We start from the raw sequence: 240,476 nt of genomic DNA, 5'->3' as shown, positions 1-240,476 counted from the left end.
TGTGTGTCTTTGGTCGCTGTTGGAGGGCAGAAGTTGTGAAGCTGGTCTTTACGTGTTGAATAAGAGACATTTGCTGAATTAAAATGTAATTCACATTTCTGTTTGTGGTCCATTACTGATCCTGAGTGGTCAGTTGTATTTCCCAGACACATACACACTTGAAGCACATGCTTTCCTTTACATTTTTTATGACATAAGAGAAAACCAACAGACCTTTAACTCATTGGTTGTAGCCAAGTTCTCATTCCACACTTTGAGATAAAACAAGCAAATTTTCCTCCATAACTGCCATCTTTCATTTTTGCACAAGAACAGTTTGCAACCTTTGGTTGCAGAATGGACCTGATATTGATGGCAAATCTACTGTTATGCACGGATCTGATGGGGTGCAACTTTGGCTCAATGGAGTCTGTGTTTTAACTATTTTGAATTGAAAAATCAAATTACTAAAGCAGTTTTGAAAGTGGCAGATATTTTGCCAGTCATACAGCTGGTTTATTCATAGTTTAGCTTGATAAACTTGCCACAACTTTAGATATAGGTATTAGGTTAAATCTGGTATTCTTGGTCCTTAATTTATGCTTTTTTCAGCTTGTTCATATTTTCATAATTTTCACATTCAGTTTGCTCCGATTTAGTCATATCCATTTTAAAATAGGAATGAATTTGTAGCCATCAGTAATTATTTCAGTATTTACTGACTTTTCAATGGCTGCCTCTTAATTGTGTGATTTGGTCATTGTGTTTAAAAAAATGCACTGCTGTGAGCAGACAGTGTGATTAGGTTATTTGGTTATATATGGTTGTATGGTATATGTGGTTGAAAATATGAAGCAACAAATTTAATTTACCTCTACCAGTTATTTTTTTAAAGCTGACCTCAAATTCCATTTATTGCTTTTTGAGATTGGAACAATGCTAATTTATTCTTATTCTCGTCTGATCTGAGATTGCCAGTTCTAATGTATGTAGACGATGGAGAAGCCAACTTGAGATTTAGAAAATGGACAAATTAGAGTCATAAATAACTTTCTGGGATTCTAGGATTCCAATACTTTGTTTCATGCTTACGCACAGGAGACAGTATCATGTTTGAGCTGATGTTTTTGTTGGAGCAGAGAGATGGCTTCGTGGTGAACTGTCAGCTGTGGCCAACAATCCTGAGGCCTCCTCAGTGAGCCTGACCAACCACATATTGTTCCCAGTGAGAGGATTCTACTACCACTACTGCAGTGAACCCTCGACCACAACCTTGCTGTCAACTCTTATAATCATATGTACATACATACACGCATGCATGCACAAACACACACACACACAGGCACACTTATTACTTATTGTCATGTCGTGTTTTCCTCAGAGGCAACAATGAGCACATCATCTGTTGAGCAACTCTATTTGAGAATGAAATCTAAACTGACTTTTTTTTCTTTTTTTTTTTTTACACTAAAAATCTTTTAGGAAGGAAGTTGGCTTCAGAGCCTTTTGCTGTTATAGTTAAAATGCATTCCAGTTTCTCTAATAATAGCAAGAAGTTAAGAGAAAAAGCTCGAGAAAAGTAAAACAAATATTTGATTTCTAATTGTACTTTTCTTATTGTGTGAGTTACATAATTTTGTTATAAACTCAGGGTTCTGAAAACCTGCTCAGAACAACTATGGTATATTCTTCAGCACCTTTTTTTGCACCAGCCTGAGTCAGAAAGACTCCCTGTGCTGTGGACAACTTCCTGCCTTGTTCCGGAGTCTTAAAAAACCCCAACTATGCGGACAAAATGACAACAGACCAGTTGCCCTAAAATCTAACATCAAAAAGGTCTTTTAGAAAATGTTACTGACTTGCCCCAATGAGCAAATGCAAACCTTTTAGAACCATTACAGGTTGAATATCATAATGAGTTCGGGTTGAAGCCCATCTTCTACCTGCTTCAGAGAACCCACTCTAATCTGGACAAGTCGGGCAGCACTTTGATACGCATGTTCTTTGATTTCTCAAAATCTTTAATACAACTCAGCTGCTCTGTTATGCGAGAAGCTTTATAAATTCCAGGTAGAAACCGCTACAATCACCCAGATTTATGACTACCGAACAAGCAAAACACATTTTCTGAGACTGAAAAGTTGTGTGTTTCTCTTCATACGGTGCACCAGTCACCAGAACTCTGAGTCCTGTCAATTGTAGGGTGTATTAGTGATGGATGACAAGCTGATTACAAAGAACTGGTCAGTCACACTGTGAGATGGTGCAGTAACAACCCCTTCATCTTAAACATTATCCAGCACAATAGATTGTTGTTGACTTCAAGAGGAACAAGAACAAGCAAAATGCTGTTTATATTCCAGGAGAAGAGGTGGTGGAAGAAAACAAGTACCGTGAGAGATCAGCTATCAGACTGAACTGGAGATTCAACAAGGCACCATCTACAAGAAGAGACAGAGCAAAATTGACTTCTAAAGGAAGTTAAAACCATCCAGTGTCTTCACCAAGATGTTGCGAAATGTGCAATCAACTTTGCAGCCTTCTGTTGGGACAGCGGAACCAGAAGCTAAAAGAGACGGAACAAACAAGAAAGCTGCTTCCATGCTGGGATTAACTGGAGTTGCTGGAGCTGATTGTCTAGGACGTTATGCTGCACAAGCTGCTGAAAATAGTGACAGATTCTTCATATCTTCTATACCAAACAGTGAAGAAACAACTGTGTGATCATTCCTCCCAACAGCCATCACCCTCCAAAAAAAGATAGTTGCTTTTTTTGATTTAGTTATTGTTTGTTTTTGGTTTTTTAATTAAAATAAACAGACAAACAAACAGTCAAACAAGCAAAAAACATTACAACAAGGCAATTTTACCTCTGGGATTAACAATGTATCTGTATTTTTCCTTTCTTTCCCTTTCCTTTCCTTTCCTTTCCTTTCCTTTCCTTTCCTTTCATTTCCTTTCCTTTCCTTTCCTTTCCTTTCCTTTCCTTTCCCTAAACTTCCTTCCATTTCCTTTTACTCCATTTCATAGACTTACCAGCCACTTTATTAGGTGCTAGTACCAATTTGGATCCTTTCGGCCTTTAGGACTGCCTTGACTCTTCACATATTCAACGAGGTGTCGGATCATTCCACAGAGATTTTACTTCATATTAACATGATAGCATCACACTATTACTGTGGATATGTTGGCTGTACATGATGATGAAGGTTTCCTGTTGTATTACATTCCAGAGGTGTATTGGATTGAGACCTGGTGATTTTGGAAGCCATTTGAACATAGTGAAGTCATTGTCATGTTCAAGAAGCCAGTTTGAGATGATTTAAGCTTTATGACATGGTGTATTTTCCTGCTGGAAATAGGCATCACAAGATGTGTACACTGTGGTTATAAAGGTGTATGTAGACATGGTCCAGCCTAAACCAGCCTAAAACATTGATACAAGGCAGAATGACTCCATGTTTTTATTTTGTCTGTGACATGTTCTGACCCTGTTATCTGAATGTTGCGGGTAAAATCAAGTGTCATCAAACCATGCAACTTTTTTAATCCTCCATAGTCCAATTTTGGTGAGCCTGTGTAAATTATAGCCTCAGGTTTCTGAACTTAACTGACAGGAGTGGCACCGGTGTGGTTTTTTTTACTGTTTTAGTCCATCTGCTTCCTGATTCAACAGGTTGTGCATTCAGACATGGTATTCCACATGGTTGTAATCAGTGCATGTTTGAGTTACTGTTGCCTTTCTGTCATCTCAACTCAATTTGCTCCTTCGCCTCTAACCTCTGACATAAAAAGAAACATTTTCGTACAGACACTGGATATTTTTTCTTTTTCTGACCATTTTCTTTAAACCCAAGAGGTCGTTGTGCGTGAAAATCCCAGCAGATGCGCAATTTCTGGAATACTCTCCAGCCTGTCTGGAACCAGCGATCATGCTATGTTCAGTGCCACTTATATAAATATCTTCCCCATTCTAATGCTTGGTTTGAACTTCGACAAGTCGTCTTCACCGAGTTTACATTCCTAATTGCACCAATTTGCAGCCATGTGTTTTATTGATTTGCAATTAAACAGGTTGACCTGCAGCAAGTGCAGGAAGCACCCTGCACCATTTATTTAAATATAGAGTAAATATTGTGGAATTCTTCATCCTGTGGTTTACATCAGCTTTACTAGACTATGTCTGAATTGAATTCTTTAAAATGTGCTGAAAGTAATTTTTAAGTAAAAATTCTGTGGATAATGTGCAAACTCCACAGTTTTATTTAGTATATTAATATATATGGGCATAGATTTGGTTATTCAGCGATAATGTAATGGTTAGAGTGTGCAGAGACCCACATAGGACCTTCTGTCTGGCCATAAATCCCCAGAAGTTGCAACCCATGTGGAGCCATGTGGAATGCATCCCATGGGTCTGCCTGTTCCTGTCCCCCGTTAGACTCATCAGCTTCATCAGGTCACACTTTGTGTTCAGCGAAAAGCAATTCATGGCTATCTATCCTCATGTTGTTGTTTCTTAAATATTACCAACACCTCTTCTCATTATGGTCTTAACATGCATGTTTTTGTGTTCGAGACAAAAGAAGATTAAACTTCAGGGAAAAATATTACATTTAATAGAACCAAATCTATTGATTTGGGTAATCAGTCTTCACTTGTTCATGACTCTTCTTGTTTTGCTTATTGATCATCTACCCATGTTCACGCCATGCACATAAGCCCCATTTTCCTGCTCTAACTTCTCTCATTGATGGTCTCACAGAAGATTTCCTAAGGCAGCATCAGGTGATTGCTTTCAACATGAAGTCAAAGCAGGGTGTGTGTTGTAAAATACTTTTTAATTAGTATCTCTCCATGTCTGTTATTTCACTCAAAAGTCCCAAAAAGAAAAACATGAGTAAAGCATGTCTAAATTTTGCCATTACATCGTGATAAAATTCCCTGCATCTTTCTATGAAGACTTGCAATAGAAAATATTTCTGATTGCTTTAAAAACTGGGTACTACTTTCTGTTCTCTCGCTGCCTATTTGTTTTTGAGTTTGTCAATAAATGACAACCATAAAATCAGCTGCAAAGGGATTTAAGGAACAATTTTCCAACTAGTATGTATTGAAAGAAAAAACTAGTGTAATTACAACCAATGTGTCTGCAGCTGATATATGCAGGCTCTTTGAACAGCTTTGTATATTTATTTATTTATTTACTCTTCAGGGAGAATTTGCTGTGGTAAAAGTCAGTTTTTCCTCTTTGACTGTCAGTGTTCATTTGGTGAAAGTGATCTACGTAAATATGAAGGCCTCCAAGGGGAAGTACATTGATTTACAGCACTACTATTAACTAATATATACAGAGTCTTCTGTAAAAACATCACAAAAGGTGATATATCTAAAGGAGAACCGCTGAGGAGCTTGTGCATCATTATGTTGCCTCATCTAAAGAAAATAAAATTGATTTTGGATTTTACTCGTGTGCAGACACTGTTGAACATTAGTTTTACTTTTTTATCCATAACATTTTTCCTCAAATCCGAACATTTTTATTCTTATTAATAATAATGATCCTGACATAAATATATCCTAGTTTTTAAAACAGAACTTTCCTTAATTACTAAGATCCATCCTAATTTTATGGTGTGTGTTTGTTTAAAGTGTAAAAGAGGACATGACCCATGTACATCTCTCACACTGGACAAGTATAAAAAAAAATGCAAAAGAGCACAACTTTTCTTTTGAATAATTGCAGTTTTATGGGAATTTGGACCCTATTTAATCCTGCCATCTGGAGCCCTGCAGCACCCTGAGAGAGAGGCTGTCCTACAGCTACTGTACAGCTGTAAAGAGCATGTGTGTACTGTGCATGTCTCTGTTTATAAGTGATGGAGTAGCTCTGAGAGAAAAGAAGGGAATCTGAGTAGGACAGTTTGCTTTCTGTTGGAGAATTGGCCAGAATGCCAAAAAGTGGGTTTAAAAAAGGATTAGAGAACTGTGGCAATGTTAGAAATGCGTCCACAACAAAGCCTGCTCCTTGAAATTGCTTTCTGATCACTGAATTGAGAAGTTCTGCTTTTTCTCAAGTGAAAATACGTCCACGTTTCTGGGTTGCCTCTGCATTGTGAAATCTTTTGAAATGAAATTAGCATTTTACCCAGACCCAACCAGTTTAATGCAATGAAGTAATACCCTTTCCAATTTGTCCCTTTGGTCTGTGGGGCTATGGAGAGCACAGCCTTGTTTAATCCCCTGAGAGTGCTTCTCTGTTTGCTTCCATCACTGTGTCATACAGGCTAATCAGTCAGCCAGTGCTCAAACTGGAAAACATGCACTGGTTCCTACTCAATTGGAACCACTTTCCTTTCTCTTAATCCCTTCCTTTCCACTGTTTCATAAGAAGAAAAAGAAGAAGAAAAAGTCTTGTTTTTAGTTGGAGATGCAAGATGCCATTGGCTCCACTTAAGAGCAGCCAACCACAGCCATGTCGACAATACCTCAGGAAAACTCTCCCTCTCTCTGTGTCTTTTTTTCCCAGTGAAATGCACACTTGATTGGCAGTCTTGCCCCTGAAGGAGAAATGCCTGGTTTGAAAAGTATCATCTGACAATAGCCAGAGGGCTGACCTCATCCATTTTTGTTCTTTAGAGGCGTATTCATTCCTGTTTTCTGGGTCCCTTTATGTTGGACAGCATAATTTGGTTGAAAATCAGGACCCCATCATTATTTAAAAATCTTTTCCCATTTGCTTGTGACAAATGCCAACCATTCTGTTTTCCTTTAAAAAAAAAAAAAAAAAAAAAAGCCCAATGAGTAATGAGTTTTTGTCAGATTTAATTATGTATGCTTTTGCTCTTCTTGCTCATTAAGTTTCTTAATTTCTTCTCCCCAAATTATTCTGTATGGTGAGAACATTCACTGATCTAAAAATACCTGAGGCAGAACTACATGTGAAGTGCAATTATGGGCTTGTGAGTTGAGCGGGAATGGCTGCCGCGGCATGCCGGGCTGAGAACGGACGGTGGGTGGTTTCTGAGGTAAGACATGACACACATTGGACTGGTGGCATCACTTAGCATGGTAAAAATCTTAAACAGAAACCAGTGCCAACAAACAGAGCAGAGGAGGCTCCACAGTTTGAGGCCAAACACAGCGCAAGACATACAAGCTTAGCTATTACAGCAGCCTTTTGTTTTCTCCTCACAGGCATTAGACACCATAGTATTTATTTAGTCATTATCAGACTTCATTTAGTTTATCAGGCTGCAATATGAACATGTTTCATGCAACTTTTCTGCAACTATTTTGACTGAACTGTCTCTGAAAGCTCAAATTGAGCTTTTTATTTTATTGTTCTCAGCTTGACCTCCAAATAGAAATTGGGCATCCAACCACAGGGCACTTTTATTTTCCAATAATTTTTAGACTGTGAAGGATCAACCTCCCACTCATCCCCACAATGACACTATTTGTAAACACTGAGGTCCTCTTACTGTATCATGTCTTTCTTTACACCTGCCGACTAAGACTTCCTGTAAGTAAGTGCCACTGTTTTATTTTTCTCTGTAAGTATCAGCTATTCTATTTTTGTGATTGTTTTTATTTTGTGTGTGTGAATTTGTGCCAAGGAGACACAGTGTTCAAGAAGAACTGTTATACTATTTGGTTTTAATGACAGAGTCATTTCTTTTTGTGGCCAGACTGACTCCACATCACCAAACAGAGTTGTAAGATTGATGAATGAGATCTCACTGTGGGCCTCCCAGAGTCAGACAACTTGGAGATCAGTGTGTGTGTGTGTGTGTGTGTGTGTGTGTGTGTGTGTGTGTGTAAACGTGTGTGTATTTGAGTAACTGCCAGCCATAACCACATACTCTGCACCATGAGCGTCTCAGGACCAGGGAAGCCTCATGCCAGGGATGCCGCATGGGAAAGCCCTTGATTAAAACCCTGCAGACTGTTAACCCACACACCCTCAACCAAAAAGGAAGTCAAAGTATTACTTTCCACTTTTAAAGCTTGCTTTGCTGACTATTCTCAGTAAAATAACAAGGAAAAGCTAATCCTTGATTATGGTCAGAGCGGATGGTATTTTGCCTCAAAAAGCTCTCAGTGGCAAATGGGCATGGTAGTTGCTGTTTTCAAGAAGTCATGGATTCTAGTCGTCTTTCTTGGTTAAAAGAGACCGTTTTATATCACCCATTGCCAAACACTCAGCCAGTAAAAGCATATTTGTGATATTGTTTACTCATCATGTCAGAGATCCAGCTGCCGTACTGACTGCTGTAAGCACATGGCGCATCACTATGAATGTTGCAGTGTCACGATTACAACCTTCCCCTGACTGTGAAGTCCGAGGTCTACTGTGAATTATTGATGTAAAAGATTACGACACGGAGGCCACTGTCAGGAGAAACCCTAGAGGTATCAACGGCAAGCACTGACCCCGAGAGCAGCCTTGCAACCAGACACCTCATCAGCACCTCTGATAGGGATACCCAGTAGATCAGAGTCTCAGCGTGTTGTGTATGTGCTGCGTCTGCTGTAAAGTTTTTTGTAAACCAGCCTCCTAACACCAACATGTGACTTTAAAAACGGCTGACAGGGGACAAGGTCAAACTGCCTCAGACTTCTCATGGTGTTTTTCATGATTGAGTTTGCCTGGGAAGATGTGAAGCAGTACATCACAGAAATCCTATTTAAGATGTTTATCTACAATAAGAGGGAAATGAGAGGATAAAACAGGGAGAAAAGTCAGTGGTTGAAAAGAGATGCTGGGAAAACACGTTACCTTTAGTAGAATATTCTCTGAACTGATACAAAATGTGTGCAAGTTGATGTTTTCTGTACATTGGATTTGAACAAATGTTCATTGAGGTAATAATCTGATGGAAAGGACCTGGTTTAAATAATGTAAAGAAATTGTATGTGAACAGTGATATTTTATTGCTGTTTTCATTTGTGTTTGCTGATCTGTTAAAATCGCATTTAGCAGTGCATCATTGGTCTTTTGTTGATGAACACAAAGATCTGCTTTTAATTTTTGGCTAATTTGTGTTCCAGGAAGTAAAGCAATGCTGTTTTGATTTAGGAAATAAAGCTTTTTTTGTGGTAATTGAAATGTTGCTTTTATCCCATTCTCTGTAAAGTCACCTCTTGCATGAGATTATTATCATTTAGTCTTTTTCTTTATTTGTGTTTTATTGTTTTATTGTGAAGGATTTTTATCTGATTAAGGTAGTTTAAATAACTGATAAGGTAGGAAAGTGTTATAAAAAAGCAACCCATCTATATTTAGAATGGAAAGGTTTAATTACTGAAGCTAGAATAAAAAAAACACAAACATTCAAAACAACAAGCTAGTTAATTTGAAAAATATTTTACCCAAGCTGTGATAAGTCCCAATCATTATAGAAAATGGATGCATTGATGAATGAAAATCTGCAGAACAGCAATGTTTCAGAGGCTTATTATCATGCCAGGTCCCAGAGTCCTGAGCTCAGCCATCATTCTTTGGCCTCTTGGCCCAGGAGATGTGTGATGGACAGTGTTTTCTCGCCAGTGTCCTGGACCGTCACCCTGCTGTCTGTCTCAGCTTTGAGAGTGTGCATTTTGGATGCTTATGCTGACTGTTGGTAGCTCTGGAAAATCTACCCATGTATGCAATCGCTTATGTGTGCATTTGTGCACCTCTCTACATGAGCTCAGAATGTCAGAGGTCTGCGCCAGGCACTGCTTGCTGCCTTTAGCTGTGACAGACAGGTCCTTCGGGCCCTTGTAGCCCCTGTGGTCAGGGTTGGCAAAACACATGATGTCCTCACAAAAACTGCCCCTCCACTTCTAAAACAGACCTGTGCCATCCACACAGCATCTCTTTTATACAAAGCACTTTGAGGGGAGTTCAGCATCTAGGTCACAGGATGCAAGACGCTCCTTGCTGTTTTGGCGTTGTGTTCTTTGAGGTTAGATTTGTTGGATGCTCGCTCCAATCTATCAGGAAGATGGTATAAATAAGGGTGGGCAGTTATTTGGATGGCTGAATTGAGGGTTTGTGGTGCAAAGAGAATTGCCGGCAAGAATCAACGGGAAACCAGTTTTTTGTTTCAAATGCTGAAAAGGTTAGATTAAATGTAGTGTTTCTTTTTTTGCTTCTTTCTTTCTTTCTCTCTAATTTTACTTTCTATAATGAAATTCTGATGATACGTTTCTTTTACAACCTGTGACCACTTCGGTGCAACCCAAATAGACATCAGATAATCTAACCTCCCAGCATAACTCATCTGGGCCAGCAACTCTAACAGGCGTAAACACACTTTGAAGTAGCTAATCAGTTTAAGGGAGATGCAGCAAGACAGTATTTGTGGCATCTCACTCAAGCTTTCAGTGTATGTTTAAGTAAGTTCCAAACTCAAGCAGAGAAAGCAAAGCAAATAACAGGATTTATTCAAACCCTGGCTTCTCTTAGTCCAGCCGCAAACTCACCTCTGTTCCCCACTGTCCAGCTCTGCTACCAGCTGTAAATCCTTTTTTGATGGATTTTCCAGCAATCCAATCTCTCCACTGTTGGAACTGGCATGTGTGTGACACATGAATGCTCACACACACCCTTGACATCAGCCCTATACCATGAAATAACACATATGTTGTATGTTCTCTTCCTGCTTCTGTTTTTTTTTTTCCAACCAACAACTTGTAATCCGTATGTGTTGCAGTGCTGACAGACTGATTGATGTATGGCTGCTATTTAAACATCCACTTCTGAGAATTAGTCACACTGATATAACAGTAATGGAACATTTGAAAAATGGGATATTTTCAATATCCAACTTTCCAAAAGTATTCCTGTGTATGAAAAAACCTCAGCATGACTTCATTCGTTGTAGCTGCTGATGTTCATTTTCAACCTTATAATTAAGAACAAATATTACATAGATGCTCTTACTGTTTGCAAGGCAATGTGGTGTAGATTATGAATGGGATGGGTAAAAAAAATCAGCAGGGAGGGGAAAGACAGGACAGAGTAGCTCCAATTTAGCTTTAATCTGGCTCCACCCCGGTTCTCACGCTGTGTTGTTTTGTTGTGTTAACCATGACAACTGTCTCAGTGGCTCCATCCAGCTTCAGGATTATTCTGGGTGAGAGAGCTAAGCAGGAGATGATAGGGGAGAGATGAGAGAACCAGCATTAGAGAGACTAGGAAACATGACAAGAAAGATGTGAAAGGCAGAGAGATGAAGCAGCTAGACAGGAAGGGCTCATTATGAGAGGGACGAAAGTTTTTGCTGCACTTCAATTACCTGTTTCAACTGTAAAAAGAAATCTGTAGATCATTTCATTTACTTTCTTTTTGCATTTTACCATTGGTATATCACTGTAAATATTCACTACAGATAAACTTTTTTTTTTATAGTGTTTCATTCACATCGCAATTAAAAGTTAGTAGTATTTAAATTGGTTTTTCACCTTTGTTCATGTGTGTCCCATTGCTATTCTTGTTTTAAAAAAATATTAAAGCAATATTATCCATGATAGCCTCTTCTTTCTTTCGGTATATTCATTATATCTATTGTTCATACATTGGAATATTTCCTCCATATGCTTCTTGTTTTTGTAGGAATGCTCCCTGTCTTCCTGTTAGCTGGGTTGATTCTGGCTCTGTCCATCCCTGGCACTACTTCTGAGTCAGCCACGCTGCGGTTCCTGGGACAGACTGACTTTGTTGTTAATGAGAGCAGCACAGCTGTGGTCCGACTGGTCGTAGAGAGAGTGGGAGACCCAGTCAATGTGACTGCCTTGGTGCTGGTATGTTCAACTTATCACTTATTGATGACTCTATCTGAGTCCAAACTCATGTAATTAAAGGGTTTCTATTAATAAAGGCATTTGTCTTATTGAGGAGTGTTGTATATATATAAAAAAATTGAGGATTCTTGATGTACGTATTGAATTGTAGTCAACAACTTGACATAAGTGACCCCTCAGCCTGTCATAATTACATTTTTTCTGTCCGTACATAGAAGAAATGAGTCAAGATCATTTTAATTTCTCTGAACAGAATGTACAACAGAGTGTGAACAGAGTGTATCGAATGTCTGTCAGCCTATCGTCAGTACAAACCTGCAAAATTGCCATGGTGAAGAATGGATTTTGGCTTGATGCCCTCCTTGTTGGGGGCAGCTTCAGCTGCTCTCAGTTGGTGTCTGGAAAACTGAAATGGCTATGATTGGTTAAGAAGTTTCCTGTTTTTCTTCACAACTTTGTCTTATTATTTGTACCATGTCCTATTAGATCTGTGCACCTGCAATCAATAATCACATTTTTGCCATATTCTACTGTAATGATTTTAAACATAAGCATACTGAAAGCCAAGATTAAGCAGGCACAAGTAGAAAAGATATACGGCTTACAGACTAAGACATCTAAAACAAAAAAGACTTGAAACCTGCCAGAACACCAGCCCTGTTGACACAGCTGTTCAACCAAATCCTTCATTGTGGATTCAAACCTGTGGTTAATTTACTGTTTTATGTCAGATTCAACTTTCATGTACTTCTTCTGCTTCCCATTATTTCAAACTTGCACAAAATGTAAATGTGGGAATTATTTAAACATGTTAAATTGTGTTGTTTGTTTGGTGCAGCTGCAGGGAGTCGACACAGGAGACTTCGAAGCCGTAAATGCTGCAGTCTTTCTGCTGTCCACTGAGTCCAGTAAAACTATCTTCATTGCTGTGAAAGATGATGAATTGCCTGAAGCAGATGAAACATTTACCTTCGACCTTAAACTACAGGTAACTCCTTCTTGTTTGTTTGCAAGTATAGGGTGTGTGTCTGTGTGTGATTTTAGTCATTTCATTCTTCCTATGCATTAAATGCCAAATGACTTCCATAGTTTGAATAATTTGCTTTCCTTTGTGAGGAGCACCAAGTTTCTTCCACAAAACTTTTAAGATAACCCCGACTAATAAGTAGTGTGGACAGGAGGCGTCTCACAGTAAACCCTGGGTGGCTCTGAGCTGCAATGTCTTTGATGTGTGTGATCTGCAGGGCTGCATAGGGCTGACTTGGGTGGAGCGAGGCATTGTGAGCATCTCTGACGTCCCTCATTAAAGAACACATTTGTGAAAAGAAACAACCTTTACAGCCAGAGCTTCACCATGCATGAGTGTAAAGCGATTATCTCTGTTAGTGTTGCTACTGCCTTAACGGAGCATGTCCTGTCCATTAGTTTGAGTTCTTTATTTTTTCACTTTACTAACGTAACTGATTTACTTTTGCAAATGAAAGCCGAGTTTATTACAATGAATGTGAGGATTTATATCAAGTTCATTCAAATCTTTCCAAGCCCTTTAAGACTTTGCCACCACCACCAGCTTTGTCATAAGGCACAATGTAATACTTCATTATTATTGATATTTATTACTATCCTAATATTAACAAATGTTGGACAGATGGCTTGTAAGTGTTTTAGTTTGTTTCTGTGCTTTTCCCCCTTGAATATAGTATTTAGTACAAAAACTACACATCTTTTAGAGTTTAAAAATGGTTTTCAGTTCTCTTGTCAAAGAAATTTCCACCACAGCACTGGATGCCTGACACCAAGAGACAATCTCCATGGTTTCATCCCGCCTTTAGCTGTCAGGTTTGATTGATGAGCTGGGGTGTGTTTGTCTTGTCAGCCCATCTCACAACTTACTAAGAGATCCCAAGATGTAGGTAAATGTGAATCTCTGGTTGTAAGATTTATGTACTTAGAACAGCAACTCTGAACAGGTTATAGCAAGAGGGAACTTTCTCACATTGTTTTTGATTTGACGGTTAAATTAACATCTGGTTAAATTCCAGTAGCACAAGCCCGTATTTAGTCGGCTACCAGAGTGAAAGACCAGATGAGGCCCAGTCCGCCACTCTGTTTACACTACAGCAGAGACAAAGCTCACACCAAATGCTAGCCTATCAGCTTACTGGAGGACTGTCTGGAGGATAAATGAACGCTGCAAGGGGTGGCATAGATCAAGAACAAGTGCAAAATACATGACCTATTTGTGAAAACTTTACATTCCAGGCAGATAAATCTGAATAACAGATTGAATGACAAATTGTTCTGGCTTCATTAGAAGTTTAGTGAGACAGAAAAAGACGAAAAAAAAGACTAATTTGTTGAAGTTTACACTTCACACACTGTAGTTTGAAGCACATTTAACAAGTATGACTTTCAGGTTGTTTTCAAGTTGTATCTTTGTGTCACTCTGTTGTTGTATTTAGCTGGATTCAGTTGGGCACAGTAGTTTGCATTTGTAGCAATGTGTGTGTGTGTGTGTGTGTGTGTGTGTGTGTGTGTGTGTGTGTGTGTGTGTGTGTGTGTGTGTGTGTGTGTGTGTGTGGGCAGCTCTGGTTCGCTGAGTAGCTTGACTTTGTGAAAGCGTGTATATTCTTTGTCTGTGAGCTGACCTGTTACAAGGGCTAAGCATTTAGACAGAAAGCTCTGCTGCAGCTTATAAAAGCCCTGTTTGAGGAGAGCGATGAATGAGAAGCCCAAATACCTACTTTTTCTTTTTGTTGTTGTTTCTTCTGCATCCCTTTAATGTTCACAGATACACAAATATGATGGCTTTGCTAAAGATTGTGCTAGATCAAGATAGATGTTTGATCAAAAAGTGCTATGTTTTTACTTTATCTAACAGACTTTCATATTTAACTGCTTTCTGCATCATTACTGGCTAATATGTTTATATGTTAAAAAGATATTAAACATTTGTAAGTCTCTTACATCAACAAAGCATCTGTGTTTTTCTCTTAAATACAGAAAAACTTAAGTTTGCATTTTTATGCTCCGGTTAAGTTTTGTGAAATCGCTGTGTGATTTTAGCATGCTGAGACTTTAAGTTTTGTCAGGTTTTAGTGCCGAATGATAAAGCAAAGGACACATCTTGGGCTGTGTATCCTGCAGAGAGATAACCTGACAAATCAACCAGACTGAGACCAGTGCTTCCTGCCTTTGTGCCGTCTCACCAGGGCTGCTCAGTGGGAGCACAGGAATGAAGTGAAAACAGCAGATAAGACTGACCCTCTGGCCTTTCACACGAGCATGAGTGTCAGGATTACCTGTTGGGATTGGGCTGAGGAGCATGAACATAAATAATGCATATTTAGATGGGTGTTATTGTCCGATATCACTTCTCTCTTTCCAGAGTTCCTCAAACGGTGTGACACTGGGGACACCAAACAAGGCAACAATCACCATCCTGTCCAATGACAATGCCTTTGGAATAATTGCCTTCAATTCAGTAAGAAACCAATCATCTGCAAATCCTATTTACTTATTGAATATATTTAGTTGAAAATATTATGCAGTTTTGGTTTGTTATTGTGTTCTTTCAGAAAGTTTTGTAACTTGGTTGATTAGCATTCACAATGAGAATGTGCTGAAATGTTAAACGTGAACTAATTGTTGATGTGTTTGTCTTCCTCCCAGACTGAAGAGATTGTTATTAATGAACCCAGAGGAAGAAACCAATATGTGCCTTTCACCATAATTAGAGAAAAGGGAACATATGGGACAGTGACTGTCAACTTTGAGGTGCGATGATGATCTTAATTAAATTACAAGATCAAGAACTCACAGCATTACAGATATGTCTCTGGCAAATCGTTGTTAAGACTGGATAAAAGTCCAGATATGGTATATTAGAATGGTGAAACATAGTACTGTAGTTTTTCTTCTTTCTGCCGTGCTACTGTAGATCTCTGATGGTCCCAACCCTGCTATTGAGGATCTCAGCCCAGATAGAGGGAACATCACCATCCCTGTAGGACAGTCTGTAGTGCACTTCAGCATCCTCATTCGGGATGATCAGGTATGAAATTGCACTTTTCAGATCACCTTGGTTTGATTCTGTTTGCATCTTTTTAACTTTAAAATGAGTAAGCTGTTCCTCATTTCTTCTTCTTCTTTCGTGTTGCATAATAAATTTCTTTTTAAAAATGACGTAATAATCATTTAATGCATCTCTCTTTCTCTCTGGACAAGATTCCAGAGGATGATGAAGTGTTTTCGGTAAGATTAACGGGTGTGGCAGGTGGAGCCCTTCTTAGACCCAATGCCACCAGTGTCCAGCTGAGAGTCCGGCAAAATGACAGCCCTCTGCGGTTCTCCCACTCTATCATGGCCGTGCCAGAGTCCGCTGCAGTCATTGCCCTAAATGTGACTCGTGGTCGGCTGACTGAGGATGGGCCACTCATCGGCTCTGTTGACACTGAGGTTATTCATTTCAGTTCATTCACATTTTAAACCAAATTTTTGGCCATTAAAACCCCCAAACAATAAGCATAAGTTAAATTGATATAAACCATGTGGACTACACTCTTTTTAGGTCTCTGTAGATTACATGGTGGTGACGGGTGATGGACTTGGTAGCGCCACTCCAGCTGTGGATTTCATCGACCTGCAGCCAGTCCGAACCATTACATTCCCTGCGTTTGTCTACAAAACCAGCCTTCTGTTCAACATCACTGATGACGATGTGCCAGAAATTGCAGAATCCTTCCATCTGGTCCTGCTGGAAAATACTATCAGAGGAGACGCTGTGCTTGTACCACCCAACTCTGTGCTTGTTACTATTGAGCCCAATGATAAGCCTTATGGGGTCTTATCCATTAGCAGCAGCGTTCTCATACAGCCAATCATCATCAATGAAGATCTGATGCAGAGGTGGACAACTTATACTTCTTTTTCTAAAACGTCTTTGATGTTTTGAATCATGTCAACAAGCATATAAGATAATGTGTCGGAATAAAAAACAAAGAATTTACTTGGACACTGATTTCCCCCCTAGATTTGACGGCATCATCATTGTAAGAAATGGAGGAAGTTATGGAGCTGTGTCTGCCAACTGGTCCATCAGCAGAAACAACAGTGATCGCTCGCCAGTGTCAAATGACCTGAGGCCTGAGCAGGGTACAGTGAGATTTGCTGCTGGTCAGGTGACTGCTGTGATTCCACTCAACATTGTGGCAGATGATCAACAAGAAGAAGCAGAAGCTTTTGTGCTCAAACTGCTGCCTAGCACTGTAACTGGAAACGCAGAGGTTGACGAACCCATGGAAGTAAGTTTGGAAGTTATCTTTTCATGTTCAGGGTTTTTGTGGGAGATTTAAAAAAAAAAATTGCACTTGTTAAGGAACGCATCTTGCTGATTTTGCTGCATGTGTTATGCATGTGTGTGTGTTAGTGTGTTGCCTACTGTAAGCCACAGTTGTGAGCTTGGTACAGTTTTCAAAAGTCGATCCATGGTGCGTAACTTTACTCTGTGGGTGTTCCCTTAATGTGGTTCAATCAAAAACAAAGCGGAAACAGCAGGCACGTTCTGTGTGTGTGACTCAGTGATTTCTTTTTTTAGCGTGGGCGAAGTGGTGACAGGTTTTTATTGCTTCCATCTTTGTCATAGCCTCTTGGCCATGTGTGAAGCTGATCCGAGATCCGAGTCTCATTTGTTCTCACGGCGAAAGATGTCACAAACAAACGTACACTAAAGCACTACTTCAAGTTGTGAGAGGATAGGATCTGCCTGCTTTATCTGCAAAGCAACACTAACTTCAGCAACAGCTCTCATTAAAATTGGAGATGATGTACAACACACACACACACACACACACACACACACACACACACACACACACACTCACATAGAAAAGACATTTCATTGACCCGTTGAGAAGTTTTCAGACAGGAACCAAAGTAATGCACCAGGGCCGTGAATGAGTCACAGTTTAACGCTCATGGAAACTACTTTAACAGACTAAGCAGAGTTAATTAAAGAGGATGCCTTTCTAAAGTTAGCTCACAGTTCTGGTTTACTGCTTTCAGACTTATGTCTTTTACTTTTTGTTTTTTTTCCCTCTCAGTCCCTCACCTCTCCATGTTTTTTTTTTCTTATGACACAACAACATTTTGTTGTGTTTTTATGATGTTCTGCGGTTCCATTGTTTTTAAAAAGACAAATTTTAAGGGAATTAAAAACAGAACTCCCAATAAAGTATTTATCCTTTTTTTTCTCTTTTTTTCTGATGACTTTTTTAGATTTCTTACAAGAAAAAGATTATGATTGAAATGGAGTCCATGTGTGTGTGTGTGTGTGTGTGTGTGTGTGTGTGTGTGTGTGTGTGTGTGTGTGTATATATATATATATATATATATATATATATATATATATATATATATATATATACACACATATATATATATATATATATATATATATATATATATATGTATATATATACACACATATAAGATATATAGGTGTCTACATGATGGTTTGGCTTTTGAGAATTTATTTATTTACTTGTCGAAATGTAGCTGAAATAGTGTATTACTATACTAATTTTTATTCCTCTGTTTTTATTCCTTTTTTGCCCAATCTTTCCCAAGATGGTGTTCTACATCCAGGACAGCGATGATGTTTACGGGCTTTTCCGGTTTGATCCAGGCAAAAATCAGAGCATCCAGAGTCAACCTGAAGGCCGATTCCTGTCTCTAAATTTTGTGAGAGATGGTGGTACACTGGGTGATGTGTCCATGACCCTTACCGCTCTCTACATTCCTGCAGGCCCTATAGACCCTGCCTTGGCCCGGGAGCAGGTTCTGAATGTTAGCAGGACTATTAATGTGGTGTTTTCCCGTCAGCGGCTGGTCCATCTAATTTTGCCCATCAGGAATGATGCTTTTCTGCAGAATGGAGCTCACTTCTTAGTACAGGTGAAAAATAAACCTTTTTTCATTATATGATTACTGAACATCTATTATAGAAACATTTTTTGTTTTCACATCTAAAAACTGCATTCCTTTTGTTTGAGTTTGCATTTCTGGTTAAATTAGTGCCATCCAAATTTTAAGTGTCTCATTTGCATGTGTGAATAGTTTGACATTGGCACTCAGGTCTGGCATAGTTCTATGGGATTTTGCACTGTCCAAACAAACGTCATCTTGCACTTAGAGTAAGGAGAAACTAGTACAAAAAGCCCTCTTTAAAATCTACTGAACTACATTTACATCACACACGTTCAGTCTCAATACTCAACACATGCGTACACACGTATGTGCAGAGAGCAGTCATAAAACATGGCATAAAAGAAACATACAAGCATGTGTCTGCTTATTAGCCTGCTCAAGCCTTTTGTAAACTGAGTTGTCACCTTTATTTTTTCTAGCTGAATTCTCTGGAGCTGGTGGATATCAGTCCAATAATTCCATCAAACAGCCCAAGGTTTGGGGGACCGCTAAACTTGACTCTGACTGTCACTCCTGACATTGCAAATGGAGAAATTGGGTTTACAAGTAACACCACAGTGGTTCTTTATGAACCAGAGGACAGTAATACCAGCATGGTAAGAAATTATTTTGCTTTAAGGAGCACATGTATTACAAACTTTTGTAGTTCTCTCATGTTTGTCTCAAAATCATCGTTGAAACCTCCAGCTCTAACATACCTTCAGAAATTGAGTAGTGTTTGTGGTGATGTTTGGTGCAGGTGAGTCTTCCCCTGCGGCGTGATGGGACAGACGGTCAGGCTGTCGTTTTCTGGAGCCTTCAGCCAACTGGAGCCAATCGTAAAGATGTAACTGCTGACGACCTGAGGCCATTTAATGGCTCCATTATTTTTCATTCAGGGCAGAGTGATGCCTTCATCAATCTCACCGTCATGGCTGACAATATCCCCGAAGTCAACGAGACCTTACTGCTGACTCTAGACAGGTGGGGACGAGTTACATTTGCTTAGCTTTATCAGTGTAAATTCATTATAGTTATATGTCAGGGCGTATCTGACAGATGCCCTCTATGGAATTTTTTTGGGGTTGAATGTATTTGAGCCAAGTAACAACAGATGGTATTGACAGCATTGGATAGATGCACCTCTTTTATTGTACCGTACATGTGAAACGTGTAGATGTTAGTGTAGAGAATTGGTGCATCTATTTGTCTGTATTTTGATGAGAACGGCGGCTTTCTCTCCCCCACTCCTCCCTTGCAGGGTGGAGACTGCACGCTTTATAGTGTACTTTGGGTAAGTGGAGAGTGAAGTGAACCTGGGCCTTTTGTGTGACTTGAATCGGGTCTTTGTTTTTCAGAGAAAGACCTACTTCAGATTTTCTGGGGTCTTTGGTCAACGTGGGGATGAGGGGGACAGGGATTGGGTGGGGATTCTGCAGTGGTGTGAAAAAAAACTGGATCAAAAAGAGTGTTTTTTGGGGGTCTAAATAGAGAATCTTCTGTATGTGTTTTTGCCCTAAATTAAGCAGCCTTGATTATGTAGCCTTTTGAAGATGTTGGTGTTTGTATGCATGCAGCGCCTTGGCTGCGACTGTTTGGAGTGCTCCAGCCTTCTTTGTATGTCATGTCTTTGTAATGCCCATTATAATATGCTTGCTTGGCTCCAATTTTCTCAGCATACACACATATACACACCCCTGTGGAGTTGTAAAGATCCAGACACGCAGTTGATTGACATTGTTATTAAAAGTAGTTTAAACAGCAGGAGTTCAGCATATGGAGTTAATAATGAATGAGTGTTGGACAATGCAAGGAATGCATTGAGAAGTTAAAGTTTAAGTTGAGCTCTTTATCATTGGTTATTACTATTTCTTAATGTTGCAGGTTTTAACAACCTATAACTAAAGCAAAAGGTTGTGAAACATCCATATCAGAACCATCATCAGCTGCACCATGAAGCTGACATGAATGTCTTCCATTCTCTCATAAAAAGCAACACTGTATAGGATTACCAAATATTTTACTATTGCAGGTTGTTTTCACCACATCTTATGCTACAATTTAGTCATAGTAACAGGCTTTAATGACTTAACACTAAAATTTCTCATGTCTGCATTTCTGTGTGTGAATTTGGGTCCCAGGAGTAATGTTGAGAATCAGATCCTGAAAGCTGGCTTCACCAGCAGAGAGATTATCATCATGGAGAACGACGACCCTGGAGGGGTGTTTGAGTTCTCCCAGGTCTCCAGACGTCCATGGTTTGTCAATGTAAGTTGAAGCTCAATGCTACAGCCAAAAAAAGCTATATACAGCTTAAATTTTAATTAGTTTTGGTGGTGTTTAGCCCACCCTTGAGGTCTGAGTATGAGGGTGATACATTAACTTTTTCAGACAGCTTCAGTATCAGTGTTCACGGTTTTTAATATTATCTCCAAATGTCACCAAAATGTTCAATCAAGTTTTTTTTTTCTTCAAAGGTTGAAATTATTATGAGACAAAATGACTGCTGTTTTCTTACTTTTCCTCTGATCCTGTTGAAATCTTCATTTTAAACAGGAGGGTGAGGCTGTAGAACTGCACGTGGTCAGAGCTCAGGGACAGCTTCTGAAACAGCTGGTACGATATTCAGTGGTGCCATCTGGCAACACTGAATTTTATGGCTCTACTGGTATTCTGGAGTTCAAACCTGGAGAGAGTGAGGTAGTGGTGGCACTGGTGGCAAGGCCTGATGGGATTCCTGAGGTAAGAACATGGTTTTTCTCTCATCTTATTTCCATTTATTCTCATAGACATTTTGTGGCAATCCAGCATGTTTCACCTCAGAATTCCACCTGTTTTCTAGTATTAAAATGTTCTTTAAATGGTAGTTAATGATCGAGGTTACCTCTTATGTGACGGAATTTTGTGACTGAATTTGTTTTTGTGTGTGTTCATTTTTGCATACAGCTGGACGAGACATTCTCTGTGATACTTAGTAGCCACAGCACTCCACCCAGTCGTCTAGGCAACCACAAGGAGGTCAACATCACCATTCGGCAGAATGACGACCCTTTTGGCGTTATTGAATTCATCCAATCGGGACTGAGTGTGAACATCAATGAGAGCCAAGGGGACACGGTGCATCAGGGTACTTTAGATAAAAGTGATACTTTCTCATGTCGAGTGCAATAACTTTGAACAAGATGACTCTCATGTGCATGTCAGTAAAAGTACAAAAAGTGCTGATGTACAAGTAGTTATGCACTTGTTAATAAGTGCTTTGATCAGCCTGTAGAGCATCATGTACTCTATAGTCTACTCTAGTGAACACATCATGTCTTTAACTTACCAAAAAAAAGGTCCATCAATACACAAATAATGTTTCTCTGGATCAAGATTGTAGTCCCACCATCACAAAATATTATCAGACAAGAACATTTACTAAACAAGCTTCAAACTAAGCCATCATTATCCAAATAAATCAATAGTGTGTTTTACTTCTCCTTCAGCTGTGTACCCTGTTGTAAGGAACCGGGGACACTTTAAAGAAGTGTCAGTTTTGTGGATTTTGGAGCCCACTCTGTCTGGAGACGTCAGCCCACTCCAGGGAAACATCACCTTCAAAGAAGGCGAATACTTGAAAAACCTGACCGTCTTTTCTGTACCTGATGAGGTAAAATGTTCCCCAAAACTTGCAAATTCATGCAGTCAGAAGCTGAGTTACATTTTTCTGTTTGAGTTTCAAAGTTTCATATCTTCATTTTTGCTTTGTATATATCTATATGTCAGCTTCCCGTGACCCTTCATTGGATTAAGCGGTTAGTGTAATGGATGAATGAATAAATGAATGAATGAATATATGTGTATGTCATTTTAGATCCCAGAAGATACAGAGAATTTCACCATCACTCTGTTAAATGCTACTGGTGGAGCAAGACTGGGACACATCCTCAGTGCCGGCTTATGGATTAATAAGAATGACGACCCCATTTATTTTTCTGGTAAAGACCTTGATGTGTGTGAAGGCTTGTCTGAGCTTTTATAAATGATTTCTATACAATGGCATAAATGTTTAATTTTTTTTCCTGTCTGTCATTCCTTCTGCACCTTACTTTTAACCTCAGAGCCCACTTTTGTGCGCGTTCATGAAGGGGGGGTTGCCAACTTCACTGTGTTGCGGGCAGGACAAGCTGACTTTGTGGCAACAGTGATGTATCGTGTAGAGTATGGAGATGCATCACCAGATGACCTCACTGTACTGACCAATCACACACTGTTGGTGTACGGCATTGGTGAATGGATGAAGAACATCTCCGTGGCTGTTGAAGACGATGATGTACCGGAGACCGATGAACCTTTTTATATTGTTTTGTTCAACGCCACAGGTAAGCTTCTGTTTCAACAAGTCACAGAGAACAACAAAAAGTCTTGATTTTTTTTATGGATAAGACTAACCGAATAAGGTAGTACATTTTTCAAACAAAAATCCAGCAGTTCAAAGACACAAAAAAAGAAAGACCAGGGTTACAAAGAAATGGACAAAAGCTGCTTAGGTTTTTTTTTTTTTTTTTTTTTTTACAACCATCAACTTTTGTGTGATGTTTTGTGTCCAGCAGGCATCAACTGGATGCTTTAATTCCAGACATTCAAATACACAAAGACTGACCACTCAGTTGACCCCACATGTTTACTAAATGATCTGGAATGCACTAGATTACACATCTGGTTTATAGTAGTAAACTATTCTGGCAGCCATTCTGTTAAAAACCAGTAACACAGTTGCCTCTAGTAAACCAGTCATTTTAAGGCTTGGGGCTTTTTAGGGCTTTACAGTGACTACCGAATTATGGGCATGGCTAATTCTATGTACTTGTTGTCTGTACTTTGTTGTGATGCAAAGTAATTACAAAAGTAAAATGTTGTTTGTTCTGTTTTTAGAAAATTGTAGCATCATTTCTAATTCTTAAAGATTTTCAAGCTTTTTCGGGAAAAAAAAAAAAAAAAGCTTTACATTTGGACTTTGGTTATTCAGAAGGAAGATGTCTTGTTGGGCTTTGTTGCAGTAGTTATTGCATCCAATGTTGAAAATACAACCTGTTTCTAGTGCCTGCAATTATGCATGATGATAACAATACAGTCCATGCAGTTTATGTTAGGCTCATGGTATGTCTGTTGGATTCTCAGGATCTGATCTAATCTGACATTATATTTGTGAACACAGGTGATGCTGTTGTGTATGGAGCCAGCACTGCTACCGTGGTGATTGAAGCCAATGATGACGCCAATGGCATTTTCTCTTTGGAGTCTATTGAAAAACCTGTTGAGGAGGGCAAGACCAACAGCTTTTAGTAAGAAATAGGTCCTCGGCTCATGTTTCTTTATGAAAAACTTGTTTTAAAACTTATAAATCTAGTTTTATGTACATACCTTCTTATCTGTGCTTTCTATACGTTGTTATGAAAAATTGTAACTTGAAGTCGATACTTTTACTTGTTTGTATGCTTTTGTGAAAATGGTCACATTTTCTTCTTTTATTGTAGCGTACTTCGAGCAAAGGGTCATTTTGGGAATGTAACAGTCTTCTGGCAGCTGTTTGCAAATGATTCAGTAACTCCTCTTGAAGAGAACAAGGAGTTTACAAACACATCTGGGTCCATCACCTTCACTACAGGAGAAAAGACCAAACCGATTGTCCTAGAGGCCATTTCAGATAAACTCCCAGAGTTCAATGAGTTCTTTGTCCTAGGGCTGGTAAATATCTCAGGTAAGTACAAGAATGAAATAGTTAGATTTGACATATTTGAGACATAATGTTTAAATAAAAACAATATGTAAAAACTGATATGAGTTTTTAACTATTTAACAAATGTAAACATTTACTGAAAAACAAACCCTATGTCGGTATTTTCTTTAAGGGGGTTACCCAGGGGAGGGTGGACGGCTGGCCGAGACTTCTCTGAACACCTCAGTTCTCATCCCTTTCAACGATGACCCATTTGGTGTCTTTGCCATCGCTGACATCAACCTGGACCAAGAAGTTGCTGAAGATGTGCTTTCGGATGAGGACATGTCCGACGTCACCTCCTTCACCATTCTCCGGCAGCAGGGCACTTTTGGTGACGTGCGGGTTTCCTGGGAAATTGTGTCTGGACACTTCCCACAGGGTCTTCCCCTTATGGATGACCTGCTGCTTCTAGCCTCTTTCCCAGATCAGGTTGAGCTCAGGCCTCATGCCAGGAGACACCACTCAGCCACAGACACTTGGTTTTTTTCTGGGTTTCCTGGGTCTTATGGAACAATCACCTCTGAAGATGCACCTGCTGCTGTTGCCAACTTCACCTTTTCTGCTTGGCTGATGCCCAGACCAAACACCAATGGCTTCATAGTATCCAAAGGAAACCAAAATGAGAGCTTGTATTATGGAGTGAAGGTCCACACCAATGAGTCACATGTAACAGTGATGCTGTACTATACTGTCACAGGTTCTAATAATACCCAAGTGGCACGGGCCACAGCTGAGAAGTTTGTGGAGGAAAATATGTGGCTGCATGTCATCATTACAGTTGATGATGGGATTATTGAGTTCTTCTTGGATGGGATCTCTATACCTGGGGGCCTGAGGAGCATCAAAGGAGAAGGCATTAATGATGGTAAGTTGCATTACAGAACACTGACAAGTTTTGCTTCTCTATACAGGCCAGGCTATAGATCATATAGTGTTAGACAAACTCATGTTACTGAATTTAATTCAATTAAATGATGCTTTCTTAATCCTCAACAAAGAAATTTTGTTGTTTCAGGATAAATCATTTTGGGAATAAATAAATTTAAATGCAATAAATGAATACATAAAATAAATAAAGAAGGAAAATAAATTCAATTTCAGTATCTATACTTTTGGATAAGTGGGAGAATAACAGAAAAAGGCTGAAATTTCTGGGGGGGTCAGGAATAGGAGGTTGGGGGTCTTCATAGGCTGTGAGCGTCTGTGACTGTACCTTGGCTAATAGTTATAATATGAAATTTTAAGATGTATGTCTAACATTCTCTTTTATACATTATCTCTTCAATATCATATTTTCCAGTGACCAAAACTGTAAAGGTGTCTCATAAGTTTGTTTGTTTTGTTTTTGTTCTTCACTGTTCATCCAATTATAGACGTCTGACGCTCATGCGAATGCATGTGGACCTTTATGAACACCCACCTCTCAGTTGTTACCTCTTTGTTCTGCACTACTGGAACTCTGCGATGCTTGAGTGGCTGCGCAGCCTGAGGACATTGTTACTGCTGAAGGGGTTCAGTCGGCATCTTTTTTCCTTCATGTTTGCAGTAATTAATGCAGACAGTAGCTTGTATTTGATCAAAAGCTTCCTAATTCCAGTCACAGTGGATTTATGCATCATAATCACGCATGTTGTGTTAATGTCTTCTACTGGAAGCTCCACTCACAGATGGACGGCTTTGTGTCCGGGCTTTGTGCTTGCTCACTGTGGCAGATTTCCTGCATTTGTCACTTTTTGTACAAGTACAGAAAGTGATAGGCGTGAGAGGTGTAAGTGTATAAATGAGTAATGAGAAAGAGCTGGACCTACGCATCTGGTGGCTTTAATCAAGATTCTGTTTGTGTTTCCAATACTTTTAAAACAAAGCATCCAAATTAGCTCCACCATTAACGAAAATGGACTCATACGACCCCTGAAATGTTACTTGAACATCAACACAAAAGTCTTAAAACTGAAATTTCTACAATTGACACTCTTGCGATTATTTCAATTTATTTAAGCAGAGATAGGATTAACACCTTTCATTTATTTAAATAGTCTATGTAATGTCATTGGTTAGTTAAATCAAATAAATGTGTGGTAATATTATTTTATAGAATTTATTTGCCAATATGTTACTTTTAAAGCATGAAACAGTCAGACAATAATATCCAACAGGACAGAAATGTTTTATCGTGAGAGTTTAAACTGTAATTTAGCTTTAAAAGTTCCATTTAAAATTTGCTTAAAGTACTGATCAATGCTAATGGCAAATTGTCTGATCATTGATCCATTGGTTGTTTTCCTTCTTCATTTAAAACTTTTTTTATTCTACAGCTTGCAAGTGGCATAATATTTTGTATATCTGTAGTCAAAATGATGAAAATGATTTTTATAAAACAATGTGCAATTATTCCAATTATTAATATTTCTCCTTCAGGACCTGCTTCATTGTTTATTGGGTCAGATCTTCACGGTGAACAGCGCTACACTGGTCTCCTCCAGGATGTTCGATTGTATCACACTAAGCTGAACCGTAACCATATCCATGAGCTCCATGCACAGCCAGCAAAAACTGACTTGCGGAACATCTCAGGATACCTGCGGTACCAGCAGGATGAGAGGAGGAAGTCATTCGTCGTGGAGGTCAGGGATGATGATGAGGAAGAGGGAGAGGAGGTGTTCTTTCTGCAGTTGGTGGCAGTGCGTGGTGGCGCGCGTCTTCCCTTTCCCAGGCCCACGGCTATTTTGCGAGTCATGAAGAGTGACAATGCCAATGGGCTTTTTGGATTCACTGGTTCCTGCATACCTGATGTAAGTGCAAGAGTATTTAAAATGCTGACAGTCACTTTTCAGACCCTTTCAAGTTTTTCAAACTTTGTTTTATTTCAAACTTAATTTTTAATTTCTGTTAAAAATCAAGCAATACACCAAAAAATTATTGGGATTATAAAATTTAAAACCACTTACATAAAATGTCCATTTTAAAGTTTCTTTAATGTGGCACATTAATGCAAATCTATTTTTAGGTTTCTCCTACGTAGATCCTCTTTAGGTTCCAGTCCAGACTCTGACGGGATTTCTTTTGAACTATAAGTTTTACCAAAGCCACCCCCTGCAGATTTTAGACTATATTCTTTTTTTCTGTTGCTTCCTTAAAAGAGATAAACATTCTTGTCATCTATAACGTCATCATTCAGGATTGGAACAAATTCTTTCTGGGTCTGTGTTCTCATCTAGCCTGTGTATGTTTCTAGTCGCTGCAGCGGCAAAATAACCCAAAAGCATAGCGATGCCATTATCATGATGGATGCTAAGGAAGATAACAAAGATGCAATGCTTTGTTAGCCAGTTTCCTCAGACAGGACCTCTGTCTAATCACTCTACATCAGAAACCAGTTTGGAGAAGTACTGAACATATGTTTTCTCTTTTCTTAAGGTTTTTCAGTTTCCACAAAAAATCTTTGATTTCTCATTGTGAACATTAAGGTATTGGTGTCTTGTCTAACCAACATATCTCCTTATAAATCCTTTCAGCTCAGCTTTGTTTAGCTCTTAACATACACAGATAGCAGGAGCTTATACATACAGGGGTATGCCTTTCTTACTGTGTACAATAATTTCAGTCATATAAACGTGGAATCCATCAGACTAGCAGACTTAGATTAAAGATCTCTGAAAAAAGTAGGATGTGCCAGAGTATGGTTTTCTGTGGGAAATAGGAGATCCTATTTATGTCTGTTAGATAGACCAAACATTTAATGAATAAATAAAGCCATTGCTTTGTCAGCAAGTGAAGAAATGTGTTTAAACTGATGAGAAGCAGTGGCAACTAAATTGCTATTAAATTGACTCTAAAAACAAAAATGTGAAATACTTAGAGGTAGTAATTGCACTTTCAGTATGTTGAGTAAGTAAACTTTAACTGTCTTTAAATAAGCGCTCATCCGTTATGATCATGAGAATATAGTATTGTAATTTGTGTCATCGCTTCCTGTGTGACCAGTGAAGAAACGCATAGAAACACTTGTAATGCAAACCCACTGGTTTATCAGTCCCTGTCCTGCTGCATATTTTATCACTCTTCGTGCTTGGCTGCAGGGAAGCGTGCTCTCACTTCTTAGTTAGATTGAATAATGGGTAGGGTCTCATACCGGGGCGTCTCAGGTGGAGTGACAGCTGGTCGGGCAGCAGTGGCGCTGTCTGTGGGGGCATTCCTATGGAAGTAGATCTGGATTTCCTTCACTGGAAATAAGAGACCCTACTTGTTTCCATCAACACAGCAGATGGCAGAGCTGTGGATGGCATTCCTTCAGAACCAGAGGATCTCCTTTATATTAGATCACCTGGGGATAAAGCCATAAAGGCATGTGGGCTGTCGAGCACTCTGTCCTTAAATCACATTATTAATGCACAGTGATAGGATTGAGTTAACTTAGCTCAGTTAATTCTAACAAGCAACAGTAAGTAACTGTGTTTAGATCTATTTTGTATTGATCATATCCTCCATTGTCTCTGCATCAATTCATGTTTTTATTCATCTGTATGTCTCAATAGACCACTGAGGAGGGATCCACCATCTCATGTGTGATTGAGCGTACGCGAGGATCCATGGATCATGTCTATGTAAACTACACAGTTACCCAACTGGACAGTGAAATTCCAGCTCATGAAGATTTTGTTAATGCAACTGGAGCGGTGCTTTTCATGCCCGGACAGCGCTCTGAGGTGTGTGAAAGTATTATGAAATGGAGCCCCTCTGATTAGAGTTTGTCTAGGTCGAGGGAATAAAAGCATGTTAGATTTCACAGAGAAAGTAGTGCGCTCTGTTTTCACATTTTTTAAAATTTTAAATGCATTCCTGAAGTTCACTTTAACATTAGTTTCTTATTCATTCAGTTGTAATATTTCCTGATAGACAGCTCCTCCTAGTGGTTGGTTGAATGCAAGTTTTAGGATGTTGTAACAAGCGTTAGTAAGATCCTACCGCCTTCAGCAGTCAGCATTTACACGCATGTGTCATTTTTCAAAAAAACAAACAAACTGTGAAACTGTTAGTTACTTTAGTTAGCCTCAGATAGCAGCTGCACGATTTCCTAAGACCATGACATGATAAAGAATCTGATGCTGGGCAATCTTTTCCTTAGGTCCTGAACCTGCTGGTGTTTGATGATAATCTCCCAGAGCTTGCAGAGTCCTTTCAGGTTGCACTGGTGTCAGCAGAGTCTGGCGATGGGAAGCCAGGCTCCACCCCCACCAGCGGAGCAAGCATTTACCTCAATAACTCTGTTACGACAGTGACTGTAACAGCTAGTGACCATCCATATGGTATTCACTCCCAAAAACAGAAATACACTTGATGATACAAGCCATGTCATATGAATTTATAGGATTATTTTCTAAGAATGTATGTAAAATGTTTCTTTTTATGTTTATTGTTCCCGCTCCCTGCCTTCCTTCTTTCATCAAACCACCCCTTCCTTCTCATTACATCCTTCATTATTACGACCCCCAAACTCACACACACACCCTTTCTTGGAATAGGCCTGCTGCAGTTTCAGCCCAGCCCTCCAAAGGAGGGTTTGATCCTTCCAGCTTTAGAACCTGCAAGCATCACTGTAAACGAAGAAGATGGACAGATCCGTCTGCTTGTGGCAAGGGCCCAGGGCCTTTTGGGGAGGATCATGGTCGGATACAGGACCACTCCCTTTACAGCGTCCAGCCCTGAAGACTACGAAGTTAGTTTACACTCCTGCATATGTTGCAAGCATGATAAACAAGCCAGTCATGAAAAATGTGTTGTGTTCGCTTCCGTTTGTTTGCGTATCCTGCTTTCAGGACTCAGAGGGAATATTGGACTTTCTTCCAGGAGAGCGACTGAAGTTCATTAATGTGACCATTGTAGATAATCCTGTCCCTGAGCTGGAAAAGATTTTTAGAGTGGAGCTATACAGTGCTGATGGTGGAGGTGAGACATCTAAGTATAAATTTTTTATTGACATATTGAGACTTACAATAAGTGTTCCAAAAATTGATGTGTGTTTTCCAATAGATCCTACTGTAAAAAAGATAACTGACCATGTGCTCTGCACCACTGCTTTTGTGTGTTTTGTGTGTCGTGCCTGTGTGTTTCCCCTGCGCCTACATGTGTGACTACCTACCAACATTCCTTCCCATTTGCCTTTTGACCTGTACTCTGGTGTGATTTTAACCTGGTGTGACACCCCTGTGATCCCCATGTGTGATCCATCAGTGGATCATTTTCTGCATAGTGAAGGAAGTGGTAGTGGAGAGAGTGACTATGATTTCCTCCCTCCGTCCTATCTCCACCATGGTAAGCATGCCCCTCCTTTATTCCCCGAGCTGTGGCTTTTCTCCATTCCTTCATTTCCACACTGGCTGTTTGATGCTATATACACCCACTCATCTTTGGTAGCCTGTGTGTGTGTGTGTGCATCCACATGTGCATTTGTGTGTGGTATTTACACTAAGCTGTGAACCCAGTGAGAGGGATTCAAGGGACTGACATGGGAAAAGCAAATAGCCTTTCACAAGTCTGAATAGGGGAAGCACATGACATAAAATGTCAGATACCCTAGTATTATACTGAGTTTGGCTTGCGCCTACTTACACGCCACATGATGCTGCCATGTCAGTAACTAGATCATTACTCCATTTTCAGTAACTGTTAGGATTTGTGTTCCTTTATAAACTACTTCTGTCAGATTCACAGTAATAATAAGATCATACATTTACTTCCTTTTTTCTAACCAATGGAGCGTTTTTATTCTCATAAACTCACCTGTATGCAGCAAAAGAGTAACACACATTTTGATGTTTCTGTGCAGCCAGCTTAGGAGTTGCATCTCGCATCACAGTCATCATCGCCGCATCTGACAATGCCCATGGAGTGTTTCAGTTCAGCCCTCAGGCTCTGTCTGTTAATGGGACAGAACCTGAGGATGGACATGAAGTTGTGATTTTGCAGGTCAGTGAAGTTAACAGTTTGAAAATGAAGAAATATCAGTTGATTGTTGACTATCGTGCTACGTTTTCTTTGGTTCTACCACAGGTGGAGCGTTCTTTTGGGGACCTCTCCAACGTAACAGTTTACTGGGAGGCTGATCCCAGCTCTGAGGGAGAGCTCCTCAGCAGGTTTGGGAATATCACCTTCGGTGTAGGACAGAGGTCTGAGGACATCATTATCAATGTGGCCCAAGATGGCATCCCTGAGTTGGACAAGAGTTTCACAGTGTCCCTGGTTACCGTTTCACATGGTCGTCTGGGAAACAGGACAACTGCTTCTCTGACTGTGCTTGCCAGTGACGATCCTTACGGTGTTTTTGTATTCGCCAATGCAACAAGGTCTGTCCGACTTGCTGAAGCTGATGCAACTGTGTCCCTTACCATTGAGCGACAGAAAGGCCTAATGGGTCAGGTGTGTCCGACTGCAGAAGATTTAGACTTTTTTTTTTTGCCTTTTTATTTAATGAAACAGTTTGAATGAAAAAAGCCCATATTTGGTGAATGTGTAATATTTTCTAATTTCACCTCACATAGGTCCAAGTTGTGTATGGGACACTGAATGAGGCTGATCCAGAGCCTTACAGGACCCCTGGAGTTGGAAGAGCCACTGAAGGGCGGGACTTTGTTTCCCTCCTCAACTCAGTTGTGTTTTTGGCCAATCAAAGTAAAGCGAATATTACCCTCAGAGTGTTAGACGATGAGGACCCAGAAAGAGACGAGTCGGTGTTTGTGACGTTAATCAGTGTTCAACTCATCCAAGGAGAGCAAAAGCGGCTCCGTAAGTTACTAACACTCACCAAGTTGAAGACTTTAGTTGACAAAACAAATAAAATCATATATAACTTCACTTTACCAACTTGAACTCATAAAATATTCCCTTTATTTTCTTTTCAGTCTCAAATTCCCCCTCTCTGGGGCCCAGGATGGACACGGTAGCCCAGGTGATAGTGGAAGCCAGCGATGATGCTTTTGGTGTCCTTCAGCTGTCGGCCTCTGCTGTCAGTGTAGCAGAACACTACGTTGGGCCGATAATAAACGTCACGCGTACTGGGGGAATTTTTGCTGATGTGTCTGTCAAGTTCAGAGCTATCCCTCTGACTGCCAGAGTTAGTAAGTTCTGAAGACACAGGGCATGAAAATTGCAATCTGAATATATCTCTTTGCTTAGTGTGTGCAAGGCTGCCACGATCCAACGTGTTTCTGACATCTTATAGGTGAAGATTACAGTGTAGCTTCGACTGACGTGGTTCTCTTAGAGGGGGAGTCCAGTAAGTCTGTACCCATCTATGTCATCAACGATTTGGTCCCTGAGCTGGAAGAGACCTTTCTGATCGAGTTAATTAACCAAACAACCGGAGGAGCCCTCCTGGGAGACCTTACGCGTGCCATCATAACCATACTGCCTTCTGATGACCCTTTTGGTGCCTTTGGTTAGTAAGCATTATCAGGATCTTGTTTAAGTTTTCTATAGTCATTTTGACTTTGCTTATTGTTTATTGAATTCTTTTCATCTTTATATGTCTACACAGTCTTTCAGGCTCTTCCAGTTACAGTAGAGGAGCCTGAATCCAACTCTGTTGAGGTCACATTGCCAATTGTGCGTAATGCTGGTACAATTGGCACAGTGGCAGTCCAATGGCAGGCTACTGTTAATGGCAAACTTGCCGAGGGAGATATAAGACCCACATCAGGAGAGGTCAGATTTGCTCCTGGAGAGACCATGAAGACACTCAGACTGGAGATTTTAGCTGACGATGTGCCTGAAATCACCGAGGTGAGAAGACATGATGAAAATGTGAATTATGGATAATTACATGTCCTTTTATATAAATGTATTAGAATAGAATAGAATAGAATAGAACAGAATAGAATAACCTTTGATTGTTTTTCATTGCAATACATGTTAAACTCATACCTTGTTTTCTAGATTATTAAAGTGGAACTAACTGGTGCCAGTAATGGAGGAAACTTGGGAGCCGATAAGTCTGTTGACATAGTAGTGCCTGCCAATGACAACCCGTATGGAACAGTTTACTTTGAACAATCTGTTTATCGTGTTCAGGAGCCGCTGGATGGAGTTTATAGAGCTAATATCAGTGTGCGCCGGAGGTACTTTTGATTATTTTTTAAAAAATGATTCTTAATATATCTTTGCACAACTACTTCCATTAAACCCGCTTACCTGCTTTCTTTCTTCCATTATACCCATTGTCTTTATTCTAGAGGAGGCCACTTTGGCCGAGTGGAGATCACATACAGCACATCTGACATTGACATTGTTGGCTTGGCGCTTACCGATACGCAAAACCTATTGATGTACTATAACCCTCCAAAGCCAGGAACACCAGAAACTGCCCCCATTTTCACAGTTAACATCACCGGTCAAGGAGACCCTTTGACTGCATGTGCTGCAGCTTGTCTGAGGGAACGTGCTTGCCAGGCCTTCTCTCTGTCATCAGGCATGACTCCACCATCCTGTACATGGGTGACGTCAGGGGCTGACCAACTGACCTCCAAATCTCAGGTTTTGACTTATGTAAAAAACATCACTGCAGCAGATGTCCTGTTCAGTGCCCAGGCTGTGGCAGGAAGTGATTACACCCCTGTGACTGCTCAAAGTGCCTTCATGGATGATGGAGCAGGGGCAGCTAACCTCACAGTCCTAATTTTAACTGATAAATTCCCTGAAATGGACGAGAGCTTCTCCATACAGATATTAAAGGTAGACTCAGTAATATATACTCTCTTACTTTGTGGTATTTATGGCTTCATTTTACATTCAAACTTAGATTTACAGAAAACTGGAAGAAATAAATGTTCCCCTTTCTTTTTCCAAGGTAGTGCTAGTAAATATGACTGTGCCACAGAAGAACCTGCCTTCAATCGGTCAGCCGGACAAAGCTACAGTCACCATTGGAGTGAATGGAGATGCTTTTGGCGTATTTTTGATCTACAGCCTCAGTCCCAACACCACCAATGAGGGCCTTTATCTTGAGGTCCGAGAGGAGCCTGCAGTTGTAGTGCCCCTGGTCATAGAGAGGAGAGGAGGGAATCTAGGCACTGTCACTGTGGAGTGGAGATTTGTTGGAGGAAATGCCACACCAGATGCTGACTTCACTGGGACTGGAGGAATTCTGATCTTTGATGGTATATGTTACTTTTGATTATGTGTTATAACTTCACTGTTAAATGAGTTTTTTATTGATCCAGTACAGCTTGTGCATCTAACCAGTGTATTTTATTTTTTCTGTTATCAGGTGATCTTAAGAAGACAATAACAATAGTAATCAGAGATGATTTTCAACCAGAGGACAATGAAAGCCTCAGGATTGGTCTTGTCAACACAGCAGGAGGAAGTCGAATTCTACCCAGTTCGGACACTGTAACCATAGTGATACTAGCTAATGATAACGTTGCAGGAATAGTGGGATTCGATTCAGCCTCACGATCAGTCATTGCCAGGGAAGGTTGGTAGTCCCTCTGCATGTGATGCTTTTGTGCGAATCCATGTTTATTCACTTTGTCATTCCCACATAATGATTTTCAAGTGTCACATAAACGTGCTATGAAAGCTTGACAGTTATGTTTTGCCAGACTGACAATGTAATAAATTTACTCTGTATGTTGAGAGTAAAATTGCCTGTATGTCCATTTGCTGAAATGACATCAATTTTTATGAATATTGCATAAATTATTGATTAGATTCATCAAGTCGATAATTCTTCAGCTACATTTCAGCTCTTAAACAAAAGAAACTGTCTGTAACACAACCCTCTCCTCACCTAAGGTCGAAATGACATATGGATGTGATAGTAAGAATAAGCACTCATAGTAAGAGCAGGGTGCAGCGACAGGTGGTCCCCGAGGTTGCAGTTATCATAAAATTATTTATCCATGAGCTGCTGAGGTCTCCATGCAATCAGAGATATTGAAGATCCTCTGAAGGTATTTACAGCAAGAAAACAATATGAGAAAGTGATCTAAAAATTGCTAGCCATGATTAAAAAAGAAACTAATTTACTCATAATAGTGGCAGTTATCATGTTATGAAATAATCAGCAATCCTTCAGATAGATTTTTACTTTTTAGATGTTTTGGCTAAATTGGTTCCATTTCATATTACAGGCGAAAGACTTCCTTTGTTGGTGTTGAGAACAGCTCCAGGTCTGGGTAATGTCACTGTGGACTGGACTGTACAAGGACCCCTTGCCCAGCGAACGTTCACTCAAACTTCAGGGACACTCTTCTTCACTGAGGTAGATAATAAACTGTTTATAGTTTATTGTAGGTTAATTAGACAGTATGGAGATAAATATTTAGCAATAAATAATTTTCTTTTGCTCTTTTTCTTGCATCTCCAGCTGAAATTATTTATTTGTGCCATTTCTTACAGGGAGAACTCAATGACACCATAGTCCTGCGGCTTCTTGACGACGCCACACCAGAGGACAAAGATGTATACAGAGTTTCACTGTTCAACATACAAACTTTTGGTAATTTCTTTTGAGTAAAAAACTTTACATCAGATACTTGTGAAAAAACTTGAACTACATTAAAATGACAATAACTACAAGCAGTAATTATTCCTCCAACTTCTACACAGGTGTTGTGGCGACAGGCCATGCTGCACTGGATGTTCAAGGCAGTGAGGCAGTGCTTACTGTGGACACCAGCGATCAGCCCTTTGGGCTGCTGACTATTGCCCCGTCATCCCTTCGGGTGACCACAGAGGAACGAGACCAAATTGTCAACATCTACATCAACAGAGAGTTTGGAGCCTCAGGTCTGTGGGATCATTTTGCTGGAATTAAAATCTTTTTTACTTAATGTATTTTATTTAATTTATGAGGTTTTATTTTTAATCTTATGACTTGTAAATAATTGTTTGCATGCAGGGGCAGTAAATATATCATATGAGGTTATAAGAGGTTCCTTACAAAACCTGTCTGAGGTGGAAGGTGCTCTTGCTGACCCTGGACTAGACTTCATCTCTGGCACTGGTTCAGTCATCCTTCAGGATGGGCAAACTTCAGTTGGCATCCCAGTCACCATACTGGAGGTAAAGACTGGATGTCTTCTTTACTCTTTTCTTTCTTTACATTAATCAGAACATGAAACTAGAGTGTTTAACAAACTACTGACACTTCTTTTTTGCAGTCTTCTGATTGCCATTGGAGCTTTTGAGTTTCTGTAATGTGAACTGATGAATATAGACCAGCTGTTAGTAGAAGTTTCACAGCTAAACCTACTTCTTGCAGATTTGTCTGACTGTGTTATGTAAAGCTTTTAATTTTTTTCAGGATGACACACCAGAGTTGCAGGAGTTCTTCTTGGTCAACATAACATCAGCTGTCCTCATCACAACCCTCGCTACTGTTCCCCAGCTAGGTATGGGTCATTTTAGCCTGTAATCCTTGCTGAGTTTATTTCTAATAACCAGCATAGACAGTATAGATCAATGACATCCAACAAATGTGGCGTCTTTTATGTATTTGATCTGTTTTTTCTGAGGTATTGTATAATGTCATAAAATTTATTTCCCTTTTCTCTTTTTGAAATCTTTCATCATTTGCTATTTTCGATGAGCAGAGGTTGTGTATTGCACTTTACCAGGTAAAAATATGTATATTCTAATGTGCACAAGCTTTGTCTAAATGCTCCATGAGCTTGTAGCTGCAGTCCTGCTTCTTATTCTGTAGAATCCAAACCGCAGTCCGATTTATGAATGAGTAACTATAGAAAGTGATGAGTTGACAGAATACTACAGTCAGAGCGGCACTTGGAGGTTCCCAGAATACTATCAGCCCACTGCCTGGAGACACACGGGAAACACACAGCCACTCTTTTGGCAGCAATTATTATGTGGCTTGGACAGTGAGATTGATGCCTTCTATGATTGAGGAAGCGTGGGGATTTGGTGGCAGTGAGTAGCCCTGTGTGGTGAGGGCGAGAGAAAGCCAAACTAAACCCACTGCTGGCCTCCTAGTGTCTTAGCCAGAGAGTCAATAGGAGAAGACTATTCAGGGGGTCATAAATCAGTCCACCTAAAAGACTTGGCTGCTCAGCTTTCCAGGGCTCTTACAGGAGACGCCTCCTAGTTGTAATCCATTGCTCAAATGTACCATGACGAAAGATAGATCTTCTACAGTGTCCCCTTGCAGACACGACTCTTACTGCTTGCTTTCTTAGTTACAGCCTGAAGCTGTATACTGCGGACCTGTTGATAATCTGTAGTATGCAGATTATAAACAGCTGTTAACTGCTTTTAGTTAATTTTCACTCTGCATGTGATTCCTTTTACTAGACACCCAGGGTTTGGTTGCAGAGATCACCATTGGGGCTAATGATGGAATTAGAGGAATCATTGAATGGACAAACACCATGTAAGAGCAACGTCCATTCATATGTTTAATATGATGCTAATCTGCACATCTCTGTTAAAAGCATCTTTCCACATGTGCTCTGGTTTCCAGGTTTGAAGTGAATGAAACGATAGGATTGTTGACTCTTGTGGCCTACAGGAACAAGGGAACATATGGAAATGTCTCTCTTTTCTTTTTTGCTCAAAACTTGGAAGCTCAGCAGGGACTGGATTACAATACCAGTCAAACGGTTGGTCATGCCCAGTAGTTAAAGATTGTAAACCTAATTTTGTATTTGGAATAGCATAAACATTTAGTATGCTCTCATCCAAAGCTACTCTGGGAGTTTGCACAAACATAAAGGAGAGTGAATGTTTGAATTGAAAAGCCTTCTGTCCACCCAGATGCTCCATTTTGTTGATGGTGAAAGGCACAAGTTTGTGGAAGTGGAGATAATCAATGACGCCATCCCAGAAGGGCCTGAGAGATTCCAGCTCATCCTGTCTGATCCGTCTCCTGGGCTGGAGCTGGGCAGCAACACTACAGGTAGATAAAAAAAAAAAAAAAATTAAACAAAATAAAAACAACAACAAAAAAAGGTTAAGAAAAATTGTCGAGACACTTAAGATCTTTAAAATCATTGTAATAAAATAATGAAGTACAGTTGTAGAGACCAAAACAATGTCACTAAGTTCTGCACACTTATATTTACCCTACTGTTACATTAATCATACTTGGTTGGTGGTTGCTTTCTTACCTTAATAAACTAAATTCAATAATGAATATCAAGAACATTATATTTTCTCACTCTCATAGCTACTGTGACTATCCGGGCCAGTGATGATGGCCACGGTGTAATTTCCTTTAACACCAGCGACCATCTCCTGTTGAGCGAGCCCACCTCTGTGTCAGAGTTGCGCGTCAGTGTTGCAAATCTCTACGTGGTTCGAAACCCTGTGGAGGGCACGTTTGGCACCGTGTCAGTTCAGTTTACCATCACTGATGCTAATGGCAGCCTTGCAGAGGGTGATCTGATGCCTACACAAGGGTTTGTGGTGCTGGAGGATGGGGTCAGATTTAAGGTAGGTGGGAGTAGATTTTCCTGTAGTAGCATATCAAATAAATGCTTCAAAAGAAGAAGATATATTTAAGACTATTTTTTTTTTTAGCAGAAACGTAATAAGTGTCACTGATCCGTAAAATGGCAAATAACCTTTTCTGATCATCTGTGCTGTTTCAGATGCTTGAAATACGGGCGGTGCTCGATGCTGAGCCTGAAGGGAATGAAACTTTCACAGTGGCCCTGTCCAACCCAACAGGAGGTGCGAGGCTTGGTGACCAACTCCAGACTTTCATTACCGTTCTGGAGAATTTGGCCCCGTCTGGCTTGTTTCGAATCGGGCCAACTCTGAACAGGTCTCAATACAATCACATCAAAAGTTATGAAACTCTGAATGTCATTATTACGTGCAGAATATTTGCACAGACTTCTGTGAAAACATGTTTGTGCTTTTTGTTTTGTGCAGAACCAGCACAGTGGTGGTTGCTGATGAAGGTAGCAGTGCAGTCTTCCTCACCGTATCTCGCAGTAACGGTCTGGAGTCAGCTGTCAGTGTGGAGTGGGAGATGCGGCCTGACACAGCTACTGCATCTGGTGAGACTAGTAAATATCTTCAGTTACCTTCATCTCCTGAAATCTTTTAATCAGTTGTTTTTCATTGTCAATGTATTTTCTAGTGGGTCCGCTCCCAGTCATGGGTGTGTACCAGAGCTTGGTGGACAAACCTACATCTGCTTGGTGCTCCCTTCCTGAAGAACCTTCATTTATGGCTGTAAGGCTGGATAGGAGGCCTGTAGCTGGATCCTCCCAGACCTTAGCCACCTTGTATCGATGGCAAGGTGTCTTTGTGGCAGTAGAGGTAACGCGTTGTTCCTGTCGTAGGACATGTCTATTTATGTAAAAAAAAAAAAAATCCACTAGAAACTGGAATGTGAGCATTATGATCTCTGTATTTTTGGTTGTTGCAGTCTGTTGGGATCCAGGACCCGGCCTCATGTGTTGGCTTTGCAGTGAACGGTTCTACCTATATAGGCATTACACATGGTGGTGCTCCCTTTTTCCCTGCTGCCAATCTTAGCATTTTCAAATTGCAGCAGGACCTCAATATCACATTGGCAAGTGTTAACCCAGACATAATGTATTTTGCATATTTCTGTGGGATTCATTTATATAGTCATTATATTTTAAAACCTAATTTCTACAGGAACAAGTCTTAGGCGTTGAAGCTCTGGATGTGAAACATTTCTCCACTGAAGGCAGAGATTATCTGATAGCAACAAGCCAGGTGAGACTGACTGTTTTACATTTTAGACAAGTCTGTCTGAACTCTTTTTGATCATATCAAAATAATGAAATACTCCTCATTAGGGTTATGAATGAACTAAATTTTTATTTCATTGACTCTTCAGATTTTTGTTTGGACGGCGGGTTCATTCACACTCCATCAGACTCTGGACTTTGAGAAAGACATCTTGAGCATAACTCCATTTACTCATGCAGATATGCACTACCTGCTGGTGTGCATTAACAGTCAGAGTGCCAGCTGCCAAACGCTTCAGTGGACTGGTGGAAGATTTCAAAACCCTCAGCCTCTCCCAGTTACTGGCAGAGCCAGACAGGTGGAAGCCATCAACACGGGAGCAGAAGACACTCTCCTGTTAATTGCTACTGAAGGTGATCTAACTTGCTCAGATGTCATACATCATTTATGAACATTGTTAAATCTGTTTTAAAATTGCAACTACTGCCAGTCCCTGTACATGTTAGCTGATGTGTTAAGCAAAATTAATATATATTTAGAAATTAAAAAGCATGCTGCAACTTAGAACCTCCCTTAAATCAGTATGTTGAAGAATATTGTATGAACCGATTTTGAGGGAAAACACACTTACAAATGCGCTATTTGGGCTTTTGGAGTAGTTTCTGTTAGAATTTTACTTCTGCATCTAAAACCGTAAGACAGGAAGTGACTTAGGAAAGAAGAGCTGGTGTTATGCTGTGACTGTGCTTCTTACTGTTTTCATGGCAGGGGGGCTTTTTTTTGGCACACCGGCTCCCCTTTCCTACGCCACTTCCTGTCTTACAGTTTTAGATGCAGTAGTAAGATTCTAACAGAAACTACTCTAAAAGGCCAAATAGTGTATTTATAGATCTGTTTTTATTCCAACAAAATTTTAATACTGATTTAAGGAGGTTCTAACCTGCAACCTGCTCTTTAAGACTGACCATTTTCATTTTGTGAAAAGATTGTATATTTATGCATGGCCTGGAATGGTTGTTAAGTGCATTTAGTCTGCAGTACTCAAACGATGGTTGTGTTTTTGCAATAATTAGATGTCTTTTTTTTTCTATGTAGCCATGTTTTCAGCGTTCTTTTTAGTAGATTATGTGGTGGTTACATGCTGGTTGGGATAGTACAAACAAAACAGATGATAGTTTAGAACACAAACAGAAACTATTTGTTGCACAAGAAAACTTGCAGTGCAAAAAAAATTCACATCATAGATCAGCTCACATTTATGCGCTTTGTATATTTGTGAAGAGATATAATCCTTTTCTGTCTGCACCAGTGGTGAGTTTTCAGTTCAAACTTGTTGTGGGTTTATGGGAAAGGCCTCAGTGTGGGGCAAAGCACAGCCACAAAAAAACACAGAGGTTGTAATTTGTCACTCTTGGGTGTGTCGGACAAGTGGTTGCATAAACATGCTATTTGTAGCGTGAAGAAACTTAAATCTGTAAGTTTTTGTTTTTTTGTTTTTTTTAAAATATGTGACCGCCTTTTTCTCCAGGTCTTTCTCCATCTTGTGAGGTGTTTCTATGGGGTTTAGGAGGAGCTTCACCACAACTTTCCCAGTCTATTCCTCACCCTGACCTCACCTCCATTCACTCCTTCACTGCTCCGTCTGCAATCAGTAAGCATAAATTTCATTTGAATAAAAGGAGAAGTCAAGCGCCAAGTAAGATAATTTCTTCTAAGGTTGAAATTAGTATATGAAAAACTGTGAAATATTGCAATCCTGGATATAGGCATCATGTATCTTTATGCCTTTCAAAATAATGTCCAGATTTTTACCTCACAGGTTTCACTTCTTGATTCATAAAATATAAAGAACCCCCCCCCCCCAACAAAACAATGTTAACAATACATAAACACAGTATATTTATAAAAAAAAAAACAAAAAAAACATGCATTCATGAAAAATAATCAGTCTTTATCAAGTTAATTGAGCAATAGAGTACAGAATTATTTTATTTACTTATATTCAGCCACATGTACCGAAACTGAATGAATGGCTTTTAATTTCTGAACAGGACAGCAGTCATAAACATACAACCAAAGCAACCAAAGAATTTCTCTTCAGGCAGATGATTAAACTCAAGAATTGAGTTTAATCATCTGATTTCAAATTTTATAAAAGAGAAAAATGAGAAAAGACTGCAGGAAGTGAAGACCTGATAGACTTTTACATGAAATATCTGTTATTTATACTGAATTAACTCAGGCACAGAGTAGAACTCTTGACCATAAGCTCAAGTGTCAAAACTGTTTCTTTTGACATTTTATGTGGTTGTGTTTGTCATTTGTACTATTTTAAAAAAATCAGTTTTCCAAAAACCCTAATGTCATTGGGTTTTTTTTTTATTCTCGTAGCTTATGTGCTATTAGCTGGAAGAAATGGTTCATCGCTCTACTCCTGGAGGTCTGATGTCAACCTGTTCACCATGATCCTGAGAGCTCCTCAAGCCACTAGCTTTCTCTCTTTCATGGTTCCATCCCTCAACACCACAAAGATCCTCTTGGCTTCTTCTGAGGAGAATAGCTCCACTGTTTATGAGTTCACATCTGTCTCCAATCAGTCAGATTTCATACCCAGGTAGGTGACTTCTAATATTAGGGATAAACCGACTCATAAAAGAAAATCATTTTAATGAGCCCGTTGTGCTTCCTTTACTTTCTCACATTCAGTTTTGGGGAGTTGAACTTTGCTCCAGGTGACAGTGAGCTGGAGATAGCAGTGAACATCATAGATGATGACATCCCTGAGGTGGAGGAGTTATTCCAGGTGAAGCTGAAGAATCCAAAAGGTGGTGCTGAGATCGGATTTGGTGGTCAAGTGACAGTTATCATCTCAACCAACGATGATGCTTATGGAGTCATTGGATTTGCTCTGGTGAGCAGACAAATCTTGTGTGAAATAGTCATTATGTTAGTCATTGGGACTTACCACATGTTGTTCATTTAAAGGTATTGCTAAGCACTGGGCTAAGATGTAGTAATCTGATTATGTTCATAGAATTCCCTAAATATGGAGGTTGAGGAGTTGGAACAAAACAATCAGATTTCTTTCACTTTGGAGAGGAAAAGAGGGAGCTTCGGTAGACTGACTGTTCACTGGGCTGCTAATGGTAGTTTGGCTGACATTTACCCCACATCAGGAGTGGTAAGTAGCCGCTAAGACACATCGCAATATGCTTTGACAACATCTCACCAGTGGTGGAAATGAATTATAACATAACAAATATGAGAACCAGTTTAAAAGAATCATTTTCATCACAGGTAACATTCTCTACGGGTCAAACGTTAGCCGTCATCTCAATGGCGGTGATAGCCGATGGTTTCCCAGAGCTACGTGAGAGTGTCACAATTAGCATCCTGGATGTTACTACTGTGGGCCTTCAAGACCTGAGACATGCTGCTATCATTGACAAGCAGCGATCTCAAGCTCTCCTCACCATCTTGCCAAATGGCTCTCCATATGGTGTGATTGGATGGCATCTGGACTCCCAGTTTACTTTAACAGATGAACCACCAAGTAAGAATCTTAATCAGAAAAATGAATGAATGGCAGATGCTGGTCAGTAAATGTGGATTGTTGCCACATTTCATTTCAGTAATTGCCGCTGTGGGTTCAGCTTAAGTTGTAGGTTGTTACTAAGGTTGTTAGTGCAGTTGCTAAGACCCATTTACAGTAATTAAACCTGGAGATTTCCTGTAGATGACTTCTTCAGATTTCCAGTAGGTGAAGCAATAAAGGATTTGTTTAAATCTCTTTATCAGTCTACCCAGGCGATAAAAGCTTAGATAGAGCTATGTATTCAGTTTCTTACATATTTTTACAAATGTACATACATTGAATTTGATCTTTTTGTTAACTATTGCACATTATTTCCCCTCGGGGATGAATAAAGTATCTTTGATTATTGTGGTTAGGGTTTTTTTAAAATGTTTTCATCATTGTATCCAGTTACCCCAATCCGGTTTTTCTTACCCTGCAGGGACTCCAGTCAATGTGACTCTTTCTGTTGTAAGGGAGCAGGGCTCCTCAGGTGAGGTGGCAATCCATTTCCAGACCAAGCAAGCCTTATACCAGCCACCACCCAATCAGGCCACAGCAGGAGAGGACTACTTAACCAGAGATGACACCATTATCATGATCAACGGTGCTACTGTTGCACTTGTCACAGTCACAATCTTACCGGTAAGAATGCGATTCTATTTAACTTAATTCATTTTACAGTCGTTTTAACTTCCCTCCACTGTACATGTGTGTGTGTGTGTGTTTTTTTAAAGGATGATATTCCAGAGCTAGCAGAGAGTTTCCTTGTAAATATCACTGGAGTAGAGCTAATCAGCGGGTCAGCTGGAGTTGGGCAGCCCAGTCTGAAGAGGCCCAGTATGGAAGTGGCAGAAATCACCATCAGAGAGAACGATGATCCCCGAGGCATTCTGCAGTTCAATGTTTCCGAAGTGAGCACAGTACATGCAGAAACGTCTTTAATGCTAATAATTGAAGCATAATTAATAAACTACTTTAGAAACCTGTTTGGTTTGAGAAAAGTCTTGAAAGCAATTAATAAATGATGAAGATATAATTATACTTTATGTCTTAAATCGCTTAAAATATATCGTATGACGGTAAGACTTTACTGAACACCCTGTCTAGGATATCCCTGGAAGTGTTTTGGCTTTTGAGCTATCACCACCAGACAACATCTTCTATCTGTCAGTGGTGCGACATGCCGGTACAACTGGAAGACTGGTTGTGTACTGGGACGCTGAGCCAATCACTGCTGATCTTAATGACTTCAGCCCCACATCAGGAAACCTCACTTTTCAAGATGGGCAGGTAAAGCATGGCTTATTGTTCTCAGCTAAAATGAAGCTGACTTAAATATATGGGACCATGCGATGAGGCTTCTCCACAAAGTGTGCATGAGTTAGTTTATGTTATTGCTCATCTTTTAGAGGGAAGCCAGAATTGCCATTGCCATTTTGGATGATGAACAAGTAGAGACTTTAGAGACCTTCAGAGTGAATTTGCTGCGTGTGATCGGTGGTGCTCGTCTTGGACAAGTGACCTCTGTAACTGTCAGTATTCCAGCCAACGATTCACCTCTTGGACGATTTGGTTTCAAGGAACTACAGGTCATTAAACAACCTAAAATAAAAACTCCAACATATACTGGAAGTGTTCACGTCACATGTCTCCATTGTCAAAAATTCTCATATTTTGTTTTCTCCTCCAAGATAACGATCAGTGAACCTGAGTTTGTGGATGATCCAGCTGCCGTGGCAACACTAACAGTGCTGCGTAGTGCAGGGGGGGAGGGCGCAGTGACACTTTCATGGCAACTGCAAGCCCAGGCTGCGAATGACCTTGCACCTGTCAACGGGACTCTTGTTTTCACGGAGGTACAGTAGCAAAGTCTGCCATTGTTATCCCAGCTGATGTGTTTTTTTTTTGTTTAGTCAGTTTAATGGCTGATCTGGAATGTCATAGTAATGGTTTTTTTTTTCTTATTGAGGGCTACATTTCTTTTTACATTTTACAGACTGAGTCGGTTAAGTCATTTGTGATTAAAGCCCTCTCTGACAATGTACTGGAAGGAGATGAGCATTTCACCGTTCAGCTGTTTCCTGCTGACAGCGGTGCTGTTATCGACCCTTTAAATGGTTTGTAGTCATTAAATGACAGTGCTTCAAATGACTGAGAAAAGGTGAAGTACTTTCAGGATACAATAATCCTCCTTCTTTGTCACTTTTCCCCTAAACTATCATGTGCAGGTGTGGTCACCATAACAATCAGGGCAGACAAGGCTGCCTTAGGAATTATTGGAATAGCACAGTCATCTAGGAATATCCTCATTGGAGAACCTCAGGGAGATTATAACGGAAGCGCTGTGGTCAGGTAACATATGCATCATGAACAATTAGGACAATATACCAGATTCAAATGTTAGGAATTCAGTTTATTATTGACATACACAAAACTAAAAATTGTTTGCATTTCTGTGGTTCTCCTCAGCCTTGTACGAGGGCCAGGTGTGTTTGGAGAGGTGCAGGTTTACTGGAATATCACTCCAGCTGTGGCATCTGAGTTTGAACAAATCTCCGGGACCGTAACCATGAAAGATGGACAGTCTTTTGCCTCCATTACTCTGAAGGTACTGAAATGTTATGAAAATGAATTGAAAAATTGAGGTTTAATCTGCATAGCAGAGACAAACAGAACTGTCTCCGTCATGATGTATGATGTTAGGTCCTGGATGATGAAATCCCTGAAGAGCGCAGTGAGTACCAGCTTACTCTGACGTCTGCAACAACAGGACTGGAAATAAGTCCCATAGCTGGGCACGCAAGGATTTCCATGGCCGCTAGCGACAACCCTTTTGGGCTTTTCTCTTTCACCCATCTCGAAATTAGAACAACGGAGGAGGAGGGAATGGTGAGCTCATGAAAATGGCACAAATATTTACTTCCTTAAGCAAGAGGGAAATGATGAAATGAGGCATATACATGCAGTTGCCTACCCCACAGATGTGTCCTGTCCTTTCTTTTCCTCAGGTGAACGTGACAGTGAATCGCTCTTTTGGCAGTTTTGGCAGTGTGTGGGTGACCTATGAGACCTCAGAAAGCTCTGCAGTCAGTGGGATAGACTTTGTTCCAGCTTCCGGACGACTACTTTTCATTCAAGAGGAAACCTCAAAACAAATCACATTGTATATTCAGGATGACAACCTTCCAGAGGGGCCTGAAATGTTTTTCCTCAACATCACTAACGTAGAGCCAGTCAATCTGAGGTAAGGAAAAGATTCTGATGTGCAGTAGATAGTACGAGGCATTTTGGCAAAGATATTTGTGATAGCATCATCAGAAGGGATGTTGTATATTTCCAGCTAGATTGCAGGCTTCACAGGAGGATGAAAGGTTGTAGTCATCCACTATATAAACACTGCAGAAAACCACTGTATTGAGCTGAGTTGCTATCGGGTATTCTTTATCCTGTATCTCCCTCTTGTGTTTAGTGCTGTGGACTACACAGTGAGAGAGTCTGGGCTACAAATGGACCAGCCTCCAGTTGTAGGCAACATCTCTTCTGTTGTTGTGGTAATCCAACAGAATGACAATGCTGAAGGTATCCTGGAGTTTAGGCAGGACTATCTTAACTTTACAGGTAAGGATCTAAACAAAAGCAGTTTGTTTTTATCTTATGAAATGCTGAAATGAGTAAAAACACAGTTTTTTATACATTTTTTCATTACACTAATTGATACAAATGAAACATTCACTGTATGCACACCTTTTTTCTCTGTTTTTTCCTTCTTTGTCTTTTTAAGTTGAAGAGGACGTGGGTACTGTATTCATCCCAGTGGTGAGGAGGGTGGGCACTTATGGAATGGTCTCCTCCCAGTATTTTTCAAGAGGCTTGAGTGCAATCCCTGATGTTGACTACATCCTGCATAATGGCTCCGTGACGTTTGTCCACGGCCAGAATATCAGCTACATAAATGTCACGATTATCGATGACCTGGACAGGTTGGAGGCAGATTTGCATTGGTTACTATTGAAATATATTATTTTATTCTAGTTTTTAAAAAAAACAACTAAAACTCTGATCCCCAGTGAACATGCAGAGATGTTTGAGATCTTGCTGGTTGGAGGAGCAGTTGTGGGTCCGCAGCATGTTGCGAGGATAACCATTGGGAAGAGTGATTCTCCAAGTGGGGTGGTCCGTTTTGTGAATGAAAGTCTAATCACGGTGGCAAACCCCAACTCCTCACTTCTACTCAGCCTCGTTCTGGAGAGAGCAGGAGGCCTGCTGGGCAATGCAACGGTATGAAGAATCATCAGCAAAAGAAAGTCCCGTGATGCCATTCTGTGTCCGATCTTAGTGTGTCTTGATGACTTTTCTTTCCTTCTTATAGGTTGCTTGGGTCATTCTTGGTCCTAACACCAGAGAACTTCTTTCATCAATCAATACTGACATCAGAGGGCCTGTAAATGGATCCTTCTTCTTTAGGGATGGAGAGCAAAGCACAGGCACCATAGAGCTGCAGATTTTCCCCCATGGGGAAGTGGAGGTGGAGGAGACATTCATAATAGAGCTCAGCATTCTTTCTGGAGAAATGTATGTCGATCCTCTGGCTGGTTCCATAACACTGAAGGTACTTCCTTGTTTTATGACCCAGTTAGGACCTGTGGACTAAGACAATTACGATGTCAAACCACTTTTGCTGAAGGAAATGAGCTATTGCCAATTGTGCTTTTGTCTCTCAGATAGAGAAGTTTGGTGACCCAAATGGTATAGTCCAGTTCACTGATGATGCTCGTAGGGAACGTGTCCTCAATGAGTCCTCAGAAGCAGAGGGTCCACGCAATATCTCTCTGTCGATTACACGGCGAGAGGGTACCGTGGGCAACATCACGGTAAGATTATTTATTAAACGTATGTTATGTTTTTGTTGTTCCTGCTATGTGTTGCAGATGTGGAAGTGAATTATTTTTGGTTCTGGTTGAAATTGTAAAAACAACCAAACTTTCGCTGCAGGTCCACTGGCAGATACAAAGTGAGTCTGATATGATGGGCGACTTCCACACCTTAACTGGCTCAGTGATGATCCTGGAGGGTCAAAGGGAAGCAGAGATTGTTCTTAGCCTGATGCCTGACACAGTGCCAGAGCTGGAAGAGCTTTACATCGTTCAGCTAACAGCTGTGGAGGGCGGTGGCACGCTCAATGCGAGCCCAAATCTGATCAGAACCCACATCAGGTTTGTTATTTTAATTCTACACTGCAAAAATTGAAATCTAAGTAAGTTTAAAAATCTTAACTTGAGTATACATGTGCTTGTTTTTTTTAAAGGTAAGATAATTCTTAGTTTTTATGCCAGAGAATTCCTCTTGTTTTAAGAGTATTTTTACTTGTTTTGGGAAGTCTTGACAAGCCAATTTTTCTTGTTCTGTTGGCAGATAATTTGTCTTATTTTAAGCAACATTTACCTAATTTTTGTATATTTTTTCTTGTTTTTTAAGGCTGAGTTTTTGCAGTGTATATAAAAAAGTAGTCTGACAAGTTAAAAAAAAACAAACTAAAAATTCTGAAGTTAATTTTCCTCTTCTTACACTAGGGTGCCTGCTAATGATGAGCCCCATGGTGTGTTTACCCTGAACCCAGTGCAACAGTCTATAGTGGTCGTGGGCTCAGGCTCTGACGTCTCGAGAGTTCTGGTGGTGAATGTGACTCGACTTGCTGGGCTGTATGGGAACGCCAGTGTGGGCTACAGGATCAGTGGAATGGCAGATGAGGAGATGGACATGAATGAAATGCTGGGAGGAAGAGCTGAAGGACGGCTGTTTATGAGAGAGGGTGAATCCTTTGGGACAATCACCATACCCATCAGCAGCCAGGTAAGAGAAGATGCTTCCTGATCCATATCTCATATTGTTTTGAAGCATTCGTGTGTGTGTTCGTGTCCTTCCCAACACTTTCCTTCTTGTAGGTGTTTTTGTCAGTTGGTGCAAGTTTCACAGCAGAGCTCACAGATGTCGGACTAGTCAGCGCTATCCAAGGCACTGAGCCTCGCCTTCTTCATGAGGCCAGTGTCGCTATGGTAGCAGTACCCGAGGAAGCTGCCAGCTCAGAGGTGAGATTTTTTTTTACTATTAACATTTTATCTAGATGTTTTTATAAAGGGCAAATTGTTCTTAGTAGATTGTCCCAGCTAAAGAATGCCAACTCATTATTGCAGATAATAAAGTCATAAAGCAGCTTTTCAGCTTTTCTCTATGTCTGCACCGACACACCTGACTCAAATAATGAGTCATTGTGCAGAACTCCATAGGATGTTGGATCCATTTAATTAGGGTCGGGTGTGTTGAAGCAAGGATATACTGAAAACCTGCAGGGCTGCATCCCTCATGGGACTGAGTTGAATAGCTCTGTCACAGAGCATGACGCTGCTGGTGATGCAATCACCTTGTCCCTTCCCAAGAATTTCTCTGAATCAAAAAGTTGTTAACATCAAAAGTTAAACACTTTTAAAAACTAGTTAAATTGGATGGATGTACATTCTTCATTATACGGTTCACAAACTTACGGGTAGTCAGAAAAAAATAAACCTCTAAAACTGAGATATTGCTGCATAATCAACCCCTCTCTTAACATTCATACCTACATTTCCTGTCACATTTCCATTTACATGTCAGATTCTATGTAACCACCATAAATAGACACACGCTCTCCTCAGCTAGTTACAAAATTCTCTGATGTGCACTATATGTGAGCAAACAATGCTAATCCATTATTAACTGACTTGTTTCATTTGTGTTGTGCAGGTTGGCTTCGCCTCACTGGCTCTGCAGGTTTCGAGTATAGAAAAGGGGACATGTGAGGCGAAGGTGATACGAACAGGGCTGTTTGGGGACATTAAGGTTCAGTGGAAAGCTGGATATCCTTCAGGACAGATTCCATCTGGCTTTCAAGCAGGGGCTATCATGCCCAATTCAGGTAAGACAGCCAGAGGTATTGAGATTTAAATAACAGAATAAGACACACCAGTCTAAGCATTTATCTTTCATCACATAGTATAAAAAGATTATTTTGTGTTTTTTTTTATTACACTTCCAATCTGGCTACTATGCTAAACACATTCAGGGAATATTTTCATTTAGTTGTGCTCTTTCTCTATACATAGGGTCACTGATCCTGGCCCATGGAGAGAAGACCAAAGTTATATCATTTACAGCTGTTGCTGATGCATTAGAGGTGGCGTCTTATGCGATCCACATCACAGCTGCCACTGCTAATACGGCTGCAAGGGGAGCCGTCAGGCTAAGGTAGTTTTTCAGCAGTAGTTACAGGTTGTGCTTTAGCAAGTAGCTTTAAATGTGACTGTACTTATATTAGCCTCTCGTTTATGTCCTGTCCTTCACAGGCCAGGTTTTACCGTTGCAGAAGTGGAGCCACTGGGGATCTACCAGTTTGCTCCTGATTCCCGCCAGCTCGTTATCGCGGAAGACATCCAAACCATCACACTTTATGTTCAGAGACTTTATGGTTCTCGTAGCAACACCACTCATCTTTCCTATACAACATTAGCTGGCACTGCATCAGCAGGGGAAGATTTTCTTTCTGTGTCAGACGGCCGTTTGATCTTTGACTCCCCTCACCAAAGCAACGCTTCTTTCCGTCTTTCAGTTCTTGACGACTCCCTTACAGAACCCGACGAGTTCTTTCAAGTCAACTTAACAAAAGTTCAGGTGCTTACTCCAGACTTATCCTGGGCACACACCTCTCCCCGCCTCAACCATCAGTACAGTGTGGCTACTGTCACCATCCTGGCAAACGATGCCACTGGTGGAATTCTGAGTATCGGACCCTCTCTTATCCAAGTACCAGAGGACCGAGATGAGGCAACGCAGCAGGACAGGAGGGTTGTTCTAAGGGTGCGCAGGTCTGACAGTGTTGCAGGGCTTGTAAGGGTTCGGGTCCAGGTGTATGCAGGTGTGTTCCTTTGTTTTGTGTTGTTTTCTTTTTGTTTGTTTTTTAACTGTACAAAATGATGTGCTGTTTAACTCAAGCTTGTATTATTTGTTGTTTAACTTAGATGGAAGCACAACATCTCCTCCATTCGCTCTGGAACCTGACAGGACTCTCGCCACAGAAGAGCAAGACTTCCACTTGCAGTCCACCGTAGTGTCTTTGCAGGCTGGTGAGGACGAGTCAGAAGTTATCCTCATTATCCTGGATGACTCGGAGCCAGAAGGACAGGAAGTATTCTTTGTTTACCTCAGTGATCCAGAAGGTGGAGCTCAGATCACAGACAGTCCATACCAGGGCTTTGGAGCTTTTGTCAGGATCACTATTCTTGGTAAGAAGATTGAAAACAAATATTCCATTCATATTGGATGATGAAGTCAAATCAAATAAAATGTGATGCATATGTGATCTGCCATCAAATGACATTTGAATCCAGGCCTAAGCTTTCATTGATAATTGGGGTTATAGAGATATCACCTTTGTCTTGGCTGTAAGTACACTATACGGGTTACAGTTACTTATACCTCGCCTGAACTTTTAAACAGTTTTTCTCTTTAAGTGTTTCTGACTCAGCTTTAATTAGATGTTTAGTTACTGATGCTGCATTTAGGCCATGACCACATGAAGACAAGTTTAATTGTATCCACTCAAGATTTTTATTCTTTGGATGCTTTGTTTACATGGGAACAGTACTTTGGGAGCCTGAAAATGCTCATTTTTGAAACCCAAAGTAAATAAATGAGGATAATGAAAATAAAAATTACAATGAAACAATATTTAAAAATGTGTATTCTTGGTCAAAAATATAAAAAAAGCTACTCAGTAGGCCACACCTTGTGCATCCAAACAATTTTTGGCCATGTATTTGTGGATTAGTGGGATTAGTAAACCACTGCAGGCTTTACGCCTATAGTTACCTTAACTTCAGTTTGATCTGCTTCTTGGTCTTCAAGACAGTTATTTGGGAACCACTGGTCTTTGCTACATGATCGGTAGTGATGAATAACGAAAGACTAGAAAAAACAATTTTAGTTTAGTTTAATCAGTTTAATGTAATCGGACCAGAGAACCTTTTAAATCCTGTAAAACCTGGGGCCGTTTTGTGCATTTTGTTTTGTTTGATTCCCAGGTTAGCAGTTAATCCAGTAGGTTTTCTTACCCTGCAGTGCTACTTTGATGGTCTGATAGTAGTAGTTGGGTTTTCAACTACCTCCTGTGTCTATTGAATCCCAGTTTTTGTCCACTCAGTTTACAGTCTTCCCCACCTTTAAGACCCGAATCTAAAACACCCAGGTCAGTGGTTCTCAAAGTTTTTGAGCCACAAACGCCAAGATAATATGCATTCATGTCTGCAACCCCCACCCCATGCGACAACTTTCCATGTCTGGTTTCACTAATTCCACTGATTTGCACAACTACCATACTGGTTTCCAGCTTCCTTCTGGTGTAAGATGGTGCCTGTGTAGAAATCATTGCAATAGACTGAGCCTTTGACGACGCTTTTTGCCAATCAAGCTGCAATTAACACCAAAAATAACTTAAATAATTAATTTGTCATTTCTGTTTTAAACCAGTTTTTGTTTTGTTTTGTTTTTTTTCTTTGTACTTGATTCTTCTTCAGGGAGTGACATGCATAACGGCATTGTTGGGTTTAGTCTTAGTTCTCTGATGGGCCAAGTTCTGGATGAGGATTCAGACAACAGAACAGCTCTGCTGTACCTGCAGAGACAGGAAAACAGGTAAGTAAAGCATGCAGATTTTTTTTTTACACTTTGTCAACAATTAAGGTTATTACAAGACTGTCATAAAAAATGGTTACATTGCCACTTTCCACCATCATTCATGTTTACTGTTAGAATTTCCTTTTTTCTCTTGTCTCAGAGCCTTCGAGGATGTGCAGGTCTTCTGGAGAGCTACTTTTAGCAAAGAATCTCCAAGTCTTGTTAGTAACGGAGTCGACCTGAGCACACAGCTTGTGCAGACCTCAGGTACAGCAACCTGTAGGAGAGGAGAGATCATCTGTGCTCTCACTCTGGAGGTCTTGGATGATGAGGTAAGAAAGTGAAGAAGAGGCCTAGAACAAATACAGCTACGAATTTATTTAGTCTTTCTGACATTAAAATGTGTTCAACTAAATCATCAAAGGGAAATTTACAAAACTGAACAAATATGACAATTCTCTGTGCTTATTGCTTGTCTGGATTTTTTTTAGGAGCCGGAATATCAGACATGGTTCTTGGTGGAGATTTATCAAGTGGGTGCAGGAGCTGCCATTAATGACACCGCTCGTTTTGCCAACATCACCTTAGCAGAGAGCGACAGCCCACAAGGTGTTGTGTACTTCACTGTGGGCCATAGACTGCCCATCGCCACCCTGCTGACCACAAAGCTCAGTCTGCAGGTCCACAGACGTGCAAGCACAGCTTCAACCATGGCTCTACAGTTTCGCACAGTGGTAAGTGAGCCCAGTGAGAATTAAGTCATTCACTGCAACCATGCAACACAGGTGGCCCACACAAAGACACAAACTGAATTAGGGACAAATATGGTGAAAAATGTAGTGGACTTCTTGAAAGTTGTAGAAAAAATCATACAAGGGGACCAGTTTTTGTTTATTCACATTTGCCTTAGAGTTGTCACTTAGTTATTCCTCTAAATAGGAGGAATTATCATTTGCAGACATGTAATAAATCATAAAGATTTTATATTTGCTTCCTTTTTAATAATTTAAATCAAAATGTCCAAATAAGTTTTGCAAGGTTGGACCTCGCTGAACATATTTATGTCATGGCTTTTAATAAATCTCTCTTTTAAATATCTGATGTAAACAGACACTGTGAAAATATTGATGTTGCACCCAAACAGGACTACAACTTTGTGTCTGCAACGTAATTCTCCCAGTCTAGCCAGTATCATTTTAATTTTAGTGTTCAGAAGACAGTAAGACCCAAAAGCAACACACATACTCAGACACACACCATCTCACTGTGCAGGGAGGTGACGAAACGTGTTGCTCATAACTGTCCCACATTCCTGTGTGTGCAACAATAAATCATAGCAGAACAATTAATCGCTGACAAAAAGAACTAAAATGTTTCTGCTGGACAAGAATATGTTTCCTAAAATGTATTTCTCTCCAGTGTGTTTAGGTCGCAATAAAACCTGCATACAGTAGGATGCTTTCTTACAATAAAATTGATCACGTTTGACATTATTACAAAAAAATATACAATTTTTTTAACATGACACGATCCCAATTTTTTTATCTGGGTGACAGCTCTACACGTCCATACTTTGCCTTGTTCCATTTCTTTGAGAGAAAATAACTTTTTATGTTAACACTCAGATGATGAAGACATTGCCTCTCTTTTTGATTCTGGAGATGAAAGTAAGAAAGATTTCAGCTAAAATCAGAAACCTCACACAGACGCGTGGTTGGGTCATTTGCTTTCATCTCTGCCAGACAATAGGCTTTCTGTATTATGAAAGCATCGTCCTCATGTGGTTATGCTTTTACAACAAATATTACATAACAGTCAGCTTCACTCAGCCACTTGTGCTACCAGTAGAAAATGGACTGTGGAAGCAACTTTACAGTAAAAACACACCTTTGGGAAGTTTGATGTATAATTACTTAGTTTATTGTCATCCTATAAAATGTGAAACAATCATGACACTGCTTCTTTATCCTATTGCAACTTAGATCAGAATTTACCTCAAAATATTTCAATTTCTTTTTAGGAGCTTCCGAGGGAGGAGATGGTGGGTCCCTATGTGATCTGGCCTGCTAAGGAAGGAATGGACTTCCCTATACAGGAGGGCCAAGTAACCTTTGATGTTGGGCATCACACCACATCAATAGACATTTACCTGACACCCGACCTTGCCTCATCCTCACCTACACCGAAACGCTTCCAAGTTGAGCTCTACAATCCCACAGAAGGAGCCACTGTTCACGCTCAGTTCGGGCTAGCGAATGTAACTGTGGTGTCAAATGCAGCAAGTGAAGCTGTGTGGGTCCTACTGGACCAGCTGCATCAGCCCCTTGACCCCACCATATTGAATAAGGTGCTGCAAAGCCTTAAGAATAAGGTTGTTTCATCTCTTACTCGAGAGCAAATGACTGCTGTGCTTGAAGTTCTGGAAAAGGTAAGGGGGTTAAAGTTAAGACTTCATAATGTATCGGACTAAAATGCCCTAAAATGCCCTAAAATAACTTATCAAAGTCTACAAAAATGTTTTTGTAGACTTTGTAGCTTTATTTATTAGATGTACAATGGAGACTATGCTATGTTGTTTCTGAGTCTTTTCAACTTTTTCTTTCTCCTGATCAAGGTGCTTATAGAAGCAGACCGGACTCCCTTACAGGAGAGCAGTCGGAATTTGACCTATGACCTGTTATGTGCCTTGGCCAACCCAACCAGAGTTGACACTCGAGGCCTTAGCCACCTTGCTGGGGTGGCAGAGAGATTTGCTTTTTCCCTCCTTACACACAACCAGTGTGAGATGTAAGTACTGGTGTTAAAGATGAGTAAAACAAAATTCTGTGTGTGTTGCTGTATTCCATATATAAACACTACTCCGCAGTGTGTGTCACATGACTACATTTCATGTTTTTGTTGTTTGTTCTTTGTTTAATTTCTCCAGTATGGGTACTGCCCTGGAAACATGCCCTTATATGACCATCTCTGCCTTCCAATGGTATCCCACACAAATTAATGGACACAGATTCAGAGGTCGTAATACAGACTTCTTCCAGCTTCCTGATACATTGCTGCCAGTGCCAGCAGTCTCCACGACAGACTGTGGCAACCTAAGCAGGATTCAGCTGACTGAGTTCAGAACTGAGCACTGGTTTCTCATCAATGATACATTCACAGCTGTCAGTGGAAAGGTAGGGGCTGCTGTCATCATTTGATCACATTTGAACAGCATCTGTAGTTTCACAGTTATGAAGAAATGTTTTTGTTGAATCAGCAGGTGGCAGTATTGTCCTGACATAGACCAGTCATTCATTTTGATGGTACACAACTGAGCTCCCCTCTGCTGTTGCCTCTGTTCGTAGGTATTCTCAGCCAGCCTCCAGGGCAGGGGGTCGCGACCCCTAGAAGATGGCAATGAGGTGGTGTATCGTATCCACTCTCCTGGCCAGCAAGTTAAACCAGGAGAGTCTGTGTGCCTTCTGTGGAACCAGACCACTGCAAGGTAATGCTGCTAAGACACATTAAATAAGATGCATCTTAAAAAAAAAAAAACGACAGTGTTTCCTAAATATACCACTGGTTAGTTTTATTTAATTAGTATCTGAGTATATGCCCTATGAGTGTTTTGTTTACCCTTTATTACCTCCAAATATTCATCACTTATAGCTGTAGACTATTTCAAACTCATTTGTTATTCCCACATTTAACTGGAGGAATAGAAACAAATAGTTAGCTGAAGAGAAGTCAAGGTTTGGTCACTCTAAGACTGCTTTACCGAGAATTGAGATTTCTTTTACTCTTCTTTTTATATCTGCATATTTAGTCTCCTACAATCTGCATCCACACCCCAGGAATGTCCCCAGTGTTTTGTTGAGGACATTCCTGGGGTGTGGAGTGGGATTTGGCAGGAACACGCTGTTACAAGTTAGGAGTAGGCAGGTTTGGTTTGGCCAGAACAGCTACCTGAATGATGAATCCCAGAAAGAGATGAAAGGGGTGATACTGTTAGCCAAAAGAGGGAAGACTGTTGAAGCTTGTTAGTTAAACCAATGCAAATTAATAAAAAGGAAAACAAAAACAGGTTTTGTAAAAAAAACAAAAAAAAAAAACAAATGTGAAAACAAAAGTGTTTAAACATCAAATATGTTCTCAGATTTTCATCATAGCAGAGGACTGTGTTTTGATTTTATGCTGTGGGTTCACTTTGTCATTTGACTTCACTAGTTACTTTATATTGTACTCTGTTCCAGTGTCCTATTTTCTAATCTAATGCAGCCTTATTTCCTCTCCATTAGCTGGTCACCAGATGGTCAGTACTGCAGGGTTGTGAAAGAAAGTGGGAATTATGTGGAGTGTGCATGCTCCCACTTGTCTATTTACGCAGCTCACGCTGAGTTTGCCATGCTAGCATCTTACAACGAGGCCTTCTATGCTTCAGGATTTATCTGCATCTCAGGTACAAACAAACACCACATCTGCAGTGTTACTGATCTGCATCCATGTGCTGTTCTGTGTTGTAAAATCATATGTCTGACTGTTCTACCTGGTACATATGAGTTTAATTTTCTGTACTACTATATTGATTTTTAACATTCATTCTGTACTCTCCATTTGTGCTTCCTCAGGGTTTGCGTTGGCCATCATATCACATGTGCTCTGCTCCCGTTTCCCCATGTTTGCTGCCAAACTGCTCACCCACATGATGGTGGGGTGCCTTGGAACTCAGGTAATTCAGCTAGTTTGCAATAGGTTGTTTTGGTGAACATAGACATTTTCACCTCTTTGAATCTACCTACGTTCTCTCAGCAGCCTTTTATTTCTGTGCTCAGGGATACAGAAAATCCAGTCATCTAGATGTGTGTATGTGTATTACATTAAGATAGCTGTAATGTATAAATGTAAACCTTTACATTCAAATTCCAGTTAAAGGTAAAATAACAGACACTCAAACATGCATACCATTTAAACATGCACTCAGATTGCAAACACACACATGCTGCTAACTCTGACCACACGATATTTCACAGCTATCTTCTTGGAAATGTGCATGGATGTGAACACAGATAATCAGATGTCATTTGTTGCGTAGTTTGCGGGCCACTGCGTCCTGACAACACAACCATGCCCACCCGCATCCATGCCCATTAAAAACGCAAGCTGTCACATAACCATTGAGTGAGATAGATATGTAGCTACAGGTTATTCTCTCTGCTGGTTCCGATCATGTGTGTGTGTGTGCATGTGCGTGAGTGGATGGGGGACTGGTAATTTTCCACTGGTCCACCCTCTCTTTGGCTGACAAACACAAGCACTTTCTAAAGCAGACCTTGGGGGCTAGCTACCTCAGACTTGACCTGTTTATGGCCCAGGCAGAGCCCCTGAACCTGAAGAGGTTTTGGATGGAAAATTCCATCCTGTTCTCTTCCTAAGACCTTCTTCCTCGAGTGTGTATGTGTCTTAGATAGTGTATAGCTTCAGCATAGTCTGTGTGATTCTGTGGCCTTCTAATCAAGGTTTGTTGATGAAAACTTGCAGTTGAAACTTTAACTGAATGTACACTTTCGTATTAAGATATATTCTCCAGTTGGTCAGCTTGTGACCCAAATCTTCTGGATGAAGTTGTGGTCTCAGGATGCAGAATGCACTGAATAAAAAATGATCAACTGACATTGCCTTTATTGAACTATCCCTTTTTATCTAAAAAACTGATATGACTGAAAAATCTCTGGGAGAGGTGAGCAGATTTGTTTCTAACATCTTTGTGTCCAGCACCTCTACAAGGTGATTACTTTTCAGAATCATTGTGGACTAGATTATTACTTGACATTGCTGAGGTTTTATTTCCAAATCAGAAAAATCTAATTTTACCTCTTTGGCTTACTAACTTTTCATTTAAATTAAATCAAATCAAATCTGTTGATAGAGAACTTTTTGTATAAAAAGCAACACAAACCCAAGTATATAGCAGAAAATTAAATACACACCTCATTGTTGTCATTATTATTTGCACACAATCACATGTGCACTCATACACACAATGTCCATGTACACTCCTCCTACCCCTACCTCATTTGACATGAACATGAACATGAACTCCCATCTCTTTTTACTGTCTCTTAACTGAATGTTTGTATAAAAATGTAAACCGACATAAAAATCTGATTTGACACTGGTGAGGAAATTATATCTGAGGCATCCATTTACAGTGGAAGCCAGTCCACTCATGAACACAAAGGGTGCCACCACAAGAACCATCCAGATCATGGGAGGCAGGAGTCCACACCGCAGATAGGGTTGCTGTGCAGGACCCTGCAGTATCCCAAACAAGACCAATCACTGCAACAACCCTGTAAAATAAGCAGGCAAAGCTCCCAATGTGGAGCATCTCTGAAGGAAAACAGATAAGAGACAAGAACAGATAAAAGAAACACGAATAAAACTACAGGTAAGGAAATTAAATTAAATTAAAATGAAAGCCAATAGGCTGACAAATAGGTAATATATACATAAAAATAAAATATTGACTGTCTCTGCAGCCCTGAGATTCCCTGGCAGGCTTTTCCACAGTAAGGACTAACCAGAGGTTTTAGTTCTGACTTTTGAAACAGTTATAAGGTCTTTAGGATCTCATGGTTTCTGAGGGCTCATCATTTAAAAGGAGGTTATATAAATGAGAAGACTGAAGACCATTAAGATGTTTATAAACTACTTAAAGAACCTTGCAGTCAAGCCTGAGATGTACTGGGAGCCAGTGATTTTGTAACGCGTGTAATTTGTTCCTGCCCTCTGGTCCACAGAACATATGCTGCTGACTTCTGGAGTAATTGGAGGTTAGAAATACCCTTTTTAATGTAATTTACTAGAAATGAAAGCGATGCAGCAGCAAGAGTTTGGAATAGGGGGAACTCTGGTATTGTTGGGTTTGTTTTGTTTTTTTTGTTTGTTTTTTTGTTTTTTTACTCCAATCCTGTTTTTAAGACATTTTAAATGTGTGGAATAAAAACCCAACTCAAAAATTCTAAGTTTTAGATAAATACTTTCTCTGGTCTTCAGGACCAATAATTAAAACCTCTGATTTGTGCTGATTAAGCCTTAGAAAGCTCTGCCATCCACGACTTTATATCTAAAATACAGTTTGAAAGGATGCTAATTGTTTGTAGGTTATCAGGAGACATGCTGGTGATTGATCCCATTCCTCCTGATAACATCTCCAAGTAGCAACAGAGTCGAACTGAACCTTGATTTTATGGATTCTAAAGGAGCATGTATCTACCCCTTCAAAATGTCGTCTATCTGTGAGACAGGTGTAAAGCTATTAAAGAACAGTACCTGAGAGGCCCACCAGACTTCTTGATCTGTTTAATCAAATTAGGCATGAAATGCAGCACAAAGATCCAGCAACAGCAGGACAGATATTTCAGAGGCTCCATGCTAAGCCTTTTGTCATTACTGATCTTAAGAAGGGCCGTATCAATACTGTGGTTTGTCCTAAAACTAGACTGATATTTTTCAAAAATCTTTTGTTTATTATAAACTCTTGAAATTGGATAAAAACTTTTTTTTTTTCAATCATCTTACTTAAGATGGTAAGTTGGATGCAGGTCAGTAACTATTAAAAATAGTTGGGTCAAAGTTGCTCTTCTTCAGATGGCCCCTCTCCTCTGCCATTTTACAGGCACATGTGAAGACACCTTTCTCAAGACAGTAATTTACTATGTTTAAAAGCTCACACTCAAAGAAATGTTATTAAAACTGTGTGAGAATTGGGTCTAACAGGCAGGTTGTTGGCTTCACTTAGAAAAAAAAAACACAACCAAGCATCTTTGCATTACCCTGGGAAAAAAAAAACTACCCAATACTTCTTCCGGTTAAAGCAATGCATCAACTTCTGAAGGGGCCTGTGAAGTCCTCACATGTAGTGTCTGCTGCAGGCATGGAGGACTTATTCATATCTGTGTTTATTAAAATATCTATTGTTTTAAAAATGAATTTGGGATTATCTTTGTTGTCTTCAGTACCACTGGAAAATTGAAGCGCATCTACAATTAGCATCCTGGACATCTCCTTTGCCAGAAACTTCCAGACGCATTCTTACCTCATAAGATTATTTTGTTTCCCCACAGACCCAAAACAGCAATGTTTCGAAGGACATCCAAAGTCTGTGTTTGAAAGGATTTGTCTGCATCCACACCTTGCTAAACTATTAGGCTTCCATGTCACCTCTCCGCCAGTCAAAATAACCTGTCTTTGGTAGATAATAGTTAATGTATGTTGTTAAGACATTTTCCCCAGTTTTGCCTCTTTAAATACAAAGAAGACACTGAATCATGAGTTTTTAATTGCAGGTAAAGTAATTAGTGACAGTACCGTCTCCCATACTGGTGGGTCTAAGCCTTGCTCATGCTTCGCCTCTGGTTTGAACGGTCCGATTTTGCTCCAACCCCATGACAGAGAAAGCTTTCTTACGTGAGGTGGCTGCTATTAGTCACTGACTCTGCCCTGTGTGTAGAGAAAATTGAAGCTGCCAGGGTGATTAATTTCACAGTGCAACAGCTAGAGAGAACAAGAATAACATCCTGGCTTTCCATAGAAGGGTAAGATTGGGTGGGAACCATTGAGAAGGTCTCTGGTTCAGTTTGGCTTGGTTTTCATCTCTTTAATGTGTGACCAGAGATTGTCACACATTACAGAAGATGAAGAAGATGAGCAAACTTATTGCATAAAAATAGAAAAATGCATAAACCTGTTTTATATGTCCACATCAGTAAGCACAGATGTCAGGGAACATGCAAAAGGTCAAAACTCAAGGAAATAAATGACTGTCAATGTTCACAGGAATGTAAAGGGGAAGCATAACAAACAAGTTAGTTAAACATGTTGGAAGTGATGTTTAAAGAAACCTACTAATAACACGGAGCTCCCGCTACAAGGATACAGACGCCAGACCTCCTGCTGAGGGGATATTAATGATTTTTCCTATCCACCACCTTTCGGGAGATTGGTTTCACTCTGATTTTGGCTGTGTGAGAGTTTGTCCCATCGGAGGTTATACAGTAACAGCTTTTGGCAGTCATTTTGCCTTTCCCTCAGCAAAGAGCTGGTATTTGTCTCAGTGGAAAGTTACCCATGTACTCAGTATTAGTCATAGTTTTATTTAATTCTATGCTAGAAAGGCCTTAGAAAAGTACTTTATTTATTTTTGGTGGGCAGGTTGTTGCAGTCATTTGTTTTCTTTGGAGAAATCTTTGGATGACAGTAATAGAGAAAAGGAAGATTTGTTATAATTTCCAATCTGATACCAAATTGAGTAAATAATTCCCTGTCTTTAAATGTGCAGATGTGCATGCGCATTTTGCTATCTTATCCAAAAAAATTCCATATTACGGTGCTTAATGGTTTTACTTTGGAAGACTGTTTAATCAGAATAGGATGTTGGACCTAATTTTATCTTTTTTATTTATTTGCTATAATGGAGTTTCCTGTTTCTTCCCTTTCTGTCTGCAGCTATTTCCTAAGCATTAAATGTGCATGTTTACATGCATGCATGTGTACACCCAGGTGCTTATGTGGGAAAAGACACATATTCCCATCTCTGCTGCAAACAAAACAATTTAAATTGTCATCCATTGTGGTTAAATGACCCATCGCGTCATACAGGCCCCCCAGCTCATGAATGTTTACTCTATTGGTATTGCTGCTTTATTCCAGTATCTGGGAGGTGTTTAGGTGACTCTTAGTTCTGGCAATAAAGGATTTCCTGTTAGTTCTGGGACTAAATCCAGCATTCAGAAGTCTGCTCTTTTGTCTGCCAACATACATAAACATTTCACTATCTTCTTTCCTTTTTATGCAACACCCTCTGCCGTCACTTCCCATTTCTGACCAGAATACAGAGGCGTTGTGATTGCTTTTGGGGTTTTAAAAAGTTCCTTTTGGCCACCTGTGGGTTACGTAGGAGGTTTAGGTTTTACATATGAGAATTTCTCAGCTCTCAAACAAATGCTGAATTGCACAATCCGTGAACTTAATATTCTTGTGTAGAGCGTAAATCAGTAAACACAGAGTTTGCGTGTGTCTTAGTGTATGTGCACTTCTCTTCCTGACGTCAGAGAACATGCTTATCTTATTTTAGCCTGGGCTTTTTTTGTCTGAAAGATTTTTAAAACAAAATGGAAAGCCCTAAGAAAGGAAGGGGTGAGAAATTAAATAATGTTTCCTTCTCTTGCTCTCTGTGCTGCTTCAGATAGAAATTTTGTCGGAATTTTGCTTTGTTTTGTTTTTTCAACATTTCAACAGAAGTGAGCATCCTTACAAAGAAAGAAAATAACAGAATGTCCTTGATAAGAATTTAATGTCAAATCAAACCTGTTTACTGTCAGCCTATCACTATTGACAGAATGGTGATGAACGGGTATAAAATATCAGCAGTCCAGGCTTGTGTTATTGCGTGTTTGTGCAGACAACACAGTGGAAAGGTGAAGACAGCCGCTGGGGGGACTCAAATTACGTTCTGCTGGCTAATCCCACGACTCCTGCTTTGTATCGCCCTGACTCCTGTCCTCATAGTCTGATCCACTGCTGATCAAGTCAGAAGCATCTCATTTCTCTGACCTTTTTCTCTCATAACTGCTGTTTAAAACAAAAAAAACTTTGGCATTTGTAGCTTTTTCATGTCGGAAGTTGGCCCATTTTTTTTTCTTCTGTTTTTTTAAAGCTCACTTACATTTTATATAAATATATATATGTATATATATATATATATATATATATATATATATATATATATATATATATATATATATATATATATATATATATACATATATATATATATATATATATATATACATATATATCAAATAATTATGAGTAATGTCCCAATTTATTATCTGTCTCAGACTGCTGCTAGCCTGAGCAGACAGCAGCAAAAGATTATTTCACTCACCCCCCCCCCCCCCCCCCCCACCTACCACCACTGAGATCACTGGGAACATCCTGTGTGACTCATCAGGTTGACCATGAAGCCTTTCCATAAACTGATTACAGACACTCAAGATCATCAGTAGTGGAATAAAAATTAATGTAAGCAGGTAACCAGTTGGGCTTTCTGTCAAATAGCTTCAGATCTAAAATTACTTCCCTTTTTCTTGTTTTTTTTTTTTCATTCATTTTAAACTAAACAATGACTCAGCATATGCATATGCATTGCATTGCTTCGGTTGTCCCGCATCTGATGTTACATGGAGCTGTGACTTTAGTGGTAAAGGTTCATTTTCTATATCGCTTAGTCAAAATCAGGGTCATGAGGAAGCTGGAGCTGTCCCAGCAATAAGCAGGCATTCAGACATCTCAGACATTGAGACCTTCAGTTGGTTTAAATGATGTACTAATCTAAAGAGATTTTATGCAACAGGTAGTCAGATTATTTTAATTGTTGATGGCTTATTTTTGTATGCTTTATTAAAAAAGAAAAAAAAGGCAATGCAGAGGCTTTAAAGAGGAACATACTTGGTGTACAAGTCATTTCTGCTCAATCATGATTCATTATGTTGTTGTTGTTCAAACAGTTATGTTTATGTGTCTGTTGTCACCTCTTTGTTCTCTAGAGAGCTAATCTGTTAATATCCAACAGTACAGGAGCTTAATTAATGTTATTGGTCATCAAACCATCTGCTGTGCTTTAGCAGACTCTGACCTTTCTGGACTCTGGAAGTTACACATTCATCTTTTCCAAATCTGTGCTGTCGTGACAGCTGGTGAACCTTGAATTGCATGAACTTTCCTCTATTTCCTGAAAAAGCATGAGGACACAACACTCATTTAACAGTTGATGGAAAATTAGAAAGAAAAAAATATTTACAAGTTATGGCCAATATCTTACTATTAATGCTTTTATTTTCCTTTTTACTTATTTTCTTTTCTGACAGCTGTTATTTATAATTGTATTGTATATTTAAATCATAATACAGTTTAATATCAATATGGATGCTCAACAAAATAAATTAATTTATAGATAACATATTTCAAATCAATGTTTCAAAGACTCACAAACCTTGGCACTAACTAACTAAACGATTGTCTGTTAACAAAAACGTTGTATTTATTGCCTGTTTAATCAGATAAAATGATTCAACTAGCAGATGCTTGTTCTGAAATGTGTCTAAAGTGTAATAAGAAGCAATGCTGGTTTCCCTGCTCCAAGAAAACCTTTCACCTGATTGCGTGGTGTCACTAAGTTGCACTTATTCAACCAGGACACGCTGAGAATGAATGATAGAGCCTCTCCAAATTCTTAGTACCCTGCTCTATTTTTGTAGTTTCAATGTTTATCCTGGCAACATTTGATGTGTAGAGTTGACTGAACTTTGGAGGTTTGGGATGCATTTACCCTGAAACTATTAAGGTCAGTGATGTTGCTATTATCGCTGGATGTTTCCTGTGGTTTTTCTAGGTTAGGTCAAACAGGAGATTTCCCAGTTTTTGAGTCATGTGAGGCAGAATTTATATTTTTTTCACTTAGTTTCAGTGTTAGGATGGCAGTATGTTAACCTGACTTGATCAAGACCTTACTGACAGCTATCTGCCAAGTTACAATGTCACAGAGAAAGGTACTGTGTGTGTGTGCGCGCGTGTGTGGCTTTGGGTTTTGTGTGCATGTGTGATACAGGCTTAACATCCTGAAATAGATATTTAGAGCCGCCTGACTTCCTGAGGGCATCAGGAAGTGTTGAACAGAGGAAGGGAAAGGCGTGCAGTGAAATCTAAGTGAGATGTATTTATGATACTTCTTTTGTTTAGAATTCCTTCTCAGTTCATTTTTGGCTCATCTTGAAGCACAATAGTTCCAGAGTTTGATTAGATAACTGAGTTCAATATGATGACTCTGTTCTGTGTTACTTTGATTGTAAGTGCTGGAGGAACATTTACAGTAGGCAACAAAAAATGGAATGAAAAAGTAAAATGAAAAATGCACACGTCTTGCAATCCTTTGCCTCTAGGGGTCACTGTAGCTCCATGGCCAGAGTCAAGTTCAACAGTAGCAGGGATGAAGTTCCTGATCGATGGATCCTCTGGGAGCTGCTTCTTTTTATGACCTAACCCTTTCTGGAGCTCACTAAGAAAATTGCTGCACAAAAGGAAATTGTCTGATTCAAATCATCCAACTATTAATTATTTATATGAATCCACCTGTAAAGATGAAACCTGCATGACTTATCTCATTGCAACACAGTTCTAGATGACCCATCAGAATAATATATAACAGATCAATTTTCACAGCTCAATGCAGAAAGTCCATAAACAGTTCAAAGTTTAATTAAAATGGGATTTGAGCTAAAGTCTTACATTAATCTTATTTAATTTAAAATGAGGTCTACCAAAAGTAAATAAAGAGGACTAGCTGAGACATGAAGAGGTACATTACATTTCAGCTCTGATTCTAATGAAGCCTAAATCTTACAGTGTGACATCATCGCACAGTGCACAAATTGATTCGCTTCGTAAGCCGTCATTGATAGACACAGGATCTCTCTTGCATCGACAACCTGTTGTGAATAAAGCTACTTTAGTAATTAAGTCTCGGTATCTGTTCTTTGTGGCAGTAACCCCCTGATACACACATGATAACGGAAGCATTAAAATAATTCTGGCATGGAAGTGGTGCAATAGCTCACAATAGAAAAAAACTGCATAGTTCTTCATCGTCATGTCTGTTATGTAACTTACACGGCACTATCTTTATCATGTCAGTGTACTTATGGGTATGTTATAAAATATGTGAACCACTGTGGTCACTCTTTTCTGCCTGACTGTTGACACGGTGCACATCATCGTGCAGATGCATTTCAACGAGACTAAGACAAATGTTCTGGTTTCCGCGTTCTGCATTGCAAAATGTAATCTCCTTTCCCAGAATAGAAAACAAAAAAGCCCGACTGTGCTTAGCAATCAAAACTTAGCAGAGGGACACAGAGAGGCTTGTGGCACAGCAAAACAGACCCATTGAGTGTGTGTATTCAGGAAGCTGACCTTGAACAGCTGGTTATTGTGTTTTTATAGCTTTGCAGATGCACATAATTCTGTGTGGGAGAGAGTGTGTGTGTGTGTGTTGTGGCTTGCAATAAGATCTCTGTTTGCTTTCTGTGACTGCTTTGCTCCACATGTTGAGGAAGGAAGGAGTCATCTTGAAAACAGCACTGATGCTCCTCTACAGTCTGACTGAGAGAAAATAGAGGCCTGTTGGAATGCAGCTAAATGTGCATCACGTGGGTGGTACTGCTTAGTTTGTCTGTATGGAGGAGTTTGCAGTTACTGCTAGTGTCTTTGTGAGCAGTGAAAGGGGTATGCTGCAACAGCAAAAAAAAAAAAAAAAAAAGCATTGTGGATAATGTCTGTGTATGTGTTCTCAGAAATACTCATTCTCTAAAACAAAACTTGCACCAGCATCAAAACAAACCTGGGTTGTCCTTTATTTAGATATTGTCTTGGGTTGAAATAACGACACTAATGACACTGTAAAGTTGTTGACACTCTTAGTTGGGCTGTCACATATTGTACTGACACTTCTTTGGCCAAGATTGTGATGAAACATGTCGGTTCGCAACCGACGCCCATTTATTCTGTCAATATATCAGTTGTTCCCAGAATAGAGAAAAAAGCTTTTGATAAAGTCATGCAATGCTATATGCAAGAACATAGACAAGCTATTGGAATGTAGCTGTGTGTATTCACGTAAGCAGGTGCAGATGCAGTGTTGTGGTTGTTTATACGTGAAACACACCAGAGGGGGTGGGTGTTTATTTGCCAACAGCTTGCTCAGCAAGCTTGCTTCAATCCAAGAGTCAACCCAAAACACCAGTGAACTTTATGTCTTCAGCTTGACCTTATGTAATTCAACTACAGCTGGAAAACAAATCTAGATAACACTTAAGATGCTTACAGTGAGCTGGTGGAGGCTCAAATGATAGAAAATATTATTATCGTGCTGATTGGAGACTTGTGTAAAGTAAGACTGAACCAGTTTCTCTCTGTCATCCCTTGACTTTTTGTTCTTTAAATTAATCTTACGCAATCGTTCTCTATGTCTGGTCAGCAGCTGTGAAGTCAGATCAGTTTTGTCTCCTCTTTGTCCACAAAAACTGTCCCACTAACCCAGCTATCAGCCATCTCCTTATGACCTTCGTCTTGGAACTGGCAACCCCCTGTGTTTCACATGCAGGAACTGTGAAACTGAAGGCACGTGAGGAGACTGATGATGCTCGGACGTACTGAGTTTAGTAATGAGAAAAGTAAAATGGTGTTGCCAGTCACATTCCAGCTTAAAGGGATCTGAAGTGGCCTTTTGTGTACAGTTTCTGGACGTTTTAGCCAGCTTTGCTCATGTTTCTTTTTCTGAATTTCTCAGCTATGGATGAAGAAAGACAATCCATTAGTGACATGGGAACCTAAATCTTTGTTGTTGTTGTTGGTCTTGTTGTGAGGCATGGTGTGGGAGAGCAGTGGTGAAAGAAGGGAAAGGTGAAAGATAACCTCATTCATATTTCTCTCTTTCTTCTCTTTATCTCCCTGAACAAAGGCAGAAGCGGAAACACCCAGGATGCAGGCTGATGCTGGAGCCAGCTAGATCAGACCGGTAGCTGTTAGAGAGAAGGGGGAGGTGAAGCAAAAAGGAAGGAGTAAGAGGAGGAGGGGGGAGATGAAATGAAGGGTGGAGCAAAGGATTGAGTTAGGGATAAAATACCAAATAGAGAGGCAGAAAGAGAGAGGATGTGGCATGTAAGTGTTTTGGTCAAGTTTAGATGGACAGTCTGTCAGGCAGACAGCTGAGACCCCACTCCCTTTGTGATGTAATGCATCAGCCACATGCTATTTTTAGCCACATTTGTACTCGTAGCATCAGCACACAGGCCTATTGATCAGCTGCACAGCTCCATGGGAGGATGAGCTGCAACCAGCAACAGCTTGAAGCAGCTCCATCAAGTTTGGATATTTTCTCTGTAAGGGCTTGATGTCATAGTATTTATTAGATTTCTTTCAAATTTAAATTTTCTTTGCTTCTACATTTTTAAATTATTTTAATTTTTTCTTCAATTGACTTCACTGAGATTGTCTACTGCCAGCTTATATGCTTCACCGACACTGAATAAAGTTAACAAATAAATATTTAGATTCTTTCACTGGATTGTCAAATCAAGTGAAATAAAATAATGTTGACAGAGTTGCAATAATCCACAACTCAGCAATATATCTGAGGAAAAAATAACCAACACAATTGACCACATTCTGCTATGGTTTCTGGGTTACAGAACAGGTTTTCTGACTGGACATCCAGTTGAGCGGGTACATGAGTCGTTCACTTCTATTCCATTTTCATCCCTTTTCATATTTCTTACTGTCTTTTGCTCATTGGCAGCATTTTTTTTTAACACTGAGCTGATAACTTATATTTTCGTATGATACAATAATTTATTAGCAAGCATTAGGGTTGATGAGCTTTGGTGTTTCCTGTTTTACCTGGGAGAGAACAAGCACACGCAACTCATGATTCGGTAACTTATATTTAGTTCCTGCACCACTTTCCAGTCTGTAGCCTGAAGGTCCAAACCTGTTGAGTCCTGATTTCTTACACAATAGAAACGTACAGCAAAGGACACTGGCAAACACGTTTGTTAGGAAAGAGCGAAAAACTTTCAATCCTGTTACATCTCAACCCAGCTTACACGTTCATGCAGCCGGTCACATTGTAATATTGACACATACTGTATCTGTTTATTTTCACAATGGACTCAACAGAAACCATCATATCCTAATACCTACTTAGAAACGTCTTTTAAAGGCCACATCCATGTCTGTTCCAGTCCTGAAGCCCAGAAGAACTGAGTCTAAAAGGTTTCAATACCTGTAATCTTTTCTTTCCGTGAAGTTATCTTCGTAAGCAATAGGTGCCATAGCTACACCACTGATGACCGGTGATATGTTTTTCTTTGTTAAAGCATGTGAGCTAATCCTTACAACTTCTTATTTTGTTACCAATACTCATTTGTAGGATTAGTCTCTTGCCTCACTCTTAAGTTAAATGCTTATTGTTTGTGGCGTCATTTCAGTTTGGTAGTCCTGCATGCAATTATCATGAAAGTTGGCTCAAAAGAGGCAATCACTGCAAGCCTGTCTTTTTTTTTTTATTATTAGTTATTAGTTATTTTATTATTATATCTGCTAAACAACTATTCTAAAACAATGTCTGATTTTCGTGGGTTTATTTATAGTACATCTCTATTATTAATTCAGTCAGTTTCAAGGTATTTCAGTGGTTATTGTGTGGTACCAACAACTGTGCAGTAGCCAGACGAGCTATGACAAGAGAGCATTATGTAATGAGTACAAAAATGATTGTCAGATCAAGTTTCCTTTAGCGTTCACATGTCTGTTAATCTGATGGCAATAAGATAAGGAGTAAAGCAGTGGGGCGGCTGTAGCTCAGGAGGAAGAGCAGTTGTCCTTCAACTGGTAAGTTGGGGGATCGATTCCAGGCTTCCCCTGAAAAGCCAAAGTGTCCTAGGGCAAGACACTGAACCCCAAACTGCCCCCCGATGTGCCTATCGGGGTATGAGTGTGTTGAGTGAGTGTGTGTGCGAATGGGTGAATGTGACAAGTAGTGTAAAGTGCTTTGAGTGGTCTGTATGACTAGAAAAGCACTATAGAAGTACAAGTCCATTTACCATTTAGCAGACATAAAATATTATCTATCATGTCACATGTTGACAAAGCTAACACTAAATTCCTCCGGCAATGCATACTTCTTTATCTAGTGTTTGATGCTGACCTGAGCCACATAGTTACTTGCTCAGGACACAACGCACCCAGGAGTCAAACATCAAGGCTCCTGCACATCTGGAGAACAGCCACGTCTCTAAACAGTCTATAACACATACTTTTTTCAGCCCTTTGCCATGTTTTTTTTTGGTTTGTTTTGGATTTTTCTTTTCATTTAAATCATGGCAAAAAGTTTAATCTTGATGTTCTGTCACAAGAAGACTAAATTTAAGTGAGCGCATTTCTCAAAACAACCTCAAATCTAGATGTGTTGTAGACAACAGAATCCTATTGAATCACCACATTTAATGATTTAAAGGAGTGTAGTGAGCTGATGTGAGTGAAGACACGACCTGTGCACATTTACATGTTCTGCATGCTTTGCTATGACTGAGTCTTTTGCAGTTTATCTTTTCATTTCTCACTTAGAAATGTCTGCTTTCAAAGCTCTTCCAACAATAGATGTGTGTCATACTGTACCCTCTGCCAAATTAGCTAACTCTGCCAAAAAAAAAAAAAGAAAAAAGCTACATTGCATAATCTTTGTTCCCATAGGCTACCTGAACAGCCTCTCAGTTCAGACAGGATTCCAGGTAGTCTGTGCACAAGTTCCCCTCCCTTCCTGTGCTCTTCCTCCCACCCACATCCTTCAGGCAAGGCTTAGGGTGTGTATGGTAAAGTGACTCATGATTATTAATTTGTCTTTTTTCAAAGATGCAAAGAAAGTCCCTGTGTTAGTAAAACCAGGAAAACCCAGGATTGGAAATTTTGTGTTTTTTCTCAGTTATTTAAAAGAGAAACAATTTAGGAAAGAGCAGTAGAAAGAAATAAAGCCCGAGAACACACTGAAGAGAAGGACAGTCGTGGTGGGACTATTTTTTACATATACCTGCACAAACAGGTGGTTTAAACAATGGGGGTACCTTTCAAAGGGCTCTCTAGTTAAACTTAATGCCATCTTCCTTTAATGAGGTTAAGATGCTGCTTAAGGGCAAAACATTTTCAGTCAAGACCTTTCTTTGTATGTATGCAAACATATAAGTACCAGAGTGCACAGAGTACAATGTAACGCGCATTTGACTCCAAGTTATCAGTGTGTCAGCACCTCCTTTCTCCTGCTTGCTTATATTCACCTCCTTTTTTGCTCCACGCTGCTGGAAGCTAGCCAACAGGCTGCAGGTTGCATATCAACTGCTTGGCTGCAGTAGCACCAAAGGTGAATGAAACTCTCTGATGGACAGCACAGATGCAGCATTTTATGCCACTCTCATGGGTTTTCTACACTACTGCTTCCTATCTCACAAACCGGTTTAGACCGGTGTGTTTCCATCTCAAAATGCTCTCGCTCTCGATGTCTCTCTTTCTCTCGCTGTCGCTCTCCCAGCTTCTCTTACTTTTACATACACATTTTCAATAAGCTTGTTTTATTAAGCCAGGATTGTGCGATCCCACTTCCTTACATTTATGTGGAAAAATTCTGCACCACCTACACATGTGTGCCAAATGTGTGTGTCTATGAGCTAACATGAAGGTATTTTTAAATTGTTGCTGTTTTCATTTTTGCCTCCACAAACTCTTACTGCATGGTGATGTAACAGGTCTGCAGAAAAAGATGTTTATTCTGCAGAGGAGGCGGGGGGGGGGGGGGGGGGGGGGGTTGATTCTGATATCTCCTTTAAAATGGTATCAACCATAAAACTAATAAAAATGATGCCACGTGCTAAACAATTCGCTGACACACCAAGAAGTGCCTCACCTGTATGCAGTGGTTATGCTAAATGCCAGTGGTGTATGAAAAGAGAAAAATTGTGAGCATGAATTAAAACAAAAAAGTCCCTGTGTCTTTTATTTGTCAGAAGGAGAAAGGGTTCACTAATGTGTATTTTCTCTGTTTACTCCACAGATTTGTTTCCTGGTGTCAGCTTTTCGGGGCAGAATATTCTCAGAGGACAGCTGTGCTACTCTGGCGCTCTTCTCTCACTATTTCCATCTCAGTCAGTTCTTTTGGATGCTCATACAGGTAACATCAGAATAACAAGAAATGCACAATACATTTCAGCTACTTGAGCTTGATGTACGACCTGTCCAGGCCCAGCGATTGCAGGGATAGGCTCCGGCTTCCCCGCAATCTTTAAAAGCAGTTAAGAAAATGGGTGGATGGATGGCGCTTGATGCAGCATTATTCCTACATAGCATGTAGAAATTGTAGAAATATTATTTTGTGAACTGTTTGCCATTGTGTGGGAGTCTGGGTTAGATTATTACCCTGTTTTATTTTTTTCATTTCTGCTTCTGAAAAAAACACATGAGATGATGATTGTTTATCTGCTTCTTTGATGTCAAAGTATGTAGCTGTGTCTGTTCAGTTTTTTTTTTTGTTTTGGTTTTTTTTTGCTCATCATTTTGTTTCTGTGGTTATTTATTTGTTAGGGTTCTTTTTTCTGCAATCAGCAACAGGTGTGTTTATTACCTGAAGAAATGGGAATTCTAACAAGTATTTTTCCTTTTGCTAAACGTTAAAGCTAAATGTCCCTCCCTCTTTCTAATTTTCTCCTAATGTGGCACAGAGAATGTTCCTATTCTTAGATTTTATTCCTTTAAAAAAAGAGTGTGTGAGCATTTAAACTCCATTCCTACAGCACAAGACAAGGCTGTAAGATTAACATACCAGATTACTGCATAATATGACCTCTGAAGTCAAGCTGGTGCCACTTAGTAGCACCTCAACCCTTCTCTTAACCATGTGACCCACATTTTGTTTTGCTCTAACAGAAAGGCAAATTAGGTCATGATATAGAAAAAATATTTTCATCATACACATTGAAGAATATTGGAGCATTGAAAATCTTTCCTACGGCTGTTTTGTTCCTTCAGAGCAACTAAAGAGGACTTGTGAGCACAGGAATGTTGTGAACATTAGCTAGATTCTTCAGTAGCCCGCCGAGTGCTTCATTATTGACCCAGTCTATAAACTATTTATTCCTGATCTTCACTCTCCATATCTGCAAGGAAACAGAAGATTTTCATTGTTCATGAAAATTTGATCAATATTAAAAAAGAAAAACAAACAGAAAAAAAACATTAATTTATTCATTTTTTATACCGCTCAGTCAAATTCTGGGTTGTGGAGAAGCAGGAGCCTGTCCTAGCATTCATGGGGCGAGAGGCAGATACAGCCTGGACAAGCTGCCAGTCCATCACAGAGCCATTACAAAATCATTGAAATTTTCTATTAATTTAAAAAATATTTATCTTATCTTTTTTATTTATATTCATTGTTTGTGGCATTCATATTCTTTTCAGAAATGGTTTAAAATAATTTTGTGTGCACTTGTAGAACGGCTGATTACATACGTCGGACTTCAGTAAAAACTTAGACCAAATATTCTAAATTTGTTTTTGTTTTTTTATGTACATTATTTCCATGAATAATATCTTCATGTAATCATTTTGTACACGTTATGTTTGTAGCAAACATAATCAGAGTTTATTAAGTAAACACAATCTTGTCTCGTATATATTATATTATTGGTGAAGTTTTGTAAGATTAGCTTCTGGATAAGCTGATGGGGACCGAACACAACAGGGTTATACTGGATCAAGGCTGTGCAGAACAAGCTGAATGTATTCTGTGTTTTTTATGTCAGGTTAGTTACTGACTGATTTCCGTGACATCTTAAGATTTAAAAGCTCAGGCAAAGGCTTTCATGTGGCTTAAGAAGTGTTTGAATCTGGATGAAATGAGTTATGACGCACAAACTTTTTTTAGATACACACACATGGATTTAGTTAGGATGATAGCAGAGCTGATTGCATCTGGTAGAAGGAAAATAAACAATGATTTAATCCAGACAGAGTTCAAATAGCAGGTGGAGAAAACGGTCACTTTTAATGTGAGGTTTTATTCCTGGACACTCTATGTAGCTCGCTGAAATTGTTGGGTTTTTTTTTTCGTTTTGTTTTTTTTTTTTTATAAATTGTCCTTGTTCTTCCATCCAGGCCTAAAAGCCTTTCTGGTCATGTCTTGACTGTCAGCAGTTATACAAGCTGACCAGGAAAATTTTCCTGCCACTCGATCTTTCATTAAAATATGGCAGGGAAAGCATCCAGCCGTCACTAGAGTCTCTTTATCGACCCCCCTCAAAGTCTCCCCTCCTACTTTTCCCTCCTATCAGTTTGCTACTTGCAGATAAGTGGCTGAAATAAGCAGGTGCCAGCAGCCCATCTCAGACCAAGAGGAAGACTCAAATCAATAACATCAGCATGTGTATATGAAGATGTGGATCTGAAGTAAATGCTCAGGGGAATATGCAAGGGATTAATGCCAATCATTTAATCTCTATCCAGGACAGCCACTTCTTGACTGCAGAGGCTCCAAGAGTCAATAACAGCGTACTTTAAATGTGTGTAGTGTTACATCAGGCACTTTAGCTGCCAGGAGTGGTGTTAATGTTGGCCTTTAGTATGTGCCTAATATTATTACTGCAAGTTAAAAAAAAAAAAAAAATTGGCTCAAGTATCAGTTTTACAACCTTGTAATTAGACAACATGCTGTTATAGTAGCAGATCATTGTACTGAACCGTACGAGTAACAGAATAAGAATGACTACAGGGCTGTTCAGACGAATTTAAAGAAATTTAATTTATTCATTCATTCATTAGCCTAACTGCTTTGTCCGATTAAGGGTCACGGGGAAGCTGGAGCCTTTCCCAGAAAGTCTTTGGGCGAAAGGCAGGGTACACCCTGGACAGCTCGCCAGTCCATCGCAGGGCCACACAACCTCTCACGCTTATACTCACACCTACGGGCAATTTAGAGTAACCAATCAGCCTAACCAGCATGTCTTTGGACGGTGTGAGGAAGCCATGCATACACGGGGAGAGTATGCAAACTCCAATGGCCACTGTCCAAACCTCACCCCAGCTGAGGATCGAACCAGCAACCTTCTTGCTGTGAGGCCACAGTGCTAACAACTATGCCACCGTGCAACCCAGCAGGATTTAATTTACCTGAATTTACTTTTTTTATTTATTTTCCTGAAACACACTTGAAACTCCATCATGAAGGGAATGTTTATAAGCTAATGATATATAGAAGCTCATTTCAGACATGAGGAGGACAGATGAAGAAATAATTTAGCCTAAATTAGTTCTGATTTCAACTTGGAAACATGAAAAGTAATTTAGTTGCAGAAGTAGTATCATTTTGGCTGTTATGACATAGCAGAAGGCTAAAAATGTAAGCAGACCTAAACATAGAAAACCCTTTAGTAAGGCACTAATACCAAGCTACAGCCAAACATCGAGTCATCTTAGTCAGCAGAACACCTGCTAATGTGGGTGCCAGCTCTTTGGCCTGGGATCACAATGTTTTTTTTATCAACAATAAAATGTGGATGGAAACAGTTTAGCACAAAGTTATCTGTTATCCGTTTACCGTGTCTCATAGCCAGGAAAGAGCAGCTCTTATATTCACTCTCTGGCCCCAGGTCAGTGCAGTCAACAACTACAACCAGTTTTGTACTGCATATAATGCATCTGTTTGTGTTTGACTGAGTTCATTTTTGGATGTTTGTGTAGCAACATCTGTTAGGCCATTAGTTCTACTATATGATTATGGTGACAGCTGAGACGGTTATTTTAAGGAAGAGGTCAGCATCTACTAACCTGTTGCATCACAATGCCCTCTGTGCGAATGTCCTGCTAGAATGTATATAGATAAATGCAAACGTCATCAGCTGGTAATTAATGTACTGTATCTGTTGAATTAGCTTTGAGGGATGATACCAAAGTTTGTTTTTCATGTGAAAGTCACTAGTTTGGTTTGGAAATATAACCCATTTGTCATAGGATCAAGGTAATTAGTATTTAACACCCACCAACAAGGACTAAAGACACCCAATTTAGTTTTGCCATTTGTTTTAAAAAGTAAAGAAACCCTCTGTCTTTTCTCTCCGAAGCATTAGTTGTTGAAGTCTTGACAGAGAAGAAGACATTGTGTTTGTATTGCAATCAACAGGTGTTGAACAGCTGCTTATGTAACAATGCACAACTTATTGTATCAGATGGATGAGACGATTAAGCCTGCTAGATTACGAAGCAAAGATTGCTATTTTGGAAATGATGTGACGGCGTTGCATGTCCTCACAAGCCGAGAAAGATTCGTTTTCCAAAGTCCCTTCTGTTTTGAAGGGGAATCATTTTAGTGCATGACAAGTAACTGTACTGGCGCTTTAGCTTTCTTTTTCTGTTTCCCTTCCAGTAATTCAGCTGTTTTCTGGAACTGTTTCCACAGGCCGTAAACTTCTGGCAAGTTCTGGTGATGAATGACGAACACACAGAGCGACGGTATTTGCTCTACTTTCTGTTGGGCTGGGGCCTTCCTGTGCTGGTCATCATCGTCCTGGTCATTGTTTTGCTCGGCGGCTTTGGATGGACCATACACGCTGTGTACGGACTCGTGCAAGGAGACGTGTAAGTTGACAATGCACATATATAGAAATATAAATTGACTTAATTAACCTGAGGAAAGGGAAAGGAATGTGGAATCAAAACACTAAATAAGGAGCCTTTTAAAAGAGTCTGAGTCCCTCTTAGTGACAGCAGTTTCCTTTTTGAGCTTAGGGAAACTCCAGTCCACATGAGAGAAAAAAGAAAACACCTGAGTCAGTGACGTCATATGAGGAGGTAGCTTGCCCAATCAGCTGAACGAATAACTGAAGGAGTTTCAGTGTTTACATCCGTGGCCTCACAGAAACTTGAGTCTTCACCTCGGAGGTGGAGTCTCTTAGAAACCATTTACCATACTGTAAACCTAAAACTGAAGCTGATGAGATCATTTAGTAAAAATCTGCACAGTGCTCCTCATTTAGGTGGGTCCACTGAGGTGTACTTCCAGTATATGTTTGTGCCAATTTTCATGCATGCTAGGTGGGAATGGTGAGTGTTTGTCGTACAAAGTTAAACACAGATGAAGTTTGAACCCTTAAATCACACCTTAAATTAGCCAGTGGTCTTAGGTGTGGCTGTTATCCTTGGGATCAAGTGAGTATATGTGTTTCCTGTGGAAGGGTGGGCGGGTGTGAGACAGTGAGTATACACACGAGAGAGTTCAGGACACAGAGGAGTATTCAGTTTCCCGGAGAGCTTACCCTCCTCTATGAGGGAGTGAGGCAGCCTTTGAATTAATTTATTTCCTCTCTGTTGCTCTTCATCAGAGTAAACAGATTACCTCTTGTTTTCTCACCGCTCCAGCTGTCTCAGTTTCACCCTTCATGCGTAACAAACAAGTGTCAAGCTCAGACTTTAATGTCCGAAAGTATTTTTGTTGTAACTGTAACTGTACATTGTCACTTAAAACACTCTTTTTGGTTGTTGTAGCAACTGTTGCGAGACCCCATTTTAAAGTAAATAACAATGAAAAGTAAACAACTCAGAGCCGAACTGTTGGCTTGACTTGATTTGATATTTTTAACATCGTCTATTATGACTGTGGTCCTTTTCATGCCTGACTGCGTTGAAGATGTTAGAATTTTACTAATTCAGCGAGGGTTTCATATTCTGTGGTCTGAAGCTCACATTACTGGCCTGTGTGGTGGGACCTCATTTAATGTTTACCAGTGCACATGCTGGTGATTGAATGTTTTAACTTTAACAGACCTTTGCTTGAGTTTAAGTGTGAGTTAACCTGAAACTGAGAAATCGGAGACAGTTTAATTCAGAGACAAAAGTCAAAAAGATGGTTGAGTGTTGGGAAAATAAGAGAAAAACTATGTTAAATTATTCAGGTTGCACACTTACAGGAAGCATTGGATTTACAACAAAGAAGAATCTAGCCCTTACCAGTTTTATAGTCTTAAATGTGCAAGAAATTTGCAGCTGGATAGTCCTGTGATCAGATCATCCCAACATGAACTGACCACTAATTCTGATTCCTTTAAACTCTTTTGATTTGTTTCATTAACTCTGAATTTGGTCTTCTGTAGAGCACATGTGCTTATTGACCTGTGACCTCATGCTGCCAAATATGAAAAAGTAAAATCCCAGCAGCATTTCTTTAAAAACCCACCATAAAAGGTACTGCTCACTTTGTTTTGTCTCGTTATCTCTACCCTTTACTTCTCTCTCCAACGACAAAGTCAGTGAAGTAGGCCCGTGGGTAATTTTCCTCATCCTCCACAGGAATCCCTGGGATTTCTCTTCCATGTGAGACTTTCAGTACAGTAGGCCCTCCTTCCATCACAAGGTCACAGCAGGACAAATCTCCATTTTCCTGCACATTCTAAGCCATCATTTCACCATCTTGGTGGGAAAAAAGACGATGCCAGGATTTTATTTGGCATACTTCTTCATGTTTTGGCTAGCATAGATCCAATTATTTTACAGCGGCTGCTGAAATCCTGCGGAGGTCCTATCTGTACGGGATGCTCCCACCTAAGCGGGGACAGAGCTTGTTTTGTGAAAAAGACACAGTCGCTTGACTGTTTTCGCTACTTGTTTGCCAGCTCCTGGCAAATAAATAGCAGTTTATACAGGCTTGTTGAATTTCTAGAGGAAACTGTTTCCCTCGGTTTTCTTTAATAAACGCTCCTGGTCGATGGAAGCTGGGAAAGAATTCATGAGGAAAAATAACAGAAATAAAAAGTAGATTATTAACACAATCCAAATGAAAAAAAAACAGATATGAGGAGAAACTTAACTGTAATAAATGATTATGTGGATATCTGTGTAACCACTCCACATTTATCCCCTTGAAAAGCAGGCAATGACTGTGTAGTTATTTGTCCTTTAGTGTAGCTTTGTGCTTTAAATGGGAAACACATGTATGCAGCTCAGGTCTAAGATATTATCTTGCTGTAGCAGCAGACTGACCTGGTTGTTCAGAAGAGTATGGAATATACGTGTTTTGCAGTTTCTGTTGAGCAAGAATCTTGTGAGACTTAGATCGCCTTAGAGGTCCCAACCAACAGATCCGGTTTGTGAAACCTGCAGAAACAACGTCTTAGGGGTAAATATAGAGCAATGAGCGCATTTAATACGTTTTTGTTTTCCCGGAGCTTACGTGTGACCTGACCACATGCCGTACTTAATTCATCCTAGCATGATTTTCTTATCTTACTTCCTTGTCTCTTCTTATATTTTGCCTTTGGTGTTTAAAAAAACATCATGATGATACTAACAGTAAAACCAAATCAATGGCATTTCTATGCTTTTTCTTTCCTCTAGGTGTTTTATCCCAAACATCTATGCAGCTCTGTGCACGGCGGTGCTCGTGCCTCTCATATGTCTAGTTGCAGTGCTGGTTGTCTTCATCCATGCATACCTGGTTACAGATCAGTGGCGTGCCTATGACGACATTTACCGCGGACGGACCAACAGCACAGGTAATAAACCACATTAATGTATGCATCAGTCCAGATTTGAGAAAGATTGTAAAATATATGAGGTAAATATATTAGATTTGACCTTTTTTATCTTGCATAGAACCACAGGACTAAAATGCCTGCACCAATATCTGTTTTTTTCTTTTTAGATAATGTTCAACCCATATTTCACTTATTCCGTCTGTGCTGCGGGTCAGACAGAAACATGACCGCAACTTAACATTCTCGACACCTTGCTGTTTTGAGTAAAATACTGCTGACATTCTCACTTTAATTTAACCACGCCATTTTCTTTGACTGAGGATAACATCCCCAAAACCTTTCAACTAAAACACTGAATACACACAGTGCAGTGATGTTCTAAGATGAATGCAAACAATCTCAAACTTGCACATTATGCAGCTGAAGTGCCTGTGCAGAAATAGCCATCCTGGATTGTGATGGATGTGATTTAGTGCTATTTATTCAGTGCAGTCAGTCACTTAGCCCACACATAAAGATTCAAGCCAAACCCTTGAGCCCCTCATCATCGTGGTTGTAAGCAGTGGCCATCAGTAGGAATAAGCAGGCTTTAGTTTGCCTTGCTCAGTCAACGCCCTCCGATGACAGAGCAAAGCCTGAATTAGTGCCAGTCCCTTGGCAAGCGTGCACTTCGCCCTTTACACTGTGTGTGGCCTCTGAACAGCGAAGAAAATAAAAAACAGTGCTTTGCTAAACCTAAAGTAGTTGCGCATTCTCAGCAAGAAAAGTGTTGAAATGAGTTCTAAGTCCAGATGTTTGCAGAAATATTTACACTAAACCTATTGTGTTCAAGTTCAACTGACTATACTGTAGCTGCGAGAATTAATCAGCATCAGCTCTGATCGGCATTGATGGTAACATACCAGGGTGTAAAAGCTCATTTTTAATGAGGGTTTTGCTCTTAGGCCTGCAAAAGTCTTAAAACTCTCACACTGAGGCTCTGAAACTGATACTATCTACTCACAGACTTTTGCTTAACACTGATTTTACCATTGTGAAAGACAGCTGGTAACTGACCTCCTGTGCAGGGTCGACATATGCACTGCAGTTTAAAACAATAAATTAGCCTGTCTCAACATTGTGGTCATTGCAAATTATAGTCCAACACAGAGTGCAAGAAACGGCATAATGCAATACCTTCATATTGATGGAACGGTTTGGTCTTGTCCTTGTGGACATAGCAGTAGTTACTGGCCTTAATTCCAGTTATGTGAGAATATTACATACCTCAGTACACTGAAGCTAAACCCAACTGGTTGGGACAAGATTTTATCAGACTATTTTAGCAAGTCAGTTCACTTTTGTTTAAAAAAAAAAAAAAAGAAGAAAGAAAGAAAGTCTGTTCATTTTTTCCAAATTGTTGTCTGAAGTTCAGCTTCAGTTTGCTTTTAATGATGGTCACACATATAAGCTTCCACTTTCTGATTAACTTTAACACACACATCGACAACTGTTCATGTAAAATTTGAATTCAGTCTCGACTTTCCAAACCAGTTGATATATGTCCAGAACCTGTTAAACAGCAGATACCATTTGGACAGTAAGTGGTAAGGTTGCATTTTCAAATTCCTCTCTTCAGCAAACAAGATGAGATAAGCCGTGGGCTAATCTGTGCATGTGTGAGGGTGAGAAGCCCACATGTAAAACTCACAGGACTGTGTGAAATATGGCAGGACCTCTGACGTCAGTGAAATCACTCTGGTGTGCCAGTGTCCTGTTTGAGCACGTTCTTGAGCCCATTTGCAGGCATAAACTTGTGTTTCTGCCTCTTTGTCCAATTCAAAGCTTACCAGCAAAACTCACCAAATGGTATATCAAAAGACCATCTGTAAACCCTTATGACATCAAGTGAGTCCACAATACACCTTGTTCTTTTGAGACAGATATTTTTATGGTGCCAAATGTTCACTCATCCCACTGAGGAAATTTGGGGGGAAAAAAAAGAGGAAATATATGTAGTGAAAAGGTTTTATTGTTATGTGTTGTTGGGCTTACATTGTGTTTGAGTTTGTGAATTAGCTATTTGTGCATGAAGACACGTTTTCACATTTACACACTAATGGTATTGTTCAATAATGTTGAAATGAAAACTGTTGTGTAAATGCTTTTTTACTTTGGATAAAAACTGATTTCATAATCTGATGCCTGGCACGGATCCAGTGAACAAATCCTCAATGAGAAAATTTAATAATTCAATATATTTGATTATTTTGCTGTGTTTGTCCCATTTGTTCATCATTTCTGGTTTTAATGCATCCCACTCAGCACACGCTTGTTATTACTGGTTTTTAATGCAACTGCTGACTTCTGTTCGACAGTAAAGTCAAGTCTCGCAGTGTCCCCTTCTAGTTTTGTCTTGTTACGCTATGAGTCTGTACTGATCAAAAATAAACATGAGTTTGTGGAGGAAAACAGCTTCCGCTTCGTTGTCTGGGTGGTATTGACATAAACATTGACATAAACAGTCAGTCAGTATTTTACAGACAGTCCTCATTTGGTTCTGGAAACCTGTTCTTGCTGTGGGAACTCTGCTCTGTCCACAGACTGGAATGTGCTTACATTGTTGGAAAAATCTAACCAGGGAGGGAGGGAGAAGGAGACATAAGTGCAAGATGAAAGGAAGATGGGGAAAGAAGTCTGGGCTTGTAGCTGAAAGTTGGAAAAGAAACAAAAAATGTTCTTAAGCTGCAGCACTTATTAAATTCATTTCTTAACTGTGAAAAAAACAAAACATAAAAAATAGGAAAAGTGTGTGGAGATTGGGTGCAAAGCTCACTGAGACTAAATGTGAAATAATAACAGCAATAGAAAACAATAACCAGTGTATCAGTAAAAAGTTCTTCTAAGAAGTCAGTCTCAGAGTCTCCCTTTACCTCTGACTACTCCACCCTCCGGAAGCCCACCAGAAGCTTCGACAAGGACGTTTAAGTGGACTGAAACAGAATAAATTTGCTGCTGGATAAGAAGCAGAACTTGGAGCATAGTATGAATGTGGTTATGGAAGTAACACCTAAGTGAGGGCTTTTTGTGTAAACTCGGGCCCCATGCCCTGTGTTTCCATCCTACTTGTGAAGTGAACTGTACACTGTGTCCTACATAACACATATAAGCAGAATCCAACCTGAGTGACTCAGCACTGGGATTTTAAAACTAAAATTTCCCTTAGGATTCAAAAGCCAATTTATAGCCGGTCTTTGTTTTTAATGTTTTTTTTTAACAATGTTTAAATTGATCACACTTTGCCATTTAATGTCATAAACTTTATTCCAAATGTTCATGTTGAAAAATGTGTAAATGTGGAGCATATATGACTACTGTGAATAGCACAGCAGGTTTTCAGTCACAGAATAATTACATAAAGTGCAGTGCAGCAACCTGTAGCCTCAACCTCAACCTTAAACCCTGATACATACACACATACACACACACATATATATATTTTTATATATATATATATATATATATATATATATATATATATATATATATATATATATATATATATATATATATATATATATATATATATATGTGTGTGTGTGTGTGTGTGTGTGTGTGTGTGTGTGTGTGTGTGTGCGTGTGTAAAAATATTGAGATTGCAGACATTCTGTGCCCAGCAGGGGTAGTTTATTCTGTTTGGGTGTGGATGTTATCACCTTTTATCTTTATCTTAGAAAATGAGACACAGTGTGGTGGCAGAGAGTGAAACAAACATGTTATCATCATCTTTGGTCCGAAGTCAAACTTACATCACTGTCACATTAAGTTTGATGCTTACAACGTGGGTGTGTTTTGAAGATTATGTTGTGATCCATAATAAAACTTGAGTAATGCATTACACCTGTTACCTGTAAACAAATATCCTTCCCAGTTTCTTTGGGTTTTTTTTTTAGAAATCAATGCTCATTTCATTCAAGGTTTTAAAAAGAAAAATTGTTAAATGGGTTTTATGCAATTATTCCTTTCAACAACTACTACCATCATGTCCTTTTTAATTCCTGTCAAACCGGATAGAAACGTTCTCCTTTGTTCTGTCTGTCATGGTAAAGTCAGTTAGTTAAGTCAAGCCAGTCTCTGCTTCAGTGTTGCTTTTCTCTTGAAATGTTTCATTTTAAAACCTGAGAAGTACAAGAGAAAAAATGCTAAATTCATAGTATCTTCCATTGAAAGGTCAAAGGTCAATCCCAAGCCATAGTTGTCATCTCTACTTGTTCGGGATGACAAGCTTTAAGTGGTCAAAACGTGACACCACTTGCTAAAGAAGAGCTCATGTTTGGTGCGCTAGCAAAAAAAAAAAAAAAAAAAAAAGATATTTGTCATAATCTTCTATGAAATAAACACTTTGCACAGTGCATAGACACTTCAGGTAATGCTGTGCATACTGTGGGGTGTGTTGCTTGCTTTTGTAGCAAGTGTTGGATTACATTTATGTTGGCGTGTGCGAGAGTTACATGTAGTGTTTGCAAACATGTCACACCTGTTACAGCTGTATGTTGCCTGTAATGAGTGTCCAAAGTGATCACTAGTTATTTCAGTCACAACTGCTAAGTCATGATCTTACATTCTTTTCTCTTACCATATGAACTATTCCATCTTTTAGAGTTTATTTCTCCATTTTCTTTTTAAAAAGCACCTCCATCTTGCTTTCTACCACTGCTGTTTGATTACACGAGGCTAAACATGCTTACACCTCAGTTGCTGCTACTATTTTAACAAGCAAAATGACTACATTCACTGTTTGCAAGATCAGTATCAGTACTTCTTATTCATTTCCCTGCATTAGTGTCACCATGACAGCTCAGCAGATGGAGTTCTGAGTGGACAGTCCAGCTCTTTAGAGTGCATGCTTTGTAGTGTCATACATAAGTATGTTTGTGCGGCTGAGGTTTGCTCATGTCTCCTCTCCAGCAGCTGTTGCTTTAATCTGGGTCCACATGAGCCCGCATTAATACCACATGGACTCAAAGGGCTATTGGAGCAGAAAAGTCGTACACCACTGTTGAATAAGGGCTGTAAGAGCCGGCTCATTAAACAGCTCTCAAGGCTTTCTAATCGCTCTAACATCCTCTCAGTTTCTCCTCACTGCCTTGCTTTTCAGTTTATCAGGCCTTTTAGGGTCTTTTTTTTTTTTTTTTTTAACAAGTCTGTTTTACACTGATAGAATCACATCAGACACAGTGTGTTTTGTTTTGTTTTTTTACTTATTCTTTATTTGGTACTGCTATTGTTTTTAAGTCTGATGTTTTTATTTGGTCTTCAGAGGTGCCGCTGGTCCTCTACCTGTTTCTGCTCATCTCACTGGTCTGGTTGTGGGCTGGACTCCACATGGGCTACAGGTACCTATGGATGCTCATCCTGTACGTCATCTTTAACTGCCTGCTGGTGAGAACATTTTGTTTATTGTTTGCATACTTGCTTTTTGTCTTTTCTCTTCAATAATATTAGCATTTTTTTAAAAAAAAAAAATACACCCATTGCTAAATTTTAATTGCAAAGATTTGTTGTATTAAAATTGTGCTTATGCAATGTATCAACAAGATTAAAGTACCTATTATTTAATTGTTTGAATGCAACATCAACCTGTCTTTGATTTCCAACTTTAACTCAGTGAAGCTTAGATGTCCTCAATTGTATGATATGTGGTCCCCATAGTCTGTTTGAAAGTTGGACTGCTTTTGTTGGGCAGAAATAGCGTGTATTTACAAATCAGAGTAAGGTGTGAAGTTAATGCATTGCTGGTACACCTTGGAGTCAGTATTGGAACTGGTTGTACTGCTGGGTTGGTACCTCTTTAGGTCAAGGTTAAGTCAGCTACACTTGACCTTGGCGCCTCTCCAACCAAGGTTGACAATATCATTCAGCTGATGTTGCAACACTACCTTCCTGTGTGTCAGCGAACATGGATGCAGCACTATTTGTTCAGCATGAATTTCCCAAAGGGAACAGCAGTGACATACAGCAAAAGTATCTTCTTAGTGGCAATAAGGTGCAATGACTATGTGGTAAGAGGTTTCGATCAAACTCTTTCTCAACTGGTTGCTCTTGCCTTTACTTTAACGTTGTGTTCTATAAAATCAACAAACAGAGAACCCATGTGTGCAATAGTTTCCTCCTACCCACAAGACGTGTGTTAGTTTAAGGTTAATAGATCACCTTTTACATGTAAGTCGCTTTGAATAAAAGCATCAGGCAAATGGCAATAGAAAAGAATACAATGGAATACTGTCACTTAATATCTCCCCACAGCTGGAAAACATCAGATTTCTTCAGTTTCACTATGTGACGACCATTACGCCAGTCACAAAATAAATAAACACAAAAACAAAACAGGACTAAAGTGTATATTTGTGCAGAACAGTTCAAAAACTGCACAAAATATAAACAACCAAACAATGAAAGTAGCTTAGTTGATGAGCACCGTTGATTAATAATAATGTGAGTATCCTTTTTTTTTTTTTTTTTAAATGAAAAATTAAGCTTAAAATGGAGCAGAATTTCAGCAGAATGTATGTAATAGGTGTCCATATCATTGAAATGTGATATGACCAAAAGGCGGTACTGGCTTTACATGGTCTCTGACTTTGACAGATTTTTTTTTCAAGGAGTGCACATTTACATAGTAACAGTCTCTTGTGATTTTTAATGTAAATGCAACCACTCTCACAATGTTGAGAAAGGGTTAAGGTAAGACAGAAAAGCTTAACCTCTTCACCACCTGCTGAATGCATGATCCTGTTTTAAGATTTTGCTCATATCTCCCACTAAGAATCAGGACCTGGGTAGCACAAACAACTTGTATGATCTTCCAAATGCACTTTAAGCCTATTAAGGAGTCCTGCAGTGAGTTTTAACTCTGTTTTTTGGCTTTTGTATGGCCTCAGGATGTTTTCTCAATTAAAATTATTGTTAAAAGGATCTAGTTTTGTAATGCCTTTTTTTAGAGGTGACTTGTAATGTCTTGCCTATGAAGATGTGCATGAACATCACCTGGCCTCTCTCACAATGCATTACTTTCTTTCTACTGTCAATGTGGTCTCTTCTGCCATCATCTCAGAGACACCATTTGTCTGTAAAGTGGAAGGTCTGTTGTAACCTGCGGTGATATGTGGCATCCACATGTCAAAGACAACAGTGCTGCACCAAAGTAAATTTCTCCCGCTGGTGCACTGACAAATTAAAAGAGGTGATGTCATCAGCAATGGTCGATGTCGCACTTAGCACTTGTTTGCCGACTCAAGTAAGGATTATCTCACTCTGTGACATGATGTGGTCAGTTTCCTCTGGTGATCACTAGGCTGAAGGTGCGCGTGGTCTTTTGTCATAAGACTGAAACTGTAAATTACACATTCATTTTTCAATCAAATTATTTTTATTTGTTTTACTGTGTTCAACTGACCTGTCCAAGCTCATGTATAATCCACCTTCAATTAGAAGCATCCATGCACTCACACACACACACACACTACAGCACATAATAGAGGTTTTATAAAACCGAAAGGGATCATGCTCACCTAAAAGATTTTCTCGATTTGCTTTCAGTTTGCCCATCCTCCTTTCACAAAGCACAACAACATGTGCTAATCAGGAAACTTCCCAAACTCTGGTAGACAGAAAAAAAAAACCTTGTTAGGACAGAACTATGGCCATTGATTTTCTGTCCAGGTGAGAACACTGCAACCTCAAAGCTCTGATTAAAGTGGGGGCCTCTGGGGTCTGCAGTAGGAATGGGGTTGATTCATCAGAGTGAAAACAGGAGCACTAAAGCTTAACCATGTGTGAGGACACTGATTAGCAGGAGCAAAACACTCATCCAACACAGTTTACACAAAGTATCACTGAAAAAAGCGACTGTGTGGAGATGGTATTGAACAAATCGGGGTTGTAATAATTAGATTTGTAATTTTTGTATGTATGTATGTTTTTTTATGAGCCAACCTTATTTTTGTCACATTAATGGAGAATTAAGGTGATTTTTTTTTTGTTGTTGTTTTTGGTTGGATGAAAGCTAACAAAAGCAAGTAAGATCCTGATAAACAAGACTGACAATGTGTTTTCTTACCACTCTGCACACACTTGGAAGTCATTTTATTAAGATGAATGACACAAAAAAGATTTTCATACTCATTTTGGTGCAACAGGAAGACCTTTCGACCATACGGCTAATTAGCTGTTTAAAGATTTAAATTACTACACAGTGAATGAAAAGGCTCATACTTATGCTACATGATCACCTTTTTATGTTTGCATATTTATTCTACTTGTTGCTGTGATTTTTTTTTGTTATTGAGTTTTATCACTTTGAGGCTGGAGGATTTTACAGTGCTGAAGTGGTTTTTGTTTCCTTCATGCAGTGAATTTTCCATTAGAAGATTTTTCCATTTCTACCTTGTTGTTGTTGTTGAGGTAGTTATGTGGCACACCACCCTGCTGCTAATTACTGGCCATTATTAAACCGCTGCAGATGTTACAGCTGTGCATGATTGTGTTTGTGTTGCAGAGTGTGCAAAACTCCTCATTCATTGAGCGTTGTGAAAACAACCTGCAGTTTCCAGCTTGATGTTCAAGAGAACCAAACTTAAAAGCAGTTCCTTTTGAGAAGAACTCATTTTCAATCCGCAGCTTATATCGTTTTTTTCATCCATCTTCACCAGCTCCATGCACTCCCTTTTCTGTTGTGCATCTGTGCCTCATCAAGCTGAATTAAAAAACCATAATTAAATCACCACAACACGACCCCTCGTTATCTCCTCCTGATGCCGATAAGCCTTACCTCATTATATTGGAAAAGTTAAAAATATCCACAGCTGTGAAACAGAACCATTCTTCATTGCAATTCAGTGCCACCCCCGACTTCCTTATTTGACCTTCTCTAAAAATAGAACACAGGATATGTGTGTGTTAATGTGGAAAAGAATATCCAGGACCCAAAGAGTGCTCGCACAAACATCAGCTGCGTGAAGCCTGGAAACACTAAAGACTGAAGAGAAATAGTCCCGTTTTGTAATCACAGATTTGCAAAGAACATAAATCTTTTTTTCCAATTCAAAGATTACAGCAGATCAAGTTCAGTCAAGAGCTGTTTTGCAGAACTTGAGGAAATTTTTTTCTTTAGGTATATATATATATATATATATATATATATTTTTTTTTTTTTTTTTTTTTAAGCAGATTTTTTCAGCATCTTCTCTAAATGCGTTTTTATTAATCCTTTAGACTTCATATGCTTCTTTCTATGGTGCGCCCATCTTCCTAAAGCATCTTCCCTTTCCTTTGCACTCTAGTCAGAGTTGTGCTGTCCTTTCTGACGATCGGGGACTATTGTAGTAAAGCCTGTCCCTCACGCTACACTATAAGATAACAATAGATAGATAATAATATTCACACCCAGAAATGAATACACACCTGGCTTCATTTGTTTGATGGGAGGTACCTGTCCTTCCCAGACTTATTAAACAGAAAAAAGCAAACAAAAAGTCATAGCCAGCACAGTCACTGTGCACAGCACTCCGCCCAGCTCCTCTTGCACCCACGGTGACTTAGCTCATCTCCTAGGGGACATGGCGTAAACTCCTCATTTTGCAGTTTCAGCTCGCCTACCTGTCCTCAGAGGCACACTCACACATTGCCATGCACAGACACAATGTGTTTATTCTTAATATCTTAGTGTGACAATTTCAGAAAATACTGGGCAGTAAAACACAACTAATGACCTGTAAGGTGTGTCATGTGTTTTTCATCTGTTTAAAGCGCTTTTTTCCTTCTCATTGTGCAGCTGCTGCAGCTTTACAGTGCACTCATAAACACAGTTTCCAGTTCGGATTCGTGCAACCATCCACCCTGTTTTTAGGATGCCACTCTGTGGAAGCAAGTTTTGGTTATATGGATAATGTTTATTTCTTTGTCTGGCAGATTTATTCTTTATTAGTGACGTGATCTATTGTTTCTGATGAAAGATGCAACTTCAAACTTAAAACCTTTAAGATTTGAGCTTTGGAGTTCTTTGTACCTTCAGTACCTTCTTTTAAAGACAATCATTGTGTCTTCTGAGGTTTATGGATAATTACTTTAGAGTTATATTTGGTTTTCTTATGGTTATAATAAAAGATTTATGTGATTGTTATCAACAATTAACTTCTTACCCATTTCTTGGCATTTTAAGTCAGTCCTTTTACACATGTATTTATATAGTAGGCAACATTGCCTACTGGATGATAGGAGTGCAGGGGCTCGGTGTGTGGAGAGAAATTCCCTTCAGGAACAATAAAGTCTAAGTCTAAATTAAAGATATTTTCAGTGGGTAAAAATGGACTCAGTCCTTTTGTGCACCTGTGTTCACACACACATTCACATGATTGTGCTTTGCTTTTTAGAGCATTCCAGCTCTGTCTGCAGCTGACGTCATCACCTGGTGATGACTGTTGTGAAATGCAGGATAGCTGTGTGGCATTTGGCATTCTGGTGTTTTTGGGTAGTTCACAGCCTGGTGCTGTTGACTGAGAAGATTTAGTAATGACAAAGACGTAGAAGAAACAGAAATGCCAATGATGTAATGGCCCAGCAATGAAGTAATTTTTTGGTAATGGTGCTAGAGCAGTGGTTCTCAAACTGGGGTCTGGGCCCAAGGTGGGGGTGGGGGGATTAGAGCAAGGCTGAAAAAAACCTAGGAGTTTTTAGCACTGGACCAATGGGAAATGGGGATGAATCAACAAGAGAGACTTTAAGTACAAAAAATAGAAGAAAATATATGGAGCATATCTGCCCCTGCTTGACCAGGTAATGGGCAATAGTAATAATCAATGGTGGGTAATGATGACTTTTTATCCTGAACACAAAGAAAAGCCTGTAGGTGACTTTTGAAATAAATAAACTTTCCAACTGTCATAACTAGCAGAGTATTTTTACTAAAGCAGCGTCCATCTCATTGAGTACTCAGCTCACCTGAAGTAGTTGGCAGAGATTCTAGGTTTAAAATATTTATAATATATCACACTAAAGCAGAAAATGGATAATAATACTGACACTGGCTAGGTTTTAACTATAGTCAACTAATAGTTACTAATGACGCATTTCTTAGTATGTTCTTTGATTCATGTGACTGGAGTGGGGGGGCTTGACATTATTGCTGTTGATGAAAACTGGGACCTGTAGAAAAAGTTAGGGTACCACTGTGCTAAAGGATGCTGTTGCTATTGACAATTATGTCAAATAAGCTTTATAGTCACAGAAAGTCCAAGTAGAAGACCAAGTAACATGATTCCATGTGCAACCAACAGGCAGAGTGATGGGCTACTTAATTCTTAATGCGTATGAATGCTTTCTCTACAGGGCTTGTATGTGTTTGCCGTCTACTTCATAATGCATAACCAGCTGTGTTGGCCAACTAAAGCCAGTTACACTGTGGAGATGAGTGGCCATGATGGTCCTGAAGCCACGTACCAGGGAGGGGGACCCACTACTGTAGGAGGCGACATCAGCAAATCAACTCAAAATCTCATCAGTGCCATGGAAGAGGTACACATGCATGCACACACGCATACACACACAGTGCTTGATGAGCCATCAAGTAGAAATTAAAGACATCTCTTTTTTTTTTTTTTATAGCTTACATCTAAGGATGTTCTGATTCCTAAAACTGTAGCTCATATTTTTCTGGCTGCATCCGAGTTTTCTCAACACTGATGAGGAGAAAAACATATTCTGCCCTCTCAATTGCAGCGTCATATATGGCACGTGGTTGAGAAAACACAGCCAAACTAGGAGTCAATTCATCTGAAACTAAAATGAAAGCACTAAGGTGACTTTCTACTCAAGTAAAATTAAACTCACATGTGTAGAAATCTTCTCATTTTGAAGCAAATAGTTACTTGTTTATATGTACCTTGAATTAGTTTTTTGCTGACTTTGTTAACATCTGACAGGGAATGAGACAGTGTCTGATATTTGTTTTTAGACAATTTTCACATGCTGCTATATATTTGATCAACAAAGCAGATAATGTCCAACAAAACTGTCCTTTTTCTTGTACTAAAGGCTGAATAAGCCTCTCCTAAGCTTCAAATAATTTCTGTATTCAGCCTCAGCAGAATGTTGCTCAGATTTACATGATTCATCTGTATCAGGTCCTGATTCATCTCCTTTGCCTGCTCATGGCGTTTGACGAAACGGCTGCCTAGCTGTCTTCGTAGGACGTAACATCTGTTCTTAGTGTTCTTGACTCATTTGCCTTCTTGCTTTTACTCTGTTGTGAAAGCCATTACAATTCTGGCAATGTAAAAATATATTAAAATAAACATTCAAAGTACAGACAGAAATGCTTTTTTTTCCATCCCTGCAACATGCTCGTGTTTTCAGAACTCTGTTTCTCACCCAGTTTGTTTTGGTGGACATGTAAACCAAAATAGCAAATGTAATATTGAGCTTGTAAAAACTCACATTTTTCTTTCACTCTTTTGATATTTCACTCTCTTGCTTTGCTTCACTTTCTCAGCGTCTCCCTTGGTCAGTTTTGATCTCCCTTGTCTTTTTCCCATGCCCTCATTCCCATGGCTCTGTTTGCCCATTCCTGGCCCTCCATCTTACATTTCTCACATCAGTTGAGCGTGATTCCACTAAGAACATTCATACTCGTTCACTCAGACTGCTTTCACACTGGATCGCCTTATGTAAAATGTAGTATGTGCAAATTCATGTGTGTGTGGCAGTTTTCATGACTCCCACCTCAGCTCCTCTTTTGACCTTTCTTTCAGACTGGCACATCGCATGTGAGCAAACACTGAAAGCACTATGTACTAACACATGCAGCACTTGTGTAAGAACTCCTCAGCAACTTTTTCCCTGGAGAATACCCTATAAGGAGAGATAACAGGAAGAAGACAGAGGCTGGTTTAATTTTGTTCCTCTTGGGAACTCACCCCTCTGTTTCTGTTTCTCGAGCTTACTTCCACATATTCCTCATAATCTTGTTTTATTCATGAAAGCACACTTCTGCCTTTTTTTAAGATTCAGCTGCAGTGTAGTCAGAAAAATGAGAGTCCAGACAGAGATACCTATGAAAGCCAGTGAGAGTGTGTGATGAGTAAGTATTTAAGGAAGGAATAAGATCCTGAAATTAGTGTAAGAACATATATGTTGGCCAACTCTTTGGCATCCATGTTTTGCTTTCTCTCAGAAATGATGTGACAGGTTTGAGGTGCTTAGTTCAGCACACTGGGACATGCTGTACCAGTCACTACCTGGCAAGGCTTGTACCCAGACGCTCACACATTTATATATGTACATGGGTAAATGAAGAATTCATAGTGAAGGAATAATTAAAGAGATTTGTCTGCAAAGATATAAACATAATATAATATTTTATCTCCACCATCTTTTCTTTATGGTTTTTATTTCCACTTTTATTTTGCTGAGTCATAAATAAACCCCATTAAAAAACACCAAATAAAATGCATCTTGTTGGCATTTTCCTTTTTTAAAATGTACTTATTTATAGGTTTTATACAGTGTTTAGCCTAACTCTGCAGGCAGCACAATTATATGACTTTTGGTTAGATTCAATATGAAACACTAAAGTCACTGACCTCCTTGTCACCCCGTGCACCCCCCACTATAACCCTGTGTAACCCTTAGAGCTGCTCGGATAGCCTGCCCTCTGCCTGACCTAACTCATGACAGTCATGATTACATGGCTGACAAATGCAGCTATTTTCTGAATCAAACAATTGTGGTTTATTGCTGTGTATGAGACCTTATTTTGCACTGCGTTCATCCTCAGGTTAACTTTTTACACACAATAAATAAACTTTATAGGTTCTATAAGGTACTTCAGATGTTTCCCATTGAATACATTTATTGTTGTATTCATGTTTAATACGTTCATGTTTAACTGCTGTGATGTATCAAAATGAAATTTTGCAAAACTTCAATTTGATATTTGATTTTTTGAATTAAATAACTGATTTTGTATTTATAAAATAAAAAAATGGGTTTTTTTTTAAGTCAAGCTTTGAGGCAGCAGTTGCAGGAAAACTTGTGTTGTTTACTGGTTGGATAATGATGTATGTCTGTGTGTGTGTCAGGTATCAGCAGACTGGGAGCGAGCTTCCTTGCGGCCCAGTATGCAGCCCAGCAGCGTGTTCAAACCCAGTCCTGTGATGGGGACGTACACTACAGAGGGTAGTTTTATCAACACCAACCTGGTCACCGCAGACGAGGAGTCGCAGGAGTTTGATGACCTCATATTTGCCTTAAAAACTGGTGAGAACGATCATTCAACCGTAGACAGGCTAAAGCCTGTAATGAAGTTACTTCATTTCCAAATTAATCCTAACACAAAAAAGTCATTTTATTTGTTGCATCTTGATTTTAGTTTAAACAGGAAGGTCCCGACAACTGCAACACAAATTCCACCATAACAAAAACAAATAGCAGGACAACAATCTAATGTTTATTTGGGTATGATTTCTGGAAAATAATTAATCAAAGACAAAAATGAAGTTAGAAAAACCAAAATACCCTGTGGCACTATTTATATTTGTTTATTCTAATGTTAAAACATTTAATTAAATCAATGTGTTACATTCTTGGTTAATCAGAAACCTGATCTGTTGCCATATTCAATATAAAACTGCCATTTAACACTTTGTGCAACGTATTCCCACAAGATATACAGAAGGAAAGATTGGAGCAAAAGGTCACAGTAATCCAGCCTCTTCTATTTCTCACAAGATCCTTTTAAAATAAAACCAGTTTATAAATAAAAGTTTAACCAGCTGGGGTTTAGTTAACAGATGGACTGGATGAAGTATGTGTGTGTGCGCCTGTGCATGTGTCTGATTATTTTATGTGTGCACACAGCAGTATCTGCTGCATTCATTAATTCACAGACACCATTTCTGCTTAGTCATGTCTCTGCTCATCTTAAATGTTTCTGCTGTTGTGTAAATTAGCCTTCTTGTGTTTCACTGCTCAATATGTTCACTGATATGTAACCACCATGAGTACATACACATGCATGCACACTTCCAATAAGTACGTTGCTATGAAGCGTCTGAATGAGTAAAGTCATTTTTACACATCTGAACATTTTCTAAAGAGAAGGTCTTTTGCTGCAGACATTTTGGCAGTTCTTACCAGTTCTTACTTCAGTTCTTACCTGAAATCTCAGCATAAATCACTATTGATCCACAGCTTCAAAAACAAGTATTAAATTCATTCTGAGACACTTAAATGTAATTTAGGCTTCTGCATGTCATTGTTTAGAAAACTAGATGCATATTTTCCTCACATTAATGGAAAAAGCAAATGTCTTTCTCTCCTGATGTTGGAGAAATAAGGGATATGTAAGTGGGAAAGACCAACCTGACGAGCCCCTGAAGTTAATACAGCTGTGGCAACTCAAGTTAAAGTTAATGTCTTATTGACTTCAGAGAAAAAATTAACTCTTAGGAAAAAAGAAATTATTGACAGCTATTGAGTAAACATTAAACAGTGCAGTCCAGGTCCTCCTGCTTCAGACACAGCACACACATAGTCTAAATTAGATTCCTTCATAGCAGGTGTGAGATTGAGAAACACAGGATTAGGCTGAGAAGGCAGTGTTACATCCAGTAACACATGTATGTGTGTGTCCTCTTATTAATTTTATGGTAAGAGGTAAGTTCAGAACAGGATGTGTGTATCCATGTTTCTCTTCATCACAAGTAATCTGAGAGGTGAGCTGGGATACTTGTCTCTGACCAACTCTTTTCTTGAGGCGTTCCTGCTGTCCTGAACAACTGTTGTGTTCAGCCTTTAGACACAGCTGTAATTTATCAGTGGCAAACTCAGCACTTTGTAGTTACCAATCATATCACTCGGAGGGACAAAAAGGCAAGTTTGCAAGATTTAATTTCATCAAAGCAGTCTGCTCTTCCCAGGTCTTTTGGCATGGACTCAAGAAATTAAACCCAGCCAGTACGTAGCCTTGGCCATGTGGAAAATAGAAAGCTAATTTAAAACTTCTTGAAATCTTCTGCAAAATTTCAGTTAATGATTGAATCACCTTGATGCTGCACATTCAAAAACATTTTCCCTTTACTCACTTTCCCTGGTGACCTCTGACCTTCTCTTCCTTCGAACGTGCCACCCTGAACGCATCGCCAGGTTTTAAGTCAATCTCTCAGTCAGCAGTAAAGATAATTTCCTCATCAGAATTACATAACGGGACACCACCTGACAAGGGTCAGTGAGCAGTGCTGTAATGAGGGTCTTCAAACACTTCATTTGGTAGTGAACCATTAAAACACAAACAGAAGCTCACGAATACTCCTAACACATGTCCTGTAGTACCACTGATAGCTGATCATTAACACACTCACAGAACAAGGCCACTTAACATCAGATTTTTGCTGGAACGGGACAAAAAACCTCTTGTTTGTATTTGTTCCATTGAAACATAATGAGCTATTTAAGTGTCCTGCTAAAAATAATTATAAGGATTTATATATAAATTTAAAAAAGAAAAGATTAAATGTAAAAACATACAGTATAACATTTTTTCTGTTGATTTTCATTGAATACTAGCAGTCGAGAGCATGCGAACTGCAATCAGCTCAATAGTAAATTTGTAGCAGAATTTCTTTCATAGTACTGTGCAGATCATTATGAGCTTAACTGCAAATAGACAAATATTTAAACTTCCCATTCAACTCTTATCCAGGTATCAGAATTAAAAACTTTAAGTAAATATGAGGATGGAGAAGATGGCATCATGATTTCATTTCAAGTATTAGTGAAAGTATTTGCATCGTTTCATGGAAATCCCTGGGCTGCAGGCAAATCCAGGGATTTTGTTTGATATACCAAAACCAAACGTGTTTATAGTTCACACAGTTAATGTTTTACCAACAGGTCTGCTTAACAACTTCTCCTTTGATACACAATGACTGATTTAGTTTCACTGTACATCAGTCTATCGGCTTGTTCCATTCACATCTCTTTACCATGACTGCTCTGATAAGGCAAGTTACAGTCTGCTGGATGATACAGGTTTGATTACATAATAGCACAATAGCACAAAAGGCACGTACTAAACTAATGAGGCTGTAAGTTCCGTTAACTTACTGATTTACTAAGCTTACTGAGAATAGATTATACCAAACGGTGTCAAAATGGCCATTTTGGAGACTTCCCCTTAACTGTCTGCACCAAGAGCTCTCTGATTTCTGTCCACTGCACTTTTTCAGAGTTGGCCTTTGCAGTAACACTTAAACTGATATTTACACAGCTTAACAAATCTCGCAAGTGTTCCCTTTGCTGTGACTCCTAAAGTATTTAACTATAATTTGTGGTTACAGAGACAAACTTATGTCATTATGGGTTTGAGCAGAGGCCTAAAAAACTGGCCTCATATGTGAAGAAAAAATAAATGAACAGAAATTCTTGCAGTTGCTGCTTTTAAACCTTATTGTGTTTAGATATGAGCGTAATGTAGATTATTTGAATGTTTTTCAGGAACCGGCCTTAATGTCAGCGATAATGAATCCATTCCTGGAAGCCACGATGGAGGGAGTGTAACCAACTCTCAGATAGTTGAGCTGAGACGAATCCCCATCGCTGACACACACCTTTAACCTTTCCAGCACACACAGATCCCATGTCCTGTGTTTTTCATTCCAGAAAGATAAATTACGAGACAGTATTTTTTTATTGGAAGATTCTTTGCACTAAAACAGTTTCTGTAATAGATCAATTTCATATAGATGTTTGATACTGTATATTATTTTTATCTGTTTAATTATATACAGAAATGTTTTACTAAATCTTTTTTTTCAATCCTTGATGGAGTTATTTTCTGAATGTATATTTTGTTCTTTTAGTTGTTGTTTTTTTTTTTTCTGTAGAGGCTTTCAGATCTGCTCCATAAGCACAACCTCTGCTGCTGAGGATGGAGATTGTGTAACATTGTTAATAAATAATATCCCACATATTTTACATAAGGATGTGCTGATTTCATTTTTACAGCTCATAATCTGTCACACAGACACATTTCTACCGAGGGAGGGGAGTTCTCTGAGGGTTATGTAAGTAGCTTTCTTAAGAGTTCAGAGGTCCCGCCCTCTTGACGGATGCTTTGTGAGGATGATCGGCACACTACAGGAATTTCACAAACCAGTTCCACACCGAGAGGACATCTGCAAGTATGTCTGAAAAACAAAATGTAGCCATTTTCAATGTTAAATTTGTTTTGAGTATTCGCTGCTCTTATCTGTTGTCTTTTAAACGATACATTAAAGCAAAGGCTCAAGTTTAACTTGTTCCATAAAAATCTAATAAACAGCAAAGAAATACAGAAAGCCACTGTAATAGCAGCTTATTTATCACAGCTACCCTCACAGGTGCATGGAGGAGAGTTGAGGTCATGATCCCAACCAATAATGCGAGCTGCAACCATGAGATGTGAGTGTACTGCTTTTGCAACTGAAGAACCAGCTAAATAAAGTTGTTTTGATGAGCTCCCTTCACACTGGCTGATAGATGAATTCTCTCCACTGCTGGCAAATGGTAATGATGCCGTGGAGGAATTTCCACTGATTGTGCATGACGCAGTTGCGTTTTATTGAGGATGTGAATCAGAGCCAGTGTTTCCATCCTTTGGGATCTATAAAACAAATTGATCCAGCTAACTAAAGTGGGGGATACGGCATGGCTGGAACTGCAAAAAAAATTTTTATTTTTTTTTCCACATTTTTATTTTTGTCTCTGGAGCAATATTCCAGGCTTTAGGTAGATTGCACAAGCAAACTTTGAGTCCAATGGAAGGGGGAGAAGTTATCCCAGACACCTATACATTTCTGACCTGAGGTACTGATTACGTCACTTTGAGGCTCACGCTTTGTTAGCACGGAAGTATTGTACTTCAACAGCAACAGCCTCTGGGTTTGATTTCTCCATCTGCATCTGAGCTTGTAAAAGTTTGGTGCTCTATTAATTGTCATGTAACCTTTCCAAGAGCCCTGTTTCACTAAGAAAGCCCATTAATAAGTGAGCAATTCATTTTAATGCTTCATGTTTGCAGCCTGTTGTCATTGTGCCGTTACATATTTTAATTGTGTCCTTTGGGGTAAATTGGTGATTGGAAACTGTGAAATGTCAATAATGTCATTAAGATATGATGCATGCAACATCACTAATTTTGCAAAGGAGAAGGAAGATGGAGCTGCAGCAAACACCTGAGCTTCAGTCAGACTTAATGATAGATTCCTGTATTAATGGCTGGATGAAAACTTCTGACTCCCTGTCCTCATGGCATATTCATAACATGTATTAGTTATGTAAGAAATCGCTGGTATGCAGCCCTACTCCAGTTTTAAGCTGAAGAGAGGTCAAGTGTTTGACTAAGAGTCATGCTTATCAGTGTAAGCATGTTGTAAAACATGGTAAAAGTACAGATTGGTCTTGTCTTCTCTTTTTACAAGTGGCATTGCAGATAAATTGACACGTTCTACACAGCTCCTGCACGCTCATCACAAGTACAGCATGGGGATGCCACTCAGAGTGGGTGTCAGCAATTAACCTCAACTCATGGATTTATCTGATCAAATATGTATTATGTTACACACTCAAAAATAGAGGTACCAGCTTGTACCTAAAAAGGTACAAATGCTTGTTGCTGGGGGTGTACTCTTTTGAGAGACATTTCTGTACCCTTCAGTTCTGGTCTATTTTTGTACCTTATCAAGTTCAACCTCACCTTTTCAAGTTATGTTTTTTATGTTTTCCACAGCATTAGGCCTGGTCCATTCCACCTAGCAATATTATCTTATCTTTAATCTAGAAATAATCTTCAAAAACTCAAAATACTGACCAGACATACACTTAGTTTGCAGCATCTGACCTTCATTGTCTGGTGCAGTAAATGACTGTTAAGTAGTACTACTGTCATCACTCAACTCTGCTCCAGTTTGTAACATTACAGCCATTAACATTACATTTTTTAATGCTGCAGGTACCCTTATGGTCGAAATGGTACAAAGTTGTACTTTATGTCACTTTGAACTCTTTTTCATACTCTGAAGGTGTGCTTCTGGTCTCTTAAAGACCAGTATTGTACTTTTGAGAGAACATTTCTTTAAAATGTACCTATAGGTACAGAAATGTCCTTATCTTGTACCTCTATTTTTGAGAGTATACCGAGGTGACAAGATGAGACATTTTGAAACTTTAATCAATGAATTTTGAGAAAGTACACTAATGAAACAGAACTTCAGTAAAAGTGTTGAAACTATCTAAAGAACTCATCGTAGCCATAGGGGTGGAAGAGCAATTAACCACATCCTCAGCTTAATGTTCCAACCAACCAGCCACAAACCCAGAGAAACCATACTGAGGCCCTCTCATCTGTGCCCGAGGGAAGTGACACAGATAGGATAACAGCAAACTAGGCAATAACAGACTCACAAATCTCGCACAATCTTTCTGTATGGATATAGTGAATATGATGCTGCACTTCTAAATAATTCTCAGCGATAGTTGTATCAAGATGGAGAGTATTTGTCTTTCACTGTATTCTACAACAAATAAGATGCACCTGGTAACTTTTCACCACAAAGCAATAACAATAACAGCTAGTTTAAATGACATCAGCAATCTCCATGGAATATATCCTTCTTTAAATTCAATGGAAAGGGTGTGAGCTTCTGCAACTTGATAATGTCACCTTTTAACTTCTCTTTTCTCTCAGTCTTTTCTCTGCAACATAATAAATGTAATAAATCCCATCATCAGAAAAGTGCAGGTAAGTTCAATACAAGTTAGTTGAACCTTTTACTGGAACATACTACAGCTCATCTGACATGTGCTCCAGCCAGAAAAGGGGTCATGGTCACCATTCTGCTGTTGGATGGTAAGAAAAAAACACAACAGAGAAATTACACACACTAAATACACATGTGCTTCCCATTGCCCTGGTTAACTGGCCCGCTTGACTGTTTCCACATCCCTAAATTGAGTTGTGCTGAACATAATTCAGCCTTCACGTAGAAGAGCAGTAACTTTCAGCAAGTTACTGCTGTGTCTGTACATCTTGTCCACAATATGTCTCAATCAAATTGTCTCATTAAAAATATCTTGGCAATATAGGCGAAATTAGATCAACCAATCAGCTTACTGTGACGTCTTGAATAATCCGTAAGTTGTTTGACGATTATTTGAAAGGTGTGGAACCTGATTATAAACATTTAACTCACCATGGAGGTTAATAAAAATAAAAAAAAAATAAAAAACAGCCATGACAAGATGAACTTGACAAATTGAATTGCTTCAGACAGAGACACACTGTTACTTTCAGTCCAGTTCTCACTAACCCCCAGAGCTCATGCTGAGCAAGCATTCACAACTGGAGAATCTAGTGGAGGTCAAAAACAGACGATTTGCGTCTCTAGCATGCGTTTGTGAATCTGTGTACGGTGCACATGACGCTTGTACTGCCGTCGCATTCCCCATGCTCGTGTCAGCCTTCCCCGAATTACACAGCGCAAAAACCAAGCAGGTTACACAGTCAGAAGAGGCTCCAGTCATGCACCAACACTTGAATAATGTGAGGACGGAGGGGCTCATAGAGGTTTGGCAATGAGCATACTTAAAATGAAGCAGCTGAAGACAGGGTGCTTTTGTACATGTGTTTGCATATGTTTAAGCAATCTACTCATCCCTCCTCACATGTCTATAACCAAAGACACACAATAAACTCAGTGAGGCAAAGATGCAAGTATATCAGTTTCCCAGCGTACATGTGTCTGTGCAAGCTCATGAGCATATTATATCATCCTTCATTAACATGGCAAATGATGACCTTTGCTATAACAAGATCAGAGAGTGCTTGTCTTTCTGCACATGCCAAAGAGACTTTAACCATCTGGTCAACTACCTCTCATTACATGGCTCTCACCGCCACACTGGTGCTCCTGACATCACCAACTACTCATGGAGGGTGTCTTGTTGCCTCGGCAATGCCAATAGAGTCACACTAGTTGAAAACTTTGTATGTAGTGTCACGACCGGCGCGGAAGGCCGTGACAACAATGAGGGAAGACCGTGCTGTAAATACACACAGATGTATTTATTTAAAGAAATAACTCAAAGTATATGAATGCAGCGTGTAAATGTGGAAATCAGTGGTGTAAAGTGGTTGCAAGTCAGTGTCTGAACAAACCAAGCTGTGGGCTGAGAGAGGGAGAGCAAAACAGCTCACAGCCTTATATAGGCAGGTGCGCTACAGCCAGATGCTCTGGTGACTGGAACCGCCCATAGCACACCTACCTACGAACAAAAGAAAAAAGGTCTGTACTTTTCTCCAAAATTGGAAAAATATGTACTGCATTTAACTAAGTCAGTTACCACAAGTATAGTACTTAGTTCAGTTTTGAGGTACTTTAATCCTACATTCATATGAAAAATAGAGGGAAACGTTGAATTTCATCTCCGTCCATCAATGGTTACCAGTACTGGCAAAAAGTGATTGTCCTTACAAACTCCTTGCATTGTGTCAGTCAATAAATGTTCAAATGAACCAGAAATAAAAGAAAACTGACCAGAAAAATGTCCTAAATATGCTTTGTTATCAGATTGTTCCTGTCCACTCTGTCTTCATTAATCATGTGAGCCTTCAAATTTATCTGCTGTCTCTGTATTTTAAGGATTGCTGAAGTTCTGATGGTTGAGTTGAAGTTCAGCCCTGATGTGACTGAGAAGCTCCCAGGAAATTCTGCTGCATTAAAGAAGCAATATAAACTATCAACCCGAACCACTGTTTGAATGTTAGCAACTTAATGCAAAAACTACAGGTTGGATCATTGTGATTTTTTTCTTTTTTCCTGAGGATAAATCTTTGTCTAACTTAGATTCCATTTAGTTTTGGGAGTGATCTGGCAGGAACTGTGGCCACAGAAAATTTTTTTAAGGGATTCTTCAACTGTGTTTTACAGTTGCTGCTGCCCATTGCAGCTATATGAGGTGTGATTCTGCAAAGATGAAAAGCAATACTCTTTGGGGTAGTAGCTATCTGGCTGACCGCAGGGTGCAATGCAGGACTATATTCAGCCAGCAAGAATGAACCGATAGTATTATGTCTGTAGATGACACTCTGTCTTGTTGTCACTATGCACCCTGATTGTCAAGAAAACAGTTTGCACATGATTATCAGCAAGCATGTTAACATACATGTATTTACTTGCTTGTATGTTTTTTGGTTTGTATGTGTGCGCCTACATGTTTGCATAACTTTAGAGCAAAAGTCATTTTATCTAAGAGTTTATGTAGTGCATATCCTTTGCTGTGTTTCTGGGTTACCCTGTTGCTATAAACAACTACCAGAATACGTTTAAAATAACCCAGCAGCCTTAAAGAACAATCAAGCTTGGGCAAATATTTAGTTATTTTAGAAGCATAAAGAGCAAAATAAGCATCTATAACCTTTTTTTCAAGCCTTTCTCTCTGATCATGAGTGACTGTTTATCACCCACAAATTGTTTTTGCTGTGACTGTGGGGCAGTGTTGTGCTAGTAAATGAAAAAAGTAACTTTTACCTTATTCAAGGAATTAGCTCAGTTACTGTTTGATTACTCACACCAAAAAATAACTGAATTAGTCTTACAGGAAACCTTTTAGTGACTTTTTTTTAAAAAGAACATTCTTAAAAGTTTTGCTATTAATATTCCTAGAGCTTAACTGGTGTTGTACAAACTGTAACACAAACACAAAATAATTTTTCAACATTCATTTGTTTCGGTCAAGCCTACAGATGAGGTGAATAAAACAATAAATAAATTTTAAAAAAGACATTAAAAATTAAACTCTCTTGAACTTATGACCACGACCATTGTGCATGACAGACTGTACACCTGAAACCAGAGATCTCTCATTTTAAATCCCTAATTTCATCTCTGCTCAAACTTGTTTGTAACACTTGCAAGTAAATCCTAATGAATTGCTTTGCCACCCAAATGAATAAATGTTGTCTGTCTGTAACAGAAGAACACTTTCTGACCTCTGCTGTGAGTGCACACTCCACAAATACCACAGTCTAAACACACTGCAGACATGTGGGTACTTAGGCAGGCAGATATTGTTGGCAGGAGTTATCATCTACAGGCACGCCTTACATTTACACGACTACTGGAAAAAGATATCAACAAAGCAAGAGAGAGGGAAAATATCAGGGATATGGTTGCTAAAGTCACACGATTCAGAGGGAGACCAGTGACCTCAGTGGAGAGACCTATGACCTTTCCAAACCACAGGAAGTGACACATCAGAGGGAGAAAGTCATCATGCCACGCTGGTTTCCCCGCATGCAATAAGCCAGACCCAGCTGGTTTGATCCAGCATTTCTAGCAGCAGCAGCAACAACATGTCATGCGGCTGAGTGACTGCCTCAGTTAGGCTCTGAACAATGTCAGTTATTGTTTGGCTTTTGCAATGAAATGTCAATTGCAAGACAGTCAGGGTGGGATGGAAGGGTTGACAGTGGGGTAGATGATGGACTGCATCAGACAACACAGTTACTGTTATGAGCAGGACAAGGCTGGTCAGGGCGGAAATTCAATTTAGATTTTCAATAAGTTCCATATCGTTAAATCTTCTGTCTTTCACAATTCACATGACTGTTACATGCTCATTTGCAGACTTTGTCCAAAAGTCTGATTCAAAAAGTGTAAAGAAAAAAAGTGGGGATGTATTACTTGTCCTTTAGCTAGTTACTTGGCTGTTCTCTCTTTAAAATAGGTTTCTCACTTCAACACATTCCAACTGATTAGTACCAAGAACATCTTTTCCAGGAAGCTTTTAGTCTGACTTAATGTGATCTTTTTATATGCAGCATGCTTCACAGGTCATGTTTGCAGCTGCCCACCTATGTTTTTCATACTTGCATGAGCAGAGAACAACGGAAACTTCCTACAAAGTATTATCAGTATTGCATCTAGCAGTGTAGGTGTATTTAAAATAATAGCGATGACAGCAACAAGTTTTTTTCCACACAAGTCCTTTATTGGAATCAGCAAGTGATTATACTTCATACTTTTTATTTTATTAACAATAAATTTAGGTTTTATAAGACTTTACTGCTTAGAATTATCAGATAATGTGTGGGTAAAAATGGCCATTGCAATATGTCTAGATCTAACTATGACTGTTGCTTAAATGAAGCTGGTTTTGCAAAGTACTCTAACATGAATTATCACTGCATGTTAATGACTGAAAATAGAAAATATAAGATAACAAGCACAGCCATGTTGCTTCAAAAGTTGCACAAAGTTTGCATCAGCTGTTTTTAATCAACAGATTTTGCTATGTTGTATTATTGCAATCTGCCTCTAGAATACTTCATGCAACCTCCTTTGAAATGGAAGACATTTATATAACTGTGCTTTTAAAATCTCATCTTAGGTTGTATTGACCCACTCAGTCGGACTTTAATCGAGCTAGTGGATTACATTTTGCATAGGGAGGAACTTTTAAGGCGTTAACAACAGTATTAAATTAAATGGATAATTGGCTTCATAGATGGTCCTTACCAAACATTCCCTTCATCCAGTCTGCTTTGAAAAGGAAAGGCTGAGCATACGGTGAGCAGAGAGTGAGCTGGTCAGAGGACGGTCATACTTATGTGCCACACATTCCTCTCTGTCTGCTCAGCACTTCCTGCAGCAGCTCTCCTCATTGGTAAGGAAAAGAGATGTGCTGCCAAAAACTGACTCAGATGAAATGAGAGAGACCTTTTAGTGTTTTCTTTTTTTCTTACAGTCGCTCTATGTGATTGAATGAGTCACAGAACTGGTGCAAACCAGTCGGCTGCCCTTGTCCTGAAGTGATTCTTGTGGCTGTATGTGTATGTGTCTTTGCTTGTAAATATAGAACAAATACTAGCATGTCCTTTTAGAAATGTAGGTTACAACTTTACATGTTAGAAACTATTAAGATCTGACAGAAAAAGGTGCAATACCCTGTTCAGTACAGCATTCTTTAAAGAAAAAAAAATCCCACTAAATGGTCAATAGTGCCATGTGTAATAGCTATATGCAATTAGACCATGAAGTGTAATATAGTGAAGATGTCATTTAGCCCCTTTTTCTTACTGGCTTATCTTTTTCAGCTGAAACAATGAGCTTCTCTTCAGGACATGCAGGATCCTCCCAACACAGCAGTGATTGGTGCAGAGGGTGCACCAAGATGCTGAGCAGTCAACAGTTTTCACAACTGAGAGATCAAGTGAAAATTAGAATAAAAAATAGGAAGATTTTTTTTTATATTGACTAACAGGAGGGGAGAAACTGAAATATCACCACATGCCAGGTTTAAAAGAAAAAAAGTGGTGTTTCGAGAGAAGGCTAAAACTTCTTTCTTTACTGCTCAAGAGAAGCCATTTAGCCTACCTCCATATAGTAGGATACAAGATTGATCAAATTCTAACATTCTACTTTTATGGAGAATACATTACAGGTCTAAAGAATAACAAGATGTTTTTGTGAAACAGTTTGTCACAGGTCATTTCCCTGTGGTGTAACTCTGATTGCTTCCCCTGTTGTCATAGAGCCAAGACTAATCCCATTAACATTTCAGCAACTCTCATTTTCTTACGATTATTATCTTTTGTGGCTTTCATCAAACTGTCATTTGGACACAATTTGGATTGTGCTCGCAGACTTGTGTAAATAGAGCAGACTATGTGTGCTTGCTCCATGTTTAGCTACCCGGTCATTCCAGACCATTCTTCTGGATTGTGCTTTACACACATGGTCTACAATGCCAGATAATGCAGTTTACATTTCAGTATTACCCAAGGAGCAAACCAAAGGGCTTGGGAGAAAATCCAGCCGTGTCCAGTAAGGCTCAGACCAGGCAGATGGAAACTTACGAAACATGAGCTGGAGTCCCAAGATATCTGTCAACAAATTCAAGGAGAAGAAATTCAAGTCTTATGTTTTTTATATTGTGCTCCAGTAATAGATGGAGAATTTAACAGTGTGACTAAGCAACACATATCATCATCAGAACATTATGATCCCAGCAAAAGATTTCCTCTTGAAGTTCATCGTTTGTTTTGATGAAGGCAGAACTTGTAAATAAGGTCATGCTGTTTCTCAGTTAATGAAGATACTCCTTTAATTCCCTAACTTCTATCTGAAAGTCTGGCTTTTGTCAGACTGCTGATCAAATCAAATCAAATCAAACTTTATTTCTTGAGCACTTTTCATGCCACGGGCAACACAAAGTGCTTTACAAGATAAAATCAAGTCATAAGGATTAAAACAAACAGTGGATAAAAAGGCATTTAAAAATAATAGACACAAGCTCTTTCCACACACTCACACACACACACACAAGGACATAGAGCAAAGAACCCCCCCCCCCACACCCACCCACATTCCCCGAAAAACCACCATTCCCTGAATACTGTCTCTTTAACTGAATGCTGGTTAATAAAACAACTAAAAACATTAATTAAGTGATAAAAATTCTGATGAGCAAGTGTGACCTTCCCTCAGTGCAGTATGAGTCATTAACACTATAAAGACTACATAGAGAATATAAACCTAAAGGAACAAGCCAAACATTTGCTTAAAGCCAATCAGTGCTCTTGGAAAAAGTTCCTGACAAACTTCAAAACTGTGACATGACCACAATGCTGTGTTTATTAGAAATTTATTTAAAATTTATTTTTAAAGAAAATGTTATTCTGCTTATTTATTTAACAACAGTTCCTCTGTTGATAGAATTGAAAATATTCTGCAAAATCCCTCCATTGACTCACTAAGAATCCCTTCTAGACTTATGCACATTGGTAGTGTTGCCCTCTGAAGCAATATTTTACAACTTACACCATTTTACTATGTGGACAAAGGCACTGGGCTATTTTGGAAGTCACTGGGTTAACACCTACAGGATATAAAGCAGAGGCATCTAGGTTAGAGAAGGCAGGCCACGTGATGTTTGGATCTAGTGTTAGCACAACATCAAAGATGCCCTAGAAACCATGCAAACTGAGTGAAAAGAGCAAATTTGTTGAGAAATACTAAATACTTTCATAAATCATGGACATTGTAAGAAATAGAAAATGTGTCATTGTAGACATAAGGGACTGATATGATACATGGAAAGTAAAGTAAAAATCCTCAATAAATAAAAAGGGAGGGTATTAGCAGAAATGCATGAAACATAAAAAATTTGTTTCAAAAACTGACATTACACAGGCTATTTTTAAGGAGAAGGTCATGGTTTATATTAAGCAGTGTTGTAGAGGACAAAGTATTATGTACCTGGAAAAAATGTGCAACCAGCAGGGAGAAGAGTGGCAGAAGATAAAAAAAATTTTGAGGACAGTCGAAGTGGCAGAGGTGGAAGAGGTGTAAGGACAGAGGTGAATGAATGGTCAGATTTGGGGTGAGAGAGTTTAGAGGGACTGGGTGAAGGATAGGGAGGAGGTGACAGATTGGAAGTTTGGAGGCTGAGGGGTAAAATAACAGTGAAAAGTGATGTGAAGGCCTGGACACAGACAGCAGACGGCCCACCCTCTGAAGGCCTCTGTTGCACCTGTTGTTTTTCAGGAGTGAGACAACCTCTGGGGGTGTGGTGGGGGGTGCCTTTGCTCTCTGTGACTCAGGAGAATCTGAGCAGTCACACAGAAGGAGGGTTAAAGCTGAGCAGGGACTTTACAAAAGAGCCGTGAGGGGGGATGGGAACTATGCTATGAGTCAGCCGTGGCTAAAAAAAGGAAGTGGAGCTACTTCCACTGGGGACCAGCAGGGTAAAATAAGACAAGTGGTGAAACAGCACTCCTCAGCCTGGCCTTGCATCTCCTTGAGACAGAACATGAGGTGACCAAGGACTTTAGGGAGGAAGTTGCTTTAAAAAATATGTCCCTTTCACCTTGCACATGATGCTTGTCTTGCAACAAGTGAAGTAAACAGGATTTAATATTAAACCTTAAAATGGGGGGTTAAAACGTTTAAATGAGATGTTGACATTAACCTGCTTATTTGCTGGCTTCTTTTCCTTTGTGACTGAATGCACTGATGAAGGAGGCTGCAGACACTATATAAAGCAGACACTGCATTAATTCAATCCTAAAGTTAGAAATTGCAAGATGTTTATGGTTTATGTAGCAGCATTTCAGTTTCCTTTTTAGGGCTACATAATATCCCCTTCTAAATGCTGGTGACATAACTGGAGAGGTAGGGTGTCGCAGTAAAGATATCTTCTTGTCCTCCTTCTGAGCTCTTAGAATAGAGCAAAGCACCAACGCTGCTTAACACAGTGAGAAAATCCAGTAACATAAAATCGAAGCATATGTTGTGTAGTGCACATTGAAATGTGTGATGATAATGTCAGGTTGACTTTGTTTCTCTCCTTGGGTTCATGTTTTGTTGCTGCATTTCCAGAACCATCAGGCTTTCTGACAGAACTCCCTGCCATCAGCCCTCTTGGTGTCTGCAAAGCTTTTCTAACATGAGACTTAAAACAGATTGTAAATGGATGATAGGAATGTGGATGTAGCTGCAACTGAAAAATGCTGCACAGAGAAAATAAGTGTCAAAAAGCAGTTTTTTAAAAAAATGAACTCTGGATGATTGTTACCTCTTGTGCTCTGGCTCTGATTGGGATTTCTAATATATGCAAAGCATTGTACTATTGGCTCGAATCATGTTTTATACTGATGAGCATCGCAGAAATTTGACCTATGTCACGGTATGGCTGTGGGTTTTTTAATCCCTCTGCAGCCTGGATAAAAAAAATCAACCTGGCATTCTACTTTATTTACAAAGCTTCTTGTTCTTACATGAGTTTTAAGCGCTGAATTTACAATGCATTCATGGATTGATATGACCCCATTTTGTTGCAATGCAATATTTCTCTTTGCACAGCTAATGGACGCCTAACATCAACCCCTTCATGTTGACCTTCTGGATATCAGCTTTTAACAATTTTTGTTTTAGCTATCACCACATCTCTGCTGGGAGGACAAGGAGTTGCAAACTTTGCAGGGTCTCTGCCAGCTGTAATCACTGCAAGGTCTCTTCTGCAAAGAGTTGCTTAGAGTCTGCTTAGTGTTGCAAACATAGTGGGATGTACTTGAATATAATGTGTGTTATGGTGCGTGTGAAGGATGGTGGGGGGTGGAATGCTCACCATGCTGAGATTGTGGTATGACAGGGATGGGAGTCTTGGCATGGGAACATAGCACACTATCACTCTTGCTATCATCTTTCCGTCTACACCAAACACGGAGAGTCCACAACAACCAAACAGCTCCACTGAGGACATCTATAAGGATTTTCAATTAGCACCATCATCATAAATTATACTTAGGGCTTGAATTAAGGCTCCTAGACTACAGGGGTGGCTATCACTTTCGTAAAACAGATTAGAACAAATTCCTTTTCCCTGCCCTTGCAGAAAACGTGACACTATCCGTGAGATGAGGTGAGACTCTGAGGACTTGTGGCTGCAATTAGAAGAGGAATCTGACATCTGTCTTTCATGTGGGGACAAACTTAGAGTCGAGCAGTCTAAAAACTGACAAGTGGCATATACTGTTCATGTGCAGCTGCTGTTTTTGACACACTGATGCGTGCACTCTCATTTATTCATTTTTTCACTGAGAACATGTGTGCACATGTTAATGACGATTGGATGCAGGGACAAATGATATCCAACCAATAGGTTATCTCTCTGCTGAAGCTATATCACAGGAAGGTAAACACACAGACAGAAGCAGGTGACAGCTTTGCGCTATGGTAAGTTATTCTCTTTCAGCTGTCCAGTGTGACACATTCAGTGCAGAGAAACAACTTGCTTCTGGCAAGGTTGAAAAACAGTCCATGTTTCAGTGATGGAAAAGAAGCAACCTGTTTTCTCTGCCTCCTCAGACACAAGAGCTTTAAACTGGTATCAACCAGCTGTCAAACCGGATCGTGAAAAATAATCCCTACCTCTAAAGAAAGCAGGAAAAGGTCATCACTTGTCTCTCTACCAGTCCATCAGTCTGTTTTCCTCTCTTTGTACTCTGCAACATAAGCAAAGTTGGGAGCTGGTTGAACACAGCACAAATGTTTGTTAGTGTACTTTCTCTAAATAAATGTAACTTACATACCACCACTCACAGGTCTTTTAAAGGTTTCCCTTCATCCTTCCTGATTTTGTAAAGTCAATACAGTATTTTTCTTTCTTATTTCACTAAGACAGATACTTGCAAAGTTTACAAAGTGAATTGCAAAGTTTGACACAAGAAAAATGTTTTTACATTTGTCTGATGAAAACTGATCAATGACAAGTATCGGTGTGAGACATCTAAACTATGTAGATTAGCAGGCTGCTTTTTGTGTATGTTGCATCAGCAATAAAGAGTTTGTTGTTATAACTACAATTTACCAGTATGGAGCACAAGACATGGTTGAAAACTGGCAATAAAACTTCTGAAATCACAAACACTTGTACACCTGTGTAAAATAATTTAAATTATTAAATATGAATGGAAATTGTGTTTACTGAATATATATACAGTAAGTGAGAGAACAGTTTACTAACAGTTTACTTAGGTTACTTTTTATTTATTTATTTATTTTAAACAGGTCTGAAAATGGAATATTATTGCTGTGCTGCCCACAAAAACATTAGAGCTACAGTTGCTGTTTGTGGCATTGGACCACTCTGAACAACTGGATTTGTCTTGACTGAGATACACGCGTGTGACTGATAGCTGAACAGGCGCTCACTGCCGTCTATCAGCTGCAGAAAAAAGTTAACTCTTGTTGATCTGTCAGGCAGTATAACTTACATACAGTATGACAGCAGATATATGTGATGTTTCTCATATGTACCTAAAGAATTATTTTCTAGAAATGATAGTTGATTCAGTAAGTTTTATGACTTTACAAGTGGGTATTTTCTTTTTTTTTTTTTTTTTTTTTAGATATTTAGCCACTTTCTATGGCAGCTACTACCTTTTCAGTCAAGCTACAACATCTGCAAACATGGGATCTTTGACATTTGAGATGTGTCTGATAACAAACAAAAATAAAATCGTAGTATTATCCTAGTGACCACATAATTATTGGTTTATCTTATATGGTTTAGATTTAAATCTTGCATTACATGTTTTATGCATATCTCCTATTATGCGTGCCATTTGTATACCACTACCTCCAACGCATTGATTTCTTCCATTCCAAATACTAAAATTGTGCCATAGTGAAGTGTTTATTTGTCCTAGTGTGATATACCAGCTATGACTTGCTCCATACCTCTAAGCATATAGAATTTGATATTTTTTGTTGTATCACTAAGACAGTACAATTTAACAGACATATTGCAACATAATCTAAGCATCTAAGAATTGTGGATTTCAGCAAATTTATCCACTCCTAGATAACACTTTCAGGCATGTTACAGTACTAATACACTCAGAACGTGAGTCACCGTCATTGTGGTGTGCTTTGTGCTTTAGTGTTTAGAGGTTTGTGTATTTTTTCTATTATGTCACAGTGATGATGTGGCACTGGCAAGCAGGAACTCGGGGGGTCATGTCCAAACTTCCACATCCCTACTGAATGTGCCTGGTCACCCAACGCTGCTGAAAACCTCTGGATCACTGGGGATTCTGGATAGCAGGATTAACTGGTGAGAGGAAACAGCTGAGGCCTGTGCAGTGTCAGCATTTGCAAATCAACACACTGTCCCCACACACATGTTGCCACAATGTATGCCCCCCACTCTGAATAATCCCCTCCCCCCCCCTTTTTTTTTCAATCTACATGGGTCAGACACCCATAAAGGGGCCAGGGGGATTGATGGTAGGAGTGGACAAAGGCAAACTGAAGAGCTTGGTCAAAGCTGACAGGGTTGCTGAGTCATCACTCAGGCTGTCTGTACATGATAACTGGCAATATATGTCTTGAAAGTTTATGAGCTGCCATTCTGAGTTTAACACCAACTTTGATGAGGGTTTAGAAGCAGGTTTAATCTTTTTAGAGTAAAATTCCAAAAGGTTCCCGTTCCATAGAGAAAACTGAGAAGCCAAAAAACTTCCCATTTTTATATAATTTTCATGATCTCCTGGAGAGAGAACAGTCATTCACATCCACTATGAGTGAATCTACTGAGCTCACTTACTCATACGTGTTTGTGGTTTCCAAAGAAGGAAAAAAAATCAATTAGTATAGAATATGCTTTACACAACGTCAGTTGATGAACTACAAGTGAAATTGATTGACTGCTCACAAAACCAACTATTGAACTTCATAATTCGGTCATGTGGCAACAGAGAGAAAGGATTGTTCGAAGTGAGAGCTGGAAGTTAAACATCTATAGTAGTCTGACACAATCAAAGATTTTCAAAGCCATTTAAGATTCAAAATCTATTCATAAGGTTAAGTGCGACTTACACAGTGACATAACATACATAACTTACAAATAGACCTTATCATTACAAAATAACCTGACAAAGACAGGATAAACAGTACATATTAGCCACATAGAGAAGATTAAATACAAAGTATTTCTTTGCAACTTGAATATTATGTGTTTACAAAACGTTAATAGAGACAGAAAAAAGGCCAGGGCATTTAAGTCTTATGTGATACCTCTGAAGCAGAACACGGTGTCCTTTCTTGACTATGCATCATTCAACAAAGGACAATTAATCAGGGGTTATATGATACATGGCTGCAGATCAGACAAAAAAACTAATTTCAGACTCAAATATGAAACGAGACGAGAAAAGTTTTGGGAGTTAATAGTCACTCTTATGAGAGTTTAGGGGCTTTTTCTGTCTCTCTCTTTTTTGTTATCCTAGATAATCAAATCCAGTTCAGTGCAAATGTTTAAGTAAAATTAAATTTCTAGATGTAGTCTTCCACTTAATAAGTAATTGGCATCTGAGGCAAAGAAAACACATTTAAAAACAAAATAAAAGAAGAATAGCAGAATAGTTTGCACTGTGAGAATAATCCGACGAAGCAATGTCAGAGTAAAACATTTATCTCTATGAATATTCAGACATAAAACTGTTGTTGTGCAGTAAATAAAGCTAACATTAAACTTCTCATTTCCATGATCTACTCTTGGAGAGTTTTGTCAGTGTGAAGTCTTGAAGTTTGATGGGTTACAGATCTCATCTGGAAATACACTGCACAGACTGTTTAAATGCTGCTTTAATACTTTGATATTATAACACTGGCAGAAAATATAAATAACATGTAATATCTGCAATCAATGTCTTTGGTTTTCTACAATCTACAGTACTTGGAGTCTTCCTTTCTTGCACCTGGCAACTGAGCCAGGTGCAGTTTTTTATACCACCTCTAGAGGCAGTGTTGCACAATTTTTCAGAAATATGTGTGCTGTGTCCTGCAGATAAGCAACCTGTGTACTTGTAAAACTAACAACCTACTTCAAATATTTTTATTATCCTGCAAGTGATGGATAATGAGTAATTATTACTGCTATTCAGTATTGTTTGCACTTGATTTTAAAATATGTCTCTTTGTTTAATTCTGTCATAGACTGACCAGCTGGCGTGGTAAAGCTATATTTCCACTCATTCCAATTCATTTTTCACACATGACAGCTTATGAAGAATGAGTGTTTATCAAAAGTATAAAAGACAAAAAAACATAGCAGCCCACTGTAAATTGGAACAGAATGTTTATTTAAATCAAAAGGAAGAACTACACAAAAGGTTAAGTCATTCAGAACATAGTATATTCGTAGAATATCTACACATCGTCATGATTAACAGACAAAACAAGATAAAAACATACAAATGGAGAATGAAGAAAATTCAGTGAGTAATATTGCACTTTGCTTCTAAAATGTTTCAGATCCCATCACCTAGGCTTTAAATCTCTGAACATTTCAGTTCCTGCCTTTATTATTAGGTCAGGAGTTTAGCTTAGTTTTGACACTGGACTACCGAGGCCCAAGCGAGTGGACTATGGAATTGACCAACCTGAAACAAATACGTAAGCTTATTCATCACCGCATAGCTTGATTCATTCCCTAAGATACAACCCAAAACAAATAGCTGCAAACAGCTATTACATTAGTTTACCACCGAGGAATTGTTTTATCTACTTCCCCATGTTACCTAAACATCTCAGGAGTTACGGGGTGGGTGTGCTGATCAACAGCTGTTATCCCCAGACCTGAGGGGTGTGTTTGTGTGTGTGTGTGTGGGGGGGGGGGAGGATAGGGTTAGTCAAGGAGACTAACTTGAAAGGTTGCTGGAGAACAACCTGCATGAATGCCCAAAACTAACAACGGAAAAAGATCAGTCGACCCTCATGGACTTCAGAAAACAACACAATCAAGAGGCCTGTTCAAGATGTCTGCTGAACAACACTTGCTTTAAAGGACTTTTTAATCTTCCCTTTTTGTCCTTTTTGAATAAACATGGAAATGTCAAAAACATACAAGTGTTGATGAATATAAACACCAACATAAGTTAGTACAGACACTGAAAAAGAAGTCATGATCAGGTCTTTTCTGTGTCAAGGCCACTAAGATAAGATCACTTCAATAATCTGCAGTTTGTTGATTACTGTCAGAAGCTGTTTATTTAGTTGCCAGCTGGATCTTGATAAGAGCGCGCGCACACACAAACTTGTGTAAGCTACGTTTCAAAATGTAAACTTGAAAACGGTACTAATATTAAAAAGACTGAATAATGCATTAACGTCCTACACAACACTGCTTTACCAAAAAACCATCTATTACATATAAGTACCTACTCATTTTTCCAGACCTTCACCAATGAATGCCATTTTTTAAACATTTTCTTAACAAAAAAGTGCTGCTTTGTGTTTTTTTCCTGACCACATAAAACCTCTGTTACAAGTGGTCTGTTGTACTGAATGAGTTAGAAAACCAATGTATTACTCATTTCAATCTACCACTACTTGTTCTGACCAGCCTGAACAGAGGTTTAACAACCTCCCCCAGCTTTTGTCTGTGCTGGGTTTGCTTCTCTAATGCAGAAGCCATTCCTCTTCATGTTTCATCTCTTTCCTGTTTTATTTATTTATTTATTTATTTTTTTTAAACTAGCATTCTGGTTTCACTGGTCTGGTAAAATCTGTCAGGTGGTTGGATGCAGTAGGCAAGTGCAGCAGGACAAAAAGGGAATGTGATTCATCTCAGAAAGCTGCCTTGCTTCTCTTTAGGTCTGTTGTCTCATTTTGGTAGTGAAAAAAAGAAAAATCATTATTTTGAAACAGTGCAACTTAAAAAAAAAAAATACAATAACAAAAAAAAAATCTCAACTTTTTTTTCTCCACTTTTTTCCCCCCAACCACTTGGCAAGTGAGAAAACCACCTGAGACAGCGCTTTTTGGGCAGTTACACTAGCCTGGCTTGCCCTGAGATAAGGAGCAGGTGGGCTGCAGGCAATTTAGGGTGACATCCCTCCACAATGTACCACACGGTATTGCATACCTCTCCTGTTAGCTACTATTTGAGTGGCAAATGCAGGACTGCAGCCCTCCTAGTCCAAATCCAGAGCAAAGTCAAGACCAAAAAAAAAAAAGAAAAGTCAAAAATTATTCTACATGTAGAGCTAAATACAAGAACTAAATAACAAATAACAAAGATACACTAAACGAGAGGAGGGAAGCCCCACTTAAATCCAAGCTTAGCCTTGACATGGAAATAGTGTGCTGCAGTTATAGCAAAACTCCAGACTAGTTAAGTCACTGCGCCATGAGAAAATGAAAAACTGTTAACATTTTAAACAAATTCAGTGCATTTTCTTACGCTTCAGTCATTTGTTTTTTGTTTTGTTTTTTTCTTTTTTAAAATCAAATTCTGTTCTCAGCATTGCTCAAAATTGTGCAGGTGATGGTCTCACAGGTTAAGCCTGCTATGTAAATTCTCAATCTGGTACTTTGCAAAGCTGAAACTAAACTATCAGTGATTTAAAGAAAAAAAATCATTAAACAGAGCCACACAACTCAAGTAAAGAATAAAATGTGCAAAACAAAATCCCAAATGAGGCAGAAGGACCTAGTCTTTGCTCTGCTGCTGACTGTTCCTGCTAAAAGCAGTCAGACAGACTGTGGTGGTTAGAAGGTAGTTACTTTTCGCTCTTCATCTCTTCATCCCGTTTTTAAGATTATTCTGGTGAAAGCTGGACATGTTTAGTCCCACCATTTGTATCAGGAGCCATGTCCTTATGTGCCACAAGTACAGAAGAATCAAGGGTGAAGAAGAGCTTGGCAAGCCTTGGGGGTTCTTCCTCGTCAAGACCCTCAGCAGGGCTTGTTACTAGTGGGGGCGAGTTTCCATACAGACTGAATCTGTTCATCTGCACACGTCCCATCCTCAGCACACTGACAAACGAAGGAAGTAGTACCCCAAACTTGAGATCCCTGTTTCTCTCATAGAGGGAAGGCAGGGACGTGTTTGTCCGATCCAACTCAGCTGTAAGCAAGTCTTTGTTGACTGGTTGGATGCTTTTCCTCTCGATAAACAGCACTGTTTGAATACTGTTTTCTGAGGAAAAAAAAAAAAAAAAAGATAAAGAGAAAAGGAAAAACAGTTCAAAGCTGAGCCTTGCGAGCAGGTTCCTTTTGACTCCCCAAATCAGTCAGGGGAACTTCAAAAGGTGCGGTCAGCGCGATGGACAGGCATCAAGCCTGCGCTCTTCTGTACGTCTGGCGTGATCTGGGTTAGGATCGATCTGAGATGTGGAAGAGGAAAGCAAAAGAATTGGGTTATTTATGATTTCTATACTAGGAGGCAAAAGAAATATCGGTTTTACTCTCTGTAAGTTGGGTCTTACCTCAGAGTACAGGGGAGGAGGTTGGAAACGGAACTCATGAATATAGGCAAAAAGAGGTCCGTCAAGCTCTCCCCGAGCTGCAGGGACATCCAGACAGCTCTGCCTCTGCTCTTCTGTCACGATTTCTGCATAGCTTGGAGGAGCTGCAAGTAAAGTACCAAAAAATTCAGCACTGCCAAAAATGAACCCTTCATTTAGTTAAAAAAAAAATTTACATTTCAATCATAAGAATAAGGTCCAACATACCTTCCGGCCTCTCTGGCAGACCCATGCCCAACCAGCTCATGCTGCACTGGCTGCTGACGCTGGACGTGCGGGATCCAAATGGGTGTAGGGGGATGGTTCCGATGACAAGGGGCAAGTTCAGGGACAGGTTTATTGCCCCGGGTATGTCCACATATACCTGAGTAACGACACAACACCAGATTAGGATTCGTGAAGAATTCAGAAATATAACCTAAACCAGTTATTATTCCATAAATGAGCTAATGAAAAGCTCAAGCTGGACATTCAGTGTAAAATATAACCTCCTGTCAAATAACTTACAGCAAATATACTCTATCCATAAGTCTATATGTAAGGCAATTGTATAAGAGCATATGGGTCAGTGTCTTGAGGTCAGTTGCTCAAACCAAGGTGGAGCAATTGCCTGGGTGTCTCTGTTCACGGGATAAAGAGGTTATTAGCACCCTCGGGGCAGGTGCTGCTACAGATATTCTGGGCTAATGCTCTTTGCAGCATTGTGGAGATAACACCTGGTGCAATCCTTGGACCAGATTTGGCAATGTGAGCTGAGTCAGCCAGACCCATTAAAATACAGATATTAGATTACTAATAAATTCTGTAAAGATGCCATGTTTGGAAAAACAATGGTGATAAACTACATGGGAAAGGGACTGCAGTGAAAAGCCAAAACTTTTGTGTTTCTGTGTCACTGATCTCTGGACAAATAAGACTTGGCAAACAAAAAAAAAAAAAGAGGATTTAGGTTAAACTTTCACAACCTGTGTGAGAGAATAGACTTACCATGAGAGAGTACTCCACTCTGATAATGCTGCAGTCCAAGATGGAGGGTGAGACTGGTGGGATCTTCAGCATTTTGCCACTCCAGGTTTCTGTTTTGCCTGAGGACAGAGACTCCCCACGCAGGTTGGCCACCAGCTGCTTGACCTCCTTCATCTTCCCCTTGGCATAGAATGTCTGAGTCTGGTAGATGGCTGCTTTTGGCACTACCATCCGGGATGAGCAGTTCTCAATCTCTGCAAAGATCTGGATTGACTCTCCTATAAAATGAAAAAGGACAACAGAGGAAGTTAACTGATATATTTTTTTCCAGTCACAATAGCATTGCTCACATTTGTAATGGGCATAAACACTAATAAATACTAATATAAAGGATGGTACTTCATCTGGCTAAAGGCTGACTATTAAGGTTATCATTCATATTCTCACCTGGGGTGTATCCCTTCCTCTCGATTTTGGCACTTAGGGAAATAGGACCTGAGGTGCAGAACCAACAGCAAAGCGTCTTGTCTTTAGTGCCGGCCTGCGGTGACTGAAGGAGAAGGGGGGGGGGGGGGGGGGGGTTGATATATAAACAATGTAACCAAAAGGCTGAGAAATATGCAAAGGCTACTCAAGAGTAAAATATCCTAATTGCATCCAGAATTGTCAGCTAAATTGGAAATTAGGTAATTTTGAACAGGTCTACAGTTTTCTTTGATTCATACATTGTTTATTCAAAACAAAAAGCAGCTTCTCAGTAGCTTACCAGCAATAAGGGAGTGTTGATGTCAATGTGCTCAAAGACTGTAAATTCCTTCTTGGTCTTCATGGGCAGGAGCCATGGCCTGTGGAGTTCTGCCTTTACCCAGTAACGCACGCTGCCATGCTTTCCTTCGAAAGAGGTAGCCAGAGGTCTGCAAGGAGAATGGGAAAGCGGATGGAGAAAAGAAAAAAGGTTGCGATAAATGCCCAATTCCAACAACATATGCTTTCCAGTTCAAGTCTAGTATTAACATACTTACGTCTGTGGAAGCTCAAGGCTGAATGCATACTCATGTCTTCCTGAATGGATAGTGGTGAGTCCTTCCTCAGAGTTGTCATCGTCTGAAAAACAAGGATAATATTCCAAACACATGTATACCATACCTGGACAAAATGCTCTACGAAGGCATCTGAAAGTCATACCAAAAAACACAGGGTGGGGGAGACAAAAAGAGAATAGGTGGATTTTACTATTAAAAATGTGTGCGATAAATGTATGTATTGAGAGACAAACAGCAGGGCAATATTTAAAGGACACTAAAGAAGATTGCTTGAGGTGCCAGAGACTAAGCCGAGAGGATTGTGCTTTTGCTCGAACGAAGATTCACATCAGCGATTTAAGGAAAAAAAGAAAGAAAAAAGATAAATAAAAGAAGAGCAATGATGTGATGGTGCATGGTAAGCGAAATGAAATTTCTACTTTGAAGAGATCTCGGTCTGTCCAGCAAGAAGCTTAAGTGTTTCTTATTGTACTCAAATGCATTAATGAAAAGAATGCTTCCCAAACAATTGCTCGTAAATGTGTATAAATATGTTATTTTAAACATAAAGTCTTTTTTTTCTATAAAACTGGGTGACAGAGCGGGTGTGTGCCAGCTCAGCACTCCCTCCCCCTAGCAGCAGTAGCAGCAGCCGTGTGGTAAACAAGTGCGGAGCTGTCAGTCAAGCTGCAGACTCCAGCAGGAGGAGACCGGCCCAAACCGGTGCAAGCAGCTTCCCACAGCCGTGCAGAGCTCATTACGCATTCACTGTGCGACGCCACAAATACTACTACAACACAAGGCTCTACAAAGAGAGCCTCGACCATGATCCAGCAATCAAGTATAAGCCTTTTCTATCGTTTTGTGTACTTAAATTAAGAAGTAAGCATAAACAGAAAGCGTTTAGCGACATTTAATTTGGAGTATGGCTTCCAAAAGTTGAGGTAATCAGCTCATATTTCCGTGCAAGTTTTCTTCAGCACAAAAAAAAAAAAAAGGGAAAAAAAAACAAACAACTTTCGACAATAAAATCGGCCCTAACCCACTCTGTCGTTGAAATATGTAACTGTGTGGGACAACTGCACCAGCTACCAGGATACTGACAATGGACTTAAATTTAATCATATTTCCAGAAAAGCAAATTACTAAAGCAAAATGTGTCAAAGAAGCACACAAAGTATCAGTACTGCATCGCTTTATTCGATCGTAATTACGGCGTAGATGCTCCCATCCCATTATCTCATATCCTGCAGGTGTTTTCGTAATTAAAAAGTTGCAGAATGTTCTGTCAGCCTGCAAGATAATGATGTCATTGGCCACACATGAGCACCTTAGCCAATCACACAACGCGCAGAGGACTAGCTGGGGCTAAACTCCGCCCCTTCCCGGTCCAGTTTTCTGAACAGGATTGAACCGCTTTTGAACAATAGGTGGAAACTTAAGAGAAGCCACAAAGAAGTACTGAAAAAGATGTCGTTATGCGACTAAATTTCCAAATACACTTGCACACACGTTATTAAAAGCATTAGCTTCATCCCACCCTGTCTAGAAAATGTTTAAATTCATTTTACTGTCGAATTACAATGAAAGATTCAGCAGCTGTCATCTATCCTGACACATTCAGCACAAACAACGATGGAGCTGTACTTTGACAATATCGCAGAATAAATACCAAAGCCTTACCTAAAGACAGGTAATGAAATGATAAGTTTACCATCTTTAAATTGGGTTATTATTCTGTTATCATCCCACACAACTGTATTTTTCAGTGAACATGAACACCAACCAGCGAGAAGACCATCCGTTTCTACCAAATTTAAACTGAAACTATTGAATCACATTGTCTTACCTCTCTCGTGTCCAATAAGAATATTTTTGTGATTTAGGTATTCCACTTCTTCTGTGTAGTTTTGTGTGTAGGCAGTGTTGGACCCAGCGTTTCTTGACTCAGTCCAACGAACTTTTGCAAATCCTTTTGCGTGGATTTTGAGAGATTTCACACGGATTTCTCCCGTGACTTCGATGGTCACCCTCCCTGAGACGCAGTCCCCGCTGGAGAAGACGGGAACATTGCTGTCATTGAGACAGTCGTAGCTTACTGTGAAGCTCTTTACCTTTCCTAGCACCATGGCGGAATGAGATAGGCTACAGAGACCTTGAAAACTAAAAAAGGGAGTCTATGAAAAAATAATTTCATAGGGGGGGAAAATGCAGTTTTTAGACACTGATCAGTATCTCTGCCCTGCAAAAAGCAGTAGAGGCACGATCAGTGGATTCTTTGCAAGCAGTTCATTGAGCTGTGTGAAGGCTGAGTAACAGCAAAAGATGCTGTTATCATCCGCCTCTTTGCTTGATGGTCTCCAGTCACAGACAAGGAAACCCTCGTAGCTCAGCTCACTTTAAGCGACAGCCTGAGTGAAAAACAACCTTCGGCGCATGCGCAGGGCTGCACTGCCCCCCTCTTCCGCCTTCTGGAAAAAGGCTGATTGAGGAGTGAGCACAGTCAGATTACTAGTATAGCCAAGCAGATGAAAGACTGTACAAAGAAATATTCACTGCGGTATATATATATTTTATAAGAGATCATTTATTTTCAATCAAGCAAATTAAATAAATGGAAAATTTGTGAATAAACAATATCCTACATGACTACTAAATTAGTGTATATTTTACAACTATGTTATAAACAAAGAAAACTCCATTCCTATCTATTATTTTGATGCATGAGTAACGACTCAGGCATCCTATATTGCCAAACATTGTCATCAGAGCCCTTTTTGTTTTACACGATGGGTTCACATAAAGAATCACTGCAATGTCTGTACAATGAAAACCAGGAGAGCTGCATTTTGCATGATGCCTGCATTACAGGACAACCATACATTTTATGTTGGATGTAATGTCTTGTTTAATGTGCAAAAATGTTAAAATACATTCAGATGGTACATATATTGTTTTTGCAATAACACAAGTATCGCAGATAGTAAGGATTTTGTTCTCATTGTGTTGAACTCCCAGTTTTCAGAAAAACAACTCTATGACTCAAAACGCCATCTTGTGGACGTCACTGTTTCCAACGTTTGCTGCAGTATCACCTGTTGAATGTCACAATAACATGACATTACTTTTAAGTAACATACATTTGATTATGCTAAATAGATATGTTTTCATTTTAAATAAGTGTTAAGGCATAATATTACTATGAAGCCAAGAGGGTACAGGAGGAATATGTATGGCAACAGGTCCATAGTTAGAAGATAATACGTAAGGATCAATAACACCATCTTATTAAGATGGGTGGTACTTAATGAAAACCTCTGGTTTAGAAAGACTTTACATTAAAATAGAACTGATAATATTTAATGTGATATTTTTGTATCATAACTAATCCTTTAATAATCGCCTTTCTCCAGATGCTGTGGCATACAAACAACGAGAAGCTATTTTACTATTTGTCGTCTTAATGAAATTTCTACCTTCTACCAAATATACAAATATGGAGACATGCACACTTGAGAAATTTTTACAGTAAGATATCAACAGTTGTGATCAATGTGGTGCTTACTCAGCTAAATAATATAGCTTCATGTTGTAAGATTCACGGATAAATGCTGCCCCCTTCAGTGTTAAAGTTGTCATTACATGTTAAAGTCTTATTCAAACTCCCTCTTATAAGACTTTTTTTTTGTAAAATGTCGCTAATAAAGCAAAACCTAAACATATTATTATTATTATTGTTGTTGTTGTTGTTGTTGTTGATTTGTTTTATTATCATTAGTTTCAGGAAAACAGTTTATTCAATACGTTTTCTTTAATTTAGATGAGGATATATTAAAAGTTTAATTTCTCCTGTAGTGTATCTGAGCGGTTTCATTTTGAGGTACTTTTAATTTGAAGGTTGAACCCGGATGTTGATTATCAGTGAGCTACTATTCAGTAACGAGCGTTTGTAGGTAGGTAAAGTTAGGAAAAACCAAGAGTAGAACGATTGCTTTGTTGCACTTCATGATTTATGAAGAGCATTTAGTCTTAAATGAGCAAATATATTGAAGTTCAGGGAGGGAATAGAAGTCATGAATACATTTTTGTGGACTTTGTTTTTTTTTCTCCAAAGTTATGCTCAAAGTGTTTGCCAAAATGTGACAAGACCCAACATTGTGATGGTGATGAGTGATGCGTTTGTAAGTATGAATTTACCTACAGCTTTGCGAGAACGTTAAAATTTGGCATCAATAGCTGCAACTTTTGTTTATAAAGTAAAGGCATAATGAATTGATGGACTTTGTCTGATTTCTTTGAGATTTTCTGTGTGTGTATATGTGACACTATCTAGGATGGACGACTGTCTTTTGATCCTGGCAGCAAAGTTGTACAACTGCCATATATAAACTACCTCAGGGAGCTTGGCTTAACCTTCATTAACGCTTACACCAACTCACCCATCTGCTGCCCTTCAAGAGCAGGTAAGTGAGCTTACCAGAAAATTACATGTTATACCTGTGTGACTGAAGATGTAACTGAGTGTAACCAGTCCCAGGGTTGGTCTTCACAAGTGAGACTTGCAGTGTTAGCTGATTGATGTGCTTTGTGGTGCCACGTTTGGTTTGTTCTTCAGGGTTCTGGATATGCTGGGGTTATTTGGAAGTGTATGACCAGTCGGGGTTAAATTGAAGTGGGATTTTTCTCTTAAGTCTCTGTTCATAAAATTGCTTGTTTGTTTAAATACTAAGTTCTATGTTTATTCTGAGTTATTCCTGCAACATGAGGACACAAAGTTTTTCTGTCAATCTTTGTTGACAGCAATGTGGAGCGGTCAGTTTGTCCACCTCACTCAGTCATGGAACAACTACAAGTGCTTAGATGCAAATGCAACCACATGGATGGATTTGCTAGAGAAGAATGGATATCACACGAAGATGCTGGGCAAGCTTGATTATACTTCAGGGAGTCACTCTGTCAGGTGGGAAGACAATGTCAGTCTTCTTATTAAAGAAAGCACCCCCACCCTTCATTAAAAAAAAAAAAAAAAACTTTTCTTTAATATGCTTCTGTTAACAAGGCTATGAGCAATACACATGTCACATGTCTAAAAAAAACTTTTTAAAGCATTAACAAGTGCTGTTTATGTCTGAAGGCTTTTTCCCAAACTGTGAATTATTGGCTTTTTGCTTTGTATGTTCCTTTCCACTTCCTCTTTTTGTGGGTATCTTACAGTAATCGTGTTGAGGCGTGGACACGAGATGTTCAGTTCCTCCTCCGCCAAGAGGGTCGGCCTGTCTCTCAACTTGTTGGCAACAAGTCAACTGTGAGGATCATGAAACAAGACTGGAAAAACACAGATGAAGCTGCGCAGTGGATCAATCAGACAGCAGCTCTCTCCCACCGGCCCTTTGCTCTGTATCTTGGCCTCAATTTACCTCATCCCTATAAAACTGAATCTCTGGGCCCCACTGCAGGTGGATCCACCTTCCGTACTTCTCCATACTGGCTCAAAAAGGCATGCTTCTTTTTTCTTTTGCGTGCTTTCTCTCTTGTTCCGGAATTTACATCTCTTGATGTAGACTGTGACAAAATTATACTTTCTTTTTTTTTTTTTTTTTACACACATTCAGGTATCATCTGATCTCATCTCTGTTCCCAAGTGGTTGCCTATGGATACCATGCATCCTGTTGACTACTACTCCACTTTCACGAAAAACTGCAGTGGTGATTTCACCGAGGAGGAAATTAAAAGCATCCGAGCCTTCTATTATGCCATGTGTGCTGAAGCGGATGCCATGCTGGGTTAGTTGACAGGAATATTATTTGCATGAGGCTTGTCTCCTTTGCAGGGATATGACTAAATAATTTAAAGATCAACCTTGCTATTTTTTCCTCCTAAAAATGAAGTTATCTTGGCAAGCTCTATCTAAAGAAGCAGAGCAAACAAGCAAGAAGTTGTTAATTAAGGTTCATGCATGCAAGCATGATATAGGCTTCAGTAATGGAGGTAAATACAAGAATTAATTGTGCCTCTTGCCGGCAGGAAAAGCTTTGTGTTTGCTGTTGATGTCAGTTATTGAGAGATTGATAATGTGCAATTACAGTCGTCCTCAAATTTATTCATAACCCCCTTTTAAAGATGGGAGAAAAGTTGTTACTGAAATAAGTAGTAATTGACAAAAAGAAATAATAAATAAAAATGAAAGTCATGACACTGCTTTTGAATTGCGGACAAATAGAAGTATAAAAAAACAAGCAAATAAACATGATAAACTGATATAGTTTACGTCACTCTTAAGACTAACATTTTGTTGAGCAATCCGTTAAGGCAATCGTTGCAATCAAGTTTTTTTTTCTGTAACCCTCAATTAGATTTCGGCACCTGTTGACAAGTATTTTGACCCACTTCTCATTGGAAAAGTGCTCTAATTTGTTTGAATATCTAAAAGAACTTTTTAAAGCATTAACAAGTTCTAATTTGTTTCAATTTCTCGTTTAGCTAAATTATAATTTATCCAATTTTTATTTATTATTACTTTTATGAGTATCCAGTTATTTGAGTGACTATTGTAAATTTTTCCTTTCTTTTAATGAAAGGGTATTAAATTAGAGGACAACTGAAGTGTTTTATAATAACAATGTACATGAAAAATGTCACTGGCTCATTATACTGCTAAATCGTTTTTAGAGCTAAATATGACACACCATTAGATAATGAAAAGTACATTTTGGATGAAAAAGTTTATGCTTTTTATTAGAAATATTGATATGAATATATGTGTTGTGCTAAGAGCTGCAAGATCCTGTTTAGGACTCTGCCTTCTGCCCTCTCTGTCTCACTAGGCCAGGTGATTTCTACGCTGAGAGAGACTAGCCTGTTAAACAACACAGTTGTGATCTTTACAGCTGACCACGGGGAATTAGCCATGGAGCACCGGCAATTCTATAAAATGTCAATGTTTGAAGGCAGTTCCCATGTTCCCCTGCTCATCATGGGGCCTGGGCTGATGTCTGGCCTGCAAGTCAACCAGCCTGTCTCTTTGGTTGATCTCTATCCAACCATCCTGGGTAAGGAGGTACACTGGGAAATCATTTAAAATTCTAAATTATCTGATAAAAGGTCAAATAATTGCAAAAGAGGATATTAGCATTAGTATTTAAATAATGCATGTGTCTGTTTTGCAGAAATTGCTGGTATTTCAGCTATAGGTAACCTAAGTGGTCACTCCCTTCTTCCTCTGCTGTCCAAATCTGTTCATTTGTCCAAGAAGCAACATCCAGACTGGGCACTGAGTGAATATCATGGTTGCAATGCTAATGCCTCTACATATATGCTTAGAAGTGGCAGGTGGAAATATATTGCCTATGCTGATGGTCTAAGTGTCCCCCCACAGCTTTTTGGTGAGTTTTAAGCTTAAACATATGACAATATGCTTATCAGTTGTACAGGAAGACACTGTGATGTGATTTTTATGCTTCATTTTTGCAGACCTAACACTGGATAAGGATGAACTTCACAATGTTGGGCTCAAATTCCCACGTGTGCAGGTCCATTTGGACAAGCTGTTACGGAGCATTGTCGACTATCCAAATGTCTCTGCAGCAGTTCATCGTTATACTAAAAAAGCTTTTGGTGAATGGCGCAGTAATTTGGGGAGAAACTACAGCCAAGCTATTGCTAATCTCAGGTGGCATGTGGATTGGCAAAAGGATGAGTTAAGCAATGAAAAAGCAGTTGATGAATGGCTGTATGGCTCTTAAGGACCGTTTCAGGACTATCATGATGGTTAACTTTAAGCCTTCTATTTGAATAAAATGTCATTTCATTATGATTAAAGTTTTACTCATACGCTTTTTAACATTTAAAGGGACATTGCAAAGTTTTATTGCCTGTATATTTTCTTCTTTGGGTGTGTAACAGTTTAAATAGTGAATTACCCCAGAGTACTTTTTTAAATAATGTGTTAAAGCTAAAGCATCCCTGGTCCAAACCTCAGCAGGAGAGGGGAGTTCAGACAGTGACCTTTCTGTGTGGAGTTTGAAAATTCTCTCTGTGTTTGCGTGGGGTCTATCAGATACTCCGGCTTCCTCGCCCCACCCAAAGACATGCATGATGGATTAAATGGTCTCTTTAAAGTCTCCTTATGAATGTGTGTGAGCATGAGTGCTTTTTCTCTGTGTATGGCCACCAGTCCAGTGTGTACCCTGCCTCCCTGCTGGGACAGGCCCCAGCTTCCCTGCGAGTCAGTGTGGTATAAAAAAATGAATGAATGAATCTTTGACCCTTGTCCTCCATATAAATTTTGAACAGTTTGAGGGTACTTTGATGCAAAGTTTGGGAAAACTCATTACCTTTTCTTTTTTTTTTGTTTTGTTTTGTTTTTGTTTATTAATCCGTATTCCTTGCATGACCTGTTGTGTTATTGTGTTATTTATTTGCACTTGAACAGTTTTATTCTGTTTTTATTTTGGCCAATTGTGTACAGCACTTTGTTTCGATTGGTTGTTTGAAAGGGCTTTATAAATAAAGTTGAGTTGAGTTGAAATTATTTTTATTTTTATTAAATAAATAGTTTTTCTAAAAAATATTTTGACAACTTTTTTATTATTGTTAGCTAGGTTGTGTTAGCATCGGTGAACTGAAAAGAAATTCACTTTCTTTTGAAAATATGAAGTTTCCTGCTTTTCACTTCCGGGTCATGTAAGAGACTGCAGCACAAGTAGTCAACAGTAAACAGTAGGTGGTCCCAATTTTATACTCATTCTTCACAACCCACAAGTGTAAAAGATGGATTGAGCTAGTTAATATAATATAAAGTTACGGCTAAACATTTATCCCTGTAAATAAATGAGTTTGGGATTGACAAGGTAACATTTGATGCTAAGTTATAGGAACGCTAGCAGAACTGCCACAAGCGAGCTAAAGTAACTGAAGTCGCCTGTGTTTTCTGAAGACCTAATAGTTCAGAAATTTTAGCATCTTGTACAAAACCAAAAAAAACAAAACGTTACGTTCAACGTAAGTGAGGTGACATTTTATACTTTATGGCATAATGTTGAAAATGTGTCTAGTCTTAGCCTGTGGCTAATGTGCATTATTTAGAGTTGCATTGTCACAATATTTTACATGAAATGTTATTTTCTGTTTCCAGAAAATGTCAAATAAAGAAGTGAAAGCTGCACTGAAAAGTGCCAGAGAGGCTATTAAAAACAAAGAATATAAAGAGGCTCTAAAGCACTGCAAGGTATAAAAGGAAAAAAAAAAAAAAAATCTATTTTCAGTAAGTGAGTTGATAGATATTCTATGGCCTTTACTCTATCCAAATTATTTTCAGACCGTTTTAAAGCTCGAGAAGAACAATTACAATGCATGGGTATTCATTGGTTTGGCAGCCAGTGAGCTGGAACAGCCAGACCAATCACAGACAGCCTATAAGAAAGCAGTGGAGTTGGATCCAGATCAGCTGCTGGCCTGGCAGGTAAGATGCTGGTCTCATGAAGTATTTCAGAAGTTACATGAATCCATATATAAAGTACAATTTAAGCAAGTAAATTGGTGATAATAGTAAGTTGGACAATATTTGGGAGAATCAGTGACTGCTTTCTTATGAAGGATGGGACAAGTCCTTAATTTGGGTTCATTCTTGAAGACTAAGTTTTGTGTTTTCTGCTTGGATCCCTAAGTGTAGAAATTAAACTCTGTGTCAGTAATGGATATGTTGTTGTAGGGCCTAGCAAATCTCTATGAAAAGACTGATCAGTGGGATTTCAAAGAGGAGCTGCCAAATGTTTACCAGAAGCTGGTGGACCTGTATGCAAGGTAATATAAACACTTTGATTAAAACTGATTCATTATTAATAGCATTTTGTTAATGGTAGTCACGCTTTTAATGCACATTTGTTGTTTTGGCTTTTTCGTCTAGTAAAATCTTCAATGCAGTTTTAGTTGTATTGATTTTCACTGTTATCCTTCCACAGTTCGGATAAAAACAAATGTTGTGAAGTGATTAAAAAGCTGTCTGACATTTATTGCTCTGACAAGGAATATGATAAGGTAGGTACATATAAAGAAAAGCATCTATAAATATTAAAAATGGACTTTTTCTGTGCTCTTTCACACAATGCTTTGATGTATATGTGTTTGCACACAGTTGGCAAAAGTTTGGATTCAGCTGGTTCAGCTGAAGGAGGAAGATGCAGTAGATAAGAAGGAACTGGTTCAGCTGCTGCAACAAATGATCCAGCTTTTATCAAACTGCATTAATGAGGAGGAGCAGGACTGTGAAGCTGAAAAACATGTAAGATTTTTTTCAAATGTGGGCTGAACATTGTAATTTTTCGATGTTTTGTCTTTATAATCACACACGATTTCACCGTACCTGATCTATTTTCTTACAACAGCAAAGTTTCTCCCATATACAACAAAAACAACATTAAAACACAATTGTTTTCATGTTGTTTTTGTTGTACTTGTCTCTATACCACATGTCTTTGTTTGTGATCACCAGTTGATATCAGCGTTTGAGAAGGCTATGGTTCTCATTGAACCTGTACCAGGAGAGGAACACAGAAAGGTCTCATCAGACTATATCAAATGTCTTTCTAAAGTAAGTGAAACATTAATCATAATCAGGATAATATAGTATATACCTTGTTTCATCTAAAGTATGTGTTTAAAATGTGTTATTGTCACCAAAATATGTTATGTCATCCCTTGCTCTGTTCATGTAAGGCATTTTTTTCCTAAAATGACTTTGTTTATTATGAGTCTGTTCTTATTGCAGCTGCCACATGAAGAAGCTAAAATGAAAGAGGCATGCCGGTCCATGCTGGCACTCTACCCCAGCCAAAGTTATCCTCTAGAGATCCTTTGTAGCCACTACCTCAATACAGGTGAGACATTGTGATATTGCTGCTTTCAGTGAAGTAACTAATTAACAACAATCCTTGCTGCACGTTGGCTGGAATGGTAATGTGTGGATCAGTCCAAGCCACTTTTACTTGGCATGACAACATATCTGTTGATGTTAATAAAAACACTAAATTATTCCTGACTTTTTTCTTTATTTTACTTTTGTAAAATTACTTTCCTCATAAATCAAAATGGAAAGCGATCCCAAATGTTTAACCAGTAGTGTATATATTATTAAATCACATGATGTAATATGACTTAGTGCTATGGTATTTTTCTTTTTGAAGGTAACATGGATGAGGATGCTGCTAGCGCTTTCACTCAGCTCCTGGATTTGGTCCCCAACAGTGGATTAGGTCGCTTGGGTTTGGGTACCATAGCATTGCAAGAAGGAAGATATACAGATGCCATTAAGGACCTGGCACAAGGTTAGTTTTAAAATGACTGAATAATTCAATCTTCCTTTTATGTTAAACATATTTCAATGCTGAGATATACACTCAATCTCCTGAATTTAGTGTGATAACTGTCCTTAACTTGTCTTTTCTGTTTTCATTAGGACTGAAGACAACTAGCTTAACAGCTGGATGGTTTACTCTGGCTGAGGCTCAGTTTAAAGTGCACAGATACTCTGATAGTGCTACATCATGCTCTCAAGGTGTGTTTAACCATATGTACAGCATATGTCTAGTAATGGATCCGTTTGCAAAGAGTATATCTGTTTAGACATTGTTAAGAGTGCGTAAAAAGCAACTTTGTTGTTTGAATCTACAATTTCCATTTCTGCCATTAAAGGAAAATTGTAATTTTAGTCCCTAGAATATTAACTTATCTTCGGTGTGTTTCATTTTTCTAGGTTTGAATGTATGTTCTTCTGAAGACAAGAAGCTGAGGGTCAAACTGCTTACACTGAAGTTCGAGGCCTTAGTGAGAAGTAAAGGAGAGAAGACTGCAGACGAGGCTTTTGAGACGTTTTCACAGGTAATAAAATGGTGTTTGCAATATATTGTTGGATTTTCTATTTAAATTTAAACATTAAACACACACATTTTTTTCTTTGTGCTTTAATCTTAATATTATGAAGTAAAAATTACTTTCTTGACACAAAATGCAGAACGATTGTATCTCCATCTGGACTAATAAATGTATTTCTGGTGTGTTATTTGCTGTACCGGCTCAATATGAACGTGTACAGATTTTTCAGCTGTAAATGAATGTTTGAAAAAAATAGAAGTTCTTTTGAAACATCCTGTCCAGAAATGCAAAACACAAAACTGCTTGCAACACGGAAGTTGTGGCTGCAGATTTTGTCCTCGTCTTTCTATCTCTATCTGATTAGATATTGACTGATCAAACTGTCCAATGAGAAAGCAGAATGCCCTCTGTTGTTATCCACCACTTTGGGCTCTTAAAGGGGAATGGACATGTTGAAAAGATTGGCGATCGTATAACCAGAATGGCTCAGTGGTTGAAAAACCTGATGAGCCAACGAGGTATAACTGGAAGGATGGTTATTCTGTGCAATGAACAGCACTGTCTGGAAGGCAAAGTTAATATGAACTTGGAGCATTCACTCTGGGATAGCCCAGAGGACTTGCTTCAATTAGGCTGGGATTTTCAAAAGTTTTAATTTCCTTACCTTCACACCTTTGGTTTGGTTTGTGTACAACTGTACTAAACTCAAGCGGACAAAACTACCTGGGCAACATCACATGGCCAAAACAACTGATCACCGGTGGGTGATACTCCCACAGAAATGCAGTTTATCAGGTAAAAACAACATAAATATAATGCTGGTGGATAATTATTATGATTTTTTTTAAACTGATCAGATGCCAAGATTACCTTTATTATGAAGCTCTGCTGGAGTATTTCCAAAGTTTCCACTTATTGCAATGGTGGTTGTTGTCACCCTGTGCAGTGAGATATTTTGCTGCTGCTGGTTCTGTGATTTAGGATTGGAGAACAAAGCTGAATCCAGAGATGGTGGTCAAGTGGTTCAGTATGATATTGTACAAAAAAAAAAATCTTAAGATCATGTTTTGCTTTTTTGTAAATGAAAATGACAAAACAACATTAATCACATTAGAAATAAGAAAACAGAAAAGTAATGAAAGTGGGACAGGCTTTATGTTTTTTACAATTACATATGTTAACAGGAAAGTTGGATCACAGATCATGCATAAATGGGTTCGTTCCAGATTTCAGTTAATGGATTGGGTTTAGTCGTCATCATGCATTTGGGCGGGTTGGGATCGGAAGAAAAGGACCCCTGCAGGACTCTGGTCTTTGGGTTCCTGTAGAACGTAGAACATACGTTTTCTGAACAAGTGTTGCTGGTTTTGCTTTTCTTCTTTTTCTTTTTGGTCACTGGATAGTCCGTTTTCAAGCGAACCAAGACCCCTGACTGTTAAGCAGACCACAGTTCATTTCTTTGGTGTGCATGAGAGTGTAATTGGTGTTCATACTGCGCCAAACAAATTGTACCATCCTGGAAGCGGACCACGAGCCACTCAAAGCAGACCAAACACCCGTCCTCCCAGCAGCACGTGCTTTGGACTCACACTCTGCAAACCACTACTTTCTCCTCCATCTGGTCGCTCTACGGTAGTTATCCAATGTTTAGATTCTGGAGTAACTGCTGCTGAATTATGAGGCTCAGCACAACTCTCCCCACCTCCTTGAAAAACAAGCACCGCTTGTAGGTGTTCGTTCTTTTTGACGTTATGATGAGCCCAGATTAGATGAGCTCTTGACTTTTCATGCTTGGATTATCTGTAATGGCCAACTCTTCTGAGAAGGGTCATCTTATGGTATTTTACTTAATAACAGTGAAATTATGAAAAAAAGGACTAAAAAGGACTCAACTCTTAAGTGATTATGTCTATATGCTGTTGAAAATTGCTGTGAGAAAAACTGTAAGCAGTCAGATTGTCAAGAGCAGCGCTAAAAGGAAATAGTTAAACTCTTGGAAACACAACTGGGAGTAGTAAATAGTAAATAATTCCTCTGTTTGATTCTAGTGTTGGTCCTAGATTTATTAAGCATTTTGATGATGTAAAATTAATATGTTGGGTTTTTTTTTTGTGTGTTTTGTTTTTAGATTCCAGAGGCGGACAAAGACCCGATGCTGTTAGCCTTAAAAGGCCGTGGGTACCTCAACAAAGGACAGATTGATCAAGCACATAAGGTTGAACATCTTTGCCCTCTTATATCTGTAAATAAATATGTTTTAGTTCAAGGTAAATGTTGAAAATGCAGTATTTTATCACATATAAATTTGAAAACCTACTAAGCTTGTGAATACAGTGAAAGTTGAGCATAAGTCTAGTATCTTAATGATGGAAGAGTGCAGATTAATTTATTGTATTTTTCATAGCTGTCTTCAGAGCTGGTGGCCTCCAACCCAAGCCTGGGCCAGGCATTGGCTCTGGAAGGACTGGTACATTTAGCTGAAGGCCAGCAGCAGCTGGCAGAGCAGAGGTAAAAAAAATATGGAAGTAGGTTGTGTTTTCACATCAATTAACTGCTTCATTTGTGTGGCACAGCATTGTTATTTTACTTTGTGTTTTCTTGTTCTTCTGCTACCAGCTTCCTAAAGGCTTCAAGCCAGAATCCAGACAGTGGAGAATATTTCTTTTTGCTTGGACAACTCTATTGGGACATGGGGGAAGAGACTCGTAAAGACCGGAGCAAAACCCATACACACTTGTTAAAGGTTATAATGATTTCCCCTTAAAATGTAGAAATGTCTTTTAGAGAATTTAATACTGTTTTGTTTTATATTAATTCTGATGTGCTAATTGTTGCTAGCATTAAAAAACTAGCATAAAATGACAAATCTAACATATAAAGAAATCCTACAATAACTTTGATCTCAAAGTTGAATCAGTTTGAGCTTTCTTTGTCCGTTTCAGGCTGCAAAGTTGGATCCACACCTTGGTTGTGCATTTCGCTATCTTGGGCATTATTATCGGGAGGTAGCACATGATAATGGCCGTGCACAAGGCTGCTATAAGAAGGCTTTTCAATTAAACAGTGATGATGCAGAGTCTGGAGCTGCATCAGTGGATCTCAGCATGGGGCAGGGGGATATGGTAAGTGGTCTCATGGGTAAAAGTGACAATTTTTGGAGTTTCTCTCATGCTGTCTTCTTACTTTACTTGTTTTCTTTTACCCAAAATGCCACAGGACACTGCCTTAACAATTCTTCAGTCAGTCATAGAGAAAGCCACTCCAGGTTCTGCAAAATGGGCCTGGATGAGACGAGGCCTATATTACCTGAAAATTGGAGAACATCAAAAGGCTATAGCTGAGTAAGAATTAAAAAAAAAAAACAAACAAAAAAAAAACTACAAGTACACTTATGACATATGTCCGGATATGTTTTTGCTACAGCATCAGCATTAATTGTCCTTCATGTGTATAGCTTGCAGGCATCTTTGAGAGCAGACCCTGACGACTGGGTGTGCTGGGAGTGTTTAGGTGAGGCTTATCTAAACCGGAGGAGCTTCACAGCAGCTCTGAAGGCCTTTGGCAAGGCCCATCAACTGCAGCCCAGCTCCATCTACAGTGTTTATCAAGCAGCTGCAATCAAACAGACGCTTGGTAAATACAAAGAGGCAGTTGCAGAGTACCTGCAAATCACAACACACCAGGACTACGTTCCTGCTCTCAAAGGTAAGCGTTGTTTCAGAGTGTTTTTAACATGCACAATTTGTCACGATTTACTACCTTTTGTCATGTATTTCAGGCAACATAACCTTCAAAAGCTGTAAATGTAGTTTTATTTGTATGATGTGTTGTGAAGGCCTTGGGGAGTGCCAGCTGTCTCTTGCCAAAAGCTTACTGGAGGACTGCAGAGATGGAGGAGCCATTGACCTCATTCAGCAAGCTATAGAGAACCTCTTCAGGCAGCTGCACATTTAGTTTACTGATGAACATTAATTACAAAAAGAAAACATTTTTCTGTTAGTGATTACTCTTCAATTCAATTCATTTCTGTGCTCCTCAGAGCTGTGCAGCTGCGACCGGACCTGTCGTGTCTGTGGAAGCTGCTGGGAGATGCTTGCACAGCAGTTAGCACTGTTTCACCAAAGAGAGCACAAGTTGTAGTGCCAACCTTACTGTCCGGTTTCGACTCCAGCATGCAAAGCCACATACTGAACCAGGCCCAGACGCTTAAAGTTGGTGAGAGGTATGACCAGCATTAGCATATATTATTGCTATGTTGTCAAATAACACATTCGTAAGGTTTGTGCACTATGACAAACTTGACATTGAATAACTGTGTATATACTGATATAATGGTTTCTCTGTGCTCCACGGAACCATATCCATAACCAAAATAGATAAACACTGAAGAGTTCGGGCATGTGTTTCTGTTTCAGGTGCTACGTTCACGCTTTAAAGCTGATGCCTGAGGTTCCCAGCCTTTGGTATGATCTTGGGCTCAATTATTACCACCAGGCTGCCTGCCTGCCTTCCATCACAGAGGGAGACGAGAACTCTGCATGTCAGGACCTGGAGAAAGCCCAGCAGGTTGGTCAGAAAATCGACATGACAGTTTTGCTTTGCTGCTTGTTCCCAGAAATAGTCTTAGTATGAGTTTCTTCTTGTTCTTCTTGTGCAGTGTCTCAAAAAGGCTACTATGATGGACAGTAGCAACCATACTTTCTGGAATGCCCTAGGAGTGATTTCTATGATCAAAGGTAACGATAATCATAGAAGAAAAATGTTGGTAATATGTTTAGACCAAAAGACCTCGAATTTGGAGGTCTTGCTCTTAAAGACCAACCACCTGTCATATTAAAAAAACTGAACTACAGTGTACAAGCCCGACACTTCCTCTGTAGCAATGACAAGAGTACAACAATATTGTCACTGTTAAATCATCTGGTATAATGCATAACTCAGCTATGTATGTAAATATAGCTCTAGCTGTTTAATTCAGATAGTAACAGATATCTTTGATTTAAATTTAGCAAGCGAAATGAACATTTTTATCTTGTTCCATCAGGTTTGGGAAACTATTCTCTGGCTCAGCATTGCTTCATCAAGTCCATACAAGTTGAGCCAAATGTATGTTGGTTACATTTGTATTAGTGGTTATATTATTCTTTACCTTTAATGTGACTTCAAGTTTTTAATTCAGAATGTTGTAGCTTGGACAAACCTTGGAGCTCTGTATTTAAAGAAGGACAATATAGAGGTATGTGATCATTTTCCTTACATACTATTTTTTGGGGGGTTTTTTTGTTTTTTTTCTACTATTATTTTATTGTTGCAAATTGTCACTATTGTGTAAAAAAAGTATATTTCTTGTCTTAGCTTGCACATGAGGCCTTTAAGATTGCTCAGTCTCTCGAACCTCTGTATGTCAACTGCTGGATTGGACAGGTATTCTTCCTCACTTAAAGTATTGTTACAGTCAATTTATACAGCACATTTTATATACAAGAGAAATCAAAGTCCTTAACATAAAACTTCAAATGGATTAGACTGGGGTTCAAAGGAAACATTAAAAAGTACATTAATAGCAATAAAAAATAATTCACATTTTTTCGGGCACTTTTCCATATCTAATGTCAACTCACAAAAAAGAAAAATATATTCAGTACTAAAATCCATAAATTCAGACAAATAGTATTTAACATTGAAAAAGTTTTAACAGGAAGCTTAATAATTATTTAATATTATAATATAACATGAGACATGGTCAGTTTACTGAAATGTGAAAGTTTTGTTTAGTGTTGGAGCTGGTAGTGTTCAGTTCAACTGATAGTACAGATAGTACTGGTGTATCTGTTAGACTCTTTGTCTTTATCTGCCTTAATTATAGTGCATTGCTTTTGTCATCCTCCAGGCTCTGATAGCAGAAAGCGTGGGAAGCTATGACACCATGGATCTTTTCAGGCACACCACTGAACTTAGCACACACGTATGTGACATATCAGAACTACTCCTATTGTAATAACCACTCATTATCTAAACAGCCTTTTGTTTCACTTTTCTCACTCCATCCTGTTTTTGGCTTTAAGCTTCCATACTGTTAAACATCGTGCTGCTTTTGCTTAGTTTTTTAAAGACTGTATTCACTTCTGAACTCTGTCATCACTAAAATATTTCTACAATTTCTTTGTCAGACGGAGGGAGTGAAAGGTTATGCCTACTGGGTTTGTTCCATCCTTCTAGATCAAAGCAATAGAGACACTGAGCTGTACTCCTACAACATTATTCAGATGAATGCCATTTCTGCTGCTCACGTTGCACTCAGCAAGTACACAGGTACAGCATATATTAGTGTGCTGATGTTCGCATAGGGCTACAGATGTGTTGGTTCTGAATTGGTTGTGTTGAGAGAGAAAGTGTGTCGTTTCGATCTCTTATGCATCTCTTTCAGAGAGAATTCAGTCAGACCCAGATGCCTTTATTATGCTGGGTTACCTTAATGAGCATCTGCAGCTGAAGAGACAGGCCTTACAGGCGTACCAAAGGTATGAAGCATACAGACTTTGTTTGCTTGATATAAGTCAGTACTTTAAGAAAAGAAAGTGATCTCTAGGATACTTGCTCATCTAAAAATAATGGAGTTTTAAATGTGTTGTTTTTACAATTAATCTTTCTTGATACAAATGCTCTCCTTAGGGCAGTTGAACTGCTTCAGTCTATGTCTTCTCCTGGAGAGCTGACATTTTCTCTTGGAAGTTATGGCCGTGCTTTGTGGTAACCTGCTGTCTCATTATGTTGAACTTTAACCATCTTTGAAAACACTCACCAGTTACCCAAAACTTCACTCCGTGTGTCTCACTGTGTTTTTTTGAAGTAACTCAGGCCAGTGGGAAGAAGCAGTGCATGCTTATAATTCCACTCTTCTGCAGGAGCTCAGTGACCTGGTTGGTCTGGCTCTGGCCTACTGCAGAGCTGGTCTCTTTTCAGAAAGCAGCAGTGGTAAGGAGTAGGATGCACATGGAACATAGAGATTGGATTTATGTTTTACCTTTTTAAAGATGGAGTAAATAAATGTTTTGTGTGTATGTTGAAGCATATGAGCGTGCCTTGGCTGTTGCTTCCACTGAGAAGGAGAAGGCTTACATATTGACTGCTCTGGCTATGCTGCAGCACCGGCAGGGTAACCTGGACTCAGCCAAAACTCTGCTTTTTAAATGGTGAGCTCACTGTGTTGTCTGGATTCATAAATGAAAAATGCCTTTCACAGATAAATAGATGTGTGTTATCTTCACCAATCTTCATTTCGCTTTACAGCTGGTAAAAATTGTGTAATGCCTTCATTAGGTCAGAAAAGCACTTCGGCTGTATTGGACATAGGGTAACAATGCTAAATATACTGTGTGCACATTAAGTAAGCAAATTACATTTAATATCATGATTGAATTTATTTTTGATACTGTAAAAATCAGTCAACCATAGTGTGTAGAGCCTTAAACGTTCATTGTTAAGCAAGGAGAACATTTACAAAAAGTGCAAACATTCTTATTCATTCCATCCATCTGTTTTATTTATGAAGCAAACTTTAAACACAAAGCCTCTCCAAAGTTCACATTAAAAAAATCATAAGTAAATAAAGTAATAAAGAAAAAAAACAACTAAGGTCAGCCTTTATCAAAATAAAAAAAACAAGTTAAAAGGTTTAACAAATGAAACAAATAAAATAAATAGACACATAACTCGCATGGTATTAAAAGCCAGAGAATAAAAGAGGACAAGATTAAAAGCATAAGATAAAAATTGCTGCTTGCTTGGGGTTTTTTTTTTTTTTTTTGGTCTGGACATTTTCAGAGGATTCATTTCACGAAATCACAATCAAACAACTTCTATTTACAAAAGTTTACAATCTGTAAACATTATAGACACCCAGAAACTATTTTCTTGAATGCTGATTTCTGCCAAGACCATAGCCTCAAAGAATCATTGCAAAATCTGCAGTGGGTTTGGAAATTGATTTTCAGCCTTCATTGACACTGAAATGGTGCACATAGCTGTGGATTAGGAGGTGCACAAACAAACCAGTCAGTACTCCTCCACCACCACCTTGCTGGCACTGAGTCAGAGTGGTGTAGTGTTAACCCTTAGTGGTCCAGCTCAGGTCCTTCCATCTACTGAATTAAATAAAAACTGTTAAAACTGCTAAGCCTCAGTTTATTGTTGTAAAAGCTTTTTAAAACTATTATTCTCATCAGGATTGTCATTTAATAGAAATAAAATTATATGCAATAAGACTTTTAAAAAATATATTTTCACATCACATATACCTGTCTGTTCTGTGTCTTTAGCTCAGCATTGAAGGAGCCAGTTCCAGAGTCTTTGCTTTGTTTATGTGCTCTTGGTTTGGTCCATGGTGATACGACACTTGCTGCTGCTGCCCTGACCGAGCTGCTAAAACAAGGATCAGCTTCAGGGACTGTTGTGGAGCAGCACTGTCTGCTCACCTGCACCTTGCTGGCTCTGCAGGGCAATTACAGTGCTGTACAAAGAGAGGCCTCCAGAGCTGTGCACAGGTGAACTACTTGTATAACTGGCACTTACTGATGTGCTGTATCCTACAATTATCTAGTTTCCTGTTTGTTTTTTTTGTTGTTCTTTTTAAAGTCAGGATTGACATGATAATACATGTTTTACACTGAAGAAAAACAACATTGGCACCTTTAAGTGTGGATTATTGTGCAAATTACTGGAGATGGTATGAAAATTTAAAGATGATTACATGTGTGAATCAATAATTATTCATGTGTTTGGTCTATTCAGCTGTTGCCTTTGCCAGTTGTGCAGGAACATCAAATGAATTTTGTGGCCTTATTATAAACTTGCCCACACATTATTCTATTAACATTTCATTGACTGCATGCAGCAACATGAGGCATGTGCCTTGGACTTTCTGCAATTTGACCAAAAATGAAAAAAACATCGTTATTCTGTTTTAAAATTCTGCACTGTGAGTTGGGTCCACAGTTCCTTCAACATGGTGCTGCATATGCAATAAATACAGTATATAAAATCTCCTCCTATCCTATTATTCTGTGCTATTTTACAGAAACCCTGGAAATCCGTCTCTCTGGGCTCTTCTGTCAAGAGTGGTACCACAGTACTATCCTAGAAAGGCAAATGTGAGTCTCTACTTACACAAATGGAAATTATTCACAAGCGTAAACCCAGAAATCGGATATATTTACACACATTTATCTGAGCTTTTCTGCAATATCTCTCAACAGTTGTAATTATTTGTTTTTTGGTTAAACAGGGTGGTGCAGTTGCTGGCCACATTGCTTGTCTTTCCAGTATGATGCAAGGAAAGGTAGAAGTTTCATCATTTGTCTCAATTTTTTCTATAGTTTTACATGAATGACTTATTGTTTTACTTATTAATGATCTAAAATGATGTAAAATGAAAATGTGTGTTGGACATATAAATTGCAGATATGTCCACAGCTAAAACAAAATATTTTTTTCATCTTGCATCTTTGACTTGGTATCTGCATACTTTGCTGAAATGACCTCATTGTGTGACTGCAGAGGGCATTGTTGTACAGTGGAGTGAACCAGCTGGCCTGTGGGAGACATTCTGGCGAGGACAGTCACAGGAATGCACTGAAGACTATGCAGAGAGCCACGCTGCTCTGTCCAGGTAAATAAACACACAAACTACTTTGTTTGTCAACATCCTCAGGCCAACTGCATCACTGCAGACACACAATACTTTCCATGCATAGGTGATTCCTTAGATGGCATTTGCATAGTCACAAATGTTTGGATTGCAATTGGTTGGCCACAGGATGATAAATTAGTTTCAGACACTCTTCGTAGTCGAATGGAGGCACAAAGCATGAATTCGATGTTGAACTATTTTACAAGATGTTATTCCATCATCCAAAAGTAAAGGCAGGTAAACATTCGTATCTGAAAGTTAAAATGTATAGATATTTTTTGGTTGTACAGTGCACATGTCAAGCATCATAAAACTTTGATGCCTTTAAGGAAACGCTTGCAAGCTTGTTCATTAAATTGTTTTTACCTGCAAATGGCTATGAGTCTCCATTCTTCTCCTTTCTTCAGATGATCCAGCAACATGGGCAGGTTTGATGGCTGCTTGTCACACTGAAAACACTGCCTGTTATCTCTCTGGTTCTGCTCCTCACAGACTGTCCCTACAGCAAATCCTCATGTCAGTGGTCTCTGAGAAAGGTGGGCTTCACTGGTGGGCTGTAGTTGTTTTTTTTTTCTTTTTCTATGTGTATTTGAGAGTAAAGCTGATCTATTTTGGGGTTGCAGTGCATAGTGTTGAGGAGATAGAACGGCCTCTAGCACAGTCTCTGGAAGGCTGGGTACTGCAACAGGCTGTTGCTGGTCTCATGATGGAGGGGCAGCTGGATAAGGCTGAAGCCCTCTGCACACAGGTAAAATATGAAAAGGCACATATTTTTGCATGCAATCTTATTTCACAGTAGAAAAGGAAGATGTAATGACATTTTGTTGTTCCTATGCCTTGTTTATTCCAGGTTCTGAATGTGTCCCCCGAACACCCTGCAGTGATGTTGTCACTAAGGCAGGTACAGTACCAGCGCCTTCTCATGGCTAATGAAGGTGCTATTCTGGTAGACCCTGTGTTGGAGCAGCTCAACAAAGCTGTGATGATGAATCCCACCAACCTTGGGGCATGGCATGTAAGACAAAACACGTGGATGCAACATTTTTTTTTCATAACAGTGCAGTCAGCATTTTATTTCAGCAGAAACCAGTGAATTACTGGATTTCAAGCTCACAAGTTTGTATACCTTTCCCTACCTTATTTTCAATGAATCTTTATTGTTGCAGAATCAGTTCTACAGCAGTGTATTAATACCAAAAATGAAAGTGTCTTTTCTTCTTGATGTTATCATAATGAAGCCAGTATCGTGTTGTCTTGTAAAAACAACCGCACCAGTATGTGGTCTTTCAATTTTACGAGCTGAAAATATCAACAGTTTGAAACGGTCACTTAGCAAAACCTTCATCCTTCTTTCTACTTAAAATAATCAGCTCTTGTTTTTATGGCTTTTTTTTTGCTTTCTTTCCCTCAGTGGCTGGCTGAAGTGTATCGTAGCCAGGGCTTGCTGGTGCAGGGAGTAATGGCTTACAGGCAGAGTCTGCAAATAGCCTTGCAGCTTGGCATGCACAGCTTCCAGGTAGCCAGTCTGCTTCGACTTGCTCTGCTAGCTCTAGGACCCTGTATGGTAAGTATCATTAAATGTATTTTCATCTTACCTCCTAAATATTTTTAATTTGGGGGGTCAGAAAGTAGAGCTATATAGAAGGGCAATGCAGCTAGTGTAACAAATAAAGAACATTTTAAAGTGTAAAGTTGTTTTTTGCTTTTTTTTTTACCTCCAAAAGTTATGCTGTAGTTATAAGAAATAGTGGTATTATTAAATGATGTCAGCGTTACCTAGTATTTCACACACACATATAAAGCTTGAGACAGTTCCTTTCTACGTCCCTGTCAAGTGGGCAGAAGCAAAGTAAAAAAGATTAAAGATGAGTGAAGGTCTATCTGTGAATCACATGTCAGCAAGCAAGGCCAAGGGAAAATTCAAACAAGACAAAAAGCTTTCTTTGTGATTTCACTTGCAGCATGTGGTTTTTAGCTCACTGCTCACAGGACAACAAATCATTTTACCTCTTGACTGGGAAATAGTTATTTTTTTCTTGTATTGTAAATGATAAATATCCTCTCCATATTACAGCCATTGATTTTCTAAAAGGTCTTATGCGCAGTTTAAAAAGCAATTAAGTTTAAAGAAATACATTTTAGTCAATGTACTGGTACTTGAAAGTTTTCTTAGTCAGTTTTATACTGAGTCCTGTGTGGTCTGACTCGTAAGGCTGGTGTCCCTGGAAATGACTGGAAGGAGCTGGTGATGGAAGCAACTACTGAGACTTTAAAGCTGGACGCTTCTCCTGTGGCCCTCCTGTTCCAGGCTCTACTCCATTATGTGACCAAGATGGCTGCTAGGTTAGTGCTGCTCACTGTGCTGTTCCCATTACACTGTCAATGGTACAGATCTAAGTGTGTCTAACATTAAATAAGGATGCTGTTCTAGTAACATGTCCTGTTGTTTGTTTTTGATACTATCATATTGTCATGTGTAATTATTCCTTTAAATGGTTAAATTAATCCTAACATAACAACTTGAAATTTATGTCTCCATTTATCTTTTCAAGATTATTCCTTTTAAACCTGCATAGAAAGTTGTTGTTTTTTTCCAACCACTTGTTTAAAAAATTTCTGTCACCTCCTTTGGTACTTGTCAGAGTATTTAGAGTGCATTGTAGGAGAGCCGAGGACTAATAGACCAATCACGGGGTATAGAACCTTTGCTGTATCAAGTATGTTGTTAAGACATCAGTTTTGGACACAGCCAGGGTATCAGACATTTAATGCAGATTGACAAAATAAATGAGAAAGCTTTACATTCTGAATTATTAGGGGAAATCAAACCAAATGTTGGTGTAATTATTTTCTGCTGCTGTTTGCATCATGTTTTCTGTAGGGAAACTAGGCGGTTGTTGGAGAGGCTGGTTTATGTTCCATCTCAAGACGTCCCCGTGACGGTGATGCAGGTAGCCAGGTGGTATCTCCTTAGACACCTGCATGCCAAGAATGATCAGGAACTTGTTGATGTGAGTGCCTTATTGCTGCCTAAAACCTACATTGTCACCGCAATGAAACTATGTCGTTGGGATATTTCCATATTAAGGGCCAATTTTCTATTATGACTTTAGGAAATGCCATTTATATTTCCTTGTTCAAACTAAAATTGGTTTCATTCATGGTTTTAATTTTTGTATTGGTCTCCCAGTGTTTGGTATTAAACATATGTTATCTCTATGCAGGTTCTTTTGCAAAATGCCAAAAAGAATGAAGATCAAAGACTGCTGGAATTTCATTCACTGCTTAATAACTCCTCAACTTGAATGTTGCTGCCACATCACTTTGCATTAGATGAACAAATTCGTCATGAAATTGGTGTGCAAATGCTACCTTTTTAGTTTTTATGCATGGTGTAGCCAAATCTGAAATATAATCAACCTGGACATTTTGAAGCGGGTATTGGAGAAAATCATTTTATTGTTTTGGGTTGTTTTTTTTTTTTGGGGGGGGGGGGGGGGGTTGTTATGTAAATATTCATTTTGTTCAAGAAATTAAATTGGTTTAAAAGAATGGAAGTATTACAAGTTTCAAAACTGAATGTAATCATATCCACATTCTGTCAGAAATAAAAACATTTTGCTATTAGTATACAGATTGTGTCATTTTGATTGAACATAACAGTACATGGTGATGAGGAAACATTACTCAAGAGAAAATTACATTTAATATAACTTCATTATTTTTAGCTCTTGAAAAAAGTTTACAGATATCGTTAAGACTGCAATTTTTTTCATCATGCTGCACAGATCAACTTTACCCTTGTTTCCAAAAATACCTTGCAATTTACTTTTCACACTGCCTAGTCATATAAAAGTGGATATTTCTCACAGTGGTATAGATTTTCAGACCTTTACATTTTCTCATACTTTAGCTGAACAGACATGCTTGGTCATGAGTGTGCAGATATTTTGCCCACATCCCCAACATGGCTGCAACATATGTGGAGAACTTATCTTCTTATTTCTGCTGCAGAGTGAACATACATCTGCAGCAACATCACTTGATGCTCCACCTGGATTTCTGAGACTGTTGGCTACAAGCTGTTTCAGCTCTTGGAGTACGTTGTCTGGAGCCTTTGAAATGCCCACAACCTTCACTCTATTTGGATCAAACACACAATCCTCTTCAAGGCCACTGGGCACAGATTTCATGCCACAATTTGGAGGCACCCAAGCAGTGTCGTAGCCCTGCGTGCTCCAGTTGTACTGCATTGGATGGTTATCCTTGTCAATGCGTTTGACACGACCAACACGGACATGAAGCTCTAGCACCACACGATCTGAAGAGTTGCTGCTCAGAGGATAACGTTCTGCCTTTTTCTTGTCCCGACTTACATACACACCCTTCCCTAGCATGCCACTTGATGACTGTTGAAAGCCATTGGCAATGATGTTGCGTGCGTTGGCAACACTCGTGCCATGGTACATTATGTAGACACCTCGATCTTTGGGCTCTTGTGAGGATTTCAGCTCCAGACGAGGAGAGTCATCGTCGTAGGTTACTTCCCAGCCACAGAACTGCAGCGACATCCTGCTTCAGTACCTAAAGGTGTTAAGGGCTGACCAGCTGCTCTGTCAGGAATAAAGGTAGACATGTTGTCATCCAAGGGTTCCTAGGTGTATCTTTATTGTAATCATTTAATGACTTTCACAGATAATTGTACCAGAAGCAATTGATGTGTATTAGATAAAGACCTTAAAATTCTGAATTTATAAAAACAAACAAAAAAAAAAAAAAAAACCATTGTAAATCAGTAGGCCATTACAAAAGGCATCTGGCTATGCTGAAGCTACGTGGTCTAAATTAAGCAATATACACTAAAACGATTAAAAGTTGCCATTGCCAGGTAAAAATAGAAAATCCCATAACTTTATAATAGTCTCCCATCCTATATTGACAAATGTTATTAGTTAAGAAAAGTGCTAATCATAAAACTGAAAGATTAACAAACTAAGAACCTTAGCTATGTCTTTGCTAGGTTTTCCTTCACGTATAACTATTTAGTAAACAGTGAAGCGAGGTTCACACTGTTGGCTCTTAACTCAATATATTCATTGCATAGCGATACATACATACCCTGTTCTTGTTTAGGGTGCGTTCGTCCACTTCACGTCTTCCTTTAACCTATTTTACTGAAATGGTTCGGGCGCTTCTCCCGAAGCATAACTTTCACTTTCTGTTAATGAAATAGTATATGAACCTCCCCCCCCCCCCCCCCCCCATATCCAGGTACAAAAGCAGATGTTTCCGCTGATTTCGCCCGTGGCCGGTTAGCTCAGTTGGTTAGAGCGTGGTGCTAATAACGCCAAGGTCGCGGGTTCGATCCCCGTACGGGCCAAAATGTTTTTCGAGATCAGGTTATTTGTAGGTTACTTTTGTTTCACTTTACTGACATAATTCTGCAACGCATTTAAATTATTAAAACACAGAGGTGTAGAAAATAGAAGTCCTGTCCGGCAGCTCCTTCCACCCAGTTATTAAACCAGGTGAATTTAATTAGCTCCCAGCTCCACTGTAGATAGATGAGCCTGTTCTTAAAACACCGGTTCTGAATGCATCGGTAGATCTAAAAACGTGGCAGGACTTCTTGTTTTTACTTCTACTTCTACTTTATTCACCTCTATTAAAACATAAGCTGAATTTATAACCAAGCAACACAGTATTGCTCTATAAAGCCATGTTAGTTATGAGGTTGATAATAAAGAACCTCACGTTGCCATTTTGTCTGTAGCCTACCTTATGAAAAAGCTTTACATAGATGACTGGAAATAACCAACATATTTTGTCTCACTATGAGATGACTTACCTCTTTGTTGAAGTTTTATAATATTTTCCATCATTTCCACATAAAAGTGCTTTATAAAACTTGCTTACCTTGTTCTTGGGAGGCCATGTTTCCTGCCAATGCAGCAGGTACAACAGGTGATTTGCTCTCCTTGTTAAAAGAGCAAGCTCTGCATGGTCTTTTAACTACAGGATTTACAGTATATATTTAACCTTGTGCGGGTTAGGAAGCTGGAGCCTATCCCAGCAGTCTTTGGGTGAAAGGCAGGGTACACCCTGGACAGCTCGCCAGTCCATCGCAGCATTGCAAACATATGGTCAGTATAGTATGGAAAAAGTATACCAGTACTTTATTAAACTATTAGACAGATTGGCTCAGTTTTATAAGTTTTAATTAATTTTGTGTCACAAATCTTTATTTATTTATTTTTTTTACATTAAATACATAAAATAATAGAAAATCTGAATTGGCATTCTAAAAGTGTGGTAAAGTCATCATTTCTGTCCAGAGATTCTAGTTCATTGTCATTGTTGTGTGCATCTTTGGGTCCCTTTTGAGTAAATTTTGGTCTCTTTGGTGTCATGTTTTTCAACCTTAAAGTTATCTTGCCCAGGTTAGCAAAATAGAATTGGATAGTGATCACAATGTAGAGCTTCAATTATGACATACACACTAATTTAGGCAACAATGATATACAACAGTGAGGTCAAACACTGGCAGAAACAATGTGCATGATCTTTTTTTTTCGTGGGGGGTTGATTTAAAAAAAACAAACAAAAAACATAAACAAAGAAACAAAAAACACATTAATATATTTTAAATGCTATCATCCAGCTTGATTTTTTAAAGCAATCTTCTTCTCTCATGATCTCAGGGTCTCTACGGACAGAAGTGCTTGGACATCAGTATACAGATGTTTTGCCCACATTTCCAGCACAGCTGCTTAGTGTGAGGAGATGCTGAGTTGCTCTCTTGCACAAGGAACACACATCTGCAGCCCTACCAGCTCCTCCTGTGGTTTTTTTGGCTTTTTCTAAAGCTGCTGCAGTTCCTTCTCTACTGTAGCACTGGGTGCTTTCGCAATGCCCACCACTGTCACTCTCTTGGGATCAAACACACAGTCTTCCTCAAGACCACTAGGCACAGATTTCATATTACAGTTGGGGGGCACCCAAGCAGTGTTGTAGCCCTGCGTGCTCCAGGTGAACTGAAGAGGATGGTTGTCCTTGTCAATGCGTTTGACACGACCAACACGGACACGCAGCTCAAGGATCACCCGGTCAGAGGGGTTACTTCTTAGAGGATAATTATTTGCCTTTTTCTTATCACGGCTAACATACACACCCTTTCCCAGCATGCCACTTGACGATTGTTTGAAACCACTAGCTATGATGAGTCGTGCGCTGGCAATGCTTGTCCCATGGAACATGGTGTAGACGCCTCGGTTTTGAGGTTTCTGCGATGGCCCGAGTAGCACACCAGGAAAAGAGGCTCCATCATCGACCACCTCCCATCCAGAGAATTTCACAGACATCTTGATCTAGGAATATTGCTGACACAGGATGTTCTTTAGGTCCAGCAAAATCTGTAGCTCTGTGAGAAATGTAAACAGCTACTATTATGAATTATTGCAAGCATTCGAGTTTTTACACATTCTAGTCACACTTTAATATAATAAATATATTTTTCTTTTTTTTTTTCTTTTTTTTTATTCCTAATTTAACAGAAGCTGAATTTGCATTGTTATTTACTTGGAGGTATGAGTTTGCCACACCCTATGTATTTGTTTCCTTATATCACTGTTTAGTTTAAACACCATGGTGTCTTTATTTCAAACAGTATGGTCAATTTTAATTTGCAAAACGTTTATTGAAAAGACAAAATTGTCAGCTTGTGAATGAGACAGTCTCAGCCTATCAGACGAACAAAATCTGGTAAGAAAATCGAAATTAAATGTCTTGTATGCCCGTCTAACGCATCAGATTTGACTTTGGGGGATTACTGTTGTTCTGGTTTCTCTCGTAACATCGATTAAAGCATAAAGCGTTAAATAGAAAATAAATAAACCTACCGTCTTTAATGAAGACCTGTTTGCCAGCTCACGAGTTTCTGTTCTGTTAGTTTCGCTTCCACAAGTCTTTACAGCACGCGGAACAACCTGCGTAATCGATTTAGGTGCTAACTATTCAAAGTCTTCTCGCGGGCACAACACAGCACGTTTCAGTATGAACTGCAGTCATTTTTCTAACGAGAGCAACAATTTGATTCTTTCTGAGAAAGCTCCCATGAATTTAATTGCTAGTTATGAAATTTATTTTAGACATACAAAAGTAGAAACATTTGACTGAAGTATCACACAGATGTCGGTGTCGTCATAGGATCCAAGGATGACTGCTTCCGCTGTACGGCTTTATCGCCGAAATAGCTCAGTTGGGAGAGCGTTAGACTGAAGATCTAAAGGTCCCTGGTTCGATCCCGGGTTTCGGCAGTGTGACAGGTTCCACTCTTTTTTCTGAAACGGGAACTAATTTCGCTTTGGTACCTAGAATTTCGCTCCCTCCTTCACACCAAGTGATGTAAATTATTTTCTTTATACTGATGATAATAACGTAGCTTATACAGTCGAGTCACTGCGTCCCACATTACAACCCAGCTGATGGATGGACATTTTATGGTCATTTATTGTCATTGTATGCATGGGTTCTTTCTTGCCGTCGTTCCACGGTCCAAAAATATGCAATGGTTGCTTTGAGTATAAAATCTCCTAATAACCATCTTTCTCTCGCCAATCAGATGAGCGGGTCTAACATTGAATAGCATATCAACTGGGCGCGGCAAAAATTTGATGCCCACCTGCGAGGAGAGTTCAATCATTCAGTCCAATCATCTGGATGCATCAATCTTTTGGTGGCCAAGGGCCGAACTGAATCTTGTCCCGCGTACGAACAGGCGGACACTCCAGGTGTTCATAGCATTAATAGTTATTCATGGTTTATTTTGAAGGATTTTGTAGGTATACGCTCAGGCGTACACTTTCGCGCTAAAATAGTCCGCCTTTTTAAGGTCTTCAGAGTTTGATATTAACTTTTTAAATCATACTGATAGTCGTGCATAAGTGGTATGAAAAATAAATGAATAATTGACTTGAACGGGCAGCTTGTGTTATTCAGTTTTATAAAGCCCATTGATTAAAATAGCAAATGTCTAATAAAAATGTATTAAATACACAAAAACATGGCATAATCAGGCCTATTATATTACATATATATATATATATATATATATATATATATATATATATATATATATATATATATATATATATATATATATATATAGTTGTGGTCTCCGAAGCATCCCTAGAACCAGGATCTGACTTGTGTCTAAATAGTTTCTGTCCTGTCCAACCCTCTGAATTAACTAAAATAGCTTAATCTAAACCATCCACCTTTATCTGAGACCCTCTCCCAACAGCCTCTTTAAGGACATTTTCCCTTTAATTGATACATCACGATTAAATCTTATCAATATGTCTTTAGTGACAGGATATGTACCACAATCATTTAAAACTGCTGTAATCAAAGCCTTTACTTAAAAAGCAATCTCTGGATCCAGAGGTGATAGCAAATTATAGACCTATATTTAATCTCCCGTTTATGGCCAAAATTCTGGAGAAAATAGTTTCAGCTCAGCCACATGCCCACCTAAGCAGAAATAATTTATTTGAAGAGTTTCAGTCAGGATTTAGAGCTCATCATAGCACTGAGATGGCATTGGTGAAATTTACCAATGACCATCTTCTGGCCTCAGACAAAAGACTTCTGTCTGTATTTATCTTGCTTGATCTTAGTGCTCGCATTTGATACAGTCGATCATAACATTCTGTTACAAAGACTAGAACAGGTGATTGGAATTACAGGTACAGCGTAAAGCTGGTTTAAATCATATTTATCTGATAGACTTCAGTTTGTTCATGTAAATGACAAGTCCTCCTTACAAACTACAGTAAGTCATGGAGTTCCTCAAGGTTCTGTACTTGGACCAATACTCTTTACGCTATACATGCTCCCTTTAGGCAAAATTATTAGACAACATGGAATAAACTTTAAATCATTGTTATGCAGATGATACTCAGATATACTGATCCTTTAAACCAGATGAAACAAATCAGCCCAATAGGCTACAAAATTGTCTCATAGACATAAAGACTTGGATGTCTAGAAATTTTCTCCTCTTAAACTCAGATAAGACTGAAGTAATTCTCTTTGGATCTGAAAAATTCAGAGCTAAATTTTCTAGTTTTGTAATGAACCTGGATGGCATTACTTTAGCTTCCAGTGCTACAGTGAGAAACCTTGGAGTAATATTTGACCCTGACCTGTCCTTTGGCCCACATATTAAGCAGGTTACTAAAACAGCCTTCTTTCATTTACGTAATATAGCCAAGGTTAGGTTTAGACTGCTGAGGGACATTTCCTGATACACTGAGCTTCTTTCACTTTATTTCTGTGTTTTATCCCCCCCAATAACAGTGTTGCATTATTAACATGTATGTCTCCTGTCTCAGCAGGTCTCCTTGGCGTAGCAGTTCCTGTTGTCTGTTGTCTGTCTGTCCTCCCCCCCCCCCCACAGCAGAGGCAGATGGCTGCCTGTCCTTGAGTCGGGTTCTGCCGGAGATTTCCTTCCTGTTAAAAGGGAGTGTTTTCCTTCCCACTGTTGCCAGTGTGCTTGCTCAGGATGGGAGATTGAGTTGGAGGTCCAACTCAATCTGTTGGTTTCCTTATATAGGCTATTATAATTTGGCTTTCATTATGTTTTCTTCTCTGTCTGTAAAGCATCTTGAGATGGCATTGCTGTGATTTGACGCTATATAAATAAAGTTGAATTGAATTGAATATATATAAAATATATATATATATATATATATATATATATATATATATATATATATATATATATATATATATATATATAATATATATATATATATATATATATATATATATATATATATATATATATATATATATATATATATAATATATATATATATATATGATAAAAGAAATTAATAATAAAAAAATAAATAATAATAATAAAGAAATGAAGGTTAATCAGAACATGTGCTGTATATAGTTCTGAGCTCTTTTTTCAAGTGATAACTTTACCTCTGTTAACTAACCCCAGGTCAGGTCCAGTAATCCAGTGGTCCATATTCTCTATGCCTCTGCCCAGGTCCACCACGCTGACACTGCACACACTGAGTTTTTCTCCAGTCCTTGTCTCTAAGGGGGTGCTGGAAAGGGATGCACCTTACCCAGCTTCCCTTCCCAAGTATTTTCTTACTCATCTCTCCCTTTTTACTCATAGTAAGAAGTTCGGAAGAACTCAGAAAAAAAAAGAAGAAGAATGAAACTCTTGTAAAATTCTTATACTTGAAGGTAAGATAGAGATCCTAGTTTCTGACTGTTCACCATATTTTGATGTTGTATGCTAGCTAATGTAGCTAGCTAAACAAGCTCTGGCTCTTGCTTTGTAGCCTTTACAAGTGTTCAATGCAGTTCGTGCATGAAGACTGGCACCGTAAAAGGGCTTGGAGGAGTGAAAGGGACAGATGGCAGCTGAGTTTGATAAACATCATCTTTCAGTTGTTTTGAACGGGTCAGTAAAAACAATTGGATGTTGTGTTTTTCAGTCCTGTCAGCTGACTTTTTTCTCTCTCTCTCTCTCTCTCTCTCTCTCTCTCTCTCTCTCTCTCTCTCTCTCTCTCTCTCTCTCTATATATATATATATATATATATATATATATATATATATATATTTATGTTTGCGCATTTAATTAATTTGCTGCATTCTGAGTATTATGGGGATTTTAAGCAATATAGTAAAAAGATAGTCCTGGAAAACATCTCCGACACTGACTTGAATGTTATTTAATCTGAGTTTAAAGTAGACCTTTTTAATTTATATTATTTGTCATTTATTAGTAAACATTATGACAGAATCAACAGTTTTACATCATGAAGAGTGAAGTATACAAAGACCTTGTATAACAAGTTGGTAAAAATGGAATTTATATTTCATATAGGAAAAAATGCTGCCAGCCACAGAGTTTTCATCTGATAAGGGTTTAAATTTGAGCCATGGTTTCAGGATGGGATGAGCTCTGTCACCTTGGTGCCGATGCACCTGACGTCCTTCTGAAGCACCTCATTATCTAGGCAGGATTTGATGTCACATATCTGCCTCAGACACTCGACTGCATCACATAGAGTCAGGAACACTGTCCAACAAAAATGTAGCATTTGGAAATTTAAACTTTTTACACATTCATTGTGATAATTATAAACATTGCTGGACGCTAAGTTGATATTTTGTAACTAACCCCCCCCTTCTTTTTTTTACAGCACAGTCACAGTATATTTATAATATATATATATGACAGCTGTGCTGGCTCCAGCTTTAATGAATGTGAATGGGCTTTATCTCTTCCCTGAGACAGTTCAATCAGCAGTACACTATATGTCATAGGTGGCTTTACTGATTCGTTGTCTCATATGTACTATGTATTTTATATATATATATATATATATATATATATATATATATATATATATATATATATATATATATATATATATATATATATATATATATATATGTACGTATGTATGTGTATATATATGTATATATATATATGTGTGTGTATATATTCATTTAATAGTTTATTCATTTGTTCCTTTGTTGTCAAAAATTTCTGGTATAAAGAAACCATTTGAATCTTTTTTTGTCAAATATAAATATTTCAAGCAATCCAGTTTGGAGTGTGGTGTGTTGGGAAAGGTAGGATTAAATTGAGTCGGGAATAGTTACTAAACTTAGAGCCTTGGAGGCTTCAAGCTGATCTACTAATGTTTGCCTGCACTTTGCTCTAGTTGCTGTTTAGTTTTTATCCTACTTGCATCTGCATTTGGACTTTTGTTGCAACTTATGAAAAATGAAGACGCAAACATAGAAAAAAGAGGATTTTGGAATTTAAATATCTTAAATATCTCATGCTTCCTATTTTTAAACCTGTGCTTGTCTTGCTCCGAATATTTACGACACTCATAAATTATGCATTGATTCCCTGTTCTCTCATACCATCTCATTCCATCTATTCATCCTGAACTTAAAATAGAGCAATGGATGAGTGGTCTTCTGCACAAAACCAGTAGCTGAGTGGTGATTCATACATCAGTTTACCTCTGGTCTTATTTACTGCATGAGGTTTCACCTCTTCTCTATGTGTCTACACTTTAATAGGAGCTGGAGGCTGAGAAACTGATAGAAGGAGAGGTGAGTGTGAGATCTAATGCCCAGGCTCCTGGGAAATAAGACATGGATGGATTCAACAGCAACATGAGGAGGAGGCGGTGAGCTGCTGTACATTAGTGTCTGTGTATTCTTGTGTATGGCTGATGTCATAACACCCGAGCTCGGCGACAGCCTCATGAAGCAGCTTTACCACAAGATAAGAGAAAGTCACAAATACACATCTTAAACTTTGTCAACATTTGTCTCTTAGGAAACTAAATTGTCCTATTGCACATATGATGTTTGTTTCTTTTTCCCCAACTGCATGATAAAGCACACTTCCCATGTTTAATTAAATGTCTTGTCACTAGTCACTGACCATCAGTCACTGAAATATTAAACATCTCATTTATTTAAAAAAAAGTACTGCATTGTGAGCATCACTCAGATTATATCAGTTAAAATGAATTGTGATCAGTTGCTCTTTCTTCCTGATATTTGGTTTCTGACACGTGAAGCTAATGCATGTGCAGTTTTTCCTCTACGTATATTGCAAAGAACATGTTGCATATTAATGTTTAGGCAGTGATGACAGCATGCTACCTACAGAGATTACCCACCTTTGTGGTAGTCCTGTTTGAGCAGCTGCAGCTCCTGATGAAAGCTTTTCTTGCAGCAGAGCTTAGCTTCAGAGTGTTTCAGCCAATCAGACTGGTCAGCTCCATTTCGTGTGTGTTCTGCACACTTAGACATATAAAAACCAAGGTCATAGAATATCTGAGATAAGTTTGTTCTTGTTATACGGTCTGACGTTAATGTGTTGCTTCCAACATAGAAAAAGATGTTAAAATGACCCCATTCAGACGTATATACTACATGTCACTTTAATCAAAATGGGGGGAAATAATAAGAATAAATTGTACTAAACTGAAGACCTGTCGTAAACAAAATTAGTGAAGCAACCAAGGATTACTGCTAAAACTGTGCACACTATGTCAGAATATAAATATATACTGAACAGAGCAGAACTATGTATTTATATCTTATATTAGTGAGCGTAACAGATGATTGTGATGTGCATGTGTCTGGATAGAGCTTTTGAGTTTTTGCTCTGTCCACTTCCTCAGCATATCTGTTTGGGCTTTGGCTTTCTCCTTGGTATCACTTTTAAAATAAAAATCAAAAGTTTGCGAAGCAAATCAAACTCTAATATAAATACTTTGAGAATGAATGCTTGTTTAATTCAACAGGGTCGCAGTAACTAAGGAGGTAGTAACTAATATCATGGTGTGGGAAAAGGGCCAAAATTAAGACTATTGCTGCCGCTGGCAGCTGCAATGTATCATTTTGTAACATTTGATTCTTTGCTCCAGTCCAAATACCTCTGATGTCTGTTAGATTGGAAACTTATGAAGGATTAAATGAATAAGTGTAAGAATCAGTCAAAAGGCAGTATAAGAGCAATCTATTTGCCAAAAATATTCCTTATATCTTTTGAAATCTAAAGATATGAATATTGTTGTTTCAGTAAATTTAGGTTTGCTGCTGTTCCTTGTTAGCTTTAAAAATATTTAGTGTATTTACATATTCATATATAAATTGACACTTCCTTGTCTAATAAAGAACACCGTGCAAACATGAGTGAATCAGCCATAAACTGAAAGTGTCAGCTATGAATCCATAATGTAGAATATCTGTTGTATTTTTCAAAAGATGGAGCTTTGTGTTGGGGTGCCTGATCCTGCCAAACATTCACGCACAGGATGCAATATTATTCAAACATCATGCAAAATATTACAGAAAGACATACATGGTACACCATTAACTTCTCTCTTCTCATTCAGTCAAATTCATCACCCGTGTGTCAGCTACAAATGCTACAGTACTGGGCCGCGACAAGAACATCAACTCATTCAGTTCATTGGTCTGGGTGGAAAATTGGGTCAGGGTTGACAGCTGTTATGCCAAATGTGCACCAGGTAAATTGAGTTTGTGACATGGATTTTCAGAATCTGCCATTTCTGCAGAGAGGGTCATTAATGCCATATTGTCAACATCACATAATAAAATGTCTCAATGTGCTGTGTGGTTGTTCAGGTTACATTCCTCATGAGCTCATCTGAATTTTAACAAACATGTTTCATTGTTTTGATCGACACTCTTAAGTTGTGTGTGTGTGTGTGTGTGTCTTTTTAAAGAAAGATAATATAGTTTTTGCAATATTTGTTTATTCATTTCTTTAATGGCAGATTGTCTGTGACCTGGTTCCGTTTACCACAGAGATGAAACAGTATGCAACTGGAGAAATATGCATAGAATCAGTGGACTTTTAGATTTCAGCAGGGAAGAGCATCTTTACCATTTGCCATCAATAGATAGAGTATAATGAAAAGAAAAAAAAGTCTCTGACTCTTGACTCAGTATGATCCAGTGATAGTAAAGAGGTAAAATCTCCAGAGGATCCTTTGTAGTTTAAGCATTTCTGAAATTACTGTGTGTGCTTACAGAGAAAAATTTGGCAACAACACAATCCAAATTTGACACGATCAAAAGATTGGACGTTAAAATGTAAGAAAGCAACATAACAGATGATGTTCACATTCATTCAATCATTCATTCATTCATTTGTTTGTTCAAAACCATTTAGTCCAATTCACGGTTGCAGGGAAGCTGGTACCTATCTCAGCAATTAGCATGTGAAAAACAGGATGCACTCTGGATATGTTGCCAGTAAATTGCAGGGCCAACACAGAAAGACAAACACCCACTCACACACACTCCTAGGAATAATTTAGAGCAAGCAGTTGACCAAAAATATACAGTTGCGCTCATATGTATTCATACCTTTTCATTAAAGGAAAGGCTGAATTTACAACAGTCACTTAAATAACTGGAGACTTAAAAAAGGAACAACTAAAAATGTGCAAAATATCATTTAGTAATATAAGACACTGTTTTTTCATTTAATTGAGTTGAAGAAAGACAAAAAAACAAAAAAAACAAAAACAAAACAAAACAAATTGGTCCTGGACAAATTAGAGCACCTTTCTGTTGAACAGTGGGACAAAATATCTGTCAACAGGTGCAGAAGTCTGACTGAGAGGAACAGAAAACACCTGACTGGAGCGGAAACATTAAAGGATTGTTCAACTAAATATTAGTTTTTGAGTGATGTAATATGTAATGAATTATCTTATTTGTTTGCTTTTTAAAAAAATATTTCTATTGAACCAGAATTTAAAAAAAAAAAAAAAAAAGTAGTGATTTTCATAACATTTTTATTTATTTTTACTTCAGTCAATTTCAGCTCTTTTTACTGGCAGCGGTTTTTTTTTTTGGTTTTTTTTCCTTCTTTAATGAAAGGATATGAATAAATATGAGCACAACTGTATGTCTTTGGACAGTGGGAGGAAGCCGGAATACCCAGAGAGAAACCATGCACACACAGGGAGAACATGAAAAACTCTGCACAGAAAAAACACTTTTTGAACCTCCCCGGACCAAGGCTCAAACCAGAGATTTGCTGTTTATGACTGAATGCTTAGATTTTTATCTGTATTGTATTAAGTTTATCCAGTACGAAATGTATGTGTTTTGTTGTTTTTGCCTTTATTCTGTATATTTATGAAACTCAGTAAAGGTTTCCATATTGTTTGTTTTGATATTGTTTCACATAAGACCAAGGACTTTATTTCCTCTACAGATCCACATCTTTAATATAGCATATTCATAATTTATTTCACCCCTTTTTTCTGGCACTGAAAGCTTAATAATTTTGTCAGCTGGATTTGTTAATCAGTAGCAGCTAGAAAAAGAACATTTTTGGACTTTCTACATTAATAAATGGAGATGCCATTGACTTGCACATGGAGAAACAGGACTGGGACAAAAAAGATAATATAAGAAAAGAAAACTCCTACCAATGGCGCACTCAGTTGACTGCTAAAAGAACCTTCAGGTAGTGTATGGACAGAAAAAAGTTGGAAGAAAATCTGGAGGTTATGAAAATAAAAACTAATGTTTAATTAAAAGTAGTATTAGTTTTTGACACATCATGAGAATCCATATATATATATTTGATTTTAAAAGCATGAAAAAATAATTTCAGTGTTTTTGTGTGTTTTTAACGTTTCATTAAAAACAGTTTTAATTATTTGTTGGATAAATAAGACGTTGCAGTGTGCATCTGCATCTTTAATTTACCATCATAAGACTAGTTACCCTATAACAAACTGTTCCACATCTCTCTTTGATGCGAAATATAAATTGTAAGCTATTTCTTGTCTTGACCCCTTTTTACTTCTACCCACTTCCATCATGCATGTTTTAGTAATAGCAGAGGGAGTCGTTTTGGAAATGTGCTTATTAATTACTAAGTTTGCTTTTCTTTTAGTAGGTTTCACTCATTTGTGCCTTTCAGGCTTGGAACTCTTTTATTCCACATTATCCTTTGGCGATGAGTCCTCCTGTCCCCCAAGTTCGTGGAAAACCATACGTTGAGGGAACACACAAATATATGCTGTTATGTAAATCTGGAGCATCTCGTGGCACCACCCTCATTGTGTGACCTTCACCCTTTTTGCAGCTTTCTGCTGAGTCAGGCTGAATGCACTAATGCAGAACTCCTCTGGTCAGTCAGGGCTAAGAATAATGGTAGTGACCCAGTTCCACTGAATTTCAATTATTTCTATGGCACATGCTTGACCAGTGGTCCACAGCTAATGTGCTTCCATCCTAGTGATTTACCACTTTGGGCAACTAACAGAAATGAGTGTTAGCTGAATTATTTTGAGTGTTTGGATGTGTGGAAGCCTGTAGATTTAGCGAAGTATACTGGTATAACGAATGACATGTCTTCCTTTACGGTTTCTGCATTTTCTCTGATATCAACACATGAAATATGGGCACGAAGAGTCACCAAAAATCTTTACGAGGACCTCGACAACCGTCCTGGAATTTATTGCATATTTAATTTCTTTCTAAATGACTGACATCTGAGCTCTCTTGATAAGGCCTGAATTAACCTCCTATTCACCTACCAATTGTTCAGTCATCCTCATTTGGATCAACTGTAAATAAAAGCACTTCAGTGAATGCAGTTATTAAGTTACATTTCATAAATTCATAAAACTGCATGTTCTTCTCTCATTAGAAACTCAAGTTATTTGAAAGACTCCCCTGCTCTATAAAACTGCCCGTATGGTCAGGTTGAAGAACAGTAAAAGACTTGGGTGCTACTGTGCTAATGGGCACCAAACTTTCAGGTGACAAAGTAGGCACAATGGAAATCTTACAATTATTTAGCTATTCCCAAACGGTGCTTTAAAATTTTACACTTCTTTTGGATGTGACAAAACCAATTATGTATTGTTCTCCAGGGCCACACTTCAGGAATGTTACCATGACCATAACTCAAGAATCCTCTATTGAGATTGAGATTGTTATTGCAGAGAATAAATATAATGGAATCTGGATTTTAAAAAAAAAAAAAAAAAAAAACCTCAAACAAATATCAGATACAAAATCTTTTACTTTTAATTGGGATGTGCTTCCTCATATTTCATCAGAAGAAAATTATTGGAGCTATTGTTCTAAGTTATTAAACCCCTCCCCACTGAGTAAACTCTTTCTCTCATTATATAGGGGGTAATGTCTCTTGTTTGTAATGTAGGCCTAATTTATTTTTCCTAAGAGATTCATAAATCGATCACGTACAAGCCAGCTGTCTAAAACACACCAGCTCTCAACTTGGATAACCGACAACTGTTTTTCAAGATAAAAAAAATTCATACATTGAGATGTTTTACCACAACATTGATTCTTCTGTTGGCATCACAAAAACATTGCACGCTTAGCGAATGCATGTGCTTGCAATTTCTGTAAGCATACTCAGTGTCTGTGGGGGCACAGACTGCACATGGGCACAATCATTTGCCCCGAATACTCTGGGAAATCCAGCTACTACTTGGTCTTGGTTAATGACAGTAGAGTGTGTGGAAACCTAACAACCATAACCGTGTGTTGACACATGACATTTAACACTTGGACAGCACATCTGAAAAATGGGACTGGCGTATCCCAGGTGTGGCATGCAATATCGGTCATTTGCAGGTATGTGGGCCTCCTCTTCAAATCCATTCTGAGTTCCTCTAACATCTTAAAAATGGCAATAATGGATAAGCAACATGTTTTTATGATTGTTTCCTCATTCTTCCCAAAAATATTCACACAAGGGTGAAAATGCTTTCTCTGTGTCTCCTTGTTTTGTTTCAATGGCTCCTTCTTGTGACAAAAATCGCAGCCACGTGTGCAATTATGGTCCCAGACAGTTTGGAATAGGTCAAAATTTGAATATACAGTTGTGCTCATATTTATTCATGCCCTTTCATTAAAGAAGGAAAAAAACAGCTGCCTGTAAAATAAGCTGAAATTGACTGAAGTAATAATGAATAAATAATTTTATGAAAATCATTACATTATTTTCTCATTCTGGTTCAATAGAAATATTTTTTTGAAGAGCATACAAATAAGACAATCTATTCCATATTACATACTCATAAACTAATATTTTGTTGAACAATCCTTTAATGTTTCTGCTCCAGTCAGGTGTTTTCTGTTCCTCTCAGTCAGACTTCTGCACCTGTTGACAGATATTTTGCCCCACTGTTCAACAGAAAAGTGCTCTAATTTGTCCAGGACCAATTTGTTTGTTTGTTTGTTTGTTTTTTTGTCTTTCTTCAACTCAATTAAATGAAAAAAACAGTGTCTTATATTACTAAATGATATTTTTGCAAATTTTTAGTTATTGTTCCTTTTTTAAGTCTCCATTATTTGAGAGACTGTTGTAAATTCAGCCTTTCCTTTAATGAAAGGGTATGAATACATATGAGCACAACTGTAGTTCAGATTTCTATGAGTAAAATTGCTCTCAGGTTTGGCAGATCACATTTTTGGGTTCTAAAATACTTTACATTTCTGGAGTGGCATGAATGTATTGCTATCATTTCTATTTTCATTTAGAATTTACTTTAAACTAAAATAGACTTTTAAAAAATACAAATATTGGTTATGACAAACAACAAACAAAACAAGCTTCTTAAGTTCAAAAAAGGCTTTTGGGAGAAGTTGAGCACTTATCTAGTCCAAAACCCCCTTAATAATGACACCGTAAAACTTTCACAGCATGAAAAATAGTAATACACATTAAATTCCATTACCATTAAACTTAAATAGTATACAGTCATCATACACACAATAAATCATAGAATTCAATATACATTGCTTTAAAAAAAAAAAACCCTATTTGTCTCATAACTTTTAATTAGATCATCTTTTATCATTTTGTTTATATTTTACTATGATTGACATGATTTTATTTTACTGCAGCTGTTCCAGACCTGAGCTCCTCTTGTAGAAACACAATGGAGCTTAAAATTTGCTCTCACAGCTGGTTTTTTGAAAATGGATGATCCTCTCTGGCCAAATATACTCTCTTTTAACTGGAAAAGCTTTTGGATGCTGCTAGGTAATTGATCATTTTGACTTTGTACATAATTTGAAGCATCTTAAATTTTTATAGGTCCTCAAATTTCAATACTTTCAATTTAATGAAAAGAGAATTTGTTGGTTCTGTGTAGATAGAATTTCTTATTATTCTTATGGTTTTCTTTAAGAAGAAAGACAGAATTTAATGTTGTCCTGTATATGTGTTACCCCAGACTTCAACACAATACGCCATGTGTGGTGGAATGAAGGAACAATACAAAACAATGATGACTGATTTAAAAATTAATATAACTTTATAAAGAACAGACATGATTTTAAATATTTTTGAATGAATATAGTTTATATGTTTTTTCCAACTTAGTCTTTCATCTATCATTACACCAAGGAATTTTAAGTCCTATATTCACTTTCAAGTTTTATTTCATCTATCACAAGTGTCTTATCTGAGTTGATTTGTCTATTCCCAAATATTATACATTTAGTTTTATATAAATTTACTGATGGTTTATTTACATTAAACCAACTCAATTTATTCCATTCATATTCAACAGTTTCTAAAAGCTCCTCCAAATTGTAACCACAACAAAAAAGATGATTTTATCATCTGCAAACAGAATAGTCTTCAACAAACTAAATACTTAACATACATTATTAATGAAAAAAATATAATGGGCCCAAAACTAAAACATATAGAAAACATATAGAACTCCAAAGTTTTTTTTTTCATTATTTTGATTGAAATTGGTTTATTTCAACATGTTGTTCTCTGACATTCAGATAACTAATAAGCCAGCTGAGGGCCACGCCTCTAACCCTATATATTTGAAGTTTCTTTATCAATAATTCATGATCTATTACTGAATCAAAAGCTTTTTTAAATCCAAAAAATGGCATGCAGTTTCTTTTCAATTGCAGCAGGTGGCTCTTTCACACTCTATGAGGGCTAATGAGGTGGTTTTGTTTTTCTTGAAGCCATATGATTGATCAAGTAAAATGTTGTGTTTAGTTATCAAATTGTCCAATCTAATATAAAAATTTTTTTCAAAAAGTTTAGAAAAAGTTTAGAAAAATGTTCATGTCATATTGCATTATTTACATTAACTGTACACAAGAGCAAAAGCAATAATATCCTTTAAAAGTGATGGTTTGTGTAAAAGAATGGCTTGAATGAAGGCTTAAATCCTGTTGGAACAAAGCAAACTTAGACCTCTCTCATGGTCTGAAGGATAAAAGTGCAAAAATTTCAAGTACTGATACAAAACCAACTGAAATGTGTCCCCTGATAATAATTGATTACAGATGCAGATTTTACTCCTAAATGTAATAAACTTTATTCAAGAAATATAACAACATTTCAAAGTATCCAGTAATGCTAATTGGTTTGTAAATAAGTACAAGAAATTTCTGCCCAATGTCAGACTAATAAATTTGTGTGCGTTGGGGGGGAAAGCGAGGGGGAGGGTTAGTTTGCTATGGCACATGCATGACTCACAGCAGCTCACAGGGTCTTGAACACTATACTTAGGCAAAGCCTTGCCTTGAGCTAAATGCTAATACCAGCATGCTAAAATGACCTCAGTGATAATCTGTTCAGTGAAAGTTGAGATATTTTTACATTTGGAAACTAATCTGTTGGTGATACAGGCTGAATCTATAAGCATTGTGTAACAGGTACATCATTTGCGTCAGATAACACAGATATTAGTGCAGAAAACATTATGTAATACTTATGGCAGTTTTGGAGGCATGTCATTATAAAATAGTTAAATTGCTAAAACTCCCATCCAAAGTCATGTTGCTCTTCAGTGTGGTGTTGTTGGGATATTTTAGTGTCATCACCGACTTACTTGCTTTTTCAAGGTACAAATCAGAGTTGCATTCGTTGATTTATTTTTGTGTCATGCTTCCTGTTTGTGCCAAGCCTGAGGTAATTATTCTGCAATCAGCCTTATTCAGCCCACCTGGGCTTTCTGGATTGTTCCCAGACTCACCTTTGCACAGCATTACTGAGGCCCTTTCCAGTATCTAGTTTTCTGGCAGATTATAGTCAGCCTTGTGCCAGTTGAGGTCCAGCAGGGGTTTTTTTGAGCTTCCATATTTCTGGTTGCTGGCCAAGTTACATCCTTAGAATACCCTCACCTTGCCTTGTCTTGCCCACAATAGACCTTCTCCACATTGTGATTATCTTTGCCATTGACCCCATTCTTGTCCATGACCATCAGCTCTCGCCTACCGTCTTGACTGAGTATTAGAATGTCAACCCTCCCATGTTTGACCATGGCCTGTTTTACAGACCACGCATGAATTTATGTCCTATTTTAGTTCCCAGATTAGACCTGTTCTAGAGTATGCCTCCTTCCCACATGATCAGACAACCTTCCCAGGTTCTTTTTGCCAAACACCCTGTGAGTAGCAGAATTTCTGGGTCCTTGCTGTTACTTGTTTGTTTTTTTCCACCTTGACTTCTAGATCGTTGAGCTGATCTGAGCTCTGCAACCTACCTCTGCAGTCTGATTATATGTTGCTTCCCTGAGCTCACTTCAGCACTCAGTTTGGTGATGTTGGCATCATACCTGAGCTAATAAGTGGATAAGCATAAAGGGCCAGTGAAGACCACTGACTGAGAATAAAATGACTGGAGAGAGTTGAGGACACTTACAAAGAGATGAGCAGAAAACATTTAACCTGTTTTAATATATTGTATCTATCACGTTTAAATCTTTCATTTGTAGTCAAAGAAGCAGTTTGTTGTAGACAGACGACTACTAGGGAGAGTTTAGTTTACTCTTTGAATACTGAACAAGCTTGTTTCAATGCATAAAGGTTGGCAAATTGCTACTAAATGTGCAGGACAAGTTCCATGAGAAAATCTCCCTCTGAAATCTTATTTCACCACTCATGCAAGCATGCAGGCGAATGTTTGCTCGTAACACATTTTTCATGTGAAAATTTTTTTGTGTGTGTGATAAGCCTGTTCTAACCCTTATCAGCAGTGCAGTAGGGCTCCCTTCCTTCTAGAATTTGGTTAAAGGTTTTATAATTATTCTTGCAAAGACTCACACTCATTTAGATTATCTGACCAATCTGTGTGTGTGTGTGTGTGTGTGTGTGTATCAATATTTTCTTTCAGATAAAGCATAATCTAGCAGCTAATTACGAAGATGCCTGTGGTAAATTTGGGTTATTTCCGTTCAGACCACAATGCTTTCACCAATGTGCTGACCAACACAGTTTATCAAGAACCACTTGCCATTAGTGATTTTTTATGACTATCATGCAAAAGGAGATTAAATAGAGTTGCCAAGTTCCCTCTGCAGCCTTCATTGGACTATAAATTAGCCATTTGCTGAGTAATAGGCAATTTCGTCTCTTACCTCTGACCTCTGAAAGAGAAGAGAGCAGAGTAACAAAATGTCCACAACATAATGGCAGCACATTTGATATGTCTTCTCTCAAATTACACTTGTGAGATTCACTGGTCAACAGAAGCTAGCAATGATCAAAATAGCTAGGCCATGGTACCAAACCGGATTGACACCTTTTTAGGAATTCAGTCTAAGAGGAGTAATCTTCACAGACATATGAGCAAATTCCAATATAACTTTTAAAAAAGCATGGTTGTCTCAGTGTTACTAACTGACAGGAAGTTGTGAGACTGAACAGGGACCAGACAGGATGCAGGTTTCACTTCATTAGACTGAGAGGAAAAAGAAGTTACGGATCAACAGAGTAAGTCAACTTTAATTTATCTAGATAATTTTGTAGTTTTTTAAAAACATTTTCACTTATGTCTGAATTTGAATACAGTGTTCGACCTGCTGCGAATACCTGGCTATTCTTCCTGTCAGGTCTGTGTTTCTATTCATGTTTTTATGATCCAGGTTTTGGTCAATTACTGCAGTTTCAGAGTTTACACACTCTCGTTGAATAATCTATTTTGACAAAGGATGTTTAGACAAAAGACAACAAAGCTGATATTTAATGACTATTTTATTCTAAAGAAAGAATTGACTAACTTCATGAAGTAAAAACAATTTGATGAATGGAGGTATTTAAAAAACTTTGGTTACTTACTTAATTTTCTTTGTTTTCCCTATTTCATCAAAATCAAAATACATTTCAAATTCCTTGTCTTTTGCTGAGAGAGAGTGTTAATTGACAAACAGGGCTTAAATAAATCAGTGAATTAGCCTGAGTGATTACTCTTTAGAGTAGGATTTTCACATGATGTGCAAAATCCAAACATTAAAGAAACTGCCCTCTGGCTTATCATGACAGCAAACAGTGACTGTGTGAGCCCTTCATTTTATTAAGCAGAGAATTCCCCTCACAACTTGGCTTTTACTTCACCATGCAGAATTAATCAGCTTGTAGGTTTTCATGTAATATTTCACATAATGATATCTTCTAATCATGTTAATGATCTATTTGCGAAGCAATAACAAAGCTGGGTATTTGATTTTAGTGCTCTGCTTCAATAGGACACTTATCATAGCTCTTCTCTCTCAGAGATGACTCCACTAGAGGAGTTGAATTTCCCTGCGCTTTGAACTGATGCTTCTGACAGCTATTAAAACCTCTGCTCTTCTATGCGTAAGTTGACCGTATTTATTTAACCATACACTACATTTCATTAGTTTCTTGCTTACACAGACAGAATGTGCACGAGTTGCTGCTGCTGAGAAGTCAGACATGCTTTGTTCAGACACTGCACCATTCTATCAGGTGTAATCAAATCAACTGGGAGTTTGTGGGCATGAGCCTGTGCCGGTGTGCTGCACATCAAACATAATGAGGAGAACAGATGAGCGCATATAAAGTATGCACAAAAAGAGACACCCCCACATCATGAAAGGCACAACATTCAGCACAAAGCAGCTACAGCTGAAGTCTCTGCCGTTTTTAAACGCTTGTGCATATAGCACTATCAACCTACTCGTGCCTGAAAATCCAGGCAAAATTGTTTTAATATTTCTGTGAGTGAGAATGTGATTCTCCATGAGCTTGCAGGAAAGTGTCTTAACTTTGATGGAGCTATGCTTGGAGGGTAGACCTGCAGCCGTGTCCTCTGATCCTGAAGGCTTGCTATAGCCACACAGCCATTGTCCAATCCTGACTGTTCAAATTATCCTCCAAGACAACAGAAATCCTCAGTCTGTAAGGAAACAAGAAATAAAGCGTTCATTTGTGTATTTTTTCTTCTGGTAATTAATTGAAATTGGTTTTCATGCTCTGAGGTCATGTCTTGGTGTGTGTTGTGCTATCCTGCCTGCAGCTACAGTGGTTTAAGCTTTAATTTGATCAATGTGATTCACAGCGGTGCTCTAAATGTTCTCAACCTTGTTTTCATCCCATCAACCAAGGGAGAGGAAGAACTACCAAATAAGAAGAAGAGCTTATCTCCTCTCAAGCACAGATTGACAGATTGATTTTGCAGCTGCATGAGTGGCCCACATTAACTAAGACGTGTGTAAGTTAGCAACTGTAATATACGATGGAAAAGTTCTGATGGTTGCACTGAATAGGAATATTAGAAACTGAATTGGTCAAAAAAGTTATCTATGACTTTGAGAGGGCTTTGGGTTTTAATATTACACCCTTGTCTGCAAAGAAACATAATGCATTGTGCGTAATGCATGCATTGTGATCATTTTCAATCAAATGTGTACTCTTTACTGTTGTGTTCATGAGCAAGGACCATGTCACAACATGTCAGGTTAAAGTGATTTAAGAGAAAAGAGACAAGGGAGAGAAAGGAAAAACAAAATGGGAAAAAAGGTATGACTGGGCAATGGGAAAGGTACAGATGCAGCAGAGGAAAGGAAGAAAAAGAAGAATAGAAAAGAAAGGACAAAGGTAGATGGAGAGGAAGAAGAAAAGAAAAGTTGGGAGTGAGGGATCGGGAGAAGGGATGGACAGCTAAGGAGAGAGGCTGGTGGGGAAAAAGGAAGGCTGGACAAAAAGACATCAAATTGGAGTTATGGAAAGACAGAATGGAAGATGTGAAGACGGAGGATGGGAAAGGGTGGGGTTGAGAGAAAGACACAGAGTTCAGAGGAAGTAAATCGAGTATAAGGAGGCTCGCCAGGTGATTGGAGGTGTGGTCGAGGCGTGGCCCCACTCCTGAATCTAAGTTAATACGTCATCATCATTTAAATGATTTACCTTTTCATGATTAAAATAAATTGAATAAGCAATACCATCCCTAGATGATATAAAGGGAGAGATTCATTTTTCCCATTTCAACATTGTCAGCTCTGTGCTGTTCTTCAGCTGGCGTCTGAGTTCATGTGTTTGTGTAACTGCTTTCATTCAATGGGGTGTGCCTACTTGCTGGGAAGAAAAGTAACCATGCATTGTCTTTGTGGTGTGCAGCTTAACTGGAACAAACTATGACATTTGCTAACGTGTGAATACTGGTGTAACTGATTACCACAGCTCAGAAGCATTTCTCAGAAGTATCTTCTTTATGATGGTATATAATACAGATGGTCATTTATTCTCACCTAATCTATTGCAGTTGTCAAATAGTTGATTCTCTCTGTACTGGTCTTAAATGTCAGAAAATATTTGCTCTGGAAATATTTATTTCAATACCTTCAAATCGAAAAAAGCTCACCACAGGTTATGAGAGAGTGGATATTTGTGTACATTTATAAAATGAATAAAATTTGCACATAGAATCAATAATTGTCCTCTTTTGTGCAACACAAGGATGAAAGAAAAGGTCATACTTTCCCAGTAAATACCACCCATTTAAGCCCTACTGGAAACAGTTTGATGTAGAAATGTAATAAAATGAAAACATTTATGTAAATAATTTGTGATTACCTGAAACAGGCACAGAAGATTAATGAATATGGTTCTAATTACTAATATTATCAGCAAAATATAGTATTTTTTTGCATGGGTTTATAGCTACTGGCTGAACAGTCAGCATACCCAGTGTGATAATGGATAAATCATGCTTCATTTAACCAGTATCAGCATGACATTATCAACTAGTTTGAGTCAAGTGTGGTAGCATTGAAATACATACAACTGAATTCATCAGGGAGGAGGACAAAAAAAGCCATTTTGAGGTTTTGAAGTATCTTTGTATCTTTGTGTCACTGGTATAAGCTGCTGTAGATAAGCAAGAGTGGGATCATTATAAAGAAAGACCTTCTCAGTGCAGATTCATCAGTTTTCCACACTGGCCCAGTAGAAAAGCTTATGGCAGCTGACAGGACTTGCTTGGCTTGCGTGCTTCCAGTTCCATTCACTTAACTAAAAGAGGGTTCTAGAGCAGCGGACTGTAATAAAAAAATATTTCATTTTATAGGATGGGATAAGCCATCAAGTAAAAACTTCCAGATCTCCACGGAAACTTGTTACTGGCTTCCCATCTGGTCCTTGACAGACATACAGTTATCATAGATTTCTGGAGGGAAAAAGAAAAAAGGTTGGCTGTAGACATCAGTGCTGCTATAAATCATCACACAGAGTTGAAAGCCACTTGTAATCTTCACATTAGGGTCAAGGCAAAGGTCCCATAACACATGGTGTCATCAGCATTACTAATACATCCATCATCACTCCCACAGGTGACTCCAAGGTTGTATCAGATGAATAAATCTCCATCCAAACAACATGCAAGACCTCATTAACTTTTACTATTAACATATTTTAAATTTAAGATGAGTGACTATTCGGTGACCTCTTCTGTATCATGTATCTGTGTGAAAGAGTTACACATTTGTACTGTTTTTGTTTTTGTGACAGCAGGCACAGTTTTAACTGAGGGGGGAGAACAGGCCAGCACTGAAACAAAGGGCAGAGGGCCAGATGTAATGACTTATTATACACATCTCAACAGCAGCAACTAAACGAGGCTGGGTGCTCTGTGCTGCTCTGCTTGCTGCTGCACGTGGGTGATAACATTCACTGAGGTCTGACCTATTTGGTGGGGGAGAAAAAAATATCCAGACATAATGCAGAAGATGCACACAAACCCAAAAAGAGAGCAAGCCCTTTGAACAGAGGTGTTTTGGGAGTGAATGAATGCATCAGCGTGTGAATACCCCAGACACATCAAGTATCAAAGTACAAAGATGTAAATTCAGATGAAGTAACAAGGGATCTACAACTGAATCATTAACATCTCCACAAGGCAATTGAGGGTTATGTTACGCAATCACAAGCACACAGATTATCCAGTCAAGTGGCATGGTTGGCCAGAGGGAGGCGCGATGCACTCTTCGTCCTTCATTTGAATATTACAATTATTAGGCAAGTTTGTCTCACCCCTGGTTAAACACTGCCGACAGTGCAGGGACTTTGAGACAACTAAGCGCATCATTCAGCTGTCTTTTTTTTAAAAGGGAATTTTGACGCAATCTCAGTAAATGCTCAAACTTTGGAGTTGAGGTGAGCTAAAACTTCTGAGGAAATTTCTTACTGTCTGAGTGGTGTATTATACGGTGTGACATAATAACTTATAGCGCCTGCAAAGGCATTCTGCAAGGTTTGATGCAAGATTGACACCTCTTTCCTCAACGCCGTGCGTCTCCTTGTTGGCGCTCTAAACTGATCATCAGTGGAAGTGCAGTCAAGCTGCAGCAGCCCAACTGTGACATCCGTTCACAACACAGAGTGTGCTCAGGCTGGCTGGCTGCTGCACAGGCACCATGGAGCAAAAATCACCAAAAGCTGAACGCACTGCTAAGGGACAGGAGTCCATGTCCTACCAGCGGAGGATGTGGAAGAATTTCCAGGAGAAAACCAAGCCATGGCTTAGTCCTAAACTGGGATCTGAGCGTCGCGGTGCCGGGGGCGCGGAGGGCAGCAAAAAGGAGTCTGGCTTGTGGATGTTTAAGAGGAAAAAGAAACAGTTAGACCGTGTGTTTTCATCATCACAGCCTAACCTATGCTGCTCCACGCCGGCTCCTTTTGAAGGAGATAAGTCTGTTGGAGGAGACGTGGCCCCATGCACGAGCTCGGACGGGCAGTCGCTGCTGCACCCCCTTGGCGCGGCTTCTGGAGTCACAGGGAGCAAACCAGAGCTAACGGCCCATGGAAGCCCCAAACTCCCCGTGTCCCAGCTGATGATGTACCAGCAGAAGAGCTCCTCTCTCGGCTCGGCGTGCTTCGAGACGCTGGTGGTTGACCGCACCGCGGTGATGGAAGAGGAGGAGCTGCTGCGTAAAAACGCAAGCGATTCCGTGAGTAGTCATGCAGAACGGCACGCATCCGACAACATAAACATTACTACCATCTAAGGTTACTGTGAAAATGAAAACCCCAAAAGATGTGGGCTGGACTGCATTGGTCTGGAAATGAAGTCAAAGAGACAAGTTTCATGATGTGTCGCTGCGGCGTCCTCGCTGCTCCAATCATGTGATGCAGTCATCGATTTTCCAGGCGGCTGATTTCTTTACTCCATCCTGTAGCTTGTAGTAGTGTGTTGCTGGGATGAGTGCAATCAGTGCTAACGCAGATCTATATGTAGGCCTAACAATCAAGACAAAACGACAGATTTACACATTAATATCACAGCCACTATTCTTTATAATGATCTCATTTCGCTTAAAGCTGGTTATCTCCTTTCATTTCTAACTAAACTATCCCTTTGCCTGCTGCTTTCCTTTGCTCCAGTACCACATTGGATGTTTCTAGCCTCCTAGTCTATCACTGTGTCCTTGCCTGAAGACAGAAGCTGAATACACGCTGAAGGCTTCATCATCCTGTTTTTGTTTTCTATCATGAAATTTGGCCAGTTTCCAGATCACACAAGTGAGTACCACAAGGCAGCGCTTCATGGCAGGAATAATCCCATTCCATACTAAGTTGAAGTGTCCTAAGAGTACTAGTATGAAATAGATGGTATTCTTAAAAATGACACAGAGACTAAAACATCTGGGATGCAGCATAACATGCAACGTCTGGAGGAACGTGTGCCAGCTTGTGATCCAGTTCACTCTCTACAAATAGTCGTCTCATTTCAGAGAGGATGATTTAATATCATGGGAATAATACTGGAGAGAAAGCATGTGTGAAAGCAAAGATGTACTTTTTGTTTAAGTGGCAGCAGTTATTGCAAAGCTTTTCATCTCACCACTTAGTGAGAGCTTCAGATCGGACTGGCAACCAGACTGCTGTCTAAAAGTGATTTAGCCTATAAGCACACTGAAGCTGGCAAAAGATCTTTCCCATAAATCTAAAAAAAAAGATCACCATGCCCATTTGAAGAGCTATAAGAAAGCAAGTATTATTGCCTTCATTTGCATCACTTTACAGTTACACACATCACCCTTTGTGAAATAACATTTTAGCAGTCAGCTAGCACATGTTTATTCAAGCTTTTGTTGGTCATTTGTTTGACTTTCCACCTGCCTGGAAAGAAGAGAGCACTACTAAAGCAGTCGTACACACAACAATGTTGTTTCATCTTGTGGGGTTACAGTACAGTGATCCTGTCAGTTGTTTCAGTCTGACTGCATACATATAAAAGAAATAAAGGCAATAAATATGAATCAGAGACTCACAGGTAATGACAAGTGGATGATAAGAAGGATTAAAGTAAAGGGATGAGCACAGATTAAAATAGACATGTTTTTTCAGTACCTTAGAGTTATGATAAAAAAAGAAGTAAACACACCAGTACACAGATAATTTTGATAAACAATCTAGTAAATGCACATTATTTTCACAAACATTTCTGTTCTCGGTTGCTGCATTTATGTCTAGCTCTGGAGGTAATTCCATTTTTTGATCAATACAGGAAAAAGAAGTAAGCATGTTTTACTTTTCAATACAAAATAGATTTTATTTTTCGATTTTAATATGCGTATGGAAGCTTTAGTAAAACATATCAGGGAACAGTGCCATACTGGAATCAGAATGACTTTTATGAGATTTATTATGGGGCTGCTTTGCACCAACCCCATTTCATTTGTCACAATGAATTTAAAGACACGATTAAAGAGAGTTCTGCAAGCCTCTGCACCCCGGTCTCACCTGATGCATTTATCTGCTTGTCAAATATGTAGTTATAGCACATGGCTTTATCATCTCTGGATTTCAAGGGCCACCGTCCTGCTGGGTGTTTCAGTGCAGCAACACACCTGATTCAAATATGTTGGTCATTGACAGACTTGTGCAGAACTCGACAACAAGCTGTTGGAGAGCCATTTGATTTGAATCTGAAGCCCTCATGGTCCAAAGTTTGTGATCCTTGTTGCAGAATCTATTGCTCTAAACAGTAAGAGGTGGTAACAGATGCCTCAGCTGTGGTTTTCTGTCAAACAAGTCTATTTTAGCAGCTGTCAAACAATGCAATTTGTATTAGGTAAAATTGATTCAAGTTCATTTTAAAAGTAACCATTTAATTATGCGATGTCACTCTCAGCATTTATTTGTGAAAGCGCAGTTGAAGAATAAAGAATTGTGAATGGAAAAGTAAGAAAGTAAAAAACAAAAAATGGTTTCATATGACTGTTGATCATCATCCAGCAGTCACTGAGACAAACCATTCCTTTAATGTAGGCTTAGTTGAATAAATATTTGAGTTGTGTATTGTTGCTCATCAGAGCTTGTGCTCAGCATACCTAACTCAAAAAGTCCAGGAATTAAATTGAAAACACTTTAAATCCTGAAATACATACTTATTATGATGAATATGTACCTGCTTTCTTTTTGAAGTCATGAATATTTTACAGATTATCAATTCAATACATTTTAACTGTGCTTTTCTTCATATTTTCAATTAGCCTTTATTTATGCACATTGTCTCATTGAGACACAAGGCTTCATTTTCAAAATAGACCCATGTGGAAAATCACTGATTGTTAAATTTGATTTTAATTGTAGTTCTTTCGAATCCTGTGATTTTTATACAATATGTTTTTTGTTTTGCTCAAAAAACTCTTGAAGATGAAAATGTTATTTAGATAAGTAATGTTTGCTACAAAAGCATTATTTTGGAAATTCTGAGTATGTGGAGTAAAGATAGGCAGAAGATCTTCATTTTCTCAACAAAAGTGTGAGAAAGTCATGGAATTATTTGAAAACAAGTTTCTCACAGAAATATGAGATTCACACATATTCCCATATACAGTTCCTGTCATTAAACATTTGAAGAAATCAGGAGGAATTTCAGTACAAAGGACAAGGTCAAACATCAGTGATCTTCAGTCCCACAGACAGCCCAGCATTAAGAACTGTCATTCAGCTCTAGCTGGTATAATTTTATGAGGAAGCGATTACTTTCAAACTGTCAAATCTGTCAAATTACATCTGTTCATCTGTTAGGTTACATTCAAAAATGGGATATGAAACTTTATTGGGCAGAAAAGAAAAAATAAGTTAGCAGTAGTCAGAGGTGGCGTTGACATCTTTTCTAGGGACATTTATACAGTTTTCAGACAAACAATGCAAAAATGATCTGCAGAATTACAAAGGCAAGGTTGAAGAGGATGATTTTATAGTTTCTAAGTTGCCTGCCTGTAGTCCTGATCTGGCCTCAGTAGAGAGGTTTGAAGAATTCTGAAGCAAAAAATGTACCATATGTACTTGTGGCTCACTTTAAGATAAGAAGAGCTGGAAGGCTTCATAACTTGATCTCCTCAGAACTAAAATACATTTTTTGTATTGTATTGTAAGTATTGTAGACTAAAATGCAAAAGTGCTTTTTTTTTTTTTTTTTTTTTTTAACAAATTAGATAAAGTTGACAAGACAAATCATAAAATGTTTTTGAGCTTGAAATGAAATGAAACCCAAAATAAGAACAAGAATCACATTTTTTCCCCCTTTGTTTGCATCCTACTCTACTGTCACAGCTTTTTCTAATTTGGGGTTGTATTCCAGACTCCAATGATGCATGGGATAAAAAGACTTTATTTTCATTGGTATTGGTTACATTGATAGTCCTGTGGGCATCTGCTTCAGCCTCCTGTCCTCATAATGGACATTTTTTTGAAGTGTAGTCTAGTTATACTCCTAATAGGCTCCATTAATCCAGGTTCTCATCATATTGGAACGTCTGCTTACACAATAACTTGAACGCCACACATAACTTTAACTTACTGTGACTTTATGTTGCTCTGATACAACCGGCATTACAGGATAGTCAAATCAAAGAGGAATAAAACTGCTCTTGCCATTTCCTCTTGCCAGCCTATTGATAACTTATCATAAAGATGCACAATATACAAAGTCTGTTACATTTGGATATTTCTGTGACTGAAATCCATACTTCTCTATCTACTTTTCTGACATGCTGCTCATCTCCCCCACTTACTCAGGTCATGTGGACCACTTTGAAATATTTATCAAAGACAAACCAGAGAAGTAGGTTTCTGTGTCAGAGAAACTATATGGCTCAGTACAAAATATATTTAAAGTAGAACGTGTGAGTATTTCTATACACGTAATCTCAATGCTTAAGTTAACAATGTGTTGCAGGAAAGTCCTCTGTTTTTGACAGTATTGAACAAGGGAGTTATCCTTTTAATCCCTGAGTGAGCTCAGGCCTTTTAAAATTGTGTCACAAAAAATGCCATATATGTCTCTCTTAAAGGGGTGCTATTATGGTATTTGGAGTTTTCTGAGCTTTCTACAGTGTTACAGTGTTGACATGTGAACGGCACTGTTTTTTATCAACTCAACGCATGTTTGAGTTTGAGTTTGAGTTCCAGCACTCTCTCAGTTCGGTTTCCATGGCGACGAAAAACGCATCGTTTTAGAGAGCTTTTTTCTACTTGGAAATCCTTGTGACGTCCCGGGGATAAGGTTCGGTGATTGGTGAGAGACATCCTGCTGCATTCGTTGCTGTGGGTTGCTGTTTTCCACTCGTTTTCAGGGTCTGATTCAGGATCGAACATGTAGGGCTGTATGCTATGTGTTGACATTGTATTTTGTATTTTTTATTGAGTTCATATTAGCCTAATCCTTCTGTTTATGAGATGTTACAATGACGGTGAAAGCAGTTGCGGTGCGTTCTCCCGATGTAGTGCAGTGGCGGGAGGCGGGGCTTAATGCAGAAGAGTCGCAATCCACTCGTTTTGCCCACAGGCTGATCTGACAGCCTACGGAGAGGGTCGGTCTGAAGTAAATAAAGCAATTTGTGACAATAACTCGATCAATCCCAGCCCTTCTGGTCTCAGAAATAAAAATAAATTAGCCTGAAATACACATAATAGTTCCGCTTTAAACAAAAATGCATGTCTCAAAGGGACTATTTGCATGAATAAAGGTTGAATAAAATAAAAGTGTAATCCTTATAAATAGGGCTGCAAAATGTTTCATTGTCATACTCTCAACATTAACAATATAAAAACTGCAAATACATTTTGACTTGAAATGCGATGTGTATAGATGTGTAACGGAGGTCTGCCATCGGAGGACGTTCTGGTTTTGGGCATATTTTTGAACACTAACTAAAAGCATGCACGGGTGCAAATGTGGAAAACAGCTCCCAAAGATACTTCTGAGCTTAACATTACAAATGAAAGTACTTCTTAAAGTGGCACTATTAAACTTGGGCAGATTTTGTACTTTGGCACCCCATGATGGAGGCTAAATCAGTATCCGTCTTGCATCCTGTCTCCGTTCTGACACCTGCCTGAGTGGTTGTTTGTCTCTGTGTCTGCTGGGGTAGGCTCCAGCTTCCCCGCAACCCTTCATTGGAATAAGTGGTTAGGAAAATGAGAGAATGAATGAATATGTATATATATATATATATATATGTATATATATATATATATATATATATATATATATATATATATATATATATATATATATATATATGTATATATATATATATATATATATATATATATATATATATATATATATATATATATATATATATATATATATATATATATATATATGTATATATATATATATATATATATATATATATATATATATATATATGCTATAGCTTCCACTGGCTTTTCTGTTTTTCTGTCCCTAACATGCATGTGAAGTAGTGATACCACAGAAAAAGGTTTTGCCCAGACAACAGTATCATGGCAAGGCAGCTACGAAGCTCGAGTTTGGAAGCATTTAATAAAAATCCATGAAAACCATGTGCAATGCAAAATCTCTTAAGGTAGAACTTGCCTTCCATGGCTGTACAATGGTGATGCAGGAGCATCTTAAATAGAAGCCTGTTGTTAAATTAAATTTCTGCCCAACAGGGACACTCATCATCTCAGTTTGCTAGTTGGCTAATTAACTGCTCACATTAACAGTGAATTTAAACTTATTTTTGTTGTTAATTTATTTTTGGTTTTAGATCCCTACTTTTTTTTTTTTTTTTTTTTTTTTAGCATTAATTGAAAACATAGCTATGTTTGATGCCACAGACATATGAAGTGAAGAAAAACTTATAAGAGTATTTATTTGTTTTTATGACCAGTGGCTTGTTTTGCTCAATTTACTACAAGCTGCAAAGTTCTTTAAAAGTTATTAAATGAGCTATCACCTTCATATTTTATTATGCTTTTATTTTAGAGGGTACATTACTCTTAGAGAAAACACTTGGAGCTGGAATTTAATGATGGTTATGTAAGAGCAGCTGCATGCTGGTGCCATAAGCAACAATTTACATATAATCCGAAGAGTCCACTAATTGTCAATGTAACTGGTGACTAGTCGATTAGCCCCTAAATGGGATTATGTTTCCATCCTGTAATTTTTCATGGTTTTACACTATTTTATGACTGAAGATATTTCTTTAAATAACTCCAGGGATTATAGGACAGTGAAGCTTCATGTGTTACACAGTACATATTACTTGTTTCTTTAATATTGTGCAGCCCTCATTATAAACGTAGTTTTTTCCAGGTTGCTTTCTGTGCAGTGTTTCTTGTTGCTTGCATAAGAGATTTTCTTTGAAAGTGGGTGTATGGCAGATATTCAAACTTTGGGTTGATTTTAGTTGTCTGTGTTTACTAATGAAGTTATTGCAAAATGATCTGTGTTAGATGCCTTGTAGGAATAAGAATATTAATCAGTAAAGGATGCTTTTTCTCTTTTGGACACTTGGAAACATATTTCTGCCTCCCTCTGGATCTGTCTTGATGGCAGCTGAATTAAGATTCATTACAGCCACAGGGACCATTGGTTGTAACACACACTGACAGATACATGATCGATGCTGACCTCGCAGCTGACTGGGCATCGTAAATTAAGAAAAAACAAGTTTTATCAATGGCGATAGTATGACTGACATCATCCAGAGATGTTGATGAATTTAAGCACTTTCCTTTCTTGAGTTTCTAGTTGTCACTGGGTGCTTTAGTCTCACTGCCTTAAAAATCTTTCAGCAATGTGCAGTCAAGGATTTTTGGGCTGTCAAAATTTACATCTGCTGGGATCTAAAACTTCAAGTTCTCACAATTAAGAATGTCAATATTGTCTTATTGTAAGCAATTCTTTTGCCCTGATTTAGTCCTTGCTTTCCATCTTTATACCAGGAAAATAATACCAAAAGAGTAATAAACAAGGTTTTTTTTTCTTTTTTTTTTTTTTTTACCAGCGTTGTTTTATTTGATTAGTTTTTGTGTTTCTCATAACTTTTTTTTTTTTGTTTCTCATAATTTTTAACAGTAACACTTTGTTTACTTAAGCATGAACTAAAATTTAAAACAAATTTAAAAACTGAAGGTGGGAGGATGGTGTGACAGCCAAAAAAAAAATCTATGGAAAGTTTATTAAATATTGCAGTTTATATGATGATAGAAGATCAAGTAAATTGAATTCAGCTTGATTATTCAGTTCACCTTGTCTGAAGTGCTCATGTCAAGTTTTTGCCCTCAGTGATCTCCCCCTCCCCACATCAGAAAAAAAAGTCTACTTTTCCTTCCATCCATCACTTCTTACTATGTCCTTGAGGGATAACCTTACCTGCATTATCTTCCTGGTCTGTCTCACATCTCCCTTTCTGTGATCCCAGTGTTAGCCTTTCTGGAATCGCTGCTTGCACCTTACAAGACCTTTCTGAGGACAAATCCAGAGCGTATCCCAGCCTGTGGTCTGCAACATTGGCTTACAGATGAACTCTGCACGGTGCCTTTACCTTGTCCTCGAGCATTGTTCTCTCCCGTCTTAACTGGTTTCATCACAGCCTCTTGCAAACTCGAAAGCACACAAACAAGTTGTATTGTACACTGACTTACACATTAATGCACTCTCTAGTGCAGAATAATATTGTCAGCAAGGTTAAACCTGCTTGTATTCACTGCTTGTGAATGATGATTGCAGATGAGTCTTTATGAATGATTACATATTATGAGTAATTTTTATGACTGGTATTACCATCAAAATACACTTAATTTTCTGTCCTAGTACAACAACATTCAATGATTTGAAACACGCATTTTATTCACAAAGACCAAAACTTGGCATGATTGTAAGTCAGAGTAATGAGAGAGCAGATAGAGATGGGTCATTTTTAAATCAATAGCTGGAGCCAGGGAATTTTTAATGCTACCCTCCACAAAGATTAATCATCAATGGGCTGAGTCAGACCAAAGAAATGGCTCAGTATTGTAGAAAGAGGGGTTATGTGTGTCAAGGCTATCCCACAATAGCCTGCTATGTTACATTTGTTGATCATCATGAAGGTATATTAATGTATTTCAATGAAAGGTTAAGCAAAGCTACTTGATAAGTTTGAATCAGTAAACAAAGCTTTTATATTTGTTTTTATTGTGTCTCCCTGACCGCTGATCCTTTCTGTCATGAAATTTAACAACATAGCAACTGCAGGATGACAGCTTGTGGATGCACAGGATGAAAGAGATGGAGGACATAGGCAGAAAAAGACAGACTGGCAACAATAATGCGACACAGGTGGGCTGCGGTCACTCTTACTGGATAAAACAACACGTGATGTCCAAAGGCTTTGGGATGCTTTCCATGCTCCTCATGCTAATCAAACATAAATCATTTGCAACTCAATGTCGGCTCCCACTTCCTTAGTGGTGAGTAGATATTGAATATGTGCAAATGAGCTTTCCTGTAGCAGAGATGCAGCTGTCCCAGATGTCACAGAGTCATAAGTGTTCCAGTTGTCCATTAAGATCAAAATGGATCCTCAGTAGGGAGCTGGATACTGCACATTAAGAGTGCAGTTCAGACTGCCTAATAACTGGACCGCCCATGTTACTCATCAGAGGTATCCACATCTTGCCTATTGTTCTAGAAAATCACTTGAAATTAAAATAAGCTTATTTGCAATCTCAGAATGCCCCATTTTTATCTAATAAGTATTAATTCCTTATTCCCAGGAGCTTAGGTTGTAGCTGATAAATAGCATCAGCTGGGACATAGATGTTTACATAATTTGTCACAGGTTTTGATTCATTTTAAAGGCTAATTTTAACAGGGAAAACATTCTGTTTCATAAAACAAAATAAAAAATCTGTTTTTTTAAACAAATCACATTTAACCTACTTTCACTTTATCTCAAGCTCTTGTTGCATGTCTGAATCTTGCATTTTAGAATTAAGCAGATTTGCAGCTTTTCAAACTCAGCATATCTTTTTTGTTTCTGCTGGGTTTCCTGAAAAGTCTCTGTAATTGTCTGAAAAGCAATTTTCCACAGAGAGAAAAAGACAAAGATATACTGAAGGATAACGGTTGATAAGAGGGCAGAAAATGTTTAAAAGAAAGACTAATTTATGTAAAAGTATGTCCGCTTTCTTCCATATTTTCTAGTAATTTTGGCCCAGCACTTCCAGGCTTTGGTAATAAAGAAAGAACTGCTGTAGAACTGGCCTTGTGCATCAGTCATTACTGCATTTTATTCTAAATTAAACTAGTGGCTGTAAGAGTGACAAGTAAGTGCCTGTATAGTTGTCTCTCTGACTACCTATAACTAAGCACAGATAGATACATTTCTCATAGAAAAGCCTGTTCTGTTTACCTGAAGAATGCTGACCATCAGATCTCGGCTATGATACAAATGACAACAGTGACAGAGGAGAAAACCCTCTGATCTGTTTTAGGTACACCTTTTCTACTTTAACTACCATGAAATGATGACAGAGGCCAGAATCCTGTTGTGTTTACATTTAGTTTGTCATTTCTTCTGCTGAGAAACTCTGACATAGATAGTAGATCTAGGCTGTAGATTCTACATTTGCCATTGCTTGCTGGTTTTTATCTTTTATCATTTCACCTTTAGAGCTTGATATCGTGAAGTTATAGCTTCCATTTTAGGAGGTTAAAGCAAACCTTGAAGGCTCGAACTAGTCAGTCAAGCTGTTTGCAGTGAATGTCTCTGTGAAGACAGCATCTTTCTGAGGTTTTGTTTCCATTTAGCACCCAAGTGTTATATACAGGAGAGTAAGGAAATCAAAAGATGACTGTGCTACTGCTGTATTTTTGTGCATGCACTGCAGGGATGACTGGATGTACTTGGGATCCAAAGATTATCAGCTTGACTTGTTTAGTAAAATAATATAATAAATATAAATAATATATAATGGTTTGCAGAAAGAATGAGTGCTTTTTTTTTTTCTTTAACAGTTCTCTCTTCTGGTTCTGTTGATCTTGCTTGATAATTTAATCAAGTCCTTGATAGGGACGTAGTGCCACCTACTGGTCCAAAGTTTGTGTAGCTCCCAAAGAGAAGAGACCAAACAAACAAAGAACTATGGCATGATTAAGGAAGCTTTCATCTTAGTGATGGCTTATGATGCATCCCACTGATATAAAACCAATCCCTTTTTCTACGATGTACTATTTACTTTCTCTCTTTGAAATTACAGCAGACATACGCAGTGACTGTGACAGTCATTTCCTGTGATCTTATATTTGGTATCTATGATCTTTTGAACTCACTTGGCACTTTACTTATTTCATTTTTTTTTCTCTTTACCATTCTCAACCCTTCTGTTCTTACTTTTACTCACTGCAATTACATTTTGATGAGGAAAACAACAAGTTGAAACATGTGACAACAATGACAACAAAAACTCAGTGTTTGTGAAATGCTCATTCCTAACACGATCTGCTTTCTATTAATGATGGTAAAAGAGGGAAGAAAGGTAGTTCTTATTTGGTACTATTCAGGTATTATTCACATGTAATGATGCAAGCTATTCCTCCTGGTTTATTGTTCTGGCAATAATTGTCGTAGATCTATTAAATCTTTTTACCATTGTTTTGTTGTTGTAGTTGTTGTTGCTGATATGGACAAATGTATCTGAAATTAAGTTGAATAATGCAAAGTGTCTTGGTGACTTTGACTAATTGAGATTAATAGAAAAGTTCAAATTTAATGATCTCTTTTTTTTTTTTTTTTTTTTACTGCACATTCACTTCTCAACCAGTGCTGTTGAAAATAAAACTGAATTTCTTGTGAGTAGTTTGTAAGAATTCAACTGAAAAAGCATGTTTTTAATTTTTTTTTCCCTTTGATAAATTAGTGAAAACAAAGATGTCTGGATGAGTATGAATTTAATAGCCACCATACATTTAGCATTATTTATACCATGCTCAGTGATAATTCTAATGACACCTGGCGTACATTGTTTTAGTATATACGCACATGTAGTATGGCAAGTTAAATCTCTGTCAAACTACGTTGTTACGAGTGTCACCATAGCAACGTGTTTATCACCTGGTTCAGATCAGCTGGCTCTTGACAGGTGAATGAGAGAAACTCACTGTAGCTTCACAATGGTTGGTTTGCATAAATAGGAAATTGAGGCCAATATGAAATAGTTCCTATACTTCAGCATATTTAGCAAATTTGGAAAAGATAAATAGATATTTTTTTTAATAAAATATTTACTGTGTGGGACCATTGTATGAGCAGATTAAACAACTCAGACTTCTGCATTACACAGTTTTAATGCACGTTGCGCATCGTGAAGTTCTAGGTTCCACGTTGTGTATTTAAAGGATGTAATGCATGGCTACTCATTAAATCCTTACATGATAAATTACATGAAGTGCATTGAAACTCGGACAAACAGGTATGCGCTTGAGACTGTGCTCATTATTTATTGAAGGAAGAAACTTTGGGTGTATTTCCTAAACATGGCTGTGAACTGCTTTATAGACTTTGGCCTTAGTCGTCCTCTTCCAATTTCCTCCACATGTAATGTCTGTTGGGATTGAAAAAGTCGCTGATATAGGTCCTAATTTGCTTCATTTTGTTTGGGTGCTCAACTTTTATTTCTTTCACTGGCCTGTCTGGTTTGCAAGGTCCTTCTTGTTTTGTACTATTTTGTTGGTCATGTGGCTTTTCTTTAAGAATTCCTGTCCTCTCCTGAACGTCCATCCATTCATTCCACTGTGTTTCCATGAGTTGTTTTTCAGCCTGCTGTGAGCTTCTGGGAGCATCAGTGGTGCGCACCATGGTTTCATTATCATTGAGGTTAGAATCGCTGGAGTCACTACCTGTTAAATCTTGAAGTAAAATCCTGAACTTATCACCTGCTGTCCATTCTGTTGATTTCTTGTAGATGTAACAGTGTGTTTCAGAAGGGTTAGAGCTAAGTGTTATTTGGTCCAGAGATTGTTTTTCATCCTCTTCCTCTTGAAACAACACAGTGTAATGTTGGGAATGCGCTCTTGCCTCTTCCACCACTGGTTCTCCCAGCTGCTTGTTAATCTCAGCAGCCATCTGCTCTCTCAGTTCCTGACTCAGGAGACTAAATTCTGCACGCAGTTCTGCGATATGCTCCTCCACCTGTTTAGTCACCATTTTGTTGATCCACATGATGCAGAATTTCCTGTCATTTGCAGCCATCTGTCTCATCCTGACAATAAATGCAGACAGAAATAACTGAATACACCTAAACAAGCTCAACTGAGGAATTTTACACCCAATTTTTATTGATACCAATAATCCCAGTGATTATCAAATTTAGGAAAAAGCTGACAGAAAAACAACACAAAAACATGCAACCTTTTCCCCACATAGTGCTGTGTTTATGAGTACTTTACCTGAAATGAGATGAACTGAAAGTGTTTCTTTTGGGTTTTGACATCTTTTCCCCCCAAATCTGTGTAGAAGAAAAGGGAGAGCTGTAATTAGGTCAAGTGTTGTTTTAATATATCAGCACTGTAAAAGCTAAATTTTATTTCAACGTTTGTTTGGTATAAGTTATCAATTAGTAAATACAAGCTAGCATTGTTGTTTTGATTATTCTTCAGGATACATAGATGATAAACATTTTGTAGGCAAGTGGTTTCTGACCTCATTAACTGTAATCCGTCGTAAGCTGTTGACTTTTAAATATGAACATATTAAAATGTCGTATGTTTTATAGTTTTGCAGAAAGTTTGACTCACCAATAGTAGCAAGCAAAGAATTTTGTTTTCTTCTTCTTTATGTAACTCCACACTTTTGCCTTGGGTTTTCTTCTTTAGTTTGTGCTGCTATGCAGTGAGAGCCTCGCTGCATTGACTGGAAAACTAAGTAGAGTGTTTTGAAAAATGCCCAAACTTACAACTGTGTAAACAGAAGTTCTTTTTTTTAATTTAATTTTAAACTGTTGGTGTTTCTTTGTCTTGTGATCATTTGATTTGTGTGTGTTATTTTTTTTATTTTATGCTAGCTAAAGCTATCTGTTGTTCATGCTTGTTCAAATAATCATTGTAGTGAGAGGTTTTCCCCCAATTATATTATTTTTGTTTATGTTATTCATGTTTAAGATAGCTTATGCATATGCCTCCTTAAAACCAAATGATTCTGCCAAATATATTTAAACTTTTTTTTTTTTTCCAAAAATGAGATAAAAGCTTAATATCAATATTTTATACTCCAGCCTTTAGTTTTTGCAAAAAAAAAAAAGAAAAGAAAAGAAATAAGAAAAATTGAAGCCTTTGATGAGGATGAGGATGATGTATTTTTATTTTCAATTTGAATATAGTCAGCATTTTGTCTCCATGTGACAAATTGTGTGAGGGGGTGAAATCAGTCTAGTTTCCATTTCCTATTAAAGGCCGCCTACTTACCCAACAGGTGGGTGCCATTTTTAAGTCATGACTATGACCCAGACGCCGGATTCTGCAAGGTCTGTCATAGCACACACCATTTCAGTTTACTTTATTAATTTGCTGCCTATCACTCTTATTCAAACTCTGTTTGCATGCTTGCCACTCAGTTGTCTTTCTTCCTCGTCTCCAAATTTTCTGACTGACAGTCACATCTCTGAATTTTATTGTATGTTTCACTCTCCATTGCACGGAAAAGTAGCTGAGACATTCAGGAGCACAGTAACTTTTACATTTCTCTGATGAAGGATCTGCTCTTGTCCTGGCAAACTCTGTGGGAGATATTTATCCCTGAAAACATGGGAAATCTGACATGGGTGTACGGGTCCCCTTTTCTTTTCACTTCTGAAATGGTAACATGTAGAACGGCCTCTTGTTTCCATTTATATGCACATCTGCTGCTGGCATACCAGCTGAGATGCTGGACATAGTGGCAGAAAATAAAAATACATGTGGCATGCATGTTACCACCACAGATATTACTCTGTCCCAGATCTTTCACTATTGTGTGTGCTTTGCTGTGGGAAACAACTCAGGGGTGAGTTTTATATCAGAGTTTTCTAACTGCGATTTATAATAATGACAGTTGAATAATTATTCATACAGTACTTGCATTTAATTTCCTCTTGTGTAATTTTATTAATATTTTATATTAAGTCTGCACTGTAAACACATCTTAAATTCAACCAATATCAGTTTTTCAGTGTTTAACTTATTAATGCCAAACATGTAGCATCTGATTTATTATATTACTAGCTTAAATACAAATTAAACCTCATAGAGACATGGAATTCAGTTTTGTTGCATTGTACAGACTGATTAAAAAGAAATCCATGACTTAAGTCATGCAGCTTTAAGTGGAATTACACATCAGCGTGTCATGCAACAAAGTAGGTCAGAGTTTTTGTTTATTGAAGAGATATTTATGTTTTAATGATATTACTAAACACTGTGGTCTGCCTATAGTGATGTTTTTCTCATTCTTATCAAGGGGAAAGGTCAGTTGTCCTTCAAGAATACAGAAAACTGACACAAATTGTTATATAAAATAAAAATCAAAACCCTGTTTATCTTTACCTGAACCTGAACCCAAGCATGGAACGGGAAAACTGACTTGAGCAGCATGACAGAAATCTGATAATTTACTGTCTAAAGAGACGGTCACATACAGCAAAAGAGAAACTTCATTTATTGTTCTTTATACTTTATCAGTATTACAGAGGTGTTAGTCACTGTGTGGAAACTACAAATGACACTTTTTTTTTTTTTATCAGTGATCTGTTCTTCTCTTTCTTCCTGTCTTTTTAACTCTGGTAAAAGAAAAAGTGGAAAAAATCTCTACTGCTGCTCAGGCTGATATTCAAACTAAAACCTGAATACAGGTTTAATTCAGGTAGGAGTTCTGCCCTCTTATTTCCAACATACAGAACTTTTATTTATCTCATACCAGAGGAACATTTTTTAAATTGTCAGTATTGACCAACCCTCCCTGCTGACCCAAATCATTTGTTAAAACAGTTCTGCATTGCGATCTCATGCATCAGAGCTAAATAAATAAGTCGGAAGCTGGAGCAAAGCCATTTCTCATAATGTTATGTTATCATTTTTATTTCTTTTTATAAAAATGAGTTTTAAGGGGCACTAAGTTTGTAATGGTTATGAGTAAAGATGTAGATGGTGTTATAATGAAAGAGGATGAATCATTGGGTGAAACTAAAGGTTTGCTTCTATAGTTGCTCAGGTGTGGAGTGTTGGCTGCTGTGATGACAACCTGTGTAGAGGAATATTCACAGGATAAAAAAACACTTATTCTTTGCTAAAATGTTGTGAGTAGTAGTTGTTAGTATCTGTTGTGAGACATCTTACATTTCTTGGTGCATTTGAGGGTGTTTACCTCTCTCTGTGGCCAGTATGTGGACTTAAGCAGACACCTCCAAACCAGTCAGTTCAGCTTAGCAATAACACAAGCAATGTGTTAACATCACACTAGGAAAAAAAAGTTGCTGTGTTAATCAGACCTGGCTTTTAAAATGTAAGCATATCATTCTGACTGAAATTGCATTAACTAAAATATGCTAATATTGGACACACTCAACTAGACTCAAAGAGGTCCAGGTGTACCACAAAGTTTAATTATATTGAACTTGAAATTCTATTGTATTTGTTTTGTTAAAACAATAAAAGTAAGTTGATAAATATTACAGCAGTATTTTCTAAAAAGGGGGAATAGATCAGACATATGACTGAAAAAAAAACAAAAACTTTACTTGTCATCTAACAAAATCATGATTCAACTAACTTTAAGATAACATCTGTTTATTTGGCTACTCTGACAGGAACTTTTATTTACCACAGAGAAAAGTTAGAGTGGCAGAATATCTGAAAGTTTTCCTCACACAGTCCACAACATACAACAGTCAACATACCGTTGTACGGATGTGTGTCTTACCACTGAGGCCAATTTAATACGCATGCCGATACGCTGATAGCAATACAATACACTAACAATACAGTGAAGCTCCCTGCCAGTATGATGCAATACAGTTCACTCCTGATCACAATGCAATGAACGTAATCAATTATTTGACAAGAATTTGACTTTATATGAAGGTATTCAGTTTAAAACGAATCTAAACTAAAATGATTTAAAACAATACAAATAATGTACAAGGTCACATCTGGTTTCTAAATAACTTCACGGTTATTTTTTTCTTTCTTTTCCCTGTGAAGTATGTATTTGATACTTGATTGTTTATCAAACAAACCAATAAATCCAACTTAAAAAGAAAATGCAATTCAATGTGGGACAGGCAGAGGATTGTCTTTTATTATTCTCAAATATTAAATCATTAACAAAAATGTTTTTTAAATTTCTTTCAGTCTAAAGTACTTTATTTTAGGCTCCTTTCTATTTTTGGCCGCTTAGAAAAAAAACAACAAAAAACACACATGGACATACTCACCAACAGTCCTTTGTCTGTTATTTTACAATGTTTCTCAAAACACTAAAGAAACTTAAAAAATAATATTCGCTGTGCACTTGTAATTTCACTTTCCTCCATGTTTGCTGTTTACTAACTGTGACTGCTCCACCCAGCTTCCTTATTTTTTAATCACAAAATGTCAAAAGATAGCGATGATGTGTTCAAGGACCTTAAAAAAACCACGGTTGCAGAGGAGATAAACTCTGTAAAAGTCTATGTAACCATGTGTTTTACCAATGTGGGCTTACCAAGAAAGATGCTTTGCGCGTTTTGCTGCCGCTGTATCTGACACACACTGAAGCAGTCGTATCGCAAATGTCTTTCTTGGACCACTGATTCAAACAGGTGGATCTTTCCATTCCGAATTCGACAGCTTGAGTCCCCTCCTGTGCATGTATTCTGGTACAAGAACAATAACCAGATCAGACGGTAACTCGGCTCAACTGTGATTGTGTGAGCAGATAGCTGAAACTGAGCTTACCTTACCAACATCCTCCCGTTATTTCTGAGGGATCCTGCTCAGCTGAACCCTTATGGGTACAGGTGTTATTTACCTTTTTAGCAGTTTTTTTCTGTTTTTTTTTTTTTAAAAAAAACAAAAACAAAAATAAACCTTTTTAATTTTAAGTCAATTCAATTGATTTATTTATCAATTCTACTTCCAGTTCTTGTTTTTCTTGTGAAACTGTGTTTATTTATCATCTTTTCGAAAAATAAATCTTTTAAAAGAAGGAAATAAGAATAGCAATAAGTAGAGCTATAGTAGAATTTAGTCCTTGCAGTGACAGTAAGTTAACATATTTAAGCCTCAGATGTAACTTTCACTGTTGTAGCAGAGAGTATATGTGCAGCGCTCAGTCGTGAAACATCTACAATAAATTTATGAAGCCAACAAGAGGGAATAAAGTACGTTATAGTGCCTAAAAATGTTCAAGTTTATCAAACTGATTAACACAAAAGAGACACTTATATTTAAAGCAACGTGCAAGTGATATTGAATCATCCATAAATACAGACAGGATGTAAAAGTTGGATGTAGTTGCTGTCGGTCGTCAAGTCTTGTTCTCGCCATTTGCCTGCCGCTTGAAAGTCAAGCTGGGATATGATTGAAATCTGATTTTACATACATGGGTATCTTAAAAAAATTTGATTATTTTTCCCACCAGACTGATCAGGAACTAATCAGATGACATTTCAGGAAAATTTGTGAAAATAGTGTTGCTTTGACATTTAATAAGAAAATTTATATTTCTTTTAATCTTATTTTTTTTTAATTGGAGTTTTTGGAACCACAGATGTCTCAGAACCAAGAACAAGTTGCCATAAGTTGCAACTTATTGAATGAACTAAATAACAGTGAACAAACAAATGCACTAACAAACTAAACTCACTTAATAAGAATATCGTAAGCTGCTCTTCATTTAAATATGAACAACAACATATGAACATGTATCTTTGTGTCTCAAAATAACGACGTAATATAAAGAAAGGAATACTAGTTCGGTTTCACCAGTTTAAGCTAAATGTCAGACTTTTCCTCTCCTTGTAACCTCTAATGTGAGTGGCTGTTTACTTTTAGTTTGTCTTCACATTTGTCTTTGAGATTCTCAGTGCAAATTGGCAATCTGACAGACACAGAAGCTATCCAAGAACATTGATTGTTCAAATAGGAAAGGAGACAGAGGGGGGCCAGGGGGTCAGGCACCTTATCAACAGAGACAGGAGGGTGGCAGTCATACAAGTAGTGATGAACTAAGCAATGTCAAGAAGTGATAAAGGAGGAGGGAGAAAGCTAGACATAGGCAAAGACAGAGACAAAAGTAAACAGAGATGAATCCATGTATAGATCGAGGGGAAGCAGTGACTCTCCCAGGAGGGGGTGTGCTGTGTCTGGGCTGGCTCCCAGTATGTGTTAGCCTCCACTGCTGGCTGCCATTGGGCTTACTCTGCTTTAAGTCAGCTAAAGTATGCCCTTTGTGTGTTACTGCTTCCTTTATCAATTCTCTGAAGTGACTTAAATCTTTAATCTTCTTCTGTGTCCGCTCCATTTTCCTAATCACTGCTCTTCCTTCTTTCTGGATTTTACTTTGTTTGGAAATATCATTCTGTCCTGACTTTATGTACTTAATTTGCAATTTTTTCTTCGTTTGACCAGATGTCACCTTGGTAGTCATATCTGTGCTAATTTTGTGTAAAGATTATTGGTTTTATTTATACACTAAGGGCTATGCTGCATCTATGAATAGATAAAGTGAAGAGTGTGACTGCTATTTGACAAGGTGAGCAATTCTGAAATCTGGGAAGTAGGACAGTATCAAGTCCTCCGTAATAGAAAATCCATGTTGAGATAATTGACAACCATGTTTGGCAAGAAATAGAGCTGCCAACAATATCAGTACATAATAAATAATATATGCCAGTTTTCAGAGCATTCACAGCAATTTTACATGTTCAATTTGCAAAAAAGTTAAAGACAAATATGTTTTGTGTGTTTATGTGTGTATGTTGAGCCTTTTTCAAGCTCACAGAGGTGCTTTGGGAGCTTGTGAAAGGCTCAACATACATAAACACAAACAAACACATGCTCCAAGTATGAAAACAAAAAACCAAAATACACATAAACCTTACAGAAACGTTTAATGGTCAAAGCTCTAAGATGAGTTGTTACTTTTTAACATTCGAAAGAGGAAGCATACAGAAGGCAAAGTTGATTGGAATTTGTATTTGTATTTGTATTTTGATCTCCATTAGCTTTTGCAATACAGCTATTCTCCCTGGAGTCAATACAACTTTCCTCTCATAATACAATGATTACACCAGTTTTCTACACAACCTTGACAGTGATAGCACATAACTAGTACATCCCACCCCCACCCAACCCACACACGCATACATACACACTCACATACACACACACTCTGTTAGTGTTCCTGCAATAAAAGAGGGATAGCCTTCGTCATTATGGTCTCTTACAGTTGTCTACCCAGTAATAAGAGTGGTTACTAAACAATGGCTACTAAATGGTATATACCATCATCAAGTTTATATTTAGGACATAATATTTTAATGATTTTGGAGATGCCTTTTTAAAAGAATTTTAAACAAATATTTACTGTTTGCTTTGATAATATTGCTTGGCAATGTGTTCCAGTTGTACATAGCTCTATAGATAACAGTACTTTTCCCATAGTTTGTTTGTACTTGTAGTCTGAATCTGCCCTCTGTAGCATGTCTGGTTTCATAGTTGTGTTCTTCAAGACTAAAAAAAAAGCTCTTGGTACAGCGATCTTGGAAGTTTAGTGGTAATAATATTTCTGGTTAATATTATTACCACTAATAATGAGAAGGGAAATGGTGAAAAGTTACATCAGTGGCAGGAACATGCTAAGTGAGGAAAAGGAAAGAAAACAGAAAATGTGTGCTACTTGTGCCAACTTGTGGGGCTAATTATTGTTGGCATGGCAGTTAACTGATACCTGTGATTGTAAGCAGAGTCCACTCCCAGTATAAAGCTTTACTATTTTTTTTTTATTGATTATCCATCATTTTGATTTATTGAAGTTAACACATCTATTTTTGTTTCTAATGCATAGATGCACCTCACCATCTCTATATTTTTTGCTCCCATCCCTGCCTATCTGTCTGCTAGCTTGACACAGAACATCTACCAGTGACAGAGCCGGCACTTCCTCTTCCTATTTCTCTCGCTGATTACACCGCTGCATAGAAGAGATTTGCACAGACTTTGAGGAGCTTTTGTCAGCTCTGCTGTCCGTTATGTCATGCAGAGTTTACGGCTGAAATATGAAGCATGTGTATTTGTTTCAGTTAAACTGTAGCACATGTTTTTGTGTTTGTGTGTGTGTGTGTGTGTGTGTGTGTGTGTGTGTGTGTGTATGCTCTGTGATGTGTGGTGAGTAGTGACCAGACAGATGGTGCACACTCCAGGACTCACTGGTGCAGACATGCCGACATAGGAGATCCAAACAAGAATAAATATACAGCATGTGTGTTTATTTCAAATGTGGGGTGTTCGCAAGCATGTGTGTGTGTGTGTGTAGGGAAAAAAAATAATATTTTCTAAAGGCTATTCATGTGTGTCTGCAAAGACTTAGCTTAAGAGGAGTGCTGACACGTTACAGTGTTTATTATACACAAGTAAGAGGACTACAGCCTGAGTCTGCACAGGTTCACTAAATATATCTGTACATGAACTAAACACACATGATTTAGCTGCTTCTGCCTGTGGTTTACAGGCAGGGTTAATAAATTCTGAATCTGTCACAACTGCTTTTTCCCGAAGAAGGATGTGCCTTGTTATGGCAAGCACTGAAGCTTTATGAACTATTTAGTTGTTGCCATTTCTTTTTTACTTCATTGAGAAAATCCCATTAATATTGCAGCTTTTTTTTTCTGTCACACGCTCAGCCGGGAGGTGTGCTTTGTTGGTTTGAACTAAGCAATAAGACTTGCTGACTGACACGGTGCTGAACACGACTAATAAAGCAGCAGACATGAAAGGGACAGCTGTCGTGTCATGGGGTCTAATGCTACTGTAATATAAGAACAGGCACAAACTCTCTTACATACACACCCACCCACACACACAAACACACACACACACACACACACACACACACACACACACACACACACACACACACACACACACACACACACACCGTGCCACGCTAGAGTTTTGTTGTGACTCTGCAGAGCTGTCAGTGCCAGGAAGCCAAGTGGCACCTCCCTGCTGTTGTGCCCCCTGTCTGACTTGGCATTCAAACGGTTTTGTTTTCCGAACCCAAAAGGACGAGAATGGAACGGAATGTGTATTTGCTCCACACGGCACACGGCTTTCCCTTCCTTTTCTTTGTGCCATGGGCTGTTTTTGTTTTATATTTTCACCCCAACTTTACTGTGTCATTTCTTTTCTCTCGCAATGCTCATGTTTTTATCTTTTGTTGACTCCAAAGGCTGCTGTCAGATCTATTACATGTAATGTTTTCTTTATCTGCCGTCTGATTTTCTCCTCTTTTTGCACTTGTTTTCAGTCATCCAAACCAATTTACTTTTTGACTATTTGGATCAGCTTTTTTATGATTCAACTTACTTAAGCACCTTCATTTCTTTCGTTGTGAAGCAAACCTTTCGGCACTGTTTCCCTCAGGATCAGTCTGTTTTGTTCTTTTTGTGTGCAGTATGTGTGATATGAATAACTAGGAGGCAGAAAAGCACAGTGAAGTGGGACTGAAAACAAGAACAACAGAGAGGAGAAATTTGGTTTTCCATCATTTATCCCTTACATTTGTACCCAGGAGAAGAATGCATGATACCAATTTCAAAAATAGCATTGGTGGTTTGGGAATTGTGCATCTCTCTGTAATGAGCTATTTTCTAGACCTTGAGTGCCAGGTGATGACTTCAGATTTTAACTTGTATAATTGAGCCCAAAGTAAGCTGAATATGATGCATGACACTGGGAAAGCATACTGAACCACAGTGTCACTCTTCCTGATCAGAGTTGCTTTGTGACTGATACAATAATCTGAGTGACTCTTACATGAAACCATCCTTCCATTTCTTGCTATTTATCCAGGAACAGGTCACGAGGGCTGCTGCCTGTACAGGAAAGCCCAGACGTCTCTCTCTTCGGCCGCATTTTCCTGTTTATGTAAAACCATAAAAATCTGGATAAGCTATTTGACACTGGTTTTAAATTTGAGAAACTTTGTAGTTAATTAGTCTTTAACTTCTGGAAAGTTCTTCTTATTATTTTCATGATTTGAAAGACTAATTTAGGATTTTTTTTTATCTTAGCTTGGTAAATTGTAATGTCCTCTATGGTGGCCAGCTAAGTCGGTCAGGAACGCTGCAGACCATCTGCTAACACAAACATGCCAACACAACTCCTCAGGACTGACTTCCTTTCACTGACACCCTGTTCATTTCTGGACTGATTTGAAGGTTTTACTTTTGACCTATAGGCACTTAAAGAGCTTACTTTATGATGACTTTCAGACATCTTATAACCACACATGCCTTCCAGTTCAGTCAAATTTACTTTTGCTTTTAGTTGTGCTCGATGCTCAGGACCCGTGTGAAAGGTCCATGTTTCTTCCATTCATTCAATTATTCCATTCAATCTAGTAAAAAAAAAGTCAAACTTTTGTTTTTCTGTTTCTGTTTATTAAAAAAAAAGGAATACTTCCTGTTTCAAACTCAAAACAGAAGAAATACTAAACAAGCAAACCAAAATAAAATAATAAATTTAATTTATGTTTTTGGGTTATTAATTTCCCCATTTACTACTGTCCCTTTCTACTGCATATGTGCAGTAAATTAGCCGACAACATGGTGACCATAGACATAAATATCACTAGAAAATCACTGTGAGAAGCCATATAGTGATTCACAGCCTATATTATATTCCTACTTTTATATGTATGCTTTATTAGATTCACAGATTCACTGATAATGACTCCACAGTGTCCTAGCTATATTGTGGTGTTTGTTGTATGTTTATATGTTAATTTGTTCTCTTGCAGTGATGAAATGTTTTGCCAGGATCCACATCTATATTTGATATCATGTAAAACCTGTTGGTGACTTCTCCTGTATTATTTTTTCCAAGCACCCTAAGTTATTGTAGTTATATGCATATACTGAAAATGGGCCTTTCTTGCAATGATAAAGAATCCTTCAGGAAAATTCCTGGATTGTGATCTGGATCACTCCCAAAATTTAATGGAATCTAAGTAGGACCAAGACCCATCCTCATAAAAAAACATGATTGAAAAAAAGCCCTTCAGTAGTTGTTTTTTAAGTTGCTAACAGGCAGACAGACAGATGAACAAACAGATAAACACAGAGAGCACCGTAGCCTCATTGGCAAAGGTAAATATTTGTTAAACAAATAATTGTTTGGGAATTCAAAAATGCAAACTTTAATTATTTGCATTCAATTTATGTGAACCACGTGAAGAAGGTTGAGCTAATATGATTTTTAAATTTCATTACTTAAATTCAAATTTTGGCAGAGCATGGGCAATTTAAGAAGTTAGAGCAAATATGTGTTTTGAATTAATGGATTGAATAGAATAATTGAATGAACAGATGACACACGGACCATAGTTTCACTTTTGTAGCTTTGAAATTATGATCGCGCAAAGTGCTCCTGAATGTTTTGGCAGGCTTTTTCATTTCCTCTTTTTAAGTCTTGTCTGAAAACAAATTTCACATGCAAGTTGAATTTTTTTCTTTTGCTGCCTCAATTGCTTTTTTTCAATTTGAAATGTTTAGCACTTTTTTTTTCAAAAATTGTTGCTTTAAATGTGATTTCCAAATAAATTTGAATATATATGCTTCCTGAACAGGGTGCACCCTGCCTCCTGCTCAATTATTGCTGAGATATGCTCCAGTTTCCCGCAACCCTTAATTGGACTAATTGGTTAAGAAAATGGATGGATGGATATGCTTAAGTATACAGAAAGTATACTAAAGTCTATTGTGGCTTTGATTTTATTTATGGACATATGCTAGTAGGATATTGACAGGATTCAGTGAGTGGACTGTAAACAGACTAAATTTACAGTCTCTGAGGTTATTCTCATAAAAGCGTTAAGTGTTAACACAGCAAGGCCCAAAAAAACATCACCTGGATTTAACATAATAAATAGATATGAGGCTCCTACTGGATAATTATTGCACCTTTTATGTAAAGAGTAGCCTCTCATTTCTTAAACAACCATGTTGAAAGACATCCTCAAACAGATCTCGAACACAGCTCGACACAAGGCCGACAGACTACTTCCGTCTTATCTACTTGTCCTTGTCCTTTGACACCTGAAGAGGGTCTTGAAGCTCTGAAACTTAAATCTATTGCTAGCTATAGCGTCTGTAATGTTCAGATTTATTAGGACATATAGACTAAGAGGGGAATTTTAGTTTATACAAGTTGGTCCTTTCGTGATCTGAGAATGTTCATAGAAGTGGTTGTCTTGTTTCCCTATCTAAAGTTGTTGGTCACTTAAAGAAATGTGTAATAAAAGTAAGAGATCACGTTGGAGTATACCCTAAATAAAAAAATTAAAAAAAGTGATGTAATGTTCAGATTAAGCCAGCGGACCGAGCCATTTATTAGTCGTGATCAAAAGATGGCGCAGACATCATCACGTTGGTGTAGTCGCAAGAGTGGAAGCATGTGGGTTTGTTTGTTAAAAAATAGGAGTACAAGTTATTCAGCAATGAAGAACGCACGTGAAGCTCTGTCTCTCGAGTTCATTTCAAGCTTAACAAAAATGTCACAGCGTCTGCTAGCCAGAGGCTGGGCTGCACTCAGTGCTGCTTATGGATGAAGCATGTGCAATGCACTTACTGTTCCACTTGGGAACTAAATACACCTGCATTTTGTGCAGAAAAATCTGAATATGCATACATGTACAGTTACACCCTGAGTAATTTGTGGTTCCACAATAGTGGAGCAAAGCAGCCAAAGGCATAATGGCAAAGGCATCCCTCAACTTTAATGAACCTGTTAAGGATAATTTGTTCCCGAGAATACTGCTTTCCTACCGCGCCTAATAGTTACAGTGACTCCACTTTTCTTTCATTTCCACATTCTAACACAGAGACCAGCGTTTCTTACTGTACTAAAGACTGAGTGTTCTGCACTTAAGACATTTTGGATAAGTGTCTCTGCTGCATGCAAATGTAAATGTAACTCTGCTAGCATTATTAACACTTTACTATTATTTATGTGTTCTAACATGTTCACTCATTCAGACAGAACACACACAAGCCTATTCTCCCCTTGTGAAATGATTATGTAAAATGATGATCTGCATTGGTTGCTCAATGCTGACAGTGTTGCATCTTATTGCATCAGTAGTTTTGCGTACATTATCAGATAAAAAATACCTTAGCTTTTTTGGTTACTGAACTTGGATATTGTGCATCTGGAGTTGTAAATAAGGTTTTTGCAAGATAAGACAGAGCCCGTGCCTCTCCTATTGTTAAAAGATAAATAAAATTTGAATGAACAAAATCAACACAGAATCTAGGAATGGGATTGGTCAATATCCTGCTCTCATGACAGATTATGGGGTTCAATTCACGTCATGCCAGAGATTGCTGGTTTGCAGCTTGTACTGCCTACCTCCCATTTTTGATTCTTAATTTCCCTCTGTACTCTCACTAACAAATGATCTGGGATATATTATGTTTATGGTTTCCATACTTGGCCTTTAAGTCCAAATACCTGGTGCACAGGTGTATTGGTATCATTTCAGTTGCACACACTGGTAATCTGCTTCACACTGTGCAAGTGACTTGTTTGTAAACAAGAGGAGCTGAATGGAAGAGTAGCAGGGGGGTTCATCACTGCAGGTATCTGTATGGCTCATTAAAACGGAACAAGATGTAATGATCACAAATTTTTCTAAGACAAAAAACCCAGACTTAAAAGTAAAAGAGAAATTGGAACTTTGTCGTTGTATTTATATATATATATATATATATATATATATATATATATTTTTTTTTTTCTTTTTTTTTTTTTTTCTACTTTGTGTATGATTTCTTCCAGCGTCATACCTCTAGTGTTGCGCTGTCACTTTCCCAGTGAGAACACCTTCTGTTTAGATTTGTTCATGCTTATGGCACTGAAGTGGAATCACAGTTTGCTTGTTCGGTAGCTAATGTGGTAAGAATAATAACAGAATGTATGTATGTATGGACTGTTAGAGTAGAAATAAATATATTAATAGGTCTGCATGTAACAATGTGTTAGTTTCCAGTTTGCTGTTGTTTTCTATCTACTGCGCCTTGAAACAACAGTCTAGGAATACATCTGACAACCATACACATATAGTTGTACATGGTGTTTTATAGTAAATTAAGATATCGAGTACATCCAGCTGAAGACAGATAAATAAAGATAAAGATGAATGAATTCCCTTTACTTGGAACGACTTCTCCATTTTATCCACATTATGTGCAGTTAGTATTGCAATTACCCAAACTGTTCTGCTTTGTTATTACAATTATTCTTGGAGGATCAGAGTATTAAAATTTCCACAACAGGAACTCTGAGAAATGGTCCAGTACCACTAAGTATAAAAGCTTGGGGCCAATTGTGGGTAATAAGAAATAATTAGGATAAAATAACCACATTTGTGAGGAGTTATGTGCAGCAGGGTTGCTGGTTTGATACCAACTTGCCCACATTCTGATCGTGTTCTTGGGAAAGGAACTGAATCCTTACTACCTTCGGTGACTTGTGGCTGCAACAGTGATGTGTTGAAGCTTGATGTCATGCAGTTAGTATAAATGTAAACAAAAAAATCTTGCTGTATTTTTTTTTTTTTATCAGTGCTTTAATAATCATCTCTATGTCGTACTGTTGGGTAAAGCTGATTTATAATTTAATCAAATGTCCAGCTGAGAGGTTTGGGGAATGCAAAACCGGGCAACTCGATCGCCTAACATCTGCTGACACAGAGACGCCAGCTGGCACTTGTTTCCTGCCTGTACTCATATTAACTTTTTTTTTTTCCAGTAAACTCATACCAAAACAGTCTGCGGTGAGTATCCCCACACAGTTTTATTTGACTGACAGGGAGACAGGGAGAGAAAGAGACAGGGATATTAAGATAGAGAGAGAGAGAGAGAGAGAGCGAGAGAGAAAGAGAGAGAGCGATGAGGTGTGAGTGAGTGCCTGTGGAGTACGCAGGAACCTCACAGCTGGTTGGCCTTTGTTATGTGCGTGAGCAAGGTGCGGAACGAGCCCGTGTTTGTGTGGGAGTCTCTCTCCTAGAGGAAGGTAATCCAGCAGCAGCAGCAGTTGTACAGTGGAGTGTGCTCAGTGTCTGGATGTTAGCGCTGCCTCTCTCATCTGTGGGACGAAGCCTTACTGTACGTATTCACACACACACAAACACACAAACACACACACAGTGCTGCTTTGATTGTTTTCTGCTTTATTTATGGATTATTTTCTTGTAGGCTACTGATATTTCATAGGGTTTTTTTTTTTTTTTTTTTGCTTTTTTTTTTAACCTAATGGTGTTGTTGCACAGGAGCATCCGCTCATTCCAGGAGTATGTCAGCCTTCAGGATTTGAGTTGTTGATGAGGGGATTAACATGTTGGAATCAGCCTGTGCCCAAATGTTTTCATCACTTTCGCACACTCACACATTTGCATGCAGATTTTCATAAGGGATTTTCATAAACCTGACCCATGGTGGTTTTTGCTCAGCATTGCAAATAGGAAACACTGGCCATCACCAAAAGAAGTACAGGTGTTTTCGTGTGTTTTGTGTTTGTGGTGGTTGATGGCAGGGATGAGGTGCAGTGGGTGTGTCGTGTTCAGTTTCAAATAGTGTGGAACCCGAGCTGCCTGCTAGTGTGACATGACATGAGCAAGATAGTAGGAAGGAAGGGAGGGAGAAAGAAAAGAAAGAGGTTGGGATATGTTGAGCATAGCAAGGAAAATAAATGTTAAAAATGGGGGGAAAAAAATGGGAAATTTGTGAAGTTTTGAAATATTAGAAGGATGCAGTTGATGACAAATATCTTCCCACTTGAAGCATCAATCTTGACAAACTGTGATCTGCTAATGTGCTTCTTATCTGTTTTCTTAATTGTGGTTTCAGGTCCTTTGTGCTCAGCATGCTCTGAATGAGAGAAAGCATTACTGGTGAACAGAGAAGGAACACATAAAAGAGAGAAATGGTTAGATGTGAGTGGGATCATTTCGGCAGAGAGGCACAGCAACAGAAAAAACAAAGGAATGAAGCGGCTGAGAGACAGGGAAGACTACAGCAGGTGAAAATAGATGGAATAGCTTGAGGAGGGGGGAGAGAGCTGCTCTTAAGGAAAGATCGGTGACTGTTCTCTGAAACAAATGTTCGGGAAGTTGATTATTTCACGGCAAGGAGGCATCTTAGAAAATAAGTAGCTGCGGCACTTTTACGTAACTCTTCAAATGCTCTGAATTGTCTTAAAGTACTCAAATATGTTTGCTTTATTAGGGATGACCACATGAACAGTGACAGCTTGTCTGAATTGCTTTTCTGCTTATACAGCATGCATACTCCAGTGCTGTACAATGCATGCATAATGCAGACTAAGGCATTCTCCTGGGAAACACTGATGTGTTTTACACACTAAGTGCAGAATCTGCAACAGAGTTTATGTGAAATCTTGTTTCTAAGGTTTCACTGAATCATTCATCTGCTCTTATAAATTCAATGCACTTTCTTACTATATATACTGCCACATACTAAACAGTTAGAGATGTGACTGAATAAATAGATAAGTACATTTGAAATAATAATTTTAGATGACTGAGGAAGATGCCCTACTATATTTCCCCTAGTATGGATAAGGAGTTTGTTTTGCATAGACTGCACTGGATCCTTTTGTATTTATGGAAACACAGTATAGTTAGTTTATATACTTCTAAATAAACATTTATTCTTCTGTATTACATTTATCAAAAAATAACATTGTATTGGGCCTCGAATTGAGTTGACAAGCCTATCAGAGCTCAGCAACTGCCAATAAATGTCTGGCATAAACATCCCATCTGGGGTTGTGAGAAGATGTGACTGTATGAAGCTAAAGTTGTGCATGGATGGTTGGCTGCTATTAAGTAACTAAAAAATGAAGAAAGCTAGAATGCTTCACTGGAAATTAGGATACAATTCAAACGAAAGACATTTTGGGTGCAGGGGATGATGAAAAAGTGTTATTATCTTCCAGTTAGTACTAACATGTGAGTCAAGAATGATGAATAGCTGCAGTCACATTTCTGTCAATAAAAAAAAAACAAACAAACAAAAATAAATGAGCTGAGCGGGCTGTGGAGCCAGTTATGCAAGGTGATGGATTATTTAAAGATTTTATTCAAGAACAAATCACTCCCTGCTTTTCTCACATGCTTGTTCTTTGCAGTGAACTTCATAGCCAGATTAGAAGTATTCACTGGGCTTGTGTCTCAGTGTATCAGTCACCATTTTTCCTCTTACCCCTCATCCACTCTGCATCTCATATCTCCTGTCTTTCTCTCTACTTTCATCACTTGGCACAGCCTTTTACATAAATCACCTGCGCTTGGCAGTGATAGCATTAACTTCTCCTCTCGCTTCTATGTCTAGGGTATTTTTAAGCACATTTAATTGTGTTCATGGTACAGAGTCTTATGTTTCTGTCAGCTGGTGAGTTTGCCACTGTGGAGGTTGTTCCACAGGCTTTTTATCCACACTGTCAACATGCTGTGTTCACATGCTAGTAGTTGGCAGAGAGACAAAATGCTCTATCCAAACCTAATGAATGAAATTAAATTAATTAATCAAATTAGGTGGAATGAAAAAAAAAATCTGTTGTTATCGATCTGCAAAAAGTGTAAATAATTATAATTTGTGTTCAGCAGCTTGGGTCACATTCCTCTCTGCACAAGCAGCTCCAGGAGCTCCAGAGTTGTCTTCAGCACAAAACCTTCCTGATCAGTTTGTCCATTTCCTCTTCCCCAATAGATGGCTGGATTGCAGATAGCATGTTTCACAACAGACATGGAAGACATGCACCATCTTGACAAAGAGTTTGAGGGATCATAGCTTCCTAATGGAGTAGAATCTGCTCTGTCCGTTGCAGACGGCCTCAGTGTTGCATTCCAAGTTCAGTTTGTTGTCCAGCTGAACTCTCATGTATCTGTTGTCCCCGACATCTCCATTTCTATTCCCAAGGATGTCAGCAGAGCTTTGTTTACGCCTGCTCTTCCTAAAATCCATAATCCTTTCTTTACTTCAAAAAGTGGTTGACTTGTTCCCTGAAGTCAGCTTCTTGTCCATCACTAATGCACAAGTGCAGAGTTATCCAAGTATTTCTGCACATGACAGGACTTAAAGTTGATTGGAAGTGTATACCTAAGAACAGTGTGAAGTCTTTGACAAAACAATCCCTTATAGTGCTCCTTTGCTGCTGACCACATTTTCATGGTGGTCTGTGGTCTGTCTGTTTGATAGTCATAGTTCCAGTTGTTGTGGAGGTATACAGCTTTATTTTCTGGAGCTTCTGACATCAAAGTGCAGGCTGAATCAAATGAACATGATCTTTGCCATGCTGTCTGATTTATCCAGACTATCCAGAGGTTTTCCCCAATTATACATATAATCTATCTGTCTTATCTGCATATCCTTGGTTGGTTGATTGCATACCATCTGCCACTGGTTTTAACCTTTTATAGAGCAGGTCATGCCTGATAGTATGCAAGATATGTGGCATCTGAACTATTTGTTACTAGTTACCTGCATTTCTTAATAAGTCTTCCAAAACAAGATAGAAAATTAGTCGTTGTTGAATAATTGAAATAGAATGAACTGTTTAAAAGATGTGTTAATGCTGCAATGGACTGTGTCATATTAGTGTGTGTGCAGACCCTGTTCATGTCCATGTTGAGTTTTGATGAGAGGCCATTGCTTATCAGTAACATCCAAGTTAATGTCATGTCATAACTTGAAGACATTGAATGGGGTCATTATAAACACAAAGCAAACTTCAACCTCTTAGTGCTGAGATTAAAAGCAAAAAATTAAGATATTAAAACAAGGAAAGATGGACAGAACGCCCCATGTTTCTCTGCATGTTTTAAATGAACAAGACATCTTCACAAACGTAAATTTGCTAGTTTGAATTCACATATCGGCAACATAATTTAGGGAAATAGAACTAATCACTCAAGGATATGAAGTGAGTGTTGCTGCTAATAGCAAGTGGGGAGTAGCAGTGAGCTGGAGAAAGATGGAGTGTGTTATGCTGGGTTTACTGATGTCGTCACAAATCATGAAATATACAGTTTGTTTTTTTTCTATTAAGAAAGTTAGTATGAATCCATCCATCCATCAATTTCTGTACTGCTTAGTCCAATTCAGGGTTGTGGGGAAACTGGAGCGAATCCCAGCAGTTAGCAGGCTAGAGGCAAGGTGCACCCTGGACAGGTCACCAGTCAATTGCATGGCAGTATGAATATGGGAGGTTTTTCAACATCATACTATTGAATAAATGATATACAAACGTATGCTATGATTCAGATGCAGCAAGGAGACCCACATCCTTATCAGCATCTTTGAAGATGGCATTCCTATTCAATATGGGATATTTTTTAAGATTTTAAAAATGTTGAATGGCACAAGTACGTATCAGTATATTTAGAATTTTAGTGACGGAAGTCATTTTACACTTCTATAGCATTATTACACACTGGAGTGAGATGGTTCTGCAACATTTTACATCAAACTATTTTTTTTAAACTAAAAAGTAACTACCAGGTTGCATAAAACTACGTATTCAAAACAGCTTTGATATTTTCTCAGTTTATTTAAATGAACAAATAATTTATCATGGATTAATATGTTGATTTGCATAAGAACACACTGACTCACTACCAAAATGTCACTGCACCGGTTGACAAATACAATAAAAGTTTTAATTGTTTTAAGTTATTCTGTGATTAATGATTCATTCTATCACATGATTGTCAAACTGTGGCACTGACATGCATCAATCTTTCCTACATACAAAGCCAGCACGGTTGTGTGTGGGATTATAGGCGCATTCATATGCAGCAACAATTAGAAGGGCACCATAAAAATAAACATTATGCAAAGTAAGAGTAATAAATTGAAGACTGAATAACATAAACAAGTGTTTGTGTTAATAACTTTTGTTTGGCTCTCATGGTACCACAGGTGCTGGCAATCAGATGCCTGAGTGGGACTGCATTTGCAGCAGGTGAAGTGGAGGTGAGGGGGGGTGCAGCATCTCCCTGACTATATCCTGTATCGAAGCAGGGTTTGTGAGACTGCCACTAGATTTTGAGAACGGAGAAGATGGAATGGCATGTCTGCAATCCTGATATCAATGCCACCAAACATTGTGGCATCACGAAGGTGCCAGGGTGACCAAAACAAACACACTGGCTGACTTGTGATAAATGCTGGTTAATGGATGGGATGCCATCCTACACCAGCATGAGACGGAGGTGCCAGGCTGTGTGTAGTTCATACTGGCCCCTATTTGAATATACAATTAAATTACCAACATGTTTTGTTTTTTTCTCACTTCCATCATTCAGTCTAATAAAACACACCAAAGAAAAGCCTATAGCTGTATGAGCTGTTTGGTACTGGCACAATCCACACACTCAGCTCAGCAAATAAAGCCACTTTATTGTAATCCAACTAAAACAAACCTCTATTAGTTCAATTTACAATGCTGTTGTTCCCTTTCGGCCCATCCTTCTGAAGGGGTTGCCACAGCGAATCATCGCTGGATGCCCTTTCTGACACAACCCTCTACATTTGTCTGAGCTTGAGACCGGCCTTCAGAGAACAGTCGTGTCCACCTGAGGGGCTTTAGCATCATAGAAGAGCAGGATTTGTCCAATTTATAATCAGTGTCTGTATATGAGACAGTTCGTAAATAATAATTGGCTAGTTAAGTCAACCAACAGCTTGCATCTTATGTCTTCACTTCAATTGTATATCCCAACTACAATCAAATTATCCACCAATGGCAACTTTCCTTACTTATTGTACTGCGTTTTATTGCTCTTATTCTTATAAATACATCTAATTGGTTCACTACAAAACAATTGGTGATATGCATGAAACTATTTGAATTTCTTTTTTTTTTTTCTAAATTAAAATTGGACTAAAATGATACAAGGAACTGATAACAGCAACCAGAATTTTATGATTCATATTAGAAATGCATCAGGTAGGTTTTCATAACAAATATCAGGGGGGGGTTACAGTTCTTCTTCCAATAAATCAGCACATCAGCAATGTTTTTGGCCTGAGTGTGTTTCTGCTGTGAAGGTGCTGAGCCAGCAAACATGGGTCTGGATCAACATGTTCTTGTTAGATGTGCAGCACTTTGTGTGGAGCTGGTCTCGGCTCTGTTTGAGAGTTGTGTCAGCGTGATCTCAGACCGGCACCGACTCGTTCCTGGTTGACAGGTTGGGTTGGCAGCAGGGCCACCAGCTTGTCTGTCTGCCATGTCAGCAACACTTGATGCTCCTAGCTCAGTTTGTCACCCACAAATTCGGTGGTGACAAACACACTGAAAATGCTTTCTTATGGTCTGCATTCTGCAAATATGTGTTTTGTGTGAGTGTGTGAGAGAGAAATTGGCTTTCGTTTCTTATTGAATCCGTTTGTGGTTGTGGACCAAAGCCACTTCCGTTTCTCTATCTACCTCTTTTCATTTTGTCGTTTTCATCTTCTCAAGCTGACTTTCAATCTCTCTGCTGTGTTCAGTTCATCAGTCTTGTTTCTATTTTAGGCTCTGGTGCTTCCTTTTACTCTCTTGCATATGCTCCACCATTACTCACTTTCTATCCCTCCTTTGATTTCACCTCCCCTGCCTTTCTCTACCTCTTTCTCAGCGGAAGATTTTTCCTCTTCATTATTTATTGAGGATGTGTTATGTAGCTGTCAGGTGCAGCAGACGGAAACTGTTTCTCAAGCTTGAATTTCTACTTAATGGTGGGCAAGTTTGCATATGACACCTCCTTGTCAGCATGCCTGTAAAAGTAATTTGCCTCATCGTTCATTGTATGTTACCTCACAGAAAAAACATGTTGCTTGAAAGATTTAGTTTAGTCGAATCAGGATGTGGTCTCAAAACTTTGAGCACCTTTAACCTGCAACAAGCTTTGTTTCTACAAATGTGTTGAACGTGTTATTTCGTCTTCTGCTTGTGTAGAGGCTTCTCTTTAGATAATCTGACATTCTATCTATATAGATGGTAAGTGACTTTGTTAGTGATACGCTGGAATGTAATAAATGAATTCATGATAAAGAGATCTTGAAGTGCAGAAATACTATAATTATTGTTTTGGTTTGTATGTCTGGCCTTTTAAATGCTTAACATGAAGTGCTTAAAATTGAAATGAATATTTCTGCTATGCCAGCCAGCTTCTAACTAATTTATACATCATACATGTATTCACAAACCACATAATTTAACACTAAACCAAAGTGGGCTACACCAGGAAGCTCAGTTTAGACATCTGGTTAAACTGGGGGTATGGACAGCTGGCAGGAAGAGTAGAAACTGGATTTCAGTTTAGAGTATGAAGGTCAGACTAGTCAGAGATGCACAGAGGGCAGCTGGGTTTACATTCAGGCTGATCCCCTCATAAAGGATGATCATGATCATTATAATCGTTGTTGATCACTGCAGCTTTATGTTAAGCCTATTGGACACCATTTAAAAGGAAATAAATTCTTTTTCCACTTTCCACTTTTTTACAACACTTCAGACATTTTTTGGATATTAACAAGTTACTCAGTTTCTCCAGTTAGCCATTAACTATGCACAATTATGTACTCAAACTTTAAGGCACTGGATGTATAATTCAGAAGGTTTCAGAAAAAATTAAGCATTCACAAAGAAATGATGAGTTTCAAGAAATCATGAAAGTCAGAGCATAGCACAAAATAACTTTATTATATTAATTTCAGATTGTAATCATCATTATAATGTTAGGAATATTAATTACTTTATTTGCACGTGGACAGGACCTTTAGCTCTTTTATTTTTTAAATGTAATTCAGTAAGTACAGTGATTACACTGTAATGTTGCAAACAACTTGGGGCTGTGAAAGCTTGTTTGATCCTTCCTACATTTGACATCAGGACACAGAAAGCTCAGGGAAAATACTGACCTTCTTTGACAGGAATGTATGTAGAATACATTGTTCAGCATCTCAAATGATGACCTTGCATAAAGTATAAGAAAATAAATATATATTTAGAATAGGGCAACATAACTGCTTCATGCAGCCAAAGGGATCATTTTAACTTTGGTTGGAAAGTTTTTATGACAGATGGCCATCATGCATAGTTCATGTATATAGGCTCTTTAACCCTTTACTGGGCACTCAATGAAATACATTGAAATTAGAAATTTCAAGCAACCCCTGCCGCCAAGGCTGAGGTCGCGGCCGGGAGTTCGAGGTGGTCGGGGGTTGGCCTGGGCTGGGTGCCCGGGTTGCTGTTGTGTGGGCTGCGTGGGGGGCCGGGGCCCCCAGGTTTCGGGGCTGCCTCCCTCTGGGATGGGGAGGCCTGACCTGGGCCTGGGGGGCCTTGGTCGCCTGGAGCATGCCCTCGGGGTTGTGCTGCTATGGTACCTGGCGGGTTCCCTGGGGATTATGATGTGTCCGTAGAGGGATGGGGTTTAGTGCGGGTTGGTAGAGGGAGGGGGTGGGGGGGGGAGGGGGGTTGGCAGCAGAGGAGGGGGGGGCGTGGGAGGGAGGGGGATGGTTGGGAATGGGTGGGGTAGGAATAGGGTCCATGGCGGAGGGGACCCTCCCTTTGGCTCAGTCTCCTCCCGTCGGCAGCAGTCTTGGCGTTGCTGGTGGCACCGGGCCCCGGACCTGGATGGATGTCTGGGTGGGAACCGGGGACTCTCCGGCCCCTGGAGTGCTGGCTCTGAGCCGCCGGGGATGGGGGGACAACCGGGGTGCTGCGTCCTACAACGCCTGGCGGGCTGGGACTTGCCCTTCTGCCCTGGGGCTGTCCCGGTGAGGTGGGGGCACCTACTGCGGCCAGCTGAGGAGTTGGTCGCCCAGGGGAGGAGTCCTTCTCCCCTGGTTGTGCCCCTCCCCATGCCCCCCTCCTCTTCCGCCACCCGACATCATACATACAGCATATAGGGCACGGTGGGGCGGGTGAAGTTGGTGGTCCCAGGAACCCTAAGGGGCATTTTCCGATGGACCCCTGCGGCCACCTGCCCCACTAAATTTTAATTGCAACATAGACACCAATATACATTTATGGTTTCGAGGGGACAGGCGCCTTGGCCATGGGGGGGTGGACAGGAGCCACAGCGGTGGCCCTTGCCCATCCCCTCCCATTGGGGTCTTTCTCCCCTCGATTTCACTCACAACTTAGACACTATTACATTTACACAAGCAGCACACACACTTAACACACACACAAACACTCACATAAACAAGGGAATGCTGAGGAGGGCGGGTCTGGCTGTCTGGCAGCAGCTGGTCCCACCACCCCACGGCCACCCCTTTTTTTTTCTGGAACTACAACCACGACCCACCCATGCACACACTACAGAGGCGGGCGGGTGGGGGGAGCAGGGGTCTTCCTAGGCCCCCTCTTCGTGGGCCTGGGGGTTGGGGACGGGGCGCTGCGGGGGACCCTGTGTCCTGGGCGATGCCTGGGGGGCCGGCAGGGTCTCTGGTTGGCTGCATAAGTGTGTGTGTGGGTGTGTGAATGTGGAGAGTTCAGGTCTGGGGCCTGCAGTCCTCTGGCACCGGCTGTCGCTGGGGGGGGGGATTGGGAGGGAGAGGGAGGGTTGAATGGGAGGGGGTGGGTGGGAGGGAGGGAGGGGGGGGTGGAATGGGAGGGAGGGGTGGGGGTGGGGGGGGGGGGGGAGGAAGGGGGGGAGGTGTTGGGGATGGTAGGGCTTGGGAGGGAGAGGGATGGGGAGGGTGCTGGTGAGGGAGGGACGGGGGGATAGGAAGCAGCGGGAGGGTTGTGGGGAGGCGTTGTTGGGGGGGGATGGTCTACGGACGTGTCCTTGTCCTTGGGGATCCCGCCCCTGGTATCGTGGTGGCGCCGGCCTGCGATGGTTTTGCTCTGGGTGGGCGGGGCCCGCTGGGTCTTGGCCGGGGCTCTGCCGGGGGGTACGGGTGGTCCTGGGGCCTGTGGGCTGCCGGCTCTCTGTGCGGCTCACGCTTCGGCACCCGGCACCCGCCGTGCCGGTTTGCCGTCGCCCTGTGCTACCCGGTGCCCCTGCCTCGTCGCGCCGGGTGGCGCCTGCCTGGAGGCTTCCACTGCTCTGGGCTCGGCGGACGGAGGCTCTCTCTGCTTTGCCTGCCCGGGCTCTGTGCGCGGTGGGCTTGCTGGGCCCTGGGGGCCTTGGGTTCCTCCCCTACGCCTCGGGTTGTGGTCAGGCTTCCCTACAAGCACTCAGCTGATCTTTGATTGCATGATCACAGGTTGAACAGTCACACGTGCACGCCCACAAAGCGCTCATCTTCCCATGTGCTTCCTACTAAATGTTGCTGATGAATCTCTGTAGGTATGTTTAATAACGGTTGGTATTGTAATTGTTATTTTATTCATTCATTTACTTTTTTAACTTTTCTTTTTCTTTTTTTTTTGTCTGTTTTTGAATATAGTCACTATCCTACTTATGTCTTGTTGTATTTTTTCAGGACTTTATATTCTGTAAATACTGTAACTTTAGCAGCTTAGACACGCCTTTCTTTTCTCTCTCTTTTTCCTCCTTTCATTTCCTCTTTTTTTTCCTCTTTCCCTGCCAGGTCCAGCTCGGCCATATCAAGACTGACGATGATTGCTAAATGAAAAAAGGAAAAAAAATAAAATAAAATAAAATAAAATAATTATCATAATAATAAAAATATTCAGATTATCAAGGGCAGCTACATACATGAGATGTCTCCCTTGACAGAGCAAATCTGTCTGGCAAATATATGGCACGCAGATTGCTGTTCTGTATGCTGAGATGCTGGACAGGACAGGTTAAAAAAAAAAAAAAGAAGAAATTTTAACCTAAAAATTTTCTTCTGGTATGTACCAAGACCCCCATTCTGTTGTTACATTACCAAAAAAAAAAAAAAAAAGTTTTATACTGAATATGAAAGAAAACGAAAAGATCAAAAATAGTCACTTGACCCATAAAGGGTTAAAGACCCTTTTGCTTTGCTAATTTTTTTAAATTCATTCATTCATTATCCAAACCGCTTAGTCTTAGGGTCGCGGGGAAGGTTGAGCCTGTACCAGTCTTTGGGCGAGAGGAGGGGTAAACCCTGGACAAGTCGCCAGTCCATTGCAGGCTATGCTAATTTAACATGTGCAAATTATTGTTTTTTGTGTGGATATCATGAACAAAATTAATAGAAGGTGTCTTCGCTGAGCATTTTTGCTTTTAAACTTCAAGACACCCATGAAGCAAAAAATAAAAAATAAAAAATGGATTCAGATAACTAGGATGGAAAGCACCCACCAGTATGCATGCTGAGACTTTTCAGAGCTGGAATAAAACATTTTTTTAGTTTCTTTACAATGTCAGAAAGTAAAAAGTGTTTGAGTTGACTGTCAGCTGAAGCCTTAGTCAGTTGAACTATGGAGAAGCAAAGCTATTGACAGATCTGTGCCTATCACAGGGGGCAATGGTGCATATTGACTTTTTCATTTCTTTTTATGGTTTCTTCTTTGTTTTCATTGCTGTATTCAGTTTATTTTATTTATTTAAATTTGTAATGCAGTTGCCATTAACGCAAATTTATACCATGGTTAGTGATATTTCCAATGACAACTGGTGTGCATTATTTTTGTATATACACAAGTTCGGCAAGTTAAATCACTGTAATATCACTCGGTTACGGGGTGTTACCATAGCAATGAGTTAATCAACTAATTCAGATTAGCTGGCTTTTGACAGCTGAATGGGAGAAAGTCGCTGTAGCAACAACAGTTGTAAAACAAAATAAATATTTGTTAAAATGTTTACATATGCGGGACCATGGTATAATCACATTAGATAACTCGGATACCTGCGTTAGACAGTTATAATGCACTTCATGGAGGAACACCACTCCATTGTAGTGTTCTGGACTCTGCGTTGTGCATTATAACCATCTAATGGACGGCTCCTCATTGTGAATTTCTTTATAATAAATTACAATAGTTATGAGTAAAAAGCCTCGAGTATGAGTGTGATGGGCCGAGCACTGAAGCAGTCAGGCACAGGTTTAAAGTTAAAGAAATAGGGTTTTTATTTTGATCCAAAAAAAGAAAAAGTGGTTTTAACACAAATGAATAAATCAGGCCTATATAAGAGGTCAACTTAACAAAACTATAATCAAAGAATTTGTAACAGAAGTAACTCAAACAAAATGAATCAAACTGACCTAACAAATGACACACAAGGGTAAACTTAAATAGTGGTTGATCAGCCCAAAACAAAACAGACAAAGGGGATGACACACAAAAACCTAACTAAATGAACAGAAGAAAACTCTAAATTCCCCCTCCCATCTCTGCCACTGGTTCGGTCCAATTAGCTGGCTCCACCCCGTGGCCACCTGCTGGTTCACAGCCAAGGGACCGGAGCCACTGAAACTCAAGGAAGAAAACAAATGAAAACCATACCATTACAACAAACTAAAATGCGCGCTCTTTCAGAATATTTATGATGCTATGTGAAATGGATGTCTGATAATATTGGTCTGCAAATTAAATCCTGGTCAAACAAAAATAAATCTAAGTGTATATAATGCATTTGATCACCCATGTGTGGCTGTAGACACAGCCATCACAATGAGCCTAAATGGCATAAATTCTTTAGATTGAAAAATTTATAGGATAAGATAACAAGCTCCTTGTTTGTAGAATGTGCGTCTCCTGCCTATAGACAGAACTCATACACACTACAGACCCAAATGCCATTTAACCTGTGATGACATTTTCATTACCAGTACACCAGCAAGTTTAATATGGGAAAAAACACTTGTCACAAATGATTTTCTCTGAATTGTGGAAAGAATTGACCATGTTTTATCCAGAGAAAATTTCCACTTTTTATTGGTTCAGAGTTCCTGTCCTTTGTTCCAGTATTTGAAAGGCTTGTTCTATTATGACGCTGCAGGATTAGACAAGATTAATATAACGTCGTAAAACAACAATCCCGCAAAAGCCATCATTCAATTAAGAGGGTCATCATTCATCTCAGAAAGTAGTGCTTTCATGTTACAGACCTATAAAGAGCTATTGATCCTTGCCATGGTTGGATGCACGTTGATTACTATAAGAGGATGATCTTCTGGAAGTCAATCATCTGAACAACAACTGCAGTACAACAGGTCAATAGGCAGCTTATTTTTGCTTTGGTGAGCGAAGGTCCTTATTACATAGGAGATTGAACGGTAGCTACCTTACTCAAAGCCATACTACCTTATATTAAAATGCATTTTTACAATGAGACAATAATATCATTGTCATATATAGCATATGACATATATATTACAATAATGATCAGATAATAAGCAAACTAAAAAAAATGTAGTTTATGTTGCAATGATGTAGACTTTCCTGGCATGATAGCAACATCATGCCGGGTGTCTATGTCAACTTCATCAGCTGTGTAATTTAAAAAAAAGTGGGCACACAGCTGAGAGGAGTGCATGTGGGTGGAAGGAAAACGCAAATGTGGAGTGAAGGCAATGCACGAGGCAGTAACTGCATAACTCAAATAGAAAGTTGCCTGCCAAAGAGCAGCCTTTTTAGAATGGAAGTCTTTTCCCCTGCAAAAATTGCCATGCTGCATCATTTTGAGCCCCAGAAATGCCTGAAGCAGGAGGAAAGGGGGGAGGTAGTCTCCAAACTGCCTCTCAGTCAGTCTCTAAGCTGTTTAACATTAATTACAGTGGAATAGATGCAATCTGATGGTTTTACCGTTAGTAAAAGCTCAAATGGAGAGCATTATGTAGGGTAAAACTAAGATAACAAGTCAGATAACAAGTCAGTTAACTAAATCTCTTATAAACTCTCATGAATCTTGGACATGTTAATAATATGTTAACATTTTGAGAAAGTTGTGTCCAATCAGCTTCATGACTTCTTAAATGAAAGTGGAAATCTTGATAAATTCCAGTCAGGCTTTCGACCTCATGACAGCACTGAAACGGCTCTGGTCAAAGTCTTAAATGATATTAGGTTGAATATGGATTCTGGTCAAGTGTCAGTTCTGGTTCTGCTGCTGGAGCTCAGTGCTGCATTTGATACTGTAGATCACAGAATTCTGTTGGACAGGCTGAAAAACTGGGTTGAACTTTTTGGAGTGGTCCTTAACTGGTTCAGGTCCTATTTAGAAAATCAAGTTATTTTGTTACAACTGACAGCTATGATTCTGAGGGAGTGGCCGTGACTTGTGGAGTACCTTTGGGTCAGTCCTTGGACCTTTTCTGCTCAACTTGTATATGCTCCCTTTGGGTCAAATAATACAGAACTTTAACATCAATTATCACAGTAATGCAGATTACACACAGCTTTATGTGTCTTTGTCACCAGATGACTACAGTCCAATAGACCAGTGTTTTTCAATCACTGTGCCGTGGCACACTAGTGTGCCGTGAGCGATTATCAGGTGTGCCTTGAGAAATTAGCCAATTTCACCTATTTGGTCTAAAAAGCAGCTCTGTGTTCATCTGAACAGGCCTCAGTCGAAGATAATAAAATTCCTTCTTCTTGTTTATCTATTTTCTATTCAAGAGGCTTTGATGAGATGGACTTTATATTAATCATATGGACTTTTAAAAAACAAACAAACAAACAAAAAAACCTTCTGGTTTGTGGTGTGCCTTGGGATTTTTCAGTGAAAAAAGGTGTGCCTTGGTTTAAAAAAGTTTGAAAAACACTGCAATAGACTGACTGTGCCAGTGTTTGGAATATGTAAACACCTGGATGAGAGAGAATTTTCTTCAGTTAAATGAAGACAAAACTGATATTATTCTGTTTGGAAGAGGGTCAGTGTTGGTAAACACCTGGAGACTCGAGCTCTCAAAACTACCAATCAAGTCTGTAACCTTGGAGTGTTGATGGACTCAGATCTGACTTTCAGCAACCACTTAAAAGCTGTCACTAAGACAGCTTTTTACCAACTAAGAAACATCAACAGAATTAAAAGTTTAGTCTGATGAATGCATGGATGAGAAACTCATCCATGCATTCATCTTCAGCAGACTGGATTACTGTAACAGACATCTTAAAAAGAGAATTACCATCTGCAACTCATCCAGATGCTGCTGCTAGAGCTATGGCTATGATTTTATTGTGATTTTGCTATTGGTGTTTTCTTTTATGCTTTTTTTCCCCCTGTAATTCTTCACGTAAAGCACTTTGAATTGCCCTGTACATGAAAGGTGCTATACAAATAAACTTGCCTTGCCTTGCCTAATATAAAAGCAATATGACACAGGCTTTCAACAAAAGATGTAATGTAGTTCACCACATTTCAGATGTTTAATATACTTCTAGTCAAGCACAAATTAGGGGAAGCCTTAATTTTCAGCTGATGTTAGACTTTTTAGCTTTGATAGTAAAGTGTTTTTTGTCAGCTTTTATGCACAATAATGAGTGTTTGCTTCTGGTGGTATCTAAAAAGTACATACACTGTTTTGAAGTTGCAGTCGTTTTGACAGCAAAGCTCTACATCTTGAAGACTAAGAACATAAATTTACTGCCCCAGAAATGAGAATGAACAAATAAACTGTTTTTTTACCTTCTCATTTACTGTGTCATTTCCTTTTCAGGCCCCTCATTCCTCTCTGGGCTCTTTTTTCAGTTGAGGATTAATTGATATACCGTTTCACCATCTGGTGTGTTTATTAATCCTTCAACATCAGGATAAGGAAAGAGAAGAAAATAATCATTTTACCCCAATAAATCTTGCTTAAATAGTTGATAGCTGTGTTTTGGTCTATGGTTACATTTGTTTTTTAACTTATATAAAGTTTTGCAGATAGTTTAACAGTCATTTACCTGCCAGTGTTTTTACTGCCACCTTACTAAATACACCAGTAAGCATTTTCATTGTCTTCTCACCTTCTGCATGAGGAGAGTAATTTCATTTGTCAGGGACCGGAGAGTGAAATAGCTTCACTTTGAATGACAGTCTGTTGGAGTATTATTAAGAAATGAACACACACTAAAAATCTCATTATCTAGTCGAGTGGCTGTTGGCTGTCTACTCACTATGATGCACTGGCCCTGTGCAAGTCACACTACACGTCACCTGGCACACACTCAAGAGGCTCATTAATGGTTCGGAAATGGGTGCACATAATGGAGTATTTCTTTTGGCCCAGTTACTTTTCACATTCTGTGATATTTTTCACGCTTTTGTGACTTATCTAGTGTGATGTAAAAGATAAATATGGGTGTACTGTATATATTATATTTACAATATGAAGGTTTATATTAGTGCAAGACGTTCAAATGGAAATGTTTGTTGTGGCACTGATATGACCCTGAGGTCTTATCGAAATAAAGAAGACAACGGTGCAATCAAAGTAAGCAGGAACGTTGATGATTCTAGTGAAGTCAGGCAGTAGAGTGTGGCGACAATTCACTTGCCACTGATGCAATGATGAGTGAAGCTGCTGACACCTTTTATGATCTCTGACTAAGCTGACTGGAAATGTGTCTCAGTCAGCAATGTGCCGATTAAGTGCACAATTGTGATGTTTTTACTGTGCCATTCATTTAAGTCAGGGGTATTTCAATGAGACATGCCAAAAGGACATTTTTATTGAGCAATAATTGTCAGACATATTGTTTTGAACTGTTTTTCAGTTGCTTGAGCTCATTGTGACTGCAGATGAGCGCTGCAGTACTTTGAATAAATGCCTGAAGAATTTCATGTATGTGTTATTTACAATTTGCACAGTCATGAAAGGCTGCAAAAACATTTAATTAAAACTCAATCAATAAATAGTAGAAGGACACATTTAAGAAATAATTAAATCCCTGTCATTTTAGTTCATTTAAAATTTTTTGCATGTTGCTTCTTGCACCAACGCAGAGGAAGAAATATTGAGTGGGAAACAACCTCAGCCTCTTACAGTGTTTTCCTCCCCCGTATGTTCTATTATTAGAGCACAGAAAGATGCATTTCTAGCAATTCAATAGATTTCACTGGCAGACCTCAAGAGCCTTCTTTACAGTATGTGCCTGTACAGTGTGTCACATATGTGTGGTCGGATTTTTCCGGTGGAAACTGCAAAGAACCAGTAAGGAGAAGACTGGGTCAGTGTTTTGTTCATTACAGACTTAAATGCCTTCTGATTTTTTAGCTAAACAATTTTTTATCTGTGTACAGATGTTTGGAATGAGTATAGAACTGTATTTTCTATTGTTTTATTTGTAAATTTAAAGATACCTGTCTGATGGATGTCTACATAATAGACACCTTGTATCTAGAGCAGGGACAGGCACTCTGGTTGAAAATGAATCCCTAAAGTGAAGTAATGAGATCACGAGATTGGCCTGACTCATGCAATTTTTATTGTTCGCTGTGAAAATTCAGGCCTGGATCTTCGTTTAAGAAACTACTTACCTGGCATTTATCTCACATAGATTTTTCATTTTCTGTTTCCATGCTTAGATGCATTCATTATGGCATTGTTGTTTTAATCGACCTGCTTTTATCCTGAACTGAACACCACATCAATTAAAGACTTATTTCGAAACAGTGCATCAGTTGCAGTTATATCACAATATAAAAACTACATCATCATGCCCTGATTTAGATGGCAACATCGTTCATCACACTGCCACCAAAAGAAAATAAAGCCTATCTGTCAACAGCTGCTTGTCAAATAATGTGTCCTTGAAAATGTCACCATGTGATACTATAAGGTTATGAGTGAGAATATTAAATAAATCAGCTGACATGTTGACTGGAGTTTGAATGGTTAGGATGTTTGTTTTGTTTTTTTAAAATTTTGTTTACATGAAATGAACAGATTTTATTATGTCTTTACTGCCTTAACAGGAAACATTTTTACAGTCTGCTTTCTGTGATTCAGTTAATTTGCATAAAGTAGAAAGAACAATGCTTTGCATTACGTTGTAAGCAGAGTTAAGTTTTAACCTGATCCTGATCATATGCTTGACCAAAATGCGACTTTGTGTACATACTAGAGTGAACATGAGAGGCAGGATACACCCCAGACTGGTCGCAGACTATAAGAGTTTTATCAATTACCTTTTTCTGCTTTTATGATGAAATCAGTACTGTATATATTATATATATTAGGAGAAGCATTTTATTTTAGAGTGTCATAATGTGGTTCAACTATCATTTAGTAGCAGAATTAAATATTGAAAATAGATCCTTTTCTTTGGGTATTAATAGATGGAGAGCTCAAGTTAATGGAAGTGAAAAAGGAACAGCTAATACAAAAAGTCAAGACTCAAATAAGTGTATTTTTCAAATGACAAAAATACTTTTTAGCAGTAAATTCTAGTCATTTTCCTTAAGTAAACTGAAAATTAGGTCACATTCACTTTAGGCTTTTTTATTCAAATCCTAGTCCGTTTGCTCATAAAGTCTGCTTCATCTGGGGAGCTGTAAATGTGCCAACAATTCCAGTCTCGGCCCGCTTCAAGTGGTCCAAATACAGGAAGTGTACTACAAAAAAAGTCTACTTGCATTTGGCATAATGTTGCATGGATAAACCCCCCTACAACTGAGCCAAGACCCCAATCGGACTGAGTTTAGCGGACTATCCTGAAATAAATGTACCCTTACACCACATTTATAATGTGGTGTATTAATGAATTAAAGTTGGGCAACAATTTGATAGCAGGAAGCGGCATCACTGCCAGAGAAGGAGAAATCTCAAAATGGTTCTGTTAATGAGAAAGCAGGAAAAGGTTATTGTTATGCAGGAATGGAGGTGTAGAGCCTGGAAATTACCTGTCATCACTGTGAGAAATGAGAGTCTGGCTCCAGGCTAACTACCAGCTTTCAGCTCCAGAAGAACACCAGTGCCATGAATTATAATCCACAATCAGAAATACATGACTCAGGTTGACTTTCCAAAAGGGAACAATTTTCTTATTAGCCATCACTATCGCCATTTAGTCTGTGAGGTTAATTATATAAATATTTGGATATGAAAGTTAACCAGAGCATAACAGTTGTAATGCTGCATGTAAGTTGTATTAATTTGGGGGAATTCTTTGCTGAAGGAAGATGAGGTGGTCAATGGTGAGAAATATTCCCACTAAGAGTCATTTAATCCGTACTCTGTTAAAGAGATTCATTGAAAAATTAAGCGAAAAATTCACTGATTTACCAGAGATAAATAAAATGTATTTTAAGACTCCAGTGTGTCATCTTGGCTGAGTAGAATGATGAACAAAGGAGCAGAATTGGATCGGATCCCCTGGAGTCGGGTGGTGTATGAGCCGAGGTAGGATGTTACAGAGACTTCTGCTCCTCTAGCATCAGAGTGTGGTGGAGATGGGGAGGAGGGAGGTTGCGCAACATTCAGCCTGAAGAAAGAATGATGGAACAGAGAGTTTTATAAAAAGGGGATCAGACTGACTGGCTTGAAAAGGAAAGAAGCCCATTGGACTAAACTGTGACAGCAAAATCAAGAAAGATATGAGGTTGACAGCGTGGGAAAACTGAAGCGTATCAGGATGAAAAAAAACAACAAACACCACAGAATGAAGGCAGATAAGAAGAATAAGATTTTATTTGGTATCAAATGTCAGATGAATGTTAGTAACAGAGAGGAGCAATCGCAGGTATTTATCATCTGCCTTCAGTTTAGTCTCTTCTGTGTAGAGTAGAGTGCAATAAGCAGGCATGCTACCTTTTGCTTGGAGGATCCAAATAGAGTAATCATGACTTACCTAACAAAGGAGTTGGTATTATCCTCTAACCAAACTGCTTCTCAGAAGGAAACTGTTCAGTTCAGTAAAGCAAGTGATGTAGTCAGAGTCTAAATGCCATCAAGGATGATTACAGAGTAAGCAGCCTTTACAGAATAATCTTTTCCAGGTGAGCTGACCGACTAACCTTGCTACCTTCATGCAGAGTCTGCAGAGCACACTTATTATGAAGTGGAAATTGCTTGGCAAAGAGTCACCAACTCATGCTCAGTGCTGAAAAGGAATCAAACATTACTAGGTGACCAACTTCCCTCATGACTTTAATGCATTTCATTTTTATTAGTTGACTTAAAAGTTGACTAAAATTTTTTTTTTTTTCAGGTTTATGCAGCTGTTTTTTTTAAAAGACAAAAAGGTTAAACAATTGCATGACTCAGAATACACCCGCTATTGATTTTATGCTAAACTGTATATTTTTGTACTACAGCAGCTGTCACTTGAATCAAACTGTATTATATGTGTGGACCTGCGGGAGTTGTGTTGTGTAGTCTAACCTAATTAAGGTGCTACAGACTCAATAGTTAGACTAAATGGTTTGTATGGATTTCTGGCACTCAGAACTCAGCTACAGCTTGCTGCTGTGTTCCCACATGATTTACTATGAAATCTTTAAAACTCTACCTCTTTAACTATGAGCAGCATATAGAAATAGTGTTAAACCTAAACCCCATTTATTCAATCAAAATACAATTCAGTTATTTTAAGAAAATAAACCTGATACCAATTGATCTTTCAATAGTCATTTACTATTTGTGTTTGAAGGGCTCGTTTTATGTAAAAGGCTGAAAGGTTTTATTCAGATACCCCAAGCACTTTGTGATGTTGTTCTGCAGAGATTATTCAGTGTAAATAGGAAGTGCTCTGCCAGTTGAATAGATCTGGATTAATGTGGGAACACTGGTTCACATATTCATTGTGTTGCTCGATGTTGTTTATACATGCAAGCATGGAATAATCTTTTTCAGTTCAACATTAATTTTAAAGTTAAACGGGAAGGATTTTTTTTAGTGGGGCGGTTGGGGTTTGTCAAAGAAATTTCAAGTCAAAGTCAGTGTGCACTTACATTGTTCATTTTAAAGACTCATGCAACAGAGTTCAGGTGGAATAGGTGGACCTTGGTCTTTGCCTTATTCTATGCTTCTTCATTTCTGTCATTTCCACTGTGTGTGTAGTGTGTCTTTGATATGTGGGTCTCTCGTGACTGGATCAGTGTTCAGATAGGAAGGTTGAAGTCTCAGTGGGAAGCATTGGGATATATTTTCTTTCCAGTGTGTTCCAAAGAGCAGACTAAGGTCATTGGGTAAAATAGCTGGTTAAAGACCATGTCTGGTGAAATTAATCCTCGTAGTTAACTCCATGTTTTCTCCTTTTGCAGAGTATTAGCATTTGAATCTCTGTTGTCTGTTTGTCTTCATCTTTTGTATTATTTAAGGATATACTGCATAGATCCCCATTCATATGATTGTTTTACTCAAACAGTGTGTGCTGTATTGATAACTACTTTAAATTTGATCTTTTTTCATTTTGTGTCCATGTTATTTTATTAACCATGAAGCCATCAAGAAAAAAAAAAGAGTGTAGTGGCATTTTCTGCCTTTCAGGGAATTTGTATATTGTTTTTAATCACTGTGTTATTACCAGGCCTGACTCAAAGTTGTGTTGTACAGGGTGTCTTTTAGTTTCTGTTTGTTAGTCATGTTCACTGGCAAACAGGCTTAATGTTGCAAGACCACAAGCACACACACACACACACACACACACACACACACACACACACACACACACACACACACACACACACAAAATATAAAGAAAACACTCTTACAGAGTTTAAGCAGTTTTCATATGCTCTGTTCACTGCAAGTTTATCCCATCCAATCTCACAACTTTTTTCCTTTGGGCCTCTGATAACTCATGTTTGTATCTTCAGGACTTTTCTGTACTGCAGCTGTTTCCTGATTGGTGTACTCATGGAAAATTAATAGATAGCAGTTATATTAACGTTACACTCCTTGAATGTGAATATGATTGTTTCTGGTTAATGAATGTTGATTCCATGGTGCTCCTCCATAAGACACCATTATGCCAAGCACAGGTTGCATTCTTGCAGCATAAATGCTGCAGACTCCACCAGAAGCGAGACCCCGAGAAGAAAATTATGTTTTGTTCTCACAGACATGGTTGAAGAAAATACTGGACACATGAGGTTGGCAGAACTTCTTTCTGGTGGGGCTCCTAGTAGTCTTGTGTGATTGGTCGGATGTTTGAGGTGGGCGTGGTTAACATGGAAAAGCATGAAGTGGACAGCTGCAGCTTCCTCATTTTGGTGATGCAGGCAAAACTGATTTTATTGATTAAACAGAAAAAAATTCTTTTTCGTCAGGTCCATTCACACTCCACAAGAAGCACATCTGCAGCTGGGAGGGGTCACTATGGGTGATATTTGCTTTTATGTGCAATGAACACGGTTGTTACCTCTGCCAAAAAGGTTATGTTGTTACCGGCATCTATCTGTCTGTTGTGTTCAAGATAATTAAAAAAGTTAGGATTGATTTTCATGACATTTTTGGACCTGTTGGAAATGTGAAGAGGAAGAACTGATTAAATTTTGGTGGTGACCTGTATCACTGTTTGGATTTTTTAAAGGATTCTTTAACATTGTGTTTGGAGGGGGTTTGCATTCGCCGAGTGCTTTTCTAGTTTCATATTTAACGAGCCACTTCGTCCGTGGCAGGGCGGATTGTGCACGCGGCTGGGTCCGTGTATTTTAATACCACATGTGGTAAAAAATGTTAGTACTTTCTTACCACCTCGATCAGCAATTTTATCAAAACAATCCATTTTACCAGCAACAGCAAAAACGCTGAAGCGGCAACTGTCCGCTTCATACTTTTTCATATTAACCACGCCCGCCTCAAATGTCCGACCAATCGCACGATACTTCTCGGAGCCCCGCAGGAAAAAAGTTCTGCCAATTGGATGTGTCAAGAACTGTCTTCAAACATGTCCGCAAGCACAAAATGATGTCATTTTCTTCTCAGAGCCTCGAGAACAAGAAAAAAGTTCTCGTTTCTCGTGAAGTATGTAACAAGCTTGAGTGTAGCTAAATATATTGAGAGTTAGAATTACTTTACTCTTACTTTACTCTTTCATTTAATTTTTTTTCTCAGATTTGTCAGAATAATTTCAAGATATTCAAATAAATACATTTATAAATAAATGAATTCTATTGGTCTGAAGAGATGTCCTCAGTTTATCCAGAGATGACTTTGGATTCTCCAAAATGTTGAAGAACAGAGGATCTGTGCATGAGTCATTTGAAGGGGAAGGGATGCAAAATGAAAATCAAGCTTATACAACCTGTCATGATCCTTCCTGAAGAGGAAGAGGAAGGACCAAACTGCAGGACTTTCAGATGGGAGGCAGGAAAATTAGATTTAGAGACTAATGGCAGGAAGCAGGTGTACCAATCAGCAACTTAGAAGCAGGTGGGAGCAGGAAGTAAACACGTAAGAATGCACAAGGGGACAAACTTATTTGTTAAAAAAGACAAAAACAATAAAAAGGAGGAAGAAGGCTGATGGAAATATAACAACCTGAACTTTACAATGGTCCAACCTATGAGACAGTTTGGAAATTTCTGAACTGTATCAAACATTACAAGTGTTTCAGTAGCATTAACATCAGAACTTCACTGACAGCCTGGTGGGAATTTTGTTAAAAAAAAAACACCACCACCAATCCAATGTCGGCTCACACCCATCTGCACCAATGCTGATATTTCTTCTAAATATGAAAATATAATAGTTTTTACTCCCATGGATTAACAAACACACACTTTAAACATATGATTGAACACATAATACCTAACAAAAACCTTTTATGTTTTGATGTTCTCTCTCATCACAATGTCATATCAGCAGCAACATTGTTTTCTAAAATATCAACAACTCAAATTCACAATTAATACAGAATTCTTCCACGGACCTGGAACTTCTTCCCAGTGTAGCAGAATAGACCTTTGTGCTCCAAAGCTACTATCAAAGACATGCAGATTAACCAAAAATAGATGACTTAATCTCTTTACCAATTTATATCTAGATCTAAATCCTAGTAAACCATTTTGGCAAATATTTCCAAATTCAATTTGACTCATAGCTGAAATCTACAACTTATACAACATAAAATCCTTCATAGAACACATTATACAGAGCAGAGGATGTTCAAGATGGGTCTTAACCACTCAGTTATCTGCACACAGTGACATAGCAGATAACATTCCCAGGGGGAGTTACATTAAGACAGTTGTGAAGTCAGCCTTTCACCCTCAGATCTTTATGCTGCTTTCCTGTCTGTCAAAGAACTGACTCTGAAATGCTGCTGTTAGTTTACAGAGCACTGAATGGTGTAGGGCCAAAAAACATTCAGGATTTTCTGGGTTGTTATAAACCAACCAGATCCCTCAGGTCATCAGGGTCAATCAACTTTCTCTTCCCAGAGTCAGATTTAATTCACATGGAATATTTCAGGATTGGCTTTTGGAGTTCTTAGAAAGATTTTTATGGACAATAAAAAAAAAAAAACTCAGTTAGATTTGGTTTGAGTAGTTGATGTTCCTGAAAGACAACAACTATTATGTCAATAATTACAGAAAATGCTACAAAAGCTACGACTTCTCAAGAGGAGAGTGTATTCGTTGTTTTTGATGAGGACTTTTTCAGGTGTTCTTCTTTCTACCATCTCCATCATATTTTCCATGGCCACTCTATTCTAACCCCTTAAACATCTCTCTGCCTCATTCTAATAAGAGTTGCTCTTTTATTGTTGACATGATAGTCTCTTAGCGGTCTCCCGTAGGCCTCTAGATTTTTCTTTTGTAGTTATTATTAGCTTCATCTTTGAGTATGATAGCTGGTGAGACATGACAGGAATGCCCACACATGAATTGTCTTCTGGAGAGGAGAGATAAATTAACATAGTGGAGGATCCAGTAAGAAAGTACACTGTTGTGGATCTGTGTGTAGCTTGGGTTATTGTGTCTCTCATGAAGAGGCTCTGCAATCATAACCAGTGGGTGCTTTGACCTCAAGGCCACAGCGAGACATACAAAGCCAAAGAGATGACCCTGTCAAAGAGAGTCATGCTTGAAGGTTTTCAGAGGAAGCTGCATGCTTGCAGTTGGTTCTCATTAGTTTAGCCTACAAAATACACCATGTCATACAGTGCATACAATGCACAAAGAAGAATGTGTACTGTAGGAACTGCATAATCTCCCTTTCGTGGAGTCTAGTGACACAACAACAAACGTCTTTCTTACCTTTTGGATGCATACAGTAAAAAATCAAATATATATAAAAAGAAGGAAATGACTGATTAAATTCAATGATAATGACAAAATCTGAGTGGAAAAACCAAATTATATGAATATTTATAAAAGCAAAAAACACAGATATTGAGAGTCTTGATAGTGCAATCTATGTCTGATGTCTTGTGTAACTTGTGTAACCTCCTGTGTTCACAGGGGATCAACATAGTGGGACCCAGTAATGCAGAGCTCCTGCCTCAGCCTCCTTGTCCAGCCATGTACCAGCTGGATATTGTCCTAAAGAAAGGAAAAAACCTTGCCATTCGAGATCGAACAGGTAGGAGATTTGTTTGTTTTTCGTTTTACTGCACTAGTATGGAAGTTAATGTGGGCAGACAGTGTGAAGAGCTTTTTCAAGGCTTTATCTATCCCACCAAATGAAAGCTACCCTATACCTGTCTCCCTCTTTGCCTCTAAATTGAATCGTTACTTGGACACTGTTGCACCCAGAATAATAATGTCAATGTTCTCAAACAAATAACATTGTTCATAGAATGGTAATCTTCTGTTTTATCTTTAGAAGAAAAAAATCTGATGACATAAACAAATGCAAAGTCTGCTTTACATGTGATTTAGTTTAATCCTGATCAAGTTTCATCCCAGATATTATTTGTAAATAATTTGCGCTGTAAACAAACAAATGTCTGAGCATCTGTACTAAACTAACTAAAGATTATGAGTTAAATATGGTTTTTGTAATTAGATTAGTTAACAATACGAACAATTTCTTATTTTCAACAAAAACTTATGAAAGTAATCAGTTTTCCCTTTACCCACCTATGAACTGTGTCTCATTATCTATGTGTATTCATTTGGAATTACTTGGAGCAAGGCAGCACAGTTTTGGGCATCTGGGCAAAAGAAGCACTTGGTTTTATGCTAAAACACTGTTTCAGAAAACAATGTTTCTAGTGTTTTCAAGTCTGAGTAACTACAACTCTTGTGCTGGTTTTGGGATTTTGTTATTTAAATCAGTAACCCTGACGAATCAAAACTGCTTGATGTTCACAGGTCTGAGACCACCTAGCAAAAACAATTAAAGTCAGAGATTCCTGCATAAAACTGGCATTCTAACAATGAGATGACTTAATGGATGATGGAGTCTCATTAGTGGCTGAAGCGACCATGACACCAGATCACAATAAGATCCTTGCTCTCTGCTATACATTTTGCCTGTCTTCTTGACCACCCAGATAATGAGCAGGGGGGTAGAGAAGCTCACCTATGTTTCCTGTCTGAAACCCATCAAGACAGCTCATTATAGAGTGAAGTTGAGACAGAGGCCCAAGAAGATGGTGGTCAAAAAGTGGTTTGAGTAATAACATTTTAATGGCTATCAGTGATGCAAGGCATGTTGTTTTGTCACTTTTTTATTCTTCTGGGGTATGTAGGCTGGAGAAGCTCTGGACTGTCTGATGTGGTAGTTTGTTGGAGAAAAAGTTATTCATTTTTTTAAATCCTCAAAAGATTATTCCATCTAGCTTCAAATTCATAACACACAAGTTTATGACATAAGAATTTATGCTTTTAACTTATTTTAATGCCATACTGAGATTATTTATGCAGTCCTGGATCTGCCGTTGCCCTGCAGTGTCCCAAGACTAAGAAACCTTTTTTTTACAACTTCCTTCCAGGCGTCACGTGATAGTTGCATATTGATTTAAGGCACATGTCACATGTCAACAACTTGATATGAACACATTTTAAAATTACCTTTGTTGTCCTTTTAAAATTACAACATGGCTGCTTCAGTAAATAAACTAAATGAAACATTGCTGTAAGAATCAAGACATAGAAACAGAAATAGAAAATAAAACAGGAAGGGATAAGAAACTGGCATGACATTTTGACTGGCTTTTACTGGTTGAAGAGAGCTCACAGTAGTGACAGGATACAAGATGGATGCTGAATTAGCCTTTATTGGGTCCTTTACAGTGTGAAAATATGCCAAAGCCTCCTTGACGTGCCTCCACATAGACTTTACATGTAAACCTGACCAAACGCGTTTGGTCTGAACACACCATAAGAAGGAATCAGGGTAAAGAGAAAGACTGGATGCATGCTTTGATGAGATTGCCATGACAATGCTATCTATCTATCTATCTATCTATCTATCTATCTATCTATCTATCTATCTATCTATCTATCTATCTATCTATCTATCTATCTATCTATCTATCTATCTATCTATCTATCTATCTATCTATCTATCTATCTATCTATCCATCTATCTGTCTATCCATCTATCTATCTATCTATCTATCTATCTATCTATCTATCTATCTGTCTAAAATACTGCAGGTACTTCCGGTTTCTAGAAATATAAAACAGCAACATGTTTTCCCAGAGATAGCCTGTGTTTGAGCTCCAGCTGGTTTTAATGTTATGAGCTGAACAAACTCATAGGCAAGGTTGTCTAGTAGAACAAAAAATGGGATGGGAGAAGAACTCAATAACAGGGTGTTTCTGGTTCCTTATAATGGAATTAGTGTCTTCCCTTATGTTCCATCACTGAGGTTCGACTAAAGCACTCCTGTTTGATATGATCATTTAATTAATGCCAATTGAGTGCTTGTTTTTGTAATTATGTTAAATGAGATAACATAGAATACTGCCATTAATCTACAATGTTAATCCTTTGTTGCAGTTAGTAGACCTCTAGAGATGAAAATTCACTAACTACTCTTTAGGAAGCCTTACAAGAGCTCTGAATATTAATTTAATTTAACAAAAGAAGCAAACGTTTCATGCTGAACCGACTGGAATACCATTTACCATAAACATGTTTGTGATAGCTATTTCTTATTCTTCTATTAGCTTTGCTTTGATGTAGTCACAAACCCTTTCCATTTTTTTCTGTAGCCATAAAAATAGTAATCAACATACCAACCTACCTCTGTTACACACAACTGATACAGTTACAGTTTATGATGTATTATTTATTCATATTTGATTGAACATTTTTACTTAACTGTGGAGTTTGATTGCATTCACTGCCAAATGCATCTGCTCCTGATGTTAGCCATGCTTCTCATACTGTATTTTGAGTTGCTCTTGTATTTCTGCTGAGCTTGCATATGCTGTCATTTCAAGTCCGAAGGATTCACTGCTCACTGCAGAACAGAGGTTAAACATTGAATTGGGGCCAGAGACATAACTGACTGCCTCTAATATCAATCTTTTTCTCGATCTATCTATCTATCTATCTATCTATCTATCTATCTATCTATCTATCTATCTATCTATCTATCTATCTATCTATCTATCTATCTATCTATCTATCTATCTATCTATCTATCTATCTATCTATCTATCTATCTATCTATGTATTACAAAATTCAGAGCTAGTTTGTAGCCTGTTGGGTTTCTACTCCATGGCAAAAATATGCTTTTAAGCTTTCATCCATTAATAAACGTAACATGTTAAAATACACATCAGTGAACAACATATTCGTTTTTTTTTTCTTAACACAGTACAGCTTATACAGAAGAGCATATCTTGGATATATGTTTTTATATTTCACCATGCTTCTTTGAATTTCCACGTGCTTGGTTGTATTGAAAAGGTGACTGTGATATTCATAACCATTTATATGCGTAAAAAAAAGCAGAATGTAACTTCAGTTCATTTTCACACTTATCACTGAAGCGCAGTAAATTTAAATTGTCAAGTAACCTCACTTTGAATTTTACTTTATCCTTCATCACTACAGTTCTGTTTATCCCAGAAGCCCCAACCCTGCCTTAGCTGTCATCTTTCAGATGAAAACATGTTACCCCCTGTCTGCCCTAGAAGCTTGCTAGTAGTCCAGGCTTGACAGAAACTCCTCCATTTCAAACTTGTGGTATATTTGTATATATGCTTGTCTGTTTATCATGTCGAGGATGCATTTCATACGTTTTGCAATGTAGTGCCTTTGCTTCTTATTTTCCGAAAGGAAAAAAGTGAACTAAATTCTGCATAAATGCATAATGTAAACAGAAACTGCAGTGAACAGACTCTTAATGCTATAATGGATAATTGATTATTGAACATGAGCTTTTCCTGAATGATCTGTATGTTTGTATCATTAGGTTCTTATATGCTACCTTGTTTTTTTTTTCCACAAAGATTTTAAAATATTATATTTTGTGTGAACAGTATTTTAAACATAGCTGAATTTGTCTTGTTTTTCACTTTTGGAGGAACTTGCTGGTGCTTTTTAAGTCTAAGTGTTTCTTTTTTTTTTTGCCCTTTTGTAAAAACCTTTTTTTTTTTGGACTCTTTTCAGTACATTTGATAGTCACTGTTTCTTCACTTATTTATATATTTATCTATGTCATATTAGTGCATAGAGTAGAATATGAAACACATTTTAGCTTCTCTACTCTTTCAGTAAGTGTCTGATTTGAATATAATGTGAAACAGCTTTCACAGCTTGGAATGTAACATCACAAATACATGCAAACTGTTGTAGGAGTGTAACCTTTTATTGTGGGAAATGGGGTTGGAAATACCTCTGCACAAGAAATAAAATTCACTATGATGACATTGTCAAAACTGAAGCAGGCATAGACACAGCTTAGTAACTGTGAAAACAAAAAATGAATGTGCACACTTGCAAAATTCAGCTTGATGCCATTGCTTTTCTCCAGCAATGCATAATGCAATGCATCTATCTATCTATCTATCTATCTATCTATCTATCTATCTATCTATCTATCTATCTATCTATCTATCTATCTATCTATCTATCTATCTATCTATCTATCTATCTATCTTTCTTTCTATCTATCTATCTATCTATCTATCTATCTATCTATCTATCTATCTATCTATCTATCTATCTATCTATCTATCTATCTATCTATCTATCTATCTATCTATCTATTATGCAGCAGAGCGTGAAAGTCTTTACAGTCAGCAGAGAGACTTTTAGATTTTCCTACAGAGCTACAACCATAGAAAACATTTGGGAGAACACAGTAAATCTGATACTTTAAACAAAACCACTCCTTTTATCATTACTAATTTGATGAAAACTAATTAAAGCTAAACGAGTAAAATTAAAGCTAGAAAGAGCATGCCAGCAGAAAGACAGTACTCTCCCTATCGTTCACAGTTATTAGCAAAAACTGAAGATATCATGAAGAAAATGATGGAATCCTAAGTAGATTGTCATTCATTTTCAACAGATAAAGAATAGGGGGGTCTTCGAAATGTGATTTGTCTCAAGAACCTGATGTATACAATACTACTAAGGAGATACATTTTTATTATGTTTTTACTGGACATGTTTAATCTTGTTTGATAGCACCAACGCACCAGTAATCAGTTTTCTATCAGATTTTGGGAGTATCATATAAACTCCTTTGGGTTTTAATTCCTTTTTAATTTTATATGTGTAAACACATCTGTCAAATGACCTGTAAGGATTTTTTTAGCTGTTGAGTATGAGAGAGAGAGAGAGAGAGGTCCCAGTGGTTCCAGCAATTTTGGAAGTGATGTAAAAGTTATTCTTTATTAATGTTAAGTTGCCACGTTGCAGAATGTTCAACTTGGAGAGGAAAACTGGTGCATCTTTTGCTGTAGGGGCACATCTGGCCCTTATATCTGTAGCTAATCAGCAGAAGAATCAAACACATTACAGACTGACAGCAGGCATATAAGTGGTCCGAAATAGACTACAGTAAAAATAAAGACATGGCTGCTTCATGTTGTAAGGAGCATGTTACTCCTGAGTAGAGGTTCATTTGGGGTTAATAAAATAGGGGAAACTAGATCATTCTTGCATAGAGCTGCAGAGGCATGGAGCGTGCAATTGTTTACTGTTGCTCCGGAGCAAATTTGCAGCTCCTACACCACTGTCTCATGATGAAGTGCCTTGTCTTCTCAGTCTCATTCAGTGCATCCTTTTTAGCAGATTGCATTCTGGGTAATGGGAAACCCCAGAGCAGTGACCATTTGTCAGTCCTGACACTACATATAGCCTGTGAGCTCACACATGCACACTCACAGTTTGCAACCACATAGCATCTCGGATCTGTTCTAGGCTTGCTGCTGAAGCATGACTGCAGGTTTTATGACAGGCTCTACTTTCCTGTACTCACATCTCATAGCAAGCATCAGTGAGCCTCCACTACCCTGTGGTTGTTAATAACAGACGTTTTGACAGTCACTGTATTGGTTAACCTTGATTGGGCTCTCCTGCAGTGTTTTTTTAATGATGCACTGAGTCCCAGGAAGAGAAAGTACAAACTTAACTTGTTGACATGGAGGTTAATGGGAAGGTTCTTAAATATCTTATGGGGAAGTGCGGATCTATCTTTTTTTAATGTGATATTTCTGGCTCTTTATGAGAGATTATATAATGCCTTTTCATGCAAGAAGAAATTATGCAAAAATGTTGTATAGAGATGAGGTTGGTGTCCTGCAGCATGCTACTAAACCCCTGCTGATGTGATGAGAGGCAGCGTTGTTAATTGATTTAGAAAGATCAGTGTCACTCTTACTGTAGCTCCTCCAACAATTCAGGCAAATGCTGTTCATAGAAACATTTCTGGGACTTGAAGTTATTTCATTTTATTTCTAAAATAACAAACCAGGGTATCTGACAATCCAGCGCCAATTTACACAGCCATGATGCATTATTGATTTGTTTCTAATGTTATCAGCAGGTGATTTCTCATCCATATTCATTCTGTTTTGATACTGAGAATGTTATCCACGAGTGTACTGTCAGCCATGTTTTGTTTCATTTAAGTTATGTTTAACGTTGTGATTTTTTGGTGTGATTTTGGAGGATAATCTAAAGGATAGTCTTTATAATTCTTTTTAGTGCAGTGGTGTCTCTTTTTTTCATGAGTCTCATAGATAATTTTAGAGCCTAATATCACTCTGTCGTCTGTTGAAATGTAATTACCTGCTCATATATTATCAATAAATAATTCAGGGCCATTTATCTGTCCTACACTGACACAGTAAGCTATTGATCATGAATGTAAAATGAGTATCTACAGATTGATGATGAAAATGAAGAAGCAGGACTTTTTTTCACACGTTAGTGAAAGAAAGGAAAATAATGTTATCACATGTCACCCTGCCCTCTCTAAGAATAACTTTTAGTGGCTTGTTAACAAGCTTTGGTGGAGACAGTGTGTCACATGGTGACTGATTTTATTAGATTAGAAGACAACCCAAACAAACATTTATTTTCAGTTTGTCTGCAGCAGTGATATTACTATTTCATCACTACTTACAGTCATGAATGAAAACCCATACATGGGGATTTAATTAATTTGGCTCTTGAACTGCAATTACAGCTCTTGCTACTGATGCTAAAATATTTTTACTATATCTACTGCCTCTGCTACATAATAGTCAAGGGAAATTATCACAGCCCCATGCAAGCAGAGGTTTGTGCACAGAGTTATAAAATACTCGCTCATGAGGATGCTTATCTGCTTACGGTTGTGCAAAACCATTCACAGAATCAAAGTACTTCTGCCACAATACAGCTCTGTACACTGGCATCAGGAGCACACAACTATTTTATAATATGTGTGGATTTCTAAAACTGATTAAGTGGCTAAGCACATCTGAATGACTGTGCTGTTTCTACAGTGAATGTCTCATTATTTCCACAGACCCACACATGACTGCAAAGTTCACCATCTCTCTTCACAGGTTCTTGATTGTCTGTGTAAATTAGAGGAATCAGGTGTTTGTCTGGAATATTGCGAGAGTTAGGGTTAACTGATTAACTTTACATCAGAGTCTGATTAATTTTACAATTTACTATTATTGATAATGTAGTAATAATGGCTCCGTAATTCTTTTATTTGATGGAGTTGGAAATTTTGAAGTCAGCTGAAACCTAATTCAATTTTAAATTAATATGTTATCAAACCTTCCAAATGATTTCTCCAGTTTTTAAAGATTAAATCTTACATATTTGGAATGGAGTTACAAATAATAACCTCATGTTATGTTGTGCTTTAAATATATTGCCTGCTAGTTTATGTTAAGTGCATGAACAAACTTCTGTATCATGATGATAAATAACCATAAAGATAGTTATAAATAAAAGCAATTTCATCCTTCTTGAAAAAGAAATTCACAACATGCTAAAACATAGATGTGTAACAAAATATTCATTTTTGTCACTTGATGTTCCAAAACTTTATTTTTGTTGTACCATGAAGAAGAGATAGTTTACATAAAGAACAAGCTATAATAGAATAATAAGAATATAGATCTTTTGCGATTAATTATAATTTTGCTCACATTTATGTTACAAAATGTATTTTTCTGCAGACTGAAAATATGGTGCCTCTAAAGAAAAAGCAGGGTTTCAAGTAATAACAGGAAAATATGTGCAGATCAAAATCCACCAAAGTACTGACAGCAAAAGTCTGTTTGTGCTTTGTGTTAAGACTATGAAGTTATTGGAATAAGAGAAGCAAGAAAAAAGAGAAAACTGCTGCATGAATCGTTTTGAAAAGAAAAGAAGTCGTTTTAAGGTGAAAAGGCAGCAGAAAGGCAGGGGAAGAGAACAGATAATGAATATGTTTTTTAAAAGCTGAAAAACTGGACAAGGGTTTATATAGAGAAGTAGTTAATAAATGAACAAAATGATTGGCTATTCATTGATAACTAGGGTGTACTTTTTTAATGTGGTGAGAACTGCTGCACTAGAGTTCTAAATTTGGCAAATATTTGTTTATTGCAGTCTGTAATTAATGGTATTCAGCCGTTAAACAGTTTTGTTTCAAACACTTAATTAAAAAAACAAAAAAAATGATCATAATAAGTCTATAGTTTGCTTCCTGCATTTGCATCTGTATTCGCTTTCTGGTTTGCTGCATTATTATTGGAAGCTTTGCCTTTAGCTTGTGTGTTGCCTCTGCAGGAAAGTATGTACTATAAGTCATTACGCAAGATCTTGTAAGGTGTCACAAATGTAACAAATGTACAAGTAAACATATTGACGTACATTTGGGGCATGCATACACAAACAGATACATTAAATTTGAATTCACATACTTTATGAAGTGTCAGATCATGATACAAAGTGCAGCTAAGCTGAGAGAATGGGTGAGGGAGAGAAGTAATTGATCACAAAGATTGTTAAAGGGAGAAACCAAGCATGATATAGTATCACTGGAAAAATGTATATGGAAATTAGTGGTGGAGTACTCTCCAGTTTGTCTCAGTTTCACGCATACAGTATGTTCATCTCCTTTATCTCTAAACACCTCAGCTATCAGTACTGCATGACAGGATTTGACTGAAAGTAGAACCGTCTAATAAAAGCCTATTTTCTAATATTTGACTGGGACTTTCTGAGCATGTGCTCACACTGTAATTGAAGAGTGTGAATTACACACTGATGAATTGTCATTTGTGCCTCCTAATCCATCACAGTTTACAATGTTTGTTTGTGGTAATGCTGTTAATCCCAATGCTAAATAGCCATTCCAAAGTTAAGAGAGGGTCGTATTATTGTGGGCTTTTGGATCACTGATTGTGCTTTTAAGTGAGCTGTTTCTGAAAGCTCAGGTGCCTGGAATGGGAGTAAGGTTTACTAGCAAATACACACAAAGACCAAGTTTTATGGTCACTGCCCATAAGGAGCTCAGATAAGATAAATGTGGGATTGATTATATCCTCAGCTGCTTATTGAGAAGACAAAAAACCGCTCACAAAGGAAATCTAGGAGAGGCTTTTAGATGTGTCTATGTACCACACCCAGGGCAGAGTTACCTGCTGTGTGTGCTGCTGTGTGCTCTCATACGGATTTATTTTTACTCTGAGGCAGTGCCATCCTGCTTTCTTGTTGGTTTTAATAGCATTGAACAAAATATCTACAGAAAGAATTTTATCTAAATAACAAAATATTTGTTTGTGTTGTTTGCACTTTTTTTTTAAAGTTTGATCAATCATTTATTTTTTCTTTTACTGACTCAGCAATTTGTCAACTCTGGAGACGGTTTCATCATGGATAAGTTTCATAAAACTCTTTGATTGCAGAAATTGAAGAAATAGAAAAGGCCTTTCAACAGAAGACAGTTTATTACAGGGCTGTGCAACTGGGTCCCATGAGGGCCATAACCCTACAGCTTTGCAACGTATACCTACTTCAACAACACATCAAATTAAACAGATCCAGTAGCCAATGATGTACTGCACAGACTCATTATTGGAATCAGGTGTGATGGAGCAGGGAAACAAGGAAAACCTGCAGAACTGTGGCCCTTGTGAGACCTGGTTCATTATGTCATCATGTCTCATTACCTTGATAAACATTAAAAACACATAAAAAGCAACATGTTCATTTATATTATGATGTTTCTCAGAGAAATGTAAGATATGGATCAATATAAAAATGTTTGCAGCCTCTGTGCCACAGGTGTAGTCTCATACAAACATTTTCTTCTTGCTATATTGTCATGTTTATGGCCTCTGAAAGTATCAGTTTCTACAGCTTGACAACAAGTTCTCTTGCATGGTGGTGCTTGAACAGGACTCAGGTTGAGGTTTGTTTATACAACAATGGTGTTTCATTCGACAACTGTAGGGGAGCCACAAAAAAAAGGGGCCCAAATTCTCTGGTGACGCTTTCACAGAGAGGCAGAAAATCATTTGCCAAGGCTGCACCTCAGTACCAATAACACTGAGTCAGTTTATCAATGAGTGACATATTTATTCTTCCTACACACTTCATCCACACTTCCATTTCATGGCCATCTGCCTGCGAGGTGGACAAACGTCTGTTGTGCACTAATCCATTAAATTCACGGTATTGAACTCCCTCTGAAGTTTTCAGGGGTTCATGCCAATCATTATTCGTTCCTGTGGAGCTTATTGATCTTACAATGGGTGATAGGTCAATAAGACCTATCTGCCCTGCAGTCCTCATGTGGTACATGCATCACTTCTCCCTGTAGGACTTTTTCCATGTGTGAAAACTTAAAACAGATAGAGAAAAAATAAGGAAACTGCTATAACTGTCAATCACAATGTTTGTTGGTTTTCAAGAAGGCACATTTTTCATCGCTCTTCTATGCTGAACCAACACTTGCTCATATCCACCCATCTCCAGTCTAAAACACCAGCCTTCTCTATTTCACACTTTTCAGCCTGTTTGTGTTTATGGCCTCCTAAAGCTGGCACTATGGGATGCAGAGTCAGTGATGTGTGTCTGGGGGATATTGAACCCCTGAGACGGAGAAAGAGATGAAGTTATAGAAAAAAGCTTTCTGTTCTTTTAGAACCTAATTGTGTTGGACCTGGATGCGGTTTGGGAGCATTCCTCGTGTGCGTTTCTAAGGTATCATCTCATACAAATGTTACATGAAGTTTAATCTTTGTCATTTTTATTTCTATTTATTCAGTTCTTGAATTCACTTCCTGTCTTCTGTTTCATGACTTGACGATGTCACAGCAGACGCACTGCTGATTTTATATGTTTTCTCTTATTTTTCTCATTGTGTCATTTCTGTCCACCAGCCATAGCTATGGCCCTGCAGTGTTATGTCAAGGGCAACAGTGTGGAAAAAGGCTAAACATTGTATGTGTGTGTGGATGTGGATATTTGAGTGTAGTAGACAGGAAAGTCAGTGTTTTTTTTCTTGTTGATGTTTTTATGAACAAATTGACAGATGGACAAAGCTACGTAAAAATTCACAATTTGCTGACGCAAAGCAGATGTAATTATGTGCTTTTAAATTTAGTTAATGATGCTTGTTTTACTAAAACTAATTGGGGTTACTGTCCAGTGCAATACTAGACAACACATTTCAATGTGCTTCTCACTTTCTGTGTTTGACTGTAAAACCATTTATTTCATTTTTGCTTTCATTCCTTTGACAACATAATCATTACCATTTGTGGCATTACTTTTATTATGTAGATTTTAAAAAGTACCAAATATATAATATCCCATCCTCATGTTGTGGTAAGGTATCTCTTTGGTTTGTGAAGGCAATAAACTGATCAAATGTGTGCAAGAACACCTTTTTGTCTGTCTGATAGAAAAATTGACCTAACAGACGATAAAGCAGGTTTGCATTTATTGACTATATGTTTCAAACTTTTTATAAGAAACTTTTGTAAAGGTGCTTGTGCACTGAGTGGGCAGGAATAATTACTTGACAAAAAATAAGAATCCTTTATTTTTCTTGATGTTTGCCTGCTAATTGTTTTGGTTACAGTGGCTGCTAAAAATTATACTGATTTGTGATCCATAGAACAATAAAATGAAATTAAAACATTAACATTTGGATGCATTGTCTCTGGGAGGTACTTCTCATCATCTGTACAGCTCAATTGGAATTTATTAATCTGGCTTAGTAGGATGTGTCCTAAATCTTTCTCAAGGGCTTTCATAATTTGTAACGCTTCATTTAAGCAAGGAGGGGAAACAGCCCTTGCAACTGTCTCTTCAACAAGGAAAAATAATTTTTAAAAAAAACTTTGGAACAAGAAATAGAGGACGGATTCCTTATTCACTCAGCAGACATGCAATAGATTTTGTGTACAGAACAGATAAACTTTGAATATGCACTGTGACACACTGGGAGAGAGGTTTTATATCAATTCACTGGATGTGTTATCACCAGAGACCCTGTACCCTCTTCACCCCATCTCCTCTTAAAATTTTCATCCTTTGTGTTACATAATCCTGCTGACACTCATTGACAAACATTGATTTATATTAAAAAGCAAGAAAATACCTTCCCTCCCAGTGGCTGAAGTTAAATTAATGAAAAATTTAAGGTGTGTATTGACTGTGCACTACACCTTTATAGTGACTAATCAAGTTCATTTTAGGAGAAAATGTTTATATGCTTATGTGCCCTAAATTTACATCAACATAAATTATATGTTGAGATGCAGATGGTACTGTTTTATGCTTTGAAGTTTTGGGGCAGTAACAGTAACTAAACATTGACATTACATTTGTAATCGATCCTTTTGGTTTGTGTCTATTTTACTAATGAGTGTCCTACCTAGTATAGCTCTCTATTTTAAAACATTTCTTTTTCGTTTTTTTTTTTAAAATGGCAGATAAAAAGCATGGCTTGTAATCTCTAAATCTGCTGAACAGAATGTTATTGATTCACCATTTTATATTAAAGCAGTTGTCTCTGGTTTGTCTTGAGAATGAACCTTGAGGAGTATAAAATTCAAACTTAGGAGAAATATAATAGACAGATGTAAAACTTATTTTAAGACCCATTTTTAATACTTTGCCTTTAACCCAGTGTGAGTCTGCTTCTGATTAGTGTGCTTTAATTATGGTTTTATTGGTTTTATTTACTATTTATTTAATTTGTGTTATTTTATTTTTTATTCCATGTATGATTTATTGTTTTATTGTGTTATTTATTTATTACTTTATTGTTTTACTCTCTGGTTGTTTTGGCTGATGTACAGCACTTCGTCCCAACTTTGGTTGCTTTAAAGTGCTTTGTAAATAAAGTTGAGCTGAGTTGAGTTAAAGTACAGCATTTTCCTTTTTTTGGTCATAAGAATAAATAATGGGTTTACAGAGAAATTAAATTTGTAGTTTTTGTTTGTTTATGTATCTAAATACATACAAGTGAATGTGTGTTGTACATATGTAGGATAAGTGAATATTTGTACATTGACTTGCTGTGTATCTTAAGTATTTGAGCAAAATCTTAGATGAATGCTGCCATCTAGTGGTGGAAAATAAGTACTGTCTACTACAATATTTCAACAGGCAATAATCACATGGCTACAAAAGAACATGAATCACATGACTTGAGTTGAGTCTTCAAAGTGTTGTGTTTAACAGTTTTTCTTTTTGTGCTTAAAAATCATTGATATGTGTAAATCGAAATTTCATGCAATACTCATTCTTGTCGGAGTAGCCAACTCCGGTCCTCATGAACTCATGCAAGTGTTGAGTTTCCCTGCTGCAACACACCTGATGCAAATCAATGGAAATTTAGCAAACTTGTGCAGAGTTTAATGAGAAACTTCACAAATCAAGTCTGATGTGTGTCGGGTGTGTTACAGCAGGGAAACTGACAACACTTGTTGGACTGTAGCGCTCCAGGACCAGAGTTGGACCTGCATTACAGAGTAGTCTACTACATCAGGATAACCTTATTTTATTCTTTGGCCTTTTAGTTGTTAAGAGCATATACTGTCATTTAGTAACTTATCTCTCTTATTTTTTTTTATTTTTGTATCCTTTGCCCATAGGGACCAGTGACCCATATGTGAAGTTTAAAATCGGAGGGAAGGAGGTGTTCAGAAGTAAGACCATCCATAAAAATCTCAACCCAGTGTGGGATGAAAGAGTGAGCCTTCTGGTGGAAACCCTGAGGGACCCACTATATGTCAAGGTACATCAGTTTCTGACCTTTAGATATAATCTTGGTTTAATCCACACTGGACGATAAAAAGTAAAACTATACTTGCTTTAACAAAATGAAATGAAATAAAAATGATAGTGCCCCATTAAATTATTTACTTGACAAAATCTATGCCAAAATGCAGAAGTGGTTAGCAACAACCCAAGTTTCCATGTGTGAATACCTCTGTAAAAGCAGCTGTTCTGGGGCATTTGGGCGTATTTTTAGGAACACCATAGAGGAAAGGCATTAATTACCTTAAACAGGCAGTCGTTGGTGGCTACTAAATCATGAAGGGGTTTAAGGCTGTTTCCACATAATCGGAAGTAGTAATGAGGAGGTGAAACTTCAAAGATTCAAAGCTCCAAGGATTCAGTCTAGCTAAAAACACTGATATTTCAGCTGAAAACTAAGCAAATGCTGAGAGCAAATCTGAAGCACTTGGTTTTTATTACATCTCCACAAGAAAACTTCAGAAAAAAGCTTGGTCTTTCCACTCTGGAGAGGTTGAAGTCATTTATACTAAAAAAAAAAAAAAAAAAAAAATTAAATAAAAAAAATGATCATTATACATTGAAATCAATGATATGATTGTTGTTACATACAGACACACTGAGCCAGAAGTACAGTAATATACAGACACAGTCACCCACACTGTAAAAGAATTTTGCAAATTAAGTCAAAGAATAAATATAATATTTAAAAAAAAAAAAAAAAATCTAATGTTTTGGTTTAGGGTCATTTAGAAAGTTCTCTAAAAATACTGGGATTAAAGTCTATAGACCATTATGCACATTTTTCATGTATTTTTCACAAACTAAATGTGTGGCTTCTTCTTCATCGAGCACAAGTCTGTTAATTACCTGCTGATGTGAGTCAGCAGGAAAATCCCAACACTTGGCCACGCTAATCTCTTCAATGCTGTTTTATCTCATATAGCATGTCTTCTCACTTAATATTCTGATTTGTATACATGCACACACACACACGCACATTAATTCCTGTCAACTATCCCTCATTGACTGGGAAACTCCCATTTTTTTACCCTTCTTTCCTGCATTGTTATATTCCTGTAAATCTCCTGATTATGATACAGGAAGAAAATAAACGGATATGAGGAGACAAACCCCCTCCCCCCTGCGAAGAATAAACATGCAGCAACTATATAACTTGAATCCTCCCCCTCCTTGGGGTTTTCTCCAGGAGCTGCTATATTGAGCCAGTGTTACTTACTGTTTGAGTGTTAAGCTGACCACAACACCACTAACTCTGTTGAGGACGTCATTAACCCTCGACAGATACAACAGATTGTCCCGATTATCTATTTTTGTGTGTTATTCTAACATTGTCCGAAAAGAGCATTTCTCAATCCTGGTCCTCAGGGACCACTGCCGTGCATGTTTTAGTTCCTTCCAACTCCAGCACTACTGATTCAGATTAATTAAATCGTTCATCAAGTACATTGTAAGTCAGGTGTGTTAGCTGTTAAGTAGGCCTACCTCTAAAGACATGCAGGACGGGTGATCCCTGAGGGA

General features: G+C 38.5%; 5 protein-coding genes across 5 annotated transcripts in view; 4 read left to right on the top strand and 1 right to left on the bottom strand.

Moving 5' to 3' along the window:
* Window positions 1-11,586: 11,586 nt before the first annotated feature.
* adgrv1 (adhesion G protein-coupled receptor V1) lies at window positions 11,587-98,274 on the top strand (the record flags this gene model as incomplete). The annotated part of the gene is made up of 94 exons (XM_079251684.1): window positions 11,587-11,772; window positions 12,611-12,760; window positions 15,161-15,256; window positions 15,445-15,549; window positions 15,713-15,826; window positions 16,000-16,230; window positions 16,343-16,680; window positions 16,805-17,075; window positions 18,400-18,726; window positions 19,179-19,355; window positions 19,499-19,722; window positions 20,880-21,006; window positions 21,295-21,480; window positions 21,685-21,865; window positions 22,227-22,390; window positions 22,595-22,718; window positions 22,842-23,102; window positions 23,939-24,065; window positions 24,258-24,481; window positions 24,633-25,367; window positions 26,921-27,294; window positions 29,038-29,208; window positions 29,628-29,808; window positions 30,025-30,218; window positions 30,319-30,448; window positions 30,734-30,814; window positions 31,329-31,468; window positions 31,553-31,918; window positions 32,041-32,284; window positions 32,401-32,616; window positions 32,721-32,936; window positions 33,036-33,280; window positions 33,434-33,615; window positions 33,730-34,228; window positions 34,344-34,653; window positions 34,764-34,973; window positions 35,632-35,762; window positions 35,900-35,999; window positions 36,110-36,289; window positions 36,402-36,565; window positions 36,807-36,894; window positions 37,811-37,889; window positions 37,980-38,118; window positions 38,273-38,414; window positions 38,685-38,950; window positions 39,109-39,284; window positions 39,395-39,522; window positions 39,606-39,787; window positions 39,897-40,043; window positions 40,133-40,213; window positions 40,338-40,602; window positions 41,718-41,840; window positions 42,581-42,803; window positions 42,896-43,100; window positions 43,224-43,370; window positions 43,487-43,742; window positions 44,206-44,408; window positions 44,501-44,677; window positions 44,874-45,056; window positions 45,176-45,355; window positions 45,458-45,622; window positions 45,763-45,883; window positions 45,995-46,118; window positions 46,236-46,374; window positions 46,470-46,655; window positions 46,775-47,010; window positions 47,236-47,384; window positions 47,548-47,746; window positions 47,834-48,044; window positions 48,136-48,375; window positions 48,488-48,637; window positions 48,759-48,979; window positions 49,337-49,616; window positions 49,709-49,852; window positions 50,544-50,715; window positions 50,903-51,044; window positions 51,143-51,711; window positions 51,815-52,078; window positions 53,369-53,486; window positions 53,629-53,800; window positions 53,960-54,202; window positions 55,489-55,896; window positions 56,083-56,255; window positions 56,395-56,641; window positions 56,813-56,952; window positions 57,746-57,906; window positions 58,076-58,176; window positions 73,165-73,281; window positions 77,557-77,735; window positions 80,487-80,644; window positions 85,926-86,047; window positions 91,991-92,176; window positions 94,741-94,918; window positions 98,156-98,274. The coding sequence occupies 94 exons, from the start codon at window positions 11,587-11,589 to the stop codon at window positions 98,272-98,274; spliced, it is 18,606 nt and encodes a 6,201-aa protein (XP_079107810.1).
* A 17,049-nt stretch (window positions 98,275-115,323) lies between these two features.
* Window positions 115,324-122,860, bottom strand: arrdc3a (arrestin domain containing 3a). Its single transcript, XM_079251046.1, has 8 exons — window positions 122,352-122,860; window positions 120,503-120,584; window positions 120,247-120,394; window positions 119,928-120,030; window positions 119,502-119,758; window positions 118,722-118,878; window positions 118,476-118,618; window positions 115,324-118,373 (listed from the first exon to the last, which is right to left on the bottom strand). Exons 1-8 carry the CDS (start codon window positions 122,629-122,631, stop codon window positions 118,305-118,307), a joined length of 1,239 nt encoding a protein of 412 aa, XP_079107172.1. The 5' UTR covers window positions 122,632-122,860; the 3' UTR covers window positions 115,324-118,304.
* Window positions 122,861-124,465: 1,605 nt separating this feature from the next.
* Window positions 124,466-128,952, top strand: arsk (arylsulfatase family, member K). Its single transcript, XM_079252012.1, has 8 exons — window positions 124,466-124,683; window positions 124,836-124,965; window positions 125,303-125,462; window positions 125,717-125,999; window positions 126,115-126,286; window positions 127,328-127,552; window positions 127,670-127,885; window positions 127,974-128,952. Exons 1-8 carry the CDS (start codon window positions 124,576-124,578, stop codon window positions 128,243-128,245), a joined length of 1,566 nt encoding a protein of 521 aa, XP_079108138.1. The 5' UTR covers window positions 124,466-124,575; the 3' UTR covers window positions 128,246-128,952.
* Window positions 128,953-129,184: 232 nt separating this feature from the next.
* skic3 (SKI3 subunit of superkiller complex) lies at window positions 129,185-145,522 on the top strand. The gene is made up of 41 exons (XM_079251366.1): window positions 129,185-129,221; window positions 129,637-129,729; window positions 129,820-129,963; window positions 130,213-130,304; window positions 130,463-130,538; window positions 130,636-130,782; window positions 130,993-131,091; window positions 131,269-131,377; window positions 131,684-131,824; window positions 131,956-132,054; window positions 132,253-132,377; window positions 134,500-134,586; window positions 134,776-134,879; window positions 134,988-135,114; window positions 135,314-135,493; window positions 135,588-135,712; window positions 135,826-136,076; window positions 136,207-136,309; window positions 136,411-136,593; window positions 136,787-136,937; window positions 137,029-137,107; window positions 137,416-137,477; window positions 137,551-137,607; window positions 137,727-137,795; window positions 138,262-138,336; window positions 138,542-138,683; window positions 138,799-138,892; window positions 139,044-139,121; window positions 139,222-139,346; window positions 139,441-139,564; window positions 140,690-140,914; window positions 141,448-141,520; window positions 141,655-141,708; window positions 141,927-142,038; window positions 142,467-142,595; window positions 142,683-142,807; window positions 142,910-143,074; window positions 143,471-143,623; window positions 144,272-144,402; window positions 144,941-145,070; window positions 145,284-145,522. The coding sequence occupies exons 2-41, from the start codon at window positions 129,640-129,642 to the stop codon at window positions 145,362-145,364; spliced, it is 4,716 nt and encodes a 1,571-aa protein (XP_079107492.1). The 5' UTR covers window positions 129,185-129,221; window positions 129,637-129,639; the 3' UTR covers window positions 145,365-145,522.
* A 25,811-nt stretch (window positions 145,523-171,333) lies between these two features.
* LOC306764706 (multiple C2 and transmembrane domain-containing protein 1-like) overlaps window positions 171,334-240,476 on the top strand; it is a 144,324-nt gene continuing 75,181 nt past the window's right edge. The window contains exons 1-3 of the mRNA XM_079251921.1: window positions 171,334-171,891; window positions 224,728-224,848; window positions 238,790-238,932. Coding sequence (XP_079108047.1) covers window positions 171,358-171,891; window positions 224,728-224,848; window positions 238,790-238,932 — 798 coding nt within the window. The 5' untranslated portion in view covers window positions 171,334-171,357. The remainder of the gene's footprint in view (window positions 171,892-224,727; window positions 224,849-238,789; window positions 238,933-240,476) is intronic.

Source organism: Telmatherina bonti (genome assembly GCF_933228915.1).
Source record: "Telmatherina bonti genome assembly, chromosome: 13".
Taxonomy (NCBI): domain Eukaryota; kingdom Metazoa; phylum Chordata; class Actinopteri; order Atheriniformes; family Telmatherinidae; genus Telmatherina; species Telmatherina bonti.
This window is presented reverse-complemented; position numbering and strand designations above follow the sequence as displayed.

Coding starts and splice junctions, on each gene's coding strand:
- arrdc3a (XM_079251046.1), bottom strand. CDS start 122,631: ATGGTGCTAGGAAAGGTAAAGAGCTTCACAGTAAGCTACGACTGTCTC. Junction 120,585..122,351: donor TCTTATTGGACACGAGAGAG/GTAAGACAATGT, acceptor CTTGTTTTTCAG/ACGATGACAACTCTGAGGAA. Junction 120,031..120,246: donor TCAACACTCCCTTATTGCTG/GTAAGCTACTGA, acceptor CTTCTCCTTCAG/TCACCGCAGGCCGGCACTAA.
- skic3 (XM_079251366.1), top strand. CDS start 129,640: ATGTCAAATAAAGAAGTGAAAGCTGCACTGAAAAGTGCCAGAGAGGCT. Junction 134,587..134,775: donor AGATTGATCAAGCACATAAG/GTTGAACATCTT, acceptor TATTTTTCATAG/CTGTCTTCAGAGCTGGTGGC. Junction 135,713..135,825: donor CATCAAAAGGCTATAGCTGA/GTAAGAATTAAA, acceptor TCATGTGTATAG/CTTGCAGGCATCTTTGAGAG.
- arsk (XM_079252012.1), top strand. CDS start 124,576: ATGAATACATTTTTGTGGACTTTGTTTTTTTTTCTCCAAAGTTATGCT. Junction 124,684..124,835: donor TGGTGATGAGTGATGCGTTT/GTAAGTATGAAT, acceptor GACACTATCTAG/GATGGACGACTGTCTTTTGA. Junction 127,553..127,669: donor TCTCTATCCAACCATCCTGG/GTAAGGAGGTAC, acceptor TCTGTTTTGCAG/AAATTGCTGGTATTTCAGCT.